Genomic DNA, 278,985 nt, shown 5'->3' on the forward strand with positions numbered 1-278,985 from the left:
AAGGAACCCAGGGGTAGTGATAAGCACTGTGTCTACTGTATCCCAGACACTTTGTGAGGCCCTGGAGATACTACACAAAGGAGTCAAGTAAAAAAGTGAATAGTTGACCCTAGGCAGGTAAAAAGGAACCATATAATAAAATATCTTAAATAGCAAGCTTAAGAGTTTGCATTTTATTCTGACACTGATAGATGAACAATGAGAGGAGAACATGGTGAGATATGAATTTCAGAAAAATCAGTCTAAGTAACAGCTCAATTTAACAAACATGTATTAAAATTCTTCTGTGACCCTGGTAGTGTGCCCAACAGTGGAGATGGGTGATGAATGCCTGCTGGGGGACTCTGTAGAACACTGTTCAGAAGAAGAGAATGCTCAGGCTTCTGATCACTTCATCATGTTCCCTGGCAGTAAAATGATATGAGATGAATGGCAGCAACTTATCAGTTTACTGACAGCTCCCTGTTAATTTGTGATCTGAGAAAGAGGGGACTTAACTATTTCAAAAAAGGAAAGCACATAACTGATTTTTAATGATTTTCAACTAAGACAGCGCCCCCATCTGGGTTTGCTGATTGACACTTAGTGAAGTAGGCTCCTACATTCCTACAGACATGGGGAGATGGGGGTTCTCTCTTTCTTGATGGTTACGTTTCAAAGGGATGGCTTCCAGGTCTTAGAGAAAGACATTCCTGGGTCATAAAACTGGCAAGACCTGGCAAAAGACTTATATTTCCAAAAGGAGAGAAAGAATTTACATTATCAGATTTACTAAAGTAAATGCTTGAAGAAAAGGAATGTGAGGAATTTGTATTCAGGAAGGAATATGTCTAAAGTTTAATCAAGCTGAAGGAAATGTTAAGGCATCTTGGTCATAACTACCAAGATGGCAAAAATGTTTGGTTGGTAATTCTGTTTTTTCCAGATACTACTTAACCTCCTATATTATATAAAAAACAGCCTCATATTTGTTAAATATGGTTAAATAAAGGATTATTTGATGTGAGGCTACAGAAATTTCTGCGTGTGACTCTCTAGTGGACCACATATATAAGAGAATGTTTTCTAAGTATTACTTCTGTGCGATCTTTTCCCATGTGTCCAACAAACCACGTTGATACATGGACATATGGTGACAAGTAAAGCTGCTGTCAAAGGCAGTCTTCTTCCACCTCAATATTTTAATACTCAGTGTTATGGTTGTTATGCATAAAATTAGCAGTTTTAAACACTTAAGTAGATAGATCTAAGCCTTAAAAAAATAACCTTGAAAAATAAACCTTGTAATGATTATTGGCCCTAAGACTCTAATTTGTGAAATTAAGGAGTTTCACATTAAAAGGCAACACATTCTCAGAAGTAGTCTGCCCTTTATGGTGCTCTTTTTTTTTTCTCTACATTTAGTGATTTTTAAAAATTGGAATTTTATAGGGGTGTCACAAAGGGAAATTGGGACAGAGTGTTGGAAGTAAGCTTTCTGCAGAGTACGGCCTGGGCGGTTCCTCCCAGAGGGTCTTACCTGATCTGCCTGACATCTGAAAGAGGACACAGAGCATGTGTCATTTTTATAGGAGGAGCAGGAGGAAACAGGTCCTATGAGAATGGCCAAGGTATCAGCTTATTTAAGACGTGATTAAAAGAAAGGCAAAGGTGGCAGCGTGAGAGGAGAGACAGGGACTTAATCTTAAAACTGGGTACAATTAGAAAATTTAATTGGCGCAACTAATCCTGAGAGAGCAACAGGAAAGAGGACGGCATCAGACTGCACACACCTGCAGAAAAGTGCAGACCTCAGCTAATGGGGTAACATACCAGAGCTGTGGCTCAGAGGGACCCAAGACACTCCCCCACCCCAGCTCGCCGCAGGGAGAAAGAGAAACAGAGCAGGGAGGGAGTGGAAGGCTTGGGACTGCTGAATACCTCACTCTGGAGATCTGCTCTGGGAGCACAAACCTACATTTCATGTTCCTTTCGTGAGACTCGCATGACTACCGGGTTGGAAAGTTAATACAGGCAGAGTTCCTGGGGAGACTGGGATTCTGGCTGCTTTTGGAAAGCAGGGATCCATATCCGGCTGCTCTGGGACAAAAACTTATACCTATGTGACCAGCCCACTGGCTCAGGCAGTGGAGACAGGCACAGCAGCCGGGAGGCGGGGAACAGCTCTTTCCTCCCCCCAGGCACCAGAACCAATCCTGGGAGACCCCGGACATTACTTCAGGGGCTGAGCAGCTCCAGAGACTACAGCTTCTAGACACTAGAGGGGGCCATATACAAACATGAAACACCAAAGGAACCTAGTCCAGAGTAAAATTGTTAATACAACTCCCGAGAAAGATTAAATTATATGGACCTCATGACTCTTCCTGAAAGGGAGTTCAAAATAAAAATCATCAATATTCTAATGGAGGTATGGAAAGACATCCAAGAACTCAGGAATGAATTCCGGTTGGAGATCCAATCGTTGAAGAGCACGATGGAGGGTATTAAAAGCAGGTTGGATAAGGTGGAGGAGATAATAAATGAAATAGAAACTAGAGAAGGGGAACACAAAGAAGCTGAGGCACAGAGAGAAAAAAAGGATCTCTAAAAATGAAAAAATATTGAGAGAACTGTGTGAACAATCCAAGCGGAATAATATTCACATTATAGGGATACCAGAAGAAGAAGAAGAGAGAGAGAAAGGGATAGAAAGTGTCTTCGAGGAGAGAGTTGCTGAAAACTTCCCCAATCTGGGGAAGGAAATAGTCTCTCAGGCCATGGAGATCCACAGATCTCCCAACACAAGGGACCCAAGGAAGACAACACCAAGACATATAGTAATTAAAATGGGAAAGATCAAGGATAAGGACAGACTGTTAAAAGCATCCAGAGGCAGAAATAAGATCACACACAAAAGAAAGCTCATCAGGCTAACATCAGACTTCTCAGCAGAAACCTTACAGGCCAGAAGGGAGTGGCATGATGTATTTAATGGCATGAAGCAGAACAGCCTGGAACCAAGATTACTTTATCCAGTAAGACTATCATTTAAATTTGAAGGAGGGATTAAACAATTTCCAGATAGGTAAAGGTAAGAGAGTTTACCTCTCACCAACCATCTCTGTGGTCTATTTTGGAGGGACTGCTATAGATGGAAGTGTTCCTAGGGTTGGATAGCTGTCACCAGAGGAAGTAAAACCACGAAAGGGAGGATGGAGCAGCTGATTGCAAGGCAAATGCAAAATTAAGTTGACTATCCCCAAACTCAAACAAGGGATAGACAAAAAGTACAGAATTTGATACCTAGTATATAAAGAATGAAGGAGGAGAAATAGAAAAGAACGATTAGATAGTGTTTGTAACAGCATACTAAGTGAGTTAAGTTAGACTCTTAGATAGTAAGGAAAGTAACCTGGAACCTTTGGTAATCACGAATCTAAAGCCTGAAATGGCAATAAGTACACACCTATCGATAATCACCCTAAATGTCAATGGACTGAATGCACCAATCAAAAGACATAGAGTCACAGAATGGATAAAAAAACAAGACCCATCTATATGCTGCTTACAAGAGACTCACCTCAAACCCAAAGACATGCACAGACTAAAAGTCAAGGGATGTAAAAAGATATTTCATGCAAACAATAGGGAGAAAAAAGCAGGTGTTGCAGTACTAGTATCAGACAAAATAGACTTCAAAACAAAGAAAGTAACAAGAGATAAAGAAGGACATTACATAATGATAAAGGGCTCAGTCCAACAAGAGGATATAACCATTATAAATATATATGCACCCAACACAGGAGCACCAGCATATGTGAAACAAATACTAACAGAAATAAATGAGGAAATAGAATTCAATGCATTAATTTTAGGAGACTTCAACACACCATTCACTCCAAAGGACAGATCCACCAGACAGAAAATAAGTAAGAACACAGAGGCACTGAACAACACACTAGAACAGATGGACCTAATAGGCATCTATAGAACTCTACACCCAAAAGCAACAGGATACACATACTTCTCAACTGCACATGGAACATTCTTCAGAACAGACCACATACTAGGCCACAAAAAGAGCCTCAGTAAATTAAAAAGCAATGAAATTCTACCAACCAACTTTTCAGACCACAAAGGCATAAAACTAGAAATAAACTGTACCAAGAAAGCAAAAAGGCTCACAAACACATGGAGGCTTAACAACATGCTTCTAAATAGTCAATGGATCAACTACCAAATTAAAATGGGGATCTAGCAATATATAGAAATAAATGACAAGAACAACACAAAGCCCCAACATCTATGGGACGCAGTGAAAGCAGTCTTAAGAGGAAAGTATATAACAATCCAGGCATACTTAAAGAGGGAAGAACAAGCCCAAATGAATAGTCTAACATCACAATTATCAAAATGTGAAAAAGAAGAACAAATGAGGCCTAAAGTCAGCAGAAGGAGGGACATAATAAAGGTCAGAGAAGAAATAAACAAAATTGAGAAGAATAAAACAATAGAACAAATCAATGAAACCAAGAGCTGGTTCTTTGAGAAAATAAACAAAATAGATAAGCCTCTAGCCAGACTTCCTAAGAGAAAAAAAGAATCAACACACATCAACAGGATTAGAAACGAGAAAAGAAAAATTACAATGGACCCAACAGAAATACAAAAAATTGTTAGAGACTACTATGAAAACCTATATGCTAAGAAGCTGGGAAACCTAGAAGAAATGTCCAACTTCCTAGAAAAACTACAACCTGCCAAGACAGACCAAGGAAGAAACACAAAATCTAAACAAACCAATTACCATTAAAGAAATTGAAGCAGTAATCAAAAAATTACCCAAGAAAAAAAACCCTGGGCCAGATGGGTTTACCTTGGAATTTCATCAGACATACAGAGAAGACATAATACCCATTCTCCTTAAAGTTTTCCAAAAAATAGAAGAAGGGAGAATACTCCCAAACTCATTCTATGAAGCCAACATCACCCTAATTCCAAAACCAGGCAAGACCCCATCAAAAAAGAAAACTACAGACCAATATCCCTGATGAATGTAGATGCAAAAATACTCAATAAAATATTAGCAAACTGAATTCAAAAATATATCAAATGGATCATACCCCACGACCAAGTGGGATTCATCCCAGATATGCAAGGATGGTACAACATTCAAAAATCTATCAACATCATCCACCACATCAACAAAAAGAAAGACAAAAACCACATGATCATCTTCATAGATGCTGAAAAAGCATTCGACAAAATTCAACGTCCATTCATGATAAAAACTCTCAGCAAAATGGGTATAGAGGGCAAGTACCTCAACATAATAAAGGCCATATACGATAAACGCACAGCCAACATCATACTGAACAGTGAGAAGCTGAAAGCTTTTCCACTGAGATCGGGAACAAGACAGGGATGCCCACTCTCCCCACTGTTATTTAACATAGTACTGGAGGTCCTAGCCACGGCAATCAGACAAAACAAAGAAATACAAGGAATCCAGATTGGTAAAGAAGAAGTTAAACTGTCACTATTTGCAGATGACAGGGTATTGTACATAAAAAACCCTAAAGACTCCACTCCAAAACTACTACAACTGATATCGGAATACAGAAAAGTTGCAGGACACAAAGTTAACACACAGAAATCTGTGGCTTTCCTATACACTAACAATGAACTAATAGAAAGAGAAATCAGGAAAACAATTCCATTCACAATTGCATCAAAAAGAATAAAATACCTAGGAATAAACCTAACCAAAGAAGTGAAAGACCTATACCCTGAAAACTACAAGACACTCTTAAGAGAAATTAAAGAGGACACTAACAAATGGAAACTCATCCCATGTTCTTGACTAGGAAGAACATATCGTAAAAATGGCCATCCTGTCCAAAGCAATGTACAGATTTGATGCAATTCCTATCAAATTACCAACAACATTCTTCAACGAACTGGAACAAATAGTTCAAAAATTCATATGGAAACACCAAAGACCCCTAATAGCTAAAGCAATCCTGAGAAAGAATAATAAAGTGGGGAGATCTAACTCACCAACTTCAAGCTCTACTACAAAGCTATAGTAATCAAGACAATTTGGTACTGGCACAAGAATAGAGCCACAGACCACTGGAACAGATCAGAGACTGCAGACATTAATCCAAATATATATGGTGAATTAATATATGATAAGGAGCCATGGACATACAATGAGGAAATAACAGTCTCTTCAACAGATGGTGCTGGCAAAACTGGACAGCTACTTTTAAGACAATGAAACTGGATCACTGTCTAACCCCATACACAAAAGTAAATTCAAAATGGATCAAAGACCTGAATGTAAGTCATGAAACCATAAAACTCTTAGAGAAAAATATAGGCAAAAATCTCTTGGATGTGAACATTAGCGACTTCTTCATGAACATACCTCCCCGGGGAAGGAAAACAAAAGCAAAAATGAAAAAATGGGGCTATATCAAGTTGAAAAGCTTCTGTACAGCAAAGGACACCATCAATAGAACAAAAAGGTACCCTACAATATGGGAGAATATATTCTTAAATGACAGATCCAATAAAGGCTTGACATCCAAAATATATAAAGAGCTCATGCACCTCAACAAACATAAAGCAAATAATCCAATTAGAAAATGGGCAGAGGAGCTGAACAGACAGTTCTCCAAAGAGGAAATTCAGATGGCCAACAGACACATGAAAAGATACTCCTCATCACTAGTCATCAGAGAAATGGAAATTAAAACCACAATGAGATATCACCTCATACCAGTAAGGATGGCTACCATCCAAAAGACAAACAACAACAAACGTTGGCGAGGTTGTGGATAAAGGGGAACCCTCCTACACTGCTGGTGGGAATGTAAATTATTTCAACCATTGTGGAAAGCAATATGGATGTTCCTTAAAATGCTCAAAATAGACTTACCATTTGACTCAGGAATTCCACTTCTAGGAATTTACCCTAAGGATGCAGCACTCCAGTTTGAAAAAGACAGATACACCCCTGTGTTTATCGCAGCACTATTTACAATAGCCAAGAAATGGAAGCAACCTAAATGTCCATCAGTAGATGAATGGATAAAGATGTGGTACATATACACAATGGAATATTACTCAGCCATAAGAAGAAAACAAATCCTACCATTTGCAACAACATGGATGGAGCTAGAGGGTATTATGCTCAGTGAAATAAGCCAGGCAGAGAGAGACAAGTACCAAATGATTTCACTCATATGTGGAGTATAAGAACAAAGAAAAACTGAAGGAACAAAACAGCAGCAGACTCACAGAACTCAAGAATGGACTCACAGTTACCAAAGGGAAAGAGACTGGGGTGAATGGGAGGGTAAGGAGGGATAAGGGTGCGGAAGAAGAAAGTGGGTAATATGATTAGCATGTATAATGTGGTGGGTGGGGGAAAGCGGAGGGCTGTGCAACACAGAGAAAAAAAGTGTTGATTCTACAACATCTTACTATGCTGATGGACAGTGACTGTAATGGGGTTTGTTGGGGGGACTTGGGGTAGGGGAAAGCCTAGTAAACATAATGTTCTTTATGTAATTGTAGATTCATGATAACAAAATTTTTAAAAAATTGGAATTCTATAAACTGTAAGAACAAAAGTGTAAAAACATGACTGAGCAGCAAAACAACATGTTCCCTACTAGTGACCATTATGAAAACTTAAAGTGTTTATTTTCATTTTATTTATTTATTTATTATTGGATTAAAAAATATTTTTGTTATCATTAATATACAATTACATGAACAACATTGTGGTTACTAGACTCCCCCCATTACCAAGTCCCCACCACATACCCCATTACAGTCACTGTCCATCAGCGTAGTGAGATGCTATAGAATCACTACTTGTCTTCTCTGTGTTGTACAGCGCTACCTGTGTCACACCCATATATTATATGTGCTAATCATAATACCTCTTTACACCCTTGTCTCTCCCTTTGTATCCATCCTTCCCAGTCCCTTTCCCTTTGGTAACTGTGAGTCCATTCTTGGGTTCTGTGATTCTGCTGCTATTTAGTTCCTTCAGTTTTCCTTTGTTCTTATACTCCACATATGAGTGAAATCATTTGGTACTTGTCTTTCTCTGCCTGGCTTATTTCACTGAGCATAATACCCTCTAGCTCCATCCATGTTGTTGCAAATGGTAGGATTTGTTTTCTTCTTATGGCTGAGTAATATTCCATTGTGTATATGTACCACATCTTCTTTATCCATTCATCTACTGATGGACACTTAGGTTGCTTCCATTTCTTGGCTGTTGTAAATAGTGCTGTGATAAACATAGGGGTGCATCTGTCTTTTTCAAACTGGGTTTCTGCATTCTTAGGGTAAATTCCTAGGAGTGGAATTTCTGGTTCAAATGGTATTTCTATTTTTAGTTTTTTGAGGAACCTACATACTGATTTCCAAAAAGGTTGAACCAATTTACATTCCCACCAGCAGTGTAGGAGGGTCTTCCTTTATTCACATCCTCACCAACATGTTTTGTTGATTGTCTTTTGGATGTTGGCCATCCTAACTGGTGTGAAGTGATATCTCATTGTGGTTTTAACTTGCATTTCTCTGATGATAATGATATGGAGCATCTTTTCATGTGCCTGTTGGCTATATAAATTTCTTCTTTGGAGAAGTGTCTGTTCATATCCTCTGCCCATTTTGTAATTGGATTATATGCTTTTTTTTTGTTGAGGTGCATGACCTCTTTCTATATTTTGGATGTCAACCCTTATCGTTTATGTCATTTATGAATATATTCTCCCATAGTGTGGGATGCCTTTTTGTTCTACTGATGATGTCCTTAGTTGATATAGTCCCACTTGTTCAATTTTGCTTTTGTTTCCCTTGCCCGTTGATATATGTTCATGAAGAAGTTGCTCATATTAATGTCCAAGAGATTTTTGCCTATGTTTTTTTCTAAGAGTTTTATGGTTTCATGACTTACATTCAGGTCTTTGATCCATTTTGAATTTACTTTTATGTATGGAGTTAAACAATAATCCAGTTTCATTCTCTAACATGTAGCTTTCCAGTTTTACCAACAACAGCTGTTGAAGAGGCTATCATTTCCCCATTGTATATCCATGACTCCTTTTTCATATAGTAATTGACCATATATGCTTGCATTAACATCTGGACTCTCTACTCTGTTCCACTGGTCCATGGGTTTGTTCTTGTGCCAGTACCAAATTGTCTTGATTACTGTAGCTTTGTAGTAGAGCTTCAAGTTGGGAAGCGAGATCCCCCGTGCTTTATTCTTCCTTCTCAGGATTGCTTTGGGTATTCGGGGTCTTTGGTGGTTCCATATGAATTTTAGAGCTATTTGTTAAAGTTTGCTGAAGACTGCTGATGGTATTTTGATAGGGATTGCATTGAATCTGTAGATTGCTTTAGGCAGGATGGCAATTTTGACAATATTAATTCTTCCCACCCAAGAGAATGGGATGAATTTCCATTTATTAGTGTCTTCTTTAATTTATCTTAAGAGTGTCTTGTAGTTTTCAGGGTATAGGTCTTTCTCTTCCTTGGTTAGGTTTATTTCTAGGTATTTTATTCTTTTTGATGCGCTTACAAATAGAATTGTTTTCCTGATTTCTCTTTCTGCTAGGTCTTCATTAGTGTATAGGAATGCCACAGATTTCCTTGTATTAATTTTGTACCCTTCAAATTTGCTGAATTTAGATATTAGTTCTAGTAGTTTTGGAATGGATTTCTATGATTTTTTATGTACAATATCATGTCATCTGCAAACAGGGACAGATTGACTTCTTCCTTACCAATCTGGATGCCTTTTATTTCTTTGCTTGTCTGATTGCCATGGCTAGGACCTCCAGTACTATGTTGAATAAAAGTGGGGAGAGTGGGCATACTTGTCTTGCTCCCAATCTTAGAGGGAAAGCTTTCAGCTTCTTGCTATTCAGTATGCTGTTGGCTGTGGGTTTGTCATATATAGCCTTTATTATGTTGAGGTACTTGCCCTCTATACCCATTTTTTTGAGAGATTTTATCGTGAATAGATATTGAATTTTGTCAAATGCTTTTTTAGTATCTATTGAGATGATCATGTGGTTTTTGTACTTCTTTTGATGTGGTGGATGATGTTGATGGATTTTCAAATTTTGTACCATCCTTGCATCCCTGGGATGAATCCCACTCATTCATGGAATGTGATCTTCTTGATGTATTTTTTAATTTGATTTGTTAATATTTTGTTGAGTATTTTTGCATCTATATTCATCAGGGATATTGGTCTGTAGTTTTCTTTTTTGTGGTGTCCTTCCCTGGTTTTGGTATTAGAGTGATGCTGGCTTCATAGAATGAGTTTGGAAATATTCCCTCCTCTTCTATTTTTTGAATAACTTTAAAGAGAATGGGTATTATGTCTTCTCTAAGTTTCTGATAAAATTTAGCAGTGAATCCATCTGGTCCAGGGGATTTCTTCTTGGGTAGTTTTTTATTACCGATTCAGTTTCATTGCTGGTAATTGGTCTGTTTAGATTTTCTGTTTCTTCCTGGGTCAGTCTTGGAAGGTTGTATTTTTCTAGAAAGTTTTCCATTTTTTCTAGGTTATCCAGTTTGTTAGCATATAGATTTTCATAGTATTCTCTAATAATTCTTTGTATTTCTGTGGTGTCCATCATGATTTCTCCTTTCTCTTTTCTGATTCTTTTTATGTGGATAGATTCTGTTTTTCTCTTAATAAGTCTGGCTAGGGATTTATCTATTTTGTTTATTTTCTAAAAGAACCAGCTCTTCATTTCATTAATTTTTTCTATTTTTTTATTCTTCGTAATTTATTAATTTATTTTCTGATCTTTATTATGTCCCTCATTCTGCTGACTTTGGGCTTCATTGTTCTTTTTTTTCCACTTTCAATAACTGAATTTAGACTATTCATTTGGGATTGTTCTACCTTCTTTAAATAGGCTTGGATTGCTATATTCTTCCCTTTAAGAACTGCCTTCACTGTGTCCCAAAGAAGTTGGAGTGTTGTGCTGTTGTTTTCATTTGTTTCCATATATACCTTGATCTCTGTTTTAATTTGGTTATTGATCCATGGATTATTTAGGAGCATGTTGTCAAGCCCCCATGTGTTTGTGACCTTTTTGTTTTCTTTGTACAATTTATTTCTAGTTTTATACCCTTGTGATCTGAGAAGTTGGTTGGTACAATTTCAGTCTTTTTGAATTTACTGAGGCTCTTTTTGTAGCTTTGTATGTGGTCTATTATGGAAAATGTTCCATGTGCACTTGAGAAGAATGTGTATCCTCCTGCTCTTGGGTGGAGAGTTCTGTAGATGTCTTTTAGGTCCATCTGTTCTAATGTGTTGTTTAATGCCTCTGTCTTCTTACTTATTTTCTGTCACGTTGATCTGTCCTTTGGAGTGAGTGAAGTGAATTCATTACATTCTATTTCCCCTTTTAATTCAGTTAGTATATGTTTCACATATGTAGGTGCTACTGTGTTGGGTGTATAGATATTTATAATGTTTATATCCTCTTGTTGGAGTGACCCCTTTATCATTATGTAATGTCCCTCTTTGTCTCTTGTGACTTTCTTTGTTATGAAGTCTATTTTGTTTGAATCAAGTACTGTTACACCTGCTTTTTACTCCCTATTAGTTGCAAGAAATGTCTTTTTCCATCCCTTCACTTTTAGTCTGTATATGTCTTTGGGTTTGAAATGAGTCTCTTATAGGCCGCATACAGTTGGGTGTTGTTTTTTTATCCATTCAGTGACTCTATGTCTTTTGATTGGTGAATTCAGACCATTTACATTTAGTGTGATATTGATAGGTATGTACTTATTGCCATTACAAGCTTCCTTCTGGTAACGAAGGTTCAAGGGTAACTTCCTTACTATCTAAGAGTCTAACTTAACTCACTTAGTGTGCTTTTACAAACACAACCTAAAGGTTCTTTTTTTCCCTGCTTTTCTTCCTCCTCCATTCTTTATATATTAGGTATCATATTCTGTACTCTTTGTCTATCCCTGTTTATTACCTCTGCTGACAGCTATTTAACCTTAGGAACACTTCCATCTGTAGCAGTCCCTTCAAAATACACTGTAGAGATGGTTTGTGGGAGGTAAATTCTCTCAACTTTTCCTATCTGGAAATTGTTTAATCCCTCCTTTAAATTTAAATGATAATCTTGCCAGATATAGTGTTCTTAGTTCAAGGCCCTTCTCCTTCATTGCATTAAATATATCATGCCACTCCCTTCTGGCCTGTAAGGTTTCTGCTGTGAAATCTGATGACAGCCCAATGCATTTTCCTTTGTATGTGATCTTATTTCTTTCTCTGGCTGCTTTGAATAGTCTGCCCTTATCCTTGCTTTTTGCCACTTTAATTATTATATGTCTTGGTGTTGTCCTCCTTGGTCCCTTGTGTTGGGAGATTTGTGCACCTCCATGGCCTGAGAGACTATCTCCTTCCTCAAATAGGTGAAATTTTCAGCAATTACTTCCTCAAAGAAATTTTCTATCTCTTTTTCTCTCTCTTCTTCTTCTGATATCCCTATAATACAAATATCATTCTGTTTCGATTGGTCACACAGTTCTCCCAGTATTCTTTCATTCTTAGAGATCCCTTTTTCTCTCTGTGCCTCAGCTTCTTTGTATTCCTCTTCCCTAATTTCTATTTCATTTATCATCTCCTCCACTGTATCTAATTTGCTTTTAATACCCTCCATTGTGTTCTTCAATGATTGAGTCTCCATCCTAAATTCATTCCTGAGATCTTGAATATTTTTCTCTACTTCCATGAGCATGTTAATGATTTCTTTTGAAATCTCTTTCAGGAAGATTCATGAGATTGATTTCATTTGAATCTTTCTCAGGTGTATTCATAATTTTGCTTTGAATCAGGTTCCTTTGATGTTTCATAATTTGTCTGTGGCACTCTCTCATTCCCAGAAGCTCTATTCTCTGGAGCTGCTCAGTCCCTGGAAAAATGTCAGGGGTTGCACAGGAGCAGTTTCAGTGCTTGTGGGGGAGGTTAGATCTGTTTTGGCTTTCTGGCTGCTATGCCTGTCTCCACTGCCAGAACCAGTGGGCCAAACACACAGGTGTAAACCTCTATGCTTTGTGTTTGTAGCTGCTGTAGGCGGGGCTTCCCTTTGGCTGACCTGAAACCAAGGAAGGGGTTGCAGGCATGCAAGCCTGAGCCTGGTGCAGGCTAGCCAGAAGGAAGACACAGCAGGCTGTGTATCATGGTAGGGGGCCTTGGAGCTGTTTAGCCAGTCAGGGGGATGGAGCTTCTGAAGACTGTTTAAGCTCTCAACCTGCTGGGCAGAGTGCACCCATACGATTTTGTCTACATGTCCTTTCTCCTGAGCAGTAAGCTCTGTGCAATCCTTGCATCTTTAGCAGCCCTCTCACTGTTAGCAAGTCTCTCAGATTGCCCACCCAGATCAGTCAGATATGAATCCCTGTTTTCCACAAGCAGATGGAATCTCCATCTCTCCAGGTTTTCCACCTGTCTTAGATTTGCAACCCCACTAAATCACCAGAGCACCATGCAATGTAGGTTCGTGCTCCCAGAGCTGGTCTCCAGGGCTATGTGTTCCACAGTCCCAGGCCTCCACTCCCTTCCCGCTCTGTTTCTCTTCCTCCTGCTAGTGAGTTGGGGTGGGGGAAGGGCTTGGGCCCTGCCATGTCATAACTTTGGTACGTTACCATTCCAAGAGGTCTGTTCTTTTCTCCAGGTGTATGCAGTCTGGTGCAGCCTTCTTTCCTGTTGTTCTTCCAGGATTAGTTGTATTAATTATATTTTCATATTATATGTGCTTTAAGGATGAGGTCTCTGTCTCACCTCTCATGCTGCCATCTTTAATGAAATCTCTCATATGGTGTTCTTTTAATAGAGACCAAAAACTTGTGCAAATACATTTTATACAAATCAAAACAAAATAAATCCAGTACTATTTTCTGTTTTTAAAGTCATTAGTTGATTCTGAAAGCATTTAACTTTAATATTAGTGGAAATGTAAAGAAAGGATATTTCTTGGTCAAAACTGAAAGAAGAAAATAAAAACAGGGCATCTAAGAGCAAGTTGCTAAATTCATTCTTACCTTCAGAATGTGAAAATTGGTCTCATTTTCTGACTTCCTACTACACATGCAAATCTTTCAAGGTCTCCAGTGAAAAGAATGTCTAGTTCTCTTGAGCAGAATTTATTCTAACAGGGTTTATGAAGCAGAATCATAAAATTATTTCTTTAAATTTGACTTGTCTTTTTATTAATTTCACACTAAATCATCTTCAGACAATAAACATTATTTGCTGCTTCATTGTATGCCTTTTCTTTGTCTCTGTATATTCAGCCAAGTACACAAATATGTTTTTTTATCATTATCTTAGATTCTGAGTCTTTCCATCAGCCTTTCAGTCCAGAATTCCCATCATTTTATAAGCTTCCTGCCAACACCCAGTGTGATAAGGTGCAGCAACTCCAACAGGATAGAACATAATATAGAGCATTTAAACTAGTGCCCTTGGCTTCCAGAGAGACCAAAAAACTAATAAAATGTGAACTCTCAAAAAAAAAAGGAGAAATATACAGTCAATCCTCAGGTACTGACTTTATGTTTAATCCTTTGCAGTAAAGTTATAAGTTTTGTTTTGTTTTGTTTTTGATCAGCAAATTAAGCATGTATTTAAGTAACAGGGATTTTCTCGGCCATTGAGGAATAACTGGTTTTAAGTACATTTTTAGATCCTTGTTAAATGATATCAAAAGGAAATAAATGGAAACACTTAGAACATTGATTAAAGAAAGGTTTCAGGAACTGCCACATTCAAATTATATAAGAATGCTTTTCATATGGTAGTATTTTAATGTTATTTCATGTCACTATTCATTATCTTAAGATAAATGTAGAAGTTTTATTATTGCCAAAGAATTTTAATCATTTTGGTGAGATGATAACTCTTCCTGGCTGTTAGGAAAAGTACTAAATGTTAACCAAATTTAACAAAGAAGTAAAGAAAATTATTTTCCCTCAAAAATAAGTTACTTGATTTGAGTTACATGGAATGTCCTTAATCATTTTTTTATTATGAGAAATACATTGAAAAATGAATATAATCTATGGGTTTCCAATACATGCACACTATTTTATAAACAATGGTACATCAAGTTTGATTCCAAATTTGAAATGATTCCAAAATGAAAAAAAGAATTTCCTAGTGAAGATACTTGGCTAGTCTGCTAGTATAAGACTAGCTAGCCCTTAAGGTAAGTAGGGGTATATTTATAAAATCTGTAAGTGGCTCATTTCTATATTTGGAACTTAATGAAAGATCACTAACAAATGATCATTGCCAAAATACATGACATTGATATATTTAATCATATGCATAAATTTAATCATATGCTTTTTCAAATTATAATGAAGCTAAGAAAATTGTCCTGATAATATCAATTTCATTTGTTGGTGATGAATATAACCTTACATGACTATTGGAAAGTAGTTTTTAAAGTATGGTCATAAAGTTTTTCATATTCTGTAAGCCAATAATTCCATTCTGGGAATAAGTTTCAGGAAAAACCTCACCTGTCAAAAAAATCAAATAAAAATGGATAAACACAAAATGATCAATACTTTTCAATTTGTAATAGAAAGTAGGAGAGAGAAATAATGAAGGCTTAGGGAAATGGCTATGCATAGAACTTCAACCTAGTGGGATATTATGCATCCTTTTAATATTTAATTGCTACTACAGTGCATCTATGTGGAAAAACATACGACTAGTAAAGAATGCTCTCCTACTGTATGTCATTTCAAATACCCATCTTACATTATAGGTCAGGGTAGACAGCAGAAACGCCTGTACAAGATTGTTTGCTCTTTGTTTTGTTTCATTTGTTAATAATTCATATGCATCAGATTAACTTTTTAAAATAATTGCATGTCTAGGCCTCATCCTCAGAGATAATTTCAAAAGGTTTAAAGCTGAGCAGAGCCATCTGTATTTTTAAAGAGCACCAACAATTTGTCAGCTGCAGAATAGGAGAAGATATCCACACACTAGATGGGGTTTCTCAATGGCAGAAATGATGACTTATTTTTGCTTAGCTGGGGTGATTCTTTGAACACAGTACATGAGCAAGAACAAACTGAGGCTAAAAAGGTAAAAGGCCAGTACACACACACATTAGTCTGGGATGTTGTGGGAAGTGACAGGGGCAAGATGGAAACCATACGTTCCACTCTCTTGTTAACCATTTAATATTATAAAATGAGAATAACAAAAGGGAAAAAGGAGAATCAACAAAACAAAACATTTGGTCTGTGGAGTGAAAAATATGGTATTATAGTTAACCTTTTTTTCTTTTTATTGATTTCTATGAGAGTTTTTCCTTTCTTTTGTGAGAAAAGAAAAATCCCTCCAAACTTTATTTTTAAAGAAAGAACATCCACTAATTGATGATCAATTAACATATTTATACCTTGAACTGGAACAGCAGATTTATAAATAATCCATTTGTAGCATATATGATAGACAATAGGAGCATGAATTAGAACTGTAGTTTTGCTAACTATGTAGGAGACAAAGAAATTAGTGTAAACTAACATAGTCTTACCATATGATCCAGTAATTGTGCTCTTAGTATTTACCTAATGAATTGAAAATTTCTGCCCACACTAAAACCTGCATATGGATGTTTATACCAGCTTTATTCATAGCTATGAAAGCTTGGAAGCAACCAAGATCTCATTTTTCAGGTGACTGGATAAACTATAGTGCATTCGGACTGTGGAATATTATTGAGTATTAAAGAGAAATGAGCTATCAGGCTGTGAAAAGATGTAGAGAAAATTTAAAGCATATTACTACGTGAAAGAAGACAATATGAAAAAACTACAGGCTGTATAATTCCAGCTACATGACGTCTGAAGAGGACAAAGCCAAGGAAATGGGAAAAAGACTAGTGGCTGCCAAGGGTTAAGGGGAAGGGAGGGATTAATAGGCACCACAGAAGATTTTTAGGACAATTGAACTATTCTGTATGATACTACAGTGGTGGATACATATCATTATACAGTTATTAAAATCGTAGAATACACAATGCCAAGAGTGAACCCAAATGTAAACTATGGTCTCTGGGTGCTCATGCCTCTCTAGGTTCATACCTTGTAACAAGTATATCATCATGGTTTGGGATGCAGACAGTCTAGGAGGTTGTGGAGGGGGTTAGGGGGAGGATAGAAACTGTACTTTCCACTCAATTTTGTTGTGCACCTAAAACTGCTCTAAAAATAAAGTCTATTAAAAAAATAAGTATTAGGTTACCTGGGATTCTAGATGAAGGTCTCCATAGTCTTTGAAGATCTTAGGGTTCAAAATGCATATTCAGTGGTCCATCGCTTTGGCATAACAGTGTGACAAATACATTCAATTAAATAGTTTAAAATTTAGACAGTGATGAAAAACAGCATATCCTTGAAACAGAGTTAGTTTAGAGAAAAACAGGAAATGATATAATTTAGAATCAATGTAATGATACTGAATCCATGTTAGAGAAAACCAGTATGTATCTATAGTTTAATGATGTTGAAGTGCCTAATCAATTAATTAAATTTAGGGAAGGGATATTGGAAGGGATACAATTTATTTCAGTAAGGAAAAATTTTTAAGCAGGTATTTTAATTATCATAAACTGCTAGGGATTTCAATATTTTAGTAGATTCATTTAGCTCTAAATGTCTTTCAGCATGTTATAAATTCTCCAGAGTCCCTACTTTCTAATATAGCCTTTTAACATATTCATTGTCTCTTTCTAAGATAAGCTCACTATTGCTATTCTATTAGTTTGTTTTGTGATTTATTTCAAAGATTAAATGAATAGCTTCACTTCTCATTCATGATAATTTAATCTTGATTTTTTAAATCAACATTTGATGGCAATTATCATTTATTAAAATGCATTCATTCCCATTCCTACATATTATTTCCTTTTACTGTAAGTCTACATGTTGACACCATTGTTAAAAACATTTTATCGGTAATTATGCTTAGACCTAGTCTCTTTTCTGAGCTCAGTTTCTTAATAGTCTCGCAATAACCAACTCAATGTCAATTTTAGACATAAAAAAGATTCTGTTGCTGGATGGTGGGGAGAAGTGTTGGATTCACCAACCTTATTTCTCTTTTTCATTTTACCTTTCCCCTAATCCTGATGATTTCATAGAATTTTACAGGGTAAATTCATACACAACCCCACAATATAAATGGAAGGCCAACCATGTGTGGTGTGCTGCTGAAACAGAGGTCCACCACCCAAACGTGAGACAGAAGCCATCTTCACAAGGCATTTGTAAAAGGCTCAGAAAATATTCAAACCATAAGAAACTATGGCAGGGAAGATTATCTGTGGCAAAATATAAGCAAACATCTCTGACTCTCTGATCCTTAACTTTACCACCAATAAAATGAAAACAAAACATATTCCCTTCCAGAACTACTGTGATGATAAGTTGGAAATTAAGTGAAAATCAGTATTAGTCATAAAATTCCTTGTCAATATTAGATACCATAATAACTAATAATTAGGAAGAACACTGGCTACATGCCTTAGACTTGAATTAAATTGGAAGTTATGTATGGTTATTAATCCTTGCATCCCAAATTCTTTACTCCATGTGAGTGTCTGTGGTATTGTGCAGTGTAAAGAACAGTAAAGCCTGTTGAAAATTCCGAAACAAAGAGAAGAGCCAAGAAAAGAATAGGAAAAATTTAATCAGATAGAATTCAAGTTTATCCCCAGCTTATTTGCCTTTTATTCATCGTTCAGTTGGTTACATTTCATTGGTTATGACCAAGGTTGTACATGCACCTTGAAATATTCACGAAAGGTCTACAACATGGGGGTTCATAATCAGGTTATATGTTATATTCAGAATCCCAGGGGAACTAATAGAGTCTGGAAATATTGACTAAGCAAGACAAAGAATTCTTATACAATTTCAACTACAAGAGTTTAAAAGACAAGTACAAGCTTCATTTGCCGCAAAACTCACAAAAAAGTAATTGATTGAAGAATATCTCTTTATGCAAAATATACATTTTAGGATATAATTTGATTAATATTCTACTATATACTGACATTGCTCCTTGATAATTTAATAAAAAAATACTTGCATTGCCAGAATTTTATCTTCTGTAATATTTATACTTGAGGTAACAATGACAAAAGACTTAAACTATTAGTAATAGTAGATGAGTTAAGTCATAATGATTTTCCAGAACTAAACAAATACATGACTAAAAAGGTCCATTTTGATAGGTAGGCACTGAAAATGTCACAAAATGGTATGACAAGTTGATAACATAAGTGGTTTATAGGAAAAGAATATATAGTCAATGTTCAACCAACACAGAAGAAATAAGGAAAAGTAAGACAGATCTATACTACACCAATATCATTGCCTTGTATGATTCACAGCACGATCTACTGCGGGCCCATGGGGTTAATTCACAGAGGTATGGACCTTAGTTGAAGCTTCAGAGATGTTGATCATGAATTCGGCTTCCTTTGATGTGAGATGGTCAAAGCTGTTAACCCATGCACACGTGTTGGTATTTACAGTTGTTTCATGGACACTGGCCAGTCCACAGGCAGACCTCTCATATGGGAAGCACCAAATGAGTTCCAGCCACCACTCCTTGATAAGCTCTAAATGCCTCATGAAGATGCAGGGACCTCTTCCAAGTGCAACCTGCTCATGTCAGGGCACATTCAGCAGCAGAAGTCTGTTTCCAGTACAGTCCTTGGTATGGCTAAATTCCACTGTCCCTTTTTCAGCAGTCAAATATCCATGATAAATTCTGTACAACACTGCAGTCAATAACAGCAGCACCAAACAGTATATTAATTCCTTTACCATAAAGCTATGTGTAATTATCATTTTCTATGTGTGGTGTTATCAAAAAGATCACTGAATCTCTGAATATCAGATGTGTACGTCTGGGTAAATACACTGCTGTATAAGATCTCTGACATGCAGCTCATGCTCTAGGACTTGGTGATATAGAGAAATACATGTGATATGGCCAATAATAAAAATGACAATTGTCTTCCTAACAAGAGTAGATATGAGAATTAGGACTTAATAAACAGTCTCTAGGATTCTCAGTGCCTTAGAAATACTGTTCATCCCTCAATTTGGATTTGGCATTTCTCTTCCCTCACATGCCCAAGACAGCAGACACATTATTACTGCATTCACAGGGGTGTGTAAACAGAATTTCTCCCACTTGGACTGACTAAGACTCCCTAGGGGGTCTGTTGGAATGTAGTGATAAATGCTGGTTGCTGGGGTATGGAAACAGACACTGCAGGCAACCAAATGCACTGGTGATATTGCTGCTTAAATCCTGCTTATCAAAAAGGTTCACAGTACCGATTAACTTAGGTAGTCTACAGGGCATCATTAATTCACACACAAAGCAGAGAGGCTGTTCCAAATAGCAAAGAAGGCAGGAGGCAGGGAAGAAGACCCAGAACTAAAATCCTGAACATCTTATGAAGGTATTTCTGTGCTTCATGGAGACAGATGGCATATACAGTTCAGACAGGGAGCTAAGACAGACACATAGACAGAACAACGTACAGGACAAAGCACCTGATTTAAACACTGCCTGAAAATCTGATTAATCCTGTGAGTCAGAAATTAAGGCTGGTCAAGAAAGTCTCCTATGAACAACAATACTTTTTGACGTTTGCACAAAAATTGGTAAATAAAAATAAAGGAAGGGGGTAAAAAAGACACGAGAGCTTTGGGAGATATTTGGCACTCTGCCGCTGAAAATAATGACAAATCCTGGGATTAAAAAAAAAAAAATGACTCTAGTACCAAGCAGCAATTCCTGACTAAACGATGCAAGCCTGGCTGGCAGTTACCTTTCTCTCATGTTTGTGCCTTCCCCAAGCCATTAAGTAAGAGATCTGGCCTCAGCTTGCGTGTAACCAGTAATGACAACCTCTTTGCAGTTATCTGTGTGCAAACAACCAGAGACATTCAGAACTCCAATACAGCATTTTTGAAGAAAAGTAAGTAAATCAGGAAATTAAACTATTTAAAACAAATATTTCTTTCAAAGAATAAGGAAAAAAAATATATCAAAGAGAAACTCGCCCTCCCTGCCCCACAATTCAACATGCAGAACAGTTGGCCAGTTCTTTCCTATTATCAGGATGGTTCGATGCAAGCACACATATCGTGAGCTATCCACGGTCCCCGAATTCCGTGACATTGCTTTCAGGTGATAGACATAAGATGGTCCATATAAATGAGCTAACCAAAGTCATATTGTGTGCAATCAAGAGAGGATCCCAGACATCTTCAGAAGGGTTTAGAGAGTCACAAGAAATGAAAGTCCAATGAAGTGATTGGCATTTGGAAGCACACTGTTTTAAATGTATCTCCCTGAAGATATGTTTATGTATTAGTGTACTGGCCAATATCTGACACTACCTGTCATTTTATTGCAAAAGGAGACCAGGGCAATTAATATGGGGAAGGAGTAGCACTACTTTAGATAACCTTTAAAGCCAGGATAAGATTTGTTAGCTACCCAAATGTAGCATTTCTGACTTCAAATGGTAGTATCATGCAGTATTTATACTGTATTAATGGAGCTTGGAGTAACTCTACATTTAGGTATTTTCATTCTTGGGTAAACAGTACTTGAATTAATACAATTTAGCCGACTGATGCAGTTTGGTTTACAAAATAGATGGGATGGGAGATCGAGAACGCCTCAGAGGACAAGGAGAGTTGTAGGGTGATGTTACTGGAGAGAGCCTCAGAGCATTGCCTGCCAAGCCCGCTATGTTGTTTAAGCTTCTGGATTTTTCATATCCTTTCATGAAAAAATGCACAGACATCAGTTGAAATCAACCAGAAAACAGACACAGACAAAGGATACCATGCAGGGTAATCAAAAGTGCTATTTTGAGCTCAAAGAAGAATTTTTTTTACAAATAATTCATTATTGAGACCATTTATAACTCTGAAAAAAAATGAAGCTAACTATAGATGTCATTCCCAAAAGATTAAACCAGCTATCACAAATTATAGTTGCAATATTTCAAAATCTATTTTTTCCTAGATTATAGCTTGTATGGATGTAATTTTGGCATATACAATACTGGAAATCTCTTAAGAATTTGGCAAAGCAAACCTGGGTAATATTTCTAAATTCACAACATGTTCCTGAAAAAAAAAGCATACTATTTTTTCTTTTCTTTTCTTTTTTATTTTTATTTTTTGCTATTTACTGAGCTAATAAAGCATACTGAACTCTAAGTGGCTGACTCTTTTTCCAGAATATTTAAACTTGCAGCTTTATAGTGTTAAAAGGATGACTCTTAAATAATGACATTTGATGCCATTATCTAGATGATGTAGAATGAATGCCTGTTTCTAATTCCTTGGATTAAAAAAAAAAGAAAAGGAAAAGAAAAGAAAATGAATGAAATTTAAATTGAGTCATAATTTCAGTAAATTAAAGTCTCAACTTGATTATATGATGTTTTCAACTGACTCCCCCATGCCAGGAATTGAGAAAAATTTCATCTAGATTCACCTTTTCTTTCTATTATCTCGCTTTCTAATCTTTCGTTCGTGACTGTAATGGACTTAGAATAAAAAATCATTCTCACAGGCTCTAACCCAGTGGTTTTCCTTAGCTACTCAAACAATCAATGTCACCTTTGGAAGTGTTCATACACTGTAGCATTTTTTATTAGAAAAGATTAGAGGCAGTTAAATGAGGTGGGGAGCACCTAGTATAAAAGTTAAAAGTGAACTGTCTGAAAGCAGAGCAACTATTGACTGGAAAATTTATACAGCTCAGGAAATAAATGTTTTGACAGCTCTGTTGAAAAATAGTGTTGTAGAGCAGGAAAATGAAATTCTTTTTCGCACAGCCAGAGCTGAGCAAGTAGGTGCAATTCCAGTGAACTTGGTGCATCCCTTAGACTTAGGGCACAGTCCTTGGGTTCTGATCAGCCCTCTGTGTGCTTGATGACAATATAAGAAAAAAATGGGCTTTCTGTAGTTTCCTCATGTTCCTCTCAGCTGCTTCTATTTTTAGTTCTATATTTCCATGAAACTTCTGGGGAAGAAGCCAACGGTATCTCTCCTCCTTTTACTGAGGGAGGAGAAGTGAATCAAGTGATTTAATGATTTTTGATTTATGAGCACCCAGGACAAATATGGATATGAATTGAAATAATAGCACTACTGAGGTTTGGTAAAGCTGGACTGCATAGGACCCTCTCTCCCCATAAACATACACATAAACTTTCAGCAGACTTGATGACTTCTTTGAGAAAATTTATGTCATCCACCAACTATTATAAAGTTCTCTAGGACATAATTTCTGCTAATGAGAGAACTATCTGCCAATATGTTTTGTTAGTATTCTGAGCTATAAAACATGGGAAGTTATATATTTTGTTCTACTCTGGTGGACGATAGAATAGTTAATAAGAGAATGTCAAATAATTAAAAAAGTATTGCAGGTAATTTACCCTTACCTATGGACCGTCATGTGCCTGAAGGGCTAGTTATTACTGATTTTCTGTAAAGTCATTGGAAATATGACTTGGAAGATCTAATATATTTAGGAAGAATAATTTAGCCTAGTTGACTGTGTAACTTAAGAATGTAAACTGCACTATAAATATTGATTCAGTTTGATTAAAAGCAAACTGGTGAATATGCATGAACAGTAGGGGCTGTGAATATCTATAAATCCTTCTTGAAGAAATTTACATCTTTTCCCCCATAATGCCCAAGCTCCCTACAGGACCTCCAAAACGGTAAAAATCTGTTTGATGGTTTTATACTAAACACACTAGCTATATGTAAATCTTGATTGTATTTCTAAATGTTCAGTCATTTTTCTGAATAACAGTTTTTGCCATAAATATTAACAATTCTGTTTATATTCCCTTTAGTTTTAATACTTATAATTTCAGTGTTCCTTTGAAAAGACTTCCTTTCTAATTTAGCAACAGGCATTTAATTAGTAAAATTATAAGTTTTGCATATAAATATGTTTTTCTTTATTTTGCAGAGTCATTTCTAATCAGATTTGACATAATTTTGCCTAGCTAAATTTTATTGACTGGAATGGCTGAAAATATATTCATAAAATAAATAATGTTGAGCCGAAAAAATCTAAATGCATGGTTTGCATTTTATACAGTTTCTAAGAGCATATGCTTATTTGGGGCAATATTGAAATTGCCTATCCATGTACTATCTGTCAATGGGTATGTTTACGTTATAGTTTAAACCAAGTAAGTAGTTTTACTTTCCTAAATACTATTGCATAAATAAAAACACAGCTTCTAAGTACTGGGAGTTCTCTTTAGGGAATTCTTAAGTTTTCTTAATGTATGCCTAAATAAATTCACATTTGTTGGGAGAAAAAGAATTCAATGAGAATCCAGTAATTTCCTTTCATCTACATATAGGGGAGAATTTCAGAACTCTGAAATCAAATCAGTAGAGAGACCAACCAGAAAGGTCAAAGGGATTATTTAGGAAATAAATGTCTGAGTAGGAGAATAGGAGAAATCTATCATCTACATAAATGGAAACAGGAGAAGAAATGAGTGAATTCCTGATAGACATGACAAAATAAATAGCACACTAAGAAGATTAAGTGAAGTTTATGAGGAATGTTACTAGACCCAGGAGAAAAAACACAGAGGTGCAAAAGAATTAAGCAAGAATGAAAATAGAAGTTGATTATGGTGAGAAATAAAGAATAAGAAGCTCAAAGACTAATTTTTCAAAAATGTTCTCATTGACAAAGAATTTGTACTTGTGAAATAAGACTGTGTGTATAACTTTTCCACACAAACTAAGTATCTTATTAATTGCTGTGGTCATGAAACTACAATTTTTCATAAAACTACATTTACACAATGCTTTATAATTTGTAAAGTCTTTTTGCATATGTGATCTCCTTGACAGGTTAAAATTCAAAATATTGTCTAATTCAGGCTGTTTTAAAATATGTCACCTTAGTATGAATACCGCATGTGATACTTTATTAAATGATACTCAAAAATGTAAGTAAATGTAACCACATATTAAATATAAATACATATACACACATATGCACATATATACATGTATATACATATATGGTGAGTTGAAATATGCAATGCATTAAAAATATTATGGAATACATACTATTAATTAGATACTATTATTATTATTGAAGTATGTACATGTATTTGCTCCAGTAGTATGATATTAACTTTTTTCATTAAATATTTAAACATTTTCCAACACATAATATTTAAATGTAAAATAGCAAACAATCAAATAAGCCTAATCAGGTAATGGAAAAACACTTCGGTACAAGGAACAGATGCAGAGAATGGAAGTAATTGAAATGAAGACTATTTAAAATATTACATACTGAAGAAACAAACGAGCCCTTGTCTTCTTTTTTTGAGACTCAAAGGCATGGAGATGGAATGGACAATACAAGGTGATTACAAGAAATCAAAGGGAAGAACTACATGGATAATGAAATATCTCAAAGAAAGGAGGCATCACAGAAAAAAAATATTTATGCCCTAAAATGGTTGTTAATTAATAGAGAGAAACTGCAATGAAAAGCAAAAAAGCACATTTTAAAAATTCAGTTGCATTAATATGAAAGTTTTGGAGTGGTCTTGGATTCAAATTCAGCTCATTGCATAGGAAATCATTACAGTTCTTTCTCTAGTCTGTCAATAAACAGAGAACTATAACCATGGCAATAAAACAACTGGGATTATCAAAGTAGGAGATAATCAAAGAGAATACCGGCGCTTTGATGTTGGAGGGTAATAAGTGTCACAAAATTATTTCTCAAGGAGGAAAAAAAAGGTTTAACTGTTCTGAAATCTGTAAAGTTTACTCAAAACAAAAGCAAAAGCAAAAATGAAACACCACCTAGGAAATACTAATGGACAGTGGCACATTCCAGGAAAACGAACCACATGATGAAGTTGGAGCTTCAGTATTCTACTGTATTTCTTATCGAAGATGACTACCCCCCAAAATTTACTCATTCAACAAATATTTATTGAGTATATTCTATGCACCAGGCGCAGTTCAATGTGGGTTGAAAAACAGGAATAAGCTTAAAATCATTATTATTTCCCTGAAGAAAAATTTTATAAGTACACCATATCAGTACCTAAGTAACCTTTCAAGTGACTGGGTATAGTGTTCTGTATGGCTAAGGATCTTAGACCTTTTCAACCTCTGATACTCAAATATGACATGGCAAAAACTACCCAAATACAGAGTAAGAGACTTAATGAGAGTATATTTAATGCTTTTCTTTATAAAAGGCCATATTATTGTTTTAAAATAATCAATTGCTTATTAAATTTTATGCATGGAACCACTTAGTGACTCTTGATAGTTGTAGAAAAAAATATGATTTTTAAAGATTGCTGAGCACATTATATTGAAATAACTTGATGAGAGACTTGATTTTTAAATACTCCATTACAATTCTTCCTACAGAAGAATGGGAAACAAACAAACAAATAAACAAAAAACAAGGGTGAAATGCCTTTCAGATATGATCATCAAGTAGGCTGTTGGGATATGTATTTTTAAATGTTCATGAGAAGAAAAGGTGGGATGAGGAATGGAAAAGGGCACCACATTCAGTCTTTCTGAGAAAAGGATGAAAGAGCATTTTATATCATTTCATATATTTGCAGCACTTAACTTGTAAGTCACCAGTTAGGATCTGATTAAATGCATGCCTACCTTTCCTGATCCCTCCATCAGAAGCACACGTGAAATCACCTGTCGTCAGTAGGAAACATGTTTCCCCTCTTCTGTTTTTGTCTCTGGTACTAGAGCGTCTGATGGGGAGCCTTTCTGGGGGTGACAATGGCGGCTCACTTCCTGTACTGTCTTCACCTGATAACACTGGTCACAGCAGCATGCCCATTGGACAGACAGTGACGGATGAGGAAGTGAGACAGTACAAAGAGTTTACACTGAATGTCCATAGTACAGTCACTTGATATACAAAACACAATAATCACATTATGATAAAAAAAAAAAGAATTTCCATCACTCATTACAAAAATTTACATGGAGCAAAGTGGAAATGTATTGCAAAGGAGAGAAATATTCCTTGGGAAATTTTAATTCCATTTTGGATTTTATCCAATAGGAAATTGACTTTCACAAAACTAATATGCTTCAAAATAAGGATGATAATGAAGTAGCAAACATATTATTATCTTATAATTTCCGACATGCTCTCTAGTTACTGGGATTAGGAATCTTTAAAAGTGGAACTACTTAAGGAAAAATTCCTAAGCAAATATTTGTCTATGAAATTCTTTGAGACATGCTATTGTCATTTTTTAAAGTAATTTTCCCCCAAAATCTTAATGAAAATAAGTCTAAAGCTCACAAACTCTGTGTGCAGGTTCTTAATTTTTAAGGGACAGAATATTTTTGAGCATAACCGTGAAACAAGATCAACTTCTCCAAATGCCCTTGAAATAACTGTTTATCTCTATGTGCTTGCCAAACACATCCACATCCTATCAGCCTAGATACTAGCTTATTGTAACAATGTTTATCCAGGCTGAGAGTGTGTCCTCTTTTCCATGCCCTTCAAAAGCGCTCTACACAGGTACTCCGAGAGCAGTCTAATGAAGCTGGCGGCACCAGCTCAACTCTACCTTTCATACAGGAACTCTTGGCCTAACAGTTTTCACATACACATTGAGAGAATTTGCAGAAAGTCTAAAAAATGAACATAAGGACTATGAATACTATTTTTAAAAAGCAGTTCAGTTCCAGCCACATTTTTTTTTCCCATTTACTTCGTAAACATTTCTGGAAGCCAAGGGAGGAACCTCTGATAATGTCACCTGCCTTGTTTGTATGCTGGCTTGCTTTAATTGGTGTTATTTCTAAATTATGCAAAATTATTAAGGTAGGATTATCATAAATCATATTTCTACAAGGAAAGGATTAAATATACCTAAATTAGAGGGGATACAGGTATCTTAAATTTTCATAGCTGGGAAAAGGTAATTAAATTGTTTAATCTATAAAATATTTCATCTGCATCAAACAGCCCAGAGATGACACTACTATTTCTTGAGAAAATTGAATGTCAGTCTACAATCTTTTCTAGATTATCTATGGCATTGGAGAGGAGTAGGGATTCATCTAGTCTCAAGAAGCAAATCATCCAAAATTCATTTCTGGGAAGGAACAGAGCCCAGTGCATAATGCATTGAAAAGGAAATCCAAAGAGAAATTCCGCTTTGTTGTTGATTAGCCAAAGTAGATAACTTATCCCCAGAATAATGATGGCTTTATTATATAACATAGCACCTTGCCCAATCCAAAGGGAGTTATGGTGAAAACCCTACCTAATTTAAGAATAATGACAATTTAATTAATCATCCACAGTATTACTAGGAAAGACCTTTGTTATCAAAAGGGCTATCTTCCATATCACCTCTTTGATGGTTAAGTCTTTGAAGTGCAAACATCCATTCTTCTCAAGGAACTGCTGCTTGTGAATTAGGTTGAGAGGCACGGTCCCAGGTGGCAGAGATAAAACTGAGACAGACACACCAAGCCAAATGAGGTGGAGATCAACATTTTGAGGATGAAAGATGGAAATGGCCAATATCATACCATCACATCGTGCAGGGAAACAGAGAAACAATGGTGTGAAAGCAACAAACAGGCAAAAGAAAATATTGGCACCATCAGCGAAGGGCGTTCCCACCAAAGCAGAAGAACTCTATAGACCAGCTATGCAGACTTCTAGTTGGAATTAGAAAAGCTACACTTTTAACTACCTACAGGCCTGACACAAACGCATGTTATGAGAGGGGGTAGAACTGAAAACTCAAGACCATTCGCAGAAAATGAGAATGGTTGCCTTTTTCCTAAGGGCCACACTGGTCTATAAAGTAATTAATGGCATGCATTTGAAATTGTGTCTTACCTGATCTGTTATGTTCCAGAAGCCGATTGTCTTTGCCCAGACACATGTCACCTTGAGTGCTATTGCAGGCCATATTTAATTCTGTCTTGCAAAAAGTAGGCGAGCTTGCTTGAGGGGCAGGAGGGATGTGCTTCTTTCTTTTTCTTGGAAGTTTCTGCTTCGCCATCGCCAGAGAGTAGTACATTCCAAAGTTGTTGACAATGACCGGCACTGGCATGGCTATCGTGAGCACCCCAGCCAAAGCACACAGGGCTCCCACCAGCATCCCTGACCATGTTTGTGGGTACATATCCCCATAGCCCAGGGTAGTCATGGTCACTACAGCCCACCAGAAGCCGATAGGAATGTTTTTGAACTGCGTGTGCTCACTAGCTGAAGGGTCGTTGGGTTGAGCTCCTACTCTCTCCGCATAGTAGATCATTGTAGCGAATATCAAAACTCCTAGAGCCAGGAAGATGATCAGCAGCAAAAATTCATTAGTACTAGCTCGAAGAGTGTGTCCAAGCACCCTCAGACCTACAAAATGGCGGGTGAGCTTGAAGATTCTCAGGATCCTCACAAATCTTACCACCCTGAGGAAGCCAAGGACATCTTTAGCGGCTTTGGATGAGAGCCCACTGAGCCCCACCTCCAAGTAGAAGGGTAGGATGGCCACAAAGTCAATGATGTTCAAGAGATTTTTGACGAATTCAAGTTTATTGGGGGAAAAAACAATACGGACTAAAAATTCAAACGTAAACCACACTACGCACACTCCCTCTACATACGTCAAGGCAGGATCCGTTTCGATTTCATATTGTAGAACAACGCTTGTGCCATTGATGACTGGTTCTGTCTTGTTTTTAACGGTATTGAAAGCTTCATGTGTCTCCAGGCAAAAGGTTGTGATCGAAACCAGGATGAAGAATAAAGAAGCAAAAGCAATAAACTGTAGGGAAAGAAAAGAAATAAATGAAAAAGGAAAGAGTGATCTGAGCCATAATATACTTCGATCCAAATCTAAGAAGCATTGATCCCTGTAGATGAAAAAGAATGAAAACATATTTGGAGATTTCGCCCAGAATGTTACTCAAGTAACAAGTAAAAGAAGAGATGTGGAGTTAATATGAATTCGAACTGCACGTGTAATGTGTTTCAAGTTCTGTTTTCAGCTTTATAGGTAAAAAGTCTTGCTTTATGTTGGAAAATCACTCCTTAACTCTTTCATGTAAGAAAATGTACCTGTGAAAAAAGTATATAAAGCACTCCAAAAGAATGCTAAAGAAAAACAGACTGAAAAAAATAATAAATGTAGACAATGAAAGAAATAATAAATGTAGACAATGGCTCCAAATAGTTTGTGATACTAGAAATATTCACGTATTTGATCAAGTTTTAAGTCTATGAATAAAAGGCGCATTCCACACTGATGGAAATTTGAAGGCGACTCAAATTTAACTGTAGGTTGCTATCTCTAAATAAAATGTCCAGGTTGTAATGAGGTATGAACATAAAAAAAAAATCTTTGAGTTATTTTCCCACTTAAATTATATCAACTTAAAATGGAGAATTGTCCAAAAGAGTAAATCTAGGGAGAAAGAGTAGGCAACAAGACTGAAGAGAGAGAAACAGAGTTAAAGAACAAATTAAAAGACAATTTTCTTCCTGAAAAAGAACTTCAAGGGTTAGAGTAACACGTTATAAAGCGACAGGTAGTTTTCTCTATTGTTTTATTCAACACCTCATTTCACTTCTCAGTAAATAATATATGAATACACATACCCACTAAGAATAATAAAAAAGCATGCTCATTTACATAGTTCTTACTGGCATCAGACTCTTAGAAACATTTATATAAATAACTCATAACAATCCCTATAACAACATTACTACTACCTCATTTTACAGTGTCAGCATATTAGACACAGAGAGGTTAAGTCACTTTTCCAAAGTCACACCTAAGACACTAACCTGACAATTTTTTGCCCTAGATTCTGTTTCTTTAACTATCAAACCCTCAGATGTAAAACACAAATATGTTGAAATATTTGTTTATCTTGGGATCACACATTTCTTACTATTAAAGACCTGAAAACTTGAAACCCAGTTGTTGGAGGCAATGGCATTGTTTTGGTCAGTAACAGAGACTGTCAAGGAAGCTGGCAGATTCCCAGCATTCTCTGATAATGCTCTCACATTTATCAGGCTTAATATGCACCAAGAGACCATTTATTGAATATTTAAACAAATGAATTATTCAGGAGCAGTAAGTCATCAATCAAGGGGAGGGAAGCCCTTATTTGGAAAAAATAGGGTACATCCCAAACATAAAGCTGTTCCCTGATATTTACTTAACCATGCCATTGAGAAGATCTAAGTTTCAAGAACAGATTGAAACCACCTTTTTTAACCTGGTTGAGTTTCAATGTAAGATATATACAAATCTTGCTATATATAAAAGAGATATGTGAAGAGACTAAAAAAATCTTGGGATGGTGACTATCTGCCTTAAACACCAACCCCAAATTACAGATTATTTCAATGCAGTGTGCCAGTTAACACATTATTCATACAGTCATAAGGCATGTCATTTTCATGGCTTTGACTTATTTTTTTCCATGCATATCTTTCAGCTTCCCATGGTTTTGACATTATGATTTGACTATTCTTTCACAGACATATTGTGAGATATTAGGATGTTTTTTTCACTCAACTTCCCCTATGCACAAATCAATATAGATGATTCTTTTTTAATCAACTGCATACTGTAATATAGTACCACTAAGACCCTCTACATACTTTAAAAGATGACACCTTGGAGGAAGAATCAATTATCTTGTATTCATACATTACTTCTTAATCTAATCACAATATCATTATAGTTTTGAGAATCAAGTGTATTTCTGATTCCCCCTGAAATCTTTTGTCATTAGAGCACTGCCAGTATGTATATATCGATTCCCCTGATTTCTCCCCCATCTCCCCCATACCCACCTGGCTCCAGCATTTCCAGCTAAGTGTCACAAGTTTTAGTGCACAAATTCTATCAATGAGGCAGTTAGAAAATACAAGACAGGTAAAGTAAACTACAATTTTATTTAATGCTTCTAGTGTTTCTCAGACAGCATTTTTCAGCCAACTTCACAGTCTCAAATTCTCTCCACCTACATTCATGCAGTGAATTGAGTGGGACTTGCCAGTGTTGCTCTTTTAAGATCAATTCGCCTCCCATACAACAAAGACAGTTTTCTAATATACTTTGATGCTTGTTGATGTGAAACACTGGGACCTCTTCCATTCAGACATCTTCCTACTCTTCATTCACTCGTTCATTCATTCAACAAGTATGTATTACGTGCCTCCTTGTGCCAGGCCCCAGGGCTAGGGTTTTAATTTAACAAAACACAATTCCTGCCTGTGAGAAACTCACAGTCCACTAGGGACAGAGACATTAAATAATTAATCCCACAATAATTACATAATTACAAGTGTAATAGAAGCAAGGATTAAAAAGGGGAGCTTGTTTAAACTAAGGGGACCATAGAAACCTCTGAAAAAATATCAATAGATTGAAATTTGAGGGATAAGTGGAGGCTGACCTGATGGAAAAACTTGTGTTAAAGCAGCAGGAGCTTTAACAAAAACAGCTGGACGTTTTCAATCTCACTTTCTCAAGTGGTGCTTTGACTATAACACTGCAGGAATGGCAGGTTTTCCAAATCTGCCTATTTTGCCCAAAGATTGTGATGAATAAATCACAGCCTAGCTGCATTAAAATAATCCATAATTTGGGGTTGGTCTTCAGGTTAGCTTTTTTTTCTGAAGAGATTTATACCTACTAAAAGTATTACGTGGGTTTTAAAATGAGACTGCAAGGTAACTTTAGAGCAATTTGATTGCTAGTAGTGCTCCCCTGGACTCACTGACCACTTGTCTGAAATTCTTGTACCAACCCCACTGTTTGGGATGAAGTGAATTAAAAGATACATAGTGAAGTGGTTTTTCATTTAAAGCACTATACAAATATTAGAAAACATTGTTACATATACTGTAGTAGGTTTTAAAAATGTATAATTATTACCTCAAAAGAAGTCCTAGCACCTGATGTTTATGTTCATTAAATGAGTTGTTATGTTTTCAAGAAAATATTAAGAGTCTTAAGACACCGTATGTGGTGGCTGGACTTTAAGTAACATGAATCATCTTATACTTGGAAATCATTTAAATTATCTACCCACTCCCTAGGAAAGTATTTTGGCCAAATTTGTTAGAATCCATCTAGGGTGCTTACACAAATGTGAATTCCATACCCCAGATCAGAGAACATATATAGATTCTCTTGTTTGGGGTGGGGGAATCTGCATTTAACAAGCCTCCTAGATGATTCCTATCATACTAACATTTGAAAACCATTGTTCTAGTGTTTTTTGAAGATTTATAATACAAGATTGATCATTCATTTTTAAATAAATTTGAAGTTTTTAAATTATAAGCATTTGTAGACTCTTAGAAGAATCTTAAACCTTAAGAAAAACAGTTTACTACTTCCTATATAGTGGGATGTCTGTGCCTGTGTGTCTGTGTTACATGTTATGACATAATTTTGGCTTCTCTGCAAATATGTGTGAGTAAACAAAACAACTGTACATAAATAAACACAATTAAATATATGCAATTAAATATATGTAATTTTAAGATTTCAAATATAATAATATAATTCTAAATATACATAATGTCTAAGACACAAAACTTTGGAAACCAAAGGTTGTTTCTATAAGTCATTTGGAGCTTGTATTTATCAATATTTTTATTAGCACTAAAAGAACCACATCATGATTTTGTATTTGTATTATTCTTCATTGTAATTTTTTTTTTGGTATCATTAATCTACAATTACATGAAGAACATTATGTTTACTAGGCTCCCCCCTTCACCAAGTGCCCCCCACCTACCCCTTCACAGTCACTGTGCATCAGCATAGTAAGATGCTACAAAATCACTACTTGTCTTCTCTGTGTTGCACAGACCTCCCTGTGCCCCCCCTACACTATACATGCTAATCATAATGCCCCCTTACTTTTTCCCTGCCCTTGTCCCTCCTTCATTGTAATTTTTATAGCTCTGTATGTCTTTAGCTTTTAAGGACTTTGTAAATATGCTAGAGTGTACTACACAGGAAAATAAAATAACAAATAGACATAAACTGAAACATTCCTGGAAAGTATCTTAATATTCCTAACATCATTTGTCTGAGAAGTAGATGGTTATTTTGATTAAAAGAACATCTAGATAGGTCATTTTTGTTTGTATAGGTGAAGGACACTAGGTATGGTCTAGAATGAGCAGATTGTAACAGAGAACTACAGTATGCTTCACAATAACATGGTGGGAAATTGGAAGTTGGCCTCTCAGCTTGAAAGTGGGGAAGTTGGTAGGAAGTTGAACTCTGAAGAGAAGGAAGTAGGTGAGGCCACTAAGGCGAAGGAAGAAAGGCCCATAATATGAGGGCAAGCAAGCAAGAAATCCCTCCACAGGTACTGGAGCAGAACTTTGGGACACCAATGGAGAATATTAAATTTCATGGTGATACTGCTGTCCTACGCCTTCAGCAAAAGGCGGTTGTGCAAAACTGTGTGGTGTTGATGGTGCTTTTAGAAATCCAGCCATGAGAAGACAAAAAGAGTGGAGCAGTCAACCATGGGAGGCAAGATGCACAGAGAGGTTCAAAAACACAGGACAGTAACAAATAAGAGTTAAAGGTAATCAGAAGAAATTTGGTCACTAAAAAATCTGGAGATATTAGGAGATACAGATCTTCCTGTGGAATGAATATGAGCTCAGTTTATTAGGAATGTAGCTTTAATTATCAAGTGAAGAGGTGACCTTAGAACCCTTGAAGGCCTGGAACTATCCAGAGGCAATACTTAGACACCATTACCAAGGAATGTGTGTACTTTATCTGAACTTAATTTTAAAGAGCCTAAGCCTTGGATATTGGAAATGTCTTCTTTTGTTTCTGACTCACTGAGTTAAGCTGAAATGGATCAAAATGACATGAGATTGAATAATATTAAGAAAAAAATATTTAAAAGGAAAGAAATGGGGGGAAAAGGAAGTTTGATTTATTTATTTTCCTTCACTGAATTGGGAGCTGTTTAAGGACTGGAATGATGTCATATACGTGTTAGCATTGCCTGTTTCTGGCATAGTAGTTAAGATTTAGTATGGCTGGATAGATGGAAGAATTAATGAAAGAATGAATAAATGAACAAAATAATAAGATAGATCACATCCCAGTGAGGGAAAAAATGATGTAAAAAGAAGAAAATAACAGAAACAAAACACTGAAGTATGCATATTGAAGAAAAAAAACAAATTTATAACAGAGGCAAACTGAACTGTACTGTAAGTCTAAATGTTGCGAAGAGTAGCTTTTATTCATTCTGTTAATGTAGCTTGTGTTTTACCAGGGAGTTGGGGGAAAAAAAAATCACACAGCTTGTCTCTCTCTTTTTCCCTGTGATAAGACCACACACTCCCATAAGCATGGAATGAAAATAAAATGATTCATGTTAAATAATTAAAATGTTAGAACAATTTGCACACAAGGTATATCATGTTGACTGAATGCACAGAACTGACGTATTATAGCAGAATGGAAATATCCTGTTAAAATATTGGTTTGTGGGTCCAATAAGTAGCCACTTTTTCACTGTAAGCCCAGTGTCCATGCTTAGCTACATAGAATGTCTAATAATTTTTTTTCATAATTAGCAACGATGGACAGAATGTCTTTAGAATTCAGGTTCTATGAAAAAGGTATTATTATCAATCTACCTCAATGCAAGCAGACAAATAGATCTCCAGGTATGTGTAAGAAACTGAGACCAATCAGGAAAAACTGGAGTGTATTTTTTGTTTCATCATTTTCTTTTTCCTGTTAGCATTAAAATAAATATAACAAACTCTGGGCAAACTCAAAAGTGCCAGATCTTTCAAAATGTAATGAGAACGAACCTGATTAAGTGACTCTTCCCTGTGTTCCCCTAGCCCAGGATCACTGATATTATAGCAGGTTTCACACACTATTGTTACTGATTCTACCTCTCCACAAATTCAGAGAGAAAGACTTAACATCTATCCCCAGAGTCAAGGACAGAGCCTGATGGACGGCAGAAGTAGCTGTTTAGTTCTTGTAAACTTGGTAAAGGAACACATTTGAAAGATATGTTTATTTGGTATGTCAAAACTCCCTTGGTCCCAACATAGATCTGTCTTTTAAAAAGTACTTCATCCTATTAATTCACAAGTAGAAACCTTAACTTATATAACAAACCTTAAAGGGGTGGGAAAAAAAACAAAGAAAAATTAAACTCACCTGTATTTGTAAATGAAAGTCAATGTGATAATTTAGTAAGAAGAAATCAACATTATGGGATGATTTTTAAGACAAGGTACCTAAAATAAATGCTAAAGAATTTCAGTTTTTACAATTCCAAGTAAAGTACATCTATTTTTACTTTGAATGATAAGGACATTACATATTTTTCCACTGGACATATTTCATTCCTGGTATACCCATTCTGCTTTTCTTTTTCTTAAATAATGAAACAAAGACATGAGAAGGGCAAGGGCTTCCAGTAATGAAGTGTCAGAGCTCATAAAGCTTCTCAATCCAAAATCTCCACGTTTAGAAATTTACTCTGGTGAAATATGTGTATAAAGTACAAGGATATGTGCAGAAGGACATTCACTAAAGCATTATTTGTACAAAAAGAAAACAAAAAATGCAAACATCCATGAGTTGATGGTATGTCCACACTAGAGCATTAGGAAAATGAAGTAGCTCCATATGTGTCAGTAAGGAATGATCTCTAATGAAACATATTAAACAAACAAAAACGGCTGTGGAACAACAATATGCAGAGTCTAGTTAATTTCTTTCTTTTTGTACAATAAATGCATGCAAATATTTAGAAACACTGTACTCTTAGATGTCTGAATATCACAGTGGCATCGTGTGAGCATGTTGTTAACTGGGAATTCTAAATGATTCTCTAAATGGCTGCAAAATTTAAATATTTTACAAAATGTTTAATCATGTATTATGTGTTTAGTTTTAAAACAAAATTCAGAGAAAATAATGACTAAGAGAGAATTAAACCTGGATTATTCTCAATGGCCATTAAGCTTATTTTAATAGTCCATAGGAATTATACATCGGCACATTGCCATTTTTCTTCTTTTCTACAGCACTTTAAACTTAGCAGATGCTGTTAATTATGTATGCAAGTTTCACACACTAGCTTTGCTGCAATTAACAAGAATGTGGTGGTGTTCACGGAACTGTGGTCTCTAGAGAGAGGAAAAAGTCTCTTCCACTCATAAGTATATCCTCAAGGGCCAGCCGAGCAGGGGCATCTAGAGTCCAGGGTCTGCTGGTTCCATGTAGAGTTGACAATTACTTTAGCTTCTTCTGAGACTGGTGAAATCAATTTCTCTTCATCTAAGTTTTACCACTTAACGAAGTTTTACAAACTTTACTACATTTACAGTATTGAGTTAAAATGAAGAAAGCTGATCTTTCTTCAATGGAGATACTATACACACTACATGATTACCAAATTAAGAAATTAATGAAATGATTAAGATTAACCTATAGGTAACTGTATATAATCATGTGTATGTTTATAATATATGTTTAATATCTACACTGTATATAACATGTATTTGATAAATACATATCATGTATGTAGTTATAGATAACAACACAAGTGAGACATGAGTATATTACATAGATAGGTATAGAAATAGATATTAAACAACAGAAGACTTAAGTTTCTCAAATCAAGAAACTATATCCAAATATTGCTTTTGGCCACTGAGACTTGTCTGGCCCCTGATAAATATCTTCTACCATGTTTTTTGATCCAAAATAAATGCACACCATTCATTCTACTTTTTTTTTCTAAGCCACAGACTGATTTCACAAAAGTTTTAGTTTTTTTGTACATAGTCAAGGCCTATCCACTCACACTCAAGTGTAATTTTACAGGATACAGGCAAAAGAGGCTTGTACATAATAGTATTATCACAATGAATTGTGGTGCTAAAAGTTAGGTAATTAGAATTAAAAGTCATCAAATATGAATACATAGTATCATGTTACTTTTCTATTCTCACAACAAAATTTTTTGTTATAACAGTTCTTATAATTGTTTCAGTACACTGAAGAAAAATTCTATACTTTTCAATTGTAAGAATGATAACAGATTATAAAAAGTCATTTCACAACATAAACATGAATTATAATTCCTGGTTTCCAGTTATTGAAAACTCCCCCTAAAGTTTCTACCTTTAGCATATATATTAGTTTATTTCCAATTTATTTTTTAAATGATTCTGTTTGTTTCAGAATGATATAACCTACAGCCCCATGATCTAGGATACCTAGGAAGTCACATTTTTAAGCCCGAACTACCCAATATATCTTCCTTGAGGCTAACAATTACTGTCCAAAATTAATTATCTAAGAATCTTTGGTTTTACTTAGTCAGAAGTAAGGGAGGTAAGGGGAGGATTAGTTAAAGGTGAAAGGAGGTGACTAGTTTACAATATCAAAGATTTGCTGACTCTGACAATTTTTTTTTTTTCCAAAACCCACTTCACACAGTGCCATGTATGCCTGTCCACTCAGCAGGGCCATTTCTACTTGTCCAAATCCCTGTATGACCAAGAGTGCCCCAAACTTCAGTCTCCAACTTTTATTCCCTATTTCCATATTTTCTTGCTCAGTAATCCTTTCTAAAATATGACCATATGCCCAGGTGGCCAAATCTTGAGAGTCTTTTAGACCCAGCAATAGCTCCAATGGAGCTGGCCTGACCCCACATACATGTACATATTTAAGCTGGGGCTTCAGTATTTTTTTTTCCCTCCAGATCATTTTGTTTAGTGGATATTTGTTCTTCATTGCTACTAAGACTGAGTCAGGACTCCTTTAATCCATTCTACTCTACCTCAATAGGTATCCCTATGTGGATAGAGGATATTAGCCTCTCAGTTCCTCCTCTTGTCTGAAGGTCTTTGGTGCTCTTGCAAATTCCTGCAAACTCTTCCCAGAGGCAAATTTTCTGCAAAACAAAGCCCCCATGTAATTTTGTTACACGAAGTAGAAAAACCATATTTAAAATCAGGAGTGGACTGATTGGCTATGTAACTGGAAATTCATTAGGATCAACCTTAATGTTATTTGTCTTAGCAATTTAACTCTTATCAACAACTATCAAAGTGTGGCCTGGGAACTTCTAGTGGTCCTGAGACCTTTCCTTGGGTCCATAAAATTAAAATTAATTTTGTAATAACATTAGAAAGGTTTTGCCTTTTTCATTCTCATTGTCTCATCTGTTTATGAGGTACTTTCCACAGACTACATGACATGTGATATCACAAAAGACGGAATGTGCAAGGAAACATGAACATCCAGCCACCTTTGATTAAGCCAGACATGAAGAAGACTTGCAAAAATGTAAAGCAAAGCCAATCTTCTCACTTTATTTTTCCTTTTAGAAATTTCATTTTTTTTAACATTTATTTTTCTAATTATAATCTTTCCAATATCATGGGGATGTAATGCACAGCATATATAGTCAATAATATTGTAATAACTTTGTATGTGACAGTACCTACAATTATGCAGATCATTTCATAATACATAAAAATATCAAACCACTGTGACGTATACCTGAAATGAATAGGATGCTGTATGTCAATGATACTTCAATTACAAGAATTATTTTTCATTGAAGATATGTTTTTTCACAACACTGGGTTATATCCTAATCCAGGCAAATAGACACCTAAGCTTTCTATATAAAACTAATAGGACCCACCAGTGACTACAAAAGATTACAAGGTCTCCAAGATAGTCTTCAATACAATTAGCTGCCTTATTAGACTATAATAGTAAATTTTAAAATATGCATTTATTATGTTAATAATTTTAAAACTGTCATGAATGAAGTAAGCTCTAACCTAAGGAATTCTCAATATTCACATAAATCTGGAGTAACAGAAACATCTGTGTCCACCTCTTAAATACTGGAAAATCTGGAAACCTATTAATTTCATCTACTTCCACCATTCCAACTGCCATGAATGTATCCATAACTCAAATACCAATCTCCAGCTTATACCTTTTCTTCATAATTCAAAATCATAATTCCCCACATCCACAAAGTTTGTTTAGTCTCAATTAAATAACAAATACTATGAAGGAAATTGAAAAAAGGACTGTGTTAGTCTGGGTTCTCCAGGGAAACAGAATTAATAGGACATTTATAGGTATACAGAATCAGATTTATTATGAGGAATTGGCTCACATGACTAGGAGGTTGAGAAGTCCCATAATCTGCCATCTGTCAGCAGGAGGCTTAGGAAAGCCAATGGTGTAGACCAGGTCCAAGCCTAGAGGCCTCACAACCAGGGGCCAGTTGTGTAAGTCCCATTATGAGTGTGATGGCCCAAGAGCCTGCAGTGCCAGTGTTTGGGGGCAGAATAAAATGGATTTCCTCGATCAAGCAGAACAAATTCACCTTTCCTCCACCTTTTTTATTCTATTTGACCCCTCATGGGATTGGATGATGCCCACCCACACTGGTGAGGGGATCTTCTTTAAGCAGTCTACCTACTCAAATACTAATCTCCTCTGCACCATTGTAGTCACATTCAGAAATAATGTTTTACAGCTGTCTGAACATCCCTTAGTCCAGCCAAGAGGACACCTAAAACTAACCATCACAGTGATTTTTATATATTTTATTATTAAAGTTTTCAAAGGACTTTCAAACTCTACTTGCCCAGTATGTCATTCAAATCTGAGCTTTCTATTCCATTATACATTACTATTATTTTGAACCATCACTTATCGATTAACTAGTTTGGTACCTAGACTGTCTACATCCTTCTCCAACACCTTCATCTTTTGAATCACTGACTCCTAAAGATTCTCAGACCTGAAATATCTCTAGTATTTTTCTCCATTCTCTCCATTCCCAGTGCCAATGTTTTAGTTTTTAATTCACCTTTAATTAGCTTTTCTTGGATTACTAAGAATAAGCACTCCTATAAGAGTACAAACATGATTATGTCACTCATCTGCTTAAAATAGTTCAAGGCCTCTCAATTACAGAATAACACACTAGGTTCTTACTATGTCATTCAAGAAATTTCTTTATCTGGGCATTATTTACCTTTTTACTGTGAATATCACTATCTTCTATGATGTACTAGGAGCTCTAGTCCTCATGCATTTGTACACACAGATCTTCTGTCTGAAAAATACCTCTTCCCTTTATATGACTGGCAAAGAACTACTTAGTATTTGAGACTCAACTCAGATTATCACTTACTCTTTGAAATAAATCCTTGAAATCTGAGGCAAAATTAAGTACTTTCTTGTTAGTTTGCAATTCATATCACTACAGTAGCACTTGCTTTATTTCTGTAATATTTTCTGTTCCTGTAGTAGAACACAAGATTATGATGGCAGGAATTTTTATTTATATTTTTTGTCAATGGTACTGAGTTGATGCTTAATAAATATTGACAAAAAACTAATAGCAAAGACTATGGCCACACAAAACATAAGGTTTAACTCAATTTTGGTTCACTTATTTATACCCAATCATTTCTTCCAATAGATTTTTAAGAAGGATTTTGAAAATAATAAACAGAATAGGAAGAGAAGTATAAACTAAGACTAATAAGAGAACAGATTGTCAGTCTGAGAGACAAGAGCAGGGCAATGTCAGAGATGAAAAAGAAAGGGAACGAATGCTTCAAGGAGGAGGGATTAGCAATGTCAGTTTCTGCAGAGTTCAAACAATATAAAAATGAAGACTGACCTATCAGATGGGATAGTTAGTCCATCATTATTTTCCCTCGATGAAGCAGTTTTAGTAAAGAAGTAGGACAGAATCCAGATTTCAAGGGATTAACAAACTAGTGGGTGTTGAGATGTATGAGTAGCACGTAAACACACATACACACACACATTATCGCATTAAGGTGTTAAGTCAGTTTTGTTCATAGAGATCATTACAAATTTAAAATTTTTGGCTCTGCTATAAGAATAAACAAAAGGGGCTAATTCTAGAAAATATAAAAATTTATACAACTAATATAACACCAAACCACAGTTTTGAAATTATGAAGATGAACTTAGTAATGAAAGCTAATACCAAATATTACTTAATACTATTTCCATAATTGTCCAATAATAGACATTTTTTACCTATCTATAACCACTCAGCAAGCTACAGTAACTATATGATTGTTTTAAACTAATTCTACTCCCAAAATGTAACTCTGTATCTGTTGTCCTAAGAAGCATTAAGAAAGTAACAAATTCAGGGCCATGCCACTGATAACAGTACCTCAGGATTAGTAAATGACTCTAGAAAAAGAAATAATAGTTTTAATATGCAAGGATCAATACTGCATTTGACATTCAAAAGATAACAACAAAAAGTAATAAAAATTTGAAAATGATAGAAATAATAATAGGCAATATTCAATGAGCACATCTGTGCTTTAAAAAAATCTTATTTAATCCTGTAAACATATTACATGGTAGGCTCTATTATCCCATTTTATAGAGAAGCACACTGAGTTGTAGAGACTAAGGTCAAAGATCTCTGGTAACACATATTGCTTCTCTGAATTCACCTTTATTTTATAAGAAACTCCAACTCTAGTGAACAGATATATTTTTTAATTGTAATAATATTATAAATAGCATTTTATTCACATATATACATGCAAGCACACACACATGCTAAATTGATTGTCAATGGTGCAAAAGCTAGAAAGTCAGAAAAAAGTATTCCTAAGCTTTATTCCTGATCTGTCTAATGAATCTTCATATATACTATAGTTTTTCAAGGTTTTAAGAAAAGCAATGGTATAATAAGAAAGGGTGATTCTATGTAAGATAAATAAGCAAATGGGTACCAGGCTAGAAAGTAATTGTGTGTTCCTTATTTGGACAAACTTAACTATATATTTTGTGCCTTAACTTTAAAAAATTCTCAAACATTTAAGAAGAGCTAATACCTAGCCTTCTTAAAGTATCCCAAAAAAACCCAGAAAAATTCCAGAAAGAAGGTAATACTTCCAAACATATTCTATGAGGCCAGCATTACCCCAATGCCAAAACAGACAATGATAATACAAAGAAGAAAAATATAGACTTATATCCCTAGTGAACACAGATGCAAAAATTCCTAACAAAATATTAGCAAACTGAATTCAAAAACATATCAAAAGTTTTATCCATCATGACCAAGAGGAATTTATTCCAGGGATGCAAGGTTGATACAATATTCATAAATCAATTGATGTGATATACCACATTAACAAATGGAAGGATAAAAACCATAAGATCATCTTAATAGATGCTAAAAAACCATTTGACAAAATTCAACATTCAGTCATGATAAAAACTCCCAACAAAATGGGTATAGAGGGAACATAACTCAACCTAATAAAAGGTGTATATGACAAACCCACAGCTAACATTATACTCAATGGTGAAAAGCTGAAAATCTTTTCTCTAAGATCAGGAACAAGACAAGCATGCCCAGTTTCATGATTTTTATTCAACATAGCATTGGAAGTCCTAGTCACAGCAATCAGACAACACAAAGAAATAAAAGGTATCTAAATTGGTAAGGAAGAAATAAAACTGTCACTATTTGCAGATGATATGATACAATATATAGAAAATCCTAAAGACTCCACCAAAAAACTATTAGAACTAATAACTGGATTCAGCAAAGTTGCAGAACAAAATCAATATACAGAAATCTGTTGCATTCTATACTAATAATGTAGGAAAGACATCAAGAAAACAATCCATTTACAATTGCATCACAAAAAATAAAATACCTAGGAGTAAACATAACCAAGGAGGTGGAAGACCTATGCTCTGAAAACTATAAGACACTTATGAGAGAAATTAAAGAAGACACAAATACATGGAAATCTATCCCATGCTCATGGATAGGAAGAATTAATATTGTCAAAATGCACATCCTGCCCAAAGCAATATACAGATTCAATGTTATCCCTACCAAAATACCAATGACACTTTTTCAATGAACTAGAGAAAATAATCCTAAAATTTATATAGAACCACAAAAGACTCCCAACAGCCAAAGCAATCTTCAGAAAGAACAAAGTTGGGGATGTCATGCTCCCTGACTTGAAGCTATATTACAAAGCTACAATGATTAAAACAGTATGGTACTGGCACAAGAACAGACCCACAGATCAATGGAACAGAACAGAGAACCCAGGAATAAACTCATGCATATATGGTCAATCAATATATGGCAAAGGGACTTAGAATATATGGTGGGTAACAGTCTATTCAATAAATGGTGTTGTGAAAACTGGACAATTACATGCAAGAGAATGAAACTGGATTAATGTCTAACACCATACACAAAAGTAAACTCAAAATGAATTAAAGACCTAAATACAAGACATGAAAACATTAAAAAAAACACTAAGAAGAAAACATAGGCAAAAATCTCTTGAACATGAGCATGAGTAATTTTTTTTCTGGTCACATTTCCTTGGGCAAGCGAAACAAAAGCAAAAATAAGCAAGTGGGACTGTATCAAACTGAAAATCTGTATAGCAAAGGACACCATCAACAAAACAAAAAGGCAACCTACTATATGGGAGAATATATTTATAAATGATATATCTGATGAGGGACTAACATCCAAAGTATATAAGAACTCACACAACTCAACCTCAAAACAACAAATAACCCAGCCAAAAAAATGGGCAGAGGACCTGAATAGACATTTTTCCAAGAAAGACAAATAGATGGCAAACAGGCACAAGGAAAGATGGTCCACATCACTAATCATCATGCAAATGCAAACCAAAACCACAATGACTTATTACCTCACACAGTCAGAATGGCCAGTATCCAAAAGACAAGGAATAAGAAGTGTTGGTAAGGATGTAGAGAAAAGGGAACCCTCCTACACTGTTCATGGGAATGAAAATTGGTGCAGCCACTACGGAAAGCTGTTGGACATATAGAGGTTTCTCAAAAAACTAAAAATAGAGATATCATATGACCCAGTAATTCCACCTGTAGGGATTCATCATTAAAACAGAATCACTGGTTTGAAAAGATATATGCACTCCTATGTTAACTGCCACCTTATTTACAACAGCCAAGATATGGAAGCAACAAAAGTGTCTACCATTGCAAGAATGGATGAAGAGGAGGTGATATATATAATGGAATATCATTCAGCCATAAAAAAGAAAGAAGTCTTGTCATTTGCAACAACATTGATGGACCTAAATGGTATCATGTTAAGTTAAACAAGCCAGGTGGAGAAAGACAAATACCATATGTTTTCACTTATATGTGGAATCTGAAAATGAAACAAAATAAAATGAACTAAATAGTAATAGACTAATAGACTGTGAGAAGTAACTAGTGGTCAGCATGGGGAAATGGTTGGGGTGGCTGGGTGAAATAAGTGAAGAGCAAAACAGAAACAAAATCTCAAAAAAGTCTGAAACTTTCATGAATGGGCAAGTGTGAGGTGCCTTCCACCTCCTTTATATGCATCTTTTTAAATCTCTATTTTCTATTTAGAGAAAGAAGTGGTCATTTTCATAGATTATTTAGTTCATTCAGAGCTTTCAGAGCAAAGTTTACAGGACTTGCCCTTGATATAGAGACAATAGAAGGAAAGCTTCTGAATATTTAATAAAGTTAGAAAATACAACCTTTGATCTTCTGTTGAGTTTGCACAGTGCTGACTTGGAAAGAAACCCATAGTTTCTCTTTTCCACATGTAGAATATTAAAAATCCAGTCGGTAAAGCATTCTCTAAAATGACACCCACAACTTGACTGGTTATATTCTTAAAAGTAAAATGTTTCTTCTAAAGTATGAGCTGAAAGCTCTTAGTTACTTGGGAAACAATAACTCTGAACTGCTTCATTCACATTCTAATTTTTATTGCCTTATTTTTCCTTTTAAAACTTCAACAATTTGGCAACAGCCTGAATTTTATCTGGGCTTTTTTGTTTTGTTTTGTTCTGCTTTGTCATTTTTGTTTTTTTTTTTATTTGCATAAGGGACAAATTTTAGGAATACTAAGCAAATCAACCATCAAATGTCACTTCACAGTTTTTTGCACATCCAACATATTTTGTTGATTTTGATTTTATAAATGTAAAAATTCTTTGAGACAGGGTAAGATTTTGAAAGAACTTTTAACAGGAGAAGGAATCTGTGTAGGTAAAAGTCTTTCTCAAATGCTTGTAATCCTTAACAGGATTTTTTTAAAATTCCCTACAGTTTGTTTCTTCTTTGTTCAACAATTCCTTTATAGATGTGCAAGAGTCTGTAATTGAATGCAATAAATATTTTTTGTCCAACTCTTAAGTTGAAGGCTTTCTGCCATGAGCTTCTGGAGAAACCAAGACTAGCTTTGTGCACAAAGAGCATATAATCCAACTTGGGAGAATAGTATAAACAAATAAATGCCTCAAATAGAGCTAAAATGTAATCCATACAATAAGAAAGAGGTAAAATGCTTGAAAATCAGTCGTCAATCCACCTCAGTCTGCCGTCTGTTCATATTTCTCCAATTAGAGCAGCTAGCTCTAGAGGAGGTCAATGACGCTGCAAGTCTGTTGCCAATTCTAATGCATATTTTCATTTTAATACTCAAAAGCTGTAAATGCTTCTCCCTTTGAGACATTCTCACTAGATGACTTCCAGGATACCATGTTCTGATCTTCTTCCCACTTCTCTGGACAATACTTTTCAGTTTTCTTTGCTAGGTCCTCTCTTCTACCTAATTTCCAAATGTTGGAATGACATAGAACTTGGTTCTGGACCCCTTTCTATGTCTAAGTGACCTGATATAGTCTATTTATTAAAACCCACATCCATTTGCATGATATTCCAAATTTATATCTCCAGCCCTGATTTCACTGACCTTTCTTGTTCAGTTGCTTTTTTATCATTGCTGTATGATGTGATGTCAATTAGGTTTACTAATTTTTAAAGTTTCTTTGCTTAGATCCCTGCATCCTTCTTATCACAGTAACTGGAACAGTAGTACTCAGGTCAAAGCTGAGAGGTCACCTTGGGGGCCTCCCTTTTCTTCCTTACTTCAGTGTCCTATTCACTAACATAACCTGAGTCCAAGTGACAATCATCCCTTTGAGAAATCACCATACCCTCCCATGCTAGCTCAGCCCCTTGCTCCCATGCTTCTGGACCTTGTTGCAGCTATTTATTGCTGTGTACATATTACCCCAAAACTTAGCAAATTAAAACAACAAATAGTTATTGTCACAATTTCCTGTCAGTCAGGATGGGTCTCTATGGGTCTGTCTCAGGGACTTTTGTGAGGTTGTGGTCAAGATTTTGGCCAGAAGCTGTGGTCATCTGATGGGTTAACTGGGGCTGACACATCTGCTCCCAAGGTAGGTCACTGACAATCTGTTGTCAGGATACTTCAATTCCTTACTGTCTATGGAGAGAAGGCCTCAGTTTCTTATCACAAGGGCCTCTCCACAGGGCTCCCTAAGTGTACTCACAACATCACAACATGTCAGCTGCCCTCCCCAGAGTGAGGGATAATAGAGAAAAAACAGAGAAGAAAATATGATGTTCTTTATGACCTAGCCTCAGAAGTTACTTTCTGCACTTTCATTTCCTCCATTTTCTGTTTCTTAGAAACAAATCACTAAGTCAGTCCACATGCAAAAGGTGGAATTTAAACTTTACGTCTTGAAGGGAGGAATGTTGAGGATTAGGGAAATACTTTGAAACCCTCACATTCTTCCTTCGTTCAGAATGCAGGATCTTTACATTAAACAAGAACATTGTGACATGTGCTAAAGCAGAATGAAAGGGTTGAGTAAATGGGTGACTCACAAATTGATGGAAAGAATAAAATCAATTGAAAAAATCTAATGTTAATAAGAAAGACTGGAGGAAATTCAGAAATTCTGTGGGTAATTTCAATGAGGAGTGGCCTAATGGCATAAACTACATGGACAAACTTTACTTCAAATGAAGAATGCTTCAGAATGTTGTGAGCTCAGCAGCAACGAGGAAAGCGGAAAAACTACTAATTTTCAAGAAACGGCAAAAGGAGGCACTGCTAACTGAAAGCAATCTCAGGAAAAGCCTCATTTCACTTAAGCAAGAAGGTGAAAGAATGATAGGAAGGTGAACTATATCCTGGATACATTAGTTTGCACAAGCTGCCATAACAGAATAGCACAGGTGAGGAGATTTTAAAAAAACAAAACAATATTTATTTTCTCACACTTCTGGAGGCTGGAAGTCTAAGATCAAGGTGTTGGGGGGCTGGTTTCTGGTAAGGCTTCTCTTTCAGGCTCACAGATAGCAGCCTTCTCCCTGGGTCCTCAGATGGCCCTTCTGTGTGTGCTTGTTCCTGGTAACCCTCCTTCTCATAAGGCACCAGTCCTGTTGGATTAGGATCCCTCCCTTATGCCCTCTTTTTACCTTACCCCCTTAAAGGCTCCATTTCCAAATAGTCAAATTGGCAGTAAGGGGTTCAGCATATGAATCTGGGGTGTGAGGGGAGAAACAGTTCAGTCTGTAACCCTGAACTTGTTAATCCACAGTACAAACGCACTGTGGGTTTCGTGGGACCAGGTGAAGGAGGGGAGTATCACAGCCCAGGTTGCTGCAGGCACAGAGAAGAGCTGGAATAGACATCAGGGGACAGAACATACAGTGGGGAGGGAGAGCTGAAAGGGAGGGCACAGAGTAAAATTCAGTAATGGAGCAGCTGAAGAATAATGGATATTGGTCTAAAAGCAAGAAAAAATTGCAGGCAGTGCAATGCGGTGGAGAAAACTCCATGTTGAGTGAATATTACAAGAAGTTGGTTAGAAGCCATTAAATGTTCAATTCCTATGTTGGGAAACTTGGTCTGAATTGGTGCCAAATTATTATCCTTCCCACAGTCCCTGCCTGCCACGTCTGATCCTGGGAGGGCAATTGTGCATATGACTTTCAACAAGAATGAGAGGAGGACAGTGAAAGGTGTATGTTAGCAACAGGCTGAGGCTGGAAGTGGGCACAGAGCTGAACACACAGTAGGTTGCTGTTTTATGAACTAAATCACTTTGAATACTTCACTCAATAAACAATACTAGACAATGTTGGTAGTGAATTGAATCAAATGTTTGTGATCCTTAGGTTTCTTGTTATACAACTTGGCAGGAGAACATGCACATGAACCAGAGACAGGATAAATCCTTTCACAATTTATGATGAGCATGTTTAGGCATGTGAGAAGTAGGTGAGAAAACGAAGATGCAGAGGCACGACTGGTCGAGTATTGACTTCCTTAGCTCATGAAGGTGTTAATTTTCACAATCAATTATTATTTTTCCCAACAAATTATTCATAATAATTTGGATGAATTTTGAAACTTTACAACAAACAATTAGATAATTTTCACTTTCTTGGTACTATGAAAATGATTTCTCAACTCAGTACCTAAAATGGAAGTACAGTAAAACAAAACTTCACATTGTGTTTGAAATTGTTGTATCTAAAACTAGACTGACTCTCAGATAGATAAACACTGAGAAGCAAAAATTAATATATGTCACTTAATCTCTATTAAATCCTATTTTTAAATACCTATCATTAGCTCCTTTATTCAATTATTACACTATGCTAAGGTGCTATAAAATGCAGTGTCTCTTATTCAATCCTAAGGCCAAGAAAAGTTAAACATTGGATGAACAATATTACCTCCCCATACATCTTTTATCTTTCATGGTGAAAGATCCATGCTATGAATGTGACTGTCTTAATAAGGTATCCCAATTTTTTCTTGAAATAATTGTAACTTTTCACTTCCTGGAGAAAAAAGCTCTTGAGTATATAAATCTGCTGATCAAGAAGTATATTGTGTTTCATATAATTACAGCAGGAATATTGAATAAATTTTTCTCTAACTTACATGAATTAGAGAGGATACAGAACTGACATTTTTGTTGTTTTATTACTGTTATTAGGAAACACGTTTTATTAGAGAGAATATGGATGCTTTAAAAACTGGGCTTTGAAATGGCAACAGAAATTATGCTCAAAATACTATTTGCAAACATTTCTTATAACAGGGTGTATTACACTTTAACTCTGAATTTGACTGATTAGAAAATGTTCTATTTAAAAAATTTGGAAGTTTCATGCTTGAATTTTGTGGACTTAACTATCTGTCAGTGTATATCATTTACAACTCTTATTTCAGGCAAAATTTTTTAGTATGCATTATTTAGATGGTGAGTATACCACAGCACCAACAAATATTATATAAAGATTATATAAAATTTATGAAACTGTGAGGATATTTTTCCAAATAACAGGCTACTAGATATGTGGGAAAGAGAAACTAATATCAGCAAATTTATTATTTGAATATCTAATAATCTTTATTCACTAATTTGACTTTCTTATAAGCTAGGATTTACTTACAAAAACTGAAATTAAAATTATATATACATATATATATATATATATATATATATATAAAATACAAAATTAAATATAATTATAGTACTTGAAAAGTGATTTCAGTGGTAACAAAAAACTAAACCACAGGTATTCAATGATTCCATAGTAGGGATTCAAACAGCACAGTCAACAATTATTGGCACAGCTGTTTCAAAAGATCCCAACAGCAGTGAGAATGTAGTAATTCAATGTATTGATGTGCCTCAGGAGAAGTCCCAATTTAACCTAATTCTAGCAATGCTTTTGAAATTTATGAGCATATGATTTTTACTTCTGGCTAAATATTGCTACTTTTTATAATTATTACAGTTATAATACTATAAATATTTATAATTTTACAAGTTATTCATTTTCCCTAAAATTTTAATTTTGTAAATCTTCAAAGTCAGGCTTCCCTTAGCTTTCTTAAACAAAATTATATTCATATGTTCAATTTGCTGTAATACCATTTGCAACCAACAAAAAAAATGTGAAATATATTAGTAAAATCTTATCTTGAAACACTTAATATCAAATATCTGTCTATGAAAAGTAAGACAGTATTCTTTTTTTATAGAAACATAAAAATAATTTACAAAGACCTAACTTTATGAAGTAATATTTCTTTTCAGCCTTCTTTATTATTTTCTGATTTCTTTAACATTTATTCGGCACTATTTTTTTATGGTTAGCCAATGTTTAATGTGTCACAATAAAATTTCTTCTCTGTATCATTAAGTTCTACTACAAATTTTATTGTTATATAATTTCTAATACAGTTAAGATTAACATTTTAGTATAAAAACAAAGCTTGAATTACAATGTGCTCCTCATACCACTGGAAGTAATAGTCAGTTTTTTTTTTTAATAGAGAAAAATCACTTACAAATTTGTGTTATATGGATGTCACAACCTATGGCTAAATTAAATTTCCCTAGATAGTTTAAGCCTTTAGGCTATAACTGCTGCTCAGTTGAAACAACTCATTTGCATATAAAATGAAAGAATAGATAATAGCCAAATCAAATAAGCCACTTCAATTAATTTTACTACAATGAATAGCACTTTATTACTGCTAGAATGATGTAGTTACATGGACCTGACTTTAAGCCATGTGTCCTTTCTCCTGAAGTGATCATTCATCATTTAATAAGTAAAATTAAGATACTAATTTCAATAAATCAATATATTTTGGATCCGGAATTGATCTATGTGCTCTTGTTCTTCCTAGTCTCACATAAAGAAAGATTTTCAAATTTAACAGGATAGTTTAAAAGTGATATTGGTACCTTAACTATACCAAATAAATGTATTAATGTTGCCCTTTATCTGTTAAAATTAATATAAAAGGGAATTTTGACCTGTAAAAAACTTTAAAACCATTTTGTCTAACCTCTTCAATTTATGGATGAAAAAAAATGCCCAAATTAGGTCAAATGTCTATCATCACCTAGATAGTTTGTGACAGTCTCTTACCATTATAGTATTTATGTATAATTATACTTAAAATTTTACAAGTAGACAGATAAATTGTAAAACATTACAGCATATTAAGTCTTATTTGAGAAATTCATTATACACATTCAACCAACACTTCTTGATCACCTACAAAAGATATGATAGATGAGCAAACATGACAGATATAAACACAGTCCTAGGAAATGGAGAGAAAGAAAAGATTAATTATTCCTACAGGCATATAGAAAGGCTTCACTGTGGAGGAGTTACTGGACTCTACTTATTCCTTTAAAAAGCCTTCCTTGGCTCTCCTCTGCATGGCCAATTGTGTTAGAAGAAAACCGTATCCAAATGTTCTAAGGTAGCACCAAAAATAGATTCCACCCTTTAACTACCTGCTCTAAGGACACAAGATCTGAAATCTCATCAGTAAAGAGGATGTGTTCCAGAGCAGTAGCTCTTCCTTTCTGGGTCCCCATAATATCCCACCACTTTGTCAATGTCTCTCTCACATCCTCCCAGTAATGAATGACCAGTACGAGAATCCATTCATGGGAGTGTTGAGACGAGAAGCAAACTGTGATAGGTTCAGGAATGATGGGTAGAGGAAAACAGAGCTAACTTGTCTTCACAAACTCCCAATAATATGAAAGAGTAATTCAAGGCAAAATCTTGAACAGCAGAAACAGTTAAAAAAAGGTCTGTGTGTCTTTGCTTGGTTTTTGCTCCTATTTCAAAAGATATTTTGAGTATGTTCACAGGCAGAAGGCAGATCAGCGGAAAGGAAGAGCTTGAATATATAGGAGCAAACATACTTATCTGTGAAAATATCTCCACAGAAAATTAAAATTAAAGAGCTCCTGAAACATATCAAAGTAATTTAAACATAGCTTCAATTTTATAGAATCTAAAAATCAAAACAACTTTTATCTCAGGCTTAGTGTATTACTTCCAATTGAATGACTATGATTGGCTAAAATTTCACTATACGTTATGGCTATTGCACAATGACTAGTGGATTAATTTAAGTCACTTACAGAAACCTTATTTTAGTTCTTCCTATCTATTCATAAACAGGCTTAACCATTCTGTATTGCCAAACACTTAAAAGGAAGAAAGGAAATCCTTTTACTGGGAATATCAAGTAAAGGAAAGCATAACCTCCCACACCAATAGCCTCTAGGTAGAAGCTTCTTGCAGAAGTAAATGAACAAACTTTGGGATAAACAAAGCTTCAAGCCAGTAAGGAGTAAATATGTCCTTCATGCCTCAGCTATAGTGTCTGCATCTTTCCTATTCAAGGAGACCCAGGGGAGTAAGATTGGATCTCAGAGATCAGTTTTCGAGTGAACTTCAGTAGTCCCTTTCACACATCAAAGAATAACATAAATAAGACCTAGTTGACTCCTCTGCAACAAATTTCATGATAAATGGGAGATTTCTTCCTCTGGCTCTTTTACTCATGCACTGAAATTTGGCTGTTATTAATCATTAGCTAAGCTATTTGAGCTAACTTAAGAAAATACACTTAATAAAAGAATATTAATAAATAAGAATATTCTTCTGGCTAGTATGAAAATATTTTATGATTAATTTTTAGGCAAAATATAGTAACTCTTTAACTCATAATATTAAAAATTACAAAGGCAAAGCATTTCAAAGGATATTAAATATTTTCATAGGAAAATTCCCATAGTCTGATACCTCAATTCCATTTCATCTCAATCCTCAAGGCAAGATACAGTACGATAAATACAGTACAATATATATAAATGATAAGATACAAATGTATAAATGTATTTATAATACATTTAACTTATAAGCACCCTTCATAAGATTTATATGTATTAATTTAGCTTTAAAGAAAATAACTATAAATTGTAAATATTGATGAAAACAGCATTATGGAAAATAAATGGGAAGTAGAAATATTTTGAAAATCTTATATTTCAGACTAAGGTGATGAAATATACCATAGGGCATACATGCAGAAGCAGAGAAGTACTACTAAAAATACATGCTTTAAACTTATCAGTTGTAGCTCCAGGAGTAAGGGGGTTCCCAGCCTGGGGCAAATTTCTCATGAATCTGATAAAACTGAAGGAGGACAAGGTTCAGGGCAGGTTGGGTTAAAGGATTTTATTGTTCACAGCTCGGTCTCTTGCTCAGCTTTCCCTGGTGCACTCCCAAGTCCTTCCTCTCTGGCCCCCAACGAGCAAGCCTGACTCTGTCAGTCCCTCTAGTCTCTGCCTGCTCACTCTTCCTGACCACCCCTTCCGGCAGGAACTCCATGGCAGATCCCTGGTGACTGGTGGGCACCAGACAAATTAGGTACCAGAAATGGAGGGGAGGCTGTTTTCTCTCTACCCCTTGCCCTGGCTGCTGTCCTGCCATAGCCTATTGGCATGCAAATGGACCCTTATCCACACACCACTATGGAAGACAGGCAGAAATTCTGGGTGGGAATTTCTATTTAACCCACACAGTCTATTTCTTTAAGAAGTAGACCTATTTCCAATTAATTCTTATATTTATTTTTCTAGTTTCTTTATTTTCATCTTTCTCATGGTTTTCTTGTACCTAAATACATTATTATAGCATAGTAGAAAGTAAATTTTACAGACCAGAATTGAATTGTAACTTTACCATTTATTCTCTGTCTAATTCTGGGCCATTTACTTAAGCTATTTGTGTCCCACTTTAAGGATAGCGATGATAAAACTTTTTTGTAGTTACTGTTCAGTCCTCAAAATTGTCTGAGCTATATAAAATGCATTGCATAATCCTAGGATCTCTTCTAATATAAAAGGTATCTTGAAAGCAATTTAAATAAACATTTTTTTCTGGGTAGACTAATTTGTAAAAATGCCCACATGATTTGCCAGGTCTCACAGTTTAAGGAACTGAGAAAGGGTATTTTGGAAACCCCGCTTAGAGCCCATGAGGGCTATTTCATAGGGCACACCTGCAAAGTTTATCACCACCCTGCACATTCATTGAGGAGCTACTAAAAAAAATATTATCATCTCCTCTTCTTCCTAGACACACCAGATTTATGAGTAAAGGAGTATCCTAAAAATAATGGTACATATTTTTTCATAAATTAATGTGTTTCATACAAAATTCAGAAGAAACGCATCACTTTCTTTGTTATCATAAATGGTTGAGTTAGTAACTTATTGAGACTTACCCTATGTATCTTATGCATATTATTTAAGTTTTCAAAGAATTAGAAAACAGTGAACTATGCTTCTTATTAAAACTAAACCACACCCAGTAAACCTCTTATATGATTCAGTAAACACATCAGAATAATACCTCAGGGCTATTATCATGAAGAACAATAAATCCTCCAACCAAGTAAGAGTTAGCTAAGGTGTAGGATAATACCCAGATAGAGATTCTGTTTATATAAATCCTCTTGAAAGCTCAAATAGGGGTATTCTTTAATATAAAGTCAGTTCGATTAATGTAACTTTACAGATAAAGAAATGATACACTGTAGAGCTGATTGTGAAGTTACATATAGCTTTGTACCTCTGTTCTTGCTTCTGTCTCCTAACTGTTTGAAGCTGTTACTGAACATCATGTAATCAAAAAGAGGAAGAATTAAAGGGACATTGACAATTGTTATATCTAATTTGATTCAATTTTAAAGGTCTCAAATTATGCTAATCATCAATAAGTAGATCCAACATAGGTGATTCAAAGAAATAAAAAGAAATAAAAAGATACAACGGTAAAAGGAAAGCAATTTATTTTTCTGTATTACAAAAAATGTTAAACTTCAGAAGTATGTCTGAGGTTCTTCAGGAAGTTCTATAATTTAAATACATGTATTATAGATACTTAAATTCTCTATACAGCTGAAGTCTTAAAATTAGATAACCTCTGAGAAACCTAAAGATATTAAATGCTAGAATGTTTAAAAGCTAAAAACTAATAAAAAAATCAAGTAAGTCCTATACACAAAAGGTCATTTTATGATTAGCTTTTCAGGAACTTTTCCATAGAACTCAAAAATATCTCTGTAATTCGCCTTGGGAGTGCCTAGGAATGACGACCTTAATTTGCAATTTTCTTTCTCTTGTCAGTTTAAATCAGACCTTTAATGCTATTTCAGGAAAGGTTTTTGAACTAAAGATCTTGAATGGCTTTGATCTCACATGATTTTAACACATATCTGTCAAAATTGCCAAATAAATATAACTTGCAGACCATTACGGGACTTAGGGTCTCTTGACAAGACAGTTTCCACTGAAGTGGGTAGAATGGCATCCATTCAAAGGAATAGAAATACATCCCTCACTACAAAAATGTCTATTTATGTCAAAGAAAAATACTGAGTAACGATTGTAAAGTTCATTCTCTGCTTCATAATTCTGCACAGGTTGCTTACCTATTGAAAGCTAGTATTCTATCATCATAGAAGAGTTCCTGACATTTCTTTGATTATTCAGTAAGCATATAATGTTTGTATGACTTTTTAAGCTGCTCTGAAACTGATTATTATACAGTAATCATAATAATATTGTTTTTAAAATAAACATGTTTAAAGTAAGTTCTTGTCTGGCTAAATTCTGCTGAAAAGAACTTTTGATTGTAAATAGATAATACATTAAGAAAAGCTTTCAAAGAGAAAGCAATATTTCTATACCAATTTCTGAAATCCATTTTCTTTGCAATTTTGTATGTCTTCTCACTTCTCCCCCTTAAAAATTCAAATTTAAGAAAAACCTCAGTAGAGGGGTGTCAACATGTAAAATAAAAACTTCCTTTTTATAGTGCAATATTACATTGTTTCAGGTAGAAACACACAATCTTACTTTGAGGATTTTGTTTCCTTCCTTAAAATTTTCTAAAATTATAAAGGCTGCATCTAAATTTAGGAGACTGTGAATTATTCATATAAACTATGTGCAAAAAAAATATCTGTTTAGAAGGGGAGGAATTTAAAATTCCCCAAATATAAAGATAGGTGATTTTCTAATGCCTTTATTGAATAAACCATGAAAAGGATATAAAATTCCAGAAAGCATATAAATTTATGGGCTATCTTGATTGAGGTAGTAATTGTCCTTAAAATATTGTTATGTCTCTCAACTTACAATTTTTAACTCAGTGAATCCAAATCCAAATCCAAATCCAAAACTACCTAACTGAAGTGTTGTTTAGCAGTGAAGCTCTTCCTAAATATGCTGGATAAGTGACATTTTGCTATTTCAGTCACATATAGTAGCCCTTGATTATCCATTTTCTTTAATGGTCCCTCAAATTGCTTACCGAAATTGTAAGCATTTTGAGAGGAAAGATGGTGTCATTAGAAAAAGTCATCAACAAAAATATTTAGAGTTTAAAATGGTTATATGGTTTTAGGACTGTTGTAATAGTAACCTACTTAAATAAAAAATAAAATAATCTGTTACTCTTAGTTATAAGAGAAATTAAACAGGAAATCAGGAAGCTGGGAGAGTCTAACCAAGGCTGACTTGGGAATATTGTTTTTGCGTTTTGGGTAAAGTTGCTGTTGAAATTCTGCAAAACTCAGCAGCAGCTTGTTTCCAGGGTAAAAATTGTAGGAGTCCCATAACAAGATTTAAGGCCAACAGAGTAGAAGGAAGAAAGGGAGGGTCATAGTCTAGGTTCTCTCTCTAGGGTGCTTACTCTAATGCCCAATGTTTATGAAGTTTCTGCTATTTGATCATTTCTACTTTCCTTGCCCTTCTAAAAATTTCACATCAAATTAAGTTGCCTCAGGGCCATAACTCATTAATCCTTATAGTTTCAGCTTTACTTAGAGTTTTAGTCTCAGTATACCATTGAAGTCCTGGCCTCTTGGGTTCTGTGTGTAATTCAGAGTTTGGATTTGATCTTGGAGACCACTTTCATGTCTAAATGTATAATATAAGCCTGGCCTAAGAACTGAGCTCTACTCAGCTCTTATTCACTTCATAAACATGAATTACACACCTATCATGTCCTAAACCTAGGTATGAGATACTGAAACCAAACAATGTATATGATATATTCCCTGCCCTCAAAGAGATTTTGTGCTGAGCAAGAGCCACAGGTAAGTTAATACTATAGTCGTGTAATGGTGTTGTGTTAGAGAAACACGTGTGCCTGTGGAAGCACAGAATGAGGCAGATGGAATGCAGGAGGACAGCAAAAGGCTCATCTGAATCAAAGTCCATATTACTGAGGGAGAAAAATGTGTTCCTGGACCAAGAAGGAGAAGAAGGGATAGAAAGGTTAAGAGCAAGATATGTTGTATTTTTGGATGAAAATTTCACATGGAATAGTAGAAGAAAGTGAGTCTAGAAAGATTAGATAGAAAGAAATCATTCAGGGGTCTGGATGTCAATCTATGAACTTTGAACTTAATCCCCAAACAATTCCAAAGATCTGTGCAAGAGAGTAATAAAATCAAATATATTTTAGAACTCTGTTAAAATGTGAAATAGCCATATGATGTGATTTTTTCTGGCTTTTAGTTTTTTTTGTTTTTTTTTTTCATTTATCACAACCCCTACCCTACAAGGCCAATGTTGGTGGGTTAACTTTGCTCCAGTCATAGGATGCTACGATTCTTCATCCCATGATACCTTCAGAAGAAAACACCCCTTCCAGATCTGAATAACCTCTTTAACCTCTCTGGGGAATTCTTGGATGTCTCCAAACATTAAATCCACTTCCCAGGAGAGCAAAATACAAAAGTGCTACAGCAGGGAAACCTTCTAATCTGAAAGCTGAAGAGGAATTAAGTGAAGCCTCTTTAAAATAAAAATACATAGTCAGTCTTGAATCTGTTGAGGTTGCAGGGAAGGCAGATGACAGCTATGGTTGTATTATTAATTTCTAAAATGTTAGAGTCTTTGACCTGTTGAAACTTCTGAATTTATAGTTTTGGAAAATAAATGCAGTTATAGTTATATCATGCTCCAAATAAAAGAAAGTTTCTTAGTAAGACACCAAATAAACTATTTTCCTTAAATGCAACAGCTATGTTGAATTTAGTTGACACCAAGCTCTTCAATAAGTACATCTGGGAAAAGGCAAAGTATAAGACTTTTAACAGTATCGTTCTACAGGCTCCTTTGGAATGAACCTAAATAAACTGATTACCTCAGCCTGCCTTAACAAAGGTAATCTTTCTAGTTAACATTTACAAATGACCTATTATCACTATAAAAAACAAGCACAACATTTCTTAATGATCATATTAGTGGTTCATATACTTTTGGATTAAAGCCTGATATATGTTGTGCCCGAAGTCGCGAATCCCAAGGAGACCACCAAGGAGCCAACACGGATGCAAAAGCAAAGATCCTTTATTCCAGCTAGCCCGAGCTTAATCTCACACCCATGCCAATGCAGTGGCCAGGTGCCAGAGAGAGAGTGCGTTTTCCCCAGAATAAAGGTATTATGGGTTTCCAGGGCGGTTTGGGGGGGTGATTGTCGTGGCCCTGGCTGATTGGCTGGGCCTGGGGGTAGTTGGGGGGGTGATGACTCATGGGTTTGGTCAGTTGGCAGGGTCCAGGGGTGGTGGGTGTGCTTCTTGCTGACTGGAGGGGAGAGAGAGACTAAGCTCCGATTGGCTGAAATAGGATCTGGGTCTCGATTGGCTGAGGTAGACCCTGGGTCTTGATTGGCTGAGGTAGAATCCAGGAGCTTGCCCTTTCAATATACATCTAAACAATCTGTCTTCCATCTACCTAGAACAGATTTTAGAATATTAAAGGTATAACCAATGCCAGAATATTTTTTCGATATGGAATTCGAGAACAGTGCCAGAGTTTCTTTATATGATCAGAGTTTACAATCAACTTATCCTTGTATAGTAAATGGTAATATTACTATTAGGTATTGTAAATATGATTTTTTACTTTTGTTATGATTAATCTCCAGAATGTGAGACCCTTGATACTTATTCATTTCAATAACCCCAATGCATATTATTTATATTTTCATCAGGGAAGATATTGACTTGTTAAAAAGTATTTATTTTAATATCTTGTTTTCCAGTTAAATCTACTTCTCTTTACCTATACAAATATATTACAAGCATTATTCATTGCATTTTAATAAAGCTTAAGAGTAAGTTTCTCTGTGATTGAAAATATTTCCTAATCCAGTTAATGGAAAAAATATGCATTGCTTTATAAAAATTTTTGTTTCATCAACTTTTAACAATAGATTTATTGCATCAGTAATGCACCTTGTTATTGCCAGTGCTAGTTTCGTTTTTATTTGCTGGAGGAAAAAAAAACACTTTTATCATCATTATTTAAATAGGAATGTAACCATTTCTAAGTAGTAAACTTCATTAAAATCAGCCTATCTTCTAAGACTTAATAAATTCTTGTTTTTATGCATCTGAATTGCTCATACAATAACTACTTTCTATTTTGGTAATATCTCATCACATGCTGCCTGGGCAAATTTTAGTTTGTTTCCTAATGGGATATTCCACAGCTCCTAGCAGCCATAATTGAGTAAACAAGGTAAGATTACTGATGCAGATATCCAGCTTTTTGACATTGCTCAGTTATTCTTTTGTTGTTTAGTTCATGATAACTTTGAAGGACAAAATTTTCCTATCTTCTAAAGGATTACAGGTACACCTTCATTTGTAACTATGGATCTGTCAACTATCTTAAACATGGTAGACATAGAATATTAGAAGGGAAGTGTAGGTAATTTAGGACCCATTTAATGGATAATGTCCTTTTATAGGTTTAGACCTTCAGGAGTAATGATAGGATAAGATTGCCAAAGTATCTTATACAAAGGTACAAATAGAGGCAAATGAGCTGAATCCCCATGCCCTCTGCTAATTCTGAGAAGAAAAGAGGAGGGAGAGTGGAACATTAGGAGATATATAGCTGTAACTCTGGGGGTGGGGGGTAATATTTTCCCAGCCCAGAGCAAAATGCCTTTGAACCAAAATCAGTCAAAGGGAGAATCTAAAGTAGGAGAAACATATTTACTGCTCACAAGCAGTCATCCATTTCTGCTCCCAGTGTCTCTCACAATCCAGTTGCAAAAAGGGACCCTACACAACCTCTAGTCCTCTGGTCCAGATATGCCCTTGCTCCCTATTGTAATTATATATTGATATGGAGATGGCCTACTTCTCTCCACCCGTAGGAGACACCTATCGATATGGAGATACACTAAGTCCAGGGGAGAAATTCTGGAAATGTTGCAATTTTACCCAAAACAGCATTCAGGTATCCCAGTAGGGGACTGGTGCTGGGAAAAGGCTAGACTTTACATATTCAGCTTCTTTCTGAGTTGTCAGAGGGGATCCCTAATTGTCATTAGTTTCGTATTCCTCTGTATGCCTCAGGGCTCAAGCTCTCTGGCTATATAGTTTTGTCATTTATTTTCATGCTTTATTGTTATTCTTATACTTCTGTTTTTGTGTGAATATCTTTAATTAAAGATAATACATTCAGCCTGTCTTAGGTACGTTTTATGTAATATTCATTAAGGAGATTGGTTAAGAGTAAGAAAACATGAACTGTGAATAAGGACAAGGAGAACGGAGTCTGAATGAAGGCTGGAGAATGCTGGGTGCGCACCTGAGAACAGGCCTGTGTGGTGGGAGACCAGCCCTGGTAGGAGGGCCTCTTATTATAACTCGAGTTTTCAGAATACCTCAGTGTAAAGGAATTTTGACTTCTGCCCTTGCTCAAATTTATGTAGTTGGACATTCAGTTCAATGTTTTTACATAAACATATCTTCTCGAATTGTAATGACTTCCAAGAAAATGTGGTACCAGTGTAGACAACATACAGAAGGAGTTGTTGAAAGGTAACAACAATGTCCTTGCCAAGTCTTCAAGGACTCAACACTTTTTAAGAGCTCTTACTGCAAACCCAGCTGTTGCTAGTTCTGTGCATGTGTCAGCTCCTATAATCCTCATGGAAATACTATGGTGGGGACAGGGGGGCGGGGGTCATACTCCTTTCTTCGCTTTACAAATGAAGAAAGTGAAGCACATAGACATTAACTTGCTCAAGTAAGTGGTAAAGCAGAGATTGCAGGCCAGTCAGCCTCTGTATTAAACAGGAGATAGAATCTGGTAAGGAAAGGAATCACTTGAAGGTGTTCTGAGAACATTTTTAACCTAATTTCTGCTATATTAAAGTTTCAGTGTTCTTCACATAAAATGCTTTTTGAATACCACAGGTTAATTAATGTGGGTATAATGACTAGAGAATACCTAAGTAATGATAGTATTGATTCCTCTCATTTCTAAATATATATCTGAGTTTAATATAAGGGTGTAGAGCATTTTCTTAAAGTATGTTTTCTTATTTCACTGAAATAAATATGTTCTAAAACATAAAAGCTTCATATTTTACCATGAGAACTTGAAAATTAGACTAGGAGGTCAGAGAAAATAGAAATACTTGTTTTAACATACATCTTAAAATATAATAAAAATCGTGTTTGAAAGTTAGAGGAAATTTTTGTGGTGTTGTGAATAAGAGAATATGGGATTATGTTCCATCATATTTATAGTCTGTGCCTCTTCCACTGAGGAGAGCTGTTGACATAAAGAAAACCAAACCTTTGATCTTTCATATGAACACATTCCCAAATGCCCTACCACTATAATTTCCCCAGGATTCCCCAGAAATTCTCCAAGAACATATAATTTGAAATTGCAGAGAAAATTTCATCCATGAATGGAAGACAGCATGTAAAATTTCAATTTCAAAATAAAAAATCTCAACTGTAAAAAAGAAACTAACTCCTCAAGACAATAAGCATATTATTTTTACTGTTATTGTCACATACTATCTATTAAGAAATACTTGTTGACTAAATGAAAGGATGAAAGAATAAATGTATACTGAACCCCTTTGCTAGCATATTTGTGTATTTAAAATGTATGTATATTCATATGGTACATATGCTTATGTACTGTTTGATCATCATAACTAACTGCAGGTTAAATCTTATCATACATTGTACAAGTAAGCAGTCTCTACACAAAGCTGGAATTCCATCCGCAAATAAAACAAAAACTCAGTTACTAGATACCAAAGCTTTGTATAAAATGGCTAGCTGAAGATTACAGCTCTTGATGAGAGTTTCTCAATATAAAATAACCAAATAATCAAAATTTTAAATAATTCTCTGAGACATATTTATTTTTGTGATAGAAAAATATAGCATCTTTTTGGCATAAAGCATATCTTTTACGGATTCAGTTATTTGGTGGTGGGCCACATGGCAATGTTTCTTGCTGCTGTCCCCTAGGCATTTTCACATTTCATCAGCAGCAAGAATAAAGAGGAATAAATAAGATGCTAGATTTGGCAGTGACTGCAGGAGGAGGAGTCTGGATCTGGGCCTGCTCTGGTCTTTTGGTCCTTTGGTGAAGACTTCTTCCCATTCAGCTTAATTTTACAGAAAATTTTTTGTTTTTTCTTTTTTAACTTTGAATGTATTGTCTTCATTTTCCCTATTTTTCTTGCTCAATCTCCTGATCAGTTTTGTTGGCAATGAATTATTCTTTCAAATTAGCAAGAAATTCATCGAAAATAACTTAAAATCACAAATGTAGGAAAAGTAATTAATAACTAGCTAAAGCAGAAGAAGGTGCACCATGTGCATAACCCCTCCTCTTGAGCATTTGTCCACTGAGAGTGAGGATTAGAAACTGCTTTGTTCTGAATATGTGAGAGAGTGAATGTATGTATTCAACAAGCCCCACCTGAAGGAAGAATAAAACTAAGAAATTATTCAAGTGGTCTGTTGATAGAAACCAACTATCCATGCATAAACAGAACACAGAGTTCAATCTAACACTAGTGATTTAGCTTTACAGCAAAAACAACAAAAGCTCTATTGAATATATATATCATCTCTGTAATGGAAATATTGTACTGGGCTAGAATTGTATCAAATGACACATAACAGATCCACTTTCAAGGTCTGATTATCATTCAAGGATTAAATCAAGGACCAGTTGCACACTGGGAGCTTTCCTTTTAGTTTACAGAATCTTTCTCTACCCTCAAGTGGCATGACAGCCACTTAGCACTCTTGCTCTCACAATAGTTTGATGCCTATAACTAGAATTTCATTATTAGACAGTTGTTTTGAGTTTGTATTTGACCACCCCATGATGGTATTATGCTTAGCACACCACAGGGCTAAGCACATGTCAGAAGTCACATCTATTAATTAACAGAGATTGATGGGTCTAATTACATTTTCTTAATTCACTCATAGCAAATTCCATCTGATAATAGCATATGCTAGCATAGGGTAAAACTAGAGATTTTCAGAATGCCTTTCTATTTCCTATAATTATACTATATAGCCTCCCTGTAACTTTACTCACAAATATAACTCAGTGTTCAACTATTAGAAGAGTATCTTTAACAAGTTTTTTCCAGTCATCTTTAAAACTTTCTGTAACAGCATTCAAAGAGAACCAAATTTACCCAAGAGAAATTTTTTACAGCAGTGTTATCAACACATTTTAAAAATCAATGTTTTTGTCACATTCAATTCCTAGGCAATTTATATTTTGTTTATATCAATATGCTCCTATTAGAATAAAGTAGAAGCCCAATCTAACTCTGTCTATTCTTTTTTTCTTTTTCTAAATTACTACTTTTTATTCATTCTGACCTTAGAAGTGTCTTTGGCTAAAAACTAGCCTTATAGAGACAATAAAATATAATAATGAGCCCTAAGACTGACTTCACCAACCTCAAAATATCTTTGTTCTACAGATTTATAGCTCTTTCTAAACATATTAATTTGATTGCTGGGATAGTTTGTGAAATATTTTATCTACAAACAGCCTGATTCAGTTACATTGTAATAAATCTTTTTCAGCTACCCTGGAAAATGCTAGCAATAAAAATTTCTTTGCAGGTAATAGAGTTATGACTATATAATAGTTTGAAAATATAAGAAGAATATAAAATTATTTATACCTCAGGAAAGAGAAGCATAAATGCTTCAATGGAAACACACAGAAATTGAAAATCATGATGCACATTTGCTAAGTTTAGAAAACCAACATGACCCATACTATTAGGCATCCTCTAATACAACTGATTGGTACCTAGAAGCCTGTGCTGAATCTTATGTGGACCTTTTTACTGGTTTCTATTCATACCAAACATCTTCAAAATGATTATGTTTATAAAACTAAGGGATAATTTCAGTTTCCTAAATTTACATATTTTCACATATTCACTTGAGAACCACTTAACTTCTGTTTAAGCTTGAGCAAGTTGCCTTTCTTCTAAATATCTTCAGAATGTGTAAAACAAGCACAATAATTTTATTTCTTACTATTACCTCACAGGGATGGTATGAAGATCAGTTAAAGCACCGTTTGCTGACAACTTTGAAAAGTGCTATATAAACATAAGGTTTGAGAAAAAGAAGTTATCTAGGGAAGTTTTAAATCCTGGAAATTAAGGATGCATCAGAAGGCATTGATATCATCTATAAAGAAATAATAAAAATTTCAATTACAATTACAGAATTTTAATGGAAGTGAGATTTCCATACCTGACCCTGCCAACACCACTCACACCAACCCCTGTAGTAAAAGGCAAATCTTCCATAAGCAGCAACAATTAGAAAAATGCAACAGTAGTACTCGACACACATATGAAAGAAAGGCAGACAAAATTATTTAGTGCACACTATATTATATGCCAACTCCTCTGCCAGCTGGTTTTCATTTGAATTTTACAATGATCCTTAAGGGATATGGCTATCTTTTTAATTATTTCAGAGGTCATGAAATAGTTTCAGGCATGTTCAATAATGTGCTACATAAAACAAATCAATCAAAGCTTTTAACTACCAGAGCTAGAATCTCCATCTAGCTAGTCTACTCTTTGCACTTCAAAATTTGTGAATAATTAATATTTCTTCCATTTAGTAAGAATTTAAGCTTCCCAAAACAAGAGATACTGCTCCATATAAGGGTAAATAGTTCCCTGTGTGGGAGTGGATATCACCTGGAATGCAGATAGATACTGCTCTATGTTTAGGTACATAACTGACATTTAGTGTGATTGCCACTGTGCAGAAGGATAATTCAGATTACTAACATCCGAGTAAAATGAAAATACAATAAACAGTCTCAGAAGAAAATGATGTTTGTAATACACATAATCTGGATTAGTATCCTTAATACGTAAAGAACCTTATTTTTAAAAAAATAATTACTTTTTTTTAAAGGTGAGATGAGTTGGAAAACACAAGCAGTGAATTCACTGAGAAGAAATACAAATGTCAATTTTTTTTTTATGTTTAGCTTCACTGGTAATAAAAAGTGCAATCCATCAAATGCTCATTTGAACCAGTGTAATAAAATTCAGGGATGTTTGAAGTATAAACTGGTAGAACATTTCAGAACATTACTTAGCAATACAAATCCAAAGTCTTGAAAATTTAAATTCTATTTGATCCAGAAATTCTTCCATAAAAATCACCTGAAGAAATTGAGTATCAGTGTGTTAAAAACTTTAACTATGATAGTAAATATTTATTGCAATGCTACTTTTCATGGTAAAAATATGGAAGTAAACTAAATACCCATGTAATAAAGAAAAATTAGATAAACTCTGGTATATTCATATATGAACTATTGTGCAACCAATTAAAATGATATTCTAGAAAAATAATGATTCAGAAATATGTTCAGAAATTAATTGAAAAAATTAGGTTACAAAAGAATACTGAGGATGATTCTATTTTTGTGTACATATAGACAGTATGCATTTCATTTTTGTATCAAGAAACAGATACCTATATAGAAAGAAATGATCTGCACAGGTATAGAACTAGAGATAGATTAAGAGAGACAGATATGTTAACTTCACAGATTGACTTGGAGATAGAAATAGAGATAGAGGTAACTATACAGAATAATAGAAATGTGTATAAAGATTAGAATTACAGATATGCATGTATAAATATATGTATACAGCAAAAGTTTAGAAGTAGTTATCTGTAGTTAACAAGGATTGGAATTTTTAACTTTTGTCTTATTTAGTTCATAAATTTAGAAAATTTAGACATTTTTAAAAATAAATATGTAATACTGTATTTAAAGAAGGTAATTCATAAAAACAGAAAATTATAAACAAAGGCCAACATCATCTTACCAAGATAGTATCACCACTATTTTCTGTTAGTTGTTTTAATTCAGAGCAAGAAGAAAAAAGAAATCAAGACTATTTTAGTCTCTTCTAATTCCAGCTTAATTTCTATTGTTATTTGTATTAGTAATTAATTTGCATCATATTTGAAATTTTCCAGGTTTAAAGAAAACTCCTCAGAGACAACACCCAGGCACAGTTCACTGACCAATCTGTGGAGTGTGTACTTATTTAGTTAATTTTTCAAAATCAATGAGAATACATGATAAAGCCAAAAGAGAATAATAATTAGATGTTATGAAAGGAGAGCTCTAATTCTACTTCTGTTATTTACTAGGTAAGAAGCCTTGATATGTTTCTGAAAAATTCCGGTGCCTCATTTTCTTCAAAAAATGTATAAAATTGGGCTAAAATAACTGCCCTTTTACCTTAATAGAGGGATGTGAATACTAACTCCGATAACAGAAGATTTATATAAATCTTTGTAAAGGTTTATGTAAGCATTACAATCAGTGTATTATTTAAAATTAAATCAGGAAATTGACAATTTGGGTCAATTATCATGTTTGTAAATCAGTACAAAATAATTAAATTTAATATTTTTAAGTCTATAGGAAGATATTTTACTATAATACATGCATGGTTTTCTAATGTTTTCTTCTCTTTTTTCAGACTAGGACCACACTGTGCTATAATTAATAAAAATTCAGAAAAATCAAGATATAGAAAATATACTTATATTTAAACTCAAAGAATAAATCCACTAATTACTATTCCCTTCATACTGTTTTCTTGAGCCAAATGAAGTATGTGTAAGCACTGATATTCTTAGATTGGATGCATCTTTTTAATTAGAATCTGCCATTTAATTTTTGATTTGAGAGCCTCATACTTCTCTTGAAGTATCCTAGAATTAAACCATTTCCAGTGTGTTCACAAAGAAAGTTGGAAAATGTGGACATCAAAGAAAGTAATTCCCCAAAAGTGTCTAAGGAGCATCTCTTCAATCAAATAGAATATAAAATAGAAACCTTGCTATCCAAGGGCTTATAATCTAGGTGACTCTCTCTCTCTCTATCTATCTATCTATCATCATCTATATCTAGGTGGGATAACAATTATGGAGGTGAGATATACATATAAAATCTAGGTTATATATATATATATATATATATATATATATATACACACACACACACAGATTAATACATATGTGTGTGTGTGTGTGCTAAAAATGTGAAACAGGAAAGGATTAAACCCCCAAAATGCCGTACGAATTCAAAAGGTAGAAAAATAGACATGAGCATTTGGGGAAGGGGAAGATAAGGTTTGAGGAAAAAAAACTGCCCAAACTGCCCAGGTAGGGGGTCCCAGGTAAAGAAAATAAAAGCTGTGCAGGGAGATAACTTCTTGCCTATTGGAAACAGGCCAAACTCATCCCCACCACAGCCCAAAGTAGGTTCAACCGAACAAAAACAAAGAGCCACCTAAATCACACCGCCTCATAATCTCATTGTGGTTTTGCCCCCACCACCCATGGGCTTTTCTGGGTGCATTTTGAGGAAAGACTTGTGCACCAAGACGAAAGGGTACTTAACTAGAGCTGTCAATCAAATGACCTCATCCTGTCAATCAAAAGAAGTGCCTCCAGGCTAGGTCACAATAAATAGATCCTCTTCTAAAAGTTAGAGGCCTTCATTTACCTTAACTCTGGCCGGTTCCTCCCTTGGAGTGTATTCATGTAAAACATTCATTCTGCTTCACGTCTGCCTTTCAACTCTTTGTTGTGGTGGGATAAGAACTGAGTTGAACGAACTCAGCCCACAACAAATTCATTAAAAAAGGACATCATCACAGTTCTAGTATTTTTAAATAATTAAGTATCGCTCTTATGTTCCTACAATTAGGAAGTGGCAGAGCCAGGATTAAAACCTTTGTTATTTGATTTCAGAGCCTACTCTCTGAACAACTAGGAGGGGCTAAAAAACTCCATTAACTTTCTTAGGTCACAGATATCTTAATGCCTTTAAGTAGTCATTTCTCAAATGAGACATAAGGTCTCCAGGGCGTTTATTGGCCTGATAAAAGGTCTTTATTACCAGTCACTCACAGTAGTATTTCCAAAGACAAATTCCATTTAACTGATTATGATCACTTATCTAGCAACTTTCCAAATAAAGACATATCTCAAAATATAAAGAAGAAAATTAAATATGGCTTTAGAGCTGTGTCCTTAGTGCAATGATTGTGATGGAAAAACGTTACATTAAGATTCAAAAGACCTGATTTCCTACCCTCTAAACATTTCTTGGTGAAATTTCTTTCTTGCTGAAAGTAGGAGACTGACCCATGCCCACACCAGTTCTAACATTGGTAATTTTATTACAATTCAGCTTTTATGGTAAATATACTTTCCCCTTTAGTATGCTCCATTCATATTCTAGGAAAGATTTAGGATGCAGGAAATATGATAGTAACTCTAAAATTTCTCTACCCCTAAATTCAAGAAATCATTTTGCTCTAAAAATGCTTGGAAAGGCTTTCCTTGGTATGTGGGTCAGGTGGAGAAGGGGAAAAATGGAGGGGATAATGGATGAGAAGTCTGGTCACTAGGAGACAAGCCCCTGTGTCAAATACGCTCAACCACAAATGGTTTGTGCCTGTTGAGTGATTTGCAGTCCCTGTCTTCTGTCAGTCTGCAATTTAATAAGTTGAAGAATATATACAACAAAAAAAGTAATGAAAATAATTTAATTGAGATGAGAAGTAAGATGCATTTTTTCCTACCTTAATTTGCTTGGTGTACTTTACCTCCTTGGTGCTTTCCTCTTGAAATACTAAAATGCATATGAATAAGTCAGATCTTTCTAATTTGTTCTCAACCTAAATTTGGTCATATGGCAGAGAAGCTCAGAGAATCAGCACCAGGCTTCAAGGTTAAGAGGCATTTTGAGTACATATTTAAACAAGTAGATACAGTTTCTTAAAAAGCAGATTCATCTAGCAAAAAAAAGAAAAATACAGTTTAATATAAATGATAAAGATGTAGTTCAAGAAATTAAGGAAAAATGACATCCTACAGTATGGGAGAATATATTTGTAAATGACATATCTGACAAGGGGTTAACATCCAAAATATATAAAGAACTCATATGCCTCAATACCCAAAAAGCAAATAATCTTATTAGAAAATGGGTAGAGGATATGAACAGACAATTCTCCAAAGAAGAATTTCAGATGACCAACAGGCACATAAAAAGATACTCAACATTGCTAATTATCAGGGACATGCAAATTAAAACCACATTGCGATATCACCTCGCACCAGTTAAGATGGCCAACATAGAAAAGAATAGGAACAACAAATGCTGGCGAGGATGCAGAGAAAGAGGAACCCTTTTACAGTGCCAGTGGGAATGTAATCTAGTTCAACCATTGTGGAAAACAGTATGGAGGTTCCTCAAAAAACTCAAAATAGAAATTCCATTTGACCCAGGAAATTCACTTCTAGGAATTTACCCTAAGAATGCAGGAGCCCAGTTTGAAAAAAGATATATGCACCTCATGTTTATTGCAGCACTATTTACAATAGCCAAGAAATGGAAGCAACCTAAGTGTCCGTTAGTAGATGAATGGATAAAGAAGATGTGGTACATATACACAATGGAGTATTATTCAGCCATAAAAAGAAAACAATTCTACCATTTGCAACAACATGGATTGAGCTAGAGGGTAATATGCTCAGTGAAATAAGCCAGGTGGAGAAAGACAAGTACCAAATGATTTCACTCATCTGTGGAGCATAAGAACAAAGCAAAAACTGAAGGAATAAAATGGCAACAGAATCACAGAACCCAAGAATGGACTAACAGTTGCCAAAGGGAAAGGGACTTGGAGGGGGGGCGGTGGAAAGGGAGAGAGAAGGGGAAAAAGGGGCATTACAATTAGCACACATGATATAGTGGGGGAAGGGGGCATGGAAAAAAAAAGGAAGTGAAGGAAAAATGAAGACTTGAAATTTCACATATTAGGCATGTCATTAATAGGTTTATATCACATTCTTGGTGAAGGGGGTTTATTTAGGAATTAGCTTAAATAGTATATTGGAGTTGAATAACTATAAAATATATTTTTACAATGATTTTTAATGTTCAAAACCATTTTATTTCTTCAATTCACTTTATTCTTTCATGTGGTCATTCAACAAAAAAGAAATCATCAAAATACTTTCTTTTACCAACTATTTTTCTGTATACTGGGGATACAAAGATGAATATCACTTTGATAGCCCCTGTGCTTATGGAAATGGGAGCCTGGGAAGGAAGTTATATGAAAGAATGTTCAAAATGTAGAACCACTTAATCTTTACAATAACCTTATGAGCTACAGAGGGTTAATACTTACATCCCTGCATTAAAGATAGCATTGGCTTCTGGAGGAAAAGCACAACTTTTCTAAGGACTTAAAAGCTAATTGGAAGTAGGACTATGATGAATTTTCTCATCTCTGATCATTCACCTTTGCATTAGTACATCCTACCCCTTTCAATGAATCAAGATAATGTACTAGAGGTTTCCATTTATAAACATTTAGGTATTATTTTAGGTGAGCAAAGTAATATCAGTTTGTGGTTTTAGCCTCATCTTATAAGCAATTGTTCCTATGATTGGGCATTTCAGTAATGCTTTAAACCTCTAATGATCCTGTAAAGATATGGTAAATCTTTTAATTAATCTTCCTTGCTTTCACTGTTTTGAGGTTCATGACATTTATCACTCAAGGAAATTACCACTGTTTTCTCTTTTTGATGCCCAAATTCCACTTGTCCACATTAAAGTCTTTCAAGCTTAATCTTGGGCAAACCCAGGTCAACCCTGCTAGTTAATTTGCAGACCCCCATTTGCGAGTGCATGTTACTATGGAACCTGAAAAGAGTACAGCCTGGGGACAGGTCTGCGGAGAGAGGCCAAGCATGAGAACATGGACACAGGCTTGCGGAGAGGTGCCTCCTCCCCCAGTCATCAAAGCACTTTTCCAAGAAGGGTCTTCAGAGAGAAAAATATCCCTACTTAATAGATTACATGTTTCAAAGGAAACTTGTGCCCCCCACCCCAACCCCAACACCATCCCTTTTTCCCTTTGACTTCTTGAATCCCCCAAAGAACAGAATAATTATTTCCATAATAACAGAAATTAGTTTGGGAAAGAAATATGCTGAATAGTTAAGGGACAGACTTTTTACCTGTCAGATCTGGGTTAATATTCTATGGCATTTATCATCTATACAATATTGAGTAACATACTGATCCCTCATCTGTGAGCTGGGGATTAAAAAAAAATTACCAATCCAATAAGGTAATTAATTACAGAGTTCAATGAGGCAATGATGCAGTTAGAAAAATTTTGAAAATGTAAACATTATTGTACTGATTACTTCCCAAGTTTCTTTAAGTTTTTGCTCTAATTCGGGCTAAAATTTGGGGAGATTGCAAAAAAGGAAAATGTGAAATTTTTCAGTAGAGGCATACTCACATACATTACCATTGAACTTCAAAATAACCTTTCAAGGAAATATTTTGTTCAAGTCCACTTATCTAATAAGTAATCGTGCTGAATCACAAGCTCAACTTGTCTGAAAGAGGATTTCGCTTTCAGTTTCTAGATAATAATAACCTCCTCATTCCATAATGAAGCACTAATATGTAAAGGACAGTGTGAGCAAGACAATATAATACCACCTTTAGAGTATATGTCAAAAGGCTTAATTTGTTAAGTCTGGAAGATTGACTACAAATTTTTGTAACAAAAGATCATAACAAATTAAGGATGAATTGTTATGCTCTATGTCAGCATTTCACTGATACGTGTCACATATATGTATATATTTCTCTAATTCCTAAAGAAAAAGGTGAAAAGAGATTAGGTATCTCCTGGTGGTTTAATTTCTGTATTATTCTACTGAAAATTAAGTGCCTATATCATTCTGCTGTAACACACTAAAGAAATGGCTAATCTGCAGCCAATCAATGCCTAACATTTTATGTTAAATAAGATGCTGTCACAGCATCCTCAGCATTCACTATGTAATACTCCTAAACTGGTACCGTCTAGTAGAACACCGTGTAATACAACTACAAGACAGATGCCAGATGGCTCCCTTGGTTCAGAGCACTGGAAAGAATATAGGCAGAAGGTAAGGCGAGCTCTGGGTTCAAATCCTTGTGTGACTATGGGAAAGTTTCAGTATCTGACACTGTGAAATAGTACTGATAAAACCTGCTCATAGGATTACTTTGAGGATGAAATGAGAAGACTAAATAAAATGCTTAATATACAGCAAGCTCTCAATAAAACCAACTCCAGTTCCATCAATAATTGAAAGATTATCTTAATCAGCTAAATAAAAATGCAACCTAGTTAGGTTAAAATATGATTTATGAATTTCTAAATACTGAATTTTGTTTTACCTATGTTTTATTAATATTGATGGGAGATGTGCAGCTAAAAGAACATGCAATATTTAACCATTTTACACTTAATAAGACACTTTTTTTCCATTTTCCTGACATTGATGAATTTGGTAGAATCATTATAAATGAAGTTGTGGCCTCCAAATCATTAATAATGTGCTGTTTCAGATTCAAATATGTAGATCTGTGCTATCCACCTTGGTAGCCACTAACCATATCTAGCTATTTAATTTTAAAATAATCAAGAGATATTCACAGTTTCAGTGGCCGCATTTCAGGTGCTTAATAAACACATGTGGCTAGTGACTACTGACAGAGCCTGGACGGAATACCACTTTTTGAATAAGCCCACCCACCATCTCAGAGAGACCTAGATGTCATCTTACTTAGGCTACAAGCATTCTCCAGAGGACACGTCAGTAAGCCACAGGCCCACCTTTTCCCTGACCCCTATGCTCCAAAGCCCACCAAAAAAACCCGGCCATAAAAGACCTCTTAGCCTGTAAGGCTTTTTTGTTCTGCTCACCAGAATGGGGGGTGGGGTGTCCATCTGAGGGTTGCCAATAAACCTGCTTGGACTGTTGAGTTTGCATCCCTTCGTTTTCTTTTAGCTACCACATTGGGCAGCACAGATATGGAACAGCTCCATCATCCTGGAAACTTCTATTGGACAGCCCTGAAATTGGCTTTAGTAGCAACTATTTTTAGCTTTTTCCCATGCAAAATGCTCTAGCTTAAGACTTTCTAAGAAGCTGGAATGAGATCTTAAAAAACATTGTCTTATTATTATTCTTAATAAACCAGTTGCATTTCTGAAGCTAACTTACAAGGAGCTCCAACCACATTTCAACAGCGTGGCATCTCTACCAGAAGTTTTTGTGTATCATCAGACTCATTCTTTTCATAACTACTCATCTTCCACACACTGTTCAAAGTTTCTGTTTTCCGGCTTCTTCTATTTACTCCCAGCTCCTTGGCCACCTCAACATAACTTCTCAAAAGCATGGCTTTGATTTCTTCCTCTTCCTCTTTCCTCCTACTTCTACAGGGTCACCGTGCTGTTTCTTCTACAACAAAGTTCTTTTTTTTGTCTTGTCTTCCTCTCCACCCTCACAACCGCACTTACTGATCTTGACTGATCCAACTACGAAATAAAGTGTAAACTCCTCAGCTTTGCACCAGAGACTCCATAAACACGTACACAGGCTACCAGTGCCCTTCCCCCCGCACGGTGCCTTGGCAACTTCTGCTGGGAATTTTTGAATCTTTTTAAAAACCTAAAGATAAAATTAATATCTTTAATCTTTTTGACCCCCTGTTCCTTCATTATAAAGTGGGGAAAAGAATATTTACTTTCAGACATAATTCAGAGATGAATATGAAAGTATGTAATAAATTGTCGCTGTTCATAACAGCATAACCATCATCATCTTCAACACCATTAATTTGGCTCTAGCCTTCAAGTCTCTAGTATAAGAATATAGTAATTTATCCTCCATTTACCCCATGGTCCCAAGCACATAAGCCAGTGAAAATCATGCCTGGACTTGCCTCACCTTATTTCTAAACATTCCAACTCGTCCCCAAGGCAACAGGCCAAGCGGTACTTTTCCACTCCGCCCCTACAAAAGGCGCAATGCTCTGCACCAGGCTGCTGCTCTCTCTCTTTCTCTCTCTAGGGGCAGCCACTTTCCTTTCAGATAATAAAATCTCTTGCGTGAGCCCGTGTCTCCTGAGTTGTTCTGGGTAAGGAGGGTTGTGGGAGATACCCTTTCATCTAGTAACTTCATAAAGAAATCTACATAGACAGACTGGGATAGACTTCTGTGTTTCATTTCACTGGTGAAGGAAAATAGGTCAGACAAGGCACTGTCCACTTGCCATGACCAATCATATCACTGAGAAGTAGCCTCAGGATACCAATGGCCTTCTCCCATCCACTAAAGTTACTCAAAGGCTTTTGAAACCCAATGCTATAAATTACCTTAAATTGTTTTTATAAGATTTCTGAATTTGATGTGAAGATTTTCATTGTACTTCTACCTCCTGATGTAAAGATTGTATATGTAGTCTGCATTGCGCCTTATTGCCCAGACACATAACAATACTGAACCTATCTAGCTGCTTATATTACTCCATTACCACTAAAAAAATTATAATATTGATACTATAAGGCTTATATCAATTTTCATTTCTAATTTTCATTTGAGCTTCTTAATGCTTCAAGTTTCTTTCTTTTCCAGCTTTTCATGCAGCAACAATTTAGGAACAGTCTTCAATGAAAGTAACTGCCTTTTGATTTAATAAAAGCAACTTGCTATTAGCAAAAGATAACAGAATTTGCTGAATGACCACATGTATGTGAGGCTATCCTAACAAGTTAATCTTGAATTTCAGCTTTCCTCATGCATAGTCCTGTTTTGGGAAACAATAGCATAATGCTCAAAGAGCAATTTATAAAGTGAGAGGTTTTAGAAAATTGTACCTTTATCCTCATGGAAAATAGATGGAAAGTCAGGTATTAAGTTGCTCAAATTAGAAGGTTTTCAGTTTCTGTGATGCAAACTATGTTTTTACCTTCTTTCATCTTGTTTTTTAAATAGAGTTTAGAAGATGTGGAGAACTTTCTCACTGGTGCTAAAGATATTTATCGTTCTCAGAAATAACCTACAGGTGAGTGGGTCCCTGTACAGTGCTCAAGTATAAAAACATATTGTACATAGGAAATAGAATGCCATAAAGACTGCAGGTAAATATAAAATTGTGTCCTTTAAAATATATGCCAACTATCCATTTGGTTGTAAGCCAGAATTTATAAAACTTCAATTATTTTTTCATTTATGGCAAGTTGCCCAAAAATTTAATTGTGATTACCAGCTGACTGAAGAGAGCAATCTACATGTTGCCTTTCCAAGTGATTTCCCTCAAAAGCAGCATCATTCTTTTATAACCCCGTGTCTCAACATGTGCTCCCCAGATCAGCAATATCAGATCCGTTTGAAATGCAGATTCCTGGAAGAGTAGGAATTTTGGAGGTGGGGCCTGATTTATTTGTTTTTTAAGTCTTCCCAGGCAACTCCGAGATACTCAACATTTAAAAACATTGCACTATATTATTTAGAATGAAAGCCATTGACTGACAAAACCAAAAGCAGATGAAAGGTCACTTAGAACTTCATCTTTCTCCCCAAAGCCATATTGAACAATTGAAGTCCTCACTTTAGATCTGTATAATTACTCTTAGAATAACAGATCTGGTTTTCAAATTTTCTTGACAAAGTTTCAATAGTTTAAATAACAAAAGAGATTAAAGTCTATGTAGTCACCATAAATTCATTTGTAAAAGTATCTTAATCAGTATAAAAATTTCCTGGGGGAAAGAGCTTATTTTTCATTGCCTTGCAAACATATTCAAATATATTTTACTCAAGTTTGCATTAAAATTCATTGATGACAACTTGTATAAATATCTTCAAGGCAAACAGAATAAAGACATCTATTCCTGAAGAATGAGACTCTCCCTTGGGTAAGTGATAATTATGCTAATCAATTGCCCAAAATTCTAAATAACAATGGTAAAAAAAAATTAAAATTTTATGGTAAGGAAATAAGTAAATAATTTTCAATCTTCCCTCCCCAAACCAATTCATATTTCTGTCACAGTCTCTAAAAGAAACATATATTAAGTATAACATTTTAGTTCAGAAAAAGTTCTTTGTTTTTTGAATAAAAGGCAGATGTTAATAGCTTTGCCTGAAATTACACCTAATATGTGGATATGCTTATCATATTCCAGTAGAAATCATTCTTGCATGTATTGTTCAATCAATTCATCACAAATTTTTTTTATCACAGGAATGACTCTGACTTTAAAAGGTCATGAATCTAGTATGTGATTATGATTTGACCTTCTAGAAATTTTTAATTGGTTGAATAGCCATCTGTTCCTTCCTTTATATTTAAAATCTCTCAAGGAAATGGGGGTGGCAAGTGGAGAGAAACCAATGTAGAAATCAAAATTGTTCCTTTTCATTATTTCCTGAATTGACAGAATCAAAATACTCTAACAACCATAAACATAAAAGGAAAGGTGCACATTCAGATGGAATGGCAGCAATTCATAAATTTAAAAAATACAGGAAAGTCTTAAACTCTGTTCTTCTTTATTCACAATGTCAATGGTCTCAAGAGTGTTAATTCTGCATATGTTACAAGATCAGTTTTTGCCCATGAAAAGAAAAAAATGATGTTAAAACATATTTCTTCCCTCAAGTGAGTATGGAAGATCTATGTCTGTTAGAACCTAATGGCCCAGCAAGCCATTTTTTCAGATGCAATATCTATCCAATTGAAATCAAACCTATTCACCTCTGATCGGTCACCTTCTAGCCAGATCAGTCTTATACTCTAACACTTTGCCAATTGACTCTTAACACATTGTTTTATTTTATTCCTCCAGTGCTCCTCCCTCTTTCTTGCTCATGGTTTGATGGCTTCGGTATATTATTTTACTACAGAAAAAATGAAAACAATCAAGAGAGAATTTCTACCTCCTTGTACAACCATATTCAACAACCAACCTATGTATGTACCCATATAAACTTGGGTCTCTTCCTGTTAAATAGGGTGAATATTTCTTTCTATCTAAACCCATTGAGTTCTGCTCAATGCTTCAACTACTAAATTCCATGACAGGCCAATTTATCTGCCTAATCTTTCAATACGGTATTAGGAAACCCACTTTGTCCTCATACTTGAGCCACATTCCCCATTTTCACCTTTATTAGTCTTAGAGGTAATTTTGAGGGTCTCCATATGTTTATTCTTTGCCTTATTTTTCAGAAAGAGAAATGTATGTTATTCGTAGGAGCCCCTCAAAGGCCTCAACAGCAATCAACTAATAAATATCTGTTGAGAGAATGAATAAATGAAGCTAACCATATTCTTAAATACTTGTTTACTTAATCTAAGTAACCTTAAATTTTTAAAAATGTCCTTACCTTGTCTTCCCTACCATTATTATGATATTTTATTGTTATACCAGAGAGTAATGTGGATGAGCAGTTTATTTATGATTTCATCAATTATAAGAACCTATTTCAAGTAAGAAAATGGTGGTCAAAGACTCAATTTGAGGAAGTAATTTAGAACGGCACTTTTTAAAACAGTAAAGCTATGTACTATTTCATAGAATTCAGATTTCACCCTCTCCCTACCACAGGCAACTTGGTTGAAGTCCTTAATACTCTATACCACAATGGACAAATCCCACAGTTTGCACCTCATTACACCAATTCCAATCATGTTAATGCAAACATCTTAGCTCAGTGTTATTTCCCTTTAAAAATACAGTTCAATTTCCCTATGTTTATAGAAGATTACATTTACACACATGAAAACTGAGAAGAATGAACTAGATGGATGTTTTCTAATCTTGCTGGTTACATGAGAATATTTTAGGAACAGTTTTGGAGAAGTGGTTAAAGTAGGAAGGAATCCCAGCAGATTCTCCATGCTTTACCAAAGTAAATCTGCATTTATCTTCCTTATTCTTTGAGTTTTCTCATAACATTTGTTTAAGATATCCATCTGCTAAAATTGTCTAAGCTCCCTCACAGTTTTAAATGCTTAAAGAAAACATTTTTGTTGAGTATAGAAAGATCATATGGTCAGTCCGTTTACTCAAAAGATCTAAACAAAGAAACGTTATGCCTCTTCAGAAGAAAGATGAATGACAATAAAAAGCAAGTGATTAATCAGGCAATCACAGGAGAAAAGGGGTGCATGGCAAACAAAGAGGAATAAGAAAGAATTGCAAAAAGCACATACTCACCCCTACTATCATTATTTTGCTGCTTTTATAAGCACTTAGAAAATGAGCTTATCCAGATTTAAGAATTTGAAAAAATCTTGCAATTCAGATAGATTAAGAGAGTAGAATTTAAAATCAAATATAATGCATAATGTTTACTGCATAAATAATACCCTAATTTTTTTAGATCCTTGAAGAATTTCTACCTTAAAATCATGGACAATAATTTAATTTATAGAAATGTAATTTTAAAAACAATAATGAGATATGTCCATAGAAAAGCCTGTATATGAATACTTATATCAGCTTTTATTTCACTGCCAAAACTTGGAAGCAACTAAGACATCCTTTAATAAATGAATGGATAAACACACTGGTACAAACACACAGTGGATTATTATTCAGCAATAAGAATAAATGAGTTATCAATCCATGAAAAGACATGGAAGAACCTTAAATGCATTTTGATAAAAGGCAGAACTGCGGAGAGAGTAAAAAGATCAGTGGTTACCAGGTGCTTAGGGGAGGGAAAACACAATGAGTAGGTGGAACACAGGGGATTTTAACATAGTGAGATCACCCCATCTGGTACTATAATGGGGGATATGTCATCATATGTCAGTCAAAGCACAAAATGCACAACACAAAGAGCAAGCCTTAATGTGAACTAAGGACTTTAATTAATAATAATATATCAATATGGGCCCATCAGTTATGACAAATGCACCACACTAATGTACAATGGGGTAATAATAGAGGAAATGGAAGAAGGTGAGTGAGGGGTATATGGGAATTGTCTCTCCTTTCTGCTCAATTTTTCTGTAAACCTAGACTGCTCACAAAGAAGTCTAGTTTTTAAAAACCTATACAAAATGAGAAGAGAAAATAAAGTATACTAGTGAAGTAATTCCACTTTATAAAAAAACATTAGAAGCCATACAGAATTGTTTTTAACAGATTTTGAAGACATATAGACCAGTATTTCAATTTAAGCTTTGCTGTTAACCACCTGCTAATCCTCAAATGTAGAATTTTCAACCTCTCAAAATCTTAGTTTCATCATTTACAAGTATAGATAGTATTTGTACCTATGTTCCTATGCTTGTTTTTCTCAATATGAAATAAAACAAACTAATAATATAATTTTATTTGTTCTCATAGAAATAAACAATATCAAGTTATGATATGATTCAATTTGAACCATTGTATAACAAAGTTTACTATTTACAGTATTGTGACTATGAATAATGAAGATGTCTTGCTCATTTTCAAGACCTTAAAGAGGTGAATTTATGGCCATAAGACTCCAAGCTGAACTTCCTAAGTAGATGCTGTTCTCATCTAGATAAGGGCAATTTTAAGGGACATGATTATCTTGTTGAATATTTTATGTTAAAGCGCATTACCAACATTTAATATAAGAGAAACTTGCTTCTGTTCTTCCTAATAAGCATGAGCAGCCTTTTAAGTACTTACATGTTCTGCTGGGTGCTTACATTACTGTGCAATCTGTTGCTATTTGTAAAATATTTATTTCATAATACTTTGGTTGATTCAGGTTTTATTTCTATAGAGAACTGCGGAGAAGCTTTTCAAACATTCTAAACATATCTTAGAGCCCTTTTCTCTGTAGAATTCTTAACTTGTGATGCTCTGGTAGGAGGACTTTTTTCTGAGCAATTGTACCAGAGGATTTTTTGAAGCTATATAAAATCACAAGCCAAGTGCAGTGTGAGAAAGGCTTGGACAGCTGCTGATACACAGAGTGGGGTTTTTCCCTCAGAGAGCCTGAGAAGGTTTTTTTCTTAGTATCCTGCTGATTCTTATTAGACCTTTTTGCTCAAGGACTCTTTCTCATTTCATGTTGCAAACAAGCAAAAGGTGTTAATATCTTCTACATTCTTTAGTGATGACATGAAATAATAACCTCATCTTAAGATACAAATCTTACAAGAAGAACTGCTAAGAAGCACAAAACATCATTATTATTTATGCAAAATGTGGTGGGGAATTGGAATGTATTTATGTGAAAAAATTATGAGTAGTATCTACAGGGCTGGCACAAATGCAAGGTGCCATTTGTTCTGAGATAAAGTTACTTTCTATGGTTCAAATGAGAGGAAGAAATTGAATATTGCACAAACACATCCACAACTGTACAATGCATTCGGGGATTTTTTAGTTTTAGTTTGCATTCAAATAAAGTTCAGTTTTCATGCACTTTTGCTTTGTTTTGTTGATGAAAGGCCCAGCTATCAGTCATCCTTGATAATAGCTTTATTAGTGGAGTTCTGTACTCCTGCTATTTCCTTTAGAACTAAAAATGGTAGATATATTTTTTCTTTGTTTGAAGGTCATACAGAAAAGCTTCTGACTTTATGAACATCAAGAACACAAAGGAGGCATTACTTAGAGTTTCTTACGCAACATATGGCATTTAGGAATTCAACACTGAGTTATTAAGGCTTCATTAGATAGTGTTGATGATCAGCCATCTCAAGATAAAGAACTCAGCATTTGCTCAAATACTAGATTACTATGATTCCCAATTCAATCTCAAGTGTCCATTGAATAACTTCAAAGTAATAAACAAACACAACATATATCATAAGAGAAAAAGGCCACTTATACCATTCATCAGAATGAAGATAATAACTGTGAACTGTGACTTAGCGGACAAAAGAGAAGAGTCAGAAGAGCTTTCTTGGACACCAAATGACAGGGTAAACTTAGGAAAATATCTGGGCCTGTTTACACATAAAATTGAGGGGAATGCACTAGATGAATTGTGCAAATTGCATTCCAGAACCTCTTATTTCTGTGAAGGTATTTTAGGGAAGACTAAGGTGGAAGGAAGAGAAAAAAAGTTCACATGAGTGGGGCTTTTACTCCCCTTTCCAGTAGCTATACTCTGCACTTATCTTTTTTATTTTGGGGGTTCTTCATAAATATAGTCTTGTAAAAAGGTTTCTCCTTTTGCATCTTTACATAATTACATGATTTCTATAGTCTTTTGCATATCTAAGAGACAAAATAGAGGAAAATTTGAAATTTAAGGTAAAGTATGGTTAGTCTGTCTGTCATACAGATCTACATGAGAGGCTTGTCTCTCCTTTGGTTTATTTGTTGTTATTACGTTATTATATATTTGCCTTACAAATGCAACATGTCCACACAGCAAAACATACTCTGTCCAAAACCAGTTAACAAAGGTAATAAGAAAGAGTAAATACATAGAAGTAAATAAGATTACTTAAAGATATTACAAATTGGATATATTCTACAATTTGATATATTCTATGATTTATATTCTATAAATTCTACATGTTGAATATAAAACAATTTTAATGGAAATAATATTTACAAAAAACATATGAACAACACACATATTTCTGGATATCATTAAGGACTCTTTCTTCATGAATCATATTGTTACTGTCATTTCAGAAGTCTCCTTTCCTTACTGAACAGTGTTACCAGACATTTAGAAAGTCTTAGTGTAGTACACTGACCATAGTGATAACAAATCTAGAATTATAGCACACAAAAAAATATTTTCTTAGGAACAAACCTGAAAATTTTTAATATAAAATTAATATTATTCCTCCTGGATAATAATTACAAGCTTTATACAAGCAGCTGGCTAAAATGGTGAAGGTAGCAGTTTAAGTAATCAGATAGCAAGAGAAATCCAACACAGAGAAGAGTGAGAATTTTGAAGCAATAAATGTGTCTAAATAAAGCAGGTTTCCAAGCATCATATACAAATATCAACTCAAATTGAAAGATAGAACTAAATGTAAGAGCAAAACTACAAGACTTCTAGAAGTAAATATGGAAAAAAAATATTTGTGAAAGGGGTTAGACACCACTTCCTTAGATAGGACACAAAACCAGAAGTCATAAAAGCAAAAAAAAAAAAAAAATTGGACTTTATTAAAAATAAAATCTTCGGTTTTCTGACATGTTGAAAACACACAAGATAGGAAACAAAATATTTTCAAAATATGTATCTGATAAAGTACTTGTATCCACAATATATAAAGAACTCATTAACTCAATAGCATGAAAACCAACAACCCAATTTAAAATATGACAAAAGATTTGAGCAGATAGCTCATCAAACAAGAGATGAAGATGATGAATAAGCACATGAAAAGATGTTTAATATTATTAGTCAGCTAAATACAAATTAATCCACAATGAAATACTACTATAAAACTACTAAATGACTAAAATAAAAAAAAGTCAGATTATACAAAGTGTTGACAAGGTTGCAGAGCAACTGGAACTCTTGTGTATTTCCTGGTGAGAATGTGAAATGATACAACTACTTTGGAAACCAGTTTGTTAGTTTCTTATAAAGTCACAAACACACCTCTCATATGACCCAATAACTTCATTCATAGGGAATTACCCAAGAGAAATGGAAACTTGTGCCAAAGGCCTGTACACAAATTCTTCATTCACAATCACCAAAAACGGAAACAATCCAAATTTTGATCAACAGATGAATGCATAAACAAACTGTAACAAATCCACACAGCAGAATCGTACAACAATAAGAACAACAAAATCGATGAATCTCAAATGCATTATGCTAATGGAAAGAAGCCAGACACAAAAAGGTATGCATATATAATATCTGAATGGCCAAACAGTGTTTTCCAGGGGCTGAGATGGCTAGGAAGAAGGAGGGAAGGAGACTACAAAGGGACATTACACTTTGTAATGATAGAAATCTCCTATATCTTGATCAAAGTGTTTCTTACAATTGTATACATGCACCAAAACTCAATAAAGCTTCAATCTAAATAAAGTGTGCATTTTAAAAATGAAAATTGTACTGCAATAGACATATCTTAAAAAAAATAGGTCTAGTGTCTTTGTGTGGTTTTGGTATTAGAGTGATGCTGCCTCATAGAATATGTTCAGAAATCCTTCTTCTTCTGCTTTTTGGAATACTTTAAGAAGAATGGGTATTAGCTTTTTAAATATATGATAGAATTCATCTATGAAGCCATCTGGTTCTGGCCTTTTGTGTGTTGGGAGTTTTTTGATTATCAATTCAATTACATTACTGGTAATTGGTCTTTTCAGATTTTCCTCTTCTCCTGGGTCAGTCTTGGAAGGTTGTATTTTTCTAGAATTTGTCTATTTCTTTTAGGTTGTCCGATTTATTGGCATAACATTTTTCATAGAATTCTCTAATAATTCTTTGTATTTCTGTTGTGTCCATTGTGACTATTCCTTTTTCATTTCTGATATTGTTTATTTGTGTACTCTCTCTTTTTTCTTGCTAAGTCTGGCTAGAAGTTTGTCTATTTTTTTTATTTTCTCAAAGAACCTTCTCTTGATTTCATTGGCTTTTTCTATTGTTTTATTTTTCTCTGTTTCAATTTATCTCTGCTCTGATCTTTAGTATGTCTCTTCTTCTACTAATTTTGGGTTTCATTTGTTCTTCATTTGCTACTTTCTTTAATTATAATTTTAAATAGTTTATGTGGGATTGTCCTTGTTCCTTGAGGTTGGCCTGTATTGCTATGTATTTCCCTCTTAGAATAGGTTTTGTGACATCCCACAAATTTTGGATTGCTGTATTTTTGTTTTGTTTCCACATATTGCTTTATATCTGTTTTGATTTGTTCTTTGATCCATTGAGTATTTAGAAACATGTTGCTTAGCCTCCATGCATTTGTGGGCTTTTTTGTTTTCTTTGTGTAATTTACTTCCAGTTCCATACATTATGGCCTGAGAAGTTGCTTGATACAATTTCAATCTTTTTGAATTTATTGAGGCTCTTTTTATGGCCTAGTATGTGATCTATACTGGAGAAGATTCTATGTACACTTGAGAAAAATACTGCTGCTTTTGGGTGGAATATTTCATAGATATATGTTAAGTCCATCTGATCGAATGGTTGTTCAGTGCCTCTGTTTCCTTATTTATTTTCTATCTGGTTGATTTTTTTGATGTAAGTAGTGTGTTAAAGTCTCCTAATATAAATGAGTTGCAGTCTATTTTCCCCCTTAATTCTGTTAGTATTTATTTAACATATTTAATTGCTCCTATGTTGGGTGCATAGATATTTATAATGGTTATTGCTTTTGTTGGACTGATCCTTTTACCATTATGTAATGTCCTTATTTGTCTCTTGTTACTTTCTTTGTTTTGAAGTAAGTTTTTTCTGATATAAGTGCCACATTATTTACATTATCCAAGATATGGAAACAACCAAAGTGTCTATCAATAGATGAATGGCACATATACACAATGGAATATTATTCAGCCATAAAAAAAAAGAAATCTCCCATTTGCAACAACATAGATGTATCTACAGGGTATTATGCTCAGTGAAATATTCCAGACAAAGACAAATACCATCTGATTTCACTTATTTGTGGAATATAAAAAACAAAACAAAATGAACAAAATAGCAGTAGACTCATATAGACACTGATGGTTACCATGGGGGAGGGGTTGAGGTGGGTTGGTGTGGAGGGTAAGGGTGATAAAACAGCACAGAATTTCTCAATTATAATATAAGTTGGTCACAGGAATGGTAATACAGCATGGAGAATATAGTCAATGATTCTATAACATATTCCTATGTTGACAGATAGTAAATGCACTAGTGGTGGTGAGGATTTAATAATATGGGTGACTGTTGAATCACTGTGTTGTATATTTGAAACCAATATAAGATTATATAACAATAATGACTTCAATAAAAAATGAGAAAGAAATGGGTCTTTGCTGCTTGTAGTTCAAAACAGAGGGCTAGTTTTTTTAAGTTATTATAGAAATATATGCATATATATAATATTCATGGAATAATTCAGTTTACTCAGAGCTTTTTAGTATCACATCAGAGAACCATGTATAATTTAGACTTCCATGGAAAACCTATGGGGAACTGAAAGAAAAAAGAAAGATAAAAGAATATCTCCAAACAAATAAGGAAAGCTGGTGAGGAAGAATCTTAGGAACCATAAAACAAAAAATGTTGGAATATATAATGCATATTGAAAGAGCAATAGGACTTTAGATATCATAAACTCTCAGGACTTCTATTTTGATTAATACTGGATTGTCTCATACCACACCTCCTCTTCCTATGGCCCTTCCTGGCTCCTGAGAATGGAAGGTCACCTTCTCATGGGATTTGCTAATTCCCTTCCCCCACAATTCTTAAGGAATAGCACAGAGGGCCTTTTAAGCCAGACCAGAGTTCCAAGAATAAACAATCCAGATTGGCTGATTGGGGGAAAGCATAGATTTGGGTGAATGTCCTAATTTATTTACTTGTTTCTTTATTGGTTGGTTTTGGGGACCACAGAGCATACAGGTTTGCTCCAAACATTTACTGATACAGTGTTTTGAGAAGTCCTTAGAATGACAGGACTGGGTGAAGCATAATGAAAATCTTATGAAGAAATTTCTATTCTTGCCCAACAGTATATAATCCCAAAGCCTGGAGTGCCTAAACAGATGTCTCCATTAAAAGTATAAGAGAAAGAAGGGTAATAGCTTTTCACTTGCCTTTGCCATATACTTACATACGAACAGTGATACTATATTTTTTTGGGTGGGAGATCGTATGGACCTTGATATGGGCCATGAAAATACATTATTTCCAAATGATTGGGACAAAAAAGGAAGGTTTATTTCAGAAGATATGAATTAAGATTACTCTGAAACCATAAAATCATCATACCAGTGTGTAACCGCAAAAGGATCACTGCCTAAGTGGTAATTTTTAAAGCTTTGATTAAACTGGATTTAATTCACATAGTTGATCATCTTCATGTGGCTTTTTTTTTTGAAGCTTTAGCTGTCTCATGTTTTGCATTCAACTCCCATCTTTCTTCTATCTGTGGGTTTTCTAACCTTGGGTCTGGTCATAAGTGAAAATTTTATGGAAATATTACTAAAAGAAGGTCAAGAGACCTGAGTCCTTATCACCTCTGCAAATCTGACCAAATCAATTAATCATGATGGCATTCAATTTGTTTTTAAGGGCTCTTTAGATATTAAAATATCTAAGTCTATTGGATGACAAATGAAAAGAAAGCAAATGTAGTTTTCCAAGACACTTATGTCATGAAGTTGCATTTAAATTACATTATTAATAAAAATCTCAAAATTTTAAATATTTTTAACTTTCAAAGTATCTTCACATACATTACTTCATTTTTAGTCCAAAAAGTTACTGTTTTATATATTTTTAAATTGTTTTTGAGTTCATATATTAATCAATGTTGCTTATCAGTAAAAACTGATAAATATTTATATATATATGTATAGTTATATAAACATTAAGATAAATTTATATTATATAGTTATCTAAAAGTATATAAATTTATACAGTTATATATAAATAAAACTATACTAAAAATATATAGAAATTCATACATAGTTACATAAAATATTTATCACTTTATATATATAAATTTATTTATTATATATTTATTAGTATGACTTACTAGTGAGAACTCACTAGTTCACAGGTTACAAAAGAATAAATGTATCCTATATGTTGTCAGTATAGTAAAATTTATGATGATTCTTGATTTTTTTCTGGACAACTGTAGTTGTATCTCTTCTTCATAAGACTATTTAGCCAGATTCACCTACATAAACACTAAGCAATTTTCTATTGTATTGAGCAAGGAAATTAACCTTGGCGCCTAAATTGGAGTTTACTGAGAGACACCTTCAATCACATTCTGGCATATTAGTAAATTATAACACTGAATAATGTACAATAATATATGTTTAGGGAAAGAAACTGCACTTAAAAGGAGAGTGTTTCCTCTTCTCTATTACAAGAGTATGGATAATATTAAATTAATGTTTCAACTGCCAGTTGTTTAATGGCAGACCTATTTGCCATTTTGAACATCAGACATTTTCATATACATTTGGGGCCTTTGTGTTGGGATTGCAAACCTTACACATATACATAATTGATAAGACAGGTGTCCTGATTAAGGAGATTTGTAACCCATTCTCCATATGCCTACTAAGAAATTCAGTCCAACACAGTATGATAAGGGCAGTTTTATTAAGTTTTACTTAATAAAAATGTGACTATTACAATTAAATGTTTTCACATTGATGAGAATGATTATACTCCAGTTCACACAGTAGTCATAGACATGCTAATTCATTCTGGAGCAATTTCACAGGTTGAAACTCTTCTGGGAATACCCCAAGGAAGTTTTGATTATGATTTGTAAGAAGCCACATGTAGTTTCAGAGTTGGCCATTTGGTCTGTTACACCCTTTGGGGGTGCAGCTCTGAATTCAACATGGCAACTAAAAAAAAGAATTAACTGATTCAGTGAAGAAACATTGATTTCCACATAAAGAATATTTAAGAAAGGGAACATTTGAGTAGTGCCTAAGATCACCTTTACTTCCTAAAAACTAACACAAACATACTTCTTTCTCAGGAAATTGAAAAGACCAAAAATAAGCATTCCATTTGGTGCACTTTAATACTTCTTCCAAAGCTTTAGGTGTAGAACTAGTCATTCTGTGGGGTTCTTCCTTATTTTCAGCATGAGGGGAAAAGGATGAAAGTAAGAACAGAAGAGGAAAATAAAAATTACATATATATTCCTCTGTGGCCAAATTTAACAAGCCTTAAAATTGCTAGAAAATGAGATTTCATTTAAGAGGAATAGATGGCATATTTAAAGCACCAGATCATCAAGTTCAAACTGCTTATCCTAGGAATGCAAACTGACAGCACATGCATACACATAATCAAGTGGGAAATAATATTAATACACCTGATGGACTGCCTAGAGCAAGAAAGTCAACAGTGCCAGGGATATATCAAGAATAACTCCTTTCATGCATTTCTCTCATGCTATTCTTTGTCACAGGGTGATTTTGTCAATGGAGAGTATATATATGTATATCTCTCAGACAACAAGACTGGATCTTTATTTCACCCAGCTTCTTTACATGGGAGGGGGGAATCAGGCTATCTCCTGAAAAAAAGCAGCTCTTTCCTCAGAGGTAGTGGTGGAAGTTTTTTCTATACAACCATATTTCGATATATGCATAAGAATTGAAAGAGAAAGAAAATGAGCTATTTTCTGAAAGTGAGTAAGGATAAAACAGAGAATCCTATAGTGGGACAGATTTTACTTTTTTTTTTTTCCAAAGGAAAATTCCATCACTTGGAATAGTTTTTCAGATATAGCCATTTGATGCAAATTAGATGACTAAGGTGACATCTGCACTGGTCACATACCTCTAATTTTGGAAAGCCTCAGTAGCTAGCCCAGAAAAAAAACATGCCAGCAGCCAAAATGGCCAATAAAGGCTATAGCAATACCAATGTTGTCTGGACAGTTATTCAAGGTCTGTATTTTTTTGACTCCTTCCATAATATTTATTACCAATGGTCAATGAAAAGATTTCTAATTATGAATACATATACATATTCTTATGCACACACATATTTCTAATTATTACACATATATTTTAAGTTATAATACATTTATATCTCTAATTACATATACATACATATCTATATTGTATTTTATTTTTAAGATCAGAGTTGCATCTGAATGGAGCTAATTGGGGTAGTGAAGGAGAAGTTAGCTTCTCATTAACATGGTGAGCTTTCAGGAGTTTTTAGAATGTTCCACTGCCTGTTGAATACATCCTCTCTCATACATGTTTACTAATAATAGATCTTTTAACAGACAGCAATGCCTTCAATTTTACAAAATAATTTGTTTCAAATTGCAATATATAGAATGGAATATTTTGGATGGAACCTTCCATATGATATGAAAAATTATAACTTATACTTTCCTCAAAGCAGGTTATCGTAGTTGGAAAAAGAGTACAGGGGCGTGAGATGCCTCAAATGATTTCAAGCACAACAAAGCCAGGATACCCAGATGGGAGACTGAGAATGTTTAAGATATATTCCAGCATTCCCTAGGAGGGTACTAAATTGCTTGGAAAATAATCTCCAAGGATAATCATAGGCTTTTTAAATGAAATGATTTAAAAGCATTAAAAAACAAACAAGACAATGAGTATAACTGGAAATTTCTAACCATGAGTCAGACTAGACGTATGGGTTCTGTATCCATTACTGTGGCTCCCAAATGGATGTGGCATTTTTTTTTCTTCCTTTATTAAGGAAAATAAAATAAAATATTTTTTTCTTTCTTTGATATTAAGTAGAATTGTTAAGGAAAGACTATGATTTTTCTTGTCCATTCTCTTGAAACCTGAAAACATAGCCATTCATAAAATTCTACCAGTAACTTTTATAAGAGCAGTAGTTTCATACACTGGGAATTGATCCTTATTCTTCATTGCCCAGGTTGTTGGATTATTGATTTGCTTGGTATCAACCATTTTACAAGGCACTCTATATATGTTACTTTATTTATTATACCACACCTTTATGGTGCATAAATACCCCATTTAAAAATAGTCAAAGTTTAACATTAATAATCTAGAGCCACATAGCGAGTAGGAGAACTGGGACCACAAATTTGATTCCAAAAACCCACATTAGTTGAATAATATAATACTCATATACAGGGATCAGTACAGTGTATTCTCTCCCAAAACAGGACCTGAAAGAAACAGTATTAATGGTTGAGCATAATCAAGCTATCAATATATACATAATATAATCAAATATGTTAATATATAAAATATAATCAAAATATATCAATACATTTTACTTCTCAGCATAGTTCTGAAATACATCATAGTTCAGATATAAATTTGATGATAATAATAATAATAATAACATTTTACCTAGGATTTATATAGGCCAGGCCCCATTCTAAATGTTTTGCTATATCAGTTTATTTACCTTTGTAACATCCTTGTGTATATACATAAGGAAGCTGACACAAGAGCAGTTAATAACTGGCCCAAGATCACACAGAGTTAATGATAAAACTAGGATTCAAACCTAGGCAGTATGGCTCCAGACTCAAAATCTTGCTACTAGGTTGTACTGACCTTTAAGCAACAAAAGCATGTTCTCAATATTAATGACAATTACCATAATTCATTTATTCAACAGATATTTTTGAGTATCCACCTTATGTCAAGCCCTGATCTAGGTGCTTCAATGAAGCTGGGTCAAAACATACCCCCTGTCCTCAAGGAGGTTGTATTCTAGTGGGAAAGTTAGAACACATGCATTTTAAACATGTAAAATATATGGTATTCAGTCTTTTGGAGAAAAATAAAGCAAGTGGAATAAGAAAGTCTAGGTGTATAGGGAGTGAAGATTTACTCTTTTAAATCTCCTTACTGCAGAAATGTTATTTAAGGAGAAAGCTGAAGGAGGCGAGTGTGTGAAACATGAAGATACCTAGGAGAAGAGCATTCTAGCAAAAAGAAGCAAGTGCAAGGGCCCTGAGGCAAAAAATTTTTAACCTTTGTAAATAACATCAGGAAGAACAACGTGGCAGGAGCATATGGACAAAAGGTAGACTGATGGAAGTGAAATCAGAGGTGAATGGGGACCTCAGTTCAGAGTACCTTGGAAGAACTTTTGGCTTTTCCTTCAGGTATAATGAGATGCCATTGATGTATTTTGAGCTGAAGAGTGTTTTGGTCAGGAATGAAATAAAAGGAAAGCGGTCAAGGCAGGAAGGCGTGTTAGAAAGGCTACTGAACAAGTATAGGTTAGATGATGATACTGGCTTGGACTTGGGTAATGGAGGTGGAGACAGAGAGAAGTATCAAATTCTAGGTATATTTTGAAGGCATAGGAAATAGAATTTCCTAAGGAATAGATTACATGAAGTAAAAAAAGAAAGATAAAACAGGACTGTGATGTTTTTTGAAAATCATAGGATAAAGTTAACCGTATCTTGAGATGGGAAAGGCAGTTAGAGAAGCCAGTTTAGGGATTATCAGAACTTCTTTTGGGGGCATGTTTAGTTTGCAATCATGGCCTAAAGAACTGAGTCATTAGGACATTGGGCAGAGGAGAAAACAGCAAAAGAGACTGAGAAGGAACAGACAGAAGGTAAAAGGGAAGCCAGGTGATCCGTAAAACAAGTGTTACAAGCAGGAAGGAAAGATCAATTGTGCCAAATGCTGTTGACAAATGTTAGTGTTGTCAAGGATTAATGATTTCACCTTAGTTTTTCAGTGAACAGAGGTCATTGATGACTTTGAAGAGAGCAGGCTCTGTGAAACTGTGAGTTGAAAGCTGGGAAGTGGTGGGTTCATGCAAGACTGGTGGGACAGGGACCACGGACCAAATATGGACAACTCTCTTGAAATTTTTTTCTGTAAAAGACAGCAGATAAATGAGGTTGTGATTTTAAGAAATTATATTTCTATCCTGATGAAAACTATTCCAGTGGGAAGAGTGAAAATAATGATACCCAAGGGAGAAGGGAGAATTGCTGGATGGGCATCAATTAGGGATTGACATAAGTGGGATCTACGGAACAAGAGGAGAGGTTGTTATCAGACAGGAGGAGGAAAAGTTCACTCCTTAGAACAGGAGGGAAAGCAGAGGGTGAGAACATGGGGCATAGATGCAAATAGGTGGGTAGAACACACACAGGTTTCTTTCAGATTGGTATTCTTTTCTCAATGAAATGTGAAGTGAATTAAAAAATACCACTATCAATACTAATATCGACTGAGCATCAACTGTGTAGCAGGCCCAGGGCTGGGTATATTAATTATGTCACTTAATACCTCTTATAATTTAAGTACTATTCCCACATTACTATGGGGAAAGTTGATCTTAGCAACAAAGCAATTTATATATTCAGTTTCAAAAATGCATTTTTAATTCAACACATGTTAATATCTAGTGGAAGCCAATATTAATTCAAGTACTAATATATACTAATGAATAATAATTTTTAGAATGAAGTCCATTTTCTGTCAACAAATTTAAGGTTAATTCCCTTTTTTCCTCTCATATTAAGAAGATAAACAAAAATAATATAACATGGGGCTATGGCTAGAGTTGAAGTAGTGGGGATAATTGTTCTTTATAAAAAGCTTTTATTATGAAGTTTATTATAAAATCAAATACACACAAAAGCAAAATTATATTTTCAATCTTCTATGTATTGGCTAAAATGTTTAGTCTACTTTACTAACCTCTGTCAGAAAAAGAAAGATTTCTTTAAGGTTAATCTCTGACTAATGACATGGCCAGTCGATCTTCTCAAATCTTTGTTAGATTTATGGTTTCAACTGAAAAGCAGAAGGAAAATATGAAATGAATGTTTACTTGAATATATTCCTGGCAAATATCTTTCACATAACACAGCTATAATTTTTAAGTTTAAAAATCAGAAAAATAAAGGAATGTGATACTGATAACCATAAAGAATATAAAATTTAGAGAAAGCTGTGAGAGTAAACAGAGAAAAGTAGGCCTACATCACTGATTTTTACCTTTCCTGGAATATTCAGGAAAAGTTACAAGAGAATTACTTTTACCTGATGCATATTAAAACATAGAACTCTCTAGACACTTTTTCTTTCTGAAAGTAGCAAGCAGAATCCCACATGCAAACTTAATTTACTTTTAAATTCTGTATTCATATCGCAAAAGATAAAAAAGAAAACAACTGCAGAGCAGAAATCAATTCACTCTAATCATCCTCATGTCCTTGACCTCTGGGAGCTGACACATTACTTCAGGTAATAGTGAGAAAGAATAAATCAATCAATAAATACTATGCAGATATTTGGTACAATATTTTGGGTTATTTTCCACCTATCACTTTATAAAACAACTTCTCTGAAACTAACTGAACATATCCAGGAAAGTTAATTAACAGTCTGGATTTTGACAGTGTTTTAAAAAGCAGATATGTAATAGACCAATGTGACCTTGGGTAAGCTACTCAGCCTCTTTCACCTTTAGTTTCCACATCCACCAAAAAGGAAATTGTTTTTTAATTTAGTGAGTCATTATAGGATAACTTAATACAAATCAAGCATTTAGAAAGGGTCTGGAACAACACAGAATAAGGTGTCTGTTGTCACACCCTCACCTGGTTTAGCCTTTCCTAACCTCGCTGTGATGTATTTCTCTCTCTGGTTTCATAATTTTTACGTGGATTGGAAACATCCGCGTCCATTCTTTAGTCATTCTACCTTCCCAATGATTCAGTTCCTTAATAAATTACTTTACAGCCATGAGTTTGAGAGCAAATTTTCATTAAAAATTAGAGGAAATAATAGAATAACTGAAATTTGGTTCCTATTACAGCTATACAAAAATAATTACTTATGTTTCCATATTTGTATTTATCCTGTCTTTTCCATGTTTTTTGAACTGAAGACTGGGGCAGAAGAAGAAGATCCTGCCATCTTATTCATTTTACCTTCCATGGCCTCTAGAACAATTTCTCTAATATTGCTGTTTAAACATTCACCTTAAAAGCAATTACTGTAAAAATAAGTTCAGAACTGAGACTATTGTTTACCATGACTAAGCCTTTAAATACCCTATCCATGCCAAAACAGCTGCCGAATTTCATAAACCCAACAATTACAACTTGCTCCCCCCCATCCCCAAGCCCGCACAGCTTCTTTTAAGTGGATTCTTGCTTAAATCCATTCTAAACCAAATAGGAAACACTGTTTTCATGAATCCAATGCGGGAGTTTCAAGGCTGAGATAGTTTTGTTGGGCATAGATATTTAAGCATTTTATTTTCCTAAGCAGTTAAACTGAAATTCAAGCCAACAGGAATAGCTATTCAACTTTACAATAAATATTATTCAAAATAGTATCGTCATATATGTGCTAGAAGGAAAAAAGGGATTATTATAGCAACTTTCATAATTTCTCTGCAATCGAGTTCAGGGTAACTTCACAAGTAGAGAGTTACCTACTGAAAAGGGGACAACAATTTAGAATCCAGACAAATTAGAGTCAAAATCTTAGCCACTTACTAATGCAACTGTGGGCAGGCTGCTTATTTATCTAGGCCTCGGGTTCTTCACTTAAACTGGGGTAATTAATAATTATCTATCTAGATTGATGTGGTGATATAAAAGTAGTACTACTTGTCACATAGTAAACCCTATACATGTCATCATCATTTATGTATAACTGATCAGTCTGATAGAAAGACCTGGAAGATTTTGGAGAGATAGCATCAGTTGAGCTTAAATCTTAATATTCCCACCATACTCGCACATGCTCTATGTTTCAAGGCAGCAGCCATGAAAGACAAACTGTTCACTCTCCTCTGTGTCCAGATGGAAGTGCAGAAACCAGGGTCCTGGGTGGTTACTTGGACATTGGTGCACATAGAGATAACTTCATCCTTGAAGACCTGTGAGTTTTAAGAAAGGCATGCTTATGTGGGGTCTGAGAACCTAAACAGGAGCCATAATTGGAGCCACATTGCTAACCACCTTTGAAGTTAAGTGAGTAGTAAGGTTTGCATCACACCCCAGTCTGGGAGCACCTCAGAAGCTCCTTCATGGTGCCTCCCAATATTTCAAAACCCAAAGGAACAAAAGTCTGGGGGGCTTATACCCTTTTCTGGTTCATCAGCACTTACAAGGCCCTAAAAACTTGACCTGAAGGCTACCAAGAGACAATGGGACCCAGAAGCCTATGGGAGGACTTCCAAGCAGCAGATTCCAAACTGAAGGCTTTTATTTTAAAGAGTTCATTAAGAAGAGTCTGATGATAGTTTGAAACTAATATAAAGCAATAAGATTATAAGGATATCCTTTAGGTCTTAAAAAATAATCTGAAATTTAAAAAAAAATCAGTGGAGGAAATGAAAGAGAAGACGACAAAGTTTAAGAATTGGCAAAGGTCAATGAACAGGAATATTTCAAAACACAACAAAAAACAAGAATATAAAGATGACGAGAGAAAAGTTAAGAGTCTGAAGGAAAAATACAGGAGGTTTGTATAACAAGAATTATACAAATAATAAGAATTTCAGATGAAGGAAAAGGAACAGATGGAGGAGGGAGAATAATCAATCCAACAATAGACAAAATGTTTTCTGAACTGAAGACACATTTGAGCTGCAGATTGAGAAGATTTGGAACATCCCAGGAAGGACTAGTGGGAAAAAAAAAATGAAAAAAACAAAAAAACACCTTATTTTTATATGTATTCTGATCAATGATTCTGAATTCCTAAGGTAAATAAGGTAACTCTTTCAAGCCTCCATATAAAGTAAGCAACTTTTGCAATCAAAAGACCAGACTAGCATTTGGATTTGTTTGGAATCCCAAAAGGTAAAACGAGCTAATTTTCACAGACCCCTGAGAAAAAAGGACTGTAGTGAGAATGCACCCCAGACAAGGCACCTGTCACCTGGGAAAATAAAGGAAGTATATCTCTGGAGAAGCAGAGATTCTGAGACTGAGTCACTCAGACATTCCCATCTGAGGAATATACGAGAAGATACAAAATAACAACTGAGCCAGACTGAAGACTTTGAAATAGGAAATGATGGGAGAGCAGAGTGGTAGCCAGGAGCCTGGTAAAGCACTAGATAAATCTACGTGAACGAGCTCCATGAGAAGACTGCCAATTGGTAATGCTAGATCATAAATATGCATTCTTTTCTGACAGTCTTTTAACTGTAATGTTTTTACTTATAAAATGTGTTACATATATAAAATCAAAAAGCACAATAACGAAATGTATATTCATAAACCAACCAGTAGGCTGTTGCAACACCTTGGTTCTAGGTGCTCACTGGAGCAGCAGTGAACACTACCATTTTCTTGCTCTTTCTGAATTTGTTTTTTTTAAAACTAAATATCTGTATATGACATATTCATTGCTTTCCTTATTTTTAAGATTTATAAACGCTAGTATTAGAATCATGCAGTTTTCTGGATTACTTTTTAGGCAGTAACAGGCCCCTTAAAGTCATTCATGTTTTTTCTGTAGATGATCTTTCACTACAGGATAATAATCCATTGCATGAACCCATTGCCCAGTTTGTTCATTTCCTGTTGGAGAACCCTAGTGGTCAGCAGTTACAAACAGCATTGTTATGATCAATTTTATTCGTATTTCCTGATGCAATAGTTTAGAGAATATACCAAGGTAAAATAAATCAATTTATTGTATTTTAATAAATATCTGTTTTACAAGGTAATGCCAATTTTCACTGTCACCAGCAGTGTATGGGCTTTCATTGAAAAATGTCAAAATTTGGCACTATCACTAAGTAAGGAGTTTTAAAACCTAAAGTGATACATTAAAAAACAAAGTTTAATAAATATGTAATGAAGAGTATTATGATATAGCCTCAAAATTTAGAAACCAGAAATGAGTCAGGGAAAGGTGGGAAATTTATGCATTCTCAAAAGTTATTTTTCTCTGTGGATAGAGAAACATTATGTTTGTTCCTTTTTTAAAATAGTAATCACAAAATATGAATTTGAAAACTAACAATGTGAAAATGAAAGTAAGCACGAGCATAATGGAAAGATGTACTAAAAGCTCTAAATTTATCATTTTAGTGGGGAAGAAATCCCTAATCAGTTTACAAGAGAAGAAATAAAATTGAAAAATAACTAGAAAAATCCAGAAAGCAGAAATAAAAATCATGCAATAGAATCATCATTAGTTTCACTAAATGTGACTGATTTGGTTGATTTCCCCTATTGCAGAAGAGAAGCTACAAAAAAAACAAAAAAAGAAAGGATTAAAACAAAACCCTGTTCTATTTTTTTGGTGGAGCACACAAAGAGGTTAAATATAAAATGATGGTCAGTAACTAGACAAATGCAAACAGAGGTAAAAAAGAATTGGTAATATCAGTAGAGTAGAATTTAAAATCAAAGCATTAACTAGGACAAGAGAATATAGTATAACCATAAGAGTCACAATTTACAAAGATCTATAAACTTTGTAGTTAAATATAAAGTCAAACTTATGAAAAGTTCAAGGTGACCTTGATAAGCAATGATAGGATATGATAATTTACATCTTTCTGAATAGAACAGAATACAGATCAAAAAGTTCTTTTTTTAAGGAATAAAGGGTGTGAAAAATACAGCTAAAAGGCTCAGCTGCATCCATTTATATTTTCTATTCATCTCTGTTTATCTAATTATGTTTTATACTATAAGTATTGAATTTCTATTCATGTCTTCTGACCAATAAATACTTGTAAAAATTCATCATGTACTTAGCAATCAAAATCTTCAATATGTTTTAAAAAGAAGTCATTTTACAGGCTATCAACCAATATATTTAGAAATGATGAAAAGATAACTGAAATACTACAATGGCATTTTCAAAATGTTTTTCTTATCACCTAGGTCAAAGATGTAATTAAAACTAAATTTTAAAAAAATAAAAAGATTCCTTTTTGAAACAGCTAAAGATCTACTCAGGAAATCTTACAGACTTGAGTATTATCTTTATTAATAAATAAGAACTAAAAAAAGAAACTTAGTACTCATCTTAAGAAACCAGAAGATAAAAATAAATGAGTGATTAAACCAAGAAAGCAAGAATATGTAATTATTACATATAAATACCAAAATAAAAGAACTATAAAATAAAAACTATATTTCCAAATATATTTTTATAATTCATTCTAGCTGCCTTTATCATCACAGTGTTCATTAATTATATTTTATAATTAACTACCATAATACATTCATGAAAATAAAGGGCTTGGAGTTTTTAGAAATGGTAATAATTAATTCATCATTAATACTGTAGATCATTAAAACAGGTCACAAACTCAAATGCCTAAAGAGATCAGCTATGTGATATAATTAAGTGCAGTGAGACAGGTGAGGGTATAGGTGGTAAGATGCACACTCTTGTGAACTGGAACACACAGGATGATCTAAAGGGGGTGCCCCGCTTCAGGCCAACACTGCCAGAGAAGTGTGGGCCCAACGTAGCCACATCTTCTGTCTTTTCAGAAGATGCCTGTTAAGTTAGTTTTGTTTTATTCTGTTTTGCTTTTATGTGAAGTTACTTGACAACTAACTGAAAAATGTTAAGATACAGTGAGTATTTTAAGTTGTATGAACTAAAACTCGCCAAATAAAACAGATCTGCCAGTGAACATGGTCCATGAGCCACTTATTTTCACTCTCTGCCTTACACCTGAAACCTAATGCTCCAAAGTGAATTATAGCAATCATATCAATGGCAAGCACAGTGAATTAATTTTTAAAGTTCCCTCAACATGCTGTTCCATTCTGTGTTGTGTAAAAAGTTAGACAATTTTTAAATATTCACATTTTTTAAAAAACATTCTAGAAATAAGATAAAAATTATTAAAATACTGAATACTTCAACTAATTCACACTAGATTTTGTGTTTTTAAGTAATTTTCAGATACCTTTCCTATTAAAATGTAAAATGTCTGTTATAACTTCTTTTTGTTTATTTATCACATTATAATGTGATAAGTAATGTGGAAAACATAAACTGCCATGAAAGATCACTCATATCTTAAAGAAGGGTATCCCATTCTATTCAATGCTTATAAAACATTATTCATAATTCACAAATTATTCTCTAACTATCAAATGTTAAATAAAGAGTTCTCTGAATTAAGTAAGATTAAGATATTTCCTCCTCGATAGCGATGACTGCTGAAAATTACATTTCATTTAATAGAACTTCTAAGAACCAGAAGCTTTTTTAAATATTAAAAAAAAGTTAGTACTTTTTTTTGTTAACTCTTCCTACAATTTTCTTCTGCTCTCTTACCGTCTCAAGTCTGCTCATTCCATATTTGTTCTATCTCATCTAAAAATTCTATGTTCCTTCTTTACCCCATTTTTTTTCTTTTTGCTTATTTATTTTTGATCCAGTATTCCCTTCCATTATTTCTCAACTGAAATTTCTTACCTATTTTCTCCATTTATTTGTATGATCAGAAAGTACCTGAATTGATATATGAGCCACAAAATATAATAAGCCATCAAAATACACAACAACCATGTAATTGAGCATAAGAGATCAGTAGTCTTACAGAAACCTTAAGTATATTACCTTTGATTAATTGTAATCATACAAAAGATGAATACTAACAAAAAGCCACCATACCAAAACCAAAATCTGAAAATGTGGGAGATACTGCTAGCAAATATGACCTGGAGTGTACAAATACCTTTCTTGATAATCATCATTGTCTTGATATTCTAATGATATGAAATTGAAATTCCATTAAAAAAATTCTCAAGTCTACACAAAGCAGAATCAATGTAGTTTAGCTGAGAAACCTGAATTCAATACAGTTTATCTTAAAGGACAAGCAATAAGGCAACCAAACGTAGTTCAAAAGACAGAGAGAAGCACTTTTCATTATAGAAAATGATGTTCATAGTTTTATATCTACCAACACTTAAGCATCTGGTGTGTTCAAAGTGAATCTGTGCACATGATGGTGCTCATCATTTGATAAATTTAAATGCTTTAAAATGAATGTATTGACATTAATCATAATTTTCATACCAAGTGATGTGGACCAGGAAGGTGAATGTACTTAATCCACAGCCTCTGAACTGTGATACGTAGCCTCTGACCATCTGAACATTAAAACCATTATTTCCCCTGTAATTTTCCAGAGAAAGGAAAGATAAAGAATTGGCTCAGTACAATTTTCCAAAAATATTCTTGCATTTAGAGTTTGTATTTATAAAGGAACCACAACATACTGTGTCACAAATCCTGGTCTGTTAACTTCCTCACACTGCAATTTAACCTCCATACCTTGAGCTCCAAATGTCGTACACTCTCTCTGTCATTGGAGTTTAGAGTGACTGAGTATATATGGGCTATTTATAAGAAATTTTCACCCATAAATCTCAGAAAACCACTTTTGGTACATTCACAATGTAATAGAGAGTTGAGGAGGAAAAAAATCTCTTTTTTCACTTTGTATTTTGATTCTGAAGCTTAGTTTTGTCCATGTTCTTGACAGGGCTTAGTCTATTCTCCTGCTCTGGGTCATAAGAATGCTGTGCTGATGCTAAGATGTGGGGTATCTGGCCATTTACAGTCTCCTCTAGGAAAAAAAGACAATTTCTATTTGTAATCAACATAATCCAACTCAATTATGGCTTTTTTATTTGCAAACACCTCAGCCAAACCCAAATTAGCATTTATGCTTAACATTTTTATCAGATTTTCTGGAAGTTTTAGAATGCCCAATTTTCACAAGCACTTGTTTTTAAATAAAATATTTTTCATCTATACACTTAGACACACAAATGCACAAACTGAGACACAACAACTACAGTCAGCAACACCCCCCACACAAAAACATATACACAGACAGACAAACTGATATAAAGACTTGAGTCACTGATATCGAATTGCCTTCCCTCTCCTCAGCTTCCTGTCCATGGCTTCTGGAACCAGAGGGCGGGAGGAGCGTGTTCTGGTGGGGGAAGAGGGGGGGAAGGTGGAAGGAGAGGGAGAGGGGGTGGTGCAGCCACCGGAAGAGGAGAGCAGGACGACGGCGTGGTTGAGAATGCAGGACTTTAAGATGGCAGCGACACATGTGAAGACAAAGGACTTAAAGATGGTGGTGGAGAGAGGGGGAGGGGATTGCGAGCTGAGGGAGGCGGGCGGCTGAGGTTTTCTGAAAAGGAAAGACTGAGCAGAGTATGAGGCTGACAATCTTTAACTGGAGATTGAGCTAGGAGAACCTGAGTCATTGAACACAACATAAAGGTCTGGACAGGAGTGCAAAGTCCAAAAAGCCTGCACATATGGGATTTCACTCTACTCTCCGCTCCAGTGGCAATAATTAATCAAGGTGGTGAGGAGGCTAAAATTGAAAGTTCCCTTAGGGGGCCAGCGAGATTGATTGTCCAAGGGATACTGAGGCCCAGCCTCAGAGCAAAGAAAGACTAGCTTCTATTTGCAAACTTCCCAGGACAAATATAGAGTAGCCAAATTAGAAATGAGACACCACAGTGGGGTCTGAGCCTCTGCTTTTGAGGGCTGGTTCCCCATGTCTGTGCCACTCCCCAACTAATCCCACTGAGAGGAGCGCCCAGCATCCCAAGTGCACCAAGTCAGGGGAGACAGCCTGGGAGCCTGGGTGAGGGACGTCTCCCCCACCACAGGGCCAGGGGCAGGCAGGATGCCTGGAGAAGGTGTGCCACCTGGATGTACATACTATTTTTAATGGACCAGGTGAAATGGAGTTAGGGAGGGAAACAGACCAGGGGAAACTGAGGGACTCACCGGAAAATAGTCCATGCAGCAGAGAGCAGGCTGAGGTCCAGGCCAGGGAAGGAGGGGGCGGAGCCACCAGTGGCCGGTTGGGGCTCCGCATTCACACTCCTTCCCGGGTTTTCGGCACCAAATGTAAGATAAATTTTAGCTGAAATAAGCAGGCAAAGAGAGGCAACAAAGGGCCAGATAGTTTATTTGAATGTCACTCCCAGGTGATGTTCTGCAGTCTGAAACACAGGCCAGGGATGTCACACCCAGTCAGGGAGATGGGGGTTTATAAGGGATTAGGAGGGAGAGGAGTAGGCAAGCTATCCTATGGGGTGTGGAGAGGTATGATTGGCTAAAGTGACATAATAGACAACTAGAAACTTTTTTTCCTTCCAAGAGGGAGGAGGCTGACATCTGGGTCTTACTTGGCACATCAGAAGGATGGAATTCAGGAAGAGCTGTCCCCTTTCCATATAAGGCATGGACTTTGAGGTCTGGTCTGTTCTCCCCCTATGGCATCTCTCTGTTCTGTTTGCATGTCCTTGTTTTTCCTTCCTCCAGCCTAACAGATAGGAAATAATTAAAGGAGAGGAGAGAGGTGGTGCATACCCCAGAACTTAGGCTGTGTTGGGCTGATATGCACATCAGGGAACCTGGAAACTTTTAACCTAGGACTCTGTTGGTCTGGAATCAAAACTTCAAAGTTTGTCCTCAGATGTAACTGGGGTGTTCCCATATGAAAGAAAGGATGGAATGTCATACTGGTTTCCTTTGTAGAATGAATGATTAGAGAAGAAAACCACAGGCAGAACTAAGGGTTATAAACTCTCTCGGTATTCTCCAAATTTGCTGTTATTTGGGGAAGGTAGTGTCTTCAGTTGGTAAGTAGATTCTGAGATGTTTTTGCTCTTCTCATTAAGTATATTTTTAAAATATTTAATTAGAAGAAAAGTATTTCATTGTTTCTATTTTTGTATTATTAAGAATAGAATGGGTTTCAAATGATATTCTACTAAGATTTACATATCATTGATTCAAAGCCAATTAAAATAATCTTAGTGTTTAGGCTTAATCTGTGCAGTAAAAATTGCCTTGAAAAAAAATGTTTTGTCACACATCTCTTCTATACTGAGATCTTATGAACTGCTATCATTTTTGTCCTAAGTGGCACCTTAAATTCATACAATGATGTTAGAGAAATGTTCATCCTTTAAAAATCAACAAGACTATATATCAACCTTCAGTTATTTTCCTATAAAATTCATGCTTACTTCTTTCTTAAAGGAATATATTTAGGGTAATTATTTGATCTGGTTAGATAAGGATTTTATTTAACCCAGAATTTGCTAAACATTCAATTAAAAATATATAATACTTGATAAAATATGCTTGTGCATTATCAAGGCAGATTGGCCTAAGACCTGAACTAAAATATCCTCTGATTAAAATAAATCTGAGTTCCAGAAAATACATTTCTTTTAGTAAAACTGTGACCTACCTGATGTTTTTCCAACTTTCTACTTGTAAGTAGTATCTGATGTTTCATTATACAACCTTAGCAAATGTTAGAAGATAATAATAGCAAAGAAGATAGATGAACAAAAAGTGTTTGTACTTGCTGCTTTGCTGTGATGCCTTTGAATTGTGTTAGACCTTATTTATCCTAATAAAGCAACTAAGGGAATTCTGTTCTTGAATTTTCCTGTTTTGTTTACTAAGTAGCATACATAATAGATTTTCATATCCTTTGACATAATTTACTTTGATACTGAGCAGCCAGGGGGAGGAGGTGAGTCATATTTTCCTTATATTAAATATAGAATTACTCAGCAGTCCAAAAGGATTAAGTGAATGTCTAAGATCACACAAGTAGGGATGGAAAGTTGAGACTTGAACGTTGATCTTAGGATCATGAATTCTGCGGTCTTTTGATTAGGTGATGTAACTGTCCCTCCAGGAGGGAAATATGTTCCCACCCTGGGGCAAACAACCGTTGAAGCTGAAATCAGTCAAAGGGAGAAATAAAGTGAGAGAAACCCATTTATTACATACAAGCAGTCGTCTACTTCTGCTCGCCTGTGTCTCTTATGACCTGACTGCAACAAGACTCCAAAAATACCTCTCCAGTCCAGGTGTCCACTCGCTCTCCACCCCCATTGTAATCACTTATTGACATGGAGATGCACTAAGGCCAGGTGAAAGATTCTGGAAATACTGCAGTTTTACCCACAATGGTCATTATTAAGTTTTGCTTCAGTGATTTGTTAACTAGGTTGTCTAGAACGTTGAAACTTAAATAATGGAATATAAAGTTTGAAGACCCTTAGGGTACTATGGATCTGAGCTTTTATTGAAAATGTGCCATGGTGCATGCTTATTCAGCTTAGCTTGTTCAAGCTACTTAACACAGGTTCAAGCAACAATTTCATTCTTGTGACTATTAGAAGATAGCTATCATTTACTGAGTAGCTGCCAGATACTGGGTTAAGCAATAAGCCAGCATTATTCTATACAATACTTGAAAAGTTCTTAATAACAAAGTATTATTATTGACCTGATTTTATAGGAAATAAGAAGTCAGGAAGACAATAAAGCTAGTGACAGGACAGGCAATGTGAAAATCCAAGTATGCTGGACTTCAGAACCTTTAGCTTTGAAATACTATTCCCTGCTTTTCTGACTTTCTATTTTAAAAAAAGCTTTTTTTGATAAATTGATATACAAAAAAGGACATACTGCAAAAAAATTAATGGAAAATATTACATATATTAGAACCTGCTTAACTTTTTAATTGATACCCTATTTTTTAAAAATTTTTTGTTAAGGTGTTATTGATATACACTCTTATGAAGGTTTCACATGAAAAACCAATGTGGTTACTACATTTACCCATATTATCAAGTCCCCACCCATACTCCAATGCAGTCACTGTCCATCAGTGCAGCAAGTTGCCAGAGATCCACTATTTGCCTTCTCTGTGCTATACTGTTCTCCCCGTGATCCCTGACACCATGTGTCTAGACATAATACCCTTCAATCACTTTCTCCCTCCCCCCCACCTGCCTTCCCACACCCCTCCCCTTTGGTAACCACTAGTTCCTTCTTGGAGTCTGTGAGTCTGCTACTATTTTGTTCCTTCAGTTTTGCTTCATTGTTATACTCCACAAATGAGGGAAATCATTTGGCACTTGTCTTTCTTCCACTGGTTTATTTTACTGAGCATAATGTCTTCCATCTCCATCCATGTTGTTGCAAATGGTAGGATTTGTTTCTTTCTTACGGCTGAATAGTATTCCATTGTGTATATGTATCACCTCTTCTTTATGCATTCATCTACTGAAGGACACTGAGGTTGCTTCCATATTTTGGCTATTGTAAAAACTGCTGCGATAAATATTGGGGTGCATATGTCTTTTTGAATCTGAGAAGTTGTATTCTTCAGGTAAATTCTAAGGAGTGGGATTCCCAGGTCAAATGGTATTTCTATTTTTAGTTTTTAGAGGAACCTCCATATTGCTTTCCACAATGGTTGAACTGGCTTACATTCCCACCAGCAGTGTAGGAGGGTTCCCCTTTCTCCACATCCTCACCAGCATTTGTTGTTCTTAGTCTCTTAGATGCTGACCATTCTAACTGGTGTGAAGTGATGTCTCATTGTGGTTTTAATTTGCATTTCTCTGATGATTAGTGATGTGGAGCATCTTTTCATGTGTCTGGTGGCCATCTGAAATTTTTCTTTGGACAACTGTCTCTTCATATCCTCTGTCCATTTGTTAATAGGGTTATTTGCTTTTTGGGTGTTGATGCGTGTAAGTTCTTTATATATTTTGGATGTTAACCCCTTGTCAGATATGTCACTTACAAATATATTCTCCCATACTGTAGGATGCCTTTTTGTTCTATTGACAGTGTCCTTTGTCATACAGAAACTTTTTAGTTTGGTGTAGTCCCATGAGTTCATTTTCACTTTTGTTTCCCTTGCTTGAGGAGATGCATTCAGGAAGAAGTTGCTCATGCTTATATTTAGGAGATGTTTACCTATGTTGTCTTCTAAGAGTTTTATGATTTCATGACTTACATTCAAGTCTTTAATCCATTTTGAGTTTACTTTTGTGTATGGGGTTAAACAATCATGCAGCTTCTCTTGCATGTAGCTGTCCACTTTCACAAACACCAGCTGTTGAAGAGGCTGTCATTTCCCCATTGTATGTTCATGACTCCTTTATCATATATTAATTGACCATATATGGTTGGGTTTATATCAGGGCTCTCTAAACAGTTCCATTGGTCAATAGGTCTGTTCTTGTGTGAGTACCAAATTGTCTTGATTACTGTGACTCTGTAGTAGAGCTTGAAGTTGGGGAGCATAATCTCTGCAGCTTTATTCTTCCTTCTCAGGATTGCTTTGGCTATTCAGAGTCTTTGTGGTTCTATATGAATTTTAGAACTTTTTATTCCAGTTCATTGAAGAATGCTGATTGTATTTTGATAGGGATTGCATTGAGTCTGTAGATTGCTTTAGGCAGGATGGCCATTTTGACAGTATTAATTCTTCCTATCCATGAGCATGGGATGTGTTTCCATTTATTGGTATATCTTCTTTAATTTCTTTCATGACTGTTTTATTGTTTTCAGAGTATAGGTCTTTCACTTCCTTGGTTAGGTTTATTCTTAGGTATTTATTTTTTTGATGCAACTGTGAATGGAATTGTTTTCCTGATTTCTCTCTCTGCTAGTTCATTGTTAGTGTATAGGAATGCCACCAATTTCTGTACATTAATTTTGTATCCTGCAACTTTACTGAATTCAGATATTAGATCTAATAGTTTTGGAGTGGATTCTTTGTGGTTTTTTATATACAATATCATGTCATCTGCAAACAGGGACAGTTTAACTTCTTCCTTGCCAATATGGATGCCTTTTATTTCTTTGTGTTGCCTGATTGCCATGGCTATGACCTCCATCCAAGACTATGTGGAATAACAGTGGGGATAGTGGGCATCCCTGTCTTCTTTCCGATCTTAAAAGAAAAGCTTTCAGCTTCTCACTGTTCAGTATGATGTTGGCTGTGGGTTTGTCATATATGGCCTTTATTATGTTGAGGAACTTGCCTTCTATACCCATTTTGTTGAGAGGTTTTATCATGAATGGATGTTGAATTTTGTGAAATGCTTTTTCAGCATCTATGGAGATGATCATGTGATTTTTGTCCTTCTTTTTGTTGATGTGGTGGATGATGTTGATGGATTTTTGAATGTTGTACCATCCTTGAATCCCTGAGATTAATCTCACTTGATCATGGTGTATGATCCTCTTGATGTATTTTTGAATTCAGTTTGCTAATATTGTGTTTAGTAATTTTGTATCTATTTTCATCAGGGATATTGGTCTGTAATTTTCTTTTTTGGTGGGGTCTTTGCTTGGTTTGGTATTAGGGTGATGCAGGCTTCATAGAATGAGTCTGGAAGTATTCCTTCTTCTTCTATTTTTTGGAAAACTTTTAAGGAGAATGGATATTATGTCTTCTCTGTATGTCTGATAAAACTCTGCAGTAAATCCATCTGGCCCGGGAGTTTTGCTCTTGGGTAGTTTTTTGATTACTGATTCAATTTCTTTGCTGGTAATTGGTCTGTTTAGATTTTCTGTTTCTTCCTTGGTCAGTCTTGGAAGGTTGTATTTTTCTAGGAAGTTGCCCATTTCTTCTAGGTTTTCCAGCTTGTTTGCATGTAGTTTTTTTGTAGTATTCTCTAATAATTCTTTGTATTTCTGTGGGGTCTGTCATGATTTTTCCTTTCTCATTTCTGATTCTGTTTATGTGAGTAGTCTCTCTTTTTTTCTTGATAAGTCTGGCTAGAGGTTTGTCTATTTTGTTTATTTTCTCAAAGAACCAGCTCTTGCTTTCATTGATTCTTTCTATTGTTTTATTCTTGTCGATTTTATTTATTTCTGCTCTCCTCTTTATTATGTCTCTCCTTCTACTGACTTTGGGCCTCATTTGTTCTTCTTTTTCTAGTTTCATTAATTGTGAGTTTAGACTGCTTATATGGGATTGTTCTTTCCTGAGGTAGGCCTCTATTGCAATATACTTTCCTCTTAGCATGGCCTTAGCTGCATCCCACAGACTTTGCAGTGTTTAATTATTTTTGTCATTTGTCTCCATATATTGCTTGATCTCTGTTTTTATTTGATCATTGATCCATTGGTTATTTAGGACCATGTTGTGAAGCCTCCAGATGTTTGTGGGATTTTTCATTTTCTTTGCATAATTTATTTCTAGTTTCATACCTTTGTGGTCTGAGAAACTGATTGATACAATTTCAAATTTTTTAAATTTACTGAGGCTCTTTTTGTGGCCTAGTATATGATCTATTCTTGAAAATGATCCATGTGCAGTTGAGAAGAATGTGTGTTCTGCTTCTTTTGGGTGTGGAGTTCTGTAGTTGTCTTTTAGGTCCATCTGTTCTATTGTGTTGTTCAGTGCCTCTGTGTTCTTACTTATTTTCTGTCTGGTTGATCTGTCCTTCAGAGTGAGTGGAGTGTTGAAGTCTCCTAGAATGAATGCATTGCATTCTGTTTCCCCTTTTAATTCAGTTTTTTTTTGTTTCACATATGTAGGTGCTCCTGTGTTAGGGGCATAGATATTTATAATGGTTATATCTTCTTGTTGGATTGACCCCTTTATCATTATGTAGTGTCCTTCTTTGTCTCTTGTGACTTTTTTTTGTTTTGAAGTCTATTTTGTCTGATACAAGTACTGCAACTCCTGCTTTTTTCTATTATTTGCATGAAATATCTTTTTCCATCACTTCACTTTTAGTCTGTGTATGTCTCTGGGTTTAAAGTGAGTGTCTGGTAGGCAGCATATAGTTAGGTCTTGTTTTTTCATGTACTGTCCTTCTTTGTCTCTTGTGACTTTCTTTGTTTTGAAGTCTATTTTGTCTGATACAAGTACTGCAACTCTTGCTTTTTTCTCTCTATTAGTTGCATGAAATATATTTTTCCATCCCTTCACTTTTAGTCTGTGTATGTCCTTGGGTTTAAAGTGAGTCTTTTGTAGGCAGCATATACTTGGGTCTTGTTTTTTTATCTATTCAGTGACTTTATGTCTTTTGATTGGTGCATTCAGTCCATTTACATTTAGGATGATTATCAATAGGTATGTTCTTATTGCCATTACAGGCTTTAGATTCATGGCTACCAAGGTTCAAGGTTAACTTCTTTACTATCTAAGAGTCTAACTTAACTCACTTAATATGCTATTACCAAAACAATGTAAAGGTTCTTTTCTTTTTCTCCTCCTTCTTCTTCCTCCTCTATTCTTTATATGTTAGGTATCATAGTCTGTACTCTTTGCCTTTCCCTGGATTGACCTTGGGGATAGTTCATTTAATTTTGCATTTACTTAGTAATTAGCTATTCTACTTTCTTTACTGTGGTTTTATTACCTCTATTGACAACTATGAAACCTTAGGATCACTTCCATCTATAGCAGTCCCTCCAAAATAGACTGCAGAGATGGGTTGTGGGAGGTAAATTCTCTCAGCTTTTGCTTATCTGGGAGTTGTTTAATTCCTCCTTCAAATTTATATGATAATCTTGCCTAATAAGATAGTCTTGGTTCAAGGCCCTTCTGCTTCATTGCATTAAATACATCATACCACTCCCTTCTGGCCTGTAAGGTTTCTGCTGAGAAGTCTGATAATAGCCTGATGGGCTTTCCTTTGTATGTGATCTTATTTCTCTCTCTGGCTGCTTTTAGTAGTCTGTCCTTATCCTTGATCCTTGCTATTTTAATTACTATATGTCTTGGTGTTCTCTTCTTTGGGTCCCTTGTGTTGGGAGATCTGTGGATCTCCATGGCCTGAGAGATTATCTCTTTCCCCAGAGTGGGGAAGTTTTCAGCAAGTAACTCCTCCTCAAAGACACTTTCTATCCTTTTCTCTCTCTCTTCTTTTTCTGGTACCCCTGTAATGCAAATATTGTTCTGTTTGGATTGGTCACACCATTCTCTCAATATTCTTTCATTCTTAGAGATCCTTTTTTCTCTCTGTGCCTCGGCTTCTTTATATGCCTTTTCTCTAGTTTCTATTTCATTTATCATCTCCTCCACTGTATCCAATCTGCTTTTAGTACCCTCCATTGTGCTCTTCAATTATTGGATCTCTGACCAGAATTCATTCCTGAGTTCTTGAATTATCTTTCCGTACCTCTACAAGCATGTTACTGATTTTTATTTTTAACTCCCTTTCAGAAAGATTCATGAGGTTTACATCATCTTTCTCAGGAGTTGTATTAATTTTACTTTGAATCAGTTTCCCTTGGTTTCTCATATTTGTATATGGTGCCCTCTAATATACAGATGCTCTACTCACTAGAGCTGCTCAGCCCCTGAAGCAGTGTCAGGGGTCATAGAGGAGTGGTATTGGTGCCTGGGGGGAGGAAAGAGCTGCTTCCTGCTTCCCGACTGCTGTGTCTCCACTGCCTGAACCAGTGGGCCGAGCACACACGTATAAGCCTCTATGCTTTGTGTTTGTAGTTGCTGTAGACAGATCTTCCCTTGGCTGGCCTAACGCCAGGGTAGGGTTTGCCATTTTGCGAGCCAGGTGGGGCTGGCTGGGAGAAAGGTGTAGTAGGCTGCATATCATGGAGGGGGGTCCTTGTAGCTGTGTAGCCAGCCATGGAGCTGGAGCACCTGGAAATCATGAAAGCCCTTAACCTGCTGTGCAGAGTACACCCAATTTTGTCTACATGTCCTTTCTCCTGAGCAGTAAGCTCTGTGCTATCCTTGCCCCTTTAGTAGCCCTCTTGCTAAGGGCTTCCTTGTTAGGGAGTCTCTCAGACTGCCCACCTTTCTTTTTGTCACAGAGCAGCCAGATATGGATCCCTGCTTTCCACAAGCAGCTGGAATCTCTGTCTCTCCAGGAATTCTGCTTGTCTTAGCTTTCCATTCCTCTAATCATGAGAGTATCATGAAAGCAACATGAAATGTAGGTTTGTGAGGCAGATCTCCAGAGTTAGGTATTCAGCAGTCTCAGGCCTCCACTCCCTCCCCGCTCCATTTCTTTTCCTCCCACTGGTGAGCTGGGGTTGGGGAAGGGCTTGGGTCCCACAGAGCCACAGCTCTGATATGTTACCCTGTTCCGTGAGGTCTGCTCTTTTCTGCAGAGCTATGCAGTCTGGCACAGTCCTCTTTCCTGTTGCTCTTTCAGGATTAGTTGTATTAATTATATTTTCATATTATATGTGGTTTTAGGAGGAAACCTCTGTCTCACCTCTCATGCTGCCATCTTGAATCCATCCAATTTTTTTCAATATTGGTGGATGTATTTGAAATTAGGTGTCTCTGGATTGCCAACTTTGTGGCTTCTAAAATGGGCTATTTCTTTCTACCATATAAATGGCTGTGGGACTCAGTTTCTACATCTGTAAAACAAGATCCTCTGTCTACCCCATAGGATTGTTGTAAGATTTTTCGGGGTGCCATTGGTCATGATTGTATAAAGCAGCTCCCATTTCTCTTCTCCCTTCACATTAACAAACTCTGAGCTCTATTTGTGAATCTACAGGAAGGGAAGAAGAGGCCCCAGTTTTTGGTAAGAGGACTAAAGTTTTTGCCTTAGGGTGATAGAACATGACTTTTGATTCCCCCAAGTGGCCTTTCTGTTCCGTCACACTTTCCTTCTGAATACTTTGGCTGGATCACTGCAGGGTATAATCCTTGAGCAGTGTCCACAGCAGTCTCCATGTGAAGATTCTGGTCACTCACTCCAGACACTGAGCCAGTGTTCAAGAAGCTAATAACCCAGAGCTCTGTGTTCTAACATTTTCTGTATCATGAACATGCAGAGGCCTTTTGGTGAGATCACTTAAGTGCAAAGGACCTGACTTAGCACCTCTATTAAGTGGATGTAGCCAAGGATTACAGTGGATACCAGAAGTGGAGTGGGGAGTTTTGTTCTGACATTACAACTGAGCTGACAAATGAGTAGCATATATTTCAATCCATCAAATATGGCCATGGGAAATGAATGCTTCTGTTCTTTCAGTAATTCCAAAAGAAGCAGGACTGAGCTCTCTGAGCATAGCAGCAAAGTGTATCATACACTGAATATTAACCAAAATAGTGGAACATTCTTTCAATGGCTAATCACAAAGCACAATTAAGTACGGATCATGTCCAGTGACAAAGGCTATCACTTCCTCAGGGGCCTTCCTTGACTCCCTCCGACCCCCTATATTTTTCCTAGCACATATCACAACTTATCATCTGCATCTTCCTGAGGGCAGGGACCATATCAATTTTTTCACTGCCATGTCATTAGTGTCTCACCCCATGCCTGGCCCTGTGGTTAGTAACTAACTGTAGAATGAAAAAGGCTACTTTCAATTCAGCAATTTGCCCTGAATTAGCTGACTTAGTAGACAGAATGCTTGGCTTCTCTGGGTCCCAAAAGGTAGAATTTTGGAAACAACCCAGATGTAATAAATAGGAAATTCATTGAAATCAGATATATATATTTAAGAGCCAAATGGGGTAGTCAGTAGCACTGGTCATAGTAGTCTGTGGTATTAGGAATTAGGGGTGAGATGAATTAATAACTGGAAACATTATAAGAGTCAGAGCTGAGGAAACAGATGGGATCAAGGCCAATCTTGGCATTGTGGATCATGTGGGCCCAGAGAGAGATGTACAAAGAGGATTAGAGTAAATCAGACACTCTATAGAAGGCTGCTCTCGGGGAATTGTTCATATTAGCTGCAGAGACAAGAACATGATAAAATACAGCATCACCTATTGTTAAAAATGTATAAGGTCCTTTATGGATTCATACTCAGAACTAGTGCTTAAGGAAAAAAATATTGCAATAATTAAAAGGAAACAAAAAGGTGTATGCTGCTAAGGAATGAGAACATAATCTAAAAGCCTTCGAAAAGCCCTTCTCAAGTAATTTCCACCTCTCCTGAAGAGACACTGTCTGCAGACAGCAGTTGCCTTCCCTGGCAAGATAAGTAACAGACACGTGCCAAGGAATGTTTTGTAAGAGACTATTCTTGTTGCCAGAGTCTTTTCATCAAATTTAGCACTTTTGTGTCAGGGTCAGGACATTCCTTTGATAGCTTTGGCCTTATTTGTGACCTCACTCCATGCAATTTAAGAATCTCACGAGGGTACCATTCCTAGCATTTAGGAGATAGCATATAGATCTGTTTCAGTTGTGAAAAGAACTGGCTGGGCTCAAGGAATGGCATAAAGAAACACTGCTACATGTAATCCCAGCTGTACATCCTGCTTGACTTGGAACATGGGGTCAAAGGAAGCCAACAGGGGCAGGCTACAGTGCCTGGTGGAAGGTGGGATGCTGTGAATGCCAAGCCTCACTGCTAAGATGCCAGGAACCTGTGCTCTGTGCTCCAAATAGAAACGAACACTGAATTTCAACAAGACACTGCTGCCATATTGTGGACTGTCTACAACTACTAAAATTATTAATAGAGTATTTGGGGTTAATGGGAAGTGAGTTGTCCTGAACACCCCCTAAATGCAGAAGGAGTATTAAGCTGAAGCTTATAGGAGCCTTAACTTTCAGTTTTATTAATTCTTATTTATTTTTACTACTAAAATAATAGAGTATTGGGGGTTAACACGAAGTGAATTGTCCTGAACACCCCTTAAATGCAGAAGGAGTATTAAGCTGAAGCTTATAAGAGCCTTAACTTTTAGTTTTATTCATTCTTACTTATTGCATTTAAATCCCAAATTAAATTACAAGTTAGTTGTATGTGAGATGTAGAGGACAGGCTGGAAATCCTCTTTGGAAGTGTTATGCAGAGTGTAGTAACTGTCTGAGGCACCTTACCTGATTTGGGTTCACAGTTATTTAACAACAATTTGGTCTATTCTTCAGGTAGTGGTAAGGGTCACCCATTTCTCAAACTGTCATTTATTGAGCTATTGTTGCTTAAGACATTGTGCCAGATTCTTTTCATACATTGACTTAATCCTCAAAAAAGAAACTCTTTGAGGTGGAGTTTATTATCCCCATTTGGCATATAAGGAAACTGAGAACATTCAGAAACAGAGAAATACCAGTGTGATATCAGAGTTGGTACACAGCTTGATGGAACTATACTTGACTTCAGAGCCTCTGCTCTTAACCCCAGCATTCAGCACCTTTCTTTAGTAAGAGAACCTTCACTAAATGCAAGAAATGCGGAGTGATGAAACCAGCATGACCTTGGATGTAATAAGAACTGTTTTCAATTCTGGCCCAGTTGGCCAGTTACTGAGTATTCTTAGTTAATGCACTAACTTCCTTGAACTTGTTTCTTTATCTCTATACAGGAGATGATAATTATTGATATTATCCCACAAAACAATGTTGCTTTGAGGATAATATGAGGCCTTGTATGAGAACAGTCTTTACAAATGGTAAAGTGGTAAATAATATTAGTTATTTTTAATATATCCTTTTCACTATATATTCTTTTAATATATCACAATATATCCTTTTAATAAATCCTTTTCACTATCTCCACTAGATAGAGTTCCATCTTCCTAGCTGTGATTAGGTTTAGTCAAAGCCACTTTTTAAAAGAAAATCTTAATTTTGAAGTTATGTGTGAAATGGCTCATTTGGCAGTTTCTCATGGGGTTGGTGTTATATTCTTCAAAACAACTGTGAAGAGCCTCAGATCCAATCTTGCAGTTATCATAGTGTGCATTTAATATTAATCTTCAGCAGGGCACTGAGTAAAAAGGAAATGCCTAAAGGATATCATGGGAGGGGATATCCAGCAAAAAACACATCCCATCTAACATTTCAGTGTAATTGGTACACTGTTTGATACTTTGTAACTTCAGTGTCTGTCTGTGATTTAGGTGAACCCTAACCAGGTCTGGTAACTTACAGTGAAATTGATCAAAAGGAGCAGGTACCATATTTGGCTTGTAAGCAAATTCTCTTTTCCTGTGGTATTTCCTTTGCTTGTTAATCATGAAAGCATATTATTTAGTGGTATCCTATTTAGCCATTACTATGGTCTATACAGTTAGATGATAGACAGTGATAGAAAGAACATAATTCAGGAAACAATCTAATTCCCGGATTACTGCACTGGGCTCTGAACTGAACTTTCCGCCCTTTTCTTACTTCATTTTTTACACATAGCATGGAATAAGTTTTCTAAAGTTTAAATCAAATGCCACTTCTAGTGGATTTCCAATGTAACCAGAATAAAATCTATCTTTTTGACCATTACTTGTAATGCCAGTCTTTCCTTTTGGTTTCTTTCTAGAATCTCCTTCTTACTCACAGCATTCCAGCCACTTTGGGCTTATTTCTGCTCTTTACCAGCTTGCTTCAGATCTTGATCTTTGATTTTCTTCTGCTTGGGATGCTTTTTCTCCTGATTCTTACAGGGCAGACTTCTCAGCATTAACTCAGTAGACAAAATGCTTGGCCACCTTTTTAGAGAGGCCTTTTCCAAGAATGTTACGTAAACCTGCCACCTAAGCTGCTCTGGATCCTACCACTCCACCTGATTGCTTTCATTGTGGTCACCAGTAGTATCTGAAGTTATTTATTTGCTTACATACTCATTATTCTCTTTTTCCCATTGGACTGTTAGCTACTGTAACTCCAGGGAAAGGAAATTCCAGGGCAAAATATCTCTAAAACCAAAATCAGTCAAAGGGAGAAATAAAGTTTAAAACCCATTTATTGCTTACAAACTGTGTTCTGGGATCGTTTCTTTCTCCTGCTCTCTCAGGAGATCGTTTCTCTCCCCCTAACCTCTCAGGTTCAGATAAGCCCTCCATCTCCCAAGAAATTATCCATTGATATGGAGATGAACTACTGTTCTTCACCCCTGAGGAATGCCTGTTGATATGCAGATGCACTAAAGCCAGGCAAGGTATTCTGGAAATACAGTTTTACCCACAGCTACTCCGCAATAACAATTATGTTTTTTCCATGGCTGTACCCTTGGAGTCTAGTACATTATAGGTATTAAGTAATGGTGTTCAATAAATCATCAGTGATCATTTAGTTAGAAGTTTTTGGTTAATTTCCGGAGGTTTTGTGAAACTCTCTGAGACTGTTAGTATACAAGTTTTAAGGCCTTGTGTTCAGATTGAGGTACAAAGATAAAGAATAGGTCCTGTTTTAAGGAGAGTACAATGTAGTGTAGTGAGATAGGCAAGTACATAGAGAAATAACTTGACCAATGTTTATTTGGGATCACTGAAACACCACTCCGGGGGGGGCCATTCAATTTGTGGTATGCAGTGCCTGAACTTTACTGCCCTGACATTAACTCATATGTTCCATAAAATAATGGTGGAGATACTATAATTTCCATATTTAAAGTTCATTATAATGTGAAAGATATTAAGTATATGTAATATATTCTATTATTATTATTTACATATTTTATGAATTTAAAACCTATTTCCCTCTATGTCTAATCCTTCCAAATCTAGGAGCTCTAACTTTTAGTTTGTTCTCATTATTGCTGATTTCCTCCCTTTTTTTTCAAATTTCTTGAATATTTTTCAACATTTCCTTTGTTAAGTTGTAAGGATGAAAATTGTAATGAAATGACTGGGGACCTAGAAGAATAGTGTTTGACCATAAAAGTCATTTGGACTTCCCAAGACTACTCATAGTCCTAACAATTGCCACAAAAGAAAGTCAGCATTACAGTCTTTTGGGGGGACAGTTGTTATGGGTAATTTATGTAAATTGTCTCCTGTGCTACCAGTGGCTGTAGTCAAGATAATAAAAGCAAAGCAAGAACAGCCTGTTAACAAAGCAGCTTGTATTTTCCTGGGATTTTTCTCTTTTGTATATTTTGAAAGGAGCATGCAAAATAAATTCAAAACAAAACCTTCTCAGAGCATCAGAAGGCACAATATCATTAAGCCTTTAAATCCAGAAACTTCTCAATGTATGGAGACAAATGTGTAATTAAATCTGGAAGTTCTTTCTTTCTTTTTGTTTTCTCTATTTTCTTAAGCTGCAGTGCAAAAAAGCCCAATTACCAGTGATAATGAGAGTCTGGAGTAACTGTTCCCAAGACAGAGAAAAAGTGGGTTGCTATGTGTATGGAATCTTAGGGAGAACAATGGTAGAGGATGCTGTTTTGCACTAGACTGGAAATTCTAGCTAGAGCAAAAAGTTAGGTGACAAGGCTGTTTCTGTTGGCGGTGGGTGGGCTGCAGGGAATAAGTCATATCAATCCTGAGTTGCAGATGTGTTTATGGGAGCTCAGCAAAGGGGTCTAAAGAAGGTGGGGTCCCAGATATGGGCTAAGATCACCAGAACAAAGACTGGTAGGAGTGGGGCCATCTTGCAGTCAACCCATTCCTACCTTGCCTTTCAGTTCCACTTTTGAGTATTCTTTTGTTACCCAGTGATCTAAATTACACAAAAAATACTGTGTTTTGTCTTTTACTCACACTGTTCTTATTTGGCTATTTTTAAATACTGATTTGATTGTACTGTGTTTTCCTCTAGTGGAGTGTATATTTTCAGCCAGATTCTTCAGAATATTCATTTTATTTGAGTAAGACAATAATATTATGTGAATTGGAAGAATTCGTAGCAGTGATTTTGAGTAACTACTTTTGTAGCCTTCTTTTTTGAAATCTAGTAATATTTCCTTTTACCACATTATTATTATTATTATTATTATTATTATTATTATTATTTTCAAATGTGCAATTACAACAATGTTACTCAGAGGAAATATTCTTCTGATATTCTCTGTGAGGCAGGGACTATGAAGTCCCAGCTGAGCCCAGGCTTCCAGTTCCCTCTGACACTCCTCTTAAACATGTAAACACATTCTGCAGCCACCTTCTGAATTCACAGGTCAGTGACCTTGAAACCATGGAGCTGAACTATACTGTGCTCCCTTTTTAAAGTTCTAAACCTCTTTGGGTTCTGCAAAGTGCATCCAGCGGTTTTTATTTATCAAACTGGAATTAGGTGTGTTTATACTGAAAAGGTATCACTTTACCTATCCCATAATCTAAAGCACAAGGTTCTTTGACAGGCTCGTCCCTGAGTATTTGTTCTGCACTGTGCTGGGCACTGCAGGGAGCTCAAGAGAAAATAAATTATAACTGCTGTTCTCAGGGAATATGTCATTTTTTTTGGGTAGTTTAAATAAATGCATTCAAAGAATGGAATCCAGGGATGAGTTTCAGGTGTGCACAATATTGTAATTATGTTCATTATTTTTCTAGGGGAGAGTATTAGATCTCTTATTAGATATTTTAACAATTTTGTTTAGAAAAAAGATTAAAAGTCACACAAGTAGAAAACTAAATAAGAAGCAATTTGTGCAATTATGGTTCTGGGAATACCAGGATTTCAGAGAAGAGACATTACTGTGGACTTACCTAATTTGGAAAAGCATTTGTAGCATGGTGGGCCATGAAGAATTTGATATGCAGAGGAGAAGAATAAGCACAATTCCAAGGAAAAGCATTAAAAATCATCTTTCTCCTTAACATGGAAATAAGACATGGGACATCCTGTGTTTTAATGGGTGAAATAGGTGAGGGGATAAATATGTACAAACTTCCAATTATAAAATGCAAAGTCATGGTAATGAAAAGTACAGCATAAGGAACATAGTCAATAATATTATAATATCTTTACATGGGGACAGTAACTCTACCATGAGCATTTCACAAATGTATATAATTGTTGACCCACTATGTTGTATGCCTCAAATATGATATTATATGTCAACTATACTATGGCAAAAATAAACAAGTAAATAGATAGAATAAAATACATGAAGTTATAGGAAACTGGGTATGGATTTTGACTTTGCCATTTACTATTTATGTGGTCAGAACCTCTCAGAAGCTTAGTTCCCTTATCTATAAAATTGAAGAGCGATCCCTACCTCATAGAAGCATTGTCCTTATTAAATGAGATAATGTGTAAAAGGTGACTGGCAGAGATCCTGGTTCATCTCGGAAGTTCTCTAAATATCAGTTATCTTCTCTTTTAGATTTTAAGTGCAGTGATATTTGGCACAGATCACAAGTAGTCATGAAAGGTAGAAGTTGAGTGTTGACTGAAGTTTTCAGGGGAAGGGTCATGGGTGCATGCAAAGAACAGATAAGATTCCAAAGGACAGCAGAAAATTGGAGGACATTTTAACGAGAGAATAATACAAGCAAAGGTAAAAATAAAGGAAATAGTATGATGTGAGTAACCCTTGAAGTAGAGAGGACCCCTGGTCCTTTGCACACATCTGGAGGAAGGTTTAGTTCCTCCTATCACCTAGACTTTGATCAAATGTTACCTCTTTGGGTTACAATCCCCTATCTGAAATATTATCTACTAAAATCTTTGTGTCCTGATTTATTTTTCCTGATAGCATCTATGCTTACAGCAGCAGTATATTATAGAACACAGGCACAAGAGGACAGGCTTTGTCTGTTTTGGTCACTACTGTATTTCTGATGCTAGAACTGTGCCTGGTATTTATTAAATGCTATATATTTATAGAATACATGAATAATGTCTGCAAAATATTTAGGAACAAGAACCTACCATATGTGCTCTCAGACTGGTTGGTAACAAGAGGGAAAGGTCAAAGCAGGCAACCACCTACAATTTCATCTTTTAATTTGGATGTTTTTTAGTGATATCTTTTATTAAGATATATCTATCCATAACTGGTTTTAAGTCTGTAAGCCAAACTGTTAAAAGAATACTCTGGTTGAATATTTTACATATTATTCCATCAGATTTTGAGAGTTTTCATTCTGGCTTCAAATTAAAAATTGAGTTGAGTGAAGTTCAAATGTAAATTAGATTAATTACTTTTCTGATTTTTCTTTTGATTTATCTTAAGCCATGGCCTTTGAAATTAAACTTTCATAAACAATATATGTGTGGGGATAGGGGTACTTTGGGCTAGGAAAAATAGGTTTGCAAATAAAACCTCTGGTTCCAGAAGCCACGGACAGGAAGCTGAGGAGAGGGAAGGCAATTGGATATCAGTGACTCAAGTCTTTATATCAGTTTGTCTGTCTGTGTATATGTTTTTGTGTGGGGGGTGTTGCTGACTGTAGTTGTTGTATCTCAGTTTGTGCATTTGTGTGTCTAAGTGTATAGATGAAAAATATTTTATTTAAAAACAAGCGCTTGTGAAAATTGGGCATTCTAAAACTTCCAGAAAATCTGATAAAAATGTTAAGCATAAATGCTAATTTGGGTTTGGCTGAGGTAGGCATGTCCTTGTTGTTATCAGCTGCCTAAGTTTACCTAAGATCATTTAAGTCGATGTTATCTCTAAATCTTTTAAGAATAAAAATGCTTAAAGGCTTGGCTTTGTCAAATATTCAGTAAAGGTTTTGTAAGTAATCTAGCATAGTAGCTAAAAATAAGTAAACAAGCCTAGCAAATAAATATCTTAATAATAATATTGTATTAATGTATAACAGTGTAGATATATGCAAACAGCCTGAGAATTTTTGTAGTAACCAAAATTCTTAAAGTGTGCTAAGTTATATAGATGTATTTTGTGCATAATCAGAAATTGTGTTATAAAACACATTTCCAAAAATGATAATATACATTCATAGATGTATCAATCTGAAGAATGCTAGTGTAACAGTTTACAGTAGTCTATTTTTCAGTGTTCACTGAAGGTTAAAGTAATAGTTTTAAGTTGTAATCAAAATTACTTAAAGTAGTAAGGAAAACATTTCTGCATGCTAAAAAATATGTCTTTTGATAAAAGAAAGTAACTTTGTTCTAAAGTACAGCTGTTTATTTAGAAGGAGAAATCTAAATGTAAAAAGAAAGTTGTAAAAAGTTTGTAGAAGAATTTAATATGGTCATGCTATATAAAATTAAAGCAAATGAGTCTCAGTATCAAGTACACAGCAAAATTAGAATTTTGTTTTCAGCTAAAAAGACAAAGTTTTCTTAACTGTTAGTCTGCTCTTATTATTGAAAGATTGCAGAGAGTTCTTCTAATTGTTTTATCAAAGCAGTTTCTTATGCTTAAAGTCTCAGTGAGTTGTCGGAGTCTTTAAGAAAATGAGATCTTAATATTAAAAGGACTAAAAGCTAAACTTTGCTAACTGTGTAACCTTCCTTATTTGCCTTTGAAGTTGTCATTCTATTTAATTGGATAAGTATTGCTTCATGGCAACTATAATCCTATTTAAGCAAGTGTCAAAGAAACTTTCTTCTGACAACTTCCCAAAATCAAATTCAAAAAGGTACTTTTACCTCTAGTTAACTCTGATATTTTCCAGAGGGCCCCTGGAACATGTCAGAGGAACTTTTTCTTATTGGAGAAAGTATTTGGCTAATTTAACTTATTTATCTGATATATAATTACCTGCTTAATTACCTAGAAAGAACTGTCAAAAAGAATAATGCTAAACTTTGTTATTGAATGTTTTGTGTTACAGAAGTATCAGAATTTCCTTATGTCAACTGTCTTACAGTAAGCTCTCATCAGATCTGTAACCATTGTCATTTGTAAGTCTTTTATTATTTATAGTCACTGTTTTATTACTCTTAAGCTAGTAAAAAACTAGATTTCAGCAGAACAGGTATTAGTTACATAGGATTAAGTAAACTAAGGAAGATAATTTTGTGGCTTTTTGTTTCAAATGTTGTTGATAAAGTGTTCTAAGCTTTTTCTCTTAAGCTGACAACAGTTTAGTAAATGACAATACCTTTATAAGCAGAACTGAAACATTTATCTTTCTACCTGATCCCTCCAGAATTTAAAAACTCTCAATGAGTATTTTTATATTTCATGGCAGTATTTGCATAAGTTCAATAAGAACCTGCTTTCCTTATAAGAGGACCAATTAAAGACACAGATTATACTACCAAGGCTTTGACTGGAATGTCATACCTGAGAGACGTGCATAAAGTTCAGACATGAACAGCTTTAAGGAACTAAGGTTGACTTTATATAGCCAACAAAGCCCCTTGGAAGAACTTGCCTGGTACCTTGCTTACAGGGTTCCCAGCAGCCTTACCCGGTGAGTAAGGAAGGTCACTTCCTGGCAGGTGCCAGAACCTCAGGATGTCTTGGGGACCTCGAGAAGAGAGGAATTCACCCAGATCAACAGGTACTGCAGGCAAAACCTGATGGCAAGTCTTACTTGGCTTTCTGGCCTCAAGAGGCCTTTAAAAATTCAATCTGACATTCCTTACAAAAAGTTCCAGCAAAGTACATTTAAAAGAGCCTATGTAATCAATTGCTCTTGCTGCACTTATGCAAATAATAGAGCCAAGTATTAATTATTTTCTTAATCTGGCTATTTCTAGTAAAAATAAAGGTGATTTTAGAGAAAAATAGTATTTCAATAATGCAGTCTTATCTATACTAAATCCTAATACTAGTCATTGAGATGTAAACTCGATCCAGAATTCCAGTTCCCCATAATGGCCTGGCTAATGCCCCTACTGGGCCCCTTAATAACAGTTTGTGGTTTACTCTTAGTTGCCCCTTGTGTCCTCAGGTTCCTCCAACAGCAGCTAACCCAGATGACCAGGGTTGCCACCAACCAGATGTTACTTCACCGTTACACACCTCTTCCCACTAAACCCCCTCTTTTGGCCTCAAACTCCCATGACGCCCCTTGCCAGCCAGAAGTAGCCAGATTGAGTCATTGCCCATTATGACCAAAAGGCTGGAATGTTAGGCTGGAGGAAGGAAAAACAAGGACATGCAAACAGAACAGAGAGATGCCATAGGGGGAGAACAGACCAGACCCCAAGGTCCATGCCTTATATGGAAAGGGGACAGCTCTTCCTGAATTCCATCCTTCTGATGTGCCTACTAAGACCCAGATGTCAGCCTCTTCCCTCTTGGAAGGAAGAAAAGTTTCTAGCTGTCTATTATGTCAATTTAGCCAATCATACCTCTCCACACCCTCTAGGATAGCTTGCCCACTCCTCTCCCTCCTAACCCCTTATAAGCCCCCACCTCCCTGACTGGGTGTGACATCCCTGGCCTGTAATACCCAGACCATGGAACATCACCCGGGAGTGGCATTCAAATAAACTACCTGGCCCTTTGTTGCCTCTCTTCACCTGCTTATTTCGGCTAAAATTTATCTTACACTATCATGGTATAACCTTTAGGGACCTGATTCTCTTACAGACCTAAGGAATCAGTCAACATATCTCAATATCATAGATACCAGGAGAACTTCAAAATCAGTCCACACTAGGCACATTGTTATAGGAAAGCTGACCTGAGTAGGTTTGCAATAGTTATTTGTCAAAAACCAAACTTGAATACCACTTTTGCAACACAATGGAGCCATCCTTCAATAAACACTACATTTTCTAAAGCCTTGTATTTTTCCCCATTCATCTTAATCAAGGGAATAAAATTTCACCTAAGATTGCTAAAGGAAGATAATATAAAAAAGAGCCCAAACCTTTGAAATCTTGCTGTGTGAAATTTGATTATCTTCTATGGGGTTAGTTCATATGAACTTAAATCATCCTCATTCCCCCAAATCAATTTTCACGTTGTATGTAAGTCCAGAGGATAAAAAGGAATCTGTCCTTTACATCAATTTTTATGCTTTAAAAAACCCCAGAGATATGATTATTCCTACTTCACAAAACATATCAAGGGGATTTATACACCCCAAAATGCCTTTACATCATGTGTTTTTTAATTACATGGCTTAAGGTTTACTTGATCATAATCTTCAACTCTATGAAGATTTACTGTATAGAAGGAAACCAGCTGTTTTATACCTTAACTTAGGTCAGAACAACAGTTTAGATTGCAATGGGAAGGATTTTATGAAATGTAAATACGAACTGTTGGTAGAGGGGGCTTTTAAGATGCTTTAACAAATTATTAAGAATTATGCCTAAAATGGTGAGTATTTAATCACACAAGAAGACAAAAAAAATGAACTCTGGGGATTGCTTGCAGATCTATGATTCTGTAAAAATAGACCAGGGCACAGGTGAGTCTTTGAAGATAAAGATGTTTTCTATGTATTAAAAGATTAAAATGTCACACTTGCATATGTTGTTATTAAATCTGTCTCCTACCAGGCTCATAAGACTTGAAAAATAGAAAATACTTTGCTTTCTCAGTAGGAATTACAGCATTCTGCAAAAAAGTTTATAACCTTCTCACTGAAACTTACCATGTTTGATATCTTTATTATTAAACCTATTGAGTGGACCTTAATCAAAATGCATCAAAGCTGGCAAAGAACATCAAAAGATCATGTAATTGGTGTATATTCTACTGTGATGGGGAATAATAGTACCAATTATCAGACTCATTAGGTTACCATTCTCCTGCAGCAGTTTTTACACAGTGTTGATAATAAATAGTTTTAAAAGGCATACAGAAGTACACATCTAAATTGAGTATTTTGGAAAATAATATCTATGTCTTGGACTTGAGCCAAAGTCAGACCAACCTATCTTAGCTGACCTACCAAGAACTCAGTGCCACAAGATTATATTGTTTTTCTTTTTAGTAGAATCCTAAAATACACTTAAATATACTTAAAATAAAATGTAATCAACTGTGTTTCTCAGCAAAAGAGCCAAACCAAGTGAAGAAAGAGAGGAGTAGGCGTTGTTTCTTAAATCTAATATTTCCATATCTTTATGGAATTGTGGAATCTTTCATGTTGATATCTTTCTACTTCAGAAAGTGATCATTGTAAACATGAGCCACAGTTATGACTTCAGTTTTAATATTACCTTTTGTAAGGTATTTAGCTAAGACTATTAGAATGTGTAAGGTCAGTCATGGGAAGAATTGTGAAGTAGGTAAGCCCCATGTCACTGCCATTTTATGTGCAAACTCTGCTCTCCTCTTGCCCTTTCACACGCACTGCTATCAAACCCTCCCACACTCAAGCTGCTGGCCAGGACCATCAGACTGCATTAATCTCTTCTCATTCCTCATCAGAATTCTGGGCTCTTCCTTTCCTAGACTTATCCATCAGGAAATCAAATGTTCAAATACAAATGTCTCCTTGAACATTATGCTTTGGATTTATAAAGTAGATAGATGAGTGATGACAGAGAGATAGATAATAGATCTCATTTAGCTTCTTGTAAAAACTCCATAATGTGAATATTATTTTCTTTCTTTTAAGTGGTAAGGGCAGTAAGGCTGAGATGGCTATATAGTGAACCATGCTGCCAAGACTAAAAGCCAAGTCCCTCTTGTACCAATCTCATACTACATGAAAGAGTAAAGAGATTCATCTTTATAGCCTAGCCCAGTGCTACATGAACTAGTTTTTAATGGATATTTGTTGCACTGAAGTGGTAAAATTAATAGTCATTAATGTGTTATCTCACTTGTAATATTTGCATTTTAAAAGAGAATAACTTGGTAAGTTAGGTCTTTAAAACAAGAAAATGAATTTCCAATTTTGAAATATCAAACATTTTTCATTTGCTCATTCACTCAACAAACCCTTACTGAACATTTACGATGTGCCAGGCACTGTATAAGGGGTAAAGAATACAACTTGAATACAGCATTTTTATACCTGTAACAATTTCATGCCAGGAAGATTTCTTTACCAGGAAGATAGGTAAACACCATTGATTATGGCAGAGTGATAATACCAAAAAGGTTTACACAGGATGTTAGAGACACAAAAGGAATTTGAGGAAACATTCTGTGAAGGCTTCATATGTAATGTGATAAATGAGCTGAGTTTTGTAGAATGAGGAAGTTGGTGATAAGAGAGGGGGATGTTCCAGAAACTTAGGACTGCATGAAGAAGTCCCAAAGATCATGAAGAAATGTGGAACATCATGAGATGGGAAGGGAACCACACAAGTCCTTCAGAATGGCTCTGGACAGTGTGTGAGGCAAGAGGAGGTTGAAAATGAAGAATTGTGGCCTGAGCTTAAGACTCTGAATGTTATCTTGACTCCTAAGGGGAGTCATCAAAGGATGATAAGCATAAACGTTTAGCATAATATTTTTTGTTACAAGAAGTTACTCTACAGTAAGGTGAATTAGAAATAAGCCTTTGGAGAAGCAGTTGGGACTGGAAGGACTTTGCATTGTTCTTAAATCACAGGGCAGACCGTGAAATCTTCCCTATGACCCTGACATATTACACAAAAACTCATGTATAATAAGTAAACATTTCAAAATTTTCCATCATGCCTACTAAAACAGTGCAGTATTAAACATTTCCTACTCTCTTTAAGGCACTGTAAAATAAAGAATGTTGCTTTCTAGTTTGTCTCAGTTAATGTTTTGGGTTTGGCACCTGTCTGAAAGATTTATGAATGAGAACTCACTGTGGAAATTATAGAAGACAGGTAGTAACAATCTCAGTGTTCTGATGAAAGCTACATTTTAACAAAGTGAGAATTAGTAGCTACATGACAGTGCTTGTTGGAAATGTAGTTCAAATTAAATTCAAGCAATATTGAAAATTATAGGATCTCTCACTTGCTTTCAGAGAAAAAGGTCAGTTCTCCAACTGTTGACAAGAAGAGAAAAAGGAGCATGATAGTTAAGAAAAATTGCCTTAGACTTTATGGAACTATGGAGAAAACTGGCAGTCTCAGTCATCTCTTTTATTTCATCCTAGTGATGATTTGGAAGTAATAATTGAACATGTCAATTGAAAAATATTAAGAAAAAGGATGGGAAAGAAGCCAGTCCTTTATTGAGGAATTAAAACATGTAGACTCTCATTCCCAAACTGGAAAGCTTCAAAGAGGGTGATGAGGCAAATAAACGCATTTCCTTTAGGAATGAAAATACCAAAGACTAGAAATCATGGAGAAGTAAAAAAGGGGCGGCAAACTAATGGAAAAGTGAACAGCAACTTAACATTTGAAGAAAGGCAAATGGGAGAATGTTTGGAAGACAAATGTAATGACAAGGTGGTTGAACCCATTAAAAAAATACACAAGGATTATTTCCACTTCACAGCTCAATGTACCTTTTCAAATAAGTTATCTGTTACAAGAGGGGAATTGTTAATGGGATTCTCCTCTCATCTTTAAGTAAAACACTGAAAATTATTCATGTTTTTTACCTGTAGCAGAACAGAGACTGTACTCATCTAAAAATATATGGAATGACTTTTCTTCACACTAACAAAGAAACATATCAAGCCAAAACCATTAATAAAGGTCATAATGATGACAATCTTTTTAACATTAAAGTGGTTTAGCCTTGAAAATATCTACTAATGCAATATAATGTTCTAGCTTCAAATACAATGTCATGAAAATTTCTTATTATGGACTACCCTTTGCAATCTATTTTATATAACTTTTTTCTCCTAATTAATCTGCTTTTCTTACTATAATATGTTGGATCTGAAAATATTTACAATATAGATTTAAATAAGCACTGAAATGATAAAGGAAAGTCTTTGGTGTAATAACCATAAAATTATCCAATGAAGAATAATAACTCAAATGATGTTTAATTCTCTGTGGCCCACATTGGAAATGTACTCTATTATACTCATTCATAAATAGAAATACAGTCAACATAAAAAATAATATGCATGGAAATATCTAATAGCCTTATTTCTTCAGTCAATGAATAGCAGTGTGAAGATTGGAAGGTGTAATAAATTCTTACAAGACAGCTTCATACCCAGTGTGCTTTAAAAATGCCAGGGTAGAGCAAAAAGATTAGACTAGTGTATGTGGATCTCTCAGAGTTCCTAAAAATTCCATGACTCCAATGCCTTATTTATAAAATGAGCTAAAATAGCAAGTCAACAAACTCCACTATTAAATAGGTGTTGTTCATGACAACTCAATCCTGAACGTCCCTTGTAGTTTTAAGGATAGGTACCTACTCTCCCCATTTAGAGACTCAAAGAAAATATTCTCTGTTACCAAAAAAGAAGTTCATATTTGCATGTCAGGAATTTTAGACTTTTGTATTTATGCAAACCCAATACCAACCTATTTTGTTCATAGGAAGAAAAGAAAATCCTATCTAGGGTTTTGTTTTTCAAATCCTATAAGAGGAAAAAAAATAGATATTCAAGACTGGGGAGGGTTTTCAGTGCCTGGTTATGTTATTCAAAAAGAAGTTTATGTCTTAACATCATTAATTTCATATAGGAGGTGTACAAAATGCATACAATCAGATAATCAACAGGGGTGAGTCCCATTATCTACTGATTTATGCTTTATTTATTTCCATGTTTACTCTAGAGAAGTCAGAATTAGCCTCTCACCTGCTAATCTGAAGCATGGCTTTATGCCTCTCCACATTTCAACTGATAATTGATTTATTAAACTAAGGTCAAATTGTCACCAAATATGAAAATCTTCTTCACAGATTTTTTACCAGCCAAGTTGTCTTCAGGGAAGAGAAGCAGGTTGAATAGTCATTCATAGCATGGATCATCCTAATGTAGCCAAGGGACCAACTTGAAATCCTCATAAACTAGATATGTCTGCTCTCTCCCATGGTATATGTGTTGCCCCTGACTCCTGCCAAATTACTGTCTCATAAAAACAGCCCATGGGGCTCAGCAGGTAACAGACAAATGGTGGTAGATCAGCACAAACAAGCTCATGGAGACCACTGGATGAACAATTCCACAAGCACATGGCCCTGCCAGGGAGGGAGTCAGGGCACTAACATTCTATGAAAGACTCTTCACTTCCCCCTCCAGCTTTGCCATGATTGCTAGTTAGGATGGGAAATAAGTTAGGTCAAATATCCACTGCTATTTTTCATGGATGAAGCAGCTTATATTGAGCTCACTTTTCCCTACCATTCAATTTACCAAGTGTTGGGTATTAAATACAAACAGCATTGTGCTTTAATTGGTGTTTGTAAGTTTTCTTTTGCTCACATTCTGATTTCCTTAAGGGCAAGACTGTATGTTCTTCCCCTTTTGATTCCCTTTCCATTACATACCATAGAGCCTGATGCACAAGAAGTGTACAATCTATATGCCTGGAAATAGAGGAAAGTCAGATGAGAAAACAGAAAAAGGACCAGGGGAAGAAATAAAATGGTTTTCTGTAATCTGTACCAGGATATGGAAACCATGAACAAAAATGACGATGGAAGTGTTTGCTAGAGACAGAACAATATGAATAGTCATGATAAACAGTATACTAAGAAGATTTTATACAATAGTATGGTGTCTAAGAGCTTACTGTACTTTAATACATTTTAGAAAGCTGAAAAATGTGCAGCAGAATGGTAATTTGACTATGTATTTTCTTGACAGAAAAAAATAACGAATCCAAGCATATATGTAGAAATCAGTATCACATATAGTTTCCTAAAGTCATTAGGTCTAATACCACCATTTAAATTCTGTGTAGTATCCGTATATGAGAGTGGCCTTAATTTTTAAAAGTGTGGGAACCATCCTGATCAGTTCTGAGGTGCCATTCCAAAACAGGTTCTACACACCACTATAAAATATGATATGTATACTTGTGTGTATATATGTACATATATTTTTTTCCCAAGACAAGTAGAAATCTAACTTCTTACAGCACATTTTCAGTCTTAACCCATGTAACTGTATGATAGTATACATACACACACACACACAAATACAAATACATAATCTTTCAAGTCTTTAGCCTCTATTACATCTGTCTCTTCAGTGTTTCTTTAACACTCTTGATATAGCACTCATTAGTGTATGGGAATAATTTATTTACATGTTATTTTCTGTCTGTTCACAAACTTCTTTGAGAATCTGTTTCTACTTATTATAACATAAGAAGTTATAAAACTATCCACAACAAATTATTGTAAGGGTGTGGTTAAGAGCTAATTCATGTGTCTTGTTTGGATGTTGAAAGCATAGCTATCCATGTTTATGAGGGAAGAATTTTTTATTTGACTTAGGTGTGTCTACTTTTAAAATCATATAGGGATTTCCATGTCTTGTGAAAGATCTCCTAGTTATAAAACAACTGCACATTCTGGGATTGATAGAGAGAGACAGGAAATCCAGATAAGGAAGCTTAGATTTAGCATCCCCTAGAACCCATACCAGCTCACTGGCAGTTCTGAATGAATGACCAACATCTATTATTTACAGATAAAATCAATCCTGTCTGTTGTGCCTTCTGAATTATTGCTGCTTTGATGCATCAATGCAATGATGTGTAGAATATACCTTCAGGATATAACTAGAATAAACATATTTTGAGGGTAGTTGTGGACTTTGTATATTCTTGCCCTAAATAAGCAAGATTACATGATTATAAATTTTTAGACATGCAATGCAACAAGTCATCTAGAATGCCTCAAATTAATACAAAATGACTCAGAGCTTAAAGAAGGGAATATTTCACAGGAAAGGTGACCACAATTTTTACTGATATCTTAATACTTTTGGCTTTCAAGAATCTACCCAGAAATCAAAAGGTAAATATGAATTTTACAATAATTTTACAGATCTTATCCTCAAATGTTAACTACATTCTTTAGACTTTACTCTCAGTAAAAACTTTGTTGGATGATAAGGAACCTTTATCTTTTTTGAATAGAAGACTACTGAAAGGGGAGGTATGTATGTAATTGTGAATATAGTAGAACCATCACCTCCATCTAAGGCCTTAGACTTATGAATATGTTATGTTACATGACAACAGGGACTTTGCAAGTATAATTAAAAAAATAATTATGAACTTTAAAATTGAGAGATCATCCTGGATTATTGAGTTTGATCCAACCTAACCACATGAGCCCTCAAAATCAAAGAGCTTTCTCTGGATGGAGGTCAAGAGTTGAAGCAGAAGGAAATGTTAAGATTCGAAGTGTGAGAACTGAATTCAGCCCTGCTCAAGTGTGGCTATATGGGAAACAGAGAAGGAAATCAGGCAGCCTCCCAAAACTCAGATGGGCCCTGACTGATAGCCCTAAAGCCGGAGGGACCTCTGTTCCACGATCACATGAAACTGAATTTGGCCAACACCAGAATGAGGCAGAGGAAAGCTGACTTAATGAAAACAATACCTTCCTCACAGTTTTGTTGGGAGTGTCACTGAGATACTGCAAGTAACATATTTAGCCAAGTGCTTGGCATATAGTATACACTCATCATATACTAGCTATTTCTATTTAAAGTCAAATGCATATGTTGACATATTTAGCTAAATATTCATTTGTCTGTTATGCACCCTTAAGTAAGTGGATTGTCAAAATAAGTGGACTGATGGGTACAAGATTAGATAGACAGATATGTACCATAACAAGTATAATATTATGTTAATGGTAGAATGGAGGTGGTAGATATTTGGACATTCATTGTGAAATTCTTTCGATTTTTTTTATACTTGACAATTTTCATATTAAAAATATTGAAACAAAACAAAATTCATACCAGTGGCCTTTGAGCAAAAAAAAACACTTTATGTTAGGGTAAAACTGATAGTTATTATTTGTAAAATTAAAAATTTTGAGAAGAAACCTTGGTTTTAGCCCTTGTTTTTTCTCTCTGCCCTGTCTGTCTCTGATGTTAAAGGAATCAAATATTCTAAGTGATGAAAACTCTCAATGCAAAATAAAAGTGTTAAATGGCATATTTTTATTACATGATTTATAATTCTTTACAAAGTGATACATTTGTATGATTTTAAATAGGCTCATTAAATCAAATTAAATGATTTCACAACAGTGGTGAAGAAAAATAACATAAATGTAATGATAGCTCCCCTACTAACCCACATTCCCTACCTGTCAGTTCATTATCACTGCTGCTCAGTATTACTTTCATTCACTCCTCACAGATTCCCTCTCACATTGACATCTGTATCCTTTGGTTGATTAATTAGCATGAGGTTGCTTTCAATCTCAAATCATTGTGAATTCTGCATTATTAAAGACTAACAAAGTTACTACTAAGGTTGACTATTGACTTTAATAAATGCATTATTATTTTTAAAACTCATTTTTATCCAGACACCCAAATTTTTAATCATTCTTCTTTTAATAATTAGCTACTTATAACCAGGAACATTAATTTATATTTATTACAGATGGTTGGGTTTAGGGTTCTGAAATTATAAATATCTGATTATGATCCTTACCCCTCAATTCTAGACTATGTACAAATTTTCTACTATTTATCAGTTGCATTTTATATGAGTATTCTTACATAAAATGGCAAGATTTCGCTACATCTGATGTAATTCTGAAATTTAGTACCTAAAAATATATAGTCTAGGCCTTCATTGCAAGTACAATGTATTCTGAAGATGGAAAGTTAGGAAAACATTTATAGGCTTTAACAACCAAGTGATAATTACAAAATTCAGTCTATGTGATGTATGTTCTGGGTGCTATAAGAATTGATAAATAAATGAGTAGACACTGAGACTGCAAAAGCAAATCAAAATGAAGAGATATAAACACTGAATTTGATGTGCACCAGTTTCCCATCAATAACCGTCAGAATAATATTCAACAGACCTTGTTCTAGTGTAACCTAGTTAAAAATATGGGTGTGTGTGTGTACACATTTCAAGATACATGTGGAGAAAACTAATTCAAATTGACATTTTTTTAACTAATCTATAATAAACTACTTGTTCTCCCTGATGAGTAAGGGAAATGATATTTCTAGTGTTTATTCTATAGTGATTATGATTGATTATTCATTAGATTTTCTTTCAAATATGCATTCCCACAATCATCTAAAATGTAAAGAAAAATTTTAAACCCAAGGACAATATATTTCATTATAATTAAAGAAGTGTTGAGAAAACCCATTGATTCTATAAAGTTCATAATGATCAAGCTACTAGAAACTGAATATAGAGGCTATAAAGTTTTACAAATTTATTCTTAATCACAACTATAGTTCACTTGTACAAGAATCATTAAGATCAAGTCAGTAATCATTCTTCTTGTAGATAACACATACAAGCCAAGTGAGTCAGCTACATTCCTGGTTCAGCAGCACTGATTATGTGAATAGTAAATAGGGAGGCAAGAGGCAAAGCAGAGCCAGAAGAGGGTACTGAACCCAGAAACACCTTTATCTGGTGAGTTAGGAAAAGGCTCATGGAATAAACATACCAGTGATATCTTAGTCACATTTTCACATGAGCAATAATAGGAAAACCAACATCAGGGCTTGATGTATTTGAACTTGAATTCATCCCTGTGCATTTGAACTATAGGACAGTTTAATTACTCTCAGAAACAGTTAGATGGCCCCTTCCAGACCAGATAATTGAGGATCATTTAATGAAATAATGAGAGGCTACTGACAAAGGAGTGAGAAAGATTAAGGAAATCCACTTCGGATGGTGAGCCACCCTGAAGCTGGCAACACAAGTGTCACTATCCCTAGGCCTGAAGGGACAAACGAATGGTACTAGGACTGCTGTCACTTTATGGGAGAAGCTTTTGGTCAAGAAACGCAGCTGTTTCCAGTTGAAGGTCCAACAGAAGGGAAATAGAAGAATAAGTACAAACACTTCTGTTCTTCTGGTCTCTTGCCAGTTCTTCCAATTGGCTGAATTCTCCTGGGGTACAGAGAGCAAGGGGTGCTGCCCACTGAGCACAGCTCTAGACACAAAGAATTGGAAAATGACCAAGTAACAGTGTGAAAGATGGGTTACAGAGCAAAGGGTACTGAGGGCCTGAAATGGGGTGGAAATTGTTGAAATGATGAAGGATTGCACTTGAAAGTCACTCCAGAAATAAATTTTCTCAGAAGGGTATACTAGTGAATCTAGAGAATGACACAAAGGAAAGAGTCCATGATGACGACAGGTTTCGTATCTTAAGAAAATTGGTGATGATTCTAGGAAAAATGATTAATAAATGCAAAAGGAGGAGGAGTTTTGTTCTGTTTGTTTTTCTTATGGGGAAGGAAGCTAAATAGTTAAAATTAGGATATATGCTAAGTTAGGTATTCGATGTGATACATAGCTAAATGCATTATGGCCCTAAAATATTTCTACTTGATATTTGTAGGCACTATATTTTTTTCAGTTATACTCTATTTATACAGTGGGAAGAAGTTAGAATTCGATAAACCAGTAACTTGTCGTCCCTTATAAACTTTAGGTAAATCCTCATTCATTAGTAATTCCCTTGTCAAAATGATTACCCAATGGTTAGTCATCCTGTTTTAATTGTAGCATTACTCATTTTATGATACACCAAAAGTCTGCCTTCAAACCAATGCAGATCAACTTCTTTCATCTCCTTTGGGTCCATTTGTGAAGTTCTGAAAAGTATTAAGGATGCCTAAATAGAGTGTTGGACTCTTTGAATAAACTAAATTAAAAGCTGATTCTTCCTTAAGCAGAAACTCAGAGCAAAGTTGAGATAGAATTTTAAAATAAAATCTTCTTTTCTATGTTGCCAACAGGAAAAGACTTTTCAGAGATATTCTGGGCAAAATCAAAATAAGGAAAGAAAGAGTATGTGCCAGGGAATGGATACTTGCCCAAACTGCAATATTTTCTTATCCAAAAGCAAAAGGCACTGTAAGTTAGCTGCTGTTTCAGATGAAGATGATAATTCAAAATTTCCCTAATCTGAATTTTTGTACCTTATCAAAGGAAAATATGCTCAACTTACATTAAACTTAGAATGTCAAAACTGGAATTTTCCTGATTAATCAACGATTCATTTCTGGCTGCAAGACTGTTAACAGATTTTTAACATGTCTAAGGCCCATGGAGGCATAGATCATGATCTTTTAAACAAATGATGAGAATTTGAGCAACATTACAATATGGACTTCCAGCAGCAAATTTTCTATTTTTTATTTTAATTGGATATTATTCCCCCAACAACTCCTATGCAGTGCAAAAGCATGAACATTTGTTCAAAGTTATAAATGACTTCCTGACTTCATCTATCACAGAAGAAATATCGACTTGGATTTGCCTTCAGTAATAAAATTTTATTTTATTAATATTTTCAGGATAAAGGGTATGTGAGACTCAATAATTTCAAATCAAACAACCTACACAAGTTTAAAAAGGAGGAAAAGAATTTTGTCTGGTAATTATCTTTCATGTTTAAAAAAGGTGTTCAAGATTTGACTACCGGGTATACCAGGTATTGTACAAATTAAGAAAAGTGTAACAAAACCATTTGTAGACCAACTGTTTGACTGAGTACTGTTTATGAAGAAGGATTTCTAGCTAAGCTCAGAAGATCAATGGCATTGCTTTTCTATCTTTTAGGACAGATGAACATTTACTGCATTTGTACTAATACTAATTGTCATAAAAAGAAGTTTTCAATAATCCACTCAAGCCTATTCTAAAGTTTATGCTAAGACACTTTCAGGAAAATCTTCTTTATAAATTCCCTCATATTTCTAATGCTAGAATGGAATCACTTCCCTTAATTTTCTCTTAATTGAGATGACTAATAATATTATTTTCTCTGTGAGAATTCTTCAATAACTGAATATCAAGCCCTAAGTTCCATGTGTAAATGACGTTACCATGTTTGGCTGTGCAATAGAAGACTAAACAGTATGGAAATGGTCCAATGAGGAGGGATAAGCACAGAAGTGAAAGAAATAGATTCTGGTCCTCCTTCTAGATAGACCTGAGTAAAGATATGATTTCTTTGTAACTTATTCTTTAATGAAATGGGAATTCATTCATCCAACAAGTATTATAGAGCATATGCTCTGTGCAAGAAACTGGGCCAGACAGTAGTGACAGGGCAATGAACCAAACAGACATGGTTCTTGCCTTAAACAGAATAGGAAGGCTGAACACCTAAAAGAATAATATTATTTTATTATTGTTAAAATAATAATAATGATAACTTTAGTTAAGAAATGAAATAAAGGTAATGGAGTTCAAAGCATATACTAGTATTACAAGAGAATAAAAAAGTGGATATTGATTAATATTTATCTTACTTTCTTCAAAGCTGTATTATAATAGGCAATATGTATGAAAACTTAAAACAAATAAAACTCATCATACAAATGAAAAAGAGACTATTATTATCTCCACTTGTGATTAAAATCCACCTGGGCAGTTGTCAGAGTCACCTGACAGGTTAGTCATTACGCACGTAAATTGGTATAGTTAAAATTAAAGCATAATGAACTGCTTATAATAGACATTTAGTGATTACTTGTTTACCAAAGTACTGTGATTCTTTAAAGATATATTATTTCTACTTATACTATGAAAGAACATGATTAATACAGTCACATATGCTTCTTTAAAACATAGAAGGTATGATATCTGTGTTTTCTGAAACAAGACTAATACAGTTATATTGAACATAAATTCTTTTAAACACAATGTTGGAACTGCAGAAAAACAGATATGGTTATCTTCTGCTTACTTAAAGTGATTAAATGGCTAAATTCAGTGTTGGAAGATGTTCTGATGTATCACTGTGCAGATTTACAATACTGTTGCCAGTCTCAACTTGACCATTCACCCACCAAAGAAAACAGGCCCTGATAATTCTTTCATAGATCAATCAGATACATTGGGTTAGACGTATAGTAGATTCTTAAAGGCACTAAGATTATAAGCTCTTATAAATGTTCCTAGAAACATCTATCATAGATAATTGATATAATTGTAGTCATCACATAAGAATAAGTTTCTTAAAGCCTACTCTTAGAAACATTTTCAGTTTAATATTACATGCAGTGGGCATTTGCAAATAATAAAATCACTTTTGCTTTAAATGTATTTTGCTTTAAATTTGAATTCAGACTCAAACTAGAGTTCTTTCTAGTAAATCTGATTAACCAGGTTTCATGTGATTAAAATTACACTCACAAAAAGGAACGGCTTTTAGTAAACTCATTTATAACCAATGCCAGACCATTTCCCTTAAAATAAATACAAAATATTTTCCTATATGCACTTTCAAATTTTACACAGCCCCAGTCACTAAGCTAAAATTTTACTGACTCTTATGACCTAAGGTTGCAAATACATGTTCTCCTTGGATTCCCTATCCACAGTGACATAGCCACTGGGAAAAAATCCAGGACAAAACAGATGGAGAATAGCTGAGTTCATTAGGCAACATTCCAAGTGTTTGTTTCTGGCAAAAATCTAAGAAAAAAAAAATATGCCAAATGAATCCCTAACCATTATGCACTCCCAGCTCTGTGTGAATGTGATAATGATGGTACTTAAATTAACGTGTCCCTCTTTGCTATAGGGCAGGCCTCTGTTATTTAATAATACATTTGAACATTTACTGCATGTAAATGTCCAACTTTCCTAATATTAGTGTCCTTAAGTACTTTTCAGAGAAAGTAAGAGAGATAAAGAAATGGCTAGATACATAAATGCTCATATCTAAACTTCAGGCACTGTTCTGAAGATAAATATCTTTAGTCCAAGAGAGAATTTACAAGCTAGGATGCATACTGATATTACAGCAATAGTCTTTTAACTGCAGAACCTTTGATGAGAGTTTATTATTGAAAATCAAAGGAAAAAACATAAAGATATTCTACATTGGTTCTGTGACAAATGGCTTCTCTCATAACACATCATAGAATTGTGACTATTTCAATGGACATGATCTCTGTCCACTTGTTTCCTCATACCAGTGATGTACTTTACCTCTTTAGAATAATTCAGATTCGTTGTAAGTCCACATTTTTATCATTAATTGTTTACTATGGATAATAGCACCTAGCGTGTACCCTAAGCATGATGGCATACTAATTTAACATGATTTCTTCTTTTGATAAATTCATTGGGAAATAATTAAGCATTTTTCATTCTGTACATCAAATTTACCTTAATTCTTCTTCTCTAATCTCATAGGAAAGATGCCTCTCTAGTCAAGACCAATCCATCAATTTAAACACTCAGGTCTCCTCGTATCATTTAGGACTTAATTTCATCTATTATCCTTTCTCTTTGGTATATGTGACCTTTTTCTTCATTATCACCTTTTCTTCAGCCTACAATGAAACCCAAGTCCCTCCTATTTTTAAAATAAAATGACTTTTGCTTTACTTGGGAGGCTCCCACTCCAATACTCCCAATCCATAGCAAATTTTTTCCTCTTTGCTTCTCAATTAAACTTGCCATAATAGCCTACCCTAGCTGTCTTCCTTTTCTTTCTTCCAACTCACTACAATCAATTTTTCATGAAAATGCCTTTGCCAAGGTCACCAGTGACCACTGAATGGCTAAATCTAACGGATTCTTTAAGAGCTTGTCTTTTTTCTTTCACTCTCAAGATGCCATCTCACCTAGCTCTCTCCTATTTCATTGACCATTCCTTTTATGTCTCTAGCAGGAGGTGATTTCCCTTTTAGTTTTATAAATACTAATTCCTCCAGGGTTTTATCCCCAACTCTTTACACACTCTGCATGCACCTCTTGGGGAATTTTGTATAATCTACTGGTTTTATTTGCCATCTATATAATAAAGTCTTCTTGTAACTGCAGCTGTGTTTCTGGCTTCTCAAAGTTTCATGATTCTATGCACATGGTCTATATTATACATTTTGTTTTATCTGTCATAACCAAATTCTTCAGCAGATCAAGGAATACTAACCATATTTTTAAAAAAATGAGGTGGGTAAAAAAATGATGAAGCAGTCATATCCATTAAAAATAGCAGGATTATGATTAGTATCTTGTTCTCATGCATTGCTTGCACATATATCTTAGTGCTGAAACATTTTGCATATATAATTCGCATTTCTGAATAAAGAAAGCTTTATTGCTAATATGACCTTTGGGAGAAACAAAGGACATAAAAAAAGAAATAAAGTCACCTTAAATTCTCTTCCTCAGTTCATATTACCATTAACAAATATTCCTCCCCATCAAATTTTCTTAACTCTTTAGCCTGGGAAAGTACAGAGCACAAATACCTCTAATTTAATCTTAATACACAAAAGTGTGCCTATCAGCAGTTCACATTTATTTTAAAAGCCGCCAAAATGAAAAATACAGTGTTGAGTTCATTCCCTAAAGAGAAAAACCTAATTCATCAAGATTATGAGCATTACTGAAAGCCCACTATGGGAATGCAGTGGCTGCTTGGAATGGGTTGCATTAACCAACAGTCACCCGTGCTGTGCCCGCTCACGGACTGACTTTCCCATACAGACATGAACAAAACCTGGCTAGTTCCATTTGAAAAACAACCTTATTTTGGAAGGACTGCATATCCAGGATATTTCTTGATGTGAGAGCATAGCAAACATCTGAATTCTTTGCTGTTTCATTTGTTTTTGCCAAGGGAAATAATCTACTATTTAGCCATTTGTTTGTCTTGGACCCACTACAAAAAGCTCTACCATTGATTCTCTCACTCTTTTTATCATAGGTCTTAAAATATCTTTTTAAACATATGTATGAATTACCAATATCAATTACAAGAGAATAACAAGTTAAGTATACCTGATGTTATGAAACTATGTTTGCAGGCAACTTGTTTCAGAATCATCTTGGTGCTTGTTTAAAAACAAAGCAAAACAAAACAGATTCCTGGATTCCCCAGAAAATCCATTGGATCAGAATATTTTCAGTGGAACAAGAGTCTGTGTTTTAATAGAATTCCAAGGTGATCCTCATGCACATGAAAGTCAGACATTTTTATTACTTTTACTGAGTTGATTTTGAACAACAAATCAGAAGGAAGGATTGACAGCAGAGAAGGTTGTCAAAGATGTTTTACTTTTAAAAACTGGGATTCCATTTAGAAAAGGTTCAAGAAGATGTTTACCAATGCTACTTACCTGAGAAAAATGTCAAACCAATGAAGGCATTCTAGCATGATGTTCTAGAGACTTTGGGGACTAATAAATCACCTTATTTACTGTCCACATCTTTAAGATCAGCTTGACTGCCTTTGTTCTCTTTAGAGTTAAAATAACAAATTCACTTTGCTTCATTCTGCTGTTCAAAAAGCTGTCGCTTCAAGCATCCAAGTTGGCCCAGATATAATAATAAGGCCATGCCTTGGAAAGAAAATGAAAAAGAATAAAACATGCATCAAAATTTTACCTCTTCCTCAAAGGAAGCTGTGAATTATGGTTAGAAATAAGCTGATAAAACTCTAAGCGATGCTCTACTTTAAAAACAGCAGCAAGTGGAAACATTTTGGCAATCAAGAGGAAGAACACAAAATTCTCTTAAAAAGGGATCACGATTGAGGGTGAAATTTTCTTACTGGAACAAAAATTTTTGTGTGAATTTAGTTCAACTAACTGCTATTCCACATCCATAAATACTACCCTCCCTCAGTCTTTTTTTCTCTAAGTGCAAATGCTGGTGGCAGTTAATATAACTCTTCTCCAGCACCAAGGAGATATCATAGTAGAAATATGTTAAAGCAATCTTTTAAACTATGAAATAAAATAATTTTGGAATATGCATATTTTATCTTACAGCTTTTTTTTTAATTCCTGAAGAACCTTATGACAACATAATTGATTTTCTTCTAATCTTGTGTAAGAAATTAATAAAGGATCATATTAGAAAAAAATTCATAGCAACTTCATGTTTGAGCCATAGATTCCTCATACGTAAAATGGAGACAGTCTTTCCTAACTGCTTCACAGGTATCACGCTCCTGAGTTTCTAATGGCAGTAGGTGTATCAGTTACAAATTGCTGTATAACAAGGGGTCTGAACAAAACTCATGTATTAACTTAGGACTGGGTTTAGCTGAGGGTTCTCTAATGATCTCCCCTGTGGTCACTCATGAAAGGGATTTAGTGGGCTTGGATGGTCGACAGTAATATCACTCAGAGGTCTGCTGGTTTAGTGAGACATTGGTTCTTGGCATTTTTGCTCTTCTTCACATGATTTCTCCAGCATGTTCCAAGAGAGCGAGTCACAATATATAAGCATCTATCAAGCATCTTCTTGGATCCATATCCAAGGGACCAAAGCGAGTCACATGGCCAAGCCCAGAGTCATTGTGGAAGGAGATTGTACAAAGATGTAGGTGCCAGAGGTATAATTCCTCAGGGATGATTATTATCACAGTTGACCAAAAATGCATTATACTTGATTTGTAAACTATAAAGAATGATACAAATAAAATAATCATAGTATTGAAAGTAGTAAAAAATAAACAATAATTAAACAGTAAATTTAGACTGTTTGTCAGTGCTTCCCCCACTGACCTTGTTTTCTACCATGTAGTAAATTTGATTGATTTAAATTTCATCATTTTTTTAAATGTCCTTTGAAGTCACATTAATGGAGATATATTTGGAGTACGTATCTTCTCAAGAGTAAATGGAAGGACCAAAAGGTAGTCAGACAGAAAAAGATAGCTATATTTAATAAACCAAAAAAGAAAAAAAGTTAGACAAATAATTACAAACTCAAGAAAAAAGATGTTAGAAGTAGAGATATATGATTTATCAATTTTCAAACATGGAATGATTAATGTCACAGACTTAGATGAAAATTGAGAGACTGTCCAACTCTTCTAGAAGGTCATTCCAAAAAAACTGAAAAATAAACCCATGCTTTAAAAAAAAATTGTGAAAGGAAAAGAACTGCATTCATCTTGTCCTTTAATTCTACTCAATAGTTAATAACTCTCACTGAGGGAAAGACCTTCTTGTGTCTAACCTAAGCTCTGCATGCTAATACATGAGCTATATTTTATCTTTGCTCCTGTCCTTGGACAACCTGCATGAAAAGTGGTTATCTCCTTTTCACAGTCACATAACCCTCCACACACTTGAGGGCTGTTCTTATAACATCTCTTATTCTTCTCTTCCTTGGGTTAAATTGCAATTTCCTGAACTGTTTTTCAAAATGTTTCATTTTCAAATTTTTGAAACCCTCACTACATTTCTAAATCCTCTCAAAAATGTCAACACTCATCTCTGGGGAGTGAGGCTCCTTCATCCTAGGCTGTGATTAACCAGAGATAACTATAATGCAGTCAACCTCTACAATATTAGATTTTCTTGAAGATTTAAAAAATTGGTACATTTTCTTATAACTAACTTAAAATAATAACTAGTATGAAATATGGTGAGCAAGTAGTAGTTAGGCTAGCAGTAACTGTAAGTGTTTTGGCACATTAATTTTAAACATTCACATATACTGGCATTTTTACTAACAGTACTATGTACTTGACTGATGTGTAGCTTCTCAGCCACTAAGACTCCTGTCCTAGACGTTCACTTTTACTCATGCAGAATGAACTTGAGCATTCCATTTTAAAAAGTTTGTTCAACTTTCAAGGCCATTTAGAATTAGAATTTATCTTCTCACTTCCAAAACAACTTTTCCATGTTTGGCTAAGGCTATAATATAAATTTATTATTGTGATTGAGAGAGTCATGAGTTCCTGAGGAGCTGCAAAAAGGGCAGTTTTCTAGGGAGTATTACTATGCACCAGAGCAAGAAATAGTCATATGGTTTGAAGGATCATCTAATTTAATTCTAATAATAATAAAAAATTCCTACTAACACATACTGAACATTTACTATGTACCATATACTGTGCTATGTGATTCACATAAATTATTATTTTATCCTTAGAAAAACACAACGCTGTAGTAGGTATTCATACTATTCTCATTTTACAAGTGAGGCAGTGCCGTCCTACGGGGAGGTTCAGTGACTTGCTTACAGCTACACATTTTATAAGTGTCAATGTCTGAATTCAAATTCAGGGCAGACTCTAGAAGCTGAACACCTAATCCTTAAGTAAAACTTCCTGTACAACTGTCACAAAACAATATCCTAAGAGTTACTGGATCTATTTTTTAGGTGACAAAATTGAAGCAGGGGATGTTTAAATTAACTTGTCTAAGATCCCTCCATAAATAGCAAATCTATGATTTGAATCCAGGATAGTCTGACTTCAGGATAAAACAAAAAACAATAGTAAGATACCTGTAGTCCCAGAAAGTGCATATTTTCAAATATGAATTAAGTTTTGTAAAGAAAAAACAACAGAAACAATGATACCTCTATGATAAACAGTTGTTAAAGTCCTCTTGAATGTATGTTCACACTATAACTCCCACTTAAGGAAGCATGCACACTGCATCTGACATGACAGTCTGCTCTAAAACTTAGTGTCTTACAACAACAGTCATTTGTTTTGCTGGTGGATCTGCAGTTTTGAGAGGAACAGGCCACTTCTGATCCACGTGGCATAAGCTGTTGGACATTTAAATAGGGACTAGACAGCCCACTTTCAAGATGGTTCTATAGGTGCAGACTGTCAGCTGAGACTGCAGACTGGGATACTGAGCCCTCCATGCACTGCGTGGGTTTTCTCATGGCATGTTAGTGGGATTCCAAAAGCGAGCATCCTGAGAGAGCTACACAGGAATTTTATTATTTTTTATGGTCTAGCCTGGGAAGTCACATAGTGACACTTTGCTGTAGTCACAAGTCGGCCCACCCCTATTCAAAGGAAGGGAACACAAACACCCACTTGTTGATAGACGGAGAATCAAAGCAATGAAGTGATTTTATCTTTGTGCTCCTTTTACTTTAAAAGCTGTGGTCCTTTGACTCCAATGAATAACTTTACTCCTGCCTCCGATTCTTGAGTCACCTCTGTCTCTCGCAGAGAGGATGCATACAGCCCTAGTTAAGCAGTTCAGCAGCTTCATGACGAGCCAGTCTTGCAGGCCTGTAGAAATGATGCTCTTTGAAGAACACTTAACCTGGAAGTTAGGAGATCCAAGATCCAATTCCAGGAAGTTCTGCCAACTTGATATGTGTTCCAAGCCTCTACAGAGCTCGGTTCTCTTATCTGTAAAAGGAGGGACTTGGTCCAGATGACCTTGATGTCCTCTAAGATTTATGATCAGAGTAACTCTTTCCCATCTGTTTTCCCAAGAAATGTCTCATCCCTCATACCCTAATGCCCATCCAGGTGTATGATTTTTCTGTCTCTGAAAATCCACCTCTGTGACCAGGCAGCTATTCCCTGTTACTGCAAACTTCTTAGAGGACAACCTGCCTTCCAGGATTTCCATCACGTGTACCTGTCATTCAGCTGCCCTGCCTGACTAGGAAGCCAGAACTGATCCAGATAAGGTTCTAGCTACCTGCCCCTTCTGTGGATTGACTTGCTAGAGCCTTATCCTCAGACTCCTGCATGGAAATGAAATGCATCACCTATAGGAAAGTGACTATAAGTCCCTAGAATACCAGAGATGGTCCTTGATTCCCTCTCTCCTTTTCCCTCATGTGACCAAGAAATTTCCAGTAGAATCCCGATTTTCTGGCTTAGAATTTCCCATTGCCATCTGATCCTGGGTTCCCATGCTTACTCTGCATGCCTTTCTCTTCTCATAGCTGTCTTTAACAAAAGGACCCAGGGAGTTCTTGTATTTTTCATCTCAATTTTTGCTTCTTCTACAAAAATAGCAAAACCTTTCCACAATATCTTCCGTCAGTCAGCTTGAAAACTCCTATTATGTATGATATGTTTTGATGGGAGTTTTAATTAGACATATAAAACTAATTTAAGTGTCAGCAATTAATATTCATGTAGACACACTGTTCATCTGATAGTAAAAATGGCACACAGAAGGTAAGGAATCGTTGTGTGGGAGTAAGGATTGCCTAAGAAAACACTGCAATTCATGCTGAATACCCATATTTATTTGACTGGCATTTTGTTAACAATTACATACTTGTCATTGAAGGGGAATAAAAGCAGAATACTAGCTTTATTGTACAAAGATTCATCAAATCTATTATCTGGTGAGTATAATAATTATTTTTTAATTATCATCTTTTTTAAAATTAATATATCACAAGTATCTACAGGGCACTAAATATGCTGAAATACAAATTATTGAAACACATGAATATTACCCCTCAGTATCCTTAAAATGCCACACAACAAGCTTATGCATTCACAGAGACAGAGAGAGACAGAGATTATTATCATCAGAGAACTGGTAGAGGGTTTTGTCACTAGTATCTGAATGTTTTATTTATTAATTTATTGAAAAATTGGCTACTGTAAGTTGGAACTATTACAACTGCAAAATATGCTCGTACAACACACTGAGCATACATCCCTGAGTTTCCTCACTGTTCTAATTTGTTCTTATTTATAGGTTAACCTTGCAAATGCTTCATAGACATTGTGGGATCCTCACAATTCTAGTTACTGTTCAAATTGTGAATTGTGTCTGGTGAATGGTCTCTTCCTTTGGGTAGAGCATTGCTTTACAAAGACTGAGGAAGCACAGAATCTCTCTGCAATTGAAATGCTCAGAGCCCCTCATCTTCTCCAAGCCCCATTAAGTGTAATAATAAAGTGGATGGGAAAGTCAAGGAAATGGATGATGGATGCTTGTACTAGTCATCAACATGATCTTCACAGACACACTGAAGAGTTTTCAAACCTCTGCTCTTCTCTGATATTTATGGAAAAAATCCTGAACTGGAAAGCTCAAGTCTTGTAATAGTTGTGTACCAGTTTTAAATACATAGCCAAGCCATTCACCTGCCCACCTCAATTTTCTCATTCCCAAGTTGCAGAAGTCAGTCTGTATGTTAACTTAGTAGGAACTCACCACAGAAATGATTCTAGAGTTCTGTCCACAGAATTATGTACCTAAAAACCATATACAGATAAAATTTCACGATATGCAAGTGCTTCTTGGAACTTTTACACATTCTCTTTAGGATTTCTATAATTCCTAGTTTGAAATGCCTGGCCAATGATTTCTAACAGGCTATGCATAGATTATATAAATTTTATGTTGGCACTGTTTATTTACATAGGGAGTTCTAAACCAGTTTCATTAAACATATATCTTTTTTTCCTTTCTCTTGTAGAAAACAAAATAACAAGAATCATACTTATAAGCATTGTATAAGATAATGATCATACCCAAAGATTTTTCTGAATCATTAAACTTATTTCACATGACCAAATTAATAAAGTTTTGATACTTCCTTGATGTGGAGTCAAACCTGAGTCTAATAATTCAATCAATATCAAAGATAATAAAAAGATGTTCCTTTTCCTTTGTTCTTATACTCCACAGATGAGTGAAATCAGTGGGGGGTGAGGGAAAGGGGAGGGCTGTACAACACAGAGAAGACAAGTAGTGATTCTACAGCATCTTACTATGCTGATGGACAGTGACTGTAATGGGGTTTGTGGGGGGGACTTGGTGTAGGGGAGAGCCTAGTAAACATAATGTTCTTCATGTAATCATAGATTAATGATAACAAAATAGAAAAAAATAAAATAAATAAAAAATAAAAGATATTCTATCTCCCTATTTAAGTCATTTCACAATTTTTATAAAGTTTTATGTTTCTCTCCATAAATATCTTGCACATATTTTGTTTACCCCTTGGTGCTTTATGGTTTTTTGTTGCTATTGTCAACAAAATTAAAACATTTATTTAAAAATATTAAAATTTAATTTTTATAAAGAGGCTATGAATTTTATATGTTGATCATATGGTCAGTAAAGTTGCTCAACTCTCTTATTAGATCTAAAATTGTGTGCATTCTATTGGATATTATAAGTGCAAAGTTTGATTATACGTGAATTATATTTTTATTTCTAATCTTTGGTATCTTTTGTTTTGTTTATATTTATTTTCTCATTCCCCTCACTAAGGTCTCAGCACTATAAATAAATAAAGTGAAGTGGTTCCTAGGAAAACGCAAATGGAAGCAATGAGTAGATATATTGCTGAACCATGAAAAATGACTAATGTATTTAATGACACTGGCAGCTGGCAAGTTGCGAGGAAATGGAAACTCTTACACATTGATTGTGGAAGGGCAAGTTGTTATGTTAAGCAGATGAATTTACCAGTGTTTATTGAGGTGAAAGTGGCACATACCCCATCACTTAGCAGTTCTATTTCTAAGTATTTATCTTTAAGAAACTCACACACCTGAGCAAGTATGGTGATTATTACACTATTTTTAATAGTAAAAGTGTGAAACTAATCTATTTTGGTAGCAGATTAGATAAACTGTGGCATTCTATCACCTACTATATCACAGAATTAATAAAGATCCACTCTCAAAAAAAAATCTCAAAAATAAAATGTTATATAAAATGCAAGATTCAAAGAAGTAGAGTACATGTTATTAATCAAATTCTTAAAATTACAGAGATCTAGACTATATGTTGTATCTCTTTTTTGTAAGTACATCTATATGTTAAAAATTCCTGCATGGGAATGAAATGCATCACCTATAGGAAAGTGATTATTTTTGGTAAGGAAGGAAAAAAGAATGAGGTTGTAGGACTTTAGCTGTGGCTATAACAATTTACTTTTTAAACAAAATAAATAACAACAAAAGACCTGAAACAAATATGACACAGTATTAATATAAATTAATTCTGGATAGGCAGAAGTGTGCATTACACATATTCACTGTTTTTCTATATTTTGAAAATCTCACAATTACAAAAAAAACTTAGAACACATAAAATGTACTATTCTGTCAAAATACATGGCAAGCAGGACCCTAGAATTAGAATCATAACTTGGTTTTGTGTGAGTCCTTTATTTTCCATAAGAATATGATGGTAAGACAGTACAATTTTATGAATACCCTGTTTGGATAGGGATTGGAACAGCATGAAAAGGCAGATTCATGCAAAAGGGATTGCCTTCTTTCTCAGGTCAACTAGGCCCTAATTATACAGAAAATACAAAGCAAGTGTTATTTTGTCTGTTTTTTTTTTCTTGTGGATATGTCTTCCTTTTGTTCAAAATAACTAGTTATTTGAATAAAAAAACTGACTTGAGGATTACAACTTCAGTATTTCCATTTGTCAGATTAAAATAAAAAGACTTCTTATGTGTATTTTATATTATACTTTATAGGTAAAATAAAGTTGCATTGTTTCATTGTTTTTACTGAAAACTTAATGCAAAACATTGCTATGATTTTATAGATTCTCATCAAACTTTGGACAAATTTCTTCAAAGAACAACCAAATCCTTTTTGGACTTAATTCTCTTTAATAGCTACCTAGAGAAGAAAGAATGAGTCAGCATTCCCAATTCAGTTTTTTGCCTCAATTCCAACTTTACAGTTTAAGGATTTCCCATCTGCCAATGCAATCATTTTCTAAGATGGCATTATTTCTTACAACACTTATGTCACCTTGAATTTCATGATGTATGTAAGTGTGAAAATCTTTTTGATGACCAACATAGTAAAAAAAAAAGAAGAATCTTAGTGGAAATTAAAAATTTATATTACCTTATCATAGTCTACCAGAATATTAGAATATGGTGTACCAATGAAGAATGGCCAATTCCCAGTAACTCAATGAATCAAGGATGCAATTAAAAAAAACTATCCAGTTGTTTAAACAGGTTTTGGTATGGAAAAGTTGGGAAAGCTCTGTGTTGTGTGTGGCTCTCCCACTTACTCTACGCCTTATATTAGTAATACTAATGTGTAAAAATAAGTGAATAGTGCATCCACAAATCAAGACTCTATATTATCTATTTCTCACTATCTTTCAGATGTCTAAAGCCCACGTATTTGCCTGTCCTCCAAAAAAGCATTAAGTAACATAGTGAAAGCCAAGAAAAGATATTCTAAGTCTGAATAAAGTTTCAAGTTCAGCTGGAATATTCATCTCCTTTGCCAGTCTTCTAAATAGCCATTCTAGTGAAAAAGCAATCACTAGATGTGGCATGTATTTCCAGAAATATTCTAGTTCAAATCTCATAACTGGCATGTATTTCCAGAAGTATTCTAGTTCAAATCTCATAACTGGTATCTTTAATCTTCATTAGTGCTTCACATTTATAAATTAAACAGCCAGTGTTTGTTTTCACTTGTGTTTTGACCTGTGTCCCAGAATTTAAAGTGTTCATTGGAAGGCATCTTAAGTATCTGCTGAGAAACAGAAAGTCTAGTATAATTACCTAATAATATAAAAAAGGAGAATAATAAATCAAAATATGCATATATTGTTATTATTTTTGACAGAAAAAGCACCTTAACACCTTAACATCTTCTTTCTTAAATCTTGGACATCTTAACTAAGAGCTGTAACCAAGGATTATTGAGACAAATTCAGTAAGAATTTCTGTTTTATTCAAGCAGCAGATGAACTTCTTTTAAAACACCAAATTTGAATGTGAACTTTTTAATTTGCCACACAGCACCCAACACCCAGTAGTATCTTACTATAAGCCACTGCCTGTTATTTACCTGACCCCAAAAACACAACCTCAAACTAAACTGATATTCTGCACCTCTATCTATCCATAGTTCACTAGAGATCACTTCTGCTAATTGTGTATTGCTATATAAGCTTTATGCTATGATCTCCATTACTTTAAAAAATTTAGAAAACCAGTTTCATTAATTTGGATGAATCAGAAAAATAAAATAACTTCAATTATATCTGCTTAATAGTTTACTCCATTTTTTACTACACCCTCACTGTCCACACTGACACATTTTATACTCTCTAGTAATACTGAGCATAGAGTTCTATGAAATATATCATATGACTATGCCTTCATAACATCTTGTCTCCAGATTAGAGCCTACATCCTGCCATCTCCAATCTATTCACTTGGTAGATGCAAATTAATACACAAATATCAAGACCACTTTCATTTGTCAAAGATCTCAATTGTCAAGAGCTATTGGACTGTCACAGGCAGACTGAGTTGATCCAAGCAGCATTAATAACATGCATACTTTTTCATGATTACATTGCAGTGATTTAGTTACATGGCTATCCATTTATTAAGCTGTGAGCACCATCAAAGCACGAACATCCTAAATGTTTTGAGCAATGTTTGGGACATAGTAAATGTTCAATAAATATTTTTCAAAAAAAAAGAAGGAACAAATTGTTGCATAAATACCATTTTCAATTTTCCAGGTCACTTAGAAAATTATAATAATAATGCATTTAAGAAAACTTGATTCTGAAACCAGACTGCTTAGGTGCTAATTCTGATTTGATTACAACTAGCTGTGTAAACATGGGTGAGTTACTTAGCCTCTCTGACCTCAGTTTTCTCATCTGGAAAATGACTATAAAATAATATCTTCCTCAAGAGTTATGATGAGGACCAACTGAGTAAATACATTTAAAAAACTCAGAACAGTCCCTAACACATAGAAGTGCTCAGCAAATGTTAGCTATTTTTATTACTGGATCTAAACATAGAAATAATTCCTTTTTATGGGCACCATGAACATGCTATTCATAAAGGGAAACAGACGAACTATATATATATATATATATTATATATATATATATATATAATATATATTATATATATACACACACACACAGTTTCTCCTTATATAGTTTATATATATATATGTATATGAACTACAGTTTCATAAAAAGAATATTACATGACCACATTGTTCTAATCAAGTTTCTATAGTTGTGATTAATAAAAATATCAGTATTTTATATTCACTTTTAAGAAATAATGCCCTTCTGAATATCAACAATGTTTCATTCACTAAATTTGTACTTATATGGTTACAAGAATAAAATGTATGTTATAATAAAAACCTAGCTATGTAAAACATAACCTTCAAAGCCCTACAGTAAAATTTAGGGATAGAATCAGTCTTCTATGCACTTGCAGTTTTTAGATCAACACTTCGGATATCTATTTCCATCAGTACAGTGGATTATATACCCCACAAGATCCTCTTTGCTGAAGAATTAAAATTATATATATTTACTATATATGTTATTTTGAACACATCACTGAGCTCATGTAGAAAATGTAGCGAGAACTCTGAGCTCATGTAGAAAATGTAGTGGAAGGTGAGAAAATTCCAAAGATGATTATACCCAGACAGTTTTTGTCAAAAAACTCTAACTTTCTGTTTTTGATAACTGGACGGAGAGACAAGATTGGTAAAGCCCTCACAATGCACAGAAAGGGAAAACCTTACATAGAAGATTAAATATGAGAAAGGAGCCCTTCTACTTGGAAAGGTATGTCAAAGAACATGACAGCCTGCCCCTGGATATAGGTGAAGAGAAAAATAAAATATCTCCTGAGAATCTGTAACTACAGACTAGCTTTCCTACAAGTTTGCAGCTGGAATTCACACTCTACATTTAGTCCCAAAGTCCTCAGGCAGAGAATTTAAAGATGTCCTGGGTTGGTGCAATGCCAGATGCCTGGCAGAACCAAATGTAAATCCTCTCTAGAGCTCAACTTCAAACCAAACCTCAAAGAATTCCCACAAATAAAATTCCAAGAAAAATGAAGAGTTCCCAGTCAAAATTCACAACCTGCACAAAAAGAAAGCCACAGTTGATAAGAACAAGCAGAGTATAATATGTAAATAAACAGATGAGGAAGGAAAGAAAGGAGGGGGAGAGAGAGAGAAAGACAGTAGAGATAGATGATAAAAAATTAAAAGACAACTGATTCTGAAATTATCATGTACTTATTTACCACACTTAAAGCAATTCAATCCCTAAGTAAGTGATGTTTGATATTATAACCAGGAATCAAGCAGAACTGAGAAATTTCGGATTTACAGAAATGAAAAATAAAATCAGAAAACTATAAAAATGTATTTGACAAATCAAGTAAAAGCATTAGTTTAAGGGAAAGTTAGTGAATTGCAATAAACATACTATCCAGAATATTATGTAAAGAGTCAAAGAGAAGGAAAATATGAAAAAGAGGGACAAAAGTCTAATGGATGTACAATTGTATGTCAAAAAAGCAGCCAGTAGGAGGATTCAAGATGGCAGGGTGAGAGGTGAGATAGAGAATTCCTCCCAAAACCACAAATAGTATGAAAATATAGTTGATTGCTACAACTAACCCTAAAACAGCAACAAGAAAGAAGGCTGAGCCAGACTGCATGCGGACCTCATGAACACAGGATAACATACGAAAGCTTTTATCAGACAGGACCCAAGCCCTTCCCCCACCCCAGCTCACCAGCGGGAGGAAGAGAAACGGAGAGGTGGAGCGGGTGGAAGCCTAGAACTGCTGAACACCTAGCCCTGGAGATATGCTTTGGGAGCAGAAACCTACACTGTGTGGTGCTCTGGACATTGGGGAGCTCAGACGGGTGAAGTGCTTGAGAGACAGATTGCAGCCATTTGTGGAGGAGGGGATCCACACCCAGCCACTCTGTGACAAAGGAAAGGTAGGTGGTTTGAGAGGCTTCCGAGCAGCTAGAGGGCTGCTGAAGGAGAAGGGTTTGCACTGAGCTTGCTGTGCGGGAGAGGGGAGAGCTGGACAAGGTTGTCTAGGAGCACTCTGCCCAGCTGGTTGGGAACTTTAAGGAGATTCAGGTGCCCCATCCCCCCGCCAACCTACTCAGATCTGAGGCCCCCCACTGTGATACGCAGCCTGCTGCACCTTCTTCCTAGCCTACTCACAAAAGCAGTCAAAGGAAACACAAAAGAGTACAGAATAAAACACTAACACATAAAGAATGGAGGAGGAGGAATAAGAAGGGAGAGAAATAAACATCAGACTGTGTTTATGATAGCTGAATAAGAGAGTTAAGTTAGATGGTCAGATAGTAAAGAAGCCACCCTTGAACCTTTGGTAACCACAAATCTAAAGCCTTCAATGGCAATAAGTACATACCTGTCAATAACCACCATAAATGTAAATGGTCTGAATGCACCAATCAAAAGACATAGAGTCACTGAATGGATTAAAAAATAAGACCTGTCTATACGCTGCCTACAAGAGACTCAATTCAGACCCAAAGACATGCACAGACTAAAACTAAAGGGATGGAAAAAGATATTTCATGCAACAAACAGGGAGAAAAAGCAGGAGTTGCAGTACTTGTATCAGACAAAATAGACTTCAAAACAAAGAAAGTCACAGGAGACAAAGAAAGACATTACATAATGATAAAGGGGTCAATCCAACAAGAGGATATAAATATTTTAAATATATATGCACCCAACACAGGATCACCTACATATGTGAAACAAGTACTAACAGAATTAAAGGGGGAAATAGAATGCAATGCATTCATTTTAGGAGACATCAACACACCACTCACTCCAAAGGCAAGATCAACTAGACAGCAAATAAGTAAAGAGACAGAGGCACTGAACAATGTATTAGAACAGATGGACCTAACAGACATCTACAGAACACTCCAAAAGCAGCAGTATACACATTCTTCTCAAGTGCACATGGAACATTTTCAAGAATAGAGCATATACTAGGCCACAAAAAGAGCCTCAGTAAATTCAAAAAGTTTGAAATTGTACCAACCAGCTTCTCAGATCACAAAGGTATGAAATTAGAAATAAATTACACAAAGAAAATGAAAAAGCCCACAAACACATGGAAGCTTAATAACATACTCCTAAATAATCAATGGATCAATGACCAAATAAAAAGAGATCAAGCAATATATGGAGAAAAATGATGACAATAACTCAACAACACAAAATATGTTTGATGCAGCAAAGGCCATACTAAAAGGGAAATATATTTCAATACAGGCATACCTCAGGAAAGAAGAACAATCCCAAATGAACAGCCTAAACTCAAAATTAATGAAACTAGAAAAGGAAGAACAAATGAGGCCCAAAGGCAGTAGAAGGAGGGACATAATAAAGACTACAGCAGAAATAAATAAAATCAAGAAGCATAAAACAATAGATTCAATGAAAGCAAGAGATGGTTCTTCAAGAAAATTAACAAAATAGATAAACCCCTAGTCAGACTAATCAAGAAAAAAAGAGAGTCTACACTCATAAACAGAATCAGAAATGAAAAAGGAAAAATCACCATGGACACCACAGAAATACAAAGAATTATGAGAGAATACTATGAAAAATTATATGGTAACAAACTGGATAACCTAGAAGAAATGGATAACTTTCTAGAAAAATACAACCTTCCAGAGCTGACCCAGGAAGAAACAGAAAATCTCAATACACCAATTACCAGCAAAGAAATTGAATTGGTAATCAAAAAACTACTTAAGAACAAAACTTCTGGACCAGATGGTTTCACTGGTGAATTTTATAAAACATTTAGTGAGCACCTAATACCCATCCTCCTTAAAGTTTTCCAAAAAGTAGAAGAGGAGGGAATACTCCCAAACATATTCTATGAGGCCTACATCACTCTAATAACAAAACCAGGCAAAGACACAACAAAAAAAGAAAATTACAGACCAATATCCCTGATGAACGTAGATGCAAAAATACTCAACAAAATATTAGCAAACCAAATTCAAAAATACATCAAAAAGATCATCCATCAAGATCAAGTGGGATTCATCCCAGGGATGCAAGGATGGTACAACATTCAAAAATTCATGAACATCACCCACTACATCAACAAAAAGAAGGACAAAAACCACACAACCATCTCCATAGATGCTGAAAAAGCATTTCACAAAATTCAACATCCATTCATGATAAAAACTCTCAGCAAAATGGGTATAGAGGGCAAGTACCTCAACATAATAAAGGCCATATATGACAAACCCACAGCCAACATTATACTTAACAGCAAGAAGCTGAAAGCTTTTCCTTTAAGATCGGAAACAAGACAAAGATGCCCACTCTTCCTGTTTTTATTCAACCTAGTTCTGGAAGTCCTAGCCACTGCAATCAGACAACACAAAGAAATAAAAGGCATACAGATTGGCAAGGAAGAAGTCAAACTGTCCCTCTTTGCAGATGACATGATATTGTACATAAAAAACCCTAAAGAATCCACTCCAAAACTATTATATCTAATATCTGAATCCAGCAAAGTTGCAGGATACAAAATTAATACATGATATTGTACATAAAAAACCCTAAAGAATCCACTCCAAAACTATTAGATCTAATACCTGAATCCAGCAAAGTTGCGGGATACAAAATTAATACACAGAAATCTGTTGCATTCCTATACACTAATGAACTAGCAGAAAGAGAAATCAGGAAAACAATTCCAATCAAAATTGCATCAAAAAGAATAAAATACATAGGAATAAACCTAACCAAGGAAGTAAGAGACCTATAATATACCCTGAAAACTATGGGACACTCATAAAAGAAATTAAAGAGGACACTAATAAATGGAGATTCATCCCATGCTCTTGGCTAGGAAGAATTCATATCATCAAAATAGCCATTCTGCCTAAAGCAATCTATAGATTCAATGCAATCCCTATCAAAATACCAACAGCATTCTTCAATGAACTAGAGCAAATAGTTCTAAAATTCATATGGAACCACATAAGACCCTAAATGGCCAAAGCAATTATGAGAAGGAAGAATAAAGCAGGGGGAATTATGCTCCCTGACTTCAAGCTCTACTACAAAGCCACAGTAATCAAGATAATTTGGTACTGGCACAAGAACAGACCCATAGACCAGTGGAACAGACTAGAGAGTCCAGATATAAACCCAAGCATATATGGTCATTTAATATATGACAAAGGAGCCATGGGTATACAATGGGGAAATGACAGCCTCTTCAACAGCTGGTGTTGGCAAAACTGGACAGCTACATGTAAGAGAATGAAACTAGATAATTGTCTATACACAAAAGTAGACTCAAAATGGATCAAAGACCTGAATATAAGTCATGAAACCATAAAATTCTTAGAAAAAAAATAGGCAAAAATCTCTTGGACATAAACATGAGCAACTTCTTCATGAACATATCTCCCTGGGCAAGGGAAATAAAAGCAAAAATGAACAAGTGGGACTATATCAAAATAAAAAGCTTCTGTACAGCAAAGGATACCATCAACAGAACCAAAAGGCATCCTACAGTATGGAAGAATATATTCATAAATGACAGATCTGATAAAGGGTTGGCATCCAAAATACATAAAGAGCTTACGCACCTCAACAAACAAAAAGCAAATAATCCAATTAAAAATGGGTAGAGGAACTGAACAGACAGTTCTCAAAAGAAGAAATTCAAATGGCCCCAGACACATGAAAAGATGCTCCACATCGCTAGTCATCAGAGAAATGCAAATTAAAACCACAATGAGATATCACTTCACACCAGTAAGGATTGCCACCATCCAAAAGACAAACAACAATAAATGTTGGCGAGGTTGTGGAGAAAGGGGAACCCTCCTACACTGCTGGTGGGAATGTAAAGTAGTTCAACCATTGTGGAAAGCAGTATGGAGGTTTCTCAAAAACTAAAAATAGAAATGCTATTTGACCCAGGAATTTCACTCTTAAGAATTTACCCTAAGAATGTAGCACCACAGTTTGAAAAAGACATATGCACTCCTACGTTTATCGCAGCATTATTTACAATAGCCAAGAAATGGAAGCAGCCTAAGTGTCCATCAGTAGATGAATGGATAAAGCAGATGTGGTCCATATACACAACGGAATACTATTCAGCCATAAGAAAGAAACAAATCCTACCATTTGGAACAACATGGATGGAGCTAGAGGGTAGTATGCTCAGTGAAATAAGCCAGGCGGAGGAAGACAAGTATCAAATGATTTCCCTCATCTGTGTAGTATAAGAACAAAGAAAAAACTGAAGGAACAAAACAGCAGCAGAATCACAGAACCCAAGAATGGACTAATAGTTGCCAAAGGGAAAGGGATTGGGGAGGACAGGTGGGAAGGGAGGGTTAAGGAGGAAAACGGGAAATGACGATTAGCACACATGATGTAGTGAGGTGGGCACGGGGAGGGCAGTATATACAGAGAAGACAAGTAATGATTCTATAGCATCTACTACGCTGATGGACAGTGACTGTAATGGGGTGTGTGGAGGGGACTTGGTAATAGGGGGAGTCTAGTAACCATAATGTTGTTCAAGTAATTGTACATTAATGATATCAAAATTAAAAAAAAAAAGCAGCCAGTACAGAGGGGAGCAAGTGCTATTCAAAGAGAGAATGCTGAAGATTTCCAAGATACTGGTTGAAAGACTCAACCCTCAAATCCAGAAAGCTCAATAAATTCTTAGTGAAGAACAAAAAGAAATATACTCTTAAAAAAATCACAGTACAATAAAAATTACCAAAATGAATGGGAACATCTTAATGTCTGCCAGAGAGGAAAACACAGATAATCTTCAAAAGAATGGTTATTAAAATAATTGCTAGTGTCTGAACAACAACAGAGGCCTGGAAAAGAATGGGTCCCTTGGTTTACTGAGGGCAAATAATTGTCAACAAAATTCTATTTTCAGCATTGCAGATTTCAAGTCATTTTCAAATAAGCAATAATTTAGAAACTACATTACTAAAAGTCTCCCACTAAAATAAATTTTCATTTATATCATTCAGGCCAAAGGAAAATTATACCAAATGTAAGATTTGAGATGTAAATGAATGATAAAATGACATAGTGGTAAACATGTGAACAAATCTAAACAAATACTAATTGTATAAATTAGCAATAAAATTCACCAATTGCATGTTTGTGTGGGCTTGCTAGGTAAATAGGGTAGAATTAAAATACTGAACAATACTAGATAAGTTGTTATACGACAAAGGTAACAAATTCTAAGGTATTTGATTTATTGCAGAAAGGAGTAAAGACATGGCCTAATAATTTGGAAGCTTCAAGTAAAGGATACACATTATTATGTACTGAGGTAACCACTAGAGTAATAGCCACAAACCACATAACTTTCCAAAATTAGAGGAGAAAGATATAATAAGAAAAGTAAATTGATGGGTAGAGGGGTGAGGGGACAGTGGTGAAAATAGCAACAATTAACATGGATTACTTTTGAAATATTATGTTGAAGTAATGTCAAAGAAAAATAAATATTATATGATTTCATATATTTGAAGTCCACAAAAGGCCAACACTAAACCATACACTCTTTAGGGATTTTATTTGGAGGGGCAGATGGTGGCATGAGATGGGAAAGGGGGACATGGAAAGTTTCTAATATACAATAACGTTCCATTTCTTAATTTCAGTGATAGAGGAATGTGTTTGTCATTTTTCTTAAAAAATGCATGTAATTTTATACTTTTACTCGTATGGTATGCCTCACAATAAAAACATTTTACTATCAGAATTCTTTATACAGCAAATTTAATTCCACTGAGATTTTTCCTGATAGAACTGACTGGAACATGTTGACGCAGTGCCTCCTGTCCCTGATATTTAATTACTCAGCAAAACCTACAACTACTTTATTTGTGTTATCAGTAGAAGTAATTATGGGAAATTTAGATGGAGCATCTGAAAGGCCAGCACCTCAAACAAATCATTTGTCTTAGACAAAATTGGCTGGTACAGGAAAAGCAGCTGAGATTTGGGAAGCCTTCCCTGAGATTTCCTTTCCAGGGATGAGCACACCTGTCCATGTCATTATCTGTTTCCAGGCTCCCAGCCTGATGCTCTCATGGAAGGTCAGTGGCTCTCATTTGTGCAACCTTTACATCTTGGCAAATGTCAGGCATGCAGGACTCTTCATCTCTGGCATTTATGGGGTGTAGAAAAGAAGCTACAGTAAATCAGACTGACTAAATTCCCCAATCCCATCTGGTGCTGCTGCATAGATAGATGCCATCATGTTTTAAAAAAGAAATCTGACTGGCAATAGTGTGTCTTGAGTCACAGAATGTGTGAGCTGGTCACCCAAATAAGAAGGAGAGGAAAAAATCACTGAAAGCTTTTATAATTCTGAGCTATTTTCATTTGATGCCATTTTATAAATCATATGTTCCCCTGGTGCTATAAAACGAAATACACAGTATAGAACTAGGTATTAGAAAAGCCTGTGGCTTTCCACAATAGTTTTAACATGGCAACTGCTATGTGAGGTTTCTTTCACATTTTAAACATTTTGCAAAACTCATATTGGTTTCTGTCAATTTCCTTGTCTTTATTGTCTTGATCAGAAAGTACCTTTCAAGTTTCAACACACTCTTTCATTAATATTCTGTGCTGTGTACTAAGTGTGAAGAGAGTTTTACAAACACCATCAGTTTAGAGCTCACACAAATCAGGAAAATTGAAAGATACCAGACTCAACCCTGTCTTGCAACCTGCTCACCCAAGAAAACTATCCCTCTTTATCGTATCTGCACAACCCTCTGGCTCAAATGTCACATTAACAACTATGAATGCTCAAAATGCATTAGGGGCTGATTACATAAACTAAGGAAATTATATTCTGTAGTGCCTTAATAAAATCAGGTTCTCTCTTGCACTCTGCTATTGAACAGCTGATTTGGAGGCAGTAGAACAAAATACAAGCAAAGAATAGCAATAATTATTCTTTTTCCCAAAAAGTTAGTCTCAAATCCAGCTCTAAACAAATGTCAGTGACAGGTGAGATAAAGAAAGTAAATTTGCAATCATTCAAGAGGCTGCACTCGGTACCAGTGGGATTGTACAAAGATGGAGCCCCAACCACTCAACGTGGATTTCCTTCCAAGTCAGAGTTTATGGCTGGGCAAATAGCACAAAATGAAGACAATTTGTCTTTAAGTTGGTAAGGTTTTATACCTCAACCAGACATGTGACTACATGTGCTGTATTTACACACTGATGACAAAAATGAGAAAGCTTGTTAATTCTGTAGGTGACCCTAACTTGAGAACATGCTTAACTAGAGAGACGACAGGAGAATTAATGAGTTAGACATTGCCCGAGCAGTTGAAAAGAAGCAGAGCACAGTACCATAATGATGAGGTTAGGGAGGTTCAGGTCACTGGTCTAAATGCTTTAGATTTAATTTATCATTTTCTCTCCAAATAAGGATTTGAGGGAGGTCTCATTTACACATGAGTATAGTACAGTGTGAGATCCCAAAGAAATGGGGCCACTTACATATGAAAAAGGAGAAGACATTGTTATCAGAGAGCTTAAATTTAAAATAAAAACTTAAACATATTTAACATTAAACTTAAACAAAAATAAGTACTACAATGCAAGTTTATTTATTTAAAGGAAGTGGAGTTGGGTTTCAATGTTTAGGATGTTCTACTTTAAAATGGTTTGATTTCAAATCACCAAGGGAGATGGTTACATATTTCTTCCTTGTAGTTTCTGAGAGTAGAGATATACCAGATTCTGTAGACATCTAGGAAACGCCAGTTGGACATATCTATGGTGGTTATATATAGAACCAATTTCAAATGGGTAAGATTTAGAGCAGTGTTCAGCAAATTATGGCCCATGGGCCAAATTTGATTGTGAGACCATTTTTTGTATAGTCCACAAGCTAAGAATGATTTATACATTCTTAAATGGTTGAAATATGAAAAGGGAAATAATATACCATGCACACAATAATTATAGGGAACTCAAATTTCAGTGCCCATAAATGAAGTCTTATTAGAACACAGTCACATTCATTCTCTTACCTAATGCCCATGGCTGCCTTCCTGCTAAATGGCAGAGTTGAGTTGCCACAGGCTGAAATATTTACTATCTGGTCCTTTGCAAAAAAAGTTTGCCAACTCTCCTGTAAAGTCAGTGGATCTTGAATTCAAAGCCTGTTTTTTTGTGTAGTTATGTAATCTTCAGAAATTTGCTTAATTTCTTTAAACTTCATGTCTTCATCTTTAAATAATACATACCTTGAAAATTTATTTTTAAACAAAATGATAAAATATTTAAGGCACTTAACCTAGTATCTTGCACATAAGAAAAACTCAAAAAAAAACAGCTACAGATACTCCGCCCAGATAACTCTAGCTTTACAACCTACCATTTTTAGAATACGTCATGGGTTCCTTAAACCCACCTAGCATTTTTCAATATCATTATCATCCCCAAATGAGTCCATCATGTTATCATTTTCCAGCAAAGCAGTATGAGTCCCAGGGTGACTTAGTTAAAACTAAAGCTCTGTAAGGTAATAACTATGTCATATAAATCAATTCAAGAAATAATCCACCACTGTCAAGCAACAATTCTAGAGCTGCCACTGTTCCTATCTCTGCAAAACCTGGCGGTTACATTCTCTCTTCTTTCTCACTGACAAAACTTTGATTTTGTTAGGAGTAGTGATGTGCCCATCTGAAACAAAACACTACATGTTCCTATTTAACTTAAATATTGTGGTAATGAGAAGTGGGAATCACCGGGTGAGAGGCTTCCATTTTTAGCTGGGTTGCCCCTTCTTGTTTTGTCCTTAGTCCTTGCCCTCCCTCCTTGCTGAACTGTGTATGTCACAGCTGGAGCTCTAGCAGTCATCTTGTGGTTATGAGAGAAAGGCTTAAAAAATTGCAGGAACTTATGTTTTAACATCCTTGAGCTGCCAGACCAGCAGCTATCTTCCTCAAGACTTTTTCAAAAATCAGAAAAATAAATCCTCTAGTTTGTCTTTTGGTTTCTCTGCTTCTTGTAGTCAAGTCCAAATCTTAACCAATATATCCACCCTCAAGTTGTTTGATCCATATACTTCCTTGAGTCCAGTCACCCAAAGATTAAGACTAAAATGTAGCAATTTTAATCAGCTTCTTTCATTTGTGCCTGAGTAACATTATATAATCAACAGCAACAATCATCAAAAGTGGCGGGGAAAGATGTAGGGTGTGTCATTTCTTGGAGAAAAGGAATTTGAGAGGCTGAACTTGGAATGAGATCTCTTGCCAGCTGACTACTGTTAGTGGAGATCTTAATTGACCATTCTCTGATCTGGGAGGTTGAACTCTGTGCTGCCAATCAGCAATACAATTCCATGATCACTTAAAGACATTTTAAAAGAAAACTTTAAATTTCATAAACCTTTGGTTCACCCACTCCTGAAACGTTTCTCTTACAAAGATTAGATTAAATGGCAGGGAGGCTTTATTGATGTCAAGACCATTTAAGTAATAACTTGCACAGACAGGCCACTGATTCAAGTCACATTTGTATTTGTATTTGACCAATGTTTGTCATTAATTGAATCCTATGGACCTTATTTACATAATTTACATTTGAAGTTAACAGAATTCAGTTGGAGACTTATTTATGTTTTCTTACATATGTTCAATAATGGTTACATACATTTTACCAATCTTTTAGTTTATTATTTTGTTATTTAAATAAGTCTTTCAAGCACCAAAACTCAAGCAGTGAACAAGAGCAGTAATAAAATCAGTGGTGTTGCTTTGTAAAGCAAAAATGTAGTTATAATTTTCTGAAATAATGGAATGTAACTTCTAACCTTAATTGAAAGTGGGAAAAAAGTTACCTGCACAACTTTGCTGACCACCTTTAATAAGAATGAAACCATACGTATGTCATGAAATCACTGAAGATTATATTTTTCGATATACTTCAAAGAGAAGAGAGGAAGTGGCCACACATTTTCAGTTAATAGCAGAAATGAAGTAACGGCCTGTATCCTCTTGTCTTCACATTGGGTGTAACCTTGGTTTTTCCCCAAAGAGGGCCTAAGTGCTTTGAATTCCAAAACAAGGTTCTTTTCATTATGACATTTCCCATGGCATTTATTTAAAAAAATCAATCTAGCTCTTCAAGCACTGAAAATAGGGTCTTGTGAAATAAGGAAACCATAACAAGACTTCAGCCAACAAAGTTATTTTGATTTTTTATGCCCAACTTCTGAGAAGCTTTATCTGAAAATGGATCTAGTAACACTTCAAAGGCAAAGGCCATTGAAGAGGCTTTTTACTAACAGCAGGGTTATCTTCTACAGATTTAATTTTAGTCCCCTGAGAATTTAAGTATAATCAAGTTATAGAGTCAATACTGAGAAAATTTAATTTGGTCTTGTCCTAATGAGATCTGAGAGATGCCACAGGAATGATAAAAATTCCTGTTTAAAAGTTTTGGCGGTGTGGGGCAAAAATATGAGGTTGGTAGGGGCAGAGGGAACAGCTAAAGACACATACAGCACTTTTTAAAGAAATGTCAGAACTCACATTTCAAAACCGTGCAGGTCTTGCTTTGGTTTTTGTTTCTCTTCTGATAATGCTTCCTTAAGTTCCAGTAAAAAAGAATATTCCACTGTTGGTTTTGAGTACATGTCTGACTGGCAGTTGCATACAGAACTATAATGGAACCAAGTCAAGTGGTCTAAGATTAGCACATTAAATAATTAAAGATTCATATTGTGGCAAGGACCTAGTAATATATAAAATCATCGTGTCACTATGTTATACATCTAAAGCCCATATAATACTGTGTATCAACTTTAACCAATAAAAATAAACAAATAAATAGAGGTTTATTAATGTTGGGAAAATGCAGTAAGAGGGTTCAATTCAAACTATCTGTGTAATCTTGGGTGGGGTGCTTAAGACTCTCTTAAGCTCATTTTCTAACCTCACTGGGCTATCATTAGGACTAGAGGCATGATGATCACAGAAGAACTGGACCATCTACAAAGCAGTTTATATATATAGTTTCTGTTTTCCATTTGACCATTCATAGCCAAACTCCCATACTTTCCAGAGAGTTTTTTACAACTACATATTCAAAGCCCCTACCAAGAAATCCTTGAATTCTCAGGAGTCTGTGTATTTTAAAGTCCTTCAGTTCATTCTGTAATGCAGCCATGTTTGCAAACCACTGTAACTATATTATGAGTTACTTGAGGGCAGGAACAGTATTTGACTATCTTTGAATCCCCTGCAATTAGCATCAAGTGTCTATATAAACAGCGTTAAATGAAAAAATGTATAAATGGACGAACAGATGATAAAAACATTCTTGGTTACTATTATGGGCTGAATTGCATCCTTCTTCAGATGTGGAATCCCTAACCTGCCAGAACCTCAGAATGTGACTGAGATAGTCACATTCAGCTACATTAGAGATAGAATCTATAAAGAGGTAATTAACTTAAAACAGAATCCTGAGAGTGGGATCTAGTCCAATATGACTAACACCTTGTAAAAACAGGAGATTTAGACACACAGATTCCAGGCATGTGTCCCCACACAGAAAGATATTTGAGACACAAGAAGAGGGTTGTTTATAAGACAAGTAGAGAAGCCTCAGAAGAAACCAGACTTGCTGACTTTCTGATCTTGGACTTCCAGCTTCCAGAACTGTGAAAAACTTAATTTCTGCTGTTTAAGCCACCCAGTCTGTGGCATTTTGTTATGGTAACCCTAGCAAGATAATATATTTACCAAAGAAAAGAAGAATTAGAATTTGCTATAAACTGACAAAGGATATTTTACATTTATTAATTACATTAATTAATTCAACATTAGGAAAAGAATTGAATTCCTTGCCTGAGAGCACACAACCAGGGATCCAAGTAAGTTCCAAGGCCATGATTTGAATACAAGTTTAGCAGGTTATCTAATTATAACTCATATGATTAACCCCACTATACTTTAGCACTGGAAAAATACTTCTTCTGGTAATAAATTTAGAATTATAACTGCATTCCAAAACAGGATGAAAAGATGAAGGAAATTTGTTTGGAAATAACATGAATTTCTGATAAGATTGTCAAGTGCACGTTGATATCTTCTCTATCAGAACCCCACTTGCTAATCATAAGATAAACATACTAAAAGCTTTATTAAGACCTTAAAGAAATACATGCTTTTAACTTCTCATATAAAACTACTATCACAGGTTCACAAGTGATGGTGGGGCATGCTAACCACAAAAAACAGTTTCAAAACATGTAACATGGAGGGTAGAGCCAACATGGCAACGTGAGTAGAGCAGCGGAAATCTCCTCCCAAAACCATATATATTTTCGAAAATTCAACAAATACAACTACCCTAAAAGAGACACCAGAAGATACAGGACAACAGCCAGGCTACATCTACACCTGTGAGAACCCAGCGCCTGGTGAAAGGGGTAAGATACAACTCGTGGCCCAGCGGGACACGAGCGCCCCTCCCCCCAGCTCTTGGCAGGAGGAGAGGAGTCAGAGCAGGGAGGGAGAAGGAGCCCAGGACTGCTGAACACCCAGCCCTAGCCATCTTCACTGGAAGCACAGACACATAGTGTGTGGGGTGCTGCATACTAAGGAAATGGGACAGTAAAACCTGCGAGTGGGTCCCTGCAGTCAGCACCCCTGGGACAAAGAAAAGCAAGTGCTTTTTGAAAGACTTAAAGGAACAGGGACCTCACAGCTGGATGGAAACATCCAGGACACTTAACCCAGCAGCTGGGAATCCCAGGGAACTTTAGGCGCCCTAACCCCCTGGGTGGCAGCGCAGCTCGGAGGCCCCTCATGGAAATAAACAGCCTCCTGCCTGTTTCCCCTCCGATGCTGCTCTGCCATAGTGGAGCAGTAGCCTGAGGCAGCAGGGCAGAGCTTCTTTCAAAGCGGCCAGGCAAGAATTAGAAACCACGTCTGCAGGTAGCTGCCCAGCACAAGCTGCTAGGGGTCACTGTTCTCCCAGGAGAGGAAGGCCACAAATATCAAGAAAGGATGTTCTCCCAGCCAGCAAACATGCTAGCTCCCCACAACTACCTCTACCGCCATGAAAAAGCAGAAAAATTTTATACAGACCAGACTAAGCCAGACATCCTCCCCTGAGAAGGAATCTGGGGAAACAGACCTAACCAATCTCCCTGAAAAGGAATTCAAAATAAAGGTCATAACCATGCTGATGGAGCTGCAGAGAAATATGCAAGAGTCAAGGGATGATGTCAGGAAGGAGATTACAGAAATGAAACAATCTCTGGAATGATTTATAATCAGAATGGATAAGATGCAAGAGGCCATTGATGGAATAGATACAAGAGAACAGGAACACATAGAAGCTGACGCAGAGAGAGACAAAAGGATCTCCAGGAATGAAACAATATTAAGAGAACTGTGTGACCAATCCAAAAGGAACAATATCTGCATTATAGGGGTACCAGAAGAAGAAGAAGAGAGAGAAAAAGGGATAGAAAGTGTATTTGAAGAAATAATTGCTGAAAACTTCCCCAACTGGGGGAGGAAATAATCGTTCAGACCACAGAAGTACACAGAACTCCCAACAGAAGGGACCCCAGGAGGACAACACTAAGACACATGATAATTAAAAAGGCAAAGATCAAGGACAAGGACAGAGTTTTAAAGGCAGCTAAAGAGAGGAAAAAGGTCACCTACAAAGGAAAACCCATCAGGCTATCATCAGATTTCCCAACAGAAACCTTACAAGCCAGAAGAGAATGGCATGATATATTTAATGCAATGAAACAGAAGGGCCTTGAACCAAGAATATTGTATCCAGCACAATTATCATTTAAATATGAAGGAGAGATTAAACAATTCCCAGAGAAGCAAAAGTTGAGGGAATTTGCCTCCCACAAACCACCTCTACAGAGTATTTTAAAGGGACTGCTCTAGATGGGAGCACTCCTAAGGCTAAACAGATGTCACCAGATAAAATAAAATCACAGCAAAGAAAGCAGACCAACCAAATACTAACTAAAGGCAACAAATAAAATAAACTACCCAAAAAAGCAGTTAAAGGAAACACAAAAGAGCACAGAATAAAACACCCAACATATAAAGAATGGAGGAGGAGGAATAAGAAAGGAGAGAAATAAAAAATCACCAGACAGTGTCCATAATAGCTCAATAAGTGAGTTAAGTTAGGCAAAAAGATTCTAAAGAAGCTAACCTTGAACCTTTGGTAACCAAGAATCTAAAGCCTGCAATGGCAATAAGTACATATCTTTCAATAATCACCCTAAATGTAAATGGACTGAATGCACAAATCAAGAGATACAGAGTAATAGAATGAATAAAAAGCAATACCCATCTATATACTGCTTACAAGAGACCCACCTCAAACCCAAAGACATGCACAGACTAAAAGTCAAGGGATGGAAAAACATATTCCATGCAAACAACAGGGAGAAAAAAGTAGGTGTTGTAGTACTAGTATCAGACAAAATAGACTACAAAACAAAGAAAGCAACAAGAGATAAAGAAAGACATTACATAATGAAAAAGGGCTCAGTTCACTAAGAGGACATAACCATTATAAATATATATGCACCCAACAGAGGGGCACCAGCATATGTGAAACAAATACTAACAGAACTAAAGGAGGAAATAGAAAGCAATGCATTCATTTTAGGAGACTTCAACACACCACTCACTGCAAAGGGTAGATCCACCAGACAGAAAATAAATAAGGACACAGAGGCACTGAACAACACAGTAGAACAGATGGAACTAATAGACATCTATAGAACTCTACATACAGCAGTAACAGGATACACATTCTTCTCAAGGGCGCATAGAACATTCTCCAGAATAGACCAAATACTAGGCCACAAAAAGAGCCTCAGTAAATTCCAAAAGACTGAAATTCTACCAACCAACTTTTCAGACCACAAAGGTATAAAACTAGAAATAAATTGTACAAAGAAAGCAAAAAGGCTCACAAACACATGGAGGCTTAACAACATGCTCCTAAATAATCAATGGATCGATGACCAAATTAAAATGGAGATCCAGCAATATATGGAAACAAATGACAACAACAACACTAAGCCCCAACTTCTGTGGGATGCAGCAAATGCAGTCTTAAGAGGAAAGTAGATAGCAATCCAGGAATATTTAAAGAAGGAAGAACAAACCAAATGAATAATCTAATGTCACAATTCTCAAAATTGGAAAAAGAAGAACAAATGAGACCTAAACTCAGCAGAAGAAGGGACATAATAAAGATCAGAGAAGAAATAAATAAAATTGAAAAGAATAAAACAATAGAAAAAATCAATGAAACCAAGAGCTGGTTCTTTGAGAAAATAAACAAAATAGATAAGCCTCTAGCCAGACTTAATAAGAGAAAAAAGAAAGTCAACACACATCAACAGAATCAGAAACCAGGAAGGAAACATCACAACAGACACCATAAAAATACAAAGAATTATTAGAGAATACTATGCAAACCTATATACTAACAAGCTGGAAAACCCAGAAGAAATGGACAACTTCTTAGAAAAATACAACCTTCCAAGACTGACCAAGGAAGAAACACAAAATCTAAACAAACCAATTACCAGCAAAGAAATTGAAGAGGTAATCAAAAAACTACCCAGGAACAAAACCCCTGGGCCAGAAGGATTTACCTCGGAATTTTATCAGACATACAGAGAAGACATAATACCCATTCTCCTTAAAGATTTCCAAAAAATAGAAGAGGGGGGAATACTCCCAAACTCATTCTATGAAGGCAACATCACCCTAATACAAAAAACAGGCAAAGACACCACCAAAAAAGAAAATTAGACCAATATCCCTGATGAATGTAGTTGCAAAAATACTCAACAAAATATTAGCAAACCAAATTCAAAAATACATCAAGATCATACACCATGACCAAGTGAGATTCATCCCAGGGATGCAAGGATGGTACAACATTCGAAAATCCATCAACATCATCCACCACATAAACAAAAAGAAAGATGAAAACCACATGATCATCTCCATAGATGCTGAAAAAGCATTTGATCAAATTCAACATCCATTCATGATAAAAACTCTCAGCAAAATGTGTATACAGGGCAAGTACCTCAACATAATAAAGGCCATATATGGTAACCCCACAGCCAACATCATACTGAACAATGAGAAGCTGAAAGCTTTTCCTCTGATATCGAGAACAAGACAAGGATGCCCACTCTCCCCACTGTTATTCAACATAGTACTGGAGGTACTAGCCACAGCAATTAGACAAAATAAAGAAATACAACCAATCCAAATTGGTAAAGAACAAGTTAAACTGTCACTATTTGCAGATGACATGATACTGTACATAAAAACCCCTAAAGAATCCACTCCAAAACTACAAGAACTGATATCAGCATTCAGCAAAGTTGCAGGATACAAAATTAACACACAGAAATCTGTGGCTTTCCTATACACCAACAATGAACTAATAGAAAGAGAAATTAGGAAAACAATTCCATTCACAATTGCATCAAAAAGAATAAAATACCTAGGAATAAACCTAAACAAGGAAGTGAAAGACCTATACCCTGAACATTATAAGACACTCTTAAGAGAAATTAAAGAGGACACTAACAAATAGAAACTCATCCCATTCTCTTGGCTAGGAAGAATTAATATCATCAAAATGGCCATCCTGCCCAAAGTAATATACAGATTTGATGCAATCCCTATGAAATTACCAACAACATTCTTCAACGAACTGGAACAAATAGTTCAAAAATTCATATGGAACCACCAAACACCCCGAATAGCCAAAGCAATCCTGAGAAGGCAGAAGAAAGCGGGGGGGATATCACTCCCCAACTTCAAGCTCTACTACAAAGCCATAGTAATCAAGACAATTTGGTACTGGCACAAGAACAGAGCCAGAGACCAGTGGAACAGATTAAAGACTCCAGACATTAACCCAAACATATATGGCCAATTAATATATGATAAAGGAGCCATGGACATACAATGGGGAAATGACAGTCTCTTCAACAGATGGTGCTGGCAAAACTGGACAGCTACATGTAAGAGAATGAAACTGGATCACTGTCTAACCCCATATACAAAAGTAAATTCTAAATGGATCAAAGACCTGAAAGGAAGTCATGAAACCATAAAACTCTTAGAAAAAAACATAGGGAAAAATCTCTTGGACATGAACATGAGCAACTTGTTATGAACATATCTCCCCGGGCAAGGGAAACAAAAGCAAAAATGAACAAAGGGGACTATATCAAGCTGAAAAGCTTCTGTACAGCAAAGGACACCATCAATAGAACAAAAAGGTACCCTACAGTATGGGAGAATATATTCATAAATGACAGATCTGATAGAGGGTTGACATCCAAAATATATAAGGAGCTCATGCACCTCAACAAACAAAAAGCAAATAATCCAATTAAAAAATGGTCATAGGAGCTGAACAGACAGTTCTCCAAAGAAGAAATTCAGATGGCCAACAGACACATGAAAAGATGCTCCACATCCCTCGTTATCAGAGAAATGCAAATTAAAACCACAATGAGATATCACCTCACACCAGTAAGGATCACCACCATCCAAAAGAAAGACAAAACACATGTTGGCGAGGTTGTGAAGAAAGGGGAACCCGCCTACACTGCTGGTGGGAATGTAAATTAGTTCAACCATTGTGGAAAGCAGTATGGAGGTTCCTCAGAATGTTCAAAATAGAAATACCATTTGACCCAGGAATTCCACTTCTAGGAATTTACCCTAAGAATGTAGCAGCCCAGTTTGAAAAAGAAAGATGCACCCCTATGTTTATCACATCATTATTTTCAATAATCAAATAATGGAAGCAACCTAAATGTCTACCAGTAGATGAATGGATAAAGAAGATGTGGTACATATACACAATCAATATTATTCAGCCATAAGTAGAAAAATCCTACCATTTGCAACAACATGGATGGACTAGAGGGTATTATGCTCAGTGAAATAAGCCAGGTGGAGAAAGACAAGTATCAAATGATTTCACTCATATGTGGAGTATAAGAATAAAGAAAAACTGAAGGAACAAAACAGCAGCAAAATCACAGAACCCAAGAATGTACTAACAGTTACCAAAGAGAAAGGGACTGAAGAGGGTGGGTGGGAAGGGAGGGATAAGGGCAGGGAAAAAGAAAGGGGGTATTACAATTAGCATGTATAATTAGCATTTGGGCAGAGCATTGGGAGTGCTGTGCAACACAGTGAAGACAAGTAGTGATTCTATAGCATCTTACTAAGCTGATGGACAGTGACTGTAATGGGGTGTGGGGGGGGACTTGGTGAAAGGGGGAACCCAGTAAACATAATATTCTTCATTTAATTGTAGATTAATGATAACAAAATAAAAATAAATAAATAGTGTGTGACATAATTTGCAAGTGTATGATTGATTTGAAAACATTGCATCTCTCATGAAAAGCAAATAGGGCAAAAACAAATTTAATGGACTATGTGTTTTCTGTCTCTTCAACAGGAACTACAAAAAGTGAAAAATAAAACTAAAACAGGGTAAGTTTTCATTCATAACTAGGTTATGTGAAGTGGCAGAGCTTCATATTGGGGTATTAATGAGCCCATATTATTCAAGACTGTAGGCACTTCCATAAATTAGGTCCCATGTCACAGAGAGTAATGGACACTTAAATATCCTAAAGTGTAAACTGGGATTTGCTTTTGCTTTCAAAAAGAGCCAGTATGGTAACAGTATAAATACTATGCAAACCTTTTTATTTTCTGAATTAAATATTAAGTATTAAATTGAAAATATTTGTGTAAACATCTATGGATTTATTCCTACAAATGTAAATGCAGGAAAAAGTCTCTTAAAATATAAATGACATCTACTCAAATAGAAACTAATTTTATCCAAAGCCACATGGGAAGGTACTTTCAAGTAGTCCAAAAATGAAGAGTTCAAAGACATGAAAATACTCTGTCAAATGGAGTACTCTGATATCTTTTAAATGAAAAGTTCACTTTATCCCACATCAAGGTCTTTACAGGATACAGTTTTGTAAAGTTTAACAGCATGAAGTTGAGGTGTCCCAATTCTGCCTTAGTAGAGAACTTTTTTGCCATTTCTCCAGCAACGCAAAAAAGGAAAAATGATTAATCATCTTGGTAAAATTTATGACCTGGCATATTTTGCAACCTAGAGCTGTCAAATACAGTCATGCAGATTGGCTGCTGCCTAATTCTAGAGCATGTCATTCACATGGACTTGAATGTGCATTGCACCCTGCTGCTGTCAGGTTACACTGTTTCTAACCGGGGAATACATTTTTACTCTAAATTTTCTTACTAGGAAAAACATCCTATTTCTCTATCCATGGTGTATTATTAAAGTGTGTGGGGTGGGGTAGTGGGTAGAAAGGCACTGGCAATTAAGAAGCAATGTGCAGGCAGAAATACGAAAACATGCTGAAGAAGGGAGGTGATACTGTGAATAGAACTGAAATTTTAGAGTAACTTAACTTCCTTCAAAATTATGAATTCTGTTTATATTTCCAAAATGTAAACCAACCATTCAATCAAGCAATAATGATTGGGCCTACCATGAGCAGAGTGCTATGTGAGGTTCTATTTGGGATTATAAGAAGTAAAGACATTACAGTCATGTCCTCATAGTCCACTGTAGACTGAATGTGTGAATCTCTGCAAAATTCATATTTTGAAGCCTAATCCCAGATGCGATGGGGTTTGCAGGTGAGGCCTTCAGGAAATGATTACATCATGAGGATGGAACCCTAGTGACTGGTATTAGTGCCTTTATAATAGAGACCCCAGAGAGCTCCCTCATCCCTTCTGCCACATGAGAAAACAATGAGAAGGAGATGTCTATAGACTCGGAAACAAACTCTCACCAGACACCTCTATCTGCCAGCAATTTAACCTTGGACTTCTTAGCTTCCAGAACCATGAGAAATAAATCTCTGTCATTTATAAACCACCAACTCTGCGATAGCAGCCCAAACAAACTAAAACCTTTTTTCTCTCCCTTCCTTCCTCCCTTCGTTTGTTCAATCCTCCCTCCCTCCCTGCCTCCCCACTCTCTCCTTTTTCTTTCCTACTTTCTTTTTCTCCCCTCTCCCACTCCATTTCCCATTCTCTCTCTCTTTCTCCATTCTGATGAATCTTTCTGTAAAGCCAAATATTTCATTATGCCAGTTCATCCTGTCTCAAAAATTAGATTTTGTTAAAAAGGTGCAACGTCATGTTATGGGGTGGTTATGTTGAACATCATTGCATCCTTTTTTCCCTGACTGAACCCATTTCCCACCTTAAATCGCATGCAGTCTTAAAATCAGATAACCAAGCTGGCTAAAACTCTATAAAAAGAGGCTTGCCCTGTGAAATATTAGATTTTGAGGAGTGAGAACAGATTTAATGACGTGTGTATTGCCTACTCATCATCAGAAAACTTCTCTTTCGCCCTTTGTTTTGGCTTCATTTTTTAGAAGAGGTAACTTCACCTCCTTTCCTACTTAGCGGAAGGGAGTATTTCCAGGTCCTTTGAGCAGCCCTCATCTGGGACATTCACATACGAGGGATATTTTACTGGAGATTTACAAGGCTAAGGGCATGGCTTACTTCCTCTTTATTTCCTGTACTTAAGAGTAGGAAGATATCTCCTCTTATAATTTGTCCTCACAAAGCAAATCTATTTGACTGGTTGTAACAGTGGATCTGTAGATCCAGACTTGTCTTTCATGGTGCAGGCAAGCCTGCACATGTGAGTCAGTATTCAATAGGGGAAGAAGGCATCTTCATTTGCCCTAAAGCCTGAGGCCAGGTCTACAGCTTTCCTGGGAAGCCAGCAAGAGGAGGGAGAGACGATAGGGAGAAAAGGAATACAAGAAGAAAAATGGGTGTTGCTGTTTTCATGTGCTTTTCCATTAATTAATAAAGCTGATGTTTTATCTCCTTTTTGTCTGCTGTTTCTTGGATATACAGCTCCCTTGACCAAAAACCCCAAAGAGAAGAGGATTGATAGGTCATCACCAGGTAAAATAGATGTTACTGTAAAATTATTATGTGGAATGAACATAGTGCTGTGGGAAGAAACCCATTTTTTTTCAATGGGATTTCTAAGCTCAAAGTCAACCAGATGGTGAAAAAGAGCACTTCTTATTTGGAATGAATGTATTTAAGTTTCTGCACATTAATAATTTGTTTTGATACCAGTCACTTACCAGTTGGAGATTGCTGAGCTGCAAATGTAGCATTAAGCATACATGCATTTCTATGGATTATTAAGCTTCACAAGTATGAGATAGATGCATTAGCCATGTAAAAAAAATCTATTGCTACTTAAACATTCCAACCATTTTTTGTGCCATTTGTTTTTAAAGAAGCTGGTGACATAATCTTGAATTCAATTTAGAAAATCTCACCACTACCCTTGGAGACTATAACTCCAAAGACTTGAAAAAAATATTGATTAAATTACATAGAAGGAGTGATGAGTTATTTTGCTGAAACCCAAACATTTGATGTTAAACATTTACAGTTTTGCTAGACATTCTGTTAAGCAGGCTTCTCCTAACTGCGACCACATTTCAAAACTGCCATGAGGACTGCTGCAAAGATTGTTGCTGCTACGGGGCAACAAATTGCAGGTATTTTAAAACTACCTTGGGGAAAAGGTAGTTCCACTTTAGCGGAATTTTGTAGAACAATATGAAGTAAGAGCAACATGGACTCAGGCATTCTCAAAACTGTCTTTAAAGAGTTGACTTTAATACATGACTTAAGCTCCCTGTTGTATGACTAGCTTCTCTTTGGTCATCTGAGGAGAATACAGACCCATATAAATTTTCAGTAAAGGAAATTTTGGACTTTATGTAGTTCTTAAGTATATGTATTGGCCCCACCTATGTTCACTCAGCACAACCAACATACCACCATGTAAAACTGAATATGATTTACTTAATTTTGTTCACAATAAATCAGCTTCCATTCTGAGGTCTACTTTGGTTAATTATCATGTAAATACTTGGGGTGCCACAGGTCAAACTGCACCCTCAGTCCCACACATATTCTTTTTTTTTTACACAACATATTTTTTTTATTAAGGTATGATTGATATACACTCTTATGAAGGTTTCATATGAAAAAACAATGTGGTTACTACATTTACCCATATTATCAAATCCCCACCCATACCTCAATGCAGTCACTGTCCATCAGTGCAACAAGTTGCCAGAGATCCACTATGTCCCTTCTCTGTGATACACTGTTCTCCCTGCCCACACGTATTGTAACACATTCACAGTGCACACTAACTAGAAAATGCCAGTTCCTAGAAACAATTTGGATTTCTAGTCCTTTGCCAGAAGCCACTGTCCCTGCAGGTTTTCACTTAATGCATTTGGGCATAACTATTGATCCTTACCTGGAATACATTCCTCTGGATGAAATTGCTGCCAAGTAGAATTTTGGTAACTGGCCCGCCAGGCATCTTCAGAAAGACATGAATGCTCTCTGAGTAAATAAACCATGTCCCTTAAACACTGACCTGCATTTTATTTTCCCTCCCAAATTGATTTATCTATGAAAATAGCCAATAATATGGTGCCTGGAATTTTCTGTTTGTTATTCATAGATCAGAAATGGTTGAAAAGAAGTATTTTCATCTCCATGAATTACTCAAAATAGAATTAAAATTTGTTGGGTATTTAGTAATACTTCAAAAGCTCATTTAATAACATCTGTCAATTTTTCAATTATATACTTCTGTGATTCACCACTGAAGGATCCATCAACCCACTGTACTTATAACCCTTGTTCTTAGGCCACACCATGGCTGCTACACATACTTAAATTCTTATTTCATTTCTAAGTGATTCTAATTTATTGAGTAAAGACAGTGATTTTGTACAGTCTCCTAATAATGTGTCACAAATCCATGGAGCCCACTTATGAAAAATCCTAATGGAAACTGATAGAAGGAGGTCTGTTATCTTTGATTAGAACTGTTTAGAATATCTACCCTTTAATCTACCTTTTTCCTGTATGTTATCAATGGACCTGTAACAAGTAAAGAGTTTGAAGTAGTAGTTTTTAAAACTAACCCCCAAAAAACCCAATGTACATAGTTTCACTATTAATTCTACCAAACATTTAAAGAATTAATACCAAGTCCTTCACAAACTATTCCAACAAAAAGAAGAGATTGAAATTTAGGAATGGAGATGAAAAATCTAGGAAGAGAAGGTAAATTCCTCGTCCTTTCATTTCCATTCATTCTGTGAGACCATTATTACCCCAATACCCAACCGAGAAAGAGACATATCACACACACACACACACACACACACACTCACACACCTACAAAACAATATCCCTATTGATATAGGAAAAAAAATACTAGTAAACCGAATAGAGAAAAATATAAGGATTATATATCATGACCAAGTAGATTCATCCCAGCAGTACATGGCTAGATTAAATTTGAAAATTAATCAATGTAATACATTACATTAATAGATTATAGGACCGATACTGTATGATCACTCTAACTAAAATGCAGGCATTTGACAAAATCCAACACTCTTTCATGATAAAAACACTTAAAAACCTAAGAATAGAAAGGAACTTCTTCATCCTGATAATGGGCATGTACAAAAATCCCATAACTAGCATCATACTTAATGGCATACTTCTACTCAACATTCTACTCAACTGGAAGTCCTAACCAGGAATATTATTCAAGGAAAAAAAATGGCATCCAAATTAGAAAGGAATAAATATCTATATTTACAGATGACATGATCATGATGATAAAGAATCCACTAAAAAAAGTTATAACTCATAAACAATTTTAGCAAGTTTGCAGGACACAAGATATATATGAAAAATCAATAGTATTTCTATACAATCCAAAAATGGAATTAAGGAAACAATGAGCATTGAAAAATACTCAGGAATAAGTTTAGTAAAAGTGCAAGATTTACACACTGATAATTACAAATATTTTTAAAAGAAAATTAAAAATCTCTAAATAAATGGAAAGATAATCTATGTTCATGGATTGGAAGACAATATTGTTAAGATGACACTTCCAAATTGATTTACAGACAAAAAAATCCCTATCAAAATTCCAGCTGTCTTTTTTTCAGACATTGACAAGCTGATACTAAAATTCATTTGGAAATTTTAGGAACCTAGGATAGATCAATTAATTTTGAGAAAGATTAAAGCTGGAGGATTCATTCTTGTCAATTCAAAACATACTACAAAACTAGTCATCATGACAGTGTAGTATTGGACATATACTTGAGGACTGAGCTTCCAGAAATAAACCTTTAAATGTATGATCAATTGATTTTGACAAAAGTTCTAAGACAATTTAATGGGGAAAATAATTGTTTTTTTAACATGTGGTGCTAGGATATCCACATGCAAGAGAAGGATGCTGATGCTTTAATTTGGACCGTATACAAAATTTAACTCCAAATGGATAACAGATTTAAATGTAAGAGTGAAACACTAAAACACTTAAATTGCTGTGATCTTGTGTTGGACTATGACCTCTTAAATACTGTACAAGTACATGGGACAGTACCTTATATAAAGTCGAGTCTTGTTTCTTTTTTTAAATCCAGTTAAATAATTTTTGTCTTATATTTACAGTATATATAGTTATATATATTGTGTCTGATACATTTTGTCTTAGGCCTACCATCTTGTTACTTCTTTCTTTTTCTCACTACTTCTTTGTTCCCTAATTCTTCTTTCTTGCCTTCTTTTGGATTAATCAAGTTTTTAAAAAATGATTCTGTTTACAGTTATTAATGTTTTAATTATTTTTGTATGATTTAATGGTAACCTTTGACATTACATTATGCATCATTCACTTTTTATAGTACTACTCTTACCTCTACCCAAATAATTCAAGAACCTTAAATTGTACAGCACCATTTATCTCCCTCTGCCCTTTAGTTTGCATAGATTAGAAGACCTGTCCTACATATTTATCACTGTGGCTTCAGTCAATGTTATTTTGTATTTACCCACCTCCAGTTCTCTTCATTCCTTCATGCCCTTCAATGTTTACTTTCTGGGATATTTCCTTCAGTATAAAGAACTTCTTGCAGTATTTTTCTTGCACCACTGGTATGCTGACAGTGAATATGGTCAACTTTTATTTATCAAGAAATATGTTCATTACCTTTGATTTCTGAAGGATAGTTTCAATGAACATAAATTCTAAGTAAGCAGGTTTCTGTTTTTCATCATGCTTTAAAGATTATTACCTTCTATCTTTCATACTCTCTTAAACTGTGAGCAACTCCTGTTACTCCATTAAACACAATGTCTCTTTTCTCAGGATGCTTTGAAGGGTTTCTTTTAACCTTTAATTATCAGCAATTTGAACATTATGTGCCTAGATGTTGTTCATTTGCCCACTTGAACTTCTTGATACTGAATGTTATTGATTTTAGAAAATCCTCAGCCACTTTCACTTTAAATATTATTTATTTAATTCACTTCCCCTTCTTAGTACTCTAGTTTCCCAGTTTATATACCATCTGATTATGTACCAAATATCTCTTACATTTTTTCCTGTTCTTTTTATTCTTTTTTCCTCTGTGTTTCAGTTTGTGTTTTCTGTTGATCTGCCCTTTGATTTCACTAAACTTGTATTTTGAAGTGTCTAGTCTTGTGTTAATCCAATCTAATGAGTTGTTAGCTTTAGCATTAGTACAATATCCATTTGGATCTCTCTGACAGTTTGAAAATCTATATGAATTTTCATATTTTAATAATTTACTGTATTCATCTTTTATTTCATTTAAATATCAGTAGTAGTTAAAGTTCTTGTTTGCACACATCTGGGTCATCTGTGTGTCTGCTTCCATTGTCAATTTATCCCTTGATTTTTTTTTTCTCTTCACTTGTCTTTTAAGTTTTCATTGTGTATTAAAAAAAAAACAGAATGAAGTTGAAAATCCTCAGAGCAGATTCATCCTTGCCACTGTTACGTAGATAGTTTGAAGGGCTAAATACTTAATTTAATGAAAAACTAAGATGGATTTTGGGCATTTTCAGTATGACCCAATACATCTGTGTGATTTCACATGTTCTGCATGATTTTACATCTCTGGATATAAATGTTTAATGGGGAGATCTGCAGAAAGTTTGTTTCAGGTCTCTCCCTCTAGCACAATTTTGATGCATCAGCACTGAGAGAGTGTATGAGATTTCTCTCTGCTTTTCCAGCCCAAGATTAATCTTGATTTCACAAATATTATAATTTTTATTATTAGTCTATTAAATCCTCACAACAGCCCTGAGGTAATTACTACTCTAATTTCTGCTTTCCCTGTGAGGAAACTAAACAAACAGAGTAATTAAGAAACTTTCCCCAAAACACTCATCCATTCGTGGCAGAGCTGACATTTGAACCAAGGAAGTCTAGATCTAGGGACCCTGCTCTTAACTGTTAACATCTATAACTCCTTTCATAATATTCTAAATGTTCAAAAGTGGGAATTGGTTAAATAAATGATATATCTTTCTATAGAATAATAATCATTAAAATTATAATGTAGATCTGTATTTGGGCATATGGAATGACAGGATGTGTACATTGTTAAGTAAAACAGAACAAAACTATATCAGAATATCTACTTTTTGTAAAATAAAAATGGTCTGATACATGCATTCATGTATACAAGTGATAAAGACATATGAACACAAGAAAAATATAAAACTATATACACCTAAATAGTAATGGTGGCCATCAGCAGGCATAGGGTTATGGGTGAATTATTACTCTACTGTCTGTATTTTTATTTTCTTCTTTTGTTTTTATTTAGCAGCAAGCAAGGAATATGTATTTAATTTTCATTTGTAAAATAAAATACATTTAGTAAATGCTACAAAGAGTAAATTGATGGATTAAAAATAATGCAGTATTTTCCTCAAAATCATAAAATCTCCTGTGGTCACAATTTTCTCTTTAGAAATAATGATAATTACAAGCTAGGAATAATTCATAAATATGCATGAAAAGAAAGTCATAAGTAAATACTGGAATGACATAGTGAAGAAACTGCACAAAGAAAATAACATTGAGTTTAACAAAAGCATGAAATTAAAAGTAAAGAAATAAAGCTGATAACTAGAGTTGTCTTAGCAGAGAAGTCTACCACCAATCTGAGTTGTAACTGATATATTATGTTCACAGCTCCATGTTTCTGGCTCTTCTGTTTTCTCAAAAGTACTACTGAGAAGATTGAATTATTAGATTATGCATTCTACTAGATAAATTTTTTATGATTTTCATTTTTTAAATTATCTCTCTTTTCAGATAACTCCTACTATATAATATAGTTTGACCATTGTTGTATATATGACAGTATCTCAAGATTTTCTGATACCCTGATGGCCTTCAATCTATAATGATTAAAAAGTTATCTTAAATCCTCCATCATCATTTCCAATTTTGCTTTAATCTCTGCATTTCATCTTCTATATTTGAATGACAACTCTGTGTTAAAAATTTATAATGTGGGATTGCTAAAGACCAAAATGAGCTCTATATTCAAGTAATTTGGATTTCTTCTCCATAAATCTAATCACTTCTTGCTGTTGTTCATCTTCACCCTCCTGTAACTGACTAAATGAATGATTTTTAAAAATAAATAAATTCTTAAGAAAAACTGAAAGTCATGGCTCTGTTGACCAAATCAATCAAAACTGTAGAAAAAAATTCTGTAATGATTTTTAGATCTGTTTTTTGAGTATTTACTATGTGTCATCTAGGAGGTATACATAGTAAATATATTATATGAGAATACAATAATAGTAGATTATTCATTAAGCACTTGTTAATTTGTCAGGTTTTGTGTTTAGCCCTTAAAGTATTTATCACCAGCCCTGTTTTGCAAAATAGAGAACTGAGTCAGATAAGCTGATTGTCCAACCTCAAAAAGAGGCTGGAAAGTGGTGGTGGTAGGCTGCAGACCCAGAGAACTGGATCAACTGCTATGCTGCATAAGTATCAATTGCATAGCGTCCATACACCAGTAAGTTTCGTACTAACTACTAGGAAAAATGTAGTTTAAGTAAAAATCAATCCCAATTGCTTTGAGAATCACAAAGGTAAATATAATCTTTTGATTTTCTTTTATTTTGACAACTGCATTTTCAGTTTCTGACAAAAACCACATTGGTATAAGAAGAGGAATTGGCCAAGTACAAAAAAAAAAATCACTCCCTCATCAAACTTATCCCCAAATAATTTTGTAATCAGAAAGGATTTAAATAATGTAGAAGTCTATGATTGGTTAGAAAGTAAAATCACTTCAAATATATTCAATTCAGCCAAAACAAATACTAAAAATCTGTTTCAATATTTTTGGAAACAAAGTTAACACAATTTTTGTTGTGTTAAGAGTCTCTTAGTTTAGTCCACAGCTATGCCTATTTGTAAGGATTTCCTCACAAATACAATCCAATAATAAGACTAATAGAAAGGTTTCCCTTTGCAAAAGTCAGTTAGTTGATGTGTTTAACCATGAATCTTCCATTGAGCTAGGTGTCAAAGAGAAGAAGCAAAGATTTTTTTGTCCAAGTTATCTCTCCAGCAGGTAATTAATTTACACATGTAGACTCCCTTTCTGAAACCCAGAGACCAATGCAATCATAAATAAATCATGTAATTAAATAATATTTTTCAAGCACAAAGCTATTTGGGATTGTCTTTGTCTGAGGTTTTGATAGTCTTCCCCAGGTAAATCTGTATCCTAACACTTAGAACAGTGCCTAGAACATAGTGAAACTAAACAAAAGTATTCTTGAATAAATGGAAGAATTATTGACATCACAAAGTAAATATAAACCCACAACAACTCTGAAAAACTAGTTGAATTAATAATAATTATCAATGAAATATCACAAACTATCCAAACTCTATAGTAAGACCATCAGCAACTTTCTGTTACTAGTGATAAGACAATGTCATTTCGGGTGCCAAATAAAAATTCTTTCTTTTAAAATTTATGAAATCAAAAGAGACACACAGACAAATTTTCTTAACTAACAAAACTTCATTTGTACTTTCTCTTTACTGAGCATAAAGGTAAAAAATCAGTTTAAGATTAATCTTAACCAAAACAATTGGTTCCAGGGTATTTCAGTTTCTCATCTTCTGAGTTGAATTTTTTTAAACCTTTAGTACATACTTGATCTTTCCCAAGCATAAAAAATGTCATTTGAAAGACAATAATTCTTTCATATAGATTTGTATTTTATTTCAGTTAAATACTGCTCTTCCTCATAGTTCCAACATTTTCCAAGCTGGTTCCTTAATTTAGTCAGTTGATAAAAAAAAATAGCAAACTTGAATATTCTAGATCACTAATTAAACTTAGTCAGAATTTCTGAATATTATTAAATATATGGCTAAATTATCATAAACTGTGTACTGATATATAAAATGTTCCGGAATATAATAACTGGATGGCCACTTTAATGACTTTTGATGCTCTCTGACACATGGATTCTCCTAGTGAAAACAAAATAGAAAGTATCGAAAACTATCTTACTTTGCCTCATTCCCCCCACAAGAGAGATGGGAACTTTACAGCACTGTTATATAGTCTGAAATTGTCTCCTGCTGAGACACAAATGTGTTTTCCTTGACAAAGTACATCAGTTGGCCCTATCTGCTCCTTTTCAGATATGAAAACAGTCATTTAAATCCAACCTTCTCTCAGAGTTTTAATCCCTTAGATTTATTCCACTCCCCAATTCTTGGTACTAATTAGAATGTGCCTTCCCAGTTGTTGGAAAATGAAGTCTATTCTTGGCAGGAACACACCAAAATTTGGTTAATTAATCACAAATGAATTAAAAAAGTAGTCTCTTGTTTGAGTAGACAGCCTATCTCCCTGTATGTCCTGCTGAATTACTTGTGGTTTGGCACACATGCACTTATCTGTATGGACATTTATCTATCTGACCTAGTTGAAAGGAGAGCAGATAAGAAAACAAACAAAATTAGTACCATATTTATTCCACCAAGCTGGAGATAGCAGTAACAGAAAGGTGCCAAGAGCAGAGAAGCTGGGGTGCCCAGGGACAGAGGAATCTGCCTCCTGCCTACCACACAGAACCTCCCGGAGAGCAGCAAGAGGGCACCGCCAGGTAAATGAGAAGAGGAGAGCCTACAGGACCAACGAAGACCACAGTAGGGCACCTCTCAGCAGCAACCTTAGAGATGAAATCACGCCCTCCCACAGGGCTGGGAGTAGAGTGAGAGAGGCGCTCACCACTAGCACAAAATAAAATATCAATTCAACATACACGTGTTAAAGTTCTACTCTCTCAAAAAGTAATTCTAGGATCTGCCTCTCAAATGATGTTTTATCTTAAAAGGATTAAATAAGTAGAAGATGTTTAACCATATGATAAAATAAGATATCATTAGGAAATTACAAATAAATTCCTATCAGTCTCAAGAAAAGGGAGATGACACCTATGGGGAAATGCATCATTGGTGCTATTCTCTGCATAGTTCCAAGCACCCTCTTTCCCAGGACATAAAAACTGAACTTTCAGTTCCTCTTTGGTTGATTGGCCAAAGGACTATTTCTGGCCAATGAGTTGCAAGCAGTAGTGACGTCTGTCACTTCTATTTATTTGCAACTATGAAACTGCAAAGTTCTCTTTTTTTCCCCTCTGGCAAAGTAGGGAGCAACTTTGAAATGGTAATCTCTGAAGAGCTATAATTAATAGGGCTTTTCTGCTACCCCACAAAATACATGTAGTATGAACAGGAAATAACACTTTGTTTTCTAAAGTCTCCAAGACTTGGGGCTTTATTTTATGTGGCATAAAATAACCTTTCCCGATTGAACTGACATCTAACTTAAGTGTTGTAGAACAGTTTTTGAATACGGTTGCCAGTTAAAATTTAGGACTCCTGGTGAATTTGAATTTCAATAAAAAATGAAAAAAGTCAGTATAAGTATGCCTCATGCAGTATTTAGGACATACATACACTAAAAAATATTCATTGTGTATTTGAAATTGAAATTTAATTGGACCTCCTTTATTTTTACTTGCTAAATTTGACAACCCTATTTATGGAGGCAGTGGTATCTGAGAAGTCTTTTAAATCATTAATAGACTTTTGACATGTAGAAAAAATAAGCAAATGTTCAGGCAAAGGACCGAAGGCCAAAAAAAGTACAGAAAAATGTTCAAAGATTAATATGTCTGACTTAACAATAACTCCATATACCTGGAATGGCAGGTACATTTTTCTATTTCTTTGGGTTCTATCCACTATTATCTTAGGTCCTCCTCTCACTATTCTACATGCTCGCCCCAAGTACTCTCACCCACTCCAGCCCTTCAGTTCGCCTGAGCTGGAATGGGACGGGGAAAGTAGGTTGGGCTATAACTTACGGCTGCAGCCTCCTCCCTGGTGACAGCCACCATCTTTTGCCTTTATTCTTACAATGACAACCTAACCCCGATTCAGTGCTTGATCCAACCCCTACGAAACAGTGACCACAGTGATCATTTAAAAAAAAAAGCCAGGTTATGTCACTTTTCTACTCAAAACGTTTCGTTGGCTTCTGACTCAGAGTAAAATCTGAAGTCCTTAATATTGTCTACAGGCCCTAGAAGATCTTACACCCTGCGAACTCTCTCATTCATTTCCTACTCTTCTTCCTGCTCTCTTCTCACCCTGCAGCAGCCACAGAGCCTCCTTGCCATTCCTCAAAGGCACAGACCCACTGGCAGCATGGGATCTCTGAGCTTGCTCTCCTCTCTACCTGAAAACACTTTTCCTCTGCTCTCTTGTACAGTTTGTTACCCTACTTCCTTCAGGCTGCTGCTCAAATATTACCTTTCCAAAGAAACCTTTCCTGACGGCTATAACATGGCACCTCTCATCTCTTTTCAAATGTTTTTCTCCATACTTTTATCACCATATAATATACAATATACTTAATTATTCATTTACTGTCTGTTTCCCTAATTAAATGTAAACCCCACAAGGAAAAAAGCTTTGTCTGTTTTGTTTCTTGCTGCCTCTCCAGTACCCAAAGCAGCAACTTGCATATAAATGGTACCCAAAGAATATTTCAAATGAATGAATGTATACCTAGTATGGAAGACAAGAACAGTAGATGTTTTGAAGCAGTAAGCATATCATCTTGGTTGTGCTCTATAAAGATTATTTTAACAACAGAGTGTAAGAGGAATTGGGGTGCTCCAGTAAACAATTTTTAAAACTAGTAAGTCCAATAAAGACATGGTTTTTTTCTGAAATGTCTCTTTCAATGTATTTTCAAAGTATCTAATACCAAATTATCAAATCACTATATTGTACATCTGAAACCAATATAACATTGCCTAACAATTACATTCCAATGAAAAAGAAACAACAGGTTTATAACCTCTTAAAACATTTATTTAAGACCACATTTTTTAAGAAAAATACATGCTCCTACTTTTGCAATGCTGTAATCTTCCTATGAATAATCCATATAGAGGAGACAACAAGTTATTTGTGGAAGCTATTTCTGTAATAATAAAAGGGCAGCAGTTGTGATAATGGGAAGCATATATATGAGAGAGATAATCGTGGGATAAAAATTTAGAATTCAGCAATGAATTGGGTAAGGAGAAAAGTGTAAAAAAGAAGTCAAGGTAGTTCTGGGGTATGAGACCCATGTCACTGTGATGCAAATTATAAAAAGCAAACACTTTACTGAGAGTTGAAATTATGGAGGACTCCTGCATTAGTCACCTTTTAAATTCCTCTATCTACTGTTATCGGAGCATGTTTTAATCAGCTTTGCTCATTTCTGTCCCATGTTAATCTTTAACAAACTATTTGCATTATCTCAAGGATGTAAGATCGATTTTATTGAATCCTAATTTTCAACAACTAGGAAAGTTTTTTGTGAGATATGCTGCCTTTATTTATTAATAGTTTAGTTTTAGATATCAAGTTATTATGGCTTCATTTTAAGCACTACATTTTCTTATTCATACTATTAAAAAGTAATCCATGTGATGATTTATCATTAAAATAGATGAAAAGATTCGGAAGAAAATGCAGGAGAAAATCTTCATGACATTGGATATGGCAATGATTTCTTAGATATGACATCAAAAGCAGAGAAAACATAAGAATAAATAGATAAGTTGGACTTCATAAAAATTAAAAACTGTTGTGCATCAAAGGACACTATCAACAGTGAAAAGGCCATCTATCGAATGAAAGAAAATATTTTCAAATGATATAACTGATATGGGAATGATATCCACAATAAGCAAACGACTCTTAAAGGTCAACAAAAAAACAACCTAATCAAAAAATCAGCAGAGGACTTGAATAAACATTTCTCCAAAGAAGATATATGAACGGCCAATAAACACTTGAAAAGATGCTCATGAGTCATTAGAGAAATGCATATCAGAACCACAGTGAAATATCACTTCATACTCATTCAAAATGTCTATTATCAAAAAAAAACAAAAATTAACACAGGCTGACAAGAATGTGAAAAAACTGAAAGTCTTGAGCATTGCTGATGGAATGAAACATGGTACAGCTGCTGTGGAAACTGGTACAGTGATTCTTCAAAATACTAAACATATAATTACCATATGATCCAGAAATTCCACTTCTGGATATCAATCCAAAAGAATTGAAATCAGGAACTTGAATAGATATTTTTACACCCATTTTATAACACTATTATTCACAATAGCCAAATATGTAGGCAACTCTAATGTCCAACAAAAGATGAATGGGAAAACAAAAATGTGGTATGTACACGCAATAGAATATTATTCACCTAAAAAGGTAAGGAAATTTTAACATGCTGTTACACCAATTAAACTTTACAATATGCTAAATGAAATAAGCCAGTCACAAAAGGCCAAATATTATACTATTCCTCTTATATGAGATTCCTAGAGTGGCCAAATTCATAGACAGAAAGCAAAATGGTGGCTGCCAGGGGTTGAGGGAAGAAGAGAATGTGGAGTCAGTGTTTAGTAGGTATAGAGTTTCAGCTGGGGAAACTGCTCTAGAAATGGGTGGTGGTGATGGTTGTACAATATGAATATATTTAATACCATAAAACTGTGCACTTAAAAATTATTAAAATTATAAATTTTACATTATGTATATTTTACCACTTAAAAGACCAGATAAACGGATTCACACTCCTTGCAGCTTCCAAATAAAACCCCTTCATAAAAAGAAAAATCAAAATTTGGTTAACAACACTATAAACCAAGGAAAAAATACAACATACCATGTTCCATGGAATGTACATTACCTGTTATCTTGGTGAGAAAGATGAAAATTATGAGATTTTCCCTACTCTCCCTCAGCACCCTGTCTACACTCGTCTCTGTTCCTTGAGAAACTTTCCAAGCCCAGACAAAACTATAATAATTGAACAGCAATCCTTCTTCTTCATAAGTTATCTTTTTCTCAGTAATTTAATATGCATAAATCACAATCCCTAAATATCTTCTCAAATGTCCTATTCAGCTTCTCACCTCCTACTTCATCATAAAAACCAAGGCCTCCGACATGAACAGGTTCATCTCCTGGCCCATTTAGAATTTTATCTACACTTAAATGTAATATTATCCAATTAACTTTATTCTCAGAGGATATGTGATATTTGTACTATTCATTAATCCTTACACCTATATCTACTCATTCATTCATTTAGGAAATATTACTTGAGAGTCTGCTATGAATCATTTCATTATCTGCCTTTTCCTTGACTCATTTCAAGAACTATTTTCCTTTGTTTCAATTTCTTGCTCTTTTCTAGCTCTGAGTATGTTCAAGTCATATCCAAAAGCAAACAATATCCTCCCTTGAATCGAATCAACAATTCTGTGCACATGCAACTCTTTCTTGCTAAAACCCTATCTTTCACTTCCCTTTTTAGGCAATTTTCTTGAAAGAATATTATACTAGACTTTTCTATATGTTCTCGTCCCACAGTCACCTGAGCTCACTGAAAAGTGGACCTTTCCACATAGAAACTGCTCATCTAAAAGTTATCAATAATTACCACATTGATGAATTGGACAGGTACTTCTCAGGTCTTCTATTATTGGACTTCTAGACTGTGTATGACATGTTGGCCTTTGTAAGGTTTATAAATGTTTTACTCCCTTCCTCTGATGGTTGGCCATATCTTTAGTGACCATATCCCACCTCCATGGCCATTATTTCTCACACTACTCTGTGACTCCTCCTAAGACCACTCTGTGTATTTTGCCATCTCCTAGTTTTCTATCCTTGGGGTACTACTATCATTAATCTACATGCTTTCCTTAGGCCCTCTAATCCACTCAAGCCCTTCCCCTCATCTGAGAGCCATATATTCAAATGCCCAATGGATGCATGCATCCAGATGTCCCAGAGACACCACATATGCAACATGTCTAAACTGAATTTATCATCTTTCTCTTATAATCCCAGTCTCAATGACATCTATCACTCAGATCAAAACCTGAGAGTCATTCACCTCTCTTTCATCCTCTACATATACTTACTTTAACATCATAATAAAATTACTCCCTAAACACGTTTCAAACCCAAGTCCCTTTTCCATGTTTACTAATATTGCCTTAATTGAAATGATAATCATAGCCCCATAAATCACTGATGGAGCTTCTTACCCCCCTACTGCCATTCTTGCCTTAATATCTAAAAATTCATCCTCCTCACTACAGTGCAAGTGATCTATTGATCCAACTGCACTGTGTTTTCCCTGTTTCAGTTAACAATGGATCCCTACCACCTCAAGTTTCAAAATAGAATGATGTATTTCAAATAATACTATAAAGTTACATCATCTCTTTGGAGATGAATTAAGCACCTCTTATTCAAGGCCATTAAAATATTTGTTACCACTGAGACAGCATGCCAAATCCTGAGAGTTTGTCCAACAAAACAATTCAAAAGGAAAGAATATGTATTTTCAAATATATTCTTATCACTAATGCTCCATAATGACCCCAGTTTAACTTATAATAGTGAAAGAAACACATTGATGGCACACTGTTTCTCATTTAAAAGGCTACAGAAGCCTGTATCAACATGAAAGTGTTAAGAAAATTAAGTTAAGCAATGCTCCAAATTATTATACACTGTGCTTCAATTTCATTATGTCAGAAAATAAGAAGAAATCAAAGTAATTGTTTTGTAAGGCATTAGTTTGCTGCCATACAAAAATATCACAGACTGGGTGACTTCAACAACATAAATTGATTGTCTCACAGTTTTGGAGGCTAGAAGCTCAAGAAAAATGTGTGAACAGATTTGGTTTTACCTGAAGCCTCTCTCCCTAGCTTGTAGATGGCTGAATCTTCTCCCTATGTGTTCACATGTTTATCCCTCAGTCAGCACTATCTGTGTCCTCATCTCGTCTTCTTTGTAAGTACACTAGTCCTATTGGATGAAGGCCCACCCTAATGACCCTATTTTAACTGAATTATGTCTTTAAAGTCCTTATCTTCAACAGGGTCACATTCTGAGGTACCGGGTGTTTGGGCTTCCACATATGAATTTAGGGAGGATACCATTCATCCCATAACATAGGATAATAGAATTATAGGTGAAATGTTTTATTATCATTTTAATTTTTTTTAATACTGTAATTGAGTTGTGGCATGAAAAACATAAAAAACAAGAACTGCTTTCCAAGATAAGCTGCTATAAGGTGAGTGAAGTGAGAGTTAAAGGGAAGATTTAATAAATTTTCACTAGGGAATTTAATAAAATCTGATCTATTCCCCTACACCCTGGGAAAAAGACTGTGAATAAAAATCAGATTAAGTACGTTATTCAGTAATCAAGTAGAGTTTCATAAAATTCTAGTAGAGTTCACTTAATACATTTTAAAAAAATCTTTTCCTACTTTCTGAACTAAATTTTACATTGTGAAAATGATCATTCTTTGACGGTTTAAAATAACTTGTTATAAAACTAGACAAGCTCAAAGCCTTCTTGGTATAACTTTTCTTAATTTTAAATGTCTTCCATAATTAGAGTTTTTTGATAACTCATGCCTTTCTAAAAACATCAATTTCTTCACAGTGTTCTGACTTACATATAGTTATAATTGTTCTCATACATTTTGTTCTTCTAACATGCTGAAACAATGTTTCAAAACAAATACTTGAAAAGAGAGCCTTACTAACATTCTTCAATACTGAAGATGATGTTCAGGGTAACATAAGGAGCTTAACAAATTAGTTTCTAGGATTCCCACGGAAATGAAAGGTAAAACTCAGGTCAATTCATTTAAAATGCAACTGAGTTGGGATCCCAGACAAAAAGATTGAGGACTTCACTGAAATTTTTCATTATTTTAAGGATAATTAACTCCGATTATCACAAAGTAAACTGTTGCCCTACTTCTAACAATATTATTCTTTCAATGCTTAAATCACCCTTTTTCCAGTGTCTTTCTGTCTATATAGGACATAACTGCGTATCCACAGCAGTGCCGGTAAGACCAATCTTAAACAATATTGCAGAGTAGAAAAGTTCTACTTAACACTTTTATCTCCGCCTTTGATTTCTCCCTCCCTCCATGAACACAGGCATCCTCTTTCATGGCTGCTGAGGGCTCTCTGCTGGAGTGCCCTCCACCTGAACTTCCCAAGCAGCCTCTCATCCTCTCCACATTTTCATTCCAATCATTTCTTTAAAGCTCTTTTGCACAGAAGCAATAGAGTGCAATGGTAGAAAGTGTGGATTTAGTGGCCTCGCAGATATGGATTCAACCGTTCTCCACTTCTCTTCAGCTCTGTGAACACGGGCAAGTTATTTAACATCATCAGATCTCCATGTCTTCATCTCTAAAATGGGGTTATTGTGCCTATATCACAGTTTTCTCAAAATGATAAACAATAATAATTCTGGGAAGGCAGCGAGAGGTCTAAATGCTTCACATCTCTTAGATCATTTAATCCCCATTAGAAATATATTAGGGAAATGTTCTTATCCTATTTTCAGATGAGAAAATGGACGTAAAGGGAGGAAATGCCCATACTGAAAGGCATCCAGGCAGTTTCGTGATAGAGCTGGAATTCCAGCCCACGTAGCCTGACATTCAAAACCCTGCTCTTTCCACTCTGACAGCTGCCTCTCCTGCATGCTGAGCAGGGCGATGTGAGTATGGGCATTGTGCCTTCCTGGCTCTGGGTAAGCACTGAATATGCGTGCTTTCTAAGAATTCCAGTCTCTTACTCAAAACCTTGGGAGCCTGATATATTTCAGAATTCAAATATATTAGATTTCAAAAAAGCCATGCAAGATCTTTAACCTGGGTCACAGCTCTTCCTGCAGGGTCTGGACAGCACCCCATAATCAAGCACATTAATATTTCTGCAGCAATCAGATTATTCACACTGGGGGGGGTATAGCCCTCCCTTACTTCAGGACAAGCTTTACTACAAATCAGTTATTAAAAACTGTTCTGGAGGCAGAGCCAACATGGCGGTGTGAGTAGGACAGTGGGAATCTCCTCCCAAAAACATATATATTTTTGAAAATACAACACATACAACTAATCCTAAAAGAGAGACCAGAAGACACAGGACAATAGCCAGACTACATCCAAACGTGTGAGAGCCCAGTGCCTGGTGAAAGGGGTAAGATACAAGCCCCGGCCCGGCGGGACCCGAGCGCCCCTTCCCCCAGCTCCTGGCGGGAGGAGAGGAGATGGAGAGGAGAGGGAGAGGGAGCCCAGGACTGCTAAACACCCAGCCCTAGCCATCCACAACAGAGCACAGACACAGTGCATGTGTGGAGGGATGGAAACTAGGGAAACAGGCCAGCAAGACCTCTGAGCGGGTTCCGAAGCTGATGCCCCTGTGACAAAGAAAAGCGAGTGCTTTTTGAAAGTCTTAAAGTGACAGGGACGCAACAGCTGGACGAAAACAACACAGGTCACAGTCCAGCAGCTGGAAATCCCAGGGAAAACCAGGCGCACTAACCCCCTGGGCATCAGCTCTGAGACCCCTCACGGAGGTAAACAGCCAAACAGCCCCCCGTCCATTACCCCTCCAAAATGGCAATAGCAGAGAAGCAGCCTAAGGCGGGCCACACCCTCAGCAAGGGAGCTTCCTCCATACCAGCCGGGCAAGACACAAAGACCCAGTCTACATGCAATTGCCCAACACAAGCCACTAGGGGTCGCAGTTGTCCCAGTAGAGAAAGGACAGTAGCAAGTGGAAAGTTTGGCCCTCCCAGATGACAGTTAATAGTACCTATCAACATGAAAAGGCAAAAAAATTTGATCCAGACAAGAATAACCCAGACAGCTTTGGCATCTGCTACATCTTCCACTGAGAAGGAACCTGGAGAGATAGACTTAACCGGTCTTCCTGAAAAAGAATTCAAAACAAAAGTCATAACCATCCTGGTGGACTTGCAGAGAAATATACAAGAACTAAGGAAGGAATATACAGAAATAAAACAAGCTCTGGAAGGACTTCAAAACAGAATGGACGAGATGCAAGAGACCATTAATGTTCCAGAAAACAGAGAACAGGAATGCAGAGAAGCTGATGCAGAGAGAGATAAAAGGATCTCCAGGAATGAAAGAATTCTAAGAGAGCTGAGTGACCAATCTAAATGGAACAATATCTGCATTATAGGGGTACCAGAAGAAGAAGAGAGAGTAAAAGGGATAGAAAGTGTCTTTGAAGAAATAATTGCTGAAAACTTCCCCAAATTAGGGGAAGAAATGGCCTCTCAGACCACAGACGTACACAGAACTCCCATGACAAGGGATCCAAGGAGGGCAACACCAAGACACATAATTATTAAAATGCAAAGATCAAAGAAAAGGACAAAGTATTAAAGGAAGCCAGAGAGAAAAAAAAGGTCACCTACAAAGGAAAACCTATCAGACTATCATCAGACTTCTCAAAAGAAACCCTACAGGCCAGAAGAGAATGGCATGATATATTTAACGCAATGAAACAGAAGGGCCTTGAACCAAGGATACTGTATCCAGCACGGTTATCATTTAAATATGAAGGATGGATTAAACAATTCCCAGAGAAGCAAAAGTTGAGGGAATTTGCCTCCCATAAACCACCTCTACAGGGTATCATAGAGGGACTGCTCTAGATGGGAGCACTCCTAAAAAGAGCACAGAAAAAAACACCCAACATATGAAGAATGAAGGAGGAGGAAAAAGAAGGGAAAGAAATAATCATCAGACTGTGTTTATAACAGCTCAACAAGCGAGTGAGGACAGTAAGGTAGTAAACAAGATAACATTGAACCTTTGGTAACCACAAATCTAAAGACTGCAATGGCAATAACTACATATCTTTCAATTATCACCCTAAATGTAAATGGACTGAATGCACCAATCAAAAGACACAGAGTAATAGAATGGATAAAAAAGCAAGACCCATCTCTATGCTGCTTACAAGAGACTCACCTCAAACCCAAAGACATGCACAGATTAAAAGTCAAGGGTTGGAGAAAGATATTTCATACAAACAACAGAGAGAAAAAAGCAGGTGTTCCAATACTAGAATCAGACAAAATAGACCTCAAAATAAAGAAAGTAAAAAGAGATAAAGAAGGACATTACATAAAGATAAAGGGTTCAGTCCAACAAGAGGATATAACCATTATAAACATTTATGCACCCAATACAGGAGCATCAACATATGTGAAACAAATACTAACAGAAGTAAAGGAGGAAATAGAATGCAATGTATTCTTTTTGGGACACTTTAACACACCACTCACCCCAAAGGACAGATCCACCAGACAGAAAATAAGTAAGGACACAGAGGCACTGAACAACATGCCAGAACACATGGACCTAATAGACATCTATAGAACTCTACATCCAAAAGCAACAGGATACACAATCTTCTCAAGTGCACATGGAACATTCTCCAGAATAGACCACATACAAGGCCACAAAAAGAGCCTCAGTAAATTACAAAAGATTGAAATCCTACCAACCAACTTTTCAGACCACAAAGGCATAAAACTAGAAATAAACTGTACAAAGAAAGCAAAAAGACCCACAAACATATGGAGGCTTAACAGCATGCTCCTAAATAATCAATGGATCAATGACCAAATCAAAATGGAGATCCAGCAATATATGGAAACAAACAACAATGACAACACTAAACCCCAACTACTGTGGGATACAGCAAAAGCAGTCTTAAGAGGGAAGTATATAGCATTCCAGTCATATTTAAAGAAGGAAGAACAATCCCAAATGAATGGTCTAATGCACAATTATCAAAATTGGAAAAAGAAGAAAAAATGAGGCCTATGGTCAGCAGAAGGAGGGACATAATAAAGATCAGAGAAGAAATAAATAAAGTTGAGAAGAATAAAACAATAGAAAAAAATCAATGAAACCAAGAGCTGGTTCTTTGAGAAAATAAACAAAATAGATAAGCCTCTAGCCAGACATATTAAGAGGGAAAGAGAGTCAACACAAATCAACAGTATCAGAAACAAGAAAGGAAAAATCACGATGGACCCCACAGAAATACAAAGAATTATTAGAGAGTACTATGAAAACCTATATGCTAACAAGCTAGGAAACGTAGGAGAAATGGACAACTTCCTAGAAAAATACAACCTTCCAAGACTGACCCAGAAAGAAACAGAAAATCTAAACAGACCAATTACCAGTAATGAAATTGAAGCGGTAATCAACAAACTATTAAAGAACAAAACCCCCGGGCCAGATGGATTTACCTCGGAATTTTATCAGACATACAGGGAAGACATAATACCCATTCCCCTTAAGGTTTTCCAAAAAATAGAAGAGGAGGGAATACTCCCAAACTCATTCTATGAAGCCAACATCACCCTAATACCAAAACCAGGCAAAGACCCCACCAAAAAAGAAAACTACAGACCAATAACCATGATGAACGTAGATGCAAAAATACTCAACAAAATATTAGCAAACCAAATTCAAAAATACATCAAAAGGATCATACACCATGACCAAGTGGGATTCATCCCAGGGATGCAAGGATGGTACAACATTCGAAAATCCATCAACATCATCCACCACATCAACAAAAAGAAAGACAAAAACCACATGATCATCTCCATAGATGCTGAAAAGCATTTGACAAAATTCAACATCCATTCATGATAATAACTCTCAACAAAATGAGAATAGAGGGCAAGTACCTCATCATAATAAAGGCCATTTATGATAAACCCACAGCCAACATTATACTGAACAGCGAGAAGCTGAAAGCTTTTCCTCTGAGATCGGGAACTAGACAGGGATGCCCACTCTCCCCACTGTTCTTTAACATAGTACTGGAGGTCCTAGCCATGGCAATCAGACAAAACAAAGAAATACAAGGAATCCAGATTGGTAAAGAAGAAGTCAAACTGTCACTATTTGCAGATGACATGATACTGTACATAAAAAACCCTAAAGACTCCACCCAAAAACTACTAGAACTGATATCAGAATACAGTAACGTTGCAGGATACAAAATCAACACACAGAAATCTGTGGCTTTCCTTTACACTAACAATGAACCAACAGAAAGAAAAATCAGGAAAACAACTCCATTCACAATTGCATCAAAAAGAATAAAATACCTAGGAATAAACCTAACAAAATAAGTGAAAGAATTATACTCTGAAAACTACAAGTCACTCTTAAGAGAAATTAAAGGGAACACTAACAAATGGAAACTCATCCTTTGTTCATGGCTAGGAAGAATTAATATCTTCAAAATGGCCATCTTGCCCAAAGCAATATACAGATTTGATGCAATCCCTATCAAATTACCAGCAACATTCTTCAACGAACTGGAACAAATAGTTCAAAAATTCATATGGAAACACCAAAGACCCCAAATAGCCTAAGCAATCCTGAGAAAGAAGAATAAAGTAGGGCGGATCTCACTCCCCAACTTCAAGCTTTACTATAAAGCCATAGTAATCAAAACAATTTGGTACTGGCACAAGCAGAGCCACAGACCAATGGAACAGACTAGAGACTCCAGACATTAACCCAAACATATATGGTCAATTAATATTTGATAAAGGAGCCATGGACATACAAAGGGGAAATGACAGTCTCTTCAACAGATTGTTCTAGCAAAACTGGACAGCTACATGTAAGAGAATGAAACTGGACCATTGTCTAACCCCATATACAAAAGTAAATTCTAAATGGATCAAAGACCTGAATGTAAGTCATGAAACCATTAAACTCTTGGAAGAAAACATAGGCAAAAACCTCTTAGACATAAACATGAGTGACTTCTTCTTGAACATATCTCCCCTGGCAAGGAAAACAACAGCAAAAATGAACAAGTGGGACTATATTAAGCTGAAAAGCTTCTGTACAGCAAAAGACACCATCAATAGAACAAAAAGGAACCCTACAGTATGGGAGAATATATTTGTAAATGACAGATCTGATAAAGGCTTGACGTCCAAAATATATAAAGAGTTCACACGCCTCAACAAACAAAAAACAAATAACCCAATTAAACAATGGGGAGAGGAACTGAACAGTTCTCCAAAAAAGAAATATAGATGGCCAACAGACACATGAAAATATGCTCCACATCACTAATTATCAGAGAAATGCAAATTAAAACTACAATGGGGTATCACCTCACACCAGTAAGGATGGCTGCCATCCAAAAGACAAACAACAACTAATGTTGGCGAGGCTGTGGAGAAAAGGGAACCCTCCTACACTGCTGGTGGGAATGTAAATTAGTTCAACCATTGTGGAAAGCAGTATGGAGGTTCATCAAAATGCTCAAAACAGACTTACCATTTGGCCCAGGAATTCCACTCCAAGGAATTTACCCTAAGAATGCAGCAATCAAGTTTGAGAAAGACAGATGCACCCCTATGTTTATCGCAGCACTATTTACAATAGCCAAGAATTGGAAGCAGCCTAAATATCCATCGGTAGATGAATGGATAAAGAAGATGTGGTACATATACATAATGGAATACTACTCAGCCATAAGAAGAGGGCAAATCCTTCCATTTGCAGCAACATGGATGGAGCTGGAGGGTATTATGCTCAGTGAAATAAGCCAAGCAGAGAAAGAGAAATACCAAATGATTTCACTCATCTGTGGAGTATAAGAACAAAGGAAAAACTGAAGGAAAAAAAACAGCAGCAGAATCACAGAACCCAAGAATGGACTAACAGGTACCAAAGGGAAAGGGACTGGGGAGGATGGGTGGGTAGGGAGGGATAAGGGGGGGGAGAAGAAGGTGGGTATTATGATTAGCATGCATGGGGGGGTGGGAGAAAGGGGAGGGCTGTACAACACAGAGAAGGCAAGTAGTGATTCTACAACATTTTGCTATGCTGATGGACAGTGAATGTAAAGGGGTTTGTAGGGGGGACCTGGTATAGGGGAGAGCCTAGTAAACATAATATTCATCATGTAAGTGTAGATTAATGATAACAAAAAAAAAGGGGGGGATTACTCCCTGATAGGATAAAACTAACTATAAATCAGCGATTAAGGCATGCTTTAAATATCCTTAATTTTGATCACTTAAAGGGTGTCAGATGATTGGCTATGGAGGTACACTTTTCTGATAATATTCCTTTCTCTTAAAAAAAATAGCAGTTCCTGTCTGGTGACCTCTAATGAGTTCTACACAATGGTATAAAGGGCATATCAAAGTGTCGGCAAACGGTCTCTTTGTGTTTATCAGAGGATCAAAGCCTAATTTAGCTAACCAGAAAATAAACTAAGATACAATATGAAGAAGAACTTCCAACATCAGCACTCTCTGGAAGACTCATGCCAGAAGATGATCATCAAAAAACCTCAACAAAGATCCATTTGCTGCCACAACTGTAGCTGTATTCATCCCACCATTTCCTGGATTTGCCATGGGAATGAAGAAGGAGATATCTAAGCTGGCCTGTGCATACAGTAAAACAACAAATTTGACTGGATCTATACTGTTCGAACTCAACCAAGAATTAGGAGAAGTGCAAGTTGTAGCGCTCCAAAATCTTACAACTACAGACTATCTACTGTTAAAAGAACATATGGGGTGTGAACAGTTCCCAGGAATGGGTTGTTTTAACTTGTCTGATTTCTCTCAGACTGTTCAAGTACAGTTGGATAATATCCATCATATCATAGATAAATTTTCACAAATGCCTAGGGTGCCTAACTGGTTTTCTTGGTTTCACTGGAGATGGCTGGTAATTATAGATCTGCTTTGGTTATGTAACTGTATTCCTATTATGTTAATGTGTGCATGCAATTTAATTAGTAGTTTAAAACCTATACATGCTTAAGTTACTCTACAAGAAGATATGTCAAAGAAATAATCAATCTTCCCATGTTTTCTTCCGTCTGCTACTTCTATAGCTTTTCTTCTTCCTTCCTAATTACAACCCTTAAATAGAATTCGTGCCTCATATCGAATTTACTGAGTATCATAATTCCTCCAAGTGGTAAAGATACCTCAAGACAAATGCTGGGCATAGAAGCCACAGGGCATAAATCTGCAAAGAAGTAAAAAGCTAACCTTTTCGAACAATATGGCTTCTCTCTCACTTACCAACTTTACATTTTCCTGTATGGCCCCAGAAGATGACTGGTTAGTCAGAGATGGGTAAGATTCCTCAAGGGAGGAACAACCTAAGACAGGCACAGTCGCAGGGGGGCCATCAGGTGAGAAATTGGGGATCAACAGAGGTGAGGCTTAGAACCTCACCCCCCGTGTTTTGAGAGAAATCTTCTGCATCCGTGGATGTTTTATTGCCCTTGTCTAGCTTGGATTAACACATAGTCTACAGGCACACACCTGATCATCTACATTTGTTCTCTTACAACACTAAACTATGTTTTCTACCTTTATCTTGCATCTACCTACCACTTCAGCATTTTATTTAAAAAAAATAATAATAATAATAATAAAGGGAGAAATGTGGGATCCACATATAAATCAAGTATAAAAATCAAACGAATATTCATATTTGACCTGATTGTTTATAGTTCATAATTCATGATCAAAACTGAAAGTTTCTGTGATGACTGCCCTTGTACTGTTCACCATGTAAGAACTTATTCACTATGTAAGAATTTGTTCACCATGTAATAACTTGTTCATTATGCTTCAGAAGATTGGAGACTGACAAGAATTAGGCTTGAGGTGGATTAATGATTGTGCATTGAGCATTGACTCCCCTATACAGAATTTTATTGCTGTTAACAACCATTTGATCAATAAATATGAGAGATGCCCTCTCAAAAAAAAAAAAAGTTCTGTTTTTGAGCTTTTGGGATTTGAGAATACAGGGCAAGAGATTGTTGGCTATTTGTCCTGGGCACTGTATGGGTGTAAGGAACTCAAGATGTCAGAGGTTAGTACAGTAGAGAGAGGGAAATAAATAAATCGTCCCAAAATTTCTATTGTAAAACAGATAGTTCTCTGCTTCTTGGTTTTTCCAGACCCTCACTGATGCATGCTTAGCAATCTGATTATTAATTCATGGTACGATTTGCAGCTGAGAAAAACCCATGAGTTACCCCTCTCAGAAAACATATTTACACATTAACAGAGATATTAAAAAAACACAGTATATTAGTTGTAAGGAGTGACTCCACAACTAGAAGTTCTTTGGCATAGTAGCAAAATAACATGGTATAAAGATTTTGGCAAGTATTCTCTTTACACTTATCCATACAGAGACCTCAAACTGAATGTGACAAGTCCTTTGTACTAAGCAAGTAGGAGCATCTATAACCATGCTAATTTCTGAAACACACTGTAGTCTATCATAGGAGATTTTCACCATGACAAAAATATGAAGCTTTCTTCCAGTGTGCAATCCCCAAAATAAAAAGAAAACCCACACTCATTAATACACCAAAAGAATCAGTCATATTCAGGAATGAAATAACCAGTTCCCAGGAAGACCTGGAAATGACAAGACTCCAGAGATAAAAGCAAACTACATTTTAAATTATTGTAAGGCTTTGATGTGTCTTTGAAATGTTATCTACATATGTTAGGGATTTTAACATAATCATTATGCTTCTTTTCAAGTCCAGCTGAATATCTCTGTCTTCTCATCATAAAAGAGAATATGAAAAGGCAGCTCCCCCTGAGAGGGTCCCACACCTTTACTAACAGAAGTCTGTATTCCCCTGGATTTTAAAAGTAAGTCAAATAATATTCTTGTCTTAAAACGTTTCATTAATCAAAGAAAAATAAAGTTGCCTCTCTTTTTTCCAGTTAAAAAAGTACAGATTGTCCAGTAAGAAATTGTTTTGTTTTTAAGAAACCTGTAGCTGTTCAAGTTTGCTATTCACTGTATACACTTCTATATAGGCAAAAACTGTATGACAGTTAGACCTGAAGTGGAGGTACAGGAAGATGTTCATACAGAGAAATCATGTAATGTCTCTTGACTGCCTGCATTCCTTCCATGCTTGCTCTTCTCCTACCTGTTCTCCAAACTAGTAATTGGCATTCTAAAACTTAAAATGGATTTTGTCACTTTCTTGCTGCAAATCCGGCACTCAATTCTCATTGCCTTTAGGATCAGCCCAAACTCCTTTACATGGCTCACCAGACACCCCCCAGTCTCCACCTGCCTTTGCACCTTCACCAATTTCTCTGTCCGTCCCCACCACAGATTCTCAGAGCTCCCTTCTTACTCAACTTCATTATCTTTCTCAAGAGTGTCACACTTACCACTGGTCCACCTATACCCTTCATTTCGCAGCTCACACACATCCCTGTTCACACCGTTTCCCTAATCTACATTCTTCCTTCAAGAATCTATATAAACTTCAATTCCTGTAGGTTTTCTCCAATCACGCTGGCTTGGAACTCCTTCTGTATGTTCCCTGTTTTCCCCATATTATAACAATTACCATATTTTATTGTAATGATTGATTCAGCTTTTCTAGATGCAAATTACATAGAGGTTCATGTAGTATCTTGCATAGCCCAATTAACTAGTCTTCCATTTTGTAGAAGCACAAAGAATGAATAATTTTAACAATTACCCAGGCCTTTGTAGGATCTTGACATTTTTTGTACTGTTCAAAAGCAGACACTTATTAGCACCAACTTAATCATCTAATTGAGTCTGCACAGACGTGGATTGGCTAAGCTAAGGAAACCTGCCTTAATAGCCCTGTATTTAATCATAAATAACAATATTCACCATTAGAGGAGTACTTGTTATGTGATGGCAATTTATATGTTTATCACTTAACCCTTACTACATCACTCCTTTCATCAGGGAGATGAGGTAATTTTCTGGAAGTCGATAAGGTAATTGGCAGAGATGGTTTGTGGTCTAATTCCACCAGGAACTTCTTTTTACTACCTTACATTGCTAGAATTGCTGACATAGTACTTCTTTCCTGAATAAAAGAAATGTAGGAGTTCTCAGGCACAGAGATCTCTTTTAATTTCTTCATAGCACCTGGAAAAGAGTACATTAAGAATACCCATCCAGTCCTGTATGACATGGATTGAAGAGACATTCACATACCTATCTATCTGTAAAATCTGTGAATCTAGAGATAGAAGAGAGTTTAACAATTTATTCAATTTCTATGTATTTCTGAAAACAGAATGCTATAAATTTGCTGTTTACTAAATAAATGTACTATTATTCTCTCCTATAAATATTACTTTAGTTATTAATTCTATATTCATTGTAATGCTAATAAAAAAACAGAGGTATACTTTCCGTGGAATTCCATAGTATGAAAGAGTCTACTAATCCTATGTTTTTGGAAATTTTCTTTAGGTTTCTTTTAGAACACTTCTTGGAGTTCTAGAATCATCTAGTGCATTTTGAAGAAAAACATTGGGTTCTCCCTCACCACTACTGTGCTTCTGTTACACTACTCAGGCCACACTGACTGACTGGCGGAATGCCCTCTAACTCAAGGCATTCCCAGTGTTGCTCCCGGAACCAGGAACATCTTCATTCTCACTCGTCTCCTGCCTACATTGAACCCATCAGCTCAGATTTTTCCTTCTCAAGGAAATCCCTCATGATTCAGAGGTCTGGGTTAGTTCATTCATGTGTTCTTCAGACATTCTGTGTATCTTCCTCATGAATTTATCAAACTATGTAGTGGTGACCTGTCTGCTGTACATCCAAGCCCCAGTTAGATATACTGTATGAGTCTTTAGGCTAGCACCAATAGCATGTAGTAGGCATGAATTTCAATAAATAGCTGGTCAATGAATAAACAAAAATAGAGATGGGGACTTAATTTTTCTGATAATTTCTCTCTGTGGTGAGAATTAGAGTTTACACATTAAAGGTGAGATTCTTGATAATTTCACCAATTTCTTTAAAGCAGAAAGACTTGTGAAATTCCTTGCTACATCTTCAGTGCAAGGCGCTTCATTTGCACACACTGCTGTGCCTTAGAGATGTGTTTTTAACAGCTACATTCATTTTTTTAATAAAGTTAATTAATGACCACTAGATAAAATTTAGCCATACATAATCTTTTAGGATGAAAAAATGATCTGTAATCTCTATATTCAGTTATATAAAGTATAACTTTTTACTAATTCATTCTCAGCATGTGTTCAGCACATACTTATTTGAATTATTAATGATATACTAAATAAGTAAAATTTAAACTTGCTATGGTAATATTTTTAGTATAATCATTTTTCCATATTACAGAGATCTTTTCATAAATATTACCTTTCACAGTAGAATAATATTTCATCATGTGGACTGTCATAATTTATGTATATCTCCTATCTCCCTTAGTTGGAACTTACAAAATTATTTTAAAATTTTCACCACTATAAAATAATTACTCAAGGAATATTTTTGTGCAAAAATTAGTTTCCTCATATATAACACACTCTCTTTTAATTAATTCCTAAAAGTAAGCTAGATTGTCAAGCAATTTTGCCTGTTTATAAAGCTAACAGTATTTCCCCAGTGTTTTCCAGGATTGAAAGGTCTGGCGTTAGCTGGCATGAAGATGAAGTTGTTCTTAATTTCATGTTACTTTTTTGTTTGTTTGTTTGTTTTTTAGTTCTTAATTCTTTACCCTACTATGGAATCACATGATCAAAACCTTCAAATGCTGAATGGTGGCCAAATGCAAAGGCTCACAGAGTTGAGCTAAATCCTCATTTCAGAAAATGGTGTCTTTCCACCCCAGGCCTGAAGTTTTACTTAGATCTGTGAATCAGAGGCGTCATTTTCCTTTCATCATTTTAATACCTTTATTGCAATGTGTGACTCTACAACGACTTAAAAACCCACAAATCAAAATTCAGATAAACACAGATATGATCCCCTTTTAATAAACACCCTAAGGACAGTATTTTGTAAAAAATATTTAATGAAACTGGATATTTTTGGAAAAAAAAGAAAAAAAATTGGAAGATAGACAATTTTCCTTTTGTTTTTCAATGGGACTTCTCAGAGGCTTAAACCACAATGAGTGCTGTGAAGCAACAAGTGGAGGGAGCTTATGACTCATTTCTCAAACAGAACTTGTTTTTTGTGATGCAGCATCTCAAAGGACTTGTATACTGAAGAGCACATTTCTGCTTGGGGAGATAATGCCCTTAGTATGACATTGCCGTTGTTTAAAACGTTTTTGAAAGTCCTCTGCTGGAACTGACTTCAAGAGACAATTACCAAACACTAGAGAATCAGTCTTAGTGAGTTACAGTGATGCAATAGGCTCTTTTGTTCCAATCTCTATCTTTGTCGTTATTCTCGCCTGCATTCCTTCATCTGCTTGCCCCTCACCTACTGATTCATGGGGAGCTCACAGCAGGACATGCTGGCACTGCTTACAGGAGAGTTATTTGTGGAAGAGAGACAGGGAAGGCCAAAGGGAATGACTATGGAAACAAATGGAAGGCCAAGGCAAGAAGCAACCTTGCCAGGAGTATATCACGGAGCAGACTGCTTAATTTAACATTAATTGCCCACTGGCTCTTTATTGCCTGTCTGAAATGCCACAAGTAATAACATAAATATAATAACCTGAGGAGTATAAGTAAAATTTATGAGAAATAAAGTTATATACTCATATATTTAAAAACACACCAGTAATAAAAATATGGATTTCTATGTAGATCATTGACAACCACTGAGTTTTCCTTACATAACGTAGCCTTTGTGTGCAACACTTGCAAGTAAGGGAAAAGCATCTTTTTTGCAAAAGTTGTATCTTTTTTGAGTAAAATATACCAGGAAGAGGCTATCAACCTACAAACAGAAGTTATATAAAAGCCAGCAAGAAAAGAAAAAAAAATGCAGGGTAATTTAAAGTTTGTTGGTCCTATAACATCTGAGCGAAAATAATATTACATTTTACTCTTTCTGCAGCTCTGAGACCACAGAAATCACCTCTGGCAGGACCCAACAGCCTTTGCTGTTGTTCTGACAGTGGTGCCGTCAGAGGGCTAGAGCTGTTATTTCTCTCTATTGGAGCACTAACTGCTTCAAAAATGAGAGCTAGAGCTACAGCAGACACTGCGCAACACCAGGAATATGTTTGGTTAGAAAACTTTGGTAGGGACTAATGATAAAATAGTGAAAGAGACTGCAAAAGGAGAACACCAAACATTTCTTTTGAATTATCTTGAAAAAACAATGTAGGTGTCAGATGCAGCAGATAAAAATACAGAGAACCTACTTAACTTTGCCAGATATGAGACAAAATTTTTTGTAGTATAAATTATACCATAATTTAGAACACATATTCATACCAAAAATAGTTATTTTTTGTTTATCTGTAATTCAAAGTTAACTAGGTATCATATTTTATTAGGCAACCTTACAGCCATAAAGTGATAACACATTATAATATAACCCAGATGAAATTAAGGACAAAAATTAACAACATGCTGGAATCCAGGAAGATTTTATACTCATTAAAACACCTATAGGCAAGAATCGATGGTCATAGCTACTTATGCTTAAACTCTTAAGATGGGAAAGGAAGAGGGCAGTGAATATTCTCCAGGATTAAAGACATGAATGCAGGAGCATCCTGATATTTGAAAGTAAGGGTTTCCTTTGTAAAACCACCTGCTTCAAGTTTGCCATAAGACATAGATACCAATTCAGTGAAAAAAGCAAAGAAGATGGTGAAAAATAAAATTAAATAAAAACTTAGAAAAAATGAGAACTGATCAAATGAGGAAAAAAAAAAGCAAGCTAATAAAAAGAATGTTCAAAAACCGGAAACATGGTAGAAAACTCAAATATCTATTGAATATAATAAAGAACACATTTGGCACTGCAAAACAATTTAAGAGATAACCAGAAATGTAGAAGACTACTTAGGAATTTTTGCAAAAATGCAAAATAAGATGGAAAAATACAAAAGTGGTGAAAGATGACAAAATAGAAAAAAAAGAAGAGTGAACCTATAAAAATAAGTAGTTTTGTTTTTAAAATGTGAAAATGGGGAAGCTTCCCATGGCTCATAAGTTCCTCCTGGATTGCTCCTTAACTACCTTTCTAGGCTCCATTACAACACTTCTCCTTTTCCTCCCAACCCCCTTATGGTCCTGATGTTCTTTCAATTCTTCCGCCCACTTTGCTCCCTTATCTTTACTCATTTCATCCAGCTAGTCCCCACTTCTCAAGTATTTCTTTGGTTCTGTTGACTAAATCCTACTCTTTCTTTATATTTTAGCTCATGTCCTTTTTGGGGTCAAGATTTGTGTAAGGCTCCTGCTTATGCTTACAACACACAAAAACTTCCCTCTTTTCCTTCTCTACTTGATTACCTCTATGTATCAGATGGAAAAGGCAGATTTTAGTAAGCAAAATCATGTATCCATAAACCCTATACAAAACCAAGGAAACTTTCATATATGAATGCAGCAGAAAGACATCCTCAGATATATGAAGATCCCCAAAAATATGTCATATTCAAGTCATTCCTGAAAAACAAATTTAAAAATAGTATATCAGAAAATTGACTCAAAACTGAGGAATAATGACAGAAAACCAAAAAAGTGGTAATGTATTAAACAAGTACAAATACATCTAAAAATTGTGACAACAAATATAGTTACAAATTATATATTTATAACAAAAATAAAAAGATAAGACATGTGTTAGTTATAACTCTTATAGATTATAAAATGAATTATCATTTATATATATCCACAAAACCTAAAACAGTAAACTGAAATACTATCTCAATCAATAGAGATTCAGTATAATAACTATACATATGAATAATACACTAAAAGTAATAGCTTACTCATACACTATTAATAACTAGTTAAAATGTAATGGAGAGTGCCGGGGACCACAAGACACCCCCACCCACAAAATGGAGAACTTCCCGCTTCTCTTCCGGGTCCTCTGCTCCCGCCGGTGCCAGCCAAGGCCCAATCCCCCTTCTACACCTTCCCGCCGGCGCCACCTAAGGTCCAATAATCTTCTGACCCACCCCTTCCTTGCTAGCCTGTATAAATTGAGCCTGCAAACAATAAACTGTGCCAGCTTGATCAGACATCCTGTCTTGCTGGTCGTTCTTTGCGTCCCTTGCTTGTTTCATTTCTGCAGGCATCTCCGGCGACACCCCACGTTTGTCCCACAGGCCGGGGCAGGAGAGCAATATCCCATTCACAATACCAACTAAATATAAAGTATATAGTAATAACATTGGAAATAAATATGTAGGACATACATGAAGTAAACAATCAAATTCTTGTTTGAGATCTAAAACCAGGTTTGAAAAAAATAGTAAGGTACTGTGTTTTTTATTATAAAGATTAAATACTAGATTTAAAAGCTCTCTGTACCTATTATCTTAGAGAACATAAAAATAAAATAATTATGTTAAGTTTATAATAGTCTGGGTAAAAAAAGGGCCGTTTTCTTCTTCAATATAGTCTATACTTACCCCACTGTCTGTAATGAGAACATTTACTTTTACAACTTAAGAATGCTTAATTTAAACAAAAAAACCTATAATGACTCCTCATCTTAATAAATTGTCCTAATATTGTCTTGAATATTATAATGTATTTTGTAATTTTTATTTTATCTACTATCACACAATGTTCTTTTTCTGAAAAATACGGTTCTACCTGACCTAATATATAGGCTGTGTTTGTGTAAATGAAGGCGTGCCTCATTCCTTGTATGTGCATGACCACAATAATACATATGTTTCATTAAATGTCTTTCTCAGATCTTCTATTTGCACACAGATCAGAGGGAATATCTGGACATAATTAGGTTTTAGATGTAATGTCTTCATTACTGCATTGGTTTGATAAAGTATATTCTAGACAGCCTGGGGAAAGATTCACCTTTGGCTGTTTTTATTTTATTAAATGAGATGAAATAACAATATGTGATGAATAGCAATCTTTTCTTTTTTTTCTGTCCTGCTATCCCTGTCTAATTTCCTTGATGTGGCAACATCTGTTCTTCAGAATCTTAGGACACAGTATCCTTCAGCGAAGGGGCCCTATTCCTGTGTAATGAGCAGGACAATCAGAGTCATCTATTATCATTGGAGATGCTCCTCTACATAATAGGGACTAGGTATTTGTTCCCACTGGCAACATCTCTGTGTGAAAAATTAAAGCATACTGATATGTAAACATTACTTCAACTTACTGCTGTTATTTATTTGGGGACTTTAAGTACCACAAACATCTGTTAAACCATCAACGTTCATTTCCTTATAAATGTATTCACAGTGGGCAGATGACAAATTAAAGTGTCACAGTTCTCCAAGTGATGATTTTTTAGGAGTTTGTATTAATGTTAGTCTAACAAGCTTCTTGTAGCAATGATAAAATCACACACTATACACAGGCTTTGAATTTCTTCCCTAGGATTATATATTGGGAACCAGAATAGATAAAAAGTAGATACAGAAGGTGAGCTCAAAGAAGATAAGAAATAATACTGACTTTGTAGGGAAAAATTATAGAGGAATACATTCTTATAGATGCGGAAACTCATGGAATCATCCAGATGGTGATTATTGTGGGCTATAATACAACAACTGGTGTCCTAGTAAAGGAAAGTGAGGCATAGAGACACAGGGGGAAGGTCGGCATGTGGAAATGGAGGCAGAGATTGGAGAAAAACCTCTAGAAGCCACAGGACACCAAAGATGCCAGCAACCCCGAGAACCAAGGGGAAAGGCATGGAGCAGGTTTTCCTTCAGAACCTCCAGGAGAAACTAATCCTGCTGACACCTGGATTTCACACTTCTGGACTCCAGAACTGTTATGAGAATATATTTCTGTTGCTTCAAGACATCAAGTTTACGGTAAAGGCTACAGCAGTTCTGGGAAACGAAAAAACAGTCAGTTAGATGGTCAATACCTACCATGTCTACAAACGGATAAGGAAACTCAGAGGAAGAAGCAAACTGCATTTGAGAGATTATCAAGCAAAACTTTATAATCATACAAGATATTGAAAGATGCCCAAACCAATCTGCTGAATCTAGGAGGGAAAAGGATTCTAGGCCGTGACAACAGTGTATGTAAATGCCCGACCACGTGAACACATCTCACACCTGAAATGGCCAAACCGGGAGTCTGACTTTAGCGGCGTTTTTAGTGGAGCTGTAACAGGTGTTAGTAGTAGGAGCATGGGTGGTGGGCAGATTCTGAAGAGCCAGGCTAAGGAAAGTGTATACTACCAGGTAGCCAAAGCAAAGCAATGAATATGATTTTTTAAGCAGGAACATGGCAGAGTCTATTTGTGCTTTGGAAGGAATTACTCTGCCTCAGATCTGAAGTCACCCCCTCTTCTCAGCTCAACTCCTTTGGTGCCTATTTTCACTTTTGTTTTCCTTCTTCACTATCTTGGCTCCTTCCTGGACTTTTATATAAAGGAGATATTGATTTGAAGCAATTTTACAGGAAGTATTTGGAGCCACAGAATCTTGTTAGTATTTTTTAATTCCCAGTTCAACGTAAGCTTCTAGCTTCGGAGTCTATATGAGTTACGACATTGGATAACAAGTTCCGTTTCACAGAAATTATGCCAAAATTAATAGTTTCTTGGGCTTTAAACCAAAATAATAGCAATGCAAAGCTGACCTTTATTGTAGAAAGGACTTCATAGTCCTCACCATCTTTTTATGGTCGTGAATTGCTGCAACCAAAAATTTTAAGGAACATGCTTTGCACCTAATTTCACAGCCATAAAATCTATGAAAAAGCTATCTATAATCGGGTCATTGGTACTGGAATATAAAACAAAAGTCACAAAACATAATACAAAATATAACGGTGTTAAATCTCATGAAAGAGTAACTACTGAAAAACCAGATTCTCAAATCATATAACCACTGAATCTTCAATTAGAAAAAAGTCATTAAGGTTTTCTTGTCCCACTAGGCAAACAGAAACCGAGGAGACATTCCTAAAGTCTCTCCCTGCCTCACTCACTGCACCTAATCAATGAACAGTTCCACTTTAACTATGCCCACTTTATTTCGTCCCTCTGGCCACTGTGTTAATTACATGGATTACCACAATAACCTCCTGACAAACTTGTACTCATCTCCCCCAGCTCAGTCCCTCTTCAGGTACAAGGGGTTCAGAATGAAATTCCCAATTACAAATCTGCATACCATTGCTTTGCTTAAAATTCTTCAAAAGTTCCCCATTGCCATCAAAGGAAGATCACAACTTCTCATTAGAGCATACCAAGATTTTTGATCCAGTCTCAGTTTCTGTCTCCTGCCACATCTCCCCATCCATTATACAACACTGCAGCTGTACTGAATTACTTACAGCAACTTGCACAAGCCATGCCTTCTTTCCCTTTTAGCTGTTTGTTTAGGCTTTTCTTTGTCTAAAAAGTCTGGCTATCTCGTCTTCATTCTCTGGTACCAACAGAGACATATTTTCCTCCAGGAAGTTTTTTCCAGCTGTGGCAAGATTATATTAACCTCCGAAGCGCCCTTCTGCTGGAGATCTCATGACATTGCACTCTCACGTCCCTTCGTCTGCTCTCTTCCAGGAGACCACAGACTTCCTGAAGGTGGGAAATATGCCTTCACCCTGCCACTCACAAAATACCTGTTATTATGTACATAATACATACATGTTAAGTACTTATGTAATTAATCACTATTTATTAGTGAGGGATATAATTACTCTTACAATTTCCCAGAAAGTTATCCAGTACCCTCTGAGATTAAATCTCAGAGACAAATTATTTTTTCATGAATCATCTAAATGCTAGGCAGCTTCTTTAAGGTAGGCTGTTGCAACCATATCATTCTGAAAATAACTTAATGCTTGCCCTAAGGAATGACGAAGATGACCAGATGGTGATAACAATAATACAACTGACATTTGTAGAACCAGGCACTACACTAGATTCTTAATCTGAATATGCTCAGTCCACCCTCAAAACGATTCTGACTCAGATAGTATTCTTACCTCCCCAGTCCCGATGAAAGGGAAGGGGCTCAGAGAAGCAATCTGGTGAAAGTTATACAAGCAAGTGATGGAGTCAAGATACAAAATCAGCCTATGGAATCCAGTTCTTAGCATTAACTCACTCTCATCTAAAAAACAACTGTCAGGCAATGAGCCAGTCTTTCAACTCTTTAACCCTAAAAAGATCTGTAGTAAAATTAATAATAATAATAATAATAATAATAAAATTTAAAAATAGAAACCTAGTTAACTTTATTAAAAAGTAGTTTCCAAACTCATCTATCCAAAGAACTGTTTTTGAGAGGCAACAGCTATTAACATCCTGAAGAACTGCAGATAAATGAAACTGCATTTGGGGAAATACTGGTCTAAATATGGTTATTTTCCTAAATTACCATTGAATTATATTTGCTTTTGCAGCAGTTGTATCACACTACTGGTTTGTGCCCAGCCAGTAGCCAATTACAACCCCCAAAATGTACACCTAATCTCAGTCATATCCAAATACTATTGAATTAGAAACTCTGGAGTGAGACCTGTAGTAAAAATCTTAGTTATCATCTTACATTATTCAGGCACATGTAAATTTCAGAACCACTATTTTGGAATGAGCTTAAATGAGAGAGTTTAGTCCTGCCCTGGACTAAGCATCTTGCATGCCTTCAGGAAATGCCATTTATAGGTTCAGAGGTCCTAACAACCTCCCTTACCTCTCAAGCCTGTTCTCCACCTTCTGGTCCCTCAATTACCCCATATCACCAGCACTCAGTATTCTTGGTCAAGCTTCCACGTTTGCACTCTACTCTGCTGCCCTTCCCCTTGATTGCTGGAACACACTTATCTTTTGGGAGTTAACTAAAATGCCATCTCCTCTGTGTGGGAGAGTGGGTACCTCCCCAGTCTGTCCACACTATACCAATATCTCTATTATAATGTTTAACACGTTATATTGTAACTATGGACATACAGTTCTTCTTTTCCAACAGAATACAAGTGCCTTGATGGTAAATGTCAAATTTTAACCTATCTTATATTCTCAGTACTAACCTCATCCTGACCAATAGTTGAAACTCAGTAGTTGTCAGCTGAGAAATTCAAAAGCATTTTAAAACTTTCATCTTTGATGCTCTCTTCCAGAGTGCTTAGCTAAGAGAGAAATGTATTAATGCCTTTACAACATGCTATTTCAACCAACCAGTGCAAGTCAAGCTACAAAGTATTGTTGATAAAAACACCGGGCCCTGAAGCACAAAGTACTCAAAAGAAATGTTACCGAGATACCACATAACAGGTAGAAAATGCAGAGGTGAATTGAATCAAAGATGAATACATAAATAGAAGAATGACACATTTTTTAAATAGTCACTAAATAATTTAAATAAAAACCTAAAGAACTGATAGCATGCATATGTTACAACTAAAATTTAAGTAGTAGACTCACAAAAAACTAGGCACTGAATTAAATAACCTTGTTTTTGCATTTAGGACATCATATTTTTAATATATTGAAGGCTATTAGTGCAATTAAATATGTTTAATTTCAATTAATTTGCTTGAATTTTATGTCTTTAGCACTGTATTCTAAATATCAAAGCATAGTCAACACCATTAAGAATCTGGGAATTAAGCATAAACTCACAAATGCTTACCCATCATGACACAAATATAATAGTTGTTCAGCTTTGATGTACTCACTAAACATTTTATATGACTGTGATAGGCTCACTCAGGCCTGATGACAAAGTTCCAGTAGCTTAAAAAGAAAGGTTTCTTGCTACTTAGATTCTGTTTACACAGAAGAAGACCCAACTATTCCGTCCATTTCTTACCCAGTTATATGAAAGATGGATTTCATTAAGGATATTTTAATAATTTTCATATTTTCCCTCTTCTCACTCATCTTAAAAAAGAGAAGCAGGACAATTTAAATGATAAATCAAACCATAATAACTGTATTGTTCTGTTTACCTAAGTACCAATTTTATTAATTTTGTCCAAATTAACATTTCAGAATATTAAGGAAGCTTATCTTAGCTATATTTACTTTGCCCCTGATTCCAGTACAATTATTACAATATTCACTTTCAGTAAAGAGCATTTTTATCTTAAATCAATAAACATAAAAACACTAAAGTAAGCAACCCCACATCTGAATTTCTGTTGTATAATCTGCAAACACAGACACAAAGTTTATGTGAATTCTGAATAATCAGTGGCCAATCTGACAAACTATTCAACAAAAACTTTGCATCAGTCTTAATAGTTTTTGCTTAAACATAATTCATAAACATGTTGTTTTAAATTTAGAATTAACAGTATTATTTGCATATATTGATAATATTATTAAAAATTCTATAGTTTACAAAATAAACATATTTGCATTTTTTTTAGGCAATGGTTCAGTAATATCTGTGTTGACAGATAATAACTGAGCTAGTTGGATGAGGATTTAATAATGCTAACTGTTGAATCACTGTGTTGTATACTTGAAACCAATATAAGATTGTATATCAACTATACTGCAATAAAAAAATACACAAATGTATTTGCACCTTATCATTTAGTGAATAACTTAAAAATTCTGGACAAAGTATTGGTGTGAAGTAAGAGAATGTCTGTGGCCAGAAGGCGGCATAATTTCATCTCTCAGATTTCCTCCAGAGACAACTCAAAGGAGAACAGTTTTCAATGCTGAGACTAAATCACAGAACACCTGCCAAGAAAGGCTATCTTGACCTTTGTTTCAGTTTTAAAAGGTGTCAGCAGTGTTGTCAGATACATAAAGAATGGCAAAGCTCAAGATCTGATAGCAAACTCCCAAGGGTCTTCCAACAGAAAATGAAGAAGACACTACTGAGGCGTTTGCATAAGATTTTCTAAATACACAGAACACTAGGAAATGTCAGATTACAAAGATGTCTTGATCATTATCAGTTTTCAGAAGAAAAGGTCAGTTGCATGACTGTAGAAATAATGGGAGTATATTTTTCCCAATATTAACAGCAAGATTTTGGCCCAAGTTCTTCTGTTCTGATTTCTGTAAAATGCATTCTCTCCAACACCCTCAAAACGATAATGTTGCTTTGCATCCCGTTGAAGCACAGTAAACACTGCCTTTGACTAGCCATCAAAGAAACACTAAAGGAAAAGGTTTTCTACCCTGGATCTACTGACCTCACAACAACATCCAATATCACCAGCAGATCTTAACAACAGCTCCAAACATCTTTCACTCCTCTGATCACCAGCTGTCCCTGTGAAACTCACCATGATCTGGTTAATTACATGTGAGAAGATAATGTTCTATAAAACACATCAATCCTCACTAATGGGCTGAACTAGCATTGCATTAAAAAATTTCAAAGGCAATAGAACAGATAAGAGTAGAATAACAAAAGACAAAGGCTGCATCGGGAGGAGGCTCTGAAATGAGGTGAATACCTAAAACAGTGACAATTTCCCTGCTACTATTAAGCAATAGAACAGTAAGAAGGCAGACCCCATCCCAACTATTCCTAACATGCTTCTGACTCCTAAGAGCTAAAATGTGTTAATCTAATGTTTAGCATCTAATGTTAAACACACACAGTTCAGACTAAGCACCTGAGATTGAATAGGGAGAGCCCCAGAAGTCAGAATATCTAAATTCTAGCTCTAGTACTGTCACTAAGTAGCCAGAGATATGAACAAGTCAGCTGCCTCTTATATGAATTAAGGCAAATATGCCAGGTGATCACCATTTCCTTTCAATTCTAAGTCTTATGAATTCCAGAAGCCTGTCATATATACCAATTACCAATCCTACTCTATTTTGGATATATATATATATACATATAATACATGCACTCATGCATACACACACTTAAGCCATATTCCCACAAATTTCTTCCACTGCTTATTCATATAAAAGTTCTATAAACCTATTCCCTAGGCATGTGTCTGTTAGGACCATGAATATATCTTCTTTTTAGGTAAATATGTATATCGTTATATAGAAAAACTATTTTCTCAAAACAGAAATATGGAGCACCATATAACACATACATATTTATCTTGAAATATTATTCACTGAGTACATTAAAATCTAAACTTATTTGATTTGTGCTAGACAGCATACCATTCTCTATGCTTATTCTGATAGAATGAGTTAAGAAAGAGATTAGAACTGAATAATTTGACACTATTTTGTAAACACTTAAATGTGTTAGGCATATCTGTAAATCCTCAAGTGAATAAGACTTTCCCTGCTGTATAAGATATGGGAAGAGGAAAAGGATGGTGTCTTTGACAAGGCACTTTTCAAATGGAAATAAAACTGAGATTATCTAATCAGTTTATCCTTGTGGGCAGATGGATATACACCTGCATTGAATCTCAGACTTAGGAAATGACTGAGCTAATCATCTTTATGAGTTACCTGACAGAGCCACAACAAAATGATTTCCTGAGATCAATATGTGGTTGAGAGAAAGCTGTTTTCAATGGCAACAGGAAGCTAGGAGCTAACCTGTTTCTATGGTAACCAAAGGAGCAGCTACCAACAGCTGTAGGGAAAAAAGGGCAGAAACTTACAAATGCAAAACAAAACAAAAAATCAATAATGGTTTAACTTACTAGGGTGATGGTCCTTTGAGTACAATCAAAATGGGTGCCAATCTGTTGGCCCTCTACCACCACACACCCAGGGATTTTAACAATAAGTATTTTTATTTTTCTTCCAAACATCAAAATCTTAGTGCTGGAAAGAAGTTTGGATATTATCTAATCCAATGTGTCATACCTATTTTTTTGTTCTTTTTTTTTTCAGAATAAGGCAAAGGAAATCAAGGCTCAGGAAGATGAAGTAAATTGTCCAAGGTCATACAGCAAGTTTGAAATTAGGGCTAGCACATAGGTCTTAAAGATCCCAGCCAAGGCATTTTTCCAATGCTGTTTCCATGTATTCTCTATTCCTGCTCTCTTCTTCTCCTAACGCCCACATTTTAGTCACTTTCTGTGAAAATATTGACTACACAGTATTAAAATTAATCACCACCCTTCAACCCATAAGAAAAGCAAAAGCAGTGTTATTTTGTCATAGAAAAAAATCTTGACTGCTCCTCTAAAAGAAAAGCCTTGCATACTTCAAACAGAATTGAATTAAGTTTGTACCATATATTGATGGCTATGATTTAGTTTGTTTAGCCATCATGTATTTTCTCCCACAGGTCCGTGTTTATCTGCTATCAGTCCTTCAGTGCCCTTTACTATTTCATTGAGACATATTTTAAAAGTTGCCATAATAAAAAGGATATATGACTCAGATGTTCAATATAAGACCTGAAAAGGTGAAAGGCATTTACCCTTTTATTGTAGTAGTAAAAATAAATGGTAACGATATACATTTTTAAATGGGAAAGGCTGAACTGCCTTTTTATATAAACCTACATGTTTCCTTGTTTTCAACTGCTTTGAAAATAAGCTTCTTGACACAGAAGAAACATTTCCTTGACTCTTATTTAGGTTTGTCAACTCAAGTCTACAAATTAGCTCTTAACCAAAAATGTCATACCTACTGTGTCCAACTACATTCACCTTTGGCATGCCTAATGACCAGCCATAGATCAGATCACCTAGCTTGTGATCAGCTATATTACTGAAAATACAAAGGACTACTGAAGTTATGGGGTTCGTTTGGTGATGTACTGAATTAAGTCCTCTCTGATCTTGCCCAATGCTCAATATATTAGCATGAAATTAAATTTATTTGTGAACTGTACAATTAGTGGCTAGAAAAGGTCAAAAGACACGTAGATACGTATATGGCCAATGCAAACACACCAGATTCTTAAAGCAGGACTCTTCTCAGGGGTCTGAAGTGTGGATTTGCACTGTCACATGGTTGGCCGTGACTTTTAATTAAGTGGAAGAAATGAAGACACTTGGCCACATCCAAGATAATTCAGTTGTGTGGTAAATGTACAGCTTTCATCCTATTTCTCCAATAATTTTGCAAAGAGAAAGCCTATAAATCACTTTGAAAACAGAAAAATGAAGATTAAAAGAACCTAACACTCTCATAATAAAGACTAACAGCACCTCAACACCGTCACTTCTAAGTGGAATACTTTCCTACATGTGTCAGGCAATGGTTCCATGTGAGATTTTTTCTTTCTTTCTTTCTTTTTTTTAAGGAAAACTAATCTTTAATATCTCGGGAGTTTGGTTTGTGGGATTTTTTTGGTGCATTTTTTAACTTAGTAGACAATGTTTTTAGGAAAGGTTTTATTATACATAAGCTTATTGAGGGCAAAGAACAAAATTTGCTCCATGCACCCAGTAGCTCACATAGTTTCTGGTCTGGAGTGATTACATAATAAATATTCATTGCCTAAATAAAAGTTCTAAAAAGTTTAATAATTGACAATAATATTTTATGAACAAGCTGTATTTGGTCATTAACTTTTAACCGTAGCAATGCTTACAAAACAAGAATTATTACATGTTCTTTCTTTAATCTTAATATAGGACTCAAACTGTCCTTACCTTATTATAATTTTTTTAAATTAAATGTTACACTTAAAGTGAGTATTTATTTAGATCATTTCTTTCCTGTTTTGTTTGTGGTTTGAGGAAGGGGAAAAAATGGCCCATAAAAAGTAAATAAAGTATGTGTAATTCTGAATCCAATTCTAGGGGTTGGAATTTTAATTTTAATAATTTTAAGGAGTATATTTTACTAATGTTGTGGAAATAAACAATTTAAAATGCTAAAACATGAGCAACTTTTTCCTGAACACATCTCCTTCAGCAAGGGAAACAAAAGCAAAAATGAACAAATGGGACTACATCAAACTAAAAAGCTTCTGTACAGCAAAGGATACACCATCAGCAGAACAAAAAGGCATACTACAGTATGGGAGAATATATTCATAAATGACAGATCCAATAAAGGGTTGACATCCAAAATATATAAAGAGCTCACATGCCTCAACAAACAAAAAGCCAATAATATGATTTAAAAATGTACAGAAGATCTGAACAGGCACTTCTCCAAAGAAGAAATTCAGATGGCCAAGAGGCACATGAAAAGATGCTCCACATCACTAATAATCAGAGAAATGAAAATTAAAAACACAATGAGATATCACCTCACACCAGTAAGGATGGTCACCATCCAAAAGACAAACAACAACAAATGTTGGTGAGGATGTGGAGAAAGGGGAACCCTCCTACACTGCTGGTGGGAATGTAAATTAGTTCAACCTTTGTGGAAAGCAGTAGGGAGGTTCCTCACAAAATAGAAATACTATTTGACTCAGGAATTCCACTTCTAGGAATTTACCCTGAGAATGCAAGAGCACAGTTTGAAAAAGACATATGCACCCTTATGCTTATCGCAGCACTATTTACAATAGCTGAGACATGCAAGCAACCTAAGTGTCCATCAGTAGATGAATGGATAAAGAAGATGTGATACGTACACACAATGGAATAGTATTCAGCCATAAGAAGAAAACAAATCCTATCATTTGCAACAACATGGATTGAGGTAGAGGTTATTATGCTCAATGAAATAAGCCAGGCAGAAAAAGACAAGTACCAAATGATTTCACTCATTTGTGGAGTATAAGAACAAAGCAAAACCGAAGGGACAAAACAGCAGCAGGCTCACAGACTTCAAGAAGGGACTAGTGGTTACCTAAGGGAAGGGGGTGGGAAAGGGGTAGGGGGAGGGAAGGAGAAGGGGATTAAGGGTATTATGATTAACACAGACAATGTATGAGGGTCACAGGGAAAGCAGTACACCACAGAGAAGACAAGTAATGACTCTATAGCATCTTACTACACTGTTGGACAGTGACTGCAATGGGGTGTGTGGGGGGGCACTTAATAATATGGGTGACTGTAGTAACCACAAAGTTTTTCATGTGAAACCTTCACAAGATTATATATCAATGATACCTTAATAAACTAAATAAATAATTGTCAAAATAAAATGCTAACAAAGTTAATATTTTCAAGATTAGAAAAATGATGGATTCAGTATCACAATTCATGTATGATTCAGGATAATCTCCACATAGTGGTGTATTAAGTGAAGGTCTATCAGATAATCAAAGATATACATGCCACCCAGGAAAAGCCACACTCTAAAACAGAACCTAATTCAAGTATACTCCCCCAAACAAAAAGTAAGAGAAGAAGAGGGAGAAGTAGAAATTTATAACTGCACTCGCCTCTTTAATATTGGAAACGAATAGTTTTATTCTAGTATTTTGCCCTTAAACTGTTTTTTTAAACTTCTATAAAATCCAGAAGTTCTATCAAAGAATTTCTGCTTGGCACCTGTCCACTTACCTATGATATAATGCCTTCAGCACATACAAGCTTCCTTTACTTCTAAAACTTGGATATCAAATTGGAAATACACAATATTCTCACAAATACATCTACATATCCTTGCTTTTTAGTATTTGTAAATATTCAATGGCATCAACAGAATAATCTCTCCTTTTCTTTCCTGTTCTAATTTTCTCCACAACAGGTTTCCATGACAACTTATATTTGATGTTTTATAAATATCTATTTTAGAACACTATTCTTAAGGATAAGAATTCATAAGTATAAAATACAAACTTATTTCCCAAATTAACTTGAACCACTTAGACCTCTCAAATATTCATTTACATCATAAATTTAAAACTATAGAGAAGAGAAAAGTAAATTTCAGTTAATTATCAGATTCCTCTTATTGTTGTTTCAGTCTGCCCCTTAAAATCATACAAGGTTAGAAATAACAAATCTATTATATAATTGAGCCAATCTCCTCAATATTGGGGAAGGATAAAGACAATGATGAAACAGATATAATAAATTGTAAAATGAATTCAGACAGTTAAAATTGTTCATCTCTAGTATATCATAAAAGATGAATTAATGTAAAAGAAAGTAAGTGGGTTTTTAAAAGCTAAATACTTAAATTCTATCCAGTATGAGACTCATAGCAGTAAGAACACAGCTAAAGCAAACCACTTGATAATTATGCCTCTTAGAATCATATCCATGCAAAATATAATTTCATCTCATGACCTCCCAATGTGATTCTGTTTATCAAACTAGTCAGATAACATTAAGCCAGACCATCACCTGAACTAAAAGTGTTCATATAAAAATATTAAATCACAATCAAATAGAACAGTGACTTCCGAATACTTTTTTTTCAGGCAACCCCTATTAATTTGAAAAGGGATTCCCTGAATACAAGCCCCGCAAATATTAGCCAAATCTGAAAGAAAGCAAAATGTTACATATCACTGGTCAATAAAAATGAAAGTTAAAACAGGGCTCATTTAAAAAAGTTAATTTGAATCCCATATTTTCATTCTAATGGGTGGTCCAGCCAAAGTCCTGGATATATGTATTTTTAAAAGTCATAGATGACCTTCCAAATTCACTAGAGTTCTAGTGAATGTCTTATGCTATATTAAATCGCAAGAACAACACAACCTGCAGAGATTTCACAAGCCAAAGAGTCAGTTATAATCAGTGGGTGTAGTGAAAAGGGCTGGACACGATGTCATGAGACTACAGCATGATTTTGGATCTGCTATTAACTTGCTGTATGACCTTGGCCCATCACTTAGCATCTATAGTCTTTATTTTCCTCACATACAGAATAAGGGGTCTTCATGAGGTGAACTCAAAGAAATTTTCTGGGTGTCTGATTCTCAGCTGATTCAACTCTTTGACCTTATGTTAATCTCTAATCTGTCTGGGCTCTTTCCTCACTTAAAATGGATACACATCAAGTCCTTAACCTTATTAAAGTGATATCTTAAGATTTAAAAAAACCTTGTTTTCAAGTTAATAGTCTATGCTTTGACTAATAATAAATAGACTCAATTTCCATACCAATAATGAAAATGGAACACCTTGTTAAAAGAGTTTTCTATGCAATCTGGCCTATAATAAAATGTGTTATATTATCGTGAGGGAAGATAATAAAATATTCCGTCTTTTTTGTAGTACACAATCTGGGGGAAAAAATAATCACGATAAGACTGAAAACAAACTCAGATTATCTTTCTAACCACCAAGCAGAAAGTGCACAGTGGCACTCAGCTAGAATCCAGAAAAAACAGATGAAATGGTCATGAGTCTGTGATTTAATTTCAGTAAATGTACACTTGTTTTTTGTGGTTGTTTTCTAAATGCCAACTCTTGCTGAATTTATAGAATGGTCTGAAAAGGAAACTATCAGAGTTGAAGTTGTTAATTCCATATTCCAATGTGAGCATGTGGACATACCAAAATTTATGTATGTATTTAAATACCATATCCAATAGAGTTAGGAAGGCTTTAAATAGCCTCTTTTGTATTCTATTTCAAACTGAAAACAAAACACATCCTCAGACTCCCAAAGTGGTGTCAGAAGCACATCTTCTGACAAGTTATTAGATAGATAACCACACAATATCTCAAATGCAGAGACTTCTCACATGCAGAGAAGCACAACAATGAGGACAGAGCCAGAGTGAAGCTGGGAAAATTCCCATTCTGCCCAGGGGATATTTTTTCTGGGTGTCAGAAGCAAACCAGACACAGACAGTTGCAAAGATTTAACTAAATACAACTACAGTTCTCTCATATAATTAAAAACAATTCACATACTGCATAATTTTGGGGTTATTTATATATCTTTTATCTCTTTTAAAGTGGAGAAACCATTTTGGTTACTTTTGGTCCCTGCATGGAATTCTGAATAATTAATTGGGAATATCAAAGACTAAATTCAAACTGTCCCTCAACCTAGAAACAGAAAAGAAAAATTGAGGATGGGATCAGTCATTTAAGAGTGAAATGAAGTTTGCTACAATCTCGATTACCCAGATTTAGAGAATTGGACTACACTAGTCACCAAAGTGACTAATTCACACGCAACCTGAAAGAAACACAGATGCAGCCCAAGGGGAAAGGCACCAGATTCCCACATTCAATGAGCAGGTGGGCTCCCTGGTCAACTCCTTGGGACAAGCAATTCAGCGTTCACCACCCCTGGAGGAAGACCGCCATATAGCATTCAGGAGATCCCTTCACAGAAACGAACCTCCCTGCACACCCGCTCCCAGCCCAGCCGCACAGAGATTCCATTTCCCCTCCTCTGTCCTCAGATTAGATCCCTAACTGGAGCCAGTGCTCCGGGTGAGTCAACGTGAAGGAGCTGTCAGGCCCCACTGAAAATGTCTAATCGTGACGACCAGAAGGCCCGAAGGGAAATCCGAGCTAAAGGAAAAGTTGCAACAGAACAGCTGGGAAAAAACTCAAGATGAATTGTGGAAACCGATTTCAGAGCAAGATTCCAGATAGACCTGCACAGAGACGTTTGCCCCTTAGGTCCCATCTGCTAAAGTAATAAAGTAAATCTCAGTCTGAGCTGAGGAGGACAGGAGGGGGATGAAGGAAGGGGGCGGAGAATGGACCAGGGTCCCCGAGTTCACTTTGCACCAAACAAGCCTCTCATCTCATCTTTAGGGAGTCCTGTTTTCTGCCCCCCACTCGCCTGTCCCAGAAGCCCCTGGACAACAACGGAAAGTTGGGCAAGGGGTTGGGAGGAGCTGGAGCAGCAGGGAACGGGGGGGGGGGGCGATTCTGGCCTTACCCTGGCGGCTCGGGACGAGTAGGGGTCCTCGAAGAGGGCCCACATGCGGGGCTGCAGCCTCCTCCAGCGGCCGGACTTGCCGTCCGGGCCCCCCAGGCCCGCGGCGTCCTCGATGCCCAGCCGCTTGGCCGCCAGGTCCTCGTCGTCGCCGGGGTCGCCGCCAATGAGGTCGGGAGTCTCGAAGATGTCGAGCGCCTCCTCGGCGTCGCGGTGCTGCCGGTAGGTCATCCAGCAGCAGGGCTCCACGTCCGTCTCGTCGATGCCCCAGAAGGCCAGCTCCTCCTCGAAAAGCGGACCGCACACGTCGGCGGGGCAGTGCAGCTTGCCGGTGCGGTAGTAGTTGAGCACGTAGGCGAAGACGCCCGGGTGCCGGTCGAAGAAGAACTCGCGGCCGCCTGCTCGGTGGTCGGCGCCGCCGCCGCGGGGACTGCAGTTGCCCGCGCCGCCCTCCGAGCAGCCGCCCGGCCCGGGGCCCAGCGCGTGCGGTCGCGGCGGCGGCGAGAGGGCAGGGGGCGAGGGCTGCCCCTTGTCGCCCGCCGCCGTCAGGCAGTCGCCCTGGGGCTCCGAAGAGGCGAGGAGAGCCAGGCGCGTCCCGGGCAGGGTCTTGAGGGTGCTGCGGTAGGTCTCGTGCCGGGTGCCTCCGACATTGAGGATCACCCTCTCGTTGTTCTCGATCTTGCCCATCTCTGTGGCTCAGACATGACTGGGGGGAGGCGAACACAGCGCCAAGTTAAAGATCTCGCCCGTCAGAGCGGTGCCGTGACCCCCACCCCTACTCCCGGCGCGACAGTCCCAGATGCGAGGCTGGCGGATGCGCGAGGGGCGAACGGCCCGCCCAGGGGCAGATCGGAGCCTAGCCCCGTCGCGGCCTCAAGGGCACGCTTTCCCCAGGTTCCCAGCAGTGCGAGCCTCCCCTGACCTTCCATGACACCCTCTCCCTTGCCTCACACCTTTCTCCCTCCGCTCAGACCTCTCCTTCATCTCTGCACCTTCTTGCCCTCTGTCCTAAGTGCCACCTGCTCCCAGCTCCTAACAGCCCCCTCTCTCCCGAAACCCCCACCCTTCTCTCTAAAGCCTCTCTCCCCTCCCGCGCCGTGGCCCCTCTCCTCTCCCCTAGCCTGGAGGCAGTTCTGGACGGGCCGCCCTCTGCGCTGGGCGAGGGCCCCCGCGCCAGGGGACCCCCCACTGCACGCGCACCCTCGGCAGCGCTGGACGGCTCTGCTCCTCGGCACTCAGGGAGTGCCCTTTGCGCGACCTGTTCTCGGTTCACCTCCGCTCCCTCAGGAGGCAAAAAGACTGCACGCACAAGTCAGAGCAAAATTTTCCCTGCTGTTGTCTTTCACCAAGGAGACTCCTGACTAATTTCCTGATCCAATTTCCTTTTCACATTGCTGTTGTTAACATCATTATTATTACTTGGGAAAGGGAACGACCAACTAAGGATCCATTTTTGAGAATACAAGTGATCAGTGCATCCCACCCCATCCTCCTTCCCAAGCAAAACAAACGCCTTGGGGATGGAGGGTGGGGGGTTGTTTTCTGGGAGCGGCGAGGCCCTGGGAAAAGCTACTGGAGGCACACCCCCTGGAGCCCTGAGCTGAAGTCCTGGCTGACCCCGTTTCCAGCCTCCCAGCCACCTCTCTCCAGGGCTTCACCTACCTTCCCGTTGCGGAAAGGGGAGGGGATGCCCTTCCAGGCAAACCACGCATTAACCTCCCGCCCCCAGATACCTTAAGGAGACCGAGAGGAAAGTGGCTCTGCTTTGGTTTCCGAGCGGACGAGGTTCCCCGAGAAGCCGGACTGAGTCCTGACACCCAGCCGAGCCGCCCTTTTCCAGTGAGAAACTACTTGTTGGCGTTTTGCGGGTTCAGGTGGTTGGGCCTCGCCTCGGGCTGCTGGGGTGGCGGACACAGCGCCCGCGCCGCGCTCCGCGCCTTCATCGTGCGAGCCGCGGGCTTTCCCCGCGCCAGTCTCGGCGCCCAGAGCCACCATCGCGCGGGGCTGGGCAAACCATGGAGCTCGGGGCGGGTCCAACCTGCGCTCCGCGACCCAGCCGGGAGCCCGCACGGCGGCTGGCAGTGGCTGCTGAGGAGCTGACCCGAGGTCAGAGGAGCTCAGCCACTTGAAGGTGACATCGCCCGACTCCGACTTCGACCTGCAGATCTTGTTTCTGCCCCCAGAGTCGCCGCGGCTGGAGCTGTGCCTTCGCTTTCAACCACCAGCGCCAGAGCACAGAGCTGGGCAAGGGTGGGGGGCGGGGGTTCTGGGGCAGCTGTGTTGTACCAACCAGGTTCCTATATTTTTCTTCAGCGAAGCTCTATCCCCACCCACTCTAGAGCTCCTGCCTGCCTTATTTACACCCCGCTCTCCACACCCTTTCTCTTCCCGCTGCCCCACCCTCCCAACAAGTGAGAGAATCAAAGACCAATTGCATTTTTTTCTTAATGACAGCTGACAGGAGAGAGGTCTACTTACAGGTCACAAGGGAATCTTGTTTCTCGCGTCTTATGCATGGCTCTAGCTTGCTCTTTTCAGTCAAATGTAGGTCTCCACATCATGGTTATGTAAAACAAAACAAGTTTAAAAAGTTTATTCTAGGAACATAATGCTCTAGCAAGTAAAAATTCGGGTTTCTTTATCAGAAGCTAAAAAAGACAAGCTACAAATATCCAAGTAACAAAGCAATTATCTAATTAGCCCCTTTCTCAAATTTTTATTGGGTCTTGGAGTAGTTTGCTAAGGCTGCCAAAAAGAGGTACCAAATGGATTGTGTAAAAAGCGGAATTTTGTTATCTGACAGTTCTGGAGGCTAGAAGTCTGAAACTGAGGTGTCCCAGGATTGGTTCTTCTGATGGTCTTAAAGAATTAACCTATTCCAGGCCTCTTTCTTTGGCTCAACAATGGTCATCTTCCCCCTGTGTCTCTTCATATCATTCTCCTTTTACGCATGCCTATGTCCAAATTTACCTTTTATGTAAGAACACTAACCATGTTGGATTAGGACCCACCTTAATGAACTCATTTTAATTTGATTACCTCTGTAAAGACCCTATCTCCAAGTAAGGTCACATTCTGAGATTTTGGAGGTTAGGACTCCAGCATTTCTCCATTTGGGGAGAAGTAGGGGGAAACTAAGACACAGTTCAACCCATATCAGACCTCATTACCAAATAGAATGTATGTTTCTGGGTGCATCTTTCTAGGAAGAAAGAGAAAGAGAGAGATGCTATTTCACAGGTACAGTTTAATAGGATTGAAGTTCACAGAGTAGGTAAAACACCAGGTTGTATATTAGGAGAAAGTCTTTTTGAAAAGCAGATATTGATATTGACACTGTGATTTGGAAGGAACAAGACCTTTGAGTTACTATTCAGAAAGCTTTAGCAATACAGAGGACTGTAGGATGGCCATTTAAACATAGACAATTCACTGAAAAAAACATCTATCTCTTATGACAGTCAGTAAATAATTAAAGAACTAAAAGATCTTTGGAAAGCCATTGGTGTCTAGGAAACTAATACCAGGAAAATATGAAATGTATTCATTTATTCAAAAATTACTAACAGTATGACATTAAATGTGTCATAATATCCTAAGGAACAGCTATGCAGACCCAGCTTTGTGGAAATATAAATTTGCCTTACTAACACACTAAAAAATGCATAGAGCTTAAATGCTGAGGAAGTGACTCTAATTTTGTGCTATGATCAACTACTGAGGCATTTCTAAAAAAAGACAGCGATAGCAAATTTCAATCACCAGGAAATTTACAAAGAAAAATTATATTCAAACATGCATTCTCATATTGTCTAGATGGTTTTATATAGCTAATGTAAATTCAATAGGGAGAAAAGGGCATGCTGTTTGCTTTAAAATAAATTAACAATAGTAAGTTACTAACATTAATGATAATAGATAACATTTACTGAGATCTTACTATGTGCAAAATCCTTTACATAAACTATTCCTTTTAATTTAAATGGAGGAAATATCCATGTTAAATTACCAGACTTTCAGAAAGATAACTCATATAGATTACAGGAATCAATAATGAAAGCCTTTAGTTTGATATCATTAAATTTGTATTATGAGAGATCTATAGAGATACCAAAAGGGGGGAAATGATGCAAAAAGCTCATAGGGAAAATGAGAAAACAACGATGTAATGAATCAGTTGGAGCCTAAGATTATTTAAATTGTCTAGAAATAATTACATTGGCAAGAGGATCATCTTTCAGAAGAATTCAGTCTTCTTGTGATTCATAAAGGATTAGATATGAAATTAAAGAAAATTTCAGAAAAGTTTGAAAATAAGAATGTGGAAAGAAGAAAGGATGGGATGTACATAATGATGGATTCAATAAACAAAACAATGAATGAAATACAGTCTCTTTTATTTTTTCTTTTGGTCAAGATAAGCAGGGAAAAGCCTAAGACAAATATCCAGGCTTCATTATATAAGACAGGTGAGAACAAAAACCCCTTCAGCAAACTAACTCCACTGATCCTGCTGCAAAAGACAGATAAAAGGGAAAAGAAAGCAAATCTTTGAAAGATAGCAATGGAAAACTGAGGAGGAAAAAACAGTTGTGGTTTCCTTTGTTGGTCTGTGTGGAGCAAGGATTAAAAAGACCATATGGACATTACCCCTGGCCGAGAAGCAGCTGAAATGCTGCTTCCTTTATAATCCTTGTGTCAGCATCACAGAAGGCTTCAGAAACTGAGTACCACATTGCCACCAGAAAAGTGAATTGATCTCAGGGAGCCACGTTGTGACAGTCAGAATGATATCCTTGTAAAAGTTTAACATTTGAACAAATGAACTCTTTTAAAGTTCAGTTTAAGGATTTAAAAAATATTGTTCACCTTCAAAAAGCAATATTTTCACAAGCAAAATTCCTTTGCAGTAGATTAAAAAATGGTCACATTTTCCCATCCCTCTCTATAAGTATGGGCCCTTTATAATGTGACTTGGCATCTTCTCTCATTAAGTCTGTTTCTCCAGCCTCTGAGTCTAGACTGATGTTGAACCAGTCTAGAAGTGATGTTGAACCAGTTCAAAGCCTTGGATTCAAAAGGTCTTGGACTTAAAAGGTGTGTTTCTGCTCTCTCTCTCAGACCCCTACCCTAGTGCTATGAGAGCAAGCCTTAGCTGGCCTGCTTGATGAGAGACATATATACCAAGCCCTCTGCCTCTTTTTTCCCTCTCTCTCACTCTCTCCTCTTTCTCTTTCTCTCACACTCACATGGCTTCAGTACAAAGAGAAATAATATTAGGAAACAAGTCAAAAGACATAACTAGAGCAAGGATTGAAAAGAAATACGGAAGTACCTACAAGAAAGAGATGTACCCCAACAGCTCTGCCCCAAATCACAGTTAGCTTCTCCCCAGAAGCAAAACTGCCTTTTATGTGTGGGTCCAGAGGACTGTCCAGGTGGGCCTAGTCCAAATGCACTGACCCACAGAATCATGAGCTAAATAAAAGGTGATATTTAGGCTATCAGTTTTAGAATTGTTTGTTATGTGATCTGACTCATCTTCTAAGTCTCCTTCATCTGAAAAGTAAAAAATATAAGCCTATTTACCTGACCTCTTAACAATAACTAACATTTATATCATATATTATGAACTCAAAAAAATAGATATGATATATATTCTCCAATTTAGTAAATTTTTGAAAAGCAGTATTTTACAGTGGTTACTTCCACTAGAGGCAGGTAAAATAGAGCCCATCTGCTGAACACCACTCACTAGGTGCCTGACCTGGAGAAAATTCCTCAACTTCTGAGCCTTCATTTCCTCTCCTATAAATGGGCATGAGGACTCTAAAGTTAGCATGAAGATTAAGTGACATAGGAACAATAAAACTCCTAAGAAAGTTTCTGGCACATTTTAGGCATCTTCTAATAGCAACTTTTATTGTCAAGTGAAGAAAGAGTCTCACCACAAAATCACATAGTTAATAATTGGCAGAAGCAGGACCCATATCCTCTGATGGTAATCCTAACTCCTATCTGTTACACCATACTGTCTTGTGTGCAAGTCAAAAATAGCTCAAATATTGGATATTCCATAGAGATGTAATGAAACCAAAATTCTAGAATCCTTGCAATAACTAAGCATACTTCTCAAATTATTTTAATTTAAAAATATATGTCTTAACCATCTTTTAATGACCTATCTTAAGAAATGCACTTTTTAAACCTACATAACATAGCTGCTTGTGAAAATCATGAGATAGACCTACAGATAGGGAATTCATGGATTACTAGTTTTACAAGTTGGTCACTTGATTTGTAAGAGATACATATTAACATTAGTTGTCAGGAACCAGAGGCTCTGAATAAATACCCAACATAGCAACACAGACATTTAACCATTTCGACTTACTGTATATTAGAAAATTAATGTGCAGGAGAGGTGAGAAAGGGCATTTTATATTGAAGGAAGAGAAAAATTTTCCATGAATATAGATTGGTGTTGACTAATGAGCATTAAAATCAGAAGTTGAAAATAGTCTTCTCATTATGAAAAATTCTGGGTCATTGTCCTCTGCACCAGCCATTCATTTAAATAGATTATGGTGGTAGACAGATGATGATATAGATAGATGATGATCAATAGAAAGAAAGATAGATGATAGATATTGATAACTTTAGTAAATGGATCAGCCCATCATTCACACCACACTACTTAAGTCATCATAATTTACAAAGGCAATCTACAGTTTTTCCTAGGTTGACTGCTCTACCACTAAGGGTTAAATTATTGGCAGATATCAATAAAGAGTAGTTTACTTTCTTTTGTTCTTGTCCCTCAATAAGTCACAGATGCTAGATAAGACATTTCATTAACATTTTATAAGCTGTACTTAGTACTTTTTTGCCTTCTGCTGCCAATTATTTCATATGTGTGTGACTCGCTACATTATATACATTTATAGATTCCCTCTCTTTACATTTTCTTTGTAACCTTCCAGTCATAGAAGAGTCCTTTATTTTGAAGTGCATCAGAATCCCCTGAGATTTTAAAATACAAAAGGCTCCACCCTGAGATTCTGATTCAGTTGGTTTGGCCTGGACCGATTTCTGCAATTGGAAATCTGTGTTTTTAAAAAGCATCCTACACTAAATGAAATGTCCATGGGAAGTTGTATTGAAGTGAATATTTATAAAAATATGACAATAAGTTAGCATCTGCAGAATATATTAGGGAGGGCTGGGCCATGAACAGAACTAACATTTATTAAGGACAAACTATAGTCACATTTATATATATTATATTATTATTCATTACATAAGTCTAACAGGCAAGTATTGGAATACTCATTTTCTTAATATTAGGCAAGGGATTATTGTAGTAATTAAGGAAAAAGAAGTATTAGCAATAGCAGTAGTCAAACTTTCTTAAGCACTTAAGTGCAAAATAAAAATGCCAAGAGCTTTAGATTTAACTCATTATCCTCACCTATGATTTTATCAGCATCTTACTAATGAGAAGACTGAGACTCTGAAATTTTAAAGTAACTTGCCCAGTATTACACAGCTAATAAGAGACATCTGGTAATATTCAAACCCACAGGTGTTTAATTTCAATGCTTGTGTTCCAGTCTGAGAGTAAATGGTAGAGCCATGATTTGAATATATATATATAAAACCATGATTTGAATGGAAAATAGAAGATATTAGACATGGCAAAAAATAAATAGCAAACTTGAAATACACTAATTGTTTAATGAACTGAAAATCCATTATCAAAACATCTCAGAACTATATCTCCTCCTTTTTAATACAAAGAATATGATAAACGCAGTAATCAAAATAGGTAAGTAAAGCAGACTTTTAAAAAGGACTCTGTTTGGATTTGTTTAATAGAAGAAGAATGAAAGCCATAAGTCACAAATATTGTTCCACAAAAGGTTGAAAATAGTCAGGTTGGTTTCCCCAGGAAATAAAAGAGCTCAAGGAATGAGGAAGATGAAAGAGACTTGAAATAAGACTGAATCAGATATAAGTGCACTAGTTTAGCTCCATTATTTAGGAAGTCATCTAGAGAGGTAGAAAAGCAGGCTTCTGAAAAGTTACTGTATGCAGGTTTCAAACAGAATCAAGGGAAGGAAAAATAATGCCAGGGCCAAAGAGCAGTTCTAAAGAGGAACCAGACAGAGGAAAACATTAATTGAAATTCTTCTCCTTTAGAGAAAAAAAATTTTTATTTTTTACTTTTGTCAAGGAATCGAACTAAGGGATATCATAGAATATCATGCAATTTTAGGGACAGAAATGAAAAATAATATAAAACTATAATATGGATTAGCACGACAAAACAACCTATCAAAAAAAATGGTAAGCCAAACACCAAAACAGTTCATTGTTTCCAAGAGATATAAAGCATTTTTTGAATATCTCTTGGGGAAAAAAATTAATTTTGATGCCATAAGATTAGGTATATAATCTTAAAAAGCTCAGCATTTTTGAATGCCCTCAATCTTTTTATTGCCATAATTAAATTTGGACATTTAGTTAAAATAGATTGAAAAGCAGCTTCAGCTGATTTCATTTCGTTATTGTGACAGGAAACTATTAATGAACTATAAACCAAAAGAATATTCTCAATACACACTCCTCCCTAATCTAAAGATAAACTTTCCAGTTTTACTACTTATCATCTCAATAGATCATTTCGTGCCCTTTTTGGCAGTGACTCCACCCAAAAATTGGGTAGTAGAACCAAATTATAAAGCATAATGAAGGAGTATACCTTAAAGAAACAACTTGTTCCAAAAGCAGAGCAATCACATTGCACAGGACTAACCTCATCATTATTTCAACCCCCAAATTATACTTTGACAACTTGTCCTGAAATCTATGGCATCAATATTCTCAAGCTAAAAACTTGGAAAAAATTCATGACTCTGTCCTTTTCCTATGTTATCTCCAAAATCAGCTCTGCTACCAAGTTCAGAAAATTCTTTCACCTAGTATCTTTCAAGTCTGTTCACTTATTTCTACTCTTAACTGCCCAGGCAACCAATAGCTTTTACCTGCATGATATCTACAGCTCCTTAAGAGAGCTCTCTGCATTCAATATTGATACTCAAAAATCTGTTCTTTATGCTGCTGTCAAAATGGCCTTTTAGAGAATAAGGATACTCAAGATGCCCTTGCCCTTTTTATTATGTATTAATGGTATATCTGCACTTAAGATAAGTCCAAATTCTTTAGTAAGTCTCTGTTAATATCACTAGGGTCATTTCTTCCCCAAGCATTCTCCTTCCTTGAGCTACCTTGGGACATTCCCACATGCTGTTCTCTTTTCTGGGAACCCTTTCATCCCTCCTCACATGTCAAACTGCTACTTGACCTTCAAATCTCAGTTTGAACATCATTTCCTTTCCAAAAGCTTCGATGCACTCAAATATGTTATATTCTGTGTACTCAGTACTGTGTGTATGCACATAGCACCCTTTATTTCCTCTATCAGGATACTTAGAAGACAGAATTGTGATTACTTGTGTAATTGCTTGTCTCCCATGCTAGACTGCAAGGGCTGGAATCAAATTTGTCCTGGCCATGATCATATCCCCAACCAGTTTAGTGCCTGGTTCATAACGATCAATGATGATGATAATGAAGATGATGAAGATGATAAAGGTGAAATAACTGCAGTGATGATTATAGTGCAAGTGGTGATCATAGTTACCATTATTGCCTACTTACCATCTTCCAGGACTGTGCTAAATGATTTACATATATTTTTGCATTTAATTCTCACAATGCTTTAGTACATGTACTATGATTATACCCATTTTATAGATAAGGGCATGTAGCTATAGAGAAGTTGTTTAAATTGCCTGAAATAAAGCCCCTAATAATAGGAGGAAATAAGATTTGAATACATGTGTTTTACCTGCCACAAATTGTCTTTTTCAATATTTGTTTTGAATTTTGTTGAATATTATAGGCAATGTGGGGGCAACTGCTCTTCATGAGTTTGAATTCCTAAAACAGAATTTTAGATATTGGATTCTTATTATATTGGATTTCTGATGGTCCATATTATTCATTTGCTATGTAATTCTAATGCTTTCAGCTCTGCTTCCTCTTCTTAAGAATTCTAATGTAGTTCCTTGGGTAGTTATAAAACTCATAATATGCAACTAGTATACAAAGCTAAAAGGTTCTTAAAAGATAGTCAGAAGTTCGTAGATCAGTATCCTCCTAATTTTTAAATTAATTTAGTGACACTGTTTTCTAGTTAATGTCCTGTTCTAATGTTATCATCTATATTTTAAAAAGAAAAAGTATTCCTAAATATAAGGAAGCTTCTCAGCCTGCTTCTTAACTGAAGTAGGTTAGAATCCAAAAGCCTCTTTTCATTTGGACTTTTCCTGCCCCTTTCAGTCCAAGCTAATAATGTTCATTTAAAATCTTTGTGTATCAAATTGTCATCTATTCCATTAAACAAAATATATATTCACAAATATTTTCTCAAAGTCCATATAAACCTTGGTTTGGATCTCCTGTAAAACTGCTGTGACATAAAAACCCTTAGTACTCTTAGGAGTTCTATTGTTTTAACAGGGAAGGTCTATGAGGCATCCCATTAATTTCTTTATATGGCTTTTGTCTAACTGAAAGTGTCTAAGAGACAAACCAGTTTATACTTTTTTGGATTTTAACAAAGAATTTATAGCCAGTCCCATCTGAATTTGATTTCTTACTTTGATACTTTTTGCCAGAAGAGATTGAGAACAGAAAGGTTTGTTTTTTTTTTTAATCCAGTATGTTTTGGTTCATGTAATTTCTCTAAATTCTGCTCAAAAACAGTGGTTTCATCTTTGGTGTATCTCTTCTCATCTTTTATCTCAGGCAGCAACAAGAAGCCAGTTGTCATTTTGTGCATTCTGCCTGAAAATTCTCCCCTCCCAGATCCACAAGTTCATTAGGTCCCCTTTCTATTTTTCAAGTGACTGCAGGCAACATTATTGACAAACTTTCTGCCATAAGAAAAGTCCCTTTTTTTTCCAATTTCCAATAATACTTTCCTCACCTCAAGCCCTTACCAAGTTTCCTCAAGGTTATTTCCAGTTTCTACTAACAATCTCTCTGAGACCCTTTCAGCTTGGTTTGCCACTGGGTCCCAAAGCCAAGAGCAAATGCTTTGGGTTTTTATTACAGCAACACTATACTTCCAGAACCAAACTCTGTTCTGATTACAGCTGCAGCCCAAACTACTCCAAAACGTTGGAACTTAAAACCAGAGCCATATTACCGTCATCTCTGATGCTTCTGTGGGTCAGGTTCTTAGGCAGAGCCAGGGGACGATGGCTTCTCCTTGCTCCATGGCATCTGCAACTTCAGGTGGAGAGGCTGAGATGGCTGTGGGCTGGATCACCTGAGGCTGACTGAGAGTTTGCCATCCACATAGTCTCGGGATCTTTCTGTGGGTTGTCTCCACATAGTTTCTCCAGTATGGCAGCCCAGGGGAGTGAGACACTTTACAGTGAAGCTAAAAGCCTCGAAAGCAATAGATCCAATATATCATGGTAGAACTACAAGGATTCTTTTGATGTTGCAAACCTAACCTAAAGTTCCAGTCCCAGTGGTTTTATTTCAATTTTCTAATATACTAAACTACTTATTTACTCCCTTGGGACCATTTCGTTCACTGTTTCTTTTGCCTGAATTTGCTATTATCAAGGATCCTCTCCTGGATTGCCCTTTATGTCATTCAAGTCTCTACTCAGATTCACTGCTGTGTAGTGACTTTCCTGACATAGTTAGCTCCTGCATCAGTTATCCAGAATTCAGGAAGGCATGTCACTTTTCTGAATGAGATGGAGGGTGTGCAGTAGAGATGTCAAATGGGAAAAAGAGAACCCTCTTTTGACACATTGAGTTACTGCAAATACTTAGGCTTTATTTTTTCCCTGACTTTTCTCCTATTTGAATCTTGGTGATTTTATGAAAAGCAAAGTTATTCACAATCTAATCTGTACCTCTTTTTTTAAAATTTTCCCTCACCTATAGGTTTGGAGAATGTTATTGGTAAACCAAAGAAATAGGTTAGAATCCAGGCTAACACACATTGAGACCAGAGCGCAGAATTTCCAACCCTAAAATTCTCTAATCCTCCTCCCATCAACTGTATCAGTCATCCGTGAACCATCTTCCCATTATGTTTTAGCTCTGTAATTGAGCAATAGCTCCAATATATGGAGGACAGAGAAAATTTCCAGTATAAAACAAATGCTTCTTTTTTTTTTCCAAAAAAAAATGTATTTTTAACTAATTATTTCTCATCTGACAATAGAACACCAAATGGAATTACAAGTTTAGGAATTTATGCTAGACTTAAGGAAAAAGTTTTGCCTTCAGTTCTTTTAAGAGAGTAAAATGTGTTGTGTTGTCACAGATGCAAAAGAAACCATTAGAAAGCAGTGCCTGGATCGGCTTGAATGAAATCTCCCTCTAGGCAATAGGAGAAACTAGAAATTTTATTGTAGTCTTGTCCTGGTCTTAGAAATGTGCACTCCAAATCTCCAGGGAACATCATTAACCATCAAGTTGCATCACTTCCACCAGGATTTAGAAGTCAGTTAATTTCACATGCATTTTTTTCTTAGTAAGGAAAATGTTTCCACAGAATCTAACTCGTGGGGAATTATACTAGAGTCTATTACACAGTGAAAAAAGCAATACAGAAATATCTTTGTGCCATTGCTAGAATATAAAGGCACAGACAAGCCTGGTAACTTGCACAATCCACAAAGAAAGAGTAACCGAAGGCCCCATACCCAGGCTAGCAAAATAAAAACCTTGAATCTCTTCCTGTGAGGTTAAATTATTTTACTGGAGCAAAAATATTTGCTGTGAAAATGAAATGAAGGAACGTTGGCCATAAACACCTGGAAGTATAATTTGCCTAATGGTGTCATAACATGTCCACTATACATATGCCTTGGAAGACATAAGAGACTACACAGAGTTGGACATTTTACTACTCTCACTTAACATATGATAACTTCAAGATTTCATTGCTCATATCTAGATAGCTGATAAATGTTCCCGTCTACCTTTTCAAGATATGTAGCAGCTACTTCTTTAAACTCCAAATATTTTCTTTTCAATATTTTAAGAAAAGCTATCTGCTATGTATTTCACATTTCCTACCTTAGTAAATGGCATGTAAGAAGCATAATTTTTCCTCTCTATTGAGATAGGAGAAAATACATTTTTATTGTTTTATGACTGTATATTCATTTGATAATTGTGAGCAACTCACTCATTTTAAAATATGTATTTAATTACATTTGCTTGTATACAGACTCACATTGAGTATATTTATAAACATATATGTGTGTATATTGCTGAATAAACTAAAAATAAGTTTTAGATGACACTTCATCTTTGAATATTTCAGTATGTATTACATGAATGAAAACTTTTTTTATATCCATAATACATAAGAAAATTAAAAATAATCCATTAATGTCTAATAATCACTCCATATTGAACTTTTCCCAGTCCAGGATCTAATCAATGCTCACATATTTGCATGTGCTCAGTATATCTCTTCAGTCTCTTTTCATCCAGAACTGGTTGCCCTTAGTTTGCATGTCATGATGTTTTCAAAGAGTCCAGGCTGTTTATCTTGTGGTGTGTCCATATTCTGAATTTGTCTGATTATTTCCTGATTATTAGACTCAACCAAACACATTTTTTGAAAGAATACTACCATAAAAGACAGTGTAGTTTTTATTGCATCATCTGAATATATTCAATGGGCTGTTGTATTATTACTGGTGATGTTAAAGTGGTCATTTGGTAAAAAAGCAATTACCAAATCTCTTCACGTAAAGGAACAATACTATTGTAATTAGTACATCATCTGTGGGATGAGTCTTTAAGATCACATGAAAATTATTTTTCCTAGCATTTCATTTGTCCTAGCATTCATTGATAATCCTTGTATGAGTTAATTATTATATTAGTCATTGAAACATGAGGAATCTTGGAAACAAAATTAAGAAATTATTACATGAGTGTAACAAGACATTAAACATAGCTGATAAAATTATTAGTAAAGTGGTGGAGAGAGGGGCAGAAGATGGCGGCGTGAGTAGAGCAGCAGAAATCTCCTCCCAAAACCACATATATCTATGAAAATATAACAAAGACAACCATTCCTAGAATAAAGACCAGAGGACACAGGACAATATCCAGACCACATCCGCACCTGAGAGAAGCCAGCAACTCGCCAAGGGGGTGATAAAAGCCCCGGCCCCACGGGAGCCGAGCGCCCATCCCCCCAACTCCTGGCCGGAGAGGAATAGGCAGAGCGGGAGGGAGACGGAGCACAGGGCTGCCGAACACCCAGCCCCAGTCATCCTGGCCAGAGTGCAGGGCGCTCAACACTAGGAAAACAGGGCAGCAAGAACAGTGAGCGGGCACCGGTGGCCTGGCGCCGGAGGACACCAGAAAAGCGAGCGACCATTTTTTTTTTTTGCTGTTTTGTTTTGGTGAGCGCTTTTTGGAAGTCTTAAAGGGATAGGGCTCCCAAAACTAGGGAAACCGGGCAGCAAGACCAGTGAGCAGAGGCCTGAGGCTGGCACAGGAGAATAAAGAAAAACGAGCGGCCACCTTTTTTTCTAATTAAAAAAAATTTTTTTTTTTCAATTTAAATTTTTTTTTTTTTTTTTTGTGGTCGTTGTTTTGTTTTGGCGGGTGCTTTTTGGAAGCCTTACACGGGCAGGGCGGGACACTTAATCCAGAGGTAGGGAATCCGGGGATCTCTGGGCAACCTAACCCCTGGGCTGCAGGGAGCAGGGAGGCCCCTCACGGAGATAAAGAGCCTCCAAGCCGCTCCCCCTCCAACGCGAATCCACCACTGTGGAGCAGAGGCCCGAGCCAGGCCACGCCCACAGCAACAGCAGAGATAAACACCATAGCAGCTCGGCAGGAAGCAGAAACCCTGTATGCACGCAGCAGCCCAGCACAAGCCACTAGAGGTCGCTGTTCTCCCAGGAGAGGAGGGCCAAAAACCAAGAAGAAGGGAAGTTCTTCCAGCCGTCACTCGTCCTAGCTCTGCAAACTATTCCTATCACCATGAAAAGGCAAAGCTACAGGCAGACAAAGATCACAGAGACAACACCAGAGAAGGAGACAGACCTAACCAGTCTTCCTGACAAAGAATTCAAAATAAGAATCATAAACATGCTGACAAAGATGCAGAGAAATACGCAAGAGAAATGGGATGAAGTCCAGAGGGAGATCATAGATGCCAGAAAGGAGATCGCAGAAATGAAACAAACTCTGGAAGGGTTTATAAGCAGAATGGATAGGATGCAAGAGGCCATTGATGGAATTGAAACCAGAGAACAAGAACGCATAGAAGCTGACACAGAGAGAGATAAAAGGATCTCCAGGAATGAAACACTGTTAAGAGAACTGTGTGACCAATCCAAAAGGAAGAATATCCGTATTATAGGGGTTCCAGAAGAAGAAGAGAGAGGAAAAGAGATGGAAAGTATCTTAGAAGAAATAATTGCTGAAAACTTCCCCAAACTGGGAGAGGAAATAATCGAACAGACCACGGAAATACACAGAACCCCCAACAGAAAGGATCCAAGGAGGACAACACCAAGACACAAAATAAATAAAATGGCAAAGATCAAGGACAAAGAAAGAGTTTTAAAGGCAGCTAGAGAGAAAAAGGTCACCTATAAAGGAAAACCCATCAGGCTAACATCAGACTTCTTGACAGAAACCCTACAGGACAGAAGAGAATGGCATGATATATTTAATACAATGAAACAGAAGGGACTTGAACCAAGGATACTGTATCCAGCACGACTAACATTCAAATATGATGGTGGGATTAAACAATTCCCAGACAAACAAAAGCTGAGGGAATTTGCTTACCGCAAACCACCTCTACAGGACATCTTACAGGGACTGCTCTAGATGGGAGCACTCCTAGAAAGAGCACAGCACAAAACACCCAACATATGAAGAATCGAGGAGGAGGAATAAGAAGGGAGAGAAGAAAAGAATCTCCAGACAGTGTATATAACAGCTCAATAAGCAACCTAAGTTAAGCAGTAAGATATTAAAGAGGCTAAACTTGAACCTTTGGTAACCACGAATTTAAAGCCTGCAATGGCAATAAGTACATATCTTTCAATAGTCACCCTAAATGTTAATGGGCTGAATGCACCAATCAAAAGACATAGAGTAATAGAATGGATAAAAAAGCAAGACCCATCTATATGCTGCTTACAAGAAACTCACCTCAAACCCAAAGACATGTACAGACTAAAAGTCAAGGGATGGAAAAACATATTTCAAGCAAACAACAGTGAGAAGAAAGCAGGGGTTTCAGTACTAATATCAGAAAAAATAGACTTCAAAACAAAGAAAGTAACAAGAGATAAAGAAGGACACTACATAATGATAAAGGGATCAGTCCAACAAGAGGATATAACCATTCTAAATATATATGCACCCAACACAGGAGCACCAGCATATGTGAAACAAATACTAACAGAACTAAAGGGGGAAATAGACTGCAATGCATTCATTCTAGGAGACTTCAACAAACCACTCACCCCAAAGGATAGATCCACTGGGCAGAAAATAAGTAAGGACACGGAAGCACTGAACAACACAGTAGAGCAGATGGACCTAATAGACATCTATAGAACTCTACATCCAAAAGCAACGGGATATACATTCTTCTCAAGTGCTCATGGAACATTCTCCAGAATAGACCACATACTAGGCCACAAAAAGAGCCTCAGAAAATTCCAAAAGATTGAAATACTACCAACCAACTTTTCAGACCACAAAGGCATAAAACTAGAAATAAACTGTACAAAGAAAGCAAAGAGGCTCACAAACACATGGTGGATTAACAACACGCTCCTAAATAATCAATGGATCAATGACCAAATCAAAATGGAGATCCAGCAATATATGGAAACAAATGACAACAACAACACTAAGCCCCAACTTCTGTGGGATGCAGCAAAAGCAGTCTTAAGAGGAAAGTATATAGCAATCCAAGTATACTTAAAAAAGGAAGAACAAACCCAAATGAATGATCTAATGTCACAATTATCGAAATTGGAAAAAGAAGAACAAATGAGGCCTAAGGTCAGCAGAAGGAGGGACATAATAAAGATCAGAGAAGAAAGAAATAAAATTGAGAAGAATAAAACAATAGCAAAAATCAATGAAACCAAGAGCTGGTTCTTCGAGAAAATAAACAAAATAGATAAGCCTCTAGCCAGACTTATTAAGAAGAAAAGAGAGTCAACACAAATCAACAGTATCAGAAACGAGAAAGGAAAAACCACGACGGACCCTACAGAAATACAAAGAATTATTAGAGAATACTATGAAAACCTATATGCTAACAAGTTGGGAAACCTAGGAGAAATGGACAACTTCCTAGAAAAATACAACCTTCCACGATTGACCCAGAAAGAAACAGAAAATCTAAACAGACCAATTACCAGCAACGAAATTGAAGCAGTAATAAAAAAACTATCAAAGAACAAAACCCCCGGGCCAGATGGATTTACCTCGGAATTTTATTAGACATACAGGGAAGACATAATACCCATTCTCCTTAGAGTTTTCCAAAAAATAGAAGAGGAGGGTATACTCCCAAACTCATTCTACGAAGTTAACATCACACTAATACCAAAACCAGGCAAAGACCCCACCAAAAAAGAAAAATACAGACCAATATCCCTGATGAACGTAGATGCAAAAATAGTCAACAAAATATTAGCAAACCGAATTAAAAAATACATCAAAAGGATCATACACCATGACCAAGTGGGATTCATCCCAGGGATGCAAGGATGGTACAACATTGAAAGTCCATCAACATCATCCACAACATCAACAAAAAGAAAGACAAAAACCACATGATCATCTCCATAGATGCTGAAAAAACATTTGACAAAGTTCAACATCCATTCATGATAAAAACTCTCAGCAAAATGGGAATAGAGGGCAAGTACCTCAACATAATAAAGGCCATCTATGATAAAACCACAGCCAACATTATATTGAACAGCGAGAAGCTGAAAGCATTTCCTTTGAACTCGGGAACTAGACAGGGATGCCCAAGCTCTCCACTGTTATTTAACATAGTACTGGAGGTCCTAGCCATGGCAATCAGACAAAACAAAGAAATACAAGGAATCCAGATTGGTAAAGAAGAAGATGAACTGTCACTATTTGCAGATGACATGATACTGTACTTAAAAAACCCTAAAGACTCCACCCCAAAACTCGTAGAACTGATATCGGAATACAGCAAAGTTGCAGGATACAAAATCAACACATAGAAATCTGTGGCTTTCCTATACACTAACAATAAACCAACATAAAGAGAAATCAGGAAAACAACTCCATTCCCAATTGCATCAAAAAAAATAAAATACCTAGGAATAAAACTAACCAAGGAAGTAAAAGACTTATACTCTGAAAACTACAAGTCACTTTTAAGAAAAATTAAAGGGGACACTAACAGATGGAAACTCATCCCATGCTCGTGGCTATGAAGAATTAATATCGTCAAAATGGCCATCCTGCCCAAAGCAATATACAGATTTGATGCAATCCCTATGAAACTACCAGCAACATTCTTCAATGATCTGGAACAAATAATACAAAAATTCACATGGAAACACCAAAGACCCCGAATAGCCAGAGCAATCCTGAGAAAGAAGAATAAAGTAGGGGGGATCTCACTCCCCAACTTCAAGCTCTACTATAAAGCCATAGTAATCAAGACAATTTGGTACTGGCACAAGAGCAGAGACACAGTCCAATGGAACAGACTAGAGAATCCAGACATTAACCCAGACATATATGGTCAATTAATATTTGATAAAGAAGCCATGGACATACAATGGCGAAATGACAGTCCCTTCATCATATGGTGCTGGCAAAACTGGACAGCTACGTGTAGGAGAATGAAACTGGACCATTGTCTAACCCCATATACAAAAGTAAACTCCAAATGGATCAAAGACCTGAATGTAAGTCATGAAACCATTAAACTCTTGGAAGAAAACATAGGCAAAAACCTCTTAGACATAAACATGAGTGACCTCTTCTTGAACATATCTCCCCGGGCAAGGAAAACAACAGCAAAAATGAATAAGTGGGTCTATATTAAGCTGAAAACTGTACAGCAAAAGACACCATCAATAGAACAAAAAGGAACCCTACAGTATGGGAGAATATATTTGAAAATGACACATCCGATAAAGGCTTGACGTCCAGAATATATAAAGAGCTCACATTCCTCAACAAACAAAAAACAAATATCCCAATTAGAAAATGGGCAGAGGAACTGAACAGACAGTTCTCCAAAAAAGAAATATAGATGGCCAACAGACACATGAAAAGATGTTCCAGATCGCTAATTATCAGAAAAATGCAAATTAAAACTACAATGAGGTATCACCTCACACCAGTAAGGATGGCTGCCATCCAAAAGAAAAATAACAACAAATGTTGGCGAGGCTGTGGAGAAAGCGGAACCTCCTACACTGCTGGTGGGAATGTAAGTTAGTTCAACCATTGTGGAAAGCAGTATGGAGGTACATCAAAATGCTCAAAACAGACCTACCATTTGACCCAGGAATTGCACTCCTAGGAATTTTCCCTAAGAATGCAGCAATCAAGTATGAGAAAGATCAGTGCACCCCTATGTTTATCGCAGCACTATTTACAATAGCCAAGAATTGGAAGCAACCTAAATGTCCATCGATAGATGAATGGATAAAGAAGATGTGGTACATATACACAATGGAATACTACTCAGCCATAAGAAAAGGGCAAATCCAACCATTTGCAGCAACATGGATGGAGCTGGAGGGTATTATGCTCAGTGAAACAAGCCAAGCGGAGAAAGGGAAATACCAAATGATTTCATTTATCTGTGGAATATAAGTACAAAGGAAAAACTGAAGGAACAAAACAGCAGCAGAATCACAGAACTCAAGAATGGACTAACAGGTACCAAAGGGAAAGGGACTGGGGAGGATGGGTGGGTAGGGAGGGATAAGGGGGGGGAGAAGTAGGGGGGTATTAAGATTAGCACCCATTGGGAGGTAGGAGAAAAGGGAGGGCTGTACAACACAGAGAAGGCAAGTAGTGATTCTACAACATTTTGCTATGCTGATGGACAGTGACTGTAAAGGGGTTTATAGGGGGGACCTGGTATAGGGGAGAGCCTAGTAAACATAATATTCCTCATGTAAGTGTAGATTAGTGATACAAAAAAAAAAAAAAAAGAAAAAGGGCAGTTCCTGTGTGGTAACCTCCAATGAGTTCTACACAAGGGTATAAAGGTCATATAAAAGTGTAGGCAAAGGGTCTGTTTGTATTTATACAGAGGATCAAAGCCTAATTGGGCTACCACAAAAATGAACTAAGATACGATATGAAAAAGAACTTCTAACATCAGCACTCTCTGGAAGACTCATGCCAGAAGATGATCATCAAAAAACCCCAAGAAAGATCCACGCACTGCTACAGCTGTAGATGCACTCATCCCACCAGTTCCTGGACTTGCCATGGGAATGAAGAAGGAGATATCTAAGCTGGCCTGTGCATACAGTAAAACAACAAATTTGACTGGATCTATACTATTGGAACTCAATCAAGAATTAGGAGAAGTGCAAATTGCAGCGCTCCAAAATCTTACAACTACAGACTATTTACTGTTAAAAGAATATAAGGGATGTGAACATTCCCCAGGAATGGGTTGTTTTAATTTGTCTGATTTTTCTCAAACTATTCAAATTCAGTTGGACAATATCCACCATATCATAGATAAGTTTTCACAAATGCCTAAGGTGCCTTAATGGTTTTCTTGGTTTCACTGGAGATGGCTGGTAATTACAGGTATGCTTTGGTTATGTAACTATACTCCTATTATGTTAATGTGTGTGCACAATTTAAGTAGTAGCTTAAAACCTATACATGCTGAAGTTACTCTACAAGAAGGTATGTCAAAGAAATAATCAATCTTCTCATGTTTTCTTCTGCCTGCTACTTCTATAGCTTATCTTCTTCCTTCCTAATTACAACCCTTAAATAGAATTCATGCCTCATATCAAATTTACCGAGTATCATAATTCTTCCAAGTGGTAAAGATACCTCAAGACAAATGCTGGGCATAGAAGCTACAGGGCATAAATATGCAAAGAAATAAAAAGCTAACCATTTCAAACAATAAGGCTTCTCTCTCACTTACCAAATTTACATTTCCCTGTATGGCCCCGGAAGATGACTGGTTAGCCAGAGACGGGTAAGATTCCTCAAGGGAGGAACAACCTAAGACAGTCACAGTCTCAGGGGGGTCATCAGGTGAGAAATTGGGGATCAACAGAGGTGAAGCTTAGAACCTCACCCCCCCTGTTCTGAGAGAAATCTTCTGCATACGTGGATGTTTTATTGCCCTTGTCTAGCTTGGATTAACACATAGTCTACAGGCACACACCTGATCATCTACATTTGCTCTCTTACAACATTAAACTATGTTTTCTACCTTTATCTTGTATCTACCTACCACTTTAGCATTTTATTAAAAATAATAATAATAAAGAGAGAAATGTGGGATCCACATATAAATCAAATATAAAAATCAAATGAGTATTCATATTTGAACTGACTTTTTATAGTTCATAATGCATGAACAAAACCGAAGGTTTCTGTGATGGCTGCCCTTGCACTGTTCACCATGTAAGAACTTATTCACTATGTAAGAATTTGTTCTCCATGTAAGAACTTGTTTTTTATGCCTCAGAAGATTGGATACTGATGAAAATTAGGCTTGGGGTGGATGACTCCCCTATACAGAATTTTATTGTTGTTAACAACCATTTGATCAGTAAATATGATAGATGCCCTCACAAAAAAAAAAAAGTGCACACTTCCAATGGTAAAATAATAAGTAACTGAGATGTAATGAATATAGTCAAGATATTGTAACAGCTTTGTATGGTGATAGCTGGTACCTAGAATTGTCGTGTATATAAATGTTGAATCACTATGTTGTACACCTGAAACTAATGTAATGTAATATTGTGTGTCAACTACCCTTCAATAAAAAATAATTATCTAAAAAAAAAATTTTAGTAAAGTGGTATATTAACCAATTAGTAGAAAATATCAAAACTGAAACATATACTGGAAAATGGAATAAAAAATGAAAAACATAGGAAATGCATGGGACACTATAATAGGTATGATATGAATGTTGAAATCCCTGAAGCAAAAGAGAAAAAATTATGCAGAAGCAATATGTGACTATATAGTAGTGGACAATATTTCAAAACTAAAAAACACTAAGCCACAGATTCAGGAGGTTCTCCTATAGCTCAAGCAAGATTACCAAAATGATGAACACACTTTTGCACATCAGGGTAAAACTGCTAAGGATAAAAAGCAAAGGAAATATTTACATGTAGCCAAATAAGACACAATCCCTTCAAATAAGTCATGATAAGACCAAAAGCTAAATTACAAATAGAAATTATAGGTGGTATAAAAATTAATATAACAACTTCAAAGTACCAAAAAGAAAATAACTGTCAGCCTAGAATTCTATATGTAGGAAGAATAACCTCCAGAATGAAGGTGAAACAAATATATTTTCATAGACATGTGCCCACACACCTGGAGAATGTCAATAACAGATGCACATAAAGAAATAATAAAGGAAGTTATTAGGCCATAGGAAAATTGATCCTAGATGGAAATATGGGAAGAGGGAAATAAATATAGAATGATAAGAAGGATAAATGTGTAACTAAATCCAAATTAACATTAACTTTATAAAATAATAACAGTATCATGTTGCTTTCCAAAATGCATACAGAATTTTAAAAATTAAAAAATATGAATCTTAGAAGATAAACAGAATTTACATATTCTAATGTCTTTTGGTTGTTTGACATATATAAATTATTAATATACATTATATTTAAATAAGTCAAAAATGCATATTAAAAAATCACCTAGGTAACCACTAAATAAATAATATTAAAGGGATTTTTAATAAAAGTCAATAGAAGGAAAAATGGAAATTTTAAAAATATATAATAAAGCAAGGGGTGAAAGGAGAGATACAAGCAGTAGGTTTATTTTTCCACAAATAAAAACAATTTAAACATATTAAAGAAAATGTAGCCTGGGGATTAAAGTATGTTCGTGATTTATATGTACTTGTTTGAATCCTATCACTTTCATTCTTTAATTATATAGCCTTGGAAAAGTCACTTGACTTCTTGTCTTGCTCTCAGTGCAGACAACTATAGGGAAGGGCTCCTGGCTGATTACAAGCCACACAGCCCGCAACTCAGCCCATTGGCTGCTCTTCCCCTCAGCATCCTCCATCCATATTGTCTCAGTCTTAGGATGGAAAGCTATGGCCCTCCATTTTGGGGGCTGCCCATGGATGGAGCCATCTGTGTACCATGCATCTTCGGGTATAGGGGCTCTTCCCTCCTGATAGAGACTCTCTGCTACTAATGGTTCAAAAGCAAGTTCTTCCTGCTTTTCACTAGTATATGTCACTAGCCCCAATAAGCGTTGAAGTTCTTCACTCAAGAGACTTCTAGAGAGGGCACTACATTGCTGTAGGTAAGCACCCCACTTGGCCAGTGTGGGCGTTTGTGCCACACCATTCCTTGGCTTTTGGATTCAGACTCATACCCACCCCAAGATGGAAAACATGGTTATTACCTTTATTGGGGCCATTCCAGTGATGGGTTCTATAGCCAAGAAGGCATGATACACGGCAGCCAGTTGTTTTTCTATCAAAGTGTATCGCAACTCTGTCCCTTTCCAGGGTTGTGACCAGAATCCAATAGTTTAGCGAGATTTTTCAAGCTGCTGCCAGAGATCCAAGTCATAACCATCTTTAGTCACATGAACATCCAGCTCACAGGGCCTTGATGGGTCTATCACATTCAAGGCCTGCACGGTCTTGACTGCCTGTTTTGCTGTAGTAAAGGCAGATGCACGTGTCTCATCCCAGTCCCACCTGACTACCTTTCATACCAACTGGTATAAGGGCTTCAGAATTTGTGCTGAGTGCAGGATAAACACTCTCCAGTAGCCCAGAAGACCCAAAAATTCCTGTAGCAATGCTACGGTTGTAGGAGTAGGAAAGCCCTGGACTTTGTCTATGACTGCTTTTGGTATAACTTTGGTCTTACCTGACCAGACGACCCCCAAGAATTTGACAAACAAACCAGGTCCCTGAATCTTTGTTCACAGCCCATCTTTTCTCCTGTAGATGTTGCAGCATTCTAAGTGCTGCACCTTCTAGATCTGAAAGAGAATCAGTCACGAGCATGACATCATCAATATAATGGTAGAGCCGCACCGTTGGGGGTTTCTCCCATGTAGCCAAGTCCTGGGCTACAAGTCCATGACAAATGGTGGGGTTGTGGAGGTATCCCTGTGGAAGGATGGTTCATTGCTGTCCTTCCCACATGAAGGCAAACTGTTCCTGACTGTCCTGCTCAATGTCAATGGAAAAGAAGGCATTAGGAAGATCTACCACATAATGGTATGTTCCTATTCATGGCTGAGGGTATCCATCAGGCCTGCAATAGAGGTGACAGCAGCATGCATAGGGATTATGACTTTATTCAATTTTCTGTAATCCATCATTGTATGCGAAGAGCCATCTGGCTTTTTTAATGGCCACACTGGGGAATTGAAAGGACTATGGGTGGGCTTTATAATACCTACCTTTTCCAGCTCTTGGAGAGTTTTTCCAATCTCTTTATGCTCTCCAGACAGTTTGTACTGTTTGGTATTAGTCATCTGCCAAGGCACAGGGAAAACTATGGGCGGGTGCCCAGCATGTCACCTCAGAATTGCCTTCATCACATGTACTCTCAGTCTGAACTCACCTGCAGTGGTCTGCAGCCATAGACCCTGCAGGATATCAATCCCCTAAATATATTCAGGGATAGGAGATATATACACAGTATACTCCTTTGGAGGTAGATGCCCTATTCCCAAAGGAATTTGAGATTGTTTCACTCTGATAGCCTTACCTCATATCTGTCTATGATAGTGGGGTTCCCAGGGGACTGCTCAGGGTTACCATGAATCAGTGAACATTCAGCCCCTTTGTCCACCAGAGCCAGGACACATTGTATGTTCACTGGAGGCCAATAAATCGCTATTTCAACATGTGCCTCTGGGCCCCCATGGTCCCTTAGGGCAGGGACCTCGATCTTCCCCCTCAGTCGAACCATGTTCCCCAATCATCTTCCTGTGTGGGTTCAAGTGAGGTTGGCTCACTCCCCAGCAGGAAGTCCTGCAAGCACATAGGCCGGACTCATAGCTCTGTCTCTGACCTCTGCCTCTTTGGTCTTAATGGCTGAAACTGTGCTCTGGTTTCAGCTGTTGCCATAACTCTAGTAAGATCCTATTGGACTTCCCATCTAAATTCCTTCCATCTGCTACTACCCATATTAAATCAACCCACATCTGGATCCTCGTAACCTTCTCGGGGCCCTGTAAATTCTTCTTGTTAGTTGAAGACCTCATTTCTTTCCGTGTTCTCATTGCTTCAGCCTCTCCTAAGTCTGCTACTGTATGTGCCATCTAGCTTATGGGATACCCTAGGTGAGGGGAAAGAATGGCCACTAGAGACCCAAAGAGGGATGTGGGAGGCATTTGAACCATAATATTTCTCATCCCAGTAGTGAAAATCACTTCATCTGGGCCATAATTCTCTGGACTACAGATGCCATTTCTTATGCCTAGCTCTCGTAACACCTGTTGGAGCTCAGCTTACTTCTGCCATCTAACAGGAGAGGATGGTAAATCACCCTGATAGGGCCACACAGCATGAAGTGCAGCCATAAACCAGTTGAGGAGTGGGTGATAATCCCTGTGATCTGATGTGCATTTTATAATCACTGCCTCAAGGGGGCTGCACTTTCAGGGAAGCCAGCTTTACCATCTCTGATCCCGACAGAACAATTCCATCCACCCCTAAGTTCCACAGACACAGGAGCCAAGATGATATTGACTCTGAGGGCTTCTGCCTAAACTGGGAGCCCAAATCCACCAGCTCAGCCTGAGTATAGTAGTGGAGCATAGAGTGCTCCACGGCCTGGGGAGGGAGCTGCTCCTTTCCTTGGGGAACTTTTGGCTGATGGGTCTTTATTTTCTTTACAACCACTGGGCATGCTTTCAATACAGGAGGGGGTCAGTGTCTCCAGCACCAAACCTTCATCCTTCCCCAGCTCCTCCATTTTCAGGGATGATGGCACCTTTCTCTCCCCTCCTCCGAGTGCCTCCTCTACTACAACCTTTTATCTTTTCTACCATGCCTCACAGCAATGCTAGCCTAGTCTTCAGCAGTTCTCTCACCTTCACCTCAATGCTTTGCAGTTGGCATTCTCATGCCACCTGTGCCTGTGCTTCCTACAGGAGGTTGTCTTTTTCCTTAATAGCCTTTTTTTCTTTCAGAGCACCTGGCAGCACTGCCATCTTGTTCTGTTAGGAATCTTTTACCTCTTCAATGGCACCTCACTGCCAGCATTCTCATGCTGCCTCCTCTCACATTAATGCCATTTCCTTCTACAGGGAATCCACAACAGTTTGCAGCTCACATTATAATGCCACCATTTCTTGGGTCTCTTTTAGGAGCATGTCCTTCTCTTCTGTATACTTTTTTAATACTATGAGAAGCAGCCAACCCAGAGTCCCCACTGTCTCATGGGCACTCTGTCTCTCAAAATACCTACTTCCTATACCAAGGGCTATCCCTACTGCCTCAGGTATCACCTCCATTCTTGCCTCCAGTCCTGGGGTGGGGCCCAGCCTTCTAGGATGCAAGCCAACTCAGACCACATCCCCATTGGGAGACAATCCACTGTCTCCCCATTCATAGGGGCAGCCCGCTGAAGTACCCCTCCCATAAGGGCAGCCTGTCTTTTTCCTTGGTCAAAAATGAATCCTGCTGACTATGCCAATTGTCTTGCCATTGGGTTTCAGCTCCCAGCAAGTTCACTATGGATTCAGTGTGACCAAAGAAATGACAGCAGAACATTTCTTTGGGGTGAAAGGGTTTATTACCTGGCAGTAGGTTGAGCACTAGTGTCTCTGCCTCTGCCCAGAGCACTGGGCTGTGTTCTCTATATTGTGCAATAATAGCTTATTGCCTAAAGGTGTGGAAGCGGTAGCCTAGCAACAGGCCAGTTACATCATCAGGTGGTTTAAGTTCAGTGAGGATCCTGGCCATAGGAACCCCAACTTTCACACACTTCTCTGTTAATTTCTTCATCTGAAAAGTGAGGATAATATTAGTATTTACTTATCTTGTATTATGAGCAATAAATGAAATAACTGAATTAAAATAGGGGCATAGAAATTGTTGCCATATTGAAAGGAAGAATGGAGAGGACATGACCCTGTTCAACTCTTGAACTGCAACCAGGCACTTGAAATATCCTCACCCCACCCCTAGTGTCCTTGAATGTATATTCTGCCCCACTGGTCCCCAATGGGAGCTGTTTTCAAGGACTCAGCCTTGAGAGAGCAATGTGTTTTTGAGACCACCTGGACCGTATACACAACTGTACCTAGTTAATGTTGCCATGCAAACTTTTAAGATCCTGGCAGATAAGGGTGGAGATTTACTCTTTTGCTGCCACTCAAGATAAGCATCATATATAAATCCTCTTGCTTATTAAAACTAACTACCACCTACCAACCTGGAGTTGCCTGCCTCTTTCTTAAATTTCTCTTTGCACTCCAAGTACAGATGCCAGTTTCAGATTTCAACAGGGAGATTCCCATGTTGTGAGCTAACATCAGTAAATAGTCATTGTTAATATATAATAAAACCAAGGTCTAGAAAATTCCATGGAACATGTACATACCAGGTTGGTTTGCTTTACATATATTTTTATAATAATATATACTGTCCTGGATAACATGATAGTATATAAATTTAGGTATTGATATTGGTAATCAACAAGATAATATGACATCCTAACAAATAATTATATTTTTAAGCATTGACTAAAATTAAATGAATTTATTGCCTTGAAAGAACACTGGACTAGAAGTTTAAAGAACTGGACTTATTAGCGCCTACTCATGGCAAAAACGTTTTTATGCATTGGACACATTACTTAACTTTGACGGTCTTCAGAAGCCTCAATTTTTTAAATGGTGATTTAAAAAAAAAAACCGTATCTACCTTACAGCATTTCTTTTCAAATGTATCAAAGAGATCATATATACAAAAGAATACTGAATAGTGTGACATATTCAAGTGTAAAATGTTGACATCCCTCATAGGTGTTGAAATCACTTGTCATTATTGGAGGGAACCATCAGGAAAAAAATTATTGTCATTTCACATTTATGTTCTTCATAGGTAAGAGGTAGTATGACTTTAGATGATTTAATATGCTAAAATAAAATATTTTGTGATTAATAAATTGAACTGAAAAAAGTGACTTGAGCATACATAAAAGTTACTCAGTCTGTCCTGAAAGAACAGTGCCTTGATTCACATACATTTGTCAAGGCATTTGGAAAACATCAGAAAAAATACATTATTGGAACTATGAGACTATTTACCAAATAGTTTGTATGTGAGACTGTTCTTTAAAATAATAATAATAATAATAATGTTATACGTGCATTTGTTTTTTCAGTAATGTCTCTAACTTTGAAGTGCCAAAGTCATGCATGATTCAAAAAGTATGTATACAGCTATTTAAGTTTTTTGTCTTAATTGGTAGAGGGTCAGAAGACCTTTAACCATTTTTAGGAAAACTTTTTAGATTTATAGACCTGTGTAAGTTAAGGAAGAGAAATTTCCAACATATCAGCAACATTCCTCCTGTGCTTTTCCAATCATTACCCTGACTTCCAACACCAAATATATCTGTTACTTTTAACTTTACATAAAGGGAATCTTTCAATATGCATCCTTTCATATCTGGATTCTTTTTCTGGACATCATACTTGTGAGCTTAATACATGTTGCTGAGTTTGCCTGTAACATTTATTTTCATTGCCTTTTTTGTTAAGAGATCATATTTTTTAGAACAGCTTTAGGTTTACAACAAATTTGAGAGGAAGTTACAGGGATTTCCCATACAACCACTGAACCCCACATCTACATCTCCCTCATTATTAGTATCATTTACCAGAATGGTACATTTTTACCAAGGTTAAACTATACTGACATCATAAAAACCCTAAGTCCATACTTTACCTTAGGATTCAGTCTTAGTGTTGTACATTCTATGGGTTTGGACAAAAGTATAATGACATATATCCATTATTATTTCATACAGCATATTTTACTGCCCTAAAAATCCTCTGCCCTAAAAACACTAAATATTTCACCCCACTCTTTCCTTGCTTGCATGATTTCTGATTAGATGTAATTCCTATTTCTGTTTCCCCTCCATAATGTGTTGTTTTCCGATGGTTTTTCCAGGATTTTTTTCTTTATCTTTGTTTTCTTGTAACCTGAAAATAATGGGCCATCATGTGGTGGGATTTGTTGGTTTTGGCATGTATTCTGCTTGGTGTTCTCTCACCTTCCTGGATGTGTGGTTTAGTGTCTGACATTCATTTGGGGAAATTCTCAGTCATTAGTGTTTCAAATATTTCTTCTGTCCCTTCCTCTCTTTCTTCTACTGGTATTTCCATTCTACTGCAATTTGTGGATATCCCCCTGTCCTTGAATATTCTTTTCTGTTTGTTTTGTCTCTGTTGGCTTTGCTTTTCAGTTTTTGAGTATTTTATTGCTATATCGTCTAGCTCAGAGATTCTTTTCTTAGCTACGTCTAAACTCATCAAAAGCACTCCTCATTTGTGTTACAGTGTTTTGATCTCTGGCATATCATTGTTATTCTTTCTTAGGATTTCCATCTCTCTGCTCACATTTCCCATCTGTTCTTGCATGTTCTTTATCCATTTGGGTCTTTAGCAGAGTTAATCTTAGTTACTTTAGATTTTTGGTCTGATAATTTCAACATTCCTGACATGTATGGTACTGAGGCATTTCAAAGTTAGAGACATTACTGAAAAAATAAATGCACGTATAACATTATTATTATTATTATTTTAGAGAACAGTTTCACATACAAACTATTTGGTAAATAGTCTTATAGTTCCAATAATGTATTTTTTCTGATGTTTTCCAAATGCCTTGACAAATGATTGTGAATCAAGGTGCTGTTCTTCCAGGACAGACTGAGTAACTTTTATGTATGCTGAAGTCACTTTTTTTCAGTTAAATTTATTAATCACAAAATATTATTTTAGCATATTAAACCATCTAAAGTCATACTACCTCTTACTTATGAAGAACATAAATGTGAAATGACAATAATTTTTTTCCTAATGGTTCCCTCCAATAATGACAAGTGATTTCAACACCTATGAGGGAGGTCAACATTTTACACTTGAATATGTCACACTATTCAGTATTCTTTTGTGTATATGATCTCTTTGATACATTTGAAAAGAAATGTTGTAAGGTAGATATTGTTCTTTAAAAAAATCACCATTCAAAAAATTGAGGCCACCTTGCATAGTCATGATTGACTAAATCATTGGCCATTGGCTGATGCAGCCTCCAGCTTGCCCTTGAGTGTGTCAGAAAGTCTCTCATTAATGCATTCTATCCAGAGATAGATATGTATTCTTTTTTATTAATTTTCAGGCTGCAGCTATTAGGTCAAAATATTGCTTCTGCTCTGTTCTCTTATTTCTCTTCTTATATCAGTACAATTAAACTTATGTTAGATCTGATTTCTTGTATCTTTTATATTGTCTTCTGTATTTTTTTCATTATGTTGTTTCTCTATGGTTTGTGCTCAACATTTTCTTTTGACCTATCATCATAGTAGTTTTCTTACAATATGAATGTTTAAATCCATACATTAAGCACTTAATTTTGATTATTATATTTTCTTCAAATTTATGTTTTGCTATATTTTATAATTTCAAGTTTTCTGTTGAAGTTTTCAACCTAAAATTCCTTGAACAGGCACACCATAGTTATTTTCAAGTCTTTGTTAAATCCATTATCTTTGTTTCTCACTGCTACAGTTATTATTGGTTTTAAATTACGTTGATTGCCTCTATGAGTGAGTTACTTAATTTTTTATTGAAATCATATATGCAAGTATCACATATGAAGTATTATGGGAATAACCTAAGGGTTATGATTGCATGAACTTCCTCTAGAGAGAAATTACTTTTGCTAGCTTCTCTGTTGCTACAGTATGATCTTTTGCTAATGTCGCTCAAAGATAAGGATTGGTTGTTTTAATGTAGCCATTTTACCGAGAAGTATTCAACTATTTTATTTAGTTCATTTTGCAAATAAAAAAAATCTTGTATTTTAGGATATCCCTTATTCATCTAGTTAATAGTTGTTTATTGTTAAATGATGCTAGATCCATGCAGCCAGGAAAGTTAAAACTCATAGACCACTTATATCCCTTAATAGATGCTTAAAGGACTTAGGCTTAGGTTTCTTGAAGGGCTTTTTTACTTCTGGTTCAGCCTTATTCTAGAGTATACTCTCAAATTCTAACCTAAAGACTGAAGATTTGCCAATGCTATTCTTTCTTGATAAATTAGAAATACCCGTTTTTTTCCCTATACTTCTATAAGACTGTTTAAAACTCTGTTGAGTTCTCACTCTCTGGGACCCCTTTCTCAAGAACTGGCAGGTATCTCCAGTGACATGCTGCCCCAAATAACAGAATGACTTCTCTGAGTTTCTCTCTCTATTCCTGAATCTTTGCTTCATGATTCTTCACTACCTTGTTAATTTTCTGGGCCTTCTAGCAATTTTGTTCTTATAGTTTGTCCATTTTTCTAGATGTTGTAGATCATCTGTATTTCTTTTCCTGACATGTTCAGACTCCTTCTCTATGAACTTTTGTTAAAGGTTACTCAAAGGAAGTATGAATTGGCTGTTCTGATTTGGTAATTATGAACAGCTTAACAATTTTATTTAATTCACTTTTGCAAAGAACTTAGCATTTCAGGATACCTTTTATTCACCTGTTTAACAATTACTTATTGAGCATTTACTATGCATGAGCATATGTATTCATGAACATACAATAATGAAAAGACACAAACATTTCCTACCTCTTAACATTTACTTTCTCATTGGTATGATATAATAAACAAGCATGTAAATAAGTGGAGTAACTTCAGGTTATAAAAAGTGGTATGAAGGGAATACACAGTAGATTGATAAGGAAAATTAAATGTTAAACTGACACTTAGATTAAGGCAGAACTTTTTTTGTGCAGAGTGTTGGGAAAACAGTGTCCAGGCAGAGGGAAGTAAATAAGTGCCTAAGGAGAAAAAAAAGATTGTTGTGTTAGCAAGTTATATTTAAAGCAAGGTGTGTGAGTGGAGGTTAGTATGAATAGAAATTGGAGAGGACCAGAGTGTGGATATTGAAAAACTTTGTTGGCTATTGTAGGGACAACTTATCTTTGTTGTAAAACTTTGTAATTGTAATACAATAGGAGTTACGATGCTGAACTATCCTTAAGTTAACTGCCATAATATTCCTACCCAAATGGCTACAAAAAATGCTCTCAGGCCACTAAACTGGTAGGAGTGCCCTGGACTGTCAAACTGGTAACTAAATTGTTATTTACTCCTGACAGTTTTGTCTCTTAGAGGATAGTGGCAGCCACTTGGGAAATTGCTACTCTGAACTCAATAATGATCAAGAAGGAAAAATTGGTTGGGAAAGTGGAAGTGACAAGAACCTTGGAATAGGAAACAATGCTACCTTAGTGTTTTAAAATAACAGCAAAAGAAAACCCTGGGCACATTTGGACAACATTCTTTAAGTTTTTGAAGGAAATAATTTTTATTAGTTTGTTGAAAAGCTAAGTGAACATGGACTCATGCTGTCAGAACCTAAGAGGGAAAACCTCAAGAGTTTTCAAAATGCTCCACAAAATGTCATTCTGCTTGCATCATTATGAAAGAGATTCTGATAAGGAACAATATTGGGGAAGGAACAATAAAACTGATTATTTCAACAAAAGGACCTTTGTGACACACTCAATTTTTTAAAAATGACAAATAGGCTACTGATAATGACAAGCTAGTGTCATGTAAGAATGTTTACAGGAAGCCTTGACTGACACTCCCTTAAACCCCACAGCTTTAATCTAGCTAATTAAATTCATCCTTCATGCCTCAGATTCAACATCATTTCATTATGGAATCCCTCCCTGACACCCCCCGCAGCACACAGAAGTGCAAACATTGGGCAGATTCCCCTGTTATAACCTTAGTCCTTCTTTCACAGAACTTATCACCTTATAATTGACTAGTCATCCGGATAATTATTTGTTTAATGTTTGTTTTTCTCACCAGACTGTAACCTCTATCAGGATGAAAAGTATGTCTGTCTTCTCATCTCTTTATTCCGATATTCCTATGGGTAAGGTCAGAGAAATGTACTGGTCGTAAATTCTTTGTAGGGCAGTTTGTGGCTTTAAGCAAAGTCTTTTATAGAAACTTCTAAGAAAAGATGGAGAAATATGAGCTGGTCATGGTTCAGTTAGACTGAATAGCTACCTTGGATTAATGACTATATCCAAGGGATAGAGATGAAACAGAGTCTGGACATGGTATGTATTATATGTCCAATTTCACATCACATGATGGTGCAGTGATTCATTATGTATAGTGTGAATAAGAACCACCTTTGTACTTGCCAAAAAGGATAAACTCAGGGTCCATTCCCAGTTCTCCAGGTTCATGAGACTCTCTGAGCTTTTCCTACTGGGAACCTTTCCAATTTTGTGGTTGTCTGCAGGGTCGCTGACTTTCATATCACAAGGACATTTTTTCTCCCATTGATCGTTTACTCTTGGGAGTATTCAGTTACAACTACATTAGTAAGAGTCCATCTTGGTGGCTTTTCTATTTTGGGCTACTAGATAAATGACATGCAGGATAGAATTACAAATCAGAGAACATTTTACTGTGGGAGAGAAAAAATATATAAAAATTTACTCCCCAAACAGACTTCTTAAATAAATATTTTAGTTTAGAATAGTTTTAGATACACAGGGAAATTGAGAAGGTAGTAAGGAGTTTCCATACGCCCACACTCAGCTTCCACTATTAATAACATCATATATTATGATACAGTCATCACAATTCATGAACTGATATTGAGCATTATTAACTAGCATCCACATTTTATTCCTATTTTCTCAGTTTCTAACCTAATATCATTTTTTCTGTTGTACAATCCCATCCAGAATACCACACTGTATTTAGTTGTCATGTCCACTTAGGTCCTCTTGACTCTGACATTTTCTCAGACTTTCCTTATTTTTGATGACCTTGACAGTTTTGAGAAGTGCTGGTCAGACATCTAGTAAAATGTCCCTCAAGTGGAATTTATCTAATTTTTTTTTCTAGTAATTAGGTTGAGGGTATGAGTTTTGGGGAGAAAGACCACAGAGGTGAAGTCCCATTCTCATTCCATCATACCAATGGCATGTAAAATCAATATATCTTACTGCTGTTGATTTTAACCTTGATCACTTGACTGAGGTAGTGTTTGTCAGATCTTTCCACTGCAAAGTCAACTTCCCCCTCCCCCATTTCCATACAGTTCTTTGGAAGTCATTCTGCACAGCTTATACTTGACATAGAGAATATGTCCCAACCCCTTGAGGGCAGAGTATCTTCACGAATTACTTGAAATTTTTGTGCTTGGAAGATTTGCCTTTTCTTCCCAATTTTTTAATTTATTCAATAATTTATATCTGTATGGCCTCCTGAATAATTATTTAGTATGGTTTATAATCTAATACTTCATTATTATCATTATTAGTGAGTCACCTGCCTGGTTGTGAGCCTGCATTCTCAAAACAGCTCTCCCCAGTCTTGGACTGCACCAAGATTTCTCAGTCTCCTAGATCCAAAGCTTCCACAAAGGTACTTTTATCTGGATGGATACCAAATCATTGTTGTTGAGGGAATGGGGGAGCATAATACGAGCAAGGGATATCTTATTTAACCATCTTGCTGACGTCTCTCGCCTGCATGGTTTCTGACCAACAGTCAGCCATAATTTTTATACTTAATATTCTGTAGTAAAATTCCCTAACCCATCTCCTCTGGCTATTTTCATCATTTTCTCTTTGTTTCCGATTTCTGCCATTTGATATGATATGCCTAGATAAGGACTTTTGGTATTTATCCTGCTTTGTCTTCTATGAACTTCCTGGATCTGTGGTGTTTCTCGTTAATTTTATAAAGTTCTCAGACATTATTACTTCAAAAATCCCTTCTGCTTTGTTTTCTTTATTCCTCCTTATTGTATTCCAATTACATGTATATCTTTTGAAGTTGTCCCACAGTCTTGAATGTACTGGTCTCTACCTTTTTTTTTTTCATTCTTTTTCTCTGTGTATTTTAGTTTGGGAAGTTTCTGCGTACCTATCATCACTATAATGAAACACTGAAACACTATCTTAAGACGTTTGGCTGTATCAGACACATAGAAATAATTGGCAGTATAAACTTAGTTTTCTGAGTTCTTATGTAATCTATTTGTTCAATTTATCATTACATTCTTTTCCATTTAATTTTAGAGGATTAAAATGGTAATTCATTTTTCAGTATTCTGTGCAATCCAGCATACAGATTTTTCCCCCTTTATTGCATTTGCATTTTCAGAATCAGTCATACTTTTAATCTCTAAGTGTCTTTCTTAGATCTTTCATGATTCCCTATCTAGTTTTCTTGAACTTCAGTACATTTACAGATTATGTATCTTTTTTTAAGTTTCTCTACTTATAAATTTGTTCTTTAAGTGGGCATTTGTTTCACTTCCTCAGAACAGTTTCATTTAACAGCGTATACTTAGTCTCATTCAACCTTTTGGTTTACTTAACATTAGAGAAGGAGGCTTATATTTGAACAATATTGAAGTTGAGATGAAACTTTAGAAATTGAATGAGTCCCTATACATATCACAAAAGCAAGAGGAGAAAAAAGTTTATTATAATTTTACTTGGGAAGATTAGTGGTCAAGGACATTATACTTGGATGCAATCAGAATATAGATTTTCTCTTCTTTGCCCGAGTTTCTTCTCTGTAATTATGGAGTAGTCTCAATGCATTCTGTAAAATTATTCTTACTGGCTTGACAGCTCTCACTGAGAACTAGCCTCAGCTGTCTCCTTGAATCAAGTTAAATTTTAATATGAGAATAATCTGTACAGCAGGCTCCCTTCCTTACATAAGCCCTGGCATCCTGGAAATTTCTGGAGGTAGGCTCAGTTAGGATCAAGTTATGTTTCTTATCAACTGCTGTGCAACCTATACTTTTATCTAGCTCTTGCCATTAAAAAAGTAGGTAGCAAACCTTTCTTAATTAGGCTACAGTTTTATATGCAGTGAGCTAGAGGGTAACATGGCTTCCCCAATACCTTTGCCCTTCTACTATAACCTGTGGACTCCTCAAATCTTTAAAATAAGATGCACACTCTTTTCCAATTTTCATTGTTGATACATATTTTCACTGTTATTATGTTCCATTGATAATTTAATGATGACTGTATGAGAAATGAATGTATAGAGCTTAAAAAGTGAAGATTAATATTTTATGCTTTTATTATAATCTATATTTAAAGTGTTAAGTCAATTAAATACTACCAATCACAAATATTACATTCCTCTGAATTTTACCACAGTGAAGTCCTCTGTCTTTGTTTCCACTGGCTGTTTTTGAGACTTTCTCTTTACTATTGGTTATTAGTGATTTGATTAAGATGTACCTTAGTGTACCTTTCATAAGGTTTACTCTACATGGAGTTTGAGGTTCTTGGGCATGTAGGCTTACAGTTTTTCTCAACCTTGGAAAATTGTCAGCTATTATTTCTTCAAATGTTTTTAATCTTATCCCCTTCTGTTCTCTCCTTTTGAGACTGCATTTGCATACATGTTAGACTGCCTGATATTATCCTATATGTCATTGATGCTCTGTTCATTTTTTCCATCACTTTTGTGTCTGAGCATAATTTTGTTTGATTTCTACAGTTGTGTATTCATATTCACTGATCTTTTCTTCTGCTGTATCTAATTTAATATGAATGTTATCTGTCTCAGTCTGTTCAGGTTGAGATAACAAAAATACCATAGACTGTGTGGCTTAAACAACAGATACTCATTTCTCACAGTTCTGGAGGCTGGGAAGTCCAAGATCAAGACACCAGCAGAAAGGATGTCTAGTGAGGGTGCATTTCCTGGGTCATAGACAGCCATATTCTCATTGTCTTCACATGTTAGAGGTAAGTAAGGAGTTCTGGGTCTCTTTCATAAAGGCACAAATTCCATTCATGAGGGCTCCGATCTCATGACCTAATCATATTTCAAAGTCCCCATCTCCAAATACTATTACACTAAGGACTAGGTTTCAACATATGAATTTTTACAGGGTTGTGGGGAGACACAGATATTTAGTCTTCAATTTGATCTATAGTATTTTCATTTCAGAAACTGTTTTTTTAATCTCAAAAAATTCAATTTGAGTCTTTTTGTATTTTCCAATTTTCTCCTTTTCATGATATTTTTCTCTACCTTGTTGTCCATGTAGATCATAATTAAAATAGCTGTTATAATGTCTTTGCTAATTCCTTCATCTCTGCAAGTCCTAAGTTTGTTTTACTGGTTGCTTAAAATTCTTCTAACATTAAAAACATTTAATTCCAATATGCCCTCTAAAACTCTTTAACAAAGCTGGAAGACAATCCAAATGGATAATCATATTTTGGTATATTCATTTAATAAAATATTGTTCAGTAAGTAAAAGGAACACACTATTGATACAACCAAAACATGGAAGAATTTCACAGAAACCATGTTGAGTGAATGGAGTCCAATACCATTCAGAGTACATATATTCAGAGTAGATGCAGTCAAAATAAATATAGTATGACTCTACTTATATGCATTACTAGAACACAGAAAACTAACCCATGCTGATAGAAATCAGAAAAATGGTAATCAGCAGGAAGCAGGGGAAATGTGATCAACTAGAAGGGAGTAAAAAGAGACTTTCTCTGGTGTTGTAATTGACTACACAATGATTGGGGTATTGTCCAATTCATTGAGTGGTACTCTCTTAAGATCTGTGTATTTCACTGTAGGTACATTATGGCTCAATTAAAAAGTCTTATGGAAGCTATCTGCACTTAAAAAAATAGATCAAAATGAAAAATAAAATAAACTGAAAAAAATGCAACCTATGACATAAAGAGTGAACTCTTTTAATTTTCTAATGAAATTTTGGGAGTTGGTAGGAAAAAGATTCTACCATAATAGAGGACAATAAAACATTAATTTTTCCAAGTAAATTAAAATACATGAAAAATGGTAAAATCCATCCATAATCAGAGAAATACAGCTTTAAATCATAGTGAAATACAATTTTTCACCTTCCAAGTGTGTTCATTTATTATAAATGCCATATAACCATATTTCAACAACCTTTGTACAGTTTGTACATGCTTAATTTAAATAGTCCATATTTTAAATTAAATAATATTGAGTCCTAAGTTATACAATTATAATTTAAGACAAGAAATACATCTTAAATATACTAACAATAAAACATATTCAAATTATATGGGAGGGGATCAAAGCTATAACTATAACAGAAGTAAAATTAAGAGTTTTCATTATGTTAAAACATATAATAACAGTAAGTTAAATACATATTTATTTCCAATTCTGAAATCACTATAAAATTAACTTTAAAAAAGAATAATAAAAAGTAAATACAGAAATTATAAGTAGGTTGATTGACTTAACATAAAATAAAGGGAAAAAATAATAGAATTGGTTAATATCAGGAGCTGATTCTTTGAGTCAATACAGTAAAATTAAAAATGCAATAATAAACCTTATCAAAAAAAGAAATAAACAAGAAAGAAAAAAATAATTCATTGAAATAGTAAATTATAAGAAGTATACAGCACACATTTATGCTAATAAACTTGAAAAGAAAAACTATTTTCTTTTAATTATTAAATGTTTGTGAACAAGAATCAGGAAGTTTAAAAATACAAATATCAAAGCATAATAGTGAAAAAACAAGAGTGAGGAACAAAGATAAACTATGAAAGTTTACTGGCAGATTTAAAAGAACTGGAAAAAGGAAACGTGTATCATGAAGAATAGAGAAGCAAATAAATCTATACTTAAATATAATCTCAATCAGTGACAAAAGAAATTAAGAAAAAACTAATTCTTAAGTTCATTAAAAGAATAAAGTAAGGATGCTGTACAATTTTTAAAATAAAAGTAATGAAGAAGGACATGAATGACAGTGTCCATAAACAGATGTACGTATTTATTTTAATTTTGCTTGTGGTGAAGACAGCATTGTAAATAAAAATGAAAATGTGGACTATTCAATTACTAATATTTGAATGATTAGATTTACACATTGAAGAAAAGTAGAATAGACCTATGTGTGTATAAATACCAGGTTAATACATATTACAAAAGTAGTAGAAGAAAACATGTTAATTTTGGTAGAGAGATTTTCTATGTAAAATGCAAAAGGTAAAGGAAAAGGATGGACAGATTTTATTTCATATGAACTAAAGCATCGCAAATACAAAATAAATCATAAGGAAAGTTAAAACTTTGACAAAGTTCTGGGGAAAATTTTGTACCATAATACTGCTGACAAAGATTACTATCCAGAATATATATCCAGAGTTTCTAAAGTCATTTAGGAAAAAAAATAGAAATAATGGGAAGGATATAAGCAGACAAGTCACAAAGAAAAATCATAAATGTCTACATAAATATATATAAAAAGATGTTCAATCTGACTAGTTATAAGAAAAATGCAAATTAAAAGGAATTATTTTTCATAAGTTTGACAAGAATTACAGTGATGAAATCAAACCTTGGCAAACGTACAGGAATAGCACTTTTGTACCTTCTCTGAGTACAAATTGGAGAATCATTCAGAAAAACAAGTTGACAGTCTATCAGAATAAAATTGTACATCTTTATTGACTCAGCAGTTCTACCTCTAAGAAATAATTCAAAGGAAATAGTCCTAGATGAGCACCAAAATATACATAGTAGAATGATTCATCTTTGTTGTGTTAGTAAAAGTTGGAAACCTAAGTGTCTATCAATAAAATATTTTTAATAATATTATAACATATTTCATGGTCATTTAAATGAATGAGGTAGACTTTTATGTACTTGTACACACCCTAACCCAAACTCTATAATAATGAAATTTATAAAACATGAAAACTAAAGGTAAGAATATCAATTCCTATCTGACAAAAATGTCAGAAAGAGAAAGATTAATAAGAAAATGGAGAGGGATTAACTGAAGACATAAAAGTCATGAATTGTTTGTAAATAAGAAAAATACATGCATTCATCTGTCAAACCATAGAGAGTGCAAAGCAGGATGGAAGAAAAACAATACATGTTTATACATGGTACAAAAAATAGTTAAAAACCACTGAACACAAAAGGAAGTTCTCAACATTTCTAGAGCAGAAACAGTAAGCTTATTTGAATCACTGACCTGGTTTCCATACAGCAACACTAGACATAAAAAGATAAAAGACTAATATAGCATACAGTGGATAAAATATGGACTCTTTGGGGAATAATGTTGAAATAATTGGTTCACGATATGGAAAACACAATGACATTTATGATCCTATGTTTCAGAAATAAGCTCTGTGGATTGAAGACGTACTGTGAAAAGAAAAACAACAGAATTAAAAGAAAGTACATTCTAATATCTATTATCTCTATATTGAGAATAATGTTTAAATAAGACCCAGAGGCATTAATGATGTACAGGAAAATCACATATGTTATTACATCAGAAATAAAGATTTCCTCAAACAAGTGACCCTCTGGCGAAGTTAGCAGTAACAAGGTATTTACAACAACCAAAATTGGCAAATGATTAAGATCTGAAACATACAAGGAAGTCTTATATATTACCAAAAAATAAGGAAACCAGAAAGAACCAAGAAATAAGGAAACCAGAAAGAATTGGGAAAGGTTAGCAACAGGCAATTTATAGACACAAACACCATAAATATATAAAGAGAAAACCAATCTCAATAGCAATCACAGAAGAACAAAAAAAAAAATACCAGTGACATACACTGCATACTGCATGTTCATCATACTGGCAAAAATTCAAACCGTACCAAATACTGGTTTAGATGCAAGGAAGCAAAAACCCTGTGGCACTGCAGTTGGATGTAATCAGTGGCATTCATTTTGGAAATAAAATCTTTTGGTTAGTTAAATAAAGGTATGTATATGTCTAAAATCAGAAAAGCTTTCTAGAGAAACCCTTGCTCAGGTATATAAGTAGACATGGATAAAAATACTCATTGAAGTACAATAGAAGTAAAGAGTTTGAAGCATTCTAATTATCAGTCACTGGAAGACTAGATAACTCAGGTGGAGACTAAAAAAGGATAGTTCCAGTATTTACCAAAAAAAATTCCAGTTCTATATGGGTTTAGTGAAAAAAGTGAGAAATATAATGCAATACACATGGTTATATATAAACCTGATATTCATATGAGATATACAATTCATATATGCACATAAGTTATGCACAATACAGCATATTGTACTTTATATTTTACACTGACATATGGAAGTAAAGAAATTTCTGGAAGGTATGAATTAACAGACCATAAATTAGGCAGAAAAAAGGGAAAGGATAAGGGAATAGGATCATGCTGAGAGATGAAAGGCATAAAACTATAGAATAAAATTTTATCCTACATTGAATGATAATGTACCCAGGAATATACCTCACTCCATTGGGTGCACTTGACACCCTCCTCAGTTACAACATTCAGTACAGGCAAGGGCACAGTGAAACAGGCACTCACGTATCCTATTGTTAGATGAAAATTTTCAGGACATAAATTCCCATCTGTGTGCTGGAATGTTAATCCCCAAGCCTACAGTTGTGTATGGGAGCAGTATTTACCTCCCTGAACTAGCAAGACCATTTTTAACAACCTCAGGGTTAGCCTTCACCTAATTCCTAAGATATTTTTCTTTTTTTCTTTCAACATGTTTTCTGAGGCCCAGTTATAAATCACAAACTCTCTTAGAATTTATCCCTGCCCTTTACTGATTCTCTTCCACTTCTCTGATTGCTCCATTTGTTTTCAAAATTTCAATCTATGCTTAAATCTGAAAATCTCCAGAACTCAACCATTTTATTTTTGCCTAAAATACTCTTTAGCTTATTCTCTATTCTCATAGCTTCTCTATATTGTGAATTTCTAAATCTAATTCTGTTTGTCCATCCAGATATTTATGTTTTTATATCATTCTACTACCTCATTACAACACAAATCAATTGAATCTCATTGTCTTCTCCTCAAAAAACATTGCCCATTGCCAATTACTGTTGACTTCTGTAGATGCATTGTTACCCAACTGACCATTCAAGTTAAAAAATAATTGATTCATATATTTGTTTTGCTCTTCCCTTTCCTTTACCAATCACATCAATTCCATAAATTCATATATGTATTAGCTTCCTATTGTGGTTGTAACCAATGACTACAAACTTAGTGGCTTAAATATCATAAATATCTTATGTCTGAAGGACAGAAGTCTCAAATGGGTGTCACTTGGCTCACATCAGCCTGATGTCAGTGGGTTGCATTCCTTACTGAGGGTTCCAGGGAGGAATTCATTTTGTTGCCTTTTCCATTTGCAGAGACTGCCCACATCCCTTGGCTCATGGTCCCCTTCTATCTTCAGACTGCAGTGACTGGTTGAGTCTTTTCTATGCTGCCATTTCTCTGTTCTCCTTCTTCTGTCTCCTTTGATGACCCTTGTGATTACACAGTGCTCACCTGGATAATCCAGAAAAATTCCTGGATTAGCCAGTTAGCAACCGTAATTACACCCTTAACCATAATGTCCTCTTGTAACATTCACAGGTTTCAGGGATTAGGGTTTGGACATCTTTGTGGAACTATTATTCTACTCAACACAACATCCAATTCATAGCAATTCAAAATATCACCTTTTCTTAAATTTTTTCCTGATTTCATAATTTTGGACCAATCTCCTGAAAAATATTTTTCTAGGACAATTTTAAATTATCGTTTAAAAAATTCAGTGAATCATTTGATGCTTAAATGATTGAATAAGTTTAGATTTTGTTTAATAGATGTCATCTAATGCTTTACCTAGATAAGAACAGTATCTCTTAAAAGTAAAAATGAAACACTTCATGCTAGGGTAGGGTTGGCCTTCCTTTGTTATTATCCCTCAGCTAGTAAACCACTAATAACAGCCCTGGGGTAGGACTCTGTCCTTGCTTGCTGGACTTAAACTCAACACTTCTAGGTTAAACGTCATCCTGATATCTTCAAATACCCAATTTGGCTATTCAAATATTTCTTGTCTGTGCCCGGTAACCTTAGCATTCTCCTTGCCTAAGGCCACTGCCTGCCTTTTAAGAAAAACTCCCTTTTGTCAATTGCTGCAGACTTTGAATCTTTTTCAACCGGTTTGCCTTCAGTTCCTTCTGGAAATGACAACAACTCTTTCAGGCTAGATCAAAGTTATAATTCTTTAAATTCCAAAATTTCTCCTATTAATTTTCTTTTATTTCACCATTCATAACTATACTAGGTCAAATTACTGCCCTATCATCATTAATAAATCATAAAATCAGTTTATCTGAGGATAATGTGATCACTATTCCTGACAGGAAAACACTACAATTCAACATCCAATAACATTTGAAGAAGGAAGCATTTCTTCAAAAGCTCTCCAGATGAAAAGTGCTATATAATTTCAAAACAACAAACTCATATGGCAACAGAAGAAAACAGCCTCAGGAGTCCCAAGATGTTTTTTCTCTGATGCATTTTTGTAGGTCTCTTCAGGAAGAAATACCGCTTGTGGGACCAGGGGTACGTGTCGCTGTTATTGTTGATGAAAGTAAATAGTTACAACAAAAGAATCAGGATTTAAGACTTTGAAAAGAAAACCAAACACCCTGATATTTGGGGATTTAGAAGTTAAATTCGTTGTAGAGCTCGGTGTTGTTTAGCAGTTTGATATATTTACTGTTCTAAAGAGGTTGAAGAGACAAGCATCCCAGAAATTAAAAAGGAATAAAATCCTGTGTTGGGGTTTTCATTGGTTGTTTCTGACCTGTCAGGAAAATTACTGAGCTAAAATCATCTTGTCACCATTTGAATTATAAGATATGTGGAAGGTCATTATGATGGGACAGAGCTAATGACTCATCACGGCTTCTGATACCATAAAAAAAGCCTTGGATTTAATCAGAGCTCTTGATACTTGCCTAAAATCTCCTCACACATAGGTTCTGACCAGCTCCCTGAGACAGGCAGAGGGCAGTACTTCCTAGAAGAGTGACTAGTCCACAATTTAGAATAACAAATATCTGAGGACCATCACCTGCAAATAATTTTCATTCCTATTTCTCTTAATCATTGGACAATTTTAACATCCACACCTTCTCCTCTTTTCTTTTTTAGGGTGCCTGCACCACGACTGTTTGCAGACTTCTCTTCCTGACTTTTTGATCCATTGAACAACCCAAACCCTTCACCCTCCTGTCTCTGGATTCTCCATTTTCTTGGAATTTGTCAGTTCCATCTTAGGCTATCTTCCTCCCTTAATGGACTTGGACTTAAAACGTTGTATCACCAGCAACATGCAAAAACCAAATCCTTGGGCAGTAACAGTTAAAAAGTTTTTCATCTCTACATTTTGGAAGTTGAAAGTACTGATGCCCTTAGTTTTCTGGTTCTGCACTACTGTGCATTCATGATTTCCAACCTTGACTAGGACCTCAGCATCAGTCTCGGTACCCTTACTTGTCCTTGACCAGTTACCTCCAACATTGCCCTCAAAACCCATCCAGAACCTTCCCAGTCTCCTTAAACCTCATCTCCACTCACATGCTACTCTTATTCTCCATAGATCGCAATGCCTCCTACTTTATACTTCACCAAGAAAACAAAATCTATCCTTCTTACTTTCTTAACCCAAAAACATTATCCAGATGAGAAAGTAGCTAAAGATCATTTTTATTCAAAGAGAAAAACAAAGTGCCTATGTTTAATTTCTTTTCCAGTCATTTGAGAGACCCTAACCCATTTGATAGCTTAGAATATGTAAATAAAATAGCTCTGGTCTGAATAATAATAGACAGCAGATTTTCTAGTCTCTGTATTCTTGCCTATACGGGACTGGAAAAAAGCCTACCTATTCACATACTTTAAATTCTCAGACAGTACAATTAGATTTCTAAATGGAAGCACAGAGACTGTGCCCTTTCAGGTTGAAAGACAGGGCATCTTTGATCACTGCAACGGAGAGAGAGCTGCAGAAACTTCATTCTTTAAAACTCACATCTTCAGAGTCTCCCTTTCTTCAAGACAGCTATCCACTGGTACTGTTGACAACTCGTGAACACCATAGTTGGCTGTCTTTCAAGGATCTAGACTCTACAACTAGAAACAATCCAAGCTAACATTTTGTAACATTTAACAGAAAATATTCAGCTTGTTGTTTAGAAACTACTTCCCTCCAGTAAAGGAACCTCGTGTCATTAATCTTTGAATGCTGTACAGCAAGCAAAAAAACTTAAAACATTTAATGAATTACATTTCTACTTCCAGACTGAGAAGGCACAAAGCTAATACAGATGGCTTTGCTTTTGAAAAGACTAGTAGAAAACTGCAGACTTTCAGCTGAGCTTCCAGTTTATCAAGGCTCAATATTTCTTTCCTTTCTGAAATATGAAGAAGTACAATAGTCTTATATAAGCGTAAAAAGCTTAAGACAAGCACCATGTTCCATTTCATAGTTCTGAATCTTTTCCAAACTTATTTTTTCCTTTCATTTTTTTTCAGAAGTAGTGCATTTGCATCAACTGGTCCTGATTACTTCATGAATACATGAAGCATTGCATTCTTTTCCAACTATTCTGGCAGCCAGCGAAAACAACAGATTTTGGTGCAAGATAAATTTTAGGTTTCACCTTCGTAAAAGCCAAGTCTCTGTCCAAAATACTGGCAGCCAGGATAAAAACATGGGCAAGATTTCCCCCAACAAAGTTGGTTAAATTCCTTAGATCTTGACATTTCTCTGTCTTCAATACAAAATGTTATTGTGCTCAAAGGTAGCCTTCATCAAACTCAGCCTTTTTTCTAATGGTTGGAACTTACATTCTTATTTCAGGGAGAATTTCAGCAGCTCAGACAGCTGGACTCATCCCAGATTGACAAGACCTATAATCCCAGATTTTTCACCAGGTAGGAGATGCAGAGGGCTAGGCACAGAGGAACATTATGGACCCAACAGCTCAGCAGTGCTCCCCAACAGGCATCCAACCCTCCACACCACTGCCATCTCCTCATCAGCCTCAGAGCCCCAACTTCATGCCACTGCCCAGGCCTGCCTTCCTCCTAGCAGGTCCCCTCTTGCAGACTGTTGCTCTGGGACCAGCAGCTCTGGGGCCATGCCATGCCACCAGCAGAGGATGCAGCAAACCTCTTCTTGTTCATCACATTCTTTAATTTCCAAAGTTAAAAATTATTCTGATTTTTCTATTGTTATAGGATCCCATTTTTGTTTCATAGGCAGGTTATCTTTTCTATATGTTTATATTAAGTATGACCTTTTCATTTTGTTTTTTCTGTTCCATTGATTGTCTGCTTTTGTTCATGCTTTATTTTCCTGTTTTTATCTGTCTCCTACATTGTCTTTTCTCTACTGTCTAGTGATTATTGGCTGTCCTTTCATATGCAAAAGTGAGAAGCTAACTGGAAGAAGAGCATTGGCTGGTGTGTGTTGGTGGGTGGAGAGTATAAACCTGGCTTTTTAGGATTCTAGAAGCAAGGCAGAAGGCCTGCTGGGCCTGTATTTCAATATCTAGCTTTTTGCATTTTCCTACTCTACTGAGCTACTATAGGAATGCCTACCACACCCTGCTCCTACTGTCTCTGAACCCGGAGGCTCCTTGGCTGAGTTCCTCCAGGCTGATCCTGCCCCTTACCTACCACGGGTGGGGGTGGGGTAGTTTCCTAACTGCTCAGGAAAGTGCAGGGGACCAGGGAAGTTCAACTGATTGGTATATAAATTTTCAACCAATAATGTTGTCAGTTATACCTCACCCCATGTTCCAGGCATTCTGCAAGGCAGTAGATCAATTCTTGTTGGTGCTTGACACCCTGCAGGCATTTGGACCTCTAGTTCTTCAAGTCTGCTAGGTCCATTACGCCTCCATGTGTGTGTTGTCTAAACGTTTATCCAGTGTTGTCTCCTATGTTCTGTTAGTCCTTGAGGTTATTTGATGTTAATAGTTTTTTTTTTCTTCACTGATATTTTAAAGAAGTGTTTCGAAGGAGAACTGTTGGACAAGGATGGTCAATCTGCCAAATATAGCAGGAAGGGCTCAATAATTAACTTGATATTTCTAACAAGTCAGACATCATAGGTTTATACATGGTTTGTGAGCAATGTGCAATGCCATATATCAAAGGCAGCATTAGAACATCCTTTGGGCTCTACCTTCAATGCATAATCAGAATTTGAACTCTATAGCAGCTATCATCCTATTCCAGTGATACAAACCTAGACTTGGGCACTACCATCTATGTGGACTGAAACAATGTAGTAAGTGACAGAAGACAACCTGGGTTTTCCCTGATGCCTGAAATCTGCCCAATAGCTGACTTCAGCCCCACACTATGCTTGCTGGCATTTGAAGAGGTCCTGTCTCATGCTGATACCATTCAAGTAAATGCCTAGGAGTCATTTTAGGTCATAGGCTGTCAGTTTACCCCCAAATGTAAATCTCACCTAACATTCATTTCCCACTTAGTATGTACTCACTGGCCTCCTAACTTCCTTCCGCGACTGTCTTCTATAGCCAAGGTCTAGACCAATGACAAGCCTCCCATGGCAAGAAAGGGGTATAGAATGCAGGAGAGGAAAGCCTCATGAACCTCTGCCGGCAAGAACCATCTTGGCTGACGTTTTGCAATTTTCCCAATGTAAGTATTGTAAGGCTGGAGGCATAAGGGGGAGGGGTGAGCCTGATGGACAAGCTCAGGCCTCACCAAAGAGGCAAAGAGACCAACAACTTCCAGTCTGACAACATTCCAGAGCCTGATCAGATAGCACTCCCAACTAGAGCCCTTCCCCCAAGCTAAAAGATTAGTGGTAACTTTCCAGTACCTGGCTAAAGGCCAATGAGAGACCCCCAAGCACCCTAAACAAGCCAATCCTCGCACCACTGTACACCTTTGCTCTCCCTCCCCCTGCCTTCTTTAAAAACTTGCTGCCTGCCCTGCTGGGTGTGACTTCCCCGGCCTGTGTTTCAGACCAAGGAACATCACCCGGGTATTGCATTCAAATAAAACTGCCTGGCACTTTCTTGCCTCTCTTTGCCTGCTTATTTCGGTTGGAATTTATTGGAATTTATCTTACAAGTATAGTAACTGTTTCTTGAGTAGTCAACCTCCTCTTGCTTATTGGGGTAGTTACTGTTTCTATTTTGCTTTTAGCCCATAATGAAAAATGTAAATCACACTGTTTTGAGAATAGGTAGTTGATTCAGTTAGTACCAAGATTAGGACCTTCTCCCTAAACAGCTGAGCACAAGCACAGTTAATGTAACTGTTGCCCAGAATGGGTTCTGGGAGCAGATGAAATATCACTTTCAAGAATAACTAGGGAAAGCTTCAAAAAGAATTTAATGTTTTTTAATAGGTGGGAGGCTAATAGTTGATGGACATAAGTGAATTCTTAACTGCCCTCAACATTTTTCCAAATAATCTTAAAAGTTCATCCATGTGCACCCTATCCCATCTCGTCCCAAGCTACCTACCACTATATCAGTACCTCCTATTTTTTAAGTCTCCTTCCCTTTTACCTTCTAAGTCTTATTATTAAGTAGTACTCTTGCTTTATCCTTATAAATTCTTTTTTGCCTTACACTGTTGTGTCTGATTAATTTAGTTATATCAACTTTCTTTTGGTCATTTTCTGAATTACATATATTTCCTCATCCATTTCTGTAGGGTTTTAATTTAGATAATTATGTAACTGAGTATCCCTTTTAAGTAGAATGTAGATTTTCTTTTTATCCAATATGATAAAATATGCCTGATGAAATTAGCCCAATTGTATTTATTGTGTTACTGATATATTAGCATTTTACCACAATCTTATTTTATGGTTTCTCTTTAACTAGTTTTTCTTAGATTCCTTCCCTACCTATCTTCTGTTTGATAAATATTTTTATTTTCTATGATGATTTCAAAGCTATAGACTGCATTTTTATTCTTTTTGATGATTTCTGCTAAAATTTTGATATGAAAACATAACACACTGATTTTTAACAATATTTAACAGCATTTCTACATCCACTGTGAATCAGATTATCTTTCACCATTCCTTCCCACACAATGTGACTATCATTGCTTAGATTTTCCATTTTATCCTTTATTTTATACACACACAGAAAATAACTATTGTCAGAAGTTAATTTGATGTTTTGTCATTAACTTGCACTTGCAGCAAAGAATATGAACTGTCTTGAGCGGAAGCCCTTTAATTAAGAACATGTTCAAGTCTTTCCTCATAGTTCTGGGAAGACTACCATGCTGTCAACGGATTCTCAAGGGGAAAATTATCAAAAGGTTAAGAATCATTCACCATCAGTGGAAAACCCAAGTCCCTTTACATGGCACACAAGGGTCTCCAGCACACTCCTACCAATCCCTCCAGGCTCCTTCCACTCCTTATTAGTTAAATTCCAGCAAACACTGAAATGTACACAAGCATGCACGTGCATGCCCTTGCACACAAGCTCGCACCATGCTTTTCCTCACTTCTGTGCATTTGCTCATGCTGGTCTGCCGAGAATGCCTTTCTCCTCCACATTCTCCCATCTCCATCCCTGATACTCACTAGCTAACTCCTCCTTATCCTTTAAGCAGCATCTGTGGCTTCAACTCCCAGAAGTACTTTTTTCTGATTAGCCACCACTCTCTCACTGCTGGGTTTCCACAGTTCACTATATTTTATGATTTGGTTATATTTTTATAATATGGTTATTTCCCCTTTTGGTTCAATAGTTGGTCATACTCATGTGGTGACTGTGTTGTTCATTTGTGTTTGCATACTCTCAGTGCCTGACATATAGCAAGTATTCAATATATACTTGTTGAAGGAAAAAAAAAAGAACTATGGGCTTGCTTAAGGGTAAAAAGCAATTAGGCTAAATACTTTCAATTAAGAATCCTATTTATCTATAGCTTCAGAATTAGCCAACCATAAGGAACACTAGTGAGACTTTTAATGAAGAAACTAGAATTCAATAATTTAATTGGAAAATAATACTGAAACAGAGACTGTACAAAATAAATGTTCCTGGCATGAGTGTGTGTATACATACAAACATATACATACACACACACACAAATATTCTTTTATTCCATTTTCCTAAAAGATAACTTCTTATAGAAAAGCCGGCTCAGGTGATCCTAATTTGAGGATGGGAAATGAGTAGCTTGCAAAGTAACACAGGGAAATTGGGAAATGATCTGACTCCACTGGAAAAGATTGTTAATATAAAAAAAGGATATAATGACATATAAACATGCCACTTATAAAACAAGATAGATATTCAAGAAATGTATGCAGAACATAAAATTTAATATAAGAGACTATAGATATGGATATTGTACCATTGAAATCTACTCTTAAAATATATTACAAAGAAACACTTGAATAATAGAGCACAGTTGATTATCAACATTATAATACAAAAACCCTGAAATTAAAAATAACAAAGATGAGCAATAGAAAAATTAGAAAATATGTCTGGTATCAAATGAGTAAGCTGGAGTCAATACTGCTGTGTGTCCTAATGGAAGCTTTTTTTCATAAGAAAAAATACTATGTTCAAGTTTCAAAAACAGAAAGACAGTAAACAGATTACTATCAGGAAACCACATTTAAGAGTGCTTCAGACTATTAGATAGGAGTGACACCTTGAAAAGTCTTAAAAGAAAGGAGGTAACCCAGACTTCTGTACTCCCAAGGTGTCCCTGTTGCACGGTGGCTCCAGGAGCCACTCTAACATAGGCCAATTTCCAACATCTGTTGCACTCAAACATCTTTCTTCAGAGAATAGTATATTTGATACTTAGAACACCAATAACTAAAGGATTAGGAAACTCAAAAATAACACCTTTACATATCTTATAAACTGTTAATTTAGTGATACATAAATAAGAAGATGATAAAAGAATGATCACTAAAAAGGGTAAAATATAAACACCCAAAAGGAGAAGTTGGTGTGGATTTTAAATAATTTCAACAAGTTTTGGAACAAAATCACACTTTAAAAAATGTTAGTTTTTCATATAGAAATAAAGAATGTAACAGGATAGGAACAGAAAAAATAAAAAACATTAAAATACCCAGTATAAAATGATCCGAAAGTGTCAGGTTGTTGAAGCGGATACATTTTTATGTACTATGTCTGTCAACAAATATTTATTGTGCATTTTTGTGCCAGACACAAAGCCAGGAACTGCATCTCAACAATGAGAATAGTGATGAGCAATAGAAAAATGCCAACTGCTCTCTCAAGGAAGATGATAACTGATATCAACAAATACTAGTGGCAAAGTGATACAAAAGATAAACAGAAGGCTATATTGGGTATAAAAAGGAGTCCTAATATTTCTGGCATTACACAGGAAAACTAAGAGTGTTTTAAATTGTTTACAAGAAATTTCAGAAATAGAAGAATACTGAAATATGAAAGAAAAACATAAATAGACAGTGCATCAAAATCTCACCCTCCCTGTGCCATGCAGCCTTCATTTGCCTTAGGTAAGTCCATTAAAACTTAATGGAATATCATCTTTCCTGTCTCTTCCCTTATTCTCATGACACATGTACAAATACACACACACACACACACACACACACACACACACACACAGTCACTTGGAGTATTATTTTTATATAAGCCCATGCTGCCAATCACTTGTTACAGTCACAGACTCTTGATCTGCAGTCCCTTAGGACCCATAAGGCTTCCTGAGGAAATAAAGCATGTTTTATTCTACTTTGTACACCAGGGTCTAGCATAGGAAAACCTTTTCCTTTTGTCTCAGAAGAAATTCCCAAAAGTTCCCTCTTCCACTTCAGGTGGGTGCATATCCATTATTATCCACTAAAACAAACTCCAACACAAACACAATACTCAAAGAGGTGAGGCTCATGTCTGGAGGAGTTCTTAGCATTTCTGCTTCTGACTGTGGGACAATAAAAAGCAAAAGCTGGCCTGTCTTCTTGGGATGGGCCTGGACAGAATCTCTCTTTTTTTCTTTTCTGTGTTGTTTAATAATAATAACCAAACATAAATTATCTCTACAAATTATCTTGCCATACTTATTAGTGTCATTGGTGAAACTGTTAAAGAGAATGGGCAAATACTTTCAACAGGAAAATACATGATACTTAATCTAAGAGTAATAAGTAAGTTCACTAATTGCCAGAACTAATACAATATAATGGGTACTTGCAGTAGTGGTGAAATACATGTTCTGCAAAGCTCTGACTTTACATTATGGCTTAATTTGGTTTATCTTTAGTGAAGAACAACCTTTCGGATTCTGTATATCACATTCCAGCACTTCACTTTCTTCCATACAAATGAGATGATATAAACTTAGTGTGCCTATTTTCTCCTCTAATGTCTCAAAAATTTTTATAAACTGTAGGCCAGGTTAATTCCCTATAATATTTAACAAAATGTTTTTAATATCCTTGTTTTGTTCAAATTCTAATTAAGGTAATTAGGTATTTAAAAAACCCAAGACATAGCAGCTAAAAGCAACCATTTTATTTTGCTCACAAATTTATGGGTCAATTATAACTCAATAAATCTAGAATTTAAAAAAAAAAGAATCTGGAAGGGCTCAGTTGGACTGTTCTCACTTGGCACCTGTCCTATGAATATAGTGAAATGTTGGCAGGGGCTGAAATCCACCCAGGATGACTCACTCACAAGGTAGACAACTGATACTAGCAGTAGCTAACAGCTCAGCTCTGGCGATGGAGCAGCGCACTGCACGTAGCCTCTCCAGTTTGACAGCCCCATGAAGTCAGACGTTTTACTTGGTGCCTCAAGTATCCCAACAAACAAGGCATAAACTATGTGGCCTTTTCTTGCCTAGTCTGAATAGTAACAGCACTACTGCCACAGTAATCTATTGTTACAAACAAGTAACTCACCCATATCCAAGCAGAGGGGACAGAGACCCCACCTCTTGATGTGAAGTCAGGCTTAGTATGTAAGAACATTACCTGGCATGAGAAATACTGTTACAGCCATCTTTGGAAAACACAATCTCTTAGAGGATTCATAGCAATCAATTGTCTTAATGCACCAAAGATATTAGGAATGTTGCCTAATGTCTTTATGGATATAAAATTCATCTTCCACATGTATCATCTTCTGATTAATTTCAACAATAAATTTGGTTAATACTCACTCTTTTAACATTCACTTTGCTATATGCTTTGAAGGAAAAGGGTTGATAACCTTAATACAGTATTTTTATTTTCCTTCACAGGATCTGATGAAGAGAACTGATAATAATGAGACAGTTATTAGACACAGGAGGAAATATTTCAGTGACATACAAATTATACCTACCAATTAAAATATGTCCCTTTAAAAGAATGGTTCTTATGATTGCCATTTAAGATTAATCAGGAAAAAAATAAGGAATATTTTCCATTGATTTTATTTCAAACAAGAAAATAAATATATACCAACTTACATTTGCCTGCTAGATTGTGTTAAGTATTATATCTAGATATACATCGACATCTCTAAGCATATCCATATCCATATCTATATTCAATCCTTATATATCAACTTTCAGATGAAGTAGAGACTGAGTGACATTAAGCAGCTTCCCAAAGTCATACAACTAATTCATAGTGGAACTCAAGTTTGAAATCAGTATTCAGTGACTTCAAAGCTTGTGCTCTTTCCATAACATCATTTATAATACATATTGCTATTAAGTACATGCTCTTCCTTGATGTAGTGGTTGTCTGAATACTTCCTCAAAATTAGTTTTCTTTGACAACAGATATTTTCTTAAGTTCTTCTATAATAATCTCTTCAACTACTAGATAAATGTGCAACTTTGATAAGTGACACACAATGATTTCCTTGAATTGCAGTCATTTGCTTCATATTGACTTTTTCAACATCTGAAAATCCCAGGAAACTCAACATACAGTCGCAAAGGTGAGAATCTTCATTTATATCTAAACTCATTGAGCCATGGCCCAGAAATCTCATTCTCACAGGATAAAAAGAATACATAAACACAACAGGGACACTGCTTTCTTTCTCCTAACATAAAATTTGTCACCAGAAAACGTAATGATTTCTGTACCAGAGAGGTAATTTTTGATTCAAACCTTCCCAATAACTTTATTTTTCTTGGATATACAAAAACTATAAAATCAGCTTTCAGAGGTTATTAAAGAAAGAAATCTAAAAACGTGTGTATCCACTAATACATTTCTATAATCAATACAATCAAATCTCCAAACTCTGTTGTTTCAGCTTTTATATAGAAAACTTTGTCATCACAATACTTAAATAAATCATTACGTTTTCTGAGTGTTAAATCATTATTATACCCCTGGGATGACAGAAACAGTCCTTCCATGCTCCACTGACATAGTTTATGCCCATGTTATTTACAACAACCATGGACTAGGGGTGTGTGAATTTTTAACTCCACTAGTTCAGGCAGTGTACCATGCCACACGCGGGCCTCTGGAGCCTACTGCAGTGTCTGAGGAGAACGGTAGCTGTGATCAGACAACTAAAGTAAGAGCAGCTGATTTAGCTGTGCATAAGTAATAGGTTATCATTATGGCATTTAATTGTGACCAGAAAAGCTTTGAGGTAGGTGAGAATTGCCTACTCCCCCTAACCTCAATACCCAGTTATAAAGAAATAAATTACAGATCAAATTATGCCACACATACAGACATTCATTAAACAAACATCTTAGCAAGGAGGCATAAAGTGATTTTTACACAAGCTATTCTGTATACTCAGTGAAATCCCAGCGGTTTGTACCTTTGGGAGCTTTAGCCACCACTGTGCATGCAATTCCCACCGGAAGGAACACCAGCAATGTTCCAGGGGAGGGATCTGGGTAACCAGAAGTCATTCTCATTCATAGACGAACCCCAAAGCATTTAGGGCTCTAACAAGACACTGTTTTCATGCATAAAACGTTTTGTGCTTAGGAGGGCTAATTATTTAGGCATCAGATACTGACTGAGCTTCAGGTCACTGAAGTAAATAGAATAGTCCCTGGTCAGTGAGGCTCTGTTGGTCAAGTTCTATCTGAACCACCTCTAGATCATGCATTCTTTATTAGGGAAACTAACTGCCCCTATAACTGAAGCTTACACTAAATTGCACATTCATATTATTTACATGGTCTACGCTAAAGTGTTTTAACACAAAAGTGTTCCATTATAAGAACCATAACAGATGTGCTGCTCAATAAATCACATTTATCTAGTAACAGATTTCAACATCTACTACATGTCAGACACTGTACTAGACAACAGGGTCATAAAGTTAAGTAAGATATGGTTCTCATCCTGAAGGAGCTTACAATCTAATGGGAAAAACATAAGCAAAGTATCACTATAATATGAAATGATAAATGCTGGATGAAGGGCACACCGAGGGTACCAATGGGATCCCAAGGAAGGGTTACTAATCAGACTTAAGAGCTTATCTGATTTAACCTTCTAGAAGAGATGGTTCCCGATGTAGAACAGAAAACCAGAATGGGTTAATTTAGATGTAGTAAATACAAGAAATTTTAGATGAAAATAGCAGTTTTGAAGGTTACAAGTTTGAAACCTCATGATACAGTGAGCTGCATAGAAGGAGATAAGCTTCAGATGATCAGATCATTTAGGTTTTATTTGTTAAAGTAAGGAAATTGAACTTTTCTGAAAGGTCTCAGATACCATGGAAGATTAATTATGGAAGTAATGGATACTTTAGAAAGATCATTCCAGCAGCAATGTGTGGGCTGAAGTAGGACTGGGTAGGAGGCATAGTTGAGGGTAATATGCATGAGGTGCGCTAAGAACTTAAGCAAGGGCAAAGGCATTTAGTTAAAGGGACAGATTTCAAAGTAAGAAGCTGAAGGACTTGAGAATGAAAGCATATACAGAGTGTGAGAAAAACTAGAATATCTCAGAGCTTTATGTAATTGCCTGGATAGTGCTACACACTAAGTACATATGACCGAATGAATAAGTGAAGTAATGTTCAGTTCAACAGTGGTATTGTTCATATCCCATGAGCACTGTGGAGCATTTATTCTTTATTAGATGAAGACATCCAATAAATAAGTTTTCCTTAGAAGTTTGTATAACCATAAAATAAAAATGGAAGGCTATGACAGGAGCTTCTTCTCATTGTCAGATACTAATACATCCCTGTTCAGCTCACTGGATTCTCTTTGCTTTTGTCTTGCTTGGCTTGTGTTATGAAGGCTCAGTTTCTTCTACTTATTAAGCACTTTCATTATGGATGTTTGTCCTTG

The 278,985-nt window shown here is 35.8% G+C and overlaps 1 protein-coding gene and 1 pseudogene across 11 annotated transcripts; both read right to left on the reverse strand.

Moving 5' to 3' along the window:
• Positions 1-18,751: 18,751 nt before the first annotated feature.
• KCNC2 (potassium voltage-gated channel subfamily C member 2) lies at positions 18,752-224,136 on the reverse strand. 11 transcript variants are annotated; one of them, XM_036930830.2, is made up of 6 exons: positions 223,864-224,136; positions 222,134-222,836; positions 29,060-29,987; positions 28,562-28,665; positions 26,836-27,000; positions 19,760-19,868 (listed from the first exon to the last, which is right to left on the reverse strand). In XM_036930830.2, the coding sequence occupies exons 2-5, from the start codon at positions 222,815-222,817 to the stop codon at positions 26,881-26,883; spliced, it is 1,836 nt and encodes a 611-aa protein (XP_036786725.2). In that variant the 5' UTR covers positions 222,818-222,836; positions 223,864-224,136; the 3' UTR covers positions 19,760-19,868; positions 26,836-26,880. The 11 variants fall into 11 exon arrangements, with proteins under 11 accessions (XP_036786719.1, XP_036786714.1, XP_036786716.1 ...); XM_036930828.2 differs by lacking the exon at positions 19,760-19,868 and adding an exon at positions 20,949-21,027; XM_036930829.2 differs by lacking the exon at positions 19,760-19,868 and adding an exon at positions 21,783-21,895.
• Positions 224,137-267,782: 43,646 nt separating this feature from the next.
• Positions 267,783-272,250, reverse strand: LOC118934883 (cyclin-G2-like; annotated as a pseudogene).
• Between the last annotated feature and the right edge of the window lie 6,735 nt (positions 272,251-278,985).

This window comes from Manis pentadactyla, chromosome 10 (genome assembly GCF_030020395.1).
Source record: "Manis pentadactyla isolate mManPen7 chromosome 10, mManPen7.hap1, whole genome shotgun sequence".
In the NCBI taxonomy this organism is placed as follows: domain Eukaryota; kingdom Metazoa; phylum Chordata; class Mammalia; order Pholidota; family Manidae; genus Manis; species Manis pentadactyla.

Bases quoted from the DNA above. Each gene is read 5' to 3' on its own strand.
- KCNC2 (XM_036930819.2), bottom strand. From the start codon at position 222,817: ATGGGCAAGATCGAGAACAACGAGAGGGTGATCCTCAATGTCGGAGGC. The intron at 29,988-222,133 runs GTAAGGCCAGAA...CTTTCCCTACAG, and splicing joins ACTCGTCCCGAGCCGCCAGG to TTTATTGCTTTTGCTTCTTT. The intron at 21,896-26,835 runs GTAGGCATGCAT...TTTTCATGAAAG, and splicing joins TGATGGAGGGATCAGGAAAG to GATATGAAAAATCCAGAAGC.